At 42.7% G+C, this 288,358-nt stretch overlaps 3 protein-coding genes across 8 annotated transcripts in view; 2 read left to right on the top strand and 1 right to left on the bottom strand.

The window, feature by feature from the left end:
- The window catches only part of LOC140211205 (ubiquitin-like modifier-activating enzyme 1), a 468,204-nt gene extending 392,720 nt beyond the window's left edge, over positions 1-75,484 (top strand). For all 3 annotated transcript variants that reach the window (XM_072280798.1, XM_072280799.1, XM_072280800.1), the window contains exons 23-25: positions 52,143-52,244; positions 56,367-56,467; positions 74,551-75,484. In XM_072280798.1, the coding sequence (XP_072136899.1) occupies positions 52,143-52,244; positions 56,367-56,467; positions 74,551-74,692 (345 nt within the window). In that variant the 3' untranslated portion in view covers positions 74,693-75,484. The remainder of the gene's footprint in view (positions 1-52,142; positions 52,245-56,366; positions 56,468-74,550) is intronic.
- Positions 75,485-80,269: 4,785 nt separating this feature from the next.
- Positions 80,270-85,705, bottom strand: LOC140211206 (PAK4-inhibitor inka2-like). Of its 2 annotated transcripts, none has more exons than XM_072280802.1 (2): positions 85,505-85,705; positions 80,270-81,441 (listed from the first exon to the last, which is right to left on the bottom strand). In XM_072280802.1, exons 1-2 carry the CDS (start codon positions 85,534-85,536, stop codon positions 80,424-80,426), a joined length of 1,050 nt encoding a protein of 349 aa, XP_072136903.1. In that variant the 5' UTR covers positions 85,537-85,705; the 3' UTR covers positions 80,270-80,423. The 2 variants fall into 2 exon arrangements, with proteins under 2 accessions (XP_072136903.1, XP_072136904.1); XM_072280803.1 differs by having other exon boundaries at positions 80,270-81,410; positions 85,505-85,702.
- Positions 85,706-113,342: 27,637 nt separating this feature from the next.
- Positions 113,343-287,454, top strand: twf2 (twinfilin-2). 3 transcript variants are annotated; one of them, XM_072280795.1, is made up of 10 exons: positions 113,343-113,442; positions 167,024-167,101; positions 214,676-214,854; positions 243,834-243,929; positions 247,571-247,675; positions 248,717-248,731; positions 260,017-260,142; positions 265,713-265,863; positions 266,812-266,933; positions 285,921-287,454. In XM_072280795.1, exons 1-10 carry the CDS (start codon positions 113,418-113,420, stop codon positions 286,092-286,094), a joined length of 1,071 nt encoding a protein of 356 aa, XP_072136896.1. In that variant the 5' UTR covers positions 113,343-113,417; the 3' UTR covers positions 286,095-287,454. The 3 variants fall into 3 exon arrangements, with proteins under 3 accessions (XP_072136896.1, XP_072136897.1, XP_072136898.1); XM_072280796.1 differs by lacking the exon at positions 248,717-248,731; XM_072280797.1 differs by lacking the exon at positions 167,024-167,101 and having other exon boundaries at positions 113,350-113,442.
- Positions 287,455-288,358: the final 904 nt, after the last annotated feature.

Raw genomic sequence — 288,358 nt, 5'->3', positions numbered from 1 at the left:
TGAGAAGAGGAATAGACCAGATAGCTGTGAGAGTCAATAGGCTTATAGTAGACATCAGCAGATAAGCTGTCTCCAGAGATAAAGACAGAAAGATCTAGAAAAGGGAGGGGGGGTGTCGGAAACAACAGGAATTCTGCAGATGCTGGAAATTCAAGCAAGGCACATCAAAGTTGCTGGTGAACGCAGCAGGCCAGGCAGCATCTCTAAGAAGAGGTACAGTTGACGTTTCAGGCCGAGACCCTTCGTCAGGACTAACTGTAGTAAGAGATTTGAAAGTGGGAGGGGGAGGGGGAGATCCAAAATGATAGGAGAAGACAGGAGGGGGAGGGATGGAGCCAAGAACTGTGAAAGTGGGAGGGGGAGGGTATTACACACATTCCTTCTTTCTCTCACTCTCCTTTTTCTCCCTCTGTCCCTCTGACTATACCCCTTGCCCATCCTCTGGGTTCCCCCCCCCACCTTGTCTTTCTCCCCAGACCTCCTGTCCCATGATCCTCTCATATCCCCTTTGCCAATCACCTGTCCAGCTGTTGGCTCCATCCCTCCCCCTCCTGTCTTCTCCTATCATTTTGGATCTCCCCCTCCCCCTCCGACTTTCAAATCTCTTACTAACGCTTCCTTCAGTTAGTCCTGACAAAGGGTCTCGGCCTGAAATGTCGACTGTACCTCTTCCTAGAGATGCTGCCTGGCCTGCTGCGTTCACCAGCAACTTTGATGTGTGTTGTTGGAGGGTGTTGGAAATGGATCAGGTAAACTTGAGGGCAGGGTGAAAGTTGGAGGCAAAGTTAATGAAGTCAACGAGCTCAGCATGCGAGCAGGGAGCAGCGCCAATGCAGTTGTTAATGTAGCGAAGGAAAAATGGGAGACAGATACCAGAATAGGTTTGGAACATAGATTGTTCCACAAAACCAACAAAAAGGCAGGCATAGCCTTTTTGGAGGATGGAGTCATTTCTGCATACCTCGACACTGTTTTATCCCCCCTTGTTCATTCCCTTCCTACCTATGTTCGTGACACTTGTCACGCTCTGAAACTTTTTGATGATTTTAAGTTCCCTGGCCCCCAGTGCTTTATTTTCACCATGGATGTCCAGTCCCTATATACTTCCATCCCCCATCAGGAAGGTCCCAAAGCTGTCCGCTTCTTTTTGGATTCCAGACCTAACCAGTTCCCCTCTACCACCACTCTGCTCCGTCTAGCGGAATTAGTCCTTACTCTTAATAAATTCTCCTTTGGCTCCTCCCACTTCCGCCAAACTAAAGGTGTAGCCATGGGCACCCATATGGGTCCCAGCTATGCCTGCCTTTTTGTTGGCTTTGTGGAACAATCTATGTTCCACACCTATTCTGGTATCTGTCCCCCACTTTTTCTTCGCTACATCGACGACTGCATTGGCGCTGCTTCCTGCACGCAGTCTGAGCTTGTTGACTTCATTAACTTTGCCTCCAACTTTCACCCTGCCCTCAAGTTCACCTGGTCCATTTCCGACACCTCCCTCCCCTTTCTAGATCTTTCTGCCTGCAAGAAAATGAATCTCAAGGTAGTACAGTATACGGTGACCTAGACATGCAGTATCTGGTGATGTGGACATGCTGCGTACGGTGATATGGACGTGCGCTGTACAGTGATGTAGACGTACAGTGTATGGTGACGTACAGTGTATGGTGACATGGACGTGCGGTGTACAGTGACGTAGACGTACAGTGTATGGTGACGTGGACGTGTATGGTGATGTGGACATGCTGTGTACTGTGATATGGACGTGCACTGTACAGTGACGTAGACGTACAGTGTATGGTGACATGGACGTGTATGGTGATGTGGACATGCTGTGTATGGTGATATGGACATGCACTGTACAGTGACATAGACATACAGTGTACGGTGATATGGACGTGCACTGTACAGTGACGTAGACGTACAGTGTATGGTGATGTGGACCTGCTGTGTACGGTGATATGGACGTGCGGTGTACAGTGATGTAGACGTACAGTATACGGTGATATGGACATGCGGTGTACAGTGACGTAGACATACAGTGTACAGTGATATGGACGTGCGGTGTACAGTGACGTAGACATGCTGTGTAGGGTGATATAGACGTGCGGTTTACAGTGATGTAGACGTACAGTGTATGGTGATATGGACGTGCGGTGTACGGTGATATGGACGTGCGGTGTACAGTGACGTAGACGTACAGTGTATGGTGATATGGACATGCGGTGTATGGTGATATGGACGTGTGGTGTACAGTGATGTAGACGTACAGTGTATGGTGATATGGACGTACAGTGTATGGTGATGTGGACATGCGGTGTACAGTGACGTAGACATACAGTGTATGGTGATATGGACGTGCGGTGTACAGTGACGTAGACGTACAGTGTATGGTGATATGGACGTGCGTTGTACAGTGATGTAGACGTACAGTGTATGGTGATATGGACGTGCAGTGTACAGTGATGTAGACGTACAGTGTATGGTGATATGGACGTGCGGTGTACAGTGACGTAGACGTACAGTGTATGGTGATATGGACGTGCGGTGTACAGTGACGTAGACGTACAGTGTACGGTGATGTGGAAGTGCGGTGTACAGTGACGTAGACATACAGTGTACGGTGATATGGACGTGTGGTGTACAGTGACGTAGACGTACAGTATATGGTGATGTGGACATGCTGTGTACGGTGATATGGACGTGTGGTGTACAGTGACGTAGACGTACAGTATATGGTGATGTGGACATGCTGTGTAGGGTGATATGGACGTGCGGTGTACAGTGACGTAGACGTACAGTGTATGGTGACATGGACGTGTATGGTGATGTGGACATGCTGTGTACGGTGATATGGATGTGCACTGTACAGTGACGTAGACGTACAGTGTATGGTGACATGGACGTGTATAGTGATATGGACGTGTACGGTGATATGGACGTGCACTGTACAGTGATGTAGACGTACAGTGTATGGTGACATGGACGTGTATGGTGATGTGGACGTGTAGGGTGATATGGACGTGTACGGTGATATGGACGTGCACTGTACAGTGATGTAGACGTACAGTGTATGGTGATATGGACGTGTACGGTGATATGGACGTGCGGTGTACAGTGACGTAGATGTACAGTATCTGGTGATGTAGACATACTTGGAAATTAAATTTACTTTGATTTGGACTTACTTACCACATATCTCTGCCGCTCCTGCATCCAAATAAATAATTACCTAGATTTCTCTCGTAAGGAGCTCATGCTGAGTGTTTGTTGTGGAAGCAATAATTTTTTTTAATGTATCTCTTCCAAATGGAAGACTTGTTGTATGACAACAGTTCCCATTTATGTGACCCCATTAAAGAAGCAAAATACATCTGGAAAGAAAAGAAATTCTGCCATATAAGAAGCAGTTAAGGCATGTGATCAAAGAGGTGGCTTTTAAGGAGTGTCTTAAAGCAGGGATCCCGAACCTTTTTTGCTCCATGGACCGGTTTAATATTAACAATATTCTTGCAGACCGGCCGACCCCGGGGGGACGGGGGGGCGGGTGGTGTGGTGTTCAAGTACGGTTAAACTCACCTTTCTCACTCCCAAATAAGGGGCAAAAGTAGCAGTCAAATCGCAGGACATTTTACCCCAGGAAAGACTACCACGACCATGAAGCCTTGCACGGGCACCTGTCTGTGCATGCGTGATGTGCGCATGCCGGTACGTGCCGGTTTTTTCCCCCACAAATCGGTTTTGCCTTCATCTTCCCGACTATACTGTACATACATTGTTTCTACTCTATATAGGCTGTGTATTTATCATATCATTCCTGCTTTTACTATATGTTAGTGTTACTTATTTTCGGTTTTATGTGTTACCATATTTGGCATGATTGGTTAGGTTATTTTTTGGGTCTGGGAACGCTCAAAAATTTTTTCCATATAAATTAATGGTAATTGTTTCTTCACTTCAAGCCATTTCAGCATGAAAGGTTTCATAGGAACGCTCTACCTTAGCGGGGGAAATACGGGACAAGGGCGGTCCCGTATGGGACAAACCAATTTAGCCCAATGTATGGGATGTCCCAGCAAATACGGGACAGTTGGCATCCCTATGTTCAAGTTCAACAGTGCGTGACAGGGAATGAGGAAAGGTGCAGCTGACTCATATCATTTCCTCGCGGCCCGGTAGCACATGGTTTGCGGCCCGGTACTGGTCCGCGGCCCGCTGGTTGGGGTCCGCTGTTTTAAAGAGCAGCAAAAGCACAAAGAGAATTAGGGAGGAATCTCCAGAGTTTAGCACTTGGGCAGCTGGTAACAGGGGAACAATTAAAATTAGGATTGACCTAAACACCAGAATTAGAAAGACATGGCTATAATGAAGGAGATTGCAAAGCTGAGTGGGGCTGGGCCTGGTCAAGAGGAATTTGAAAGTAAGGGTAATGATATTAAAACAAAGGTGTTGCTTAATCAAGAGCCAATATGGGTCAGAGCATACGAAAATTTAGATGAATCAGAAGAATTTCTTTAGCCAGAGAGTGGTGAATCTGGAATTCGTTGTTACAGATAGCTATTGAGGCCAAGACATTGCATATATTTAAAGCGGAGGTCAGTAAGTTCGTGATTAGTCAGGACGTCAAAGGTTACAGGGAGAAGGCAGGAAAAATGGGGTTGAGAGGGATAATAAATTAGCCATGATGGAAAGGCAGAGCAGAATCAATGGGCCAAATGGCCTAATTCTGCTTCGAGGTTTTATGGTCTTATGATCAGAATCAACTTTGTTTACCATTTACAGTACATTGACATGTATGTATTAGGAATTTGCTGTGCTGTGATGATCAGAGCACAGCATGCATCAAAATAGAACAACATTCAACAATTATAAAGAGTAAGTAATTATATATACAGAATAAATTTTCATTTGCACACTGTAGACCTATTGAATATTGAAAGGCCTTTTTTGTATTGGTCCATCGTCAATGTCGATGAGGACCTCGACACCATTATGATGGTGTCGAGACTAGCACGTGATTTGGATTTAAGTGAGGGAGAGTTGTGCAGCGTCAGCCTGACTCCCTCTTCACAATTCCCATCTGGCAAGACAGTGGCAAGACAGAGTCGAGACGGCTGGAGATGGGACTAGGCGCAGTGGATGACCAGGACGTCTTCTGCGTCTTGTTCCACGACACTTGCAGAGACCGCCGTCTTGACCATTGAACCTTCCATAGGTCTCGTCCGCTTAATCCGCCGGAGTCTGTCTTCACATGCTGAGATAGACACATGATGGAAAGTTCTAGATAGAGTGGACGTGGAGAGGATGTTTCCAATAGTGGTAGGCTCTCGGACTAGAGGGCACAGTCTCAGAATACAGGGAGATTTCTTTAAAACACAGATGAAGAGGAATTTCTATCCAGAGGGTAGTGAATGTCTTGAATTCATTGCCACAGCTGGCTGTGAAGGCCAAATCATTCAGTACATTTAAAGGTGAGGTTGAAAGGCTCTTGATTAGTAAGGTCATCAATGGTTATGGGGAGAAGGGAGGAAAATGGGATTGAGAGGCATAATAAATCAGCCATGATGGAGTGGCAGAGCAGACACAATGGGCTAAATGGTCTAATTCTGCTGTGATGTTTTATGGTTTAATGGTCTAACCAACATACATTGAAAGTGAAAACCAGCAGTTTCCTAAACTGTGGAGCTCTGGTCAGTGGATGTTCTAAGTTAATCGTGCTTGTTTCCACTTTTACCTTTTCTGCAAACTCTTTTGAGTATTGACTCTTCTGTAGATTGCTTCACCATTTCTGTTGTAAAGGGCAGGTAGTCTTGCTGTTACCGACACCAAGTGATTGCTTAGCAGAGACTTCCATTTTTATAACACCATTCAATACATCCCAAAGGAATTACTTACATATTGTAAGCCACAAATTCCTCATATTACTATGTGACAAAGACCCAAAAATGTTTTCAGAAATGTTCAGTGATTCATAAAAGTTGGATAGGAAAACCAGAGATAACTCAAATAAAAAAAGGAAGTGCTGGAACTACTCAACAGATCAGTCAATGTGTGTAGAGAAACAAACAGGATGAAAACTCTTCATCAGAAAACCTGTGTTTCTCTCACCAGATGCTGCCTGACCTGTTGAGTATTTCCAGATTTTTTTTTACTTTGCTCCAGATTTGCAGCCTCTACATTTAATTTAATTTTCACCGTCTTCTTTAAAACAAAACTATGGGATCTGTAATGTTGTCCAGGAGAGAAGCTTTGACCTAAGTTTAGTGTCTCATTCCGAAGGAAGCACTTTCAGCAATACAGGACTCACAGAGTCATCATCGTAATAACTTTATTTATAGAGCACTTTTCATAAAGACGAAGTAGTTCAAAACGTTTTACAATGGGATAAAAGTACAAACATAAAAATAAAAATAAACATGGAAGTAAAAGGCAAAAAGATGTTTGTTAGAAGAAAGGTTAAATAATTAGTTTTGAACTGGCATTTAAAAGTGTCAGCTGAGTCTGCATCCCTTATACCTTTAGGTATTGAATTCCACAGTTTAGGAGTGTAGTTCAAAAAAGTTGACCTGCTAATTATTTTTGAGGGAGGTTGTTTAAATTTAAGAGACTGGCAGAAGAAGACCTGAGAGTTTGAGCAGGATTATAAAACAAAAATGATTCTGTAATGTACTCCGGTCCTAGACCATTAAAAGCTTTAAAAACAAGTAAGAGAACTTTAAAATCAATTCTAAGAGATACAGGAAGCCAATGCAGAGTGGCTAGTATGGGAGTGATATGTGATGGGAGTCCTGTTTGAGTACTGTTGGGGGGGACAGCTTACCCGGGGGAAGCGACAGTGGCCGTGCCTCCGGCACAGAATCTGGCCCTGTAGCTCAGAAGGGTAGGGCAAGGAAGAGGAGGGCAGTTGTGATAGGGGACTCGATAGGGGGTCAGATAGGCGATTCTGTGGACGCAGTCCAGAGACCCGGATGGTAGTTTGCCTCCCTGGTGCCAGGGTCCGGGATATTTCTGATCGTGTCCAAGATATCCTGAAGTGGGAGGGTGAGGAGCCAGAAGTTGTGGTACATATAGGTACCAATGACTTAGGTAGGAAAAGGGATGAGGTCCTGAAAGGAGAATATAGGGAGCTAGGAAGGGAGTTGAGAAAAAGCACTGCAAAGGTAGTAATCTCGGGATTACTGCCTGTGCCAAGCGACAGTGAGAGTAGGAATGCGATGAGGTGGAGGATAAATGCGTGGCGGAGGGATTGGAGCAGGGGGCAGGGATTCAAGTTTTTGGATCATTGGGACCTCTTTTGGCGCAGGCGTGACCTGTACAAAAAGGACGGGTTGCACCTGAATCCTAGGGGGACCAATATCCTGGCAGGGAGATTAGCGGAGGCTACTGAGGTGACTTTAAACTAGAATGGTTGGGGGGTGGGAATCAAATTAAAGAGGCTAGGCGTGAGGTGGTTAGTTCACTACAGGGGGATGGGAACCAGTGCAGAGAGACAGAGGGGTGTAAAGTGAGGGTAGAAACAAAAAGTACTATGGAGAAAAGTAGAAGTGGCAGGCTGACAAATCCAGGGCAAGCATTAAAGAGGGCCACTTTTCAGCATAATTGTAAAAGGACTAAGAGAGTTGTAAAAGAGCGCCTGAAGGCTTTGTGTGTCAGTGCAAGGAGCATTCATAATAAGGTGGATGAATTGAAAGTGCAGATTGTTATTAATGATTATGATATAGTTGGGATCACAGAGACATGGCTCCAGGGTGACCAGGGATGGGAGCTCAACGTTCAGGGATATTCAATATTCAGGAGGGATAGACATGAAGGAAGGGGAGGTGGGGTGGCGTTGCTGGTTAAAGAAGAGATTAACGCAATAGAAAGGAAGGACATAAGCCGGGAAGATGTGGAATCGATATGGGTAGAGCTGCGTAACACTAAGGGGCAGAAGACACTGGTGGGAGTTGTGTACAGGCCACCTAACAGTAGTAGTGAGGTCGGAGATGGTATTAAACAGGAAATTAGAAATGTGTGCAATAAAGGAACAGCAGTTATAATGGGTGACTTCAATCTACATGTAGATTGGGTGAACCAAATTGGTAAAGACGCTGAGGAAGAGGATTTCTTGGAATGTATGTGGGATGGTTTTTTGAACCAACATGTCGAGGAACCAACTAGAGAGCAGGCTATTCTGGACTGGGTTTTGAGTAATGAGGAAGGGTTAATTAGCAATCTTGTCTTGAGAGGCCCCTTGGGTAAGAGTGACCATAATATGGTGGAATTCTTCATTAAGATGGAGAGTGACATAGTTAATTCAGAAACAAAGGTTCTGAACTTAAAGAGGGGTAACTTTGAAGGTATGAGACGTGAATTAGCTAAGATAGACTGGCAAATGACACTTAAAGGATTGACGGTGGATATGCAATGGCAAGCATTTAAAGGTTGCATGGATGAACTACAACAATTGTTCATCCCAGTTTGGCAAAAGAATAAATCAAGGAAGGTAGTGCACCCGTGGCTGACAAGAGAAATTAGGGATAGTATCAATTCCAAAGAAGAAGCATACAAATTAGCCAGAGAAAGTGGATCACCTGAGGACTGGGAGAAATTCAGAGTTCAGCAGAGGAGGACAAAGGGCTTAATTAGGAAGGGGAAAAAAGATTATGAGAGAAAACTGGCAGGAAACATAAAAACGGACTGTAAAAGCTTTTATAGATATGTGAAAAGGAAAAGACTGGTAAAGACAAATGTAGGTCCCCTGCAGACAGAAACAGGTGAATTGATTATGGGGAGCAAGGACTTGGCAGACCAATTGAATAATTACTTTGGTTCTGTCTTCACTAAGGAGGACATAAATAATCTTCCAGAAATAGTAGGGGACAGAGGGTCCAGTGAGATGGAGGAACTGAGCGAAATACATGTTAGTAGGGAAGTGGTGTTAGGTAAATTGAAGGGATTGAAGGCAGATAAATCCCCAGGGCCAGATGGTCTGCATCCCAGGGTGCTTAAGGAAATAGCCCAGGAAATAGTGGATGCATTAGTGATAATTTTTCAAAACTCGTTAGATTCTGGACTAGTTCCTGAGGATTGGAGGGTGGCTAATGTAACCCCACTTTTTAAAAAAGGAGGGAGAGAGAAACTGGGGAATTATAGACCGGTTAGCCTAACGTCGGTGGTGGGGAAACTGCTGGAGTCAGTTATCAAGGATGTGATAACAGCACATTTGGAAGGCCTTGAAATGATCGGACAAAGTCAGCATGGATTTTTGAAAGGAAAATCATGTCTGACGAATCTCATAGAATTTTTTGAGGATGTAACTAGTAGAGTGGATAGGGGAGAACCAGTGGATGTGGTATATTTGGATTTTCAGAAGGCTTTTGACAAGGTCCTACACAGGAGATTAGTGTGCAAACTTAAAGCACACGGTATTGCGGGTAAGGTATTGGTGTGGGTGGAGAGTTGGTTAGCAGACAGGAAGCAAAGAGTGGGAATAAATGGGACCTTTTCAGAATGGCAGGCGGTGACTAGTGGGGTACCGCAAGGCTCAGTGCTGGGACCTCAGTTGTTTACAATATATATTAATGACTTGGATGAGGGAATTAAATGCAGCATCTCCAAGTGAGTGGGCAAATTCATGGCAGATGCAATTTAATGTGGATAAATGTGAAGTTATCCACTTTGGTGGCAAAAATAGAAAAACAGATTATTATCTGAATGGTGGCCGATTAGGAAAAGGGGAGGTGCAACGAGACCTGGGTGTCATTATACACCAGTCATTGAAAGTGGGCATGCAGGTACAGCAGGCGGTGAAAAAGGCGAATGGTATGCTGGCATTTATAGCGAGAGGATTCGAGTACAGGAGCAGGGAGGTACTACTGCAGTTGTACAAGGCCTTGGTGAGACCACACCTGGAGTATTGTGTGCAGTTTTGGTCCCCTAATCTGAGGAAAGACATCCTTGCCATAGAGAGAGTACAAAGAAGGTTCACCAGATTGATTCCTGGGATGTCAGGACTTTCATATGAAGAAAGACTGGATGAACTGGGCTTGTACTCGTTGGAATTTAGAAGATTGAGGGGGGATCTGATTGAAACGTATAAAATCCTAAAGGGATTGGACAGGCTAGATGCAGGAAGATTGTTCCCGATGTTGGGGAAGTCCAGAACAAGGGGCCACAGTTTGAGGATAGAGGGGAAGCCTTTTAGGACTGAGATTAGGAAAAACTTCTTCACACAGAGAGTGGTGAATCTGTGGAATTCTCTGCCACAGGAAACAGTTGAGGCCAGTTCATTGGCTATATTTAAGAGGGAGTTAGATATGGCCCTTGTGGCTACGGGGGTCAGGGGGTATGGAGGGAAGGCTGGGGCGGGGTTCTGAGTTGGATGATCAGCCATGATCATAATAAATGGCGGTGCAGGCTCGAAGGGCCGAATGGCCTACTCCTGCACCTATTTTCTATGTATGTTTCTATGTATGTTTCTATATGTTCCATCATCCTAGATTTTTGGTTAAGAGTCAAACTGCAGTATTCTGAATGAATAGAAATTTGTCAATAAATTGCTTTGAAAGGTCAGTAAAAAGTGCATTGCAGTAATCTAGTCTATTTGATATAAAATCATCAATCAGTGTTTCAGAATCAGTAGATGACAGAATATAACAATATTTCTAAAGTGTACAAGTGCTGTTCTGGTCACTTTCTTTATATGGGATTTAAAATTCAAATCTGAATCAAGCCTGTAGATGTTTCCCAGCCTACACCATGAACACAATCTTGGTTCTAGCCCGGAGGATGGGCGGGGAGTGTGGTGGGAGGGACAGGGGGAGGGGAGGGAGAGGGAGAAAAAAATATATATAATAATAATAAATGAATAAATAACGGATGGGTGCGGTGGGGGAGGTGGGGCATTGATGGAGGTTGGAGAGGTCAATGTTCATGCCATCAGGTTGGAGGCTGCCCAGACGGAATATAAGGTGTGGGCATTGACTTCTCTGGCTTCCTTGGTGCCCCATCTCACCCCTTCGTACCCCATCCATTGTTTGTTTGTTTAGTATATTTTTTTTCTCTCTCTCTCCTTTTTCTCCCTCTGTCCTTCTCACTGTGCTCCTTGGCCATCCTCTGGGAATCCTCCCTTTCTTTCTCCCTGGGCTTCCCGTCCCATGATCCTCTCATATCCCTTTTGCCAGTCGCCTTTCCAGCTCTTGGTTCCACCCCTCCCCCTCCTGTCTTCTCCTATCATTGTGGATCTCCCCCTCCCCCTCCCACTTTCAAATCTCTTACTAACTCTTCTTTCAGTTAGTCCTGACGAAGGGTCTCTGCCTAAAACGTCGACTGTACCTCTTCCTAGAAATGCTGCCTGGCCTGCTGCGTTCACCAGCAACTTTGATGTGTGTTGCTTGGGTTTATTATTTAACTTTTATAGTTCTTATTGTAATTCTTAATTATTATGTATCATACTGCTGCCTCAAGATAACAATTTTCATGCTATAAGTTGCTGATAATAAGCCTGATTCTGACAATTATGTCAGATTATGAGGTGTGGTTATTAAGTGTGAATTATGAAGACAATTATGTCGGATATTCATTGCAAATGATGAAGTTATATGGAATTGCAGGCACTTTTAGAGTGCTGACAGATTAAACACAGCAAGCTCCCACTAAGAGACTAAGTACACAGTTAGTCTTTATTTTTGGTGATGATAGGTAAGGGATAAATATTGGCCTTGACACCATGAAGAACTTCCCTGTCCTCTTCTGATAGATCCATCTTCCTCCTGAGTGAACAGACAGGAGTTAAAATCTAATTCAAGGGACAGCACTTTCCAAAGTGCAACTTCCCCTCTGCACTATTCCCAGACACATGTCTCCAGAATGCAATTCGAACCAATAGCCTTTTAATTTGATGGCTAGAGAGCTGCTGTCTAAGTGGACTCTTATAGCAAAGTACTGAAAATTTTAAAAATATGAAGCAATAATAATAATGAGGTCTGTATAGCAAACTCTTTGTCAATCCTTCATCAGAAAATTCCAAAACATCAGTCTGTGTTCTCTGTGGCTGACACATGAACCTGCCCCCACTGAACCTGCCCCACTAAACCTGCCCCATCATTCCACATGATCATAAGACCATAAGACGTTGGAGAGAAATTAGGCTATTTGGCCCATCACGTCCACTCCGTCATTCAATCCTGGCTGATTTATTTTCCCTCTCAACCCCATTCTCCTGCAACATCCCAGTGTCATGGCTGACAAACCCCAGGCCTCAACTCCTCTTCTGTACTAGTTCCCCATTGCAATGAATTCCACAATCAATCAAAATTTATCACAGGAGATCTTGCCTCCACAAATCTCTGGGGTAGAAAGTTCCAGACACCACCCTTTGCAAGAATACATTCATGCACACCTCAGTTTTGACCACAACCATAAGACAGGAGCAGAATTAGGTTATTTGGTCTATGAATTTGCTCCACCACTTCATCATGGCTGATTTATTATCCCTCTTAACTCCATTCTCCTTCCTTGTCCCCGTAGATTTTGATGCCCTGATTAATCAAGAACCTATCAATTTCAGCTTTAACTGTGAATAGTCATCAACAGAAGTCTGTAGCAATGAATTCCTCAGATTCACCACCCTCTGGGTAAAGAAATTCCTCCTCATCTCTGTTCCAAAGGGACAGCTTACTTCAGACATGACAGAGTAGGGGGGGGATTAAAGGGGGAGGGGTGGCGTTACTAGTCAGGGAAAATGTCATGGCAGTGCTCCATCAGGACAGACTGGAGAGCTCGTCCAGTGAGGCATTAGAGGTGGAACTGAAGAATAAAAAAGGTATGACCATGTTAATGGCACTATATTGTAGACCATCCAATAGTCCGCGGGATTTAGAGTAACAAATTTGTCGAGAAATTGCAGACCGTTACAAGAAATATAAGGTTGTTATAGGAAGTGATTTTAATTTTCCACATATTGACTGAGACTTCCATACTGTAAAAGGACTAGATAGGATAGAGTTTGTCAAATGTGTTAAGAAAATTTTCCTTAATCAGGATATGGGAGTCCCAACTACAGGGAGTGCAATACTAGATCTCCTAATAGGGAAAGAGACAGGGCAGATGACAGAAGTTTGTGTAGGGGAACACTTTGCCATTAGTTTCAAAGTTAATATGAAAAATGATAAGTCTGGTCCATGGGTTGAAATTCTAAATTGGAGTGAGGGCAATTTTGATGGTATTAGAAAAGATCTGGTAAATGTAGATTGGGACAGGTTGTTTTCTGGTAAATATGTACTTGGTAAGTGGGAGGCCTTCAAAGATGAAATGTTGAGAGTACAAAGCTTGTATGTGAATAAAAGTTAAAGATAACAGGTATAAGAAACCTTGGTTTTCTAGAGATATTGAGATCCTGGTTAAGAAAAAAAAGAGATGCATTGCAGATATAGGTAAGTAGGAACAAATGAGGTGTTTATAGAGTATAAGAACTGCAAAAGGATACTTAAGAAAGAAATCCTGAGGGCTAAAAGAAGGCATGAGGCTGCCCGAGCAGACAACATGAAAGAGAATCCTAAGGGATTTTACAGATATGGTTCCAGTGGAAGATCAGAATGCGTGGAGTCAAAAGAGATGGGGGCAATCTTAAATGCATTTTTTGCATCTATATTTATTCGGGAGATGGATATAGAATCTATAGAAGTGAAGCAAAGAAGCAGTGAGGTCATAGACCCTATACAGATTACAGAGGAGGAGGTGTTCCCCGTCTTGTCTTGAGCCAAATTAAGGTGAATAAGTCCCTAGGCCTTCCAAGATGTCTCCGTGGGAGGCAAGTACAGAAACTATCAGCGCTCTAGCAGAGATATTTAATCCTTAGCACCAAGTGATGTACTGGAGGATTGGAGGATAGCTAATTTTGTTCCACTGTTTAAGAAAGGCTCTAAAAATAAACCAGGAAGTTATAAGCCTGTTAGCCTTCAGAAGTGGGACAGTTATGGTGAGAAGGCGGGGGAGTGGGACTAAATGGGAGAATGGATCAGCTCATGATAAAATGGCGGAGCAGACTCGATGGGCCGAATGGCCGACTTCTGCTCCTTTGTCTTATGGTCTTACGGTCTTATATGAAGGTACTCTAAGAGACCAGATATATGAGTTTTAGGATAGACAGCGAGTGATTATGGATCATTAACATGGCTTTGCACATGGTAGGTCATGTCTAACCAATCTTACAGAGTTTTACAAGGATGTTGCCAGGAAAGTTGATGAAGGCCAGACAGTGAATGTTATCTACATTGTCTTGCAAGGCATTTGACAAGATCCCACATGGGAGGCTGGTCAAGAAGGTTCAGTCACTTGGCATTCAACATGAGGCTGTAAATTGGATTAGACATTGGCTTTGGGGAAGAAATCAGAAAGTGGTAGTAGATGGTTGCCTCTCTAAATGGAGGTCTGAGACTAGTGATGTGCTGCAAGAATCAGTGCTGGGTCTGTTGTTGTTTGTCATCAGGCATTCACCTTAGTCATATAGACAGTGGTCTACATTCCCCCCCAGGCAGACGTGGAGTGTGCGCTAAACATAGTGTATGTCAACATCAGTGAAATTGAGACCAGATATCCTGAGGCTTTGCTCATTACAGCCGGGGACTTTAACCAGGCCAACCTCAGAAAGGCGCTGCCAAAGTTATACCAACATGTCTCCTGCTCCACTAGAGGCCCGAATATACTTGACCACTGCTACACAGCAGTCAAGGATGCCTATCGTTCCGTCCCACAACCTCACTTCAGAAAATTGGACCATCAGGCCAAACTCCTCCTCCCGGCTTACAAACAGAAACTGAAGCGGAAGGTCACGGTCTCAAAATTGGTGTCGTGTTGGACGGAGGAAACGGATGAGGTCCTCTGTGACTGCTTTGAATCAGTGGACTGGTTAGTATTCAAGGACTCGGCAGCTAACCTCGATGAGTACGCCTCAGCTGTCACGGACTTTATTTGGAAATGCATGGAGGACTGTGTGTCTCGCAAGACGATCCGGGTATTCCCTAACCAGAAACCTTGGATGAATTATGAGGTCAAGTCCCTTTTAAAGGCTAGAGCTGCGGCTTTTAGGTCCAGGATACCAGTCGCTACACGGAATCCAGGCGTGAACTCCGGAAAGCCATTAAGGGCGCCAAGAGGCAATATTGAGCCAAGTTGGAAGCCCAGACTAACCAGAGGTATGCCAGTAGACTATGGCAGGGTCTAAATGAGATCACCGGGCGCAAAGAAAAGGCTGGGAATATCGATAACTGTGGCACTTCTCTTCCTGATGAACTTAACATATTCTACGCAAGATTCAAACAGAAGAGGAGCGTCCCACTCCCTCCGGATAAACCGGACCTGGTGGCATCGAGATTCATCAACACCGAGGAGGACGTTAGAAGGGCTTTCCTGAAGATAAATCCAAGGAAAGCGACGGGCCCAGATGGCATGCCGGGATGGGTTCTCAGGGCCTGTGCAAGCGAGCTAGCTGGTGTGTTTACTGACATCTTCAGCTGCTCCTTGCTTCAGTCTAAGATCCCCTCGTGTTTTAAGAAGGCAACGATAATCCCAGTGCCGAAGAAGAGCAAGGTGGCATGCCTGAATGACTATCGACCTGTGGTTCTGACATCAATTGCTATGAAATGCTTCAAGCGAATGGTTATGGCACACATCAACCACAGCCTACCGGTCAACCTCGACGCTTTGCAATTCGCCTACCGGAGCAACAGGTCAATGGCAGATGCCATCTCTCTGGCCCTACATTCCTCCTTAGAACACCTGGAGAATAAAGACGCACACATAAGGCTCCTTTTCATTGACTACAGCTCTGCCTGTAATACCATCATGCCAAATAAACTGATTCCTAAGCTCCAGAACCTGGGCCTTAGCACTCAGATCTGCAGCTGGATCTTCAACTTCCTCACAGACAGGACCCAGGCTGTAAAAATAGGGGACAAGCTCTCCTGTACAACCACTATGAGCACCGGTGCCCCACAAGGCTGTGTACTCAGCTCCCTGCTGTACTCACTGTACACCCATGATTGTGTAGCCAAGTTTCCATCAAACTCAACATATAAGTTTGCTGATGACATAACAATTGTAGGCCGTATCTCGGGTAATGACGAGTTTGAGTACAGAGAAGAAATTAGGAACCTGGTGGCATGGTGCGAAGACAATAACCTATCCCTCAACGTCAGCAAGACGAAGGAATCGGTTGTTGACTTCAGAAGGAGTAGCCAATTTACATCAGTGGTGCGCAAGTGGAACAGGTCAAAAGCTTTAAGTTCCTCGGGGTCAATATCACAAGTGACCTAACTTAGTCCAGCCAAGCAGAGGCTACTGCCAAGAAGGCCCACCAGCGCCTTTACTTCCTGAGAAAACTAAAGAAATTTGACCTGTCCCCTAAAACCTTCACTAATTTTTGTAGAAAGCATTCTTCTAGGGTGCATCACAATCTGGTATGGAAGTTGTCCTGTCCAAGACCAGAAGAAGCTGCAGAAGATCGTGAACACGGCACAGCACATCACACAAACCAATCTTCCATCCTTCGACTCACTTTACACCGCACGCTGTCGGAGCAGTGCTGCCAGGATAATCAAGGACACGACCCACCTAACCAACACATTTTTCGTTCCTCTTCCCTCCGGGAGAAGGCTCAGGAGCGTGAAGACTCGTATGGACAGATTTGGGAACAGCTTCTTTCCAACTGTGATAAGACTGCTGAACGGATCCTGACCCGGATCTGGGCCGTACCCTCCAAATATCCGGACCTGCCTCTCGGTTTTTTTGCACTACCTTACTTTCCATTTTTCTATTTTCTATTTATGATTTATAATTTAAATTTTTAATATTTACTATCGATTTGTAATCCAAGGAGCAGGAAGCGCAGAATCAAATATCGCTGTGATGATTGTACGTTCTAGTATCAATTGTTTGGTGACAATAAAGTATAAAGTATCTATATCAACATTCTGGATGATAATGTGGTTAATTGGATCAGCATATTTGCGAATGACACCAAGATTGGGGGTATAGCGCAGAGTGAGGAAAACTGTCAGAGCTTGCAGGGGGATCTGGGCCAGCTGGGAAAATGGGCTGAAAAATGGCAGGTGGAATTTAATGCAGTGAGGTGTTGCACTTCGGTAGGACAATCCAGGGTAGGTCTTACGTTGTGAACAGTTGGGCACTGAAGAGTGCTGTAGAACAAAGGGATCTGGGAATATTTATTGAAAGTGGTGCATAATTCATTGAAAGTGGTGTCACAGGTAGATAGGGTCATAAAGAAGACTTTTGGCACATTGGCCTTTATAAATCAAAAGATTGAGTATAGGTGATGGGATGTTAAGTTGAAGTTGTATAAGATATTGGTGAGGCCTAATTTGGAGTACTGTGTGCAGTTTTGGTCACCTACCTACAGGAATGATGTAAATAAGGTTGAAGGAGTACAGCTAAAATTTACAAGGATGTTGCTAGGACTGGTGGACCTGAGATATAAGGTAAGATTGAATAAGTTAGGACTTTATTCCTTGGAACATAGAAGACTGAAGGGAGATTTGTTGGAGGTATGAAAAGTTATGAGGGGTATAGGGACAGGCTTTTTCCACTCAGGTTGGGTGGGACTACAACCAGAGGTCATGGGTTAAAGGTGAAATGTGAAAATTTTAAGTGGAACATGAGGGGAATCGTCTTCACTCAGGGTCATGAGAGTGTGGAATGAGCTGCTAGTGTAAGTGATGCACGTGAGTTTGATTTCAACATTTAAGAGAAGTTTGGATAGGTATATAGATGGAAGGCTATGGTCCTAGTGCAGGTTGATCGGAGTAGGCAGTTTAAATGGCTTGGCATAGACTAGATGGGCTGAAGGGCCAGTTTCTATGCTGTACTTTTCTATGAATCTATTCTGAAGCTGTGCCTTCTGGTGGTAGACATCCCCACTACAGGAAACTCCTCTCCACATTCACTGTATCAAGGCTTTTCAACATTCAATAGGTTTCAATGAGATCCCCCCTTCATTTTTCTGAGCTCCGGTGAGTACGGACCCAGATCCATCAAACACCTCTCATTCCCAGGATCTTTCTTGAGAACTTCCTCTAGATCCTCTCCAATGCTAACACGTCCTTTCTTTGAAAAGGGGCATAAAACTGCTCAAAAGCTCCAAATAAGGTCTGACTGATGTTTTAAATGTCAACCCCTTTGTAACAATGTTCCCTTGTTTGAGACTTCCCCAATAATTGGTAAAACTCAACATTAATTTATCTCTTTGTTATTTGAAAGATGTTTAACATTACAAAAATGTAGAAGGAGAAATAACAGGCCAGTTAACCAAACAGGTTGAAATTACTAAGCCCTCTTCGCTCATCCCCTCTTCATCTCACCACTTAGCAAACCTCTTTGATTCTGCCTCGTGTATATTACCAGGTTGTCCTTCAGTGTACTCATACAAATGCCTGAGCTTCTCCTTATGATAGTACTTTTCACATAACAACCATCCTCTTTCCAAAGGTGTTTTCCCAAGCTATTTGCTTAATATGCTACCGGTTGTCTGAACATTGATACTTTGAAGATGGTATTAATCAGCAGAAAGTGATGGAAATCTAGGATGGGTGGAACAGGTTAGAACATAGAATAGTATAGCACAGTACAGGCCCTTCGGCCCACAATGTTGTGCCGACCCTCAAACCCTGCCTCCCATATATCCCTCCAACTTAAATTCCTCCATATACCTGTCTAGTAGTCTCTTAAATTTCATGAGTGTATCTGCCTCCACCACTGACTCAGGCAGTGCATTCCACGCACCAACCACTCTCTGAGCAAAAAACCTCCCTCCAATATCCCCCTTGAACTTCCCACTCCTTACCTTAAAGCCATGACCTCTTGTATTGAGCAGCGGTGCCCTGGGGAAGAGGCACTGGCTATCCACTCTATTCCTCTTAATATCTTATATACTTCTATCATGTCTCCCCTCTTCCCCCTTCTCTCCAAAGAGTAAAGCCTAGCTCCCTTAATCTCTGATCATAATCCATACTCTCTAAACCAGGCAACATCCTGGTAAATCTTCTCTGTACCCTTTCCAATGCTTCCACATCCTTCCTGTAGTGAGGTGACCAGAACTGGACACAGTACTCCAAGTGTGGCCTAACCAGAGTTTTATAGAGCTGCATCATTACCTCGCGACTCTTAAACTCTGTCCCTCGACTTATGAAAGCTAACACTCCATAAGCTTTCTTAACTACCCTATCTACCTGTGAGGCAACTTTCAGGGATCTGTGGACATGTACCCCCAGATCCCTCTGCTCCTGCACACTACCAAGTATCCTGCCATTTACTTTGTACTCTGCTTTGGAGTTTGTCCTTCCAAAGTGTACCACCTCACACTTCTCCGGGTTGAACTCCATCTGCCATTTCTCAGCCCACTTCTGCATCCTATCAATGTCTCTCTGCAATCTTCGACAATCCTCTACACTATCCACAACACCACCAACCTTTGTGTCATCTGCAAACTTGCCACCCCACCCTTCTACCCCCATATCCAGGTCGTTAATAAAAATCACGAAAAGTAGAGGTCCCAGAACTGATCCTTGTGGGACACCACTAGTCACAACCCTCCAATCCGAATGTACTCCCTCCACCACGACCTTCTGCCTTCTGCAGGCAAGCCCATTCTGAATCCACCTGACCAAACTTCCCTGGATCCCATGCCTTCTGACTTTCTGAATAAGCCTACCGTGTGGAACCTTGTCAAATGCCTTACTAAAATCCATGTAGATCACATCCACTGCACTACCCTCATCTATATGCCTGGTCACTTCTTCAAAGAACTCTATCAGGCTTGTTAGATACAATCTGCCCTTCACAAAGCCATGCTGACTGTCCCTGATTGGTCCATGATTCTCTAAATGCCCATAGATCCTATCTCTAAGAATCTTTTCCAACAGCTTTCCCACCACAGATGTAAGGCTCACTGGTCTATAATTACTCGGACTATCCCTACTACCTTTTTTGAACAAGGAGACAACGTTCGCCTTCCTCCAATCCTCCAGTACCATTCCTGTGGACAACGAGGACATAAAGATCCTAGCCAGAGGCTCAGCAATCTCTTCCCTTGCCTGGGGAATATTCCGTCAGGCACCGGGGACTTATCCATCCTAATGTATTTTAATAACTCCAACACCTCCTCTCCCTATATATTTACATGCTCCAGAACATCAACCTCACTCATATTGCCCTCACTGTCCCTCTCATTGGTGAATACCGAAGAGAAGTATTCATTAAGGACCTCACTCACTTCCACAGCCTGCAGGCACATCTTCCCACCTTTATCTCTAATTGGTCCTACCTTCACTCCTGTCATCCTTTTGTTCTTCACATAACTGAAGAATGCCTTGGGGTTTTCCTCTACCCTACTCACCAAAGCCTTCTCATGCCCCCTTCTTAAATAAAAATTAACAGAACAGTTTACTATTTTTTTAAATATGCATACTGCAATTGTCTGTTTTGATCTGTAGGAGAGGATGTCATCTGTGATATCTGGGAGATGTTTGCTGTCTTGGGGTGTGATACTAATTATAATGTCTGGGTGCAGGTGTAGTGCCAATTCTAAAAGCAGATGTGCACATATTTTGACACCACTCTGCCTTCCATTCCAGTGTAAATTGGATGTTGTAATTCTTACATAATTCATACCTGGAACTGTGTTGCTATGAGGTAAAGTGTTGTGCAATTCCATGGGGATAAGTCATCACTGAGACCAAACACAACAGTAAAATACACTAGATTGCTGAATATTCCTGGCATTTTCTCTTTTTGTTGCTGTGGAGCTGTAGGAGATGCTGAATGACATGCTCTGTTCTCACCATAAAGGGCAGTTCAGCCTGAGCAACCTTTCTCAAGTTTGCAGCTTAAAATGGGGTTCCACTGAGACACACTAAACTCCCACCGAACCTTGCAGGGGTAGGGAAAAGTTCCCAGATCTGTATTTCAATAAAGAATCATTTACCGAGTTTCCCTGATCACACTGAACCAATATCTATAAGTGAATTAACCCACATTGCAATTTATGGAACCTTGCTCTACATAATCCTTCCATACAGTAAGACAATAAGATGTAGGAGTAAAATTAGGCTATTCAGCCCATTGAGTCTGCTCCACAATTTGATCATGGTTGATTTATTTTCCCTCTCAACCACACTCTCCTGCCTTCTTCCCATAACTTGTGTCATCCTTACTAATTAAGAATCTATCAACCTCAGCTTTAAATATACTCAATGACTTGACCTTCACAACTGACTGTGGCAATAAGTTCCACAGATTCACTACCTCTGGCTAAAGAAATTTCTCCTCATCTCTGTCTAAATGGATATCCTTCTTTTCTGAGACTATGCCCTCTGGTTCTAGACTCCCCCACTATACGAAATATCCTCTCCATGTCCATTCTGTCTAGGCCTTTCAATAGGTTTCAATGAGATTCCACCCCCCACCCCTCCACTCCCACATTCTCCCATTCTTCTGAACTCCAGCAAGTACAGGCACAGAGCCATCAAACACTCCTTATGTATTAACCCTTTTATTCCTGGGATCGTCCTTGTAAACCTCTTCTGGGCCCTCTCTAATGCCAGCACATCCTTTCTCAGCTAAGGGGCCCAAAATGTATATGGTGATTATATTGACAAGTAACTAGTGGCTATACAGTTTGCATTCTGTTCCTCAGCCACTCAGGTATTTTTTTACATGTGCTGGTTGGTAGGTTAACTGGCTATTGTAGATTACCCCTGGTGTACATGGTGTAGAGAGGTTGAAGAATCTATGTGGAGTTGTTAGGCATTGAAGGGAGAATAGGAGAATGCCTCAAGGACTCTTATGTTCTGCAGACATATAGCAAAGTTTTTCATTGGCCATAAGGCCAGAGGTTGTGAAAAGATGTATATATAAATTTAAGGCTTCTTTCTTACCAAATACACTGTAGTGATTGTTAGAACAGGAACAGTGTTGTCTGTTTTGATATACAGGAGAGGAAACCTTTTAATCCATGTGCCAATCCAAGAGTCTCTTAAATATTCCTAATGCATCGGCATCTACTACCACCCCCAGCAGTGTGTTCCATGTACCCACCATTCTGTATAAAATACCAAACTCTGACATCCAACCCCACAAAACTTTCTTCCAATCACTTTAAAATTCTGCCCTCTTGTATTAGGCATTACCACCCTGGGAAGAAGGTCCTGTCGGCCTCTTATCATCTTGTACATCTCTGTCAAGTCATCTCTCTTCCTCTTTTGCTCCGAAGAGAAAATCCCTAGCCCGCTCAAACCTTTCACCAAAAGACACGCCCTCTAATTCAGGCAGCATCCCGGTAAATCTATGTTAAAAATTATTTTCTGCTGCATGATATAAACTCAATGCAAAAAAAAATCATCCCCAGACCCATTTTTTTTTTCAAACCTTTGACTCACTAGCTCCATCTGTTCCTTCAGGGCTTTTCTTCTCAAAAATCCTGAGATATCTTTGATGTTAAAGGTGCTATCTCAATACAAGTTGTTCCTGGATTTAAGTGACATTGGTTTGTGCCCCTGGAGCTAACGAACTGTTTGAAATGGAGTCCAGCACTTGATTGAGGCTCTTAAGCCTTCTGAAATGAAGTCCTGCAATCTGTCTCTGAAGCAGTTTGTCCCATTACTAAGAACCTGGTTATTTATTGCTCTGGACAATGGTTGCTCAGAACAAAAAGACATTCACTTAATGCATAAGCAAAATGCCCCCTTCAAAAAGAGCTTCCCGGCTTTCTTACAAGAAGACACAATCATTTTGGAGTCTGTCATTCTTAATGCTTCAATTAATTGAGCACGGTGTTTGATCACCCAGTCATTTATTGCTGTGCAGAATGAATTGATAGATAGATACTTTATTGATCCCAAAGGAAATTACAGTGTCAGAGTAGCATTACAAGTGCACAGATATAAATATTAGAAGAGAAATAGAAAGAATAAAAAATAAGTTTCCACAGTCTACAGGAAGGGGTCATCATTTCCCTGGTGATAGGTTAAATCATTAAAGAGCCTAATGGTTGAGGGTAAAAATGACCTTATATAGCATTGTTTGCAATTATCTCAGTCTATTACTAAGAGTGCACCTCTGTTCAGCCAAGGTGGCCTGCAGAGGGTGAGAAATGCTATCCAAAATTGCCAGGATTTTCCATAGGGTGCTTTGTTCTACCACAGCTTCCAGTGTGTCCAGTTTGGCTCCTATAATAGACCCAGCCTTTCTACACACTCAAAATGCTGGTGGAATGCAGCAGGCCAGGCAGCATCCATAGGAAGAAGCACAGTCGACATTTCAGGCCAAGACCCTTCGTCAGAACCTGAAACGTCGACTGTGCTTCTTCCTATGGTTGATGTCTGGCCTGCTGCGTTCCACCAGCATTTCGTGTGTGTTGCTTGAATTTCCAGCATCTGCAGATTTCCTTGTGCCAGCCTTTCTAATCAGTTTATTGAGCCTCTTGGCATAGAAAAACAGAAAACCTACAGCACAATACAAGTCCTTCGGCCCACAATGCTGTGCCAAACATGTACTTACTTTAGAAATTACCTAGGGTTACCCATAGCCCTCTATTTTTCTAAGCTCCATGTACCTAACCAGGAATCTCTTAAAAGACCCTATCATATCCGCCTCCACCACCATCGCCGTCAGCCCATTCCAGGCACTCACCACTCCCTGCGTAAAATAAAAACTTAACCCTGCTATCTCCTCTACATATTTCCAAGCACCTTAAATCTGTGCCCTTTAGTGCGAGCCATTTCAGCCTTGGGAAAAAGCCTCTGACTATCCACACGATCAATGCATCTCATCACCTTATACAGCTCTATCAGGTCACCTCTCATTCTCTGCCGCTCCAAGGAGAAAAGGCCGAGTTCACTCAACCTATTCTTATAAGGCATGCTCCCCAATCCAGGCAACGTCCCTGTAAATCTCCTCTGCACCCTTTCTGTAGTTTCCACATCCTTCCTGTAGTGAGGTGACCAAAACTGAGCACAGTACTCCAAGTGGGTCTGACCAGGGTCCTACATAGCTGTAACATTATCTTTTGGCTCTTAAACTCAATCTCATGGTTGATGAAGGCCAATGCACCATATGCCTCCTTAACCACAGAGTCAACCTGCGCAGCAGCTTTGAGTGTCCAATGGACTCCGACCTTAAGATCCCTTTGATTCTCAACAATGCCAAGAGTCTTACCATTAATATTATATTCTGCTATCATATTTAACCTACCAAAATGAACCACCTCACACTTTCTGGGTTGAACTCCATCTGCCACTTCTTAGCCCAGTTTTGAATCCTATTGATGTCCTGCTGTAACCTCTGACAGACCTTCACATTATTCACAACACCCCGACCCTTTGTGTCATCATCAAATTTACTAACCCATCACTCCACTTCCTCATGCAGGTCATTTATCAAAATCACGTACAGAAGGGTCCCGGAACGGATCCCTGAGGCACCCCACTGGTGTCCAACCTCCATGCAGAATATGAACCGTCTACAATCACTCTTTGCCTTCTGTGGGCAAGCCAATTCTGGATCCACAAAGCAAGGTCCCCTTGGATCCCATACCTCCTTACTTTCTCAATAAGCCTTGCATGGGGTACCTTATCAAATGCATTGCTGAAATTCATATACATTACATCTACTGCTCTATCTTCATCAATGTGTTTAGTCACATCCTTAAAAAATTCAATCAGGCTCATAAGGCATGACCTGCCTTTGACAAAGCCAGGCTGACTGTTCCTAATCATATTATGCCTCTCCAAATGTTCACAAATCCTGCCTCTCAGGATCTTTTCCATCAACTTACCAACCACTGAAGTAATTTGCTGGGCTATCTCTACTCCCTTTCTTGAATAAGGGCCAACATCTGCAACCCTCCAATCCTCCGGAACCTCTCCTTTGATGATGCAAAGATCATTGCCAGAGGCTCAGCAATCTCCTCCCTCACCTCCCACAGTGGCCTGGGGTACATCTCCTCTGATCCAGGAGACTTATCCAACTCAATGCTTTCCAAAAGTTCTAGCACGCCCTCTTTCTTAATATCTACATGCTCAAGCTTTACAGTCTGCTGTAAGTCATCCCTACAATCGCCAAGATTCTTTTCTGTAGTGAGTACTGAAGCAAAGTATTCATTAAGTACCTCTGCTATCTCCTCCAGTTCCATACACACTTTTCCACTGTCACACTTGATAGGTCCTATTCTCTCACATCTTATCCTCTTGCTCTTCACATACTTGTAGAATGCCTTGGGGTTTTCTTTAATCCTGCTTGCCAAGGCCTTCTCATTGCCCCTTCTGGCTCTCCTAATTTATTCTTAAACTCCTTCCTGCTAGCCTTTTAATCTCCCATATTGATGCCATTGCCCCAATACACCACCACGCAGAAGGTTGTACTGGCGACAACAGACTGGTAGAACATGTGCAGAAGAGGCTTGCATACTCCAAAGGTCCTCAGTCTTCTCAGGAAGTAGATGCAACTCTGGCCCTTCTTGTACTCAACCTCTGTGTTGGTGCTCCACTCAAGTCTGTCGTCCAAGTGCACCCCCAGTTACTTGTAGGTCCTCACCATATTGTCGGCCTCACCATCAATAGTAACAGTTCAATTCTTTACAATTAACACTACCAAATCGACTGCAGGGAAGACCACAGTTCTGGTGCTTAAAAAAAAGGCACATTCTGAATGAAGTTCTGTATTCAATCTCCAGAAACAAAGGCTTTTTACTCAAAACTGGACCAGAATAGGAGTTTAAAAGGTCCAAAGCCTCTTGAATGGTCACATTGTTTACTGAGTCAAATGTTGAAAAAGATATTTTTAGTCGATTGGATGAGTGCACGTGATCTAGATAAATGTATGATTGTCACAGTACATTCTGCTGGCTAATTTAGTTTTACTTCCGATGTTTAAAACCCTTTGTACTTAGTTCCTTAGAAATCAGCTTGTTATCTTGAGGTTGGATCTTGTACAGCATCAAAATAAAGCCTTTGTTCATCCTGTGGTAAAGCAGACAGCATCACATGGTGATCTCTAATAGGAACAATAAACAGGCAGGCATTTCAAATGCCGAACACTGCACAGCTTTCATCCAACAAGTACAAACATGTGGCTCTACAGATCGGTAACGGGTTCAATTTGGTCACTCCTGTTTTGGTCCTGACATAAGACATAGACTTCGAATACACCTCAGCATCAAAAATGCTAATTTTTTCTTGAAGGCACGTGTTATTACTTTAGAAGCTTATAGCTTCAGGGATAATCAAGGTGCAATTTACCCAGAAGTAAACAGTCTGTAAGAACATAAGAAGAATATAAAGTCTAATATAAAGATTTATGAAACACCATTCACAATCCTATGTGTCACAAAAGTGCTTTACAACCAAAGTCCCCTTGAATTATAAACATTAGAGATTCTGCAGATGCTGGAAATCTAGAGCAACACACACAAAATGCTGAAGAGACCCAGCAGGTCAGGCATCATCTATGCAAAAATAAGCAGTTGACATTTCAGGCCAAGACCTCAGGACTGGAGAAAAAGAGGAAGAAGCCAGGAAAAGGAAGATGGAAGAGGAGAAGCAGTATAAGCTGATAGGTGATAGGCAAAGCCAGGTGGGGGTGGGGGGGGTGAAATAAGAAGCTGGGAGGTGATAGGTGGAAAAGGTAAATGGTTGAAGAAGAAGGAATCTGATAGGAGAGGAGAGTTGACCATGGGAGAAAGGGAAGGAGGAAGGGCACCAGGAGGTGATGAGCAGGTATGGAGAAGAGAAAGGGCAAGATCAGGGCCAGAATGGGCAATGAAAAATGAGAGAAGGAAAGGAGGAGAAATTATCACAAGTTAGAGAAATCAAGGAGGGTACCCAGTCAAAATATGAAGTGTGACTCTTCCAACCTGAGTGTGGCCACATCATGGCATTAGAGGTAATCATATCAGAATTGGAAATCAGATTGAAATGGATCAAATATTTTTTGTTGGCATAGGTGTTGGTGCATTATTGTCACATTTATCAAGATACAGTGAAAAGATTGCATATTGTTTATATAGATCAGCTATTACACAGTGCATTGAAGTAGAACAAGGTAAAACATTAATGCAGAGTAAAGTGTGACAGCTACAGAGAAAGTGCAGTGCAGATAAACAATCAAGTACAGGATCATAATGAGGTACTGTAGATTGTGAGCCAAGAGTCCTTTTTATTGGACAAGAGGCTGATAACAGTGGGATAGAAGCTGTCCTTGAGCATGTTTCGATGTCGTATTGGCCAAGGCAGTGAGAGACTGCTCCATGTCCTAATACTGTATAAACCCATGGGATCTTTTTTGTTGATGTGAGATATCAAGTGCTTAACATCTCAATTAAAAGGCATAGCTATGATTCGATTATAACTCTGCACCTCCTGATTTAGTAAAACAACAGTCCTAGATTCAGTGCGCAACCCTCTAACCTTGAATTTACCACGTACTGGATAATACTGGATCATATTCTCTATATACACATGACTGTGTGGCTAGGCATAGCTCAAATACCATCTATAAATTTGCTGATGATATAACCATAGTTGGTAGAAACTCAGGTGGAGATGAGAGAGTGTACAGATATGCCAACTAGTGGAGTGGTGTCACAGCAACAATTTTGCACTCAATATGTAAGATGAAAGAGCTGACTGTGGTTTTCAGGAAGACTAAGATGAAGGAACACATACCAATCCTCATAGGGGGATCAGAAGTGGAAACAGTGAGCAGTTTCAAGTTCCTGGGTGTCATGATCTCTGAGGACCTAACCTGGTCCCAACATATCAATGCAGTTATAAAGAAGGCAAGACAGCGACTATACTTCATTGGGAGTTTGTCATGGGTACTTTGTAGGTTACTACCCAAGATGTGTGGGCACGTGGCCAAGTGGTTAAGGCATTGGACTAGCGACCTGAAGGTCGTGAGTTCGAGCCCCAGCCGAGGGAACGTGTTGTGTCCTTGAGTAAGGCACTTAATCACACATTGCTCTGCGACAACACTGGTGCCAAGCTGTATGGGTCCTAATGCCCTTCCTTTGGACAACATCAGTGTCGTGGAGAGGGGAGACTTCAGCATGGGTAACTGCTGGTCTTCCATACAACCTTGCCCAGGCCTACGTCCTGGAGAGTGAAGGCTTTCCAGGTGCAGATCCATGGTCTCGCAAGACTACTTTACTTTACTACCCAAGATGGAGCTGACTAAATTTACAACTCTCTGCAGCTTCTTTCGGTCCAGTCCCCCCAAATACCAGACAGTGACGCAGCCTATCAGAATGCTCTCCACGGTACATCTTTAGAAGTTTTTGATGGTTTTTGAGTACTCAGGATATCTTCAAGGAATGATATCTCAGAAAGGCAGTGTCCATTATTAATGACTTCCAGCACCCAGGGCCTTTCTTCACTGTAACCATCAGGTAGGAGATACAGAAGCTTGAAAGCACACACTCAATGATTCAGGAACAGCTTCTTTCCCTCTGCCATCCAATTCCTAAATGGACATTGAACCCTTGGACACTACCTCACTTTTTTAATATATATTATTTCTGTTTTTGCATGATTTTTAATCTATTCAATATACATATACTGTAATTGATTTACTTATTTATTATTATTATTTTATTTTGCTTTTTTCTTCTATATCATCTATTGCATTAAATTGCTGCTGCTAAATTAACAAATTTCAGGACACGTGCTGCTGATAATAAACTTGATTCAGATTCTGATGCCCAGATGGTATCTGGACTGCAGTATAGGCCCCAATGGTATCTCACTGTAGATTATACCCAGATGGTATCTGGACTGCAGTGTATACCCCAATGGTATCTCACTGTAGATTATGCCCAGATGGTATCTGGACTGCAGAATATGCCCCAATGGTATCTCACTGTAGATTATGCCTAGATGGTATCTGGTCTGCAGTGTATGCCCAGATGGTATCTTACTGCAGAGTCTCTCTCTCTCTCTCTTTCTATCTCTATCTCCATCTCTCTCTGTCTGGCCCATAGGATGATGATGGTTCCTTTCCATCATTTAGTGAGGTTGGTACCCCACTCAGAAAGGAACAGTGTGGGTAAATGGATTTTAAGTGAGTAGGGGGTTACACAGGTGTAGACCCACCCTCTCGACATCCCCTCCCGGATCCAGCAGCATGGTGGGGTCCAAGACCCCACCACTGCAGAGTATGATCACATGGTATCTCATTGCAGAGTATTCCTGGATGGTATCTGGACTGCAGAGTATGCCCAGATGGTATCTCACTACAGAGTATGCCCAGATGGTATCTCACTACAGAGTATGCCCAGATGGTATCTCATTGCAGAGTATTCCTGGATGGTATCTGGACTGCAGATTAAAAGGAATAGTCACCATGGGCTTGGAAACTGGACCCAGTGAATGTGGTGATTACATGGGCTAAAATCAGAATCAGGTTTAATATCACCAGCATATGTTGTGAAATTTGTTAATGTTAAGGCAGCAGAACAAAGAAATTCATGATAAATAAATAGAGAAAAAAATTGAGTTACATTAAGTATATACAGTATATGTCTAGTAAAATAAGTAGTGCAAAAAAAACAGAAATAAAAAAGTAGTGAGTTAGTGTTCAGGGGTTCAATGTCCATTTAGGAATTGGATGGCGGGGGGAAGGAACTGTTCATGAATCGCTGAGTGTGTGCCTTCAGGCTTCTGTACCTCCCCTCTGACAGTAACAGCATGAAGAGAGCATGTCCTGGGTGGAGCCAATCCTTAAAGATGGATACCACCTTCCTAAAGCACCGCTCTTTGAAGATGTCTTGGATACTACAGAGGCTAGTACCCATGATAGAGTTGACTAATTTTACAAGTTTCTGCAACTTATTTCGATCTTGAGCAGAAGCCCCTCCCCCCATACCAGACAGTGATGCAGCCAGTCAGAATGCTCTCCCTGGTACAAGTTTTTGAGTGTTTTAGTTGAAAGACCAAATCTCCTCAAAATCCTAATGAAATATAGCCACTGTCTTGACCTTTTTTATAGCTATGTCGATATGCGGCCTCCAGGTTAGGTCCTCGGAGATCTTAATACCAGAACCTGGAGCCAGTGAGGGGGGTGGATATGAGTTCGATTGCATGGACTTAAAATCTGGAGCCAGTGAGCACAGTGGATATGGATTCGATTGCATGTACTTAGAAACTGGGGCCAGTGAGTGTGGTGAACTGGTTCAAAGATCACGTTGAAAAGAAATTTGGATAAGTACATGGGTGGGAGAGGTATGGTGGGCTATATCCCAGTGCAGATTGATGGGACTAGGCAGACTAGGCCACCGCTGAGCACATCTACAAGAAAGCAGTATCCATCGTCAAGGAGACCCACCATCAAGGTCATGCTCTCTTCTCACTGCTGCCATCAGGAAGGAAGTTGCATATCACCAGGTTCAGAAACAGTTATTACCCTTCAACCAAAGTGGATAACTTCACTCACCTCAACACTGAACTGATTCCACAACCTATGGACTCACTTTCCAGGACTCTACAACTCATGTTCTCAGGATTTTTTGTTAATTTACTTTTATTTGCACAGTTTGTCTTGTTTTACACACTGGTTGATTGTCTATCTTTGTTTTTCATTGATTCCAATGAAATCTTTGTATCTACTGAGAATGCCCTTAAGCAAATAAATCTCAGGATTGTATATGGTGATACATACAGTAGATACTTTGATAATGAATTGAACTTTGAATAATGTGTATTAGATGGGCAAAAGGACGTGTTTTTATGCTGTAACGCTCTAGGAGTCTGTCTCCCAGTGATCAGCTGGAATAGATATGACTGGGATAGAATAGGAAGACATCCAGCAGATTTATTATACTGGGACCTTGAGATGACATTGGTTATCTCGCACACTGGGGTCCAATAAAGCAGATTAATTTGCTTGAACCAACTGCACCTTAGCTAACTGTGATTAAAACTTTAGAAAACAGGGAAGAAGATAAACAAAAAGAAATCCCCAGCTGTGTGATAGGGATTACTGCATTGCCAGGGGAAGAGTCTATTCAAGCCCCACCTCTGTTCACTGTACATTAATGATGTGGAAGAGAATTTGTCAGCTCTAGTTTAAATTAAAGCATTTGTCTGCCATTGTAACCACAGTGACCAAGCTGTAGGTCAATTGATACCTATCAAAAACTGAAAGGCTTAGATAGAGTGGAAAGGAGAGAATTTTCCTATAGCGGGAGAGTCTAGGACCAGAGGACACAGCCTCGGAGTACAAGGATGTCCCTTTAGAATGGAGATGAGGAGGAATTTCTTTAGCCAGAGGGTGGTGACTATGTGGAATTTATTGCCACAGATAGCTGTGGAGGCCAAGTCATTGGATATATCTAAAACAGAAGGTTGTTAGGTACTTGATTAGTCAGGGTGTCAAAGGTTATGAGGAGAAGGCAGGAGAATGGGGTAGAGAGGGATAATAAATCAGCAAACTCAATGGGCCAAATGGCCTAATTCCGCTTCTCTGACTTATGGTCTTTATAATTCATTGTATGATGCATTTATTTGAAACACATCCATGTGATAAAGCGCCAGGTAAGAGTGTGAATGATTATAGTTTCCCCACATTGTAAATCTGTTTGATCCAGATAAATATCTCATTGAACTTGATGAATAATTACATCAGTGATTCACTGAATTATCTGCTTAGTTTCTGCATTCAGCTCCTGAAGTGGGTCTTGAACCCTCAACATTCTGACTCAGAGGCAAACAATAAATTGGCATTATTTATTATTATTATTGGCTTGTCTGTAAAAGTGATCTGAAAATGCACAAAGCCCAAATCCTGCTAATTAAATTGGCAGTACAATTACAAAGTGGCATCTAATTGACAAAGTGAAAATGTATCCTGTCCACAGGCACGGCATTATTCTTCAGCTTTGAGGGATCACAGTTTGTTGAAATAGGAAATAGTTTGTTGAAATCTGGGCTCAAACATCTTGTGATTTTCCATCCTTTTTAATGGACAGAAATCCATTAAGGACTTTTCCCAAATTTGTGAAGCTTGTATTTTTCATCTCCTATTCTTTCCTCCACTGCATCACACTCCTCTCCCCACACCCTATCCTGCCCCAAACAAGTTCTTTAATCTTGTGATGAAGTGAAGAATGTGATTCTAAGTACGCTGAATACACCCATGATGGAGTTTGCGTAACACAAGAGAATGCAGGTGCTGGATTCTGGAGCAACACACAAGATGAAGGAGGAACCTGATGCATCAGGCATCACATATGATCGGTTGGTTGGTATTTTGGATCCAAACCCTTCAACTGGACAGATGAAGTCCAATCCAGATGAAGGATCTCAACCTGAAATGTTGATTTTCCACTTCCCTCCACAGATGCTGCCTGCCCTGCTGAGTTCCTCCAGCAGATTGTTAGTTGGTCCAGATTCCAGTAGCTGCAGTCTCTTATGCCTCCATGACTCTCTATTGGTGCATTCCACTTTATCCTAGTGAAAGTTAAGAAGGCTAAGATTTGCCATCATTTAAAAGATAGAACTATGTTATGGGCAAGGAGGGTACCTTCAGGCTGGACTACATGCTATTTAGTTTCTACATGTTCAATACTGTGTTTGCCACAAGAGAGTCAAAGCTGACATTTTGTTGGTAGCAACAATTACCTTTGTTGCATTTTTTAATGACTCATTTTCCTTTCATACACAGAAGTAGGTTATGCACAGGAGATTCTGCAACTGCAAGTGCAGAGCAACACACACAAATTGCTGGAGGAACTCTGCAATTTAGGCAACATCTCTAGAGGGGAATGAACAGTTGACATTTTAGACCAAGACCCTTCATCAGGACAAGATGAAGCCCTGTTTATTGTGTCTGACTTGCTGAGTTCCTCCGGCATTTTGAGAGTGTTGTTCAAATTATTTTTGCAATGGGGATAAGGCAAATGAAATGTGTAACTTGTTCTTTCGCCCATATTATTCATAGAATCAGTTTGGAACAGACCCTTCACCCATCGAGTCTGTGCTGACCATCAATTACCTCTTTGCAGTAACCCCCAAATCAATTCTATTCTATTTTATTCTCCCCACATTCTCAGCAATTACCCCAGATGCTACTGCTCACTCACAGCAGCTATTGAATGCACCAATTCACACAGCCTTGGTTGTTCCAACATAACTCTCTTTGGAGCTACCTTTGCATCCCTCTGTAATATTCTGTGTTTCCAATGGACGAACATCTGTTCCATTGGATAAGCATCTAATTTACTGGGAGTGAATGGGATTTGGATCTCAAGAAGGAAATGAGTATATCTGGATTGAGAGTTGCTGTGTCACTGAAGTATTTCCTCACTCTGTAATCTAAGCGCAGAATCAAATACCGCTATGATGATTGTACGTTCTAGTATCAATTGTTTGGCGGCAATAAAGTATAAAGTATAAAAGTATTCCAGCTAAAAGTTTAACAAAATACGTTTGCTGAAGGTATGCAGTGTTGATGAGAGTAAATCACAGTGTCATACATTATCCTATTTGGGATTGTGCATGGATTGCCACACTCTCAAAAAAAGGCTAAAAGGTCGCACACATTTTTTTCACTTCTAATGCCATTTGATTTTTTAAACAGCTTCTTTTGTTGGAATAAATGTTTGTGTTTTGTACAGCAGCCAGAAGAGCAAACCCACCAGAGAGGCAATAGGGGAGTCATGAGACGTCCGTGATAAAGAATCCCGGAACATCCGACTGCTAAACAGAGAGCCTGTTCCCATAAGAGCCAGAGCAAAAATATAATAAGAGTCTTGTGCTGATCCCTGCATTTGTGGCCAGCACATTAACCCATCCTTTCTTCCTACTTGAACCAGCATTTCATTTGTGTGCTGAGGTCTTTCTGAGCAATCCAGAGCTGACAGCAGCTCTTTCATTGCGCATACCACTAGGTTCACCAAGTCCGTATTCTTAGTACCCCTCGAGTCAGTCAGTTTATGACTTGCTTTGATTAACTGATTTGCTGCTGGCTAGCATGAGAGAAGTTTGTCAGGACCCTCTGACTCCTAGGGTCACTGTAGGATGTCCAGTGTCATCACAGCAGGGTCAAGCTCTGCTGCTAATGTTAATTAGAACCTAATTTGGCATTACTGTACTGTGAACTGATGGTGTGGAGATTACCATCCAGTTTTCCCTTCTTAAAAAAACCGTGCATTTATTTGTTTAAGTCATGGGCAGGAAATTGTATAAACTATTGACTAGTACTTATGCCTTACAAGGCGCAAAATAAAAGACTGTGTGGCGCGCCACTCCTCACAGAGACAGTAGGTGGCCGTTGACTCACAAAGAGTTCATCCACCCTTTGACAGGTTTTGTTTTTAGTCCTGCTGGGTGCCACACACCCTCCTCCCTGGTTAACCGAAGTGCACCAGAGGGCGTGCCGGTTGAGTCGCCGACAACCCGACCCGAGACAGGTAGTACTGGGCTACGTGGTACCAGTGGCAAGGCAAGGCCCTGACCTGACACCTAGGCCTGAGTCAACGTAGTATTGACTAGTAATTGGCCAGCGATATGATGCAAGATTGTGCAGAGAGGAGGTGGGTGTTGGATAAGTCAATCCAAGATCATTAGGATAAGGAACTGAATTAGCTCACCACTAAAATTGTACTGCCCTATTGCCCGTGGAGTAAGAAGGCAGCAATTTCTGGACCCTCAATGCCATACACCAAAAACATTTAAAAGGAAGCTAAAAGAGTGGATGTTAGCTTCCAATTATATTGCTGGGACTTGAGGACCTGAGATAGGTAAAGAATTGAATAGGATAGGACTTTGTTCCCTGGAATGTCGAAGAATGAGTGGAGATTTGACAGAGGGATATAGAGAGAGTAAATGCAAGTAGCCTTTTTCATAAGACCAGAAGACATAGGAGCATAAGTAAACTATTCAGCCCATCTAGTCTGCTCCACTACTTCATCATGACTAATTTATTAGCCCTCTCAAATCCATTCTTCTGCCTTCCCCCCCCAATAAACTCTGATACCCTGACTAATCAAAAAACTATCAACCTCCGTTTTAAATATACTCAATGACTTTGGTGACCCTCCCTCCTTGTCACCACTCTAAGCCCACTGCCAACATCGAGAGTGCCGACTTACCATAAGGATTGAAACATCAAGTTCCAGTAGCTCTACTACATCCACAGCCATCTGTGTGTTTTGCACACATACCTAGAGGGCATGGGTTAAGGAGAAAAGGTGAATTGTTTAAGGGGAACATGAAAGGGAATCTTTTCACTCAGAGGGAAATGGTGGATGCGGATTTGATTTCAACATTTAAGAGAATTTTGGATAGTTACGTGGATGGGAGGGGTACGGAGAGCTATGGTCCAGCTGCAGGGTGATGGGACTAGGCATAAAATTAGTTCAGCATGGACTAGATAGGCCAAAGGTCTTGTTTTTGTGAAGTAGTGCTCTATCACTCAATAACTCTATAAGTTCTCTTGATTTTTTTTACAAATATACAAAAGTATTCACTATCAAAAAATATATACATAAACAGGGATCTTCAAAACTACTTGCAATTTCAAATTAAAATACAATTACTATTATCTACAAAATATTCAATTCCCCAAGGGCACCTCTGTTCTTGGAATGCCACTACTGTTCCCACAGAGTCTGCGTGCTCCCTCTCTAAGAACAGTTGTTACCCAGGCAAAGCCCTCACCTACCCGCTAGCTGAATTCATGACTGGCCAGGCCCAGGAATAGGCCAACAGGACGTTCCCCAAGCGATCCACGGTTCCATTGCGCTCCTTCCCCCCTCTCTGCACCGGGTGACTGTAGATCAAGTGTGTGACATGAGGAACCCTCTTTGGTTACTTGAACAGGGGCTGCACCCCTTCACACTCCATATTCTGACTCCTCCTGGTTACAGAAAGGACAGGTGAACTGGCTAAGAAATCTGTTGCATGGCACTGCTGCACTCTTGTTTATATGCACAGTTGAGGAATGGAGAGATGTGCCAATGCAAATTCAGGCATTCTTTTCCACAGACCTTGCATTTGAGGTCAAGAGTTCTATGAATAATCTTTGGTCTGAAATTGAAAGTTATCTCCAGTTACTGGAAACCCATGTAGAATGAAATCAAAGCCTATATTGTACTATCTGTATTTATATACATTCTGTGTGCTATGCCTGAAGACGCATCCTCAACGTTTTATGAACAGCTTCTTCTCCCTGCCATCAGTCTGAATGAACCAACCCATGAACACTATCTCGTTATTTTTGTTCTCTTTTTGTACTGCTTATTTAGTTTATTTTTCAATATATTTTTCTAATTATAATTTATAGTATTTTATGTATCCCACTGTACTTCTGCCACAAGACAACAAATTTCTTGACATAGATCAGTGAAATTAAATCTGATTCTGATTTCATATAATGTATGATATTACCTTGGCGCCACACAGCCATTTGACTTCAATGTGATGACACATTCAGTAATAGGATTTTGTAAGAACTATTTATTTTCTAAAATTTAATCAGCCTCTCTACTGGAAGCACAGTGGCGATCTCTGTGCAGAGTAAGGGCTTTAAGGGGTTTGTGCTTGCCTTATCTAAGCCCCAATCTTACAAGGGAGACCCTAATTTCCTCAGGAACACTCATGGCCACATTTGATTTATAGCTTGTTTCCTGAAGTACCAATGTCTATTAGTAGATGACTTTAATGCAGCCTGGTACAAAGACATCCACCCTGATCGAAAGATAAATTTTGCCATTATCACTTGTGCCTTAGCCAAACTGAGCTCGGTGAGTCCGTGCTTGCAGTTGGGTGTAGTCACACATACAAGTTTGGGCATGATTCTGTACTGCACTGATATTGTAATCCCCAAATCGGGCAAAGATTAAACCAGTAGTGCTTTGAAATATTCGCAGCAATTGCAGATTAAACCTCATTACCAGAGGTTAAATGTGTGCACTGTTAGATCTGCTGGTGTGATTGATTGGAGGAGAGGGGAGTGGGACAGGGGAGGAGGGCAACCTCAATAAGAAATGGACTGTAACCTCTGGCACTGCAGACGCTCATTAAGATCAGATCCTGATTCCCATCCTCACAAGGCCTGCATCCAGATGTTTTGGTTTCAGCTTTTAAAAGGAGACAAGAACCAAATGTGTTTTAAAAATAATAAAGCTGATTTGCAAATGACAAGTGTTGTGAGTGCATGTTACAATCGCCCCACATGCCCCTCCAGAATTAATGCAGAGTTGGCTTCTGAGTATCAGCAGAGCAGTATTTGTGTACTTCAGATCAGAATTTAAGGACATAGAGTCTTACAGCACAGTACAAACCTTTCGATCCACAACATGGAGCCAACCTTTTAACCTGCCCTCAGATCAATCTAATTCTTTCCCTTCTACATAACCCATGTGCCTGTCTAAGAGCTTCTTAAATGCCCCTAATGTATCTGCCTCTACTACCTCCTCTGGCAGTGTGTTCCACACACCTACCACTCTCTCTATAAAGAACTTGCCTCTGACATTCCCCCCATACTTTCCTACAATCACCTTAAAATTATGCTCCTTTGTATCAGCCATTTCTGCCCTGAGTAACAATCTCTTGCTGTCCACTCGATCTATGCCTCTTATCACGTGAAGAAAGTTAAACTTCCTGTTCGGGTATTAAATCTTTCTTTTAAGATCCCTTGCTTTGAAGAATTACTTCTCCATAGATATCTTTGTTTTAAACTTCGCCTTTTCAACTCTTAGAAGGTTCAGGTTTTCCAATTATCAGCTCTCCTCCCCACTCCATCAAACCTTGCAACATTAATTTGATTTTGCACAGACCCAGCCAAGTGTTCAGTACCAAGAAATCAGTTTCCAGTTCCAGATTTTTTTTTAAAGAAAACAAATGTTTCATAAGATGTTGAACTGTTTAACTGGTTTGTATTTCATTTGCAAGTTTGTGAAATGGAAGAGGGATCATCTTCAAGGGGGAAGAGAGAGGAAGAGGAGAGATACAATGAGACAGAAAAGAGACCATCTGTGAGAGAGACACACAGACTAAATGGGACACGGAGAACGGTGAAGCAAGCAGCAACAGAAATTGAGAGGGGGAAAGGGGAAGAAAAAGGATAGAAAGTAGCAAATGGATAGAGAGGAAGGGAGGGAGAGGGTATAAAAGAGAGAGGGAGAAAAGAGTGGGGGAGAGAGAAATGGTGAAAAGAGGGATGAAGGGTGAGGCAAAGGAGAGAGAGGGAGAAAAGAAGGGGAGAGGGAGGAGAGACAAAAGGAGAGAGGGGGAGGAGAGGGAGGGAGGAAGAGAGAGAGAAGGAGAGGGAGGGAGGAAGAGAGAGACAGGAGAGGGAGAGATAGTGTGTAATGGAAAGGAAGAGAGTGAGAGAGGTGGAGGGGACAGAGAGGGAGTGAGGGAGAATGTGAGAGAGGGATAGAGAGAGGTAGTGAAAGGGAGGGAAGAAAGAAACAGGGAAAGAGAAGGGGAAAGAAGAAGAGAAAGTGTGAGAGAAAGGGAGCAAGTGTGAGTAAAGAGAGACATGTAGAGAGAAAGACAGAGGGGAGAGAGTGAGAGAGAGACGGAAAAAGGGGGACTAAGAGAGAGGGAGAGAGGTAGAAGGGAGAGGGGCCTGAGGAAGGGGGGGGGAGACAGATGGGGGAGAGAGAGAGAGAGAGAGAGAGAGAAAGATAGGGAAAGAGACAGTGAGTGCGAGGGGGGGAGAGTTGTAGAAAGAGAGAGGGATAGGTGCCTGAGGGAGGGGGGAGTGAGAAAGACAGAAAGAGAGAGAGGGAGAGGGAGGGGGAGGGGAGAGACAGAAAGCGAGAGAGAGAGCCAGACTGACTGTTACTCATTATTGTTCTGATCACTGTTCCTTTGCTGTTCTGGCCTGTAGCGTTCCTGATGTTACAGTGTGTGTTAAATGTTCTGATTGGGCATCAGTCTGTGGCAACATTTCCGTTCACTGCTCCCTTTTCCTCCCCCACTTCACGTGTGGATTGATGAAGACAGGAAATGGACTGGAGGGAGAGGGTGCAGCTGTGGACGAAGAGATCCCATCCCCCAACACCCACACCTCCTGCCTTTGGAAAAGATGCCAGAACCCAACCAGACAGGCAAAAAAAAATCGAGCCACAGAGACAGATGAAATAACAGGGGCCAAGACATCAATAAGAGCCTGGAGATTTATATTCTCAATCATGAATTTTCCCATCCTGCAGAAAGACCGGGGGAGGAATGTACAAATACCGAGCTAATGTACAGGGGAGAGAGAGAGAAACGGAGTCAGCCATTGCCCGAGACCTTGCACATGTTTATTTATTTATTTATTCTTGATACAGCGTGGAATAGGCCATTCTGGCCCTTTGAACTATGCCGCCCCCCCCCCCGCAACTCCAGAATCTCGTTTTAACCTGAGCCAACGTACAATACAATGACCAATTAAGCTACTAACTGGTATATCTGAGGGGGGGGTGACCGGAGCACCCAGACAAAACCCACACATTCCATAGGGAGCGCATACAGATTCCATACAGCTGACATCAGAATTGAGCTCTGAAGTCAGATGCCCCGAACTGTAATTGTGTCACGCTAACCACTACAAAAAGTAATTGATATCATAATGGGCCAAAATAATATAAAGGAATAGCTGATATCACTTACTACCTGCCAGCTGATATGCCATTCCCTCCTCCCCCACCTGCTAGTTTCTATCCCCTTCATTTCCAGTAAAAACCTAAAGGTTAGCATTGCCTGTCACTTGTACGTCAAGATATACAGTGAAATGCATCACTTGTGACAACGACCAACACGATCTGTGTAAGTGTTACCACACTTCCAGAGCCAACATAACAACTTACTAACCTCTACATCTTTGGACTGTGGGAGGAAACCAGAGCACCTGGAAGAAACCTACATAGTCACAGAGAGAACGTACAGACAGCGGTGGAATTGAACAGACCACTGGCTCTGTAAAGCAGTACATGAACCACTACACTACTGTGCCACTGTGAAGGGTCTCAGCATGTCAACAAATAAACTCAAAAACTTCTATAGTTGTACCGTGGAGAGCATTCTGACGGGCTGCATCACTGTCTGGTATGGAGGGGCTACTGCACAGGACCGAAAAAAGCTGCAGAAGGTTGTAAATCTAGTCAGCTCCATCTTGGGCACTAGCCTACAAAGTACCCAGGACATCTTTAGGGAGCGGTATCTGAGAAAGGCAGCGTCCATTATTAAAGACCTCCAGTATCCAGGGCATGCCCTTTTCTCACTGTTACCATCAGGTAGGAGATACAGGAGCCTGAAGGCACACACTCAGCGATTCAGGAACAGCTTCTTCCCCTCTGCCATCCGATTCCTAAATGGACACTGAAGCTTTGGACACTACCTCACTTTTTTAATATACAGTATTTCTGTTTTTGCACATTTTTAAAATCTATTCAATATATGTAATTTATTTGCTTGTTTATTTATTATTATGTTTTATTTATTATTAGTTTTCTCTCTCTTTCTCTCTCTGCTAGCTTATGTATTGCATTGAGCTGCTGCTAAGATAATAAATTTCACGTCACATGACAGTGATAATAAACCTGATTCTGATTCTGAAACATCAACTCTTTATTTCTCCCCATCGATGCTGCCTGACCTGCGACATTCCTCCAGCATTTTGTGTGTGTTACTCAGTTGGTTGGTCTGCTTATATCTATCCAAATACATCTGCCAATCAGCTTATTTCTCATTCAGAACATTCTGTGGTAGAAGCTGAAATGATAAACTGCCTACTGCTCAAATGATTCTGGCTTCTTTGACCACTGGCTACTCCCTCCCTCCTTTCCGAGTCTCAGCCTGAATGTCGACTGTTTATTTCTCTCCATAGATGCTGCCTGACCTGCTGAGTTCATCCAGCATTTTGTGTGTGTTACTGCACAACTATAAAGGTTTCTGATTATTACAGCAGACACAAAGCACGTGAAACCAAGATTTGAGAATGTGAAGTAAAACTCCTATAAACCACTATTTAAATAGTTGGAACTCCCAGTGGTGTGGCATTGGTTCACCAACTCCGTTTCCTACACCTCATGTCCTAATGTTCAAAGCTCCTTTTAAACTTATGAGGTTTGCTGCAAAATTTAATGTAGTACACCATAGTCATAGTCATAGTCATACTTTATTGATCCCGGGGGAAATTGGTTTTCATTACAGTTGCACCATAAATAATAAATAGTAATAAAACCATAAATAGTTATATAGTAATATGTAAATTATGCTAGGAAATAAGTCCAGGACCAGTCTATTGCCTCAGGGTGTCTGACCCTCCAAGGGAGGAGTTGTAAAGTTTGATGGCCACAGGCAGGAATGACTTCCTATGACACTCTGTGCTGCATCTCGGTGGAATGAGTCTCTGGCTGAATGTACTCCTGTGCCCAACCAGTACATTATGTAGTGGATGGGAGACATTGTCCAAGATGGCATGCAACTTGGACAGCATCCTCTTTTCAGACACCACCGTCAGAGAGTCCAGTTCCATCCCCACAACATCACTGGCCTTACAAATGAGTTTGTTGATTCTGTTGGTGTCTGCTACCCTCAGCCTGCTGCCCCAGCACACAACAGCAAACATGATAGCACTGGCCACCACAGACTCGTAGAACATCCTCAGCATCGTCTGGCAGATGTTAAAAGACCTCAGTCTCCTCAGGAAATAGAGACGGCTCTGACCCTTCTTGTAAACAGCCTCAGTGTTCTTTGACCAGTCCAGTTTATTGTCAATTCTTATCTCCATGTATTTGTAATCCTCCACCATGTCCACACTGACCCCCTGGATGGAAACAGGGGTCACCGGTACCTTAGCTTTCTTCAAGTCTACCACCAGCTCCTTAGTCTTTTTCACATTAAGCTGCAGATAATTCTGCTCACACCATGTGACAAAGTTTCCTACTGTAGCCCAGTACTCAGCCTCATCTCCCTTGCTGATGCATCCAACTATGGCAGAGTTATCAGAAAACTTCTGAAGATGACAAGACTCTGTGCAGTAGTTGAAGTTCGAGGTGTAAATGGTGAAGAGAAAGGGAGACAAGACAGTCCCCTGTGGAGCCCCAGTGCTGCTGATCACTCTGTCGGACACACAGTATTGCAAGCACACACGTACTGTGGTCTGCCAGTCAGGTAATCAAGAATCCATGACACCAGGGAAGCATCCACCTGCATCGCTGTCAACTTCTCCCCCTGCAGAGCAGGGCGGATGGTGTTGAACACACTGGAGAAGTCAAAAAACATGACCCTCACAGTGCTCGCTGTGAGCATAAGGTCTTCTTAAAACATCAATAAAAAGTGTGTTACAGTATTAATGACACAACATTAGATAATCCTGAAAATATGTCATCTGCCACCACCAAACTCTCAACCATGCTAGATTAATGGCTTTTTACTGTTTGTGCTTTGGATTTGTAGAAGCACACCAATGTATGGCCCCAAAGCTGGTCATTCAGTGAATTATGCACACAAGAAGTTAAAGAGCAACTGAGGCTTGTTCCACCTGTCTACATGTCTACAGATGTACCGTGAAGAGCATTTTAACTGGGTTCATCACCATCTGGTATGGAGGGGCCACTTCACAAGATCAGAAAAAGCTGAAGAAAGTTGTAAACTCAGCTAGCTCCATCATGGGCACTAGTCTCCCCAGCATTGAGGACTCTTTCAAAAAGTGATGCCTCAGAAAGGACCCCCATCATCCAGGGCTTGCACTCTTCTCATAAGCTACATGACCTTGTAGTAAAGTTAGAGAGTGGCACGTGTGATTTTGTGGGCATCTCTTGAGTTGTGACTGAAAGAAGATCATAGTTGAGAGCTTAACATCCAATGATACACAAGGCATAAGAGGAGCTGGCCAAAGTTGATTGGAAGGGAACACCAGCAGGGATGACAGCAGAACAACAATAGCTGGAGATTCTGAGGGAAATTTGGCAGGTGCAGGAAAGATACATCCCAAAGAGGTAGTATTCTAAAAGCAGAGTGACACAACTGTGGCTGAAAGGGATGTCAAAGACAACATAAAAACAAAAAAGAGGGCATATAATAGAGCAAGAACTAGTGGATAGTTAGAGGATTGGGAAGTTTTTAAAAGCCAGCAGAAGGAAACTAAAAAGCCATAAAGAAGGAGAATATGAAAAAGGAAGGTAAATAAGCCATGAATATAAAAGAGGATACAAAAAGTTTCTTCAGATATAAGAAGAGTGAAGAGATGAGAATGGGTTATTGGACCACTGGAAAATGGTGCTTGAAAATTAGGAATGGGGACAAAAGAAATGGTGTCTTCACAGTCCTCAATGTGGAGGACACAAAGAGAATGCCAAAAATGCAAGAGTGTCAGGGGGCAGAAGTGACTGCAGTTGCTTTTACTAGGGAGAAAATCCTTCAGGAGCTGAAAGGTAGGAGGGTAGAACCAGATGGACTACAGCCTAGTGTTCGGAAAGAGGTAGCTGAGGAGATTGAGGAGGCATTAGTAAAGTGATGCACCTTCAATTACTCCAAAAGACGGAAGTAGGGTAAATACTGAAAGGCTTTTATTCACAGTAAAATATGACTTCCAGTATGCTGAGTGTCTGCCCCTGGACTGAGGAGAAGGGGCAAGGCGAAATCACCTTTATTCAGGGGGCTGTGGGAGGAGCCACAGGGGCAGTCAGCAGAAGGGCGTATCCAGACAGTTAACCCAGTTACAACATATTATGGTTTACCACATTCACCCCTCCTTTTTTTTAAAAAAGAGTCCCGTGGGGTGAAGTGACTGACAATATTTACAACAAGTATATTTACAGGTCAAGTCTATCAGGCGGTCGAGTCCGTCGCTGTGATCTACGTAGCACCGGTGGTGATTGCACCGGCGACGGCGGTTGTGCTGGCTCCGGCCTGACTTGAGGTGCCCGCAGGTTAGGCGTTGGTAATCCCTCGTGCGTGTACGTCGCCCCCGGTATGGGAACGTTGTGTGGCATCTCTGTAGGGCTTGGAGTGCGCAGTGTCTGGTGGGTATATATATCGGTGGATACAGGGTTAATAGTCACCATGGAGTGTTCAGGGTAGGGGCCCGGAGCTCCTGCGGGCACCAGGTTGCGGATGGAGACTGTGTCCTCCCACCCATCAGGTAAAACCACATAGGCATACTGGGGTTTCGTATGAAGTAAGTGAACCCTCTCGACCATCGGGGAGTATTTATTGCTCCTCGCATGTTTCCGGAGCAGCACTGGCCCCAGGGATGTCAGCCAAGTTGGTAGGGTGGTCCCAGTGGTCGACTTTCTGGGAAATGAAAAGGGTCGCTCATGAGGAATGGCATTGGTGGTCGTGCATAATAGGGAGCAGATGGAGTGGAGTGCCGCGGGAAGGACCTCCTGCCAGCGGGAGACCAGCAGTCCCTTTGACCTGAGGGCTAAGAGCATGGCTTTCCACGCCGTGCCATTCTCCTTCTCCACCTGTCCATTCCCCCGGGGATTATAGCTCGTGGTCCTACTAGTTGCAATTCCCCTAGCCAGCAGGTATTGGCGCAGCTCGTCACTCATAAACGAGGACCCTCTGTCACTGTGGATATAGCATGGGTACCCAAACAGAGTGAAGAGCTTGCGCAGGGCTTTTATAACTGACGTGGTAGTGGTGTCGGGGCAGGGGATGGCGAAGGGGAACCGTGAGTACTCATCGATAACGTTAAGAAAGTACACATTGCGGTCAGTGGAGTGAAGGGGGCCCTTAAGTCAGCATTCAGTCACTCAAAGGGGCGGGTGGCCTTGATTAGTTGTGCCTTTTCAGGTTGGTAGAAGTGCAGTTTGCACTCTGCTCAGACTTGGCAGTCCCTGGTCAGCATCCTGATCTCAAGGGAGTAAGGCAGGTTCCGGTCTTTCACGAAGTGGAAAAGCTGGGTGACCCCCAGGTGGCAAAGATCTACATGTAGGGCGTATAGCCGGTCGATCTGCGCGCTGGCGCCCATTCCCCAGGATAGGGCATCGGAGGGCTCGTTGAGCTTCCCAGGCCTGTACATGATGTCTTAGTTGAAGGTGGAGAGTTCGATTCTCCACCTCAGAATTTTATCATTTTTGGTTACTAAACATGAATGCGACTGAGCGCCGGTCAGTTAACAGAGTGAACTTTTTGCCGGCGAGATAGTGCCTCCAGTGCCTAATGGCTTCCACTATGGCCTGGGCCTCTTTCTCCACTGCGGAGTGCTGAATTTCAGGGCCTTGAAGGGTACGGGAGAAGAACGCCACCAGTCTTCCTGCCTGGTTGAGGGTAGCAGCCAGTGCGAAGTCGGAGGCGTCACTTTCTACGTGGAAGGGAATGGTTTCATCCACCGCATGCATTGCTGCTTTGACAATGTCCCCATTTATGCGGCTGAAGGCCGCGTGGGCCTCGGCTGAGACGGGGAATGTGGTGGACTTGACCGGGGGTGGGCCTTGTCTGCGTAGTTAGAAACCCATTGGGCGTAATATGAAAAAAAGCCCAGGCACCTTTTGAGGGCTCTGAGGGTGTTGGGAAGAGGGAGTTCCAACAGGGGGTGCATATGGTTGGGGTCAGGGCCAATGACTCCATTTTCCACGACACACCCAAGGATAGCAAGTCGGGTGGTTCCGAACACACACTTGTCCTTGTTATAGGTGAGATTGAAAGCTTTGGCCGCTTGGAGAAATTTTTGGAGGTTGTTGTCGTGATCCTGCCAGTAGTGACTGCAGATGGTGATATTATCCAGATATATGAACGTGGCCTTCATTTGGCACTGGTCCACCATCTGGTCCATTGCCCTCTGGAAGACAGATACACCATTCGTGACACCAAAGGGGACGCGCAGGAAGTGATAAAGCCTGCTATCCGCCTCGAAGGCAGTGTAAGGGCGGTCCTCCTGGCGGATGGGGAGCTGATGGTAAGTGGATTTTAGGTCTATGGTCGAGTACACCTTGTGCTGTGCTATCTGATTGACCATATCCGCGATGCGGGGTAGAGGGTACGTGTCAAGCTGCGTGAACCTATTGATGGTCTGGCTATAGTCCACAACCATCCTATTTTTCTCCCCGTTCCGAACAACGACCACCTGCGCCCTCCAAGGACTTGTGCTTGCCTCAATGACCCCCTCCCTGAGCAGCCGCTGCACCTCCGACTTAATGAAGGCTCTGTTCCCCCGTGCTGTACCTCCTGCTTTTAGTTGCCACAGGTTTACAGTCAGGGGTCAGGTTGGTAAACAGCAGTGGGGGAGGGATCTTGAGGGTGGAGAGGCCACAAGTGGCGTCGGTATTGCGGCAGTTGGCATGGTGTTTTTTTTTTCTTTTTTACAAAATTCTTTATTACAAATGTCGGTGCCATACAATATTTACAAACCCAGTGAATAACACATTTACTACACTACAAACAGACAATACATGTTAAACCAATATATTGCCATCCTCGTCAATGATGGCATTTACACCCCGCGGAGCCCAACGGTCCCGGAACATCTCGACGGTCGCCGTGGACTGTGCGTATTCCTTTTCAATGTTCACCCGGGCTCGAACATACCCCCTAAACATAGCCAGGCAGTCCGCCCGGGGAGAACCTCCTGCCACCCTTTTCCAGGAGCCACGGATGGCAATTTTCGCCAGCCCCAGGAGCAAGTTGACAAGGACATCCTCATCCCTCTGTGCCCCCCTCCTTACTGGATGACCATATATGAATAGGGTGGGACTGAAATGCAACCAGAAGGCGAGAAGCAGCCCACGCAAATACGCGAAAAGGGGCTGCAGCCTCACACACTCCACGTACATATGGTACACGGTCTCCTCCAGCCCGCAGAAGTGACACGCGGCTGGGAGATCCGTGTACAAACTAAAGAACTTATTGCAGGGCACCGCTTTATGCAGCACCCTCCAGCCGAGATCCCCAAGGTGCATGGGAAGGACTCCCTTGTAGAGGGACTTCCACTGGGGACCCCCCTCACCTCCAGGTGGAAAGACCGACCGCCATGGCGTGTCGGGACGGTGGACAAATGCTAGGAAGTGGAGGGTGTGGAGCAGCAGCCCATAAAGGTACCTCCTGCCTGCATCCCTAAATGGGATTGTGGGTGTTGATGAAAGACGGCTCAAGTTGTGTGGATTCGTCTCTCGGGTAAGGCTGCGGGGCCTGGGCCCGACGAGCAGCTCAGCCCGAGTTGGCATGGTGTTGGGTGGGATGTGCGGGCCGGTGTGTGTGTGTGTGTGTGTGTGTGTGTGTGTGTGTGTGGTCAGTAGCAGGGTATGTGACGTATTCCTACAAAACTGGGAATTTACGACAGTGATTGGTGGGAGGGGCCCATCATACTCCATTGTCACGCTTTTCAGGGGGCTCTGGAAGTTGAGCCCCAATAGCACAGGGGCACACAGTTGAGACATAACCAGTAACGTAAAGTCTCTATATTCTGTGCCCTGCACCACTAGCATTGCTACACAACCCCTCCCGGAAGCCATAGTGACCCTCTGGCTTACCGGCCATATCACGAGTCCGCAATGCTGCACCGTATCCAGGTGGATAAAACTCTCCATGCTGCCTGTGTCAAACAGCTCGTCCTGCGCCCCTCCACCAGGATGTCCATCATTGACCTTGCGAGCTGGTGGGGAGCACTTCGGTCGAGGGTCACGGAAGCCAGGGTTGAGGCGCTATCTTGGTCCAGTGTGGTGGGGTGCCCCGTGACGTTGGTCGTAGGCAGTGGGAGGTGGCACCGACCAAGATGGCCGCCCCCATGTCTCGCACGTGGTGATGGCGTGCAGGGAAGATGGCGGCAGGCAAGATGGCGACCCCCATGTCTCGCATGTGGTGGCGGCGTGCAGGGAAGATGGCGACCACCATGTCTCACACGCGGCGCTGCTCGATTTCGCTCGTGGTTTGGACTTACAGACCTTGGCAAAGTGGCCCTTCTTTCCGCAGCTGGAGCAGGTAGCTTCTCGGGCCAGGCAGCGTTTCCAGGGGTGCTTCTCAAGTCCGCAGAAGTAGCACTTTGCGGACTCAGGACTGGCAGCAGCCGAGGTTGATTCGCCGGCGGTTTGCGGGGTCTGCAGCGCCCACAAGGCCATCAGGGGATCGCGTGCCTGGAGAGCCTCAGAGTTGTGCAGATTGGCCTCCAGCGTGTCAGCCAGCTTGATCGCCGAACTTAAGGTAAGGTCAGTGGCTGGTGCACATACACTGACCTGGTCCCCGTGACGAATGTGTCTCTCACTAGGAGCTCTGCATGCTGTCCTGCTGTCAGCCCCTGGCAATTGCAGGCTCGCACAAGCATCTGTAGTGTCCGGACAAACTCAGCACTTGATTCCCCAGGCCACTGGTGCCAAGTCGCTAATCGGTGCTGCGCATGGACGGTGTTTAGCAGCCGCAGGTATTGTTCTTTGAGTGCGCTCATCGCGCCATCATAGCTCGGCTGGTCTCTGATCATCGAGTAGACCCGTGGACTGACCCTGGAGAGTAGAACTCTGTGCTTCGCTGCGGGGTCGGTCGCTTTAATCTCCTCTAGGTACGATTCGAAGCAGGCCAGCCAGAGTTCGAAAGCGTTTTCAGCTTCAGGTGTTTGGGGGTCGAGGTCTAACTTGTCAGGTCTCAGAGTGCGTTCCATACTTTAAAATTACTGCAAATAAAATTAATGCACCTTCAATTACTCCAAAAGACGGAAGTAGGGTAAATACTGAAAGGCTTTTATTCGCAGTAAAATATGACTTCCAGCGTGCTGAGTGTCTGCCCCTGGACTGAGGAGGAGGGGCAAGGCAAAATCACCTTTGTTCAGGGGTCTGTGGGAGGAGCCACAGGGGCAGTCAGCAGACGGGCGTGTCCAGACAGTTAACCCAATTACAACATATACATATATGGTTTACCACTAAAGAACTTTCAGGAATCACTAGGTTCTGAAATGGTTCCTGAGGACCAGAAAATTGCAAATGTCAACCCACTCTTTGAAAAGGAGGGAGGCAGAAGAATGGAAACACTAGCCCAGTTAGCCTAACTTCACTGGCTAGAAAGATGTTGATTTTGGATGAGATTAAGGATGAGATTTTGAGTACTTGGAAGCACAAAATAAAATAGGCCAAAGTAAGCATGGTTCTCTAAAGGCGGCATCTTGACTGACAAATTTGTTGGAATTCTTTGAACAAATACCAGGCAGGATAAACAAAGCAGAGTCAGTGGATGTTTTTTATTTGGATTTTCAGAAGGCCTTTGACAAGATGCTGCACGTGAGGCTGCTTGGCAAGTTAAATGCCCATGGTATTATGAGAAAGACATTAGAATGGATAGAAGGTTGGCTGACTGGCAGGAGGCAAAGAGGAAATAAAGGAGGCCTTTTCTGATTGGCTGCCAGTGACTAGTTGTGTGCCACAGGGGTCAGTGTTGGGACTGCTTCTTTTCACATTGAATGTCAAAGATTGGATGAAGGAATTGATTTTTTTTGGTGAAGTACACGGGTAATATGAAGTTACCATAGGTGGAAGGGGAGGTATCGCTGAGGAAGTATGGTGGTTGCAGAAGGACTTATAGCCAGAATGCAATGTTAGCATTAACTTTGAGAGGACCAGAATACAAAAGCAAGGATGAAATGCTGAGGCTTTATAAGGCATTGATCAGACAACACTTGGGAATGTCGTGAGCAGTTTTGAGCCCTTATCTAAGAAAAGATGTACTGGTATTGGAGAGGGTCTAGTGGAGGGTAATTTCAGGAATGAAAGGGATAACATATGAAGAGCGTTTGATGGCTCTGAGCCTGTGCTCACTAGAGTTTAGAAGAATATTGAAAGGCTTGGACAAAGTGGATATGGAAATTATGTTTCCTATAGTAGGGGAGTCTAGAAACAGAGGGCACAGCCTCAGAATAGACTGTTGTCTGTTTAGAACAGAGGTGAAGAATTTTTTTTATAGGTTAGCCAGTGGGTGGTAAATCAGTGGAATTCTTTGTCACGGACGTCTGTGCAGGCCACATTATTGGGTATATTTAAGGCAGTGGTTGATAGATTCTTCATTAATCAGGGCATCAAATGCTATGGGAAGAAGGCTGGAAAATGGAGTTGAGAGGGATAGTAAATCAGCCATGATGGAATGACAAAGCAGACTCATTGGGCTGAATGAGTCTTATGCTGCTAGTTGCTCCTAGGTCTTATGTTTTTATAGCTTCACTGCTATCATCTAGAAGGGGGTGCAGCATCCCAAAGGCACACTATTTATTTAATTTATTTTTTAGAAATATTTCATATTGTAATTTATGGATCTTTTATGTATTGCAATGTATTGCTGCTGCAAAACAACAGATTTCACCATATATGTCAGTGATGATGGATCTAATCCTGATTCTTTTGCCTCATTACTTTTGGCTCTTTCAGACTAATGTTCTAACTCATCAGAACAAATTGAAAATTGAAGGGACAAAGGGCAAGTAAGTGAGTGGAGAGGTGAGGGAGCTGAGAGAAAGGCTGTGAGAGAAAGACAGGGGAAGGAGGGATAGGAAATAGGCAGAATTGGAGGTGTGTGTGTGTGTGTGTGTGTGTGTGTGTATATACGTGTATGTAGGTATGTGTATGTAAAATGGAATCCCAGGTATAACCCCAGATTTTGGTTGCAGAGGCTTCCTATGTAAAGGTATATGGAACCTTTTACTCCCTTAAAGACATATGCATACACGCAACAAATGCTGGAGAAACTCAGGCAGCATCCATGGACAAGAATTAAGAGTCGATGTTTCAGGCCAAGTCCCTTCATCAGAACGGGAAGGAAAAGGGAAAACACTCTCCTGTCAAATTCCTTCTTCTTTATCCCATTACCTTTTCCACCTCTCACCACTCAGCTTCTCACAGCATCACCCCTCCCCCATCCACCCACCTTCCCCCTCACCTAACATCACCTATCACCTGCCAGTTTGTAGTCCTCCCTCTCCCTTCTTAGTCCGGCTTCTTCCCCCTTTCTTTCCAGTCCAGATAAAGGGTCTCAGCCAGAGATGAAGCCCGTTTATTCTTCTCCATGGATACTGCCTGATCTGTGAAAATCCTCCAGCATTGTGTGTGTTGCTCTGGATTTCCAACATCTGCAGAATCTCTCGAGTTTCTGTATCTACACTCAGTAGCCACTTCATTAGTTACACCTGTATACCTGCACTCGTTAATGCAGTGAGCAGCAGAAAACACCTGAGTTTCAAGCTAATAGGAAGGTGACAGCAATTCAAATAACCACACATTACAACACTGGTGTACAGAGAGCATCTCTGAACACACAACATATCAAACCTTGAAGTGATTGGGCTACAGCAGCAGAAGATTACAAATATTCATTCAGTCACTTTATTAGGTACAGGAGGTGCCCAATAAATTGGCCATTGTATGTATGTTGTAATCAATCTGATGACTTTCTAAAGAGCATTTCTCCAATTTAAAGTTGATCACAACTTAAACGAGGCAAAAGTCAAATCATTTTTTTCACAGGAGGCTGTTTCCTAGCTGATTCATCGTGGGTTTATTAGAGATGTATTGTTTCAGTTACTGCAGAGGAATATCATTTAGAAGCCTTCCAGTGATATTTACTATATCCTCAGATGAATTATGTATATGACAATTGAACAGTTTGAAAGCAAATAAATATATCTGCTCCAGAATGTAAGCAGGCATTATATAGTCAGAGGATTACATTAGTTTAAAGAAATTTTTTCAATAGTAAATGATTAAAGTTCAGTCTTTCCCTTGATCTGCATTTCCAAGTGCTATGTGTCTCCAGAGTACATGTACAGACATGGAAAAAATTACAAGTATCTCTTTCCATCCTAACACAGGTATCTGGGTGCACACACTTCAACTGGAACAGTTATTACCCCTCAACCCTCAGGCTCCAGACCAACGTGGATAACTTTCCTCACTGCAACACTAATTCTACAACCTATTGACTCAAGGGCTTTACAACTCACATTCTCAGTTTTATTTACTATTATTATAATTTTACTTTTCTTTTTATATTTGCCCAATTTAGCGACTTTTGCGTATTGGTTGTCTGTCTTTATGTGTAGATTTTCATTGATTCTATTATTTTTGTATCTACTGTAAATGCTCACAAGAAAATTAATATGGTTGTATATGGTGATGTACACAATACATACTTTGGTAATAAATTTACTTTGAAAACTTCACCTCACTCAGTGATGCTTTTAACATCTTGCAGTGCCATGACATTGAATGGACACTCTGGGATCGGATTAATGTACAAGGCATTCAACCAAATGGGAACGAGATGACACTGGAAGAATTCCTGAACTATTTTAAGGTAATTTTAAATATTTATACAAATTTCTTTGTTTTATCATCTTGTAGTCTATGTACAGAGGAGAAATGGAACACACTACCCAAAGCTATGAAAAATAACTTAAAATAAAAACCAAAGTAAGTAAAGGCATCTGTTAGTCTTGCAAGACCATGGATCTGCGCCTGGAAAGTCTTCACTCTCCAGGGTGCAGTCCTGGGCAAGGTTGTATGGAAGACCAGCAGTTGCCCATGCTGCAAGTCTGCCCTCTCCACAACACTGATGTTGTCCAAGGGAAGGGCATTAGGATCCATACAGCTTGGCACCAGTGTCGTCGCAGAGCACTGTGTGATTAAGTGCCTTGCTCAAGGACACAACGCGTTGCCTCAGCTGGGCCTCGAACTCACGACCTTCAGGTCGCTAGTCCAATGCCTTAACCACTTGGCCACGTACCCACCAAAGTAAGGAAAGCTGTTTACATTTATATTATATTAGAACACAAGAGGTTCTGCAGATGCTGGAAATCCAGAATAATGCATGCAAAGTGCTGGAGGAACTCAGCAGGTCAGGCAGCACCTACGGAGAGCTATTAACAGCTGATGTTTCAGGCAATCTGCACCAGGATTGGAAAACAAGGGGAAAGATGCCTAATAAGAAGGTGGGGGAGAGGAGGAGTACAAGCCTGATAGGTGAGACCGGTGAGGGAAGATGAAGTGAGAAGCTGGCAGGTGATAAAGGTGAAGAAGGAATCTGAGGGTGGATCATGGGAGAAAGGGAAGGAGGGCACCAGGGGGAGGTGATAGACAAGTTAGGAGAAGAGAAGGGGTAAGAGGAGAGTGAGAATGGGAAATGGAAAAAGAGAGAAGGGAGAGAAGGAGAAATTACCAGAAGTTGGAAAAATCAATGTTCATGCTGTCAGGTTGGAAGCTACCCAGACAGAATATGAGGAGTGAAAGTCTATACAAATAAAAATAATATCTAACAGCTCTATTTTTGTCTTTGCAAATTCAAGAGTGAATGGCATAAATACTGACTTCAATACACATTGAGAATTAGCAATTATTGAACTGTTCAAATAGCCCCTCCTTCTAGTGTACAATGACATTTCCAGTAAGTCTGGTCAAATCAGTAATTTTGCCACAAATCATCAAGGTAGCACAGCGGTTAGCATAACACTATTACAATACCAGTGACCCAGATTCAATTCCCACCGCTGTCTATAAGGGGTCTGTATGTTTGTGGGTTTCCTCAGGGCGTTCCAGTTTCCTCCCATATTCCACAGTTAGTTAGTCACACGGATGTAACTGGGCGGCAGGGGCTCATTAGGCCTGAAGGACCTCTTATGGTGCTAGATCTCTAAATGTTTTTAAAGTTCTGTACCTAAAGGGTTAAAGTAACAAGGTTTACCTTATAAGCTGAGGTGGTGTTATGACATAACTGAGGTAAGGAGTTAATCGAGAGAAGTTGGAAAAATAAACAAGGTATCAGGAGGATTTACTGGGGAGCCTAATAAACCTGTAAGTAGAGTCTGATAGACAGACAGGTCATCTGGGGTTCAAGGGTAGCATTTGTTCCAGAGCAGAGTAATACTTGCTGTGATAAATGAACGGAGACGTTGCAAGTCCGTGTTGCTAATAACACAGCCTCCTCAGGGCCACACCAGCAGATTGCTTGTGTGTGTCTGCACTGGACTGTTAACTTGGCAAACCTCCAGCATTCAGATTGGTATCACAGGATTGATATCTAAATCGGAGAAACAGGCTATGTCTATTTACTTTGCAAGGAACAGCAGAGTAACATTTTAATTTTCTTTCGGGTAGTATTTAAAGGGGGGCAAAGACAAGGCTCTATTTTAACCAATCAAACTAATAGCACAAATGGAGATAAAATAGTTTACCTTTCCACTATACAATTAATCCTGATCATAAGACCATAGAACCTAGGAGCAGAAATAGGACATTTGGTCCATCAAGTCTGTCCTCCCATTCCATCTTAGCTGATTATTATCCCTCTCAACTACATTCTCCTGCCTTCTCCCTGTAACCTTTGACTCCCTCACTAATTAAGAACCTATCAACCACTTTAAATATACCCATTGACTTGGCCTCCACAGTTGTCTGTGACAATGAATTCCACAGATTCAAAAAAAATAGTTTTACTAAATTATTTACAATTGTGCTTGTTGATTTTACCTCCAAGGCATGATAAGCTCTACTTCTAGCCTAGCTATTGATGTAAAGGCACTCAACCCTAAACTTAACTGTTTCTTCTAGACAGTCTTTATCCTCAATGGAATGCTAGACCAAGCTGCAGCCCATGGAGACAACTGATCTTTTCAATTTGCTTTACACTCAGTGGTAACTTCATTAGGTACACCTGTACCCTGCTCATTAATGCAAATATCTCATCAGCCAATCATGTTGCAGCAACTCAATGCATAAAAGCATGCAGGCATGGTTTAGTTGTTGTTCAAGGAGGCATTTATATCAAATACAAAAGAGTGTTGTAGTTACTAGGGTAGGTAATGGAAACAGAAGAGAGGAAATTGTGGGGACTAGGTTAAGGCTGGGGCATTGTGCATTAAACAAAACATTGAAAATGATGGGGAAACACTAGATGGGATTGTGTGAGGAATGTCAGGAAGAGGAGTCAGTAGAACATGTAGTTTTGTGTTGTAGGAAGTATAGGATACAGAGAGAGATGATGAAAAATAAATTAGTTGGGGATGCAGGAATTCACATTAAAAGGGTTGCTGGGCATTAGTGAGAGAGTACAAGTCTGGGTATTTTTAGTGTTTTTAAGGGGTACAGGGGTTTTTATAGAATATGATGAATAAACAGGAATAGGATACTAGGATGGTCAAAGATGGGAGGGTGAAGTGTAGGGGTGTGTGTGTGCCCGCACAATTGGGTGAAGGGATTTAGAATGTATGTCTAGTGCACATTCTGGATCAGAGGGTGGTGGTGGTAAGCTGGATGCCAACCGCCATAAAACAAGATAGAGACAGACAGTTGTTGTTCAGACTAACCATTAGAATAATGAAGAAATATGATCTAAGTGATTTTGATCATGGAATGATTGTTGGTACCAGGCAGAGTGGTTTGAGTATTTCAGAAACTGCTCATCACCTGGTATTTTCACACACAACAGTCTCTAGGGTTTACAGAGAATGGGGCGAAAAACAAAAAACATCCAGTGAACAGCAGTTCTGTGGATGAAAACCCCCTATTAATGAAAGGGGTCCAGACTGATTCAAGCTGATAGAAGGTGACAATAGCTCAAATAACCATGCATTACAACAGTGATGTGCAGAAGAGTGTCTCTGAACACACAGATGTGAATGGCCTACAACAACACAAGACCACAAATGTACACTCAGTGGGCAATTTATTTTGTACTCTCTATGCCACTGAATGTATAACTTTAATGTATGGAAAAAGAAGTTAGTTGGGAACCTCAGAGTAACAACTAAGAAAGAGTCCTCATGTTCTAACAAAGTGGATGAATGTCTGTAGATAGTTGTCAGGCCAGGAAGCAGCTTCACATTGCATAGTGGTTATAAGTGTAAACAAGCCTTTGAGCATCTGCATCTGGAATGGACCATGGTGCCCTTTATAATTGGCAGCATCTGCCATTAATGGTTGAGAGAGGCTTTACATGATGACAGAATGTTTTTAGTGCCTTTTTTTTTCAAAATCAATAAGCCAAGAAAAATACAAAAAAAGTCTTGAAATCCTTAAAGTGATTTTTTTTTGTACTGGTAACAGATCTAATTTATAGATCAAAGGTTTCTCATCCTGAGTTACTACAATCGATGAAACTAAGTATTAAAGCAGTGTTGATATACACACATCTAACCTGAAGCTAGGTAAACTACTTTGGAAAGAACTCTCCCCTCCCCTGGTAAGTATTTATTTTTAAAGATCTGCAATAGAAAGAAACTGCTCTCTCTCTCTCTTCCCAGAAAGCAGAATTGTAATTAGCAGCATTTGGGGTTTTTACCTTCCAGAAACACTGTTCTGCATTTGCATGCCTGCTCCAGGTTTGGGGAGGGTAGGTGTTGGCAAAATGTACCTCTGTTTCCTCCCTACCTTCCTCTCTGAGGAATGATTTTGTCAACCTGTATTTTTCTTTGTTGCTCTGCAGGCTAAGCATAATCTGGATGTTATATTTATTCACTGTGGGAGCTGTATGGTGTATGCCTGTCACATGACCCCATCTCAACTCAAGGAGCGATTATCGCAGAGGTAAGTGCCACTTCCTTCAGTTAGGCTGTCCATAACAAGAAAGCCTTGAGATTATCAAATGGTTTTCACGATTTTCAGCATGTATCAAAGCCCTTAAAAAAATAATTTTCAAGACTCGTTGGGGAGGACAAAGGGGACAAATTTTCAAACACACAATGGGAAGAATATTATTTTCTGATTTGATAGTCTGAGCATTCTAGCCCATCACTTTGAATGTTCAATTCATACCCACCATCATAAAACTAGATGTATTGGATTTGCATGTTATCAAATAGCTTTTTTCCAAAAATATACTTTATTTATAATACATAAAGTAAATGCAATCGGTGTTTATCTTTCTCTACATTCCTAGAATCACAGAGCGAGACAGCGTGGAATTAGGCCCTTCATCCCAACTCGACTGTGTGCCTGTATCTCTCTCAATGTTTCCTTCCCATTTAACTATCCAAATTCCCTTTAAATATTGTAATTGTACCTGCCTACACCACTTCTTCTGGCAGCTTGTACCATATACTCACCACCTCTGTGTGAAAAAGTTGCCCTTTAGGTTCTTCCACTCCCACTTCACACCTATGCCTTCTAGGTTTAGACTTTGCTACCCTGGAGAAAACACTTTAGCTATCCTCTTTCCTATGTCCCCTCATGAGTTTATAAACTTCTCTAAGGTTTCACCTCAGTCTGCTATGTTCTCAGGAATAATGTACAAGCCTATCTGGTGTATCCTTATAATCCTCCAGATCTGCTAATATCCTTATAAAATCATTGTCCCATCAGTTCAGTACATTATCACTGCCATTAATGTTTCCAGCATACACTTATCATATATGAAGTGTTGGTCTCCATTAGTCAGGGGACTAAGTTCAAGCACTGCATGTAATATTGCAGCTTTACAAAACTCTAGTTACACCACACTTGGAGTATTGCCTGTAAATATTTGTCACTTCATTATAAGAAGAATACAGAAGCTTTAGAGAGAGTGCAGAAGTGATTTACCAAAATGGATTAGAGAGCATGTCTTATGAGGATAGTTTGAACGAGCTAGGTTTTTTGCTCTTTAGAGCAAAGAAAGATTAGAGGCAACTTGATTCAGGTGTGTAAGATGGTAGAAGGCATAGCTAAAGTAGACAGCCAGTGCCTTATTCCAGAGTGGCAATGGTTAATATGGCAGGGCATACTTTGAAGGTGTAGGGGAGATGTCAGAGGTAGTTAGTTTTACACAGTGGGAGGTGAGTGCTGCTGGGGTAGGTGGTTGAAGCTGATATTATGGGGAGATTTAAGAGAAGCTGATGGATGAAAGAAAAATGGGAGACTATGTTGGAGGGAGGGGTTAGCTTAATCTTAAGTAGCTTAAAAGGTTGGCACAACATCGTGAGCCGAACAGCCTGTACTATGCTGTAGTGTTCTATGTTCTATCTTCTCAACAATGCACCCATAAAGCATTTGAGAGGCTGTTGTACAAGGCCAGCCCCTCAATGACCAGTGACACATGACTGTAGTCATTCACTAAGGAGCCTTTGTGGTAGATGCACCGAGCATCAGTGCATCCTCCCAGCATCTCCTCCTACACCCCGGAATGTGCCAATCAGCAGCATTCACTTGTGGACATTTTCCATGCAAGTACGAACAGGTTTCAGGCATATTCCAATTCTGTCTTTTATTGAGTTGATGATCTTCTAACAATAGTTGTATTTTTCTTGAACCATGTAAGGACTTCCCAAATGCAGTGCAACTTTCCAAAAGCAGTATTTCTGACTCAAGCTAATGTTGTACTTTAGAAATCAGTTCCTCTTAAAGTAATACGAAAATAATTGAGTAGTAATATGAGCAAAATCGTGGACAGTCATCACCAAAGGTTATCACTGTTGTTACTCAAAAACAACTGGATTTTGAGATGATGTGGTTGAATGCCATATTTTAGTTGATGCCATCGGAACAAAGACAATATGAGTTTAATTGTTGCCATCAGATCAAAGATCTTTGGTCCAAGATAGTGTGACTTTAGTTGTTACTATTGTACCAAAGACAAGGTGAGTTTAAGCTATTTGTCCAATATTACTCTTCACAGATTTTCACAAGAGAGCAAATTTGGGCATGAAGCCAATGTAAAATCAAAGCCCATCAGATTCCTAATGTTCAGAATGAGTTAAAATTGTACCAATGGTTCCAGAACCATTTACTAAGAGGCTGTGCAAAATCAGCTCTCAGATTTGGGTGTCCCAAGATGTTGTGAAGGAACATAAGGATTGGGACATATTATGCTTGCAGCAATTTGGGTTCTAGTTATTTTTTTATTTATTCATGTAGGCTCCACAGGCTGAGCTTGCATTTAATTTCCATTCAGAAGGGGGTGGTAAATAGTCTTCTTGAGGTGTGGATTTATCCACATTGCTATTAAAGTGACTTCCAGGATTTTGACCCAGCAGTGGTGAACGAACATTTCCTAGTGAGGCCTGGAAGGCATCTTCCAGTAATGTGGTCCTCTGCTTTTGCTGCCCTTGTCCTTCTAGTTGGTTGAAGTTGTAGGTTTGGAAGATTCTGTATAAGGTCCCAATTATAAGATGTTTATTGGCCGTAAAGGGTAGCGGGATGAAGATACATCTCTACGAAAGGAGGTGTAAGGCATTCTTTCCTTCTGCTAAATTGAGCAAGGTGTAGCACCTGCTTAGCTCCCCACCCCCACCCCCAATCAGGGTCATGTGAAGCCATGGGAGCAGGTGGCAGATGGTCGTATGAGCAGCTGGTGTATATCACAAGTCCTGGTTCAGCAATCAATGATACCAGTCCACAATCTCTAAAGAGTATTGATCATGGCTGGGGTCACTCGTCTTGTAAAGACACTGCCCTGAAGAAGGCAAGGGCAAACCACTTCTGTAGAAAAACTTGCCAAGAACAATCATTGTCATAGATAAAACCATGATCAACCAATCACATGACACAGCACTTAATGATGGTGATGATTGGCTGTAAATTGTATTCACATATTGTGAGGTAATAAAAGATGTTATATAAATGCAAATTCTTTTTACCCAAAATAATAATTTATTTTAGAGGTTTCAACACACCGATATGAAAGGTCTTTGATAGAGAACAAGAGTATTCATTCTCAGCTCAGTAAGTGGTTGGTGGAAGCATAAGATTCATCTGATTCACGTTTAAAGAAAGGGGAAAATAAATCTGGAAAGATATCTAAAGGGCTCTGTGATTACTGACGTGTTGATCATAGGCTTGTGCATCTAAACTGCTTGGAATTGTTTTAATAAAGGACCAGCTTCTTTGTGATAGGAGCTGTAACTGGGCAAGTACAAAGTAAAGTTAAGGGATACCTTTTTTTCTGATGGTTCCCTTGCAACAGAAGTTCACAAGATTATTCATTGTTAACTAGTCTCTGATTAAAGTGAAGAGATTGCCAGTTAAACTCAGATCTTTGCCCTGAAGTCGTTTTTTAAGAAGAGAAACGTTCCAGAAAAAGTAAACATTCTTAATGGTGGAATTAATGACTCCAACTACCTTAATACGGGTGTAATAATAATTAGATTAACTCAAGCAAGGATTGAGCCAGTTCATTTCTATGTGGTTTACCTGAAGTTCACTTAGTCAATCCTTGTTAACTGCAGTTCAAGTAGATCTAAGCATGTTAATGTGCAGTTATATAATAGTGTAGTTAATAAATTTATTAGTAGAAGATATATACATTACTTTTCTACCAACCTGGTAACCATTTAAACATGCATTTTCATGAACTTAACTAAACTTGGTAAGATTTAGTCTTTTGTGACGAGAAAAAAAGGGATTGGATCGAAGAGTTTCTGACTCTCTTCCCCTTCCTGTGGACATGTAGCACTCTCAAGTCTTTTGTGTCTGCTCCCTTCCAATTTTTATAATGTGAAGACTTCCATAAGCCAAGGAATGAGTGAGGCCCAATAACCTCAGCTGGTATGTTAAGGAATCTCCCATTTTCACCGTCTGTGACTTTTACAGTTTGTTGTAACTGTTGGAGGTACCTTGCATTTCTGTTTGTATGTGTAGTTTCAAAGGCTGGAGGTTATCCTCTGAGCCAGCAGCTGAAGGATGTAAAGTCTTAGCTGCAGGTTGACGGATGAAGTAAACATCCGTCCTGTGGCTATTTCCTCTCTGATACAACTCCAGGACATTTCCTACAGCTTTAAAAATAAAGCACAGGATCTCTTGATATTATCACATAGACCAGACCATAGCAGTGCCCTCTTGTAGTATGTGTGTACTCAGTAAGACATTTTCCAGAAAAGAACAGCAAGATAATTTTTATGGCCTGCACACAGAGTCCACTAACAGGGTTCCATGAGTTTGAGGGCCGTTAGTAATATCTCATTCAAGTGCTGCAGCTCTCTCTGGATGTTGGTATTATGAGTTAAGGTTTATTCAATTCTGAAGCAAATCGATAAGAATAGAATTTTAATTGCATAGATTCTTGCAAAGGGTGATCACAAATCAGTAGTCTATCTCCTCGCTTTCCTTATTTTTATCCCCATTGGCTCCAACAGAAATGAAACTCAGAAGCTATGATGAACAAGTTAGTGATTCACAATCCTCCATTTTAGAAACATAGAAAACCTACAGCGCAATACAGGCCCTTCGGCCCACAAAGTTGTGCTGAACATGTCCTTACCTTAGAAATTACTAGGGTTACACATAGCCCTCTATTTCTCTAGCTCCATGTACCTATCCAAAAGTCTCTTAAAAGACTGTATTGTATCCACCTCCACCACCGTTGCCGGCAGCCCATTCCATGCACTCACCACTCTCCGCCTAAAAAAACCTACCCCTGACATCTCCTCTGTACCTCCTCCCCAGCACCTTAAACCTGTGTCCTCTTGTGGCAACCATTTCAGCCCTGGGAAAAAGCCTCTGACTATCCATACGATCAATGCCTCTCATCATCTTATACACCTCTATCAGGTCACCTCTCATCCTCCGTTGCTCAACCTGTTTTCATAAGGCGTGCTCCCCAATCCAGGCAACATCCTTGTAAATCTCCTCTGCATCTTTTCTATGGTTTCCACATCCTTTCTATAGTGAGGCGACCAGAACTGAACACAGTACTCCAAGTGGGATCTGACCAGGGTCCTATATAGCTGCAACATTACCTCTCGGCTCCTAAATTCAATTGCACGATTGATGAAGGCCAATACACCATATGCCTTCCTAACCACAGAGTCAGCTGCTTTGAGTGTCCTATGGACTCGGACCCCAACTGATCCTCCACACTGCCAAGAGTCTTACCATTAATACTATATTCTGCCATCATATTGGACCTACCAAAATGAACCACTTCACACTCCCATCTGCCACTTTTCAGCCCAGTTTTGCATCCTATCAATGTCCCGCTGTAACCTCTGACAACCCTCCACACTATCCACAACAACCCCAACCTTTGTGTCATCAGCAAATTTACTAACTCATCCCTCCACTTCCTCATTCAGGTCATTTATAAAAATCACGAAGAGTAAGGGTCCCAGAACAGATCCCTGAGGCATATTACTGGTCACCGACCTTCATGCAGAATATGACCTGTCTACAACCACTCTTTGCCTTCTGTGGGCAAGCCAGTTCTGAATCCACAAAGCAATGTCCCCTTGGATCCCATGCCTCCTTACTTTCTCAATAAGCCTTGCATGGGGTACCTTATCAAATGTCTTGCTGAAATCCATATATACAATACTGCTCTTTCTTCATCAATGTGTTTAGTCACATCCTCAAAAAATTCAATCAGGTTAGTAAGGCCCTTGACAAAGCCATTCCTAATCATATTATACCTCTCCAAATGCTCATATATCCTACCTCTCAGGATCTTCTCCATCAACTTAACAACCACTGAAGTAAGACTCACTGGTCTATAATTTCCTGGGCTATCTCTACTCCCTTTCTTGAATAAGGGAACAACATCCGCAACCCTCCAATCCTCTGGAACCTCTCCCATCTCCATTGATGATGCAAAGATCATCACCAGAGGCTCAGCAATCTCCTCCCTCGCCTCCCACGAGTAGCCTGGGGTACGTCTCATCCGGTCCCAGCGACTTATCCAACTTGATGCTTTCCAAAAGCTCCAGCACATCCTCTTTCTTAATATCTACATGCTCAAGCTTTTCAGTCTACTGCAAGTCATCACTGCAATCACCAAGATCCTTTTCCATAGTGAATACTGAAGTAAAGTATTCATTAAGTACCTCTATTTCCTTTGGTTCCATACATACTTTTCCACTGTCACACTTAATAAGTCCTATTCTTTCATGGTTTATCCTCTTGCTCTTCACATACTTGTAGAATGCCTTGGGGTTTTCTTTGATCCTGCCTGCCAAGGCCTTCTCATGATCACTTCTGGCTCTCCTAATTTTCTTCTTAAGCTCCTCCCTGTTAGCCTTATAATCTTCCAGAACCTAGCTCTCTGAACCTCTAGTAAGCTTTTCTCTTCCTCTTGACTAGATTTACTACAGCTTCTGAACACCATGGTTCCTGTACCCTACCATAACTTCCCTGTCTCGTTGGAACGTATCTATGCAGAACTCCACACAAATAACCCTTGAACATTCGCCACATTTCTTCTGTACCTTTCCCTGAGAACATCTGTTCCCAGTTTAAGCATCATAATAGCCTCATAACTCCCCTTACTCCTCCAATTAAATGCTTTTCTAACTTGTCTGTTCCTATCTCTCTCCAATGCTATTGTAAAGGAAATAGAATTATGATCAATATCTCCAAAATGCCCTCCCACTGAGTGATCTGACACCTGACCAGGTTCATTTCCCAATACCAAATCAAGTACAGCCTCTCCTCTTGTAGGCTTATCTACATATTGTGTCAAGAAACCTTCCTGAACACACCTGACAAACTCCACCCCATCTAAACCTCTTGCTCTAGGGAGATGCCAATCGATATTTAGGAAATTAAAATCTCCCACCACAACAACTATTGTTGTTGTTGCACCTTTCCAGGATCTGTTTCCCTATCTGCTCCTCGATATCCCTGTTACTATTGGGCAGCCTTTAAAAAAACACCCGGTAGAGTTATTGACCCCTTCCTATTCCTAACCTCCACCCACAGAGACTCCATAGACAATCCGTCCATGACACTATCTCTGATCAACAGTGTCACGCCCCCACCTCTTTTGCCTCCCTCCCTGTCCTTCCTGAAACATCTAAAACCTGGCACTTGAAGTAACCATTCATATCCCTGAGCCATCCAAGTCCCTGTGATGGCCACCACATCATAGATCCAAGTACTGATCCATGCTCTAAGCTCATCCGCTTTGTTCACAATACTCCTTGCATTAAAATAGACACATCTCAAACTGTCGGTCTGAGCATGTCCCTTCTCTATCACCCGCCTATCCTCCCTCACACACTGTGTCCAAGCTTTCTCTATTTGTGAGCCAACTGCCTCTTCCCCAGACTCTTTAGTTCGGTTCCCACCCACCAACAATTCTAGTTTAAGCTCTCCCCAGTAGCCTTAGCAAACCTCCCCACCAGGATATTGGTCCCCCTGGGATTCAAGTGCAACCCTTCCTTTTTGTACAGATCACACCTGGCCCAAAAGAGATCCCAATGATCCAGAAATCTCAATCCCTGCCCCCTGCTCCAATCCCTCAGCCACACATTTATCCTCCACCTCATTCTATTCCTATACTCACTGTTACGTGGCACAGGCAGTAATCTCAAGATTACTACCTTTGCCGTCCTGCTTCTCAACTTCCTTCCTAACTCCCTGTAGTCTGTTTTCAGGACCTCTTCCTTCTTCCTACCTATGTCATTGGTACCTATATGTACCACGACCTCTGGCTGTTCTCTCTCCCACTGCGGGATATCGTGGACGCGATCTGAAACATCCCAGACCCTGGCACCTGGGAGGCAAACTACCATCCGACTTTCTTTCCTGTGTCCACAGAATCACCTGTCTGACCACCTAACTATAGAGTCCCCTTTCTCTTCCTTTCCCTACCCTCCTGAGCCACAGGGCCGGACTCTGTGCCAGAGGCACGGCCACTGTTGCTTTCCTCAGGTTGCTGCCCCCCCCAGCAGTACTCAAACAGGAGTACTTATTGTTCAGGGGGTCAGCCACAGGTGTACTCTCTGGTACCTGACTCTTCCCCTTCCCTCTCCTAACTGTTACCCACTTGTCTGTCTCCTGTGGCCCTGGTGTGACCACCTGCCTATAACTCCTTTCTATCACCTCCTCGCTCTCCCTGACCAGACGAAGGCCATCGAGCTGCAACTCCAGTTCCCTAACGCGGTCCCTTAGGAGCTGCAGCTCAACACACCAGGTGCAGATTTGGCTGTCCGGGAGGCTGGGAGACCCCAGGACCTCCCACTCTCTTGCCCCTCAATTGTTACACAATCACTTTCAATTTAAGTGTCTTTCAAAGAGAGCTAAAACCAATTAGTAATTGGCTTATTATTGTCACATGCACCAAGATAGTCAGAAGCTTTGTATTGTGCCATACACGGAAGTACAAAAGCAGAAATATAACACAACAGAATCCAAATTAATGGTCCCCTCCAGTTCAGGTGAAAACCATTCCACCTCTACAGCTTCCATGTTCCCTAGAAAAGAGCCCAATCATCCAAAAATCTGAAGCCCTCCCTCCTACATCATGGACCATAAGACCATCAGGCATAGAAATAAAATTAGACCATTCAGCCTATCAGGACTGCTCCGCCATTCCATCATGGCTGATCCCAGACCCCAGTCAACCCCATACAACTGCATTCTCGTCATATCCTTTGATGCCCTGACCGATCGGGAAACTATCAACTTCTGCCTTAAATATATGCAGGACCTGGCCTCCACCGCAGACTGCAACAGAGCATTCCTCAGATTCACTACTCTCTGGCAGAAAAAAATTCCCCATTTACTTCTGTCCTAAAAGGTTGCCCCTCAATTTTGAGGCTGTGCCCCACCATTGAAAATATCTTCTCCACATCCACCTTATCTAGTCCTTTCAACATTCAGTAGGTTTCAGTGAGATCCCTTCGCATTCTTCTAAATTCAAGTGAGTACAGACCCAAAGCTGCCAAACATTCCTCATATGTTAACCCCTTCATTCCCAGAAACATCCTCGTGAACCTCTGGAGTCTCCCCAGTGACAACACATCCTTTTTGTGATACGGGGCCCAAAACTGTTGACAGTATTCCAAAAGCAGCCTGACTAGTATCTTATAAAGCCTCGCCATTATCTCCTTGCTATTATATTCTGTTCCCCTTGAAATAAATGCTAATTGCATTTGCCACCTTTACCACAAACTCAACCATTTGTTCGCCAAAGGGTGGTGAATTTGTGGAATTTGTTGCCACATGCAGCTGTGGCGGCCAGGTCATTGGGTGTATTTAAGGCAGAGATTGATAGATTCTTGATTGGACATGGCATCAAAGATTATGGGGAGAAGGCCGGGAACTGGGGTTGAGGAGGAGGAAGAAGAAAAAGGATCAGCCATGATTGAATGGCAGAGCAGACTCGATGGGCCAGATGGCCTAATTCTGCTCCTATGTCTTATGGTCTTATGGTCTAAATTAACCTTCTGTGAATCTTGTACGAGGACTCCTAAGTCCCCCTGCATCTCTGATGTTTGAACCTTCTCCCCATTTAGATAATAATCTGCATTATTGTTCCTTTTACCAAATGCATAATTGTATATTTTCCAACACTGTATTCCATCTGCCACATTTTTGCCCAATCTTCCAATTTGTCTAAGTCCTGCTGCAATTGCTTTACTTCCTCAGCACTACCTACCCCTCCGCCTATCTTCGTATCATCCGCAAACTTTGCCACAAAGCCATCAATTCCATTATCTAAATCATTGACAAACAATGACAAACAACCTGAGGACTGGGAGAAATTCAGAGTTCAGCAGAGGAGGACAAAGGGCTTAATTAGGAAGGGGAAAAAAGATTATGAGAGAAAACTGGCAGGGAACATAAAAACTGACTGTAAAAGCTTTTATAGATATGTAAAAAGGAAAAGACTGGTAAAGACAAATGTAGGTCCCCTACAGACAGAAACAGGTGAATTGATTATGGGGAGCAAGGACATGGCAGACCAATTGAATAATTACTTTGGTTCTGTCTTCACTAAGGAGGACATAAATAATCTTCCAGAAATAGTAGGGGACAGAGGGTCCAGTGAGATGGAGGAACTGAGCGAAATACATGTTAGTAGGGAAGTGGTGTTAGGTAAATTGAAGGGATTGAAGGCAGATAAATCCCCAGGGCCAGATGGTCTGCATCCTAGAGTGCTTAAGGAAGTAGCCCAAGAAATAGTGGATGCATTAGTGATAATTTTTCAAAACTCGTTAGATTCTGGACTAGTTCCTGAGGATTGGCGGGTGGCTAATGTAACCCCACTTTTTAAAAAAGGAGGGAGAGAGAAACCGGGGAATTATAGACCGGTTAGCCTAACGTCGGTGGTGGGGAAACTGCTGGAGTCAGTTATCAAAGATGTGATAACAGCACATTTGGAAAGCGGTGAAATCATTGGACAAAGTCAGCATGGATTTGTGAAAGGAAAATCATGTCTGACGAATCTCATAGAATTTTTTGAGGATGTAACTAGTAGAGTGGATAGGGGAGAACCAGTGGATGTGGTATATTTGGATTTTCAAAAGGCTTTTGACAAGGTCCCACACAGGAGATTAGTGTGCAAACTTAAAGCACACGGTATTGGGGGTAAGGTATTGATGTGGATGGAGAATTGGTTAGCAGACAGGAAGCAAAGAGTGGGAATAAACGGGACCTTTTCAGAATGGCAGGCAGTGACTAGTGGGGTACCGCAAGGCTCAGTGCTGGGACCCCAGTTGTTTACAATATATATTAATGACTTGGATGAGGGAATTAAATGCAGCATCTCCAAGTTTGTGGATGACACGAAGCTGGGTGGCAGTGTTAGCTGTGAGGAGGATGCAAAGAGGATGCAGAGTGACTGGGATAGGTTGGGTGAGTGGGCAAATTCATGGCAGATGCAATTTAATGTGGATAAATGTGAAGTTATCCACTTTGGTGGCAAAAATAGGAAAACAGATTATTATCTGAATGGTGGCTGATTAGGAAAAGGGGAGGTGCAACGAGACCTGGGTGTCATTATAAACCAGTCATTGAAAGTGGGCATGCAGGTACAGCAGGCGGTGAAAAATGCGAATGGTATGCTGGCATTTATAGCAAGAGGATTCGAGTACAGGAGCAGGGAGGTACTACTGCAGTTGTACAAGGCCTTGGTGAGACCACATCTGGAGTATTGTGTGCAGTTTTGGTCCCCTAATCTGAGGAAAGACATCCTTGCCATAGAGGGAGTACAAAGAAGGTTCACCAGATTGATTCCTGGGATGTCAGGACTTTCATATGAAGAAAGACTGGATGAACTGGGCTTGTACTCGTTGGAATTTAGAAGATTGAGGGGGGATCTGATTGAAACGTATAAAATCCTAAAGGGATTGGACAGGCTAGATGCAGGAAGATTGTTCCCGATGTTGGGGAAGTCCAGAACAAGGGGTCACAGTTTGAGGATAAAGGGGAAACCTTTTAGGACTGAGATTAGGAAAAACTTCTTCACACAGAGAGTGGTGAATCTGTGGAATTCTCTGCCACAGGAAACAGTTGAGGCCAATTCATTGGCTATATTTAAGAGGGAGTTAGATATGGCCCTTGTGGCTATGGGGATCAGGGGGTATGGAGGGAAGGCTGGGGCAGGGTTCTGAGTTGGATGATCAGCCATGATCATAATAAATGGCGGTGCAGGCTCAAAGGGCCGAATGGCCTACTCCTGCACCTATTTTCTATGTTTCTATGTTTCTAAATGTGAAAAGTAGTGGTCCCAATACTGATCCCTGAGGAACACCACTAGTCACTGACAGACAACCAGAAAACGCCCCCTTTATTTCCACTTGCTGCCTCCTGCCTGTCAGTCATACCTCTATCCATGTCAGTATCTTTTGTGTAACACAATAGGATCTTGTTAAGCAGCCTCACGTGTGGCACCTTATCAAATGCCTTCTGAAAATCCAAGTAAATGACATCCTCTGCTTCTCCTTTATCCACTCTGCTTATTACTTCCTCAAAAAACTCTAACAGATTTGTCAGGCAAGATTTCCCTTTGCCGAAACCATGCTAACTTTGACTTATTTTATCATTAGTCTTCAAGTACCCTGGAACCACATCCTTAGTAACAGACTCCAACACTTTCCCAACCACTGAGGTTAGACTAACTAGCCTATAACTTTCTTTCTTTTGCCTTCCTCCCTTCTTAAAGAGTAGAGTGACATTTGCAATCTTCCAGTCCTCTGGGACCACGGCAGAATCAAGTGATTCTTGAAAAATCATGACCAATGCATCCGTTATCTCTTCAGCAACTTCTCTCGGGACTCTGGGATGTAGTCCATCTGGTCCAGGTGATTTATCCACCTTAAGACTTTTTAGTTTGCCGAGCATTTTTTCCTTTGTAATGGCAATGGCAGTCACTCCTGCTCCCTGACACTTATGGACCTCTGGCACACTGTTTGTGTCTTCCACTAAGTTCATCTGCCATTTCTTTGTCCCCCATTACTACCTCACCAGCATCATTTTCCAGTGGTCCAACGTCAACTTTCACCTCCCTTTTACTCTTTATATAACTGAAAAAACTTCTAGTATCTTGCTTTATATTATTGGCTAGTTTGCCCTCATATTTCATCTTTCCCCTTCTTGTAGCTTTTTTAGTTGCCTTTTGTTGGATTTTAAAAGCTTCCCAATCATCTAACTTCCCAATCATCCAACTTCCCAATCATCCAACTCCCATTCACTTTTCTACCTTATATACCCTTTCCTTCATTATGTACCCTTTCCTTAGCTTTTATGCAGTCCTTAACTCCCCTTGTCAGCCACAATTGCCTACTCTGCTATTTGAGAACTTCTTCCTCTGTGGGACATATGTGTCCTGCACCTTGTGAACTATTCCCAGAAAATACTTTGCTCTGCCATCATCCCTGCTAGTATCCTCCTTCAATCCACCTGGGCAAGCTCCTCTCTCACGCCTCTGTAATTCCCTTTATTCCATTGTGATACTGATACATGTGACTTATGCTTCTCCCATTCAAGTTGCATCATCTTAGCCATGAGTTAAACTGTATTATCTCCCTATTTCTGTCCTCACTCGCACATGGCGTTGGTAACAATCCTGAGATCACAACCATGGAGGTCCTTTCATTTAACTTAGCACCGAACTCCCTGAATTCACTTTACAGGACCTCATCACCCTTGCTTCGCATGTTATTGGTACCGATGTAAACCAATGTGGCTGCACACCCTCATACTTTAAGAATGCTGTGGACTTAATCCACGATGTCCCTGACCCTGGCCTCCGGGAGGCAACATACCACCGGAAATTTCATTCTCATCCACAGAACTTCCTTTCTGTTCTTCTAACCAATGAATCTCCTATCACTACAGCACGACTTTTCTACCCCCCACCCCCAACTTCCCTTCTGAGCCACAGAGCCATACTCAGTTCCAGAGACCTGACTGCCGTAGTTTTCCTCTGCAGGGTCATTCCCCAACCCCAACAGAAATCTTTAGCAGCACACACAAAATGCTGGAGGAACTCAGCAAGTCAGGAGGCATCTATGGAAATGAATAAACAGTCAATGTTTCAGGCCGAGACTCTTCATCAGGTCTTGAAAGGAAGGAGGAATATGCCAGAATAGGAAACGGGGCGGGGGAAGAAGGACTAGCTGGAAGGTGATAGATGAAACCAGGTGGGTGGAGTAGGAGGGGATGATGTGAGAGCTGGGAGGAGATAGGTGGAAAAGAAAAGTCGAATCTACCCTCAGTGACCACTTTATTATGTACACCTATACCTCTACTTATTAATGCACAATATCTAATCAGCCAATTGTGTGGCAACAAATCTATACATAAAGGCATGCAGACATGCTCAAGAGATTTAGTTGTTGTTCAGACCAAACGTCATAATGAGGAAGAGATATGATCTAAGTGACTTTGACTCTGAATGACTGTTGGTGCCAGACAGGGTGGTTTGAGTAGGTCAGAAACTGCTGATCTTCTGGGATTTTCACACACAACAGTCTCTAGGGTTTACAGAGAATGGTGCAAAAAACAAAAAAAAAATATCAAGTATCAATTCTGTGGGTGAAAGAGGTCAGAGGAGAATGGCCAGACTGGTTCAAGCTGACAGGAACGCTTTCAATTGTTGAAAGCCTAGAGAAGATGTGAAAAGGATGTTTCCCATGGTGGGGGAGTCTAGGACCAGAGGCCACAGCCTCGGGATAGAGGGGTGTCCACTTAAAACAGAGATGTGGAGAAATTTCTTCACCAGAGGGTAGTAAATTTGTGGAATTTGTTACCACAGGACCACAAGCAGCTATGGAGGCCAAATCATTGGATGTATTTAAGGTGGAGATTGATAGGTTTTTGAAGGTTACAGGGAGAAGACTGGGGAGTGGAGTGAGCAGGGGAAAAGAGGATCAGCCATGATTGAATGGTAGAGCAGACTTGATGGATCAAATGGCCTAATTCTGCTCCTATGTCTTAAGGTCTTATGAAAGGGACAGTAACTCAAATAATCACTCATTACAACAGTGGTGTGCAGAAGAGCATCCCTGAATGCACAACATGTTAAACCTTGAAGTGGACGGGCTAGAGCAGCAGAAAACCACACTGGGTTCCACTTCTGTGGCTAATTTACTTGGTACACTTCTGTGCCAATAATGTAGCCACTGAGTGTATGTTCTGATTATTAGGATGCCCAGTACACATACTAAGTGAGATTTCAGATCGCCTATTAAATAGAAAGCTGTTCCCTTTTACTCTGGCAGTCTTCACCATAGTAAGTATCTCAAACATAGGAGATTCTGCAGATGCTGGAAATTCAGAGCAACACACGCAAAATGCTGGAGGAACTCAACAGGTCAGGCAGCATCTATGGAAATGAATAAACAGTCAGCGTTTCGAGCTGAGACCTTTCATCAAGTCTGGAAAGGGAAGGGGAAGAAATTAGAATAAGAAGGTGGGGGAAAGAAGAAGAGAGAAAGCTGGCAGGTGATAAGAGAAACCATGTGTGATGGAAGGTAGGTGGGTGGGGGAGAGGAGATGAAGTGGAAAACTGGGAATTGAAAGTTAGAAAAGATAAAGGACTGAAGAAGAACAAATCTGATAGGAGAGAAGAGTGAACAATGGGAGTAAGAGAAGGAAGAGGGGTGAGAGGTGAGGGTAGGTAAGGAGAAGAAAAGGGGTAAGAGGGGGACCAGAATAGGAAATGGAAAAAGAGAGAAGAGGAAAGGGGAAAAATTACCGGAAGTTAGAGAATTCAATGTTCCTGCCATCAAGTTGGAGGCTACCAAGCGAAATATGAGGTGTTGCTCTTCTAACCTGAGAGCAGCCTCAATGTGGCAGAAGAAGCAGCCGAGGACCAGCATATTGGAATGGAAATGGAAAGTGGAATTAAAATGGGTGGCCATCAGAAAATCCTATCTGTTGTGTTGGATGGAGCAAAGTGTTTGACAAGGCAGTCTCCTATTTTATGTTGGGTTTTTCGACAAAGCAGTCTGAGTATCTCAATGAGGTTATCCTTAACTTCGAAGCTCCCAGAGGTATGACCCAAATTTACAAGGACCTTTAATTTTGAATAGTTTCCTAGAGAATTGTCTCTACACTTCCTCCTAGACCAAGATATGCTTTCAAAAGGAAGTCCAAATCAGAACAGGATACTTTGTGTCATCTAAGCAACAATCTAGGTGTACATACAGTTGAAGTCAGAAGTTTACATACACCTTAGCCACCTTAACTCAGTTTTTCACAATTCCTGGCATTTAATCCTAGAAAACATTCCCTGTCTTAGGTCAGTTAGGATCACTATTTTAAGAATGTGAAATGTCAGAATAATAGTAAAGAGAATGATTTATTTCAGCTTTTATTTCTTTCATCACTTTCCCAGTGGGTCAGAAGTTTACATACACTTTGTTGGTATTTGGTAGCATTGCCTTTAAATTGTTTAACTTGGGTCAAACGTTTTGGGTAGCCTTCCACAAGCTTCTCATAGTAAGTTGCTGGAATTTTGTTCCATTCCTCCAGACAGAACTGGTGTAACTGAGTCAGGTTTGCAGGCCTCCTTGCTCGCACACGCTTTTTTCAGTTCTGCCCACAAATTTTCTATCAGATTGAGGTCAGAAAATGATGTCAAGTCTGGTTCATCCTTGGGAGCAATTTCCAAATGCCTGAAGGTACCATGTTCATCTGTACAAACAATAGTACACAAGTATAAACACCATGGGACCACACAGCTGTCATACCACTCAGGAAGGAGATACATTGTCTCCTAGAGATGAACGTACTTTGGCGCGAAAAGTACAAATCAATCCCAGAACAACAGCAAAGGACATTATGAAGATGCTGGAGGAAACAGATAGACATATATCTATATCCACAGTAAAGTGAGTCCTATATCAACATAACCTGAAAGGCTGCTCAGCAAGGAAGAAACCACAGCTCCAAAACCGCCATAAAAAAGCCAGACTACAGTTTGCAAGTGCACATGGGGACAAAGATCTTACTTTTTGGAGAAATGTCCTCTGGTTTGATGAAACAAAAATTGAACCGTTTTGCCATAATGACCATCGTCATGTTTGGAGGATAAAGGGTGAGGCTTGCAAGCCGAAGAATACCATCCCAACCGTGAAACATGGGGGTTGCAGCATCATGTTGTGGGGGTGCTTTGCTGCTGGAGGGACTGGTGCACTTCACAAAATAGATGGCATCATGAGGAAGCAAAATTATGTGGATATATTGAAGCAACATCTCAAGACGTCAGCCAGGAAGTTAAAGCTTGGTCGCAAATGGGACAATGACCCCAAGCATACCTCCAAAGTTGTGGCAAAATTGCTTAAGGGGAACAAAGTCAAGGTATTGGAATGTCCATCACAAAGCCCTGACCTCAATCTGATAGAAAATTGTTGCCCTTACACTTCCTCCCTTACCACCATTCAGGGTCCCAAACAGTCCTTCCAGGTGAGGCAACACTTCACCTGTGAGTTGACTGGGGTGATATACTGCGTCCGGTGCTCCTGATGTGGCCTTTTATATATTGGCGAGACCCGACGCAGACTGGGAGACCGCTTTGCTGAACATCTACGCTCTGTCCGCCAGAGAAAGCAGGATCTCCCAGTGGCCACACATTTTATTTCCACATCCCATTCCCATTCTGACATGTCTATCCACGGCCTCCTCTACTGTAAAGATGAAGCCACACTCAGGTTGGAGGAACAACACCTTATATTCCGTCTGGGTAGCCTCCAACCTGATGGCATGAACATCGACTTCTCTAACTTCTGCTAAGGCCCCACTTCCCCCTCGTACCCCATCTGTTACTTATTTTTATGCACACATTCTTTCTCTCACTCTCCTTTTTCTCCCTCTTTCCCTCTGAATATACCCCTTGCCCATCCTCTGGGTCCCCCCCCCCCATCTTTCTTCCCGGACCTCCTGTCCCATGATCCTCTCGTATCCTCTTTTGCCTATCACCTGTCCAGCTCTTGGCTCTATCCCTCCCCCTCCTGTCTTCTCCTATCATTTTGGATCTCCCCCTCCCCCTCCAACTTTCAAATCCCTTACTCACTCTTCCTTCAGTTAGTCCTGACGAAGGGTCTCGGCCTGAAACGTCGACTGCACCTCTTCCTACAGATGCTGCCTGGCCTGCTGCGTTCACCAGCAACTTTGATGTGTGTGACCTAAGACAGGGAATGTTTTCTAGGATTAAATGTCAGGAATTGTGGAAAAACTGAGCTTAAATGTATTTGGCTAAGGTGTATGTAAACCTCTGACTTCAACTGTATGTCAATCTATGAGTCCTGCAGAGGGACTCAGCCCAAAACATCAACTGTTTACTCTTTTCCACAGATGCCTGGCCTGCTGAGTTCCTCCAGTATTTTGTATGTGTTGCTTGTTCTGAAGAATATTGGTTTGTCAAGAAAACTGCCCCAAAATTGCAGCTCATAGACCATCAATGCAAAAAGACTTACCTTGTATATTCCTTGTAGGTTGACAGCACAAAGAAATAATGTATTGCTTTTTTACAGGATGTCGGAAATTGTGGCAAAACTACAGGGAAAGGTGATTGAAAATCATGTGAAGGTCCTAATGTTTGAAGTAGACTACAGTCACGAGAATGGTGAAGAAGATGATCTTGAAGTCCCCCCTGTTTACTATTGGATCCAGTGAAACCACTCAGTATATTTTCCCACAATGATATCCCTTCCTATCATGCCATGGGGATAGTAAGAATGCTCAATATGCTTTCCTATAATGCAATCCTCTCCCATCATGCCAATGGGATAGTAAGACCACAGTACACTTTCCATAATGCAATCTCTTCCCATCATGTCATGGGGATAGTAGGATCACGCAATATCATTTCCCATAATGCAATCCCTCCCATTCTGCCAAGCCACCATTACTCATTGTACTGGTGTTATCTGAATGTTTATTGAGCCTCTGCATTTTTTAAGAGCACTCAAGATTCAAGTTTTATAATAATTAGATTTATTAGTCACATGTATATCATAAGAGCATAAGGCTGTGACACATAGGAGCAGAATTTAGGCTATTTGGCCTATCAGGTCTGCTCTGTCATTCCATCATGGCTGATTTCTTATCCCTCTCAACCCCATTCTCCTGCCTTCTCCCCATAACCTTTGACACACTTACTAATCAAGAACCTGTCAACCTCTACTTTAAATACGTCCAATGAGTTGGCTTCTACAGCCATCTGTGGCAATGAATTCCACAGATTCACTACCCTCTGGTTAAAGAAATTCCTCCTCATCTCTGTTCTAAATAGACATCCCTCTATTCTGAGGCTGTGCCCTCTGGTCCTAGACTGCCCCACTATAGGAAACATCCTCTCCTTGTCCACTTTATCTAGGCCTTTCAATATTTAATAGGTTTCAATTAGATGAAGAAAATGAATCTCGAGGTTCTATGTACTTTATTAATAAATTTACTTTGAAATTTGACCTTTGATGCATCTCATTCTTCTAAAATCCAGTGAGTACAGGCACAGAGCCATCAAATACTCCTCATACATATCATTTTCATTAACAACCAACACAGTGTGAGGATGTGCCAGGGGCAGCCTCCAAGTGTTGCACCACATTCCGACACTAACACAACATGCCCTTGAATGTGTGGCTGCCATCAAATGCTTTTGAACAAGTTTTAAAGGCTCTGAACAGTCAAGTTCAAGGTTATTGTTGCCTCACTGTGCATATTTACTGTACAACCAAATGAAATAGCATTTCTCTGGACCACGGTGCACCAACACAACATGTATCACACACAGTACATAAACCAAAATATTATACAAGACACATATTAATAAAATGTAATTCAAAATGCATGTGAAGTGTGCAGCAGAGATGAGCAGTAAACAGCTCGCTGTCCTAGTGACAACATCAGTTGGTGGCAGGATAGTCATTAGTCTCACAGCCTGAGGGAAGAAACTGTTTCCCAGTCTGGCAGTCCTAGTCCTGATGCTCCTATACCTCCTTCCTGAGGGTAGTGGGTCAAAGAGATTGTGGGATGGATGGTAGGGATCTCAACTGCAGGCCCTTCGTATCCAACATTCCTGTAAATGTTGTAAATAGTGGGGTAAGACCCTGGCGGTTTTTACTGTTCTCTGTAGGGCCTTGAAGTTCAAAGCCTTGTAGCTCCCTTAATAACAATTCAAAGAGATGAATTTATGATAGCACTCTCCATTCAGATTCAAATTCATTTATTGATTATGTGCATCAAAATTTACTGTACAATGTGTCTTTTGCATCAAACTAACACAATCTGAGGATGTGCTGTGGGATGGCCCACATTCCAGCTCCAACACGGCAAGCCCACAATGTTCAGCAGAACAACACACAGCCATCATACAACAAGACAGAAACAACAGCTAAACAAATCCCTCCCCACATTCCACACCCCTCCCTCCCCTACCATGACAGGGCACTCCAACCTCCGGACCTGTCAACTTCAGGCCTTCAAAACCAGGACAGGCCATCTTCTGGCCTCTGACCTCTAGACCTCGGCCGTGGACACCTCAGAATAGGAAGGGTGTGGAAGTTTTAGAGAGGGTACCAAGAAGATTTACCAGGATGCTGCCTGGATTAGAGAGCAAGTCTTATGAGGAAAAGATGAGCGAGCTAGGGGTTTCACTTTGGAACAAAGGAGAATGGGAGGAGATTTGATAATGGTGTATAAGATGGTAAGAGGCATAAATCAAGTGGTCAGCCAGTGCATTTTTCCCAGGGCAGAAATGGCTAATACAGGTGGCATAACTTTAAGGTGATTGGAGGAAAATATAGGAGTATTTCTGAGGTAAGTTCTTCACACACAATGTGGTGGGTGCCTGGAATGCCCTGCCAGGGAGGGTAGTAAAAGCAGATACATTTAGGGACATTTCAGAAACTCTTAAATAGGCACATAGATGATAGAAAAATGGAGGCCTATGTTGGAGGAAAGGGTTCGATTGACCTTAGAGTAGGTTAAAGGGTTGGCACAACATTGTAGGCCAAAGGCTCTATGTGTGTTGCTTGGATTTCCAGCATCTACAGATTTTCTTATTGCAATGTTCTCTGGATGAGAAAGTAACTTCTTAAATCCCCTCATCTCATGCTCTCTAGTTTTAGAAACCCCTGCTATGGAAAATATTTCCCGGTATTTACCTTATCTATGCATCTCAGAAGATCAGTCTCAGGGCTCTTCCACTCCAAAGAAAACTAAGCCAACCTATTCGTTCTCTTCTCATAACTATAACACTCTATCCCAGGTGATATCCTGGAGAATCTCCACTGCATTCTCCCCTGTGCAATAATTCATAAAGTGTAGTAGCCAGTTTTCAGTACTGCTGCTGTGATAGCACTGTGATATAATCCCCTGATCTTATTTTCAATGCCCCAGCTAATAAGGGCAAGTATTCCAAATACCTTCCCCTAAATGGCAGACATTTTAAAATATATTTTTACTCCAATCCAGTGAAGTACATTTATTTATTTTGGAGTTTTGGATGCAGGGCTGGTCACCTACCTACAGCAAGGATGTCAATGAGGTTGAACGAGTGCAGAGAAATTTTACAAGGATATTGCTGGGACCTGAGGACCTGAATTCTGTGGAAAGGTATAATTAAGTTAGGACTTTATTCCTTAAAGTGTAAAAGAATGAGGAGAGATTAGATAGAAAATTGTGAGAAGTACAAATAGGGTAAATGCAAGCAAGCTTTTTCCGCTGAGGTTTGGTGGGACTACAACTAGAGGTCATGGGTTAAAAGTGAAAGATGAAAGGGGGAGCTTCTTCACTCAGAGGGTGAGGAGCATGGAATGAGCTGCCAGTGGAAGTGGTGGATGCAGGTTCAACTGCAATTTTTAAGAGATGTTTAGATAAGTACATGGATGGTGGCTATGGTCCAGGTGCAGGTCAATGGGAGTGGGCAGAGTAATAGTTTGGCATGGACTAGATGGGCCAAAGGGCCTGGTTCTGTGCTCTGATACTGTATGATTCAACTAATGGTTTAAATCACTGCTTTCACACACAACCATTTGAAAGATAATTGAAACATGACACAAAGATGCAGGCTGTGGTCAAAGATTCTGTCTCCCACACTCTTCCGCAACCTGCTTTTAAATTAACCCCCATAAGCATATCTGGGCTGTGTTATACTTTCATCTCAGTATCTGTGTCAGAATCTGACCCATACTGAAGAGGAGAAATATTTCTTCCACATCTTTCATGGTGAAGGGCCTGTTTGGAATGAATGAAGCAAGCTGTGCTGGGAATGAAGCTATTGCACAAAGCTTCCCCAGCTGAAACTCTCAGTCTCACCTTCACAATACCCAACTCTTGCCTCCAACTTGTATACACAGACACCTTATTAGTGCAGGATGCCATAATGTTGGAACGTGAAATGTTCTTTCAGTCAGAGCAGGGAGGACGAACTTAATCCAGATTTAGCTCACACTTAATGATACTTTATACATACCAGAATGGGACATTTAACACAGATATCCGACACCTTGTTCTTGCACACAAATTACACGGAGATTTTAAGCAATTAGAATGCAAAAGATTGTAAACTGAATGGATGATTTGTAATCACAAAAATTTCAACAACAAAGACTTTATTCCTTGGAACATAGGAGACTGAGGGGTGATATCTTAGAGGTGTACAAAATCATGAAGGGTATAGATATAGTGAATGCACACAATCTTTTTCCCCAGACAAATGTAACCAAAAACTAGTGGGCATATGTTAAAGGAGAAAGATTTAAAAGGGACCTGGGAGGCAACTTCTTCACACAGAGAGTGGTGCATATATCAGGATTAGAATCAGATTTAATACCACTGACATATGTCATAAAATTTGTTGTTTTGAAGTAGCAGTATGGTACAGCAAGAAATAGAAGATAAAAATAAATTAAATACATAATGCAAAAAGAGAATCTAATGGCAGAGGGGAAAAAACTATTCCTAAAATATTGGGTGTGTTTCTCCTCTTTGATGGTAGTAATGAGGAGAGAGATTTACCTAGGTGATGAGGGATCCTTAATGATGGATGCTGCCTTTTAGAGGTGTTTACTATAACATAACAGATATTTGGATAAATATACAGAGAGGAAAGGTCTACAATACAGGCCAAACATGGACAAAGGGGACTAGCATAGATGGTCACCTTCATTGGGACAAAGGGTCCATCTCAATGTTGTATTACTCTACCATTCCATTACCTGGAGAAAAATGCAAACAAAATACAGTTGAACACACTTCTGGCAGATTGAGAACTTGATGTTGGAAGCAAGAGAAATAAGTAGATCTATAGAAAATGTGAACTTATTGTGAGGTGTTAGACAAGAAGAGTACTTAAATATACATTAAAATGTAATGAAAATTGTAAAAACTCTTATGATTATCACTAAGTAAATATAATCTTCATTGTTCAATTTTTGCAATTGATGTATTTCAGTTTATATCTTCCTCATTTTCTGATTCTTTTCCTGGATTGCATGCAAACTCATGTAAGCTCAGTTACATCCATGTAACTAATTAACCTACTAACCTGTACATCTTTGGAATGTGGGAGGAAGCCAGAGAACCCTGAGGAAACCTATGTAGTGATGGGTCGAAGTAAAACTCCTCACAGACAGTGGTGGGAAACAAACCCATGTCACTGGCACTATAAAAGCATTATGATTTAATAATAAGTTGCTTTATGATTTGAATAGTGTTTGCATTACTGTGATACTCATTCAACCCCACTTCTTGCTAATTGATCAAAATAGAGATCAAAAATAATTGATCAAAAATCCATTAGCATTGAATTAGGTTGTGGCTGGTTTGCACCCTTTTTGAAATTCCCACATCTTCTCAATTCTTATGTAGGAGGACACCTGTTTAACTCCTGCACCAATTAGAATTGCTTGCACCTCATTGCTCATTTAACAACAATAATCTCCATACACTAAAAACCCTTTTAGTTTTTTATTCAAAGCCTGTACTTTAAGTAATTATCCAACAAGGCTGTGGGAACTTACAGTTAATTGAAGTAAGTGCGCTTAGTAATGATATAATTGTTTACAAAATGGAAGAGTTCTGGTTGCGATCGGTTGTGGTTCTGCTTTGAATCAAATTGGAAATCTCAAGTGGAAGAGATAGTAATGAAGATAAATATCTTTAGAGTGTCATGGAAAGGATTATAAAAGGCTTTATCTCCACTGCATGTTGTACCCAAATAAACAAGCTGCTGTCAAAAAATTTTAAATAGTTCTTTGTATTTATTTTCAAGACAATGTATAAAATATAAACTGTATGAACAAACTAAATGCTTTTATACATTTTGGTTTATATGAAAAAGATATTAAAAAATGAAATTCATGTACAATAAGCCTCAGATTCAACATTCATTCTGTTTATTCTATACATAACTAATTGTGTCCTTGCAAATAATCGGTTTCCTACTTCTGCTTTTCATCAAAGCCATGAATTTATCAAAGTCCGTTGAGGCTTCATGTGTCTGGGGTAAGCTAGAGTGAGAACGATGGAGATAAGAGAGCTTCGGCATGTAATTAGCCAAACTTGTCGGACAAGAGAGTCTTTTTGATAGCATGTGCGCATGGCTGTTGTCTCTGCTGCTATGGTGCTTGGGATCCGTAGTCTTTGATCTGTCAGACCTGGAGATGTTGGCCAGTTTGCGCTTGACATTTCCAGAGATATTCAGGATGAATTCATGAGACCTCCCCAACCATCTGCTGGACTGCTCCTTACCCCTTGGTTCCATCATCTCATCCCCCTCCTCTGGTAGATCCATCCAATTTTCTACCAGATCAGCAAAGCAATTGTCCCCCAGTACTAGAGGCTGTCTGTTCCTACTCTGGGAGAGTAAATTCACGGTCCAGTCATTGGGATCTGCATAATCAAAAATCTTCCAACAGGCCTGTTCTGAATAGACATCAGAGGTTGACTTTGGTCTTATTTTCTTGTTTGGTCCAAGGCCGATCTTATTTCTCAAGATACCAACTGGGGGGATTCTGTTTTCTCTCAAGCATGGCGAACTCCCGACACGTGCAGCTTTGGTCAACGTGGGCCCAGAGGCCTCCGAGTAGCCCGAGTCGAACTCCAAGCTTCGCTCACTGGAGTGCGAGGCAAACACTGTAGAGCTGCCTTCCTCCTCGCTCCTGGGGGACGCCAGACAGCAGGCAGAGTCGTACGTGTCTGACTCGGAGATGTCAGAGGTGAAGCTATGGGAGGTCCTTCCCCTGGTGGGAGACAGGGGTCTCTGACGTTCTTCTTCTTCTTTCAGGCTCAGGCTGCTGATGTTGTGGATCTGCTTCAGGTCCTGCAGTGCCTGCATCATACACTGCATCTGATCTCGAAGGCATGCCCCCGCCTCCTTCATACTTATCTGAGGAAGGGAACAAAAAACCACAAAGGACCTGCTTATCATCAGCAAAATATAATATATATTATAATATTATTCTGGCTTCTTCCTACTTCCTCTCCAGTCCTGATGAAGGGTCTCACCCAAGACATCAACTGTTTATTCCTTTCCATAGATGCTGCCTGACTTACTGAGTTCCTCTAGCATTTTGTGTGGTACTCTGGATTTCCAGCATCTGCAGAATCTCATGTTTATACATATTTCAGTATTTTAACAGATTAGCTTTATTTTAAAAAATGATTAGATTTGTCACATGTACAATCGAAACATAGTGAATTATTAGTTTGTGGCAACAACCAACACATTCTGAGGATGTGTCGGGCAAATGTTGTCATGCTTCTGGTGCCAGCATATCATGGCCAGAACTAACAACCCTAACCCACATGTCTTTGTAATGTGGGTGGAAACAGGAGCACCCAGAGGAAGCCCACATTGTCATGGGGAGAATGTACAAACTCCATACAGACGGCAGTGGGAATTGAACCCCGATCGCTGATCTTATGCCCAGCATTTATCCTCCTTTCGTAATTGGACAAGAAGATGGTGGTGAGCTTCCTTCCACTAACGACCACTGAGTACTTCCAATGGTTAGTCTTGTCAACCATTGATTAGAAAGGTCCTAGGATTTAAACTCAGCAACAAGACAGCAATTCATTTCCACATCAGGGTGCTGTACGGCATGGCATGGAGCTAGCAAATGGTGATGTTCCCTCATACTTGCTGCTTCTGTCTTTCTTGGTAATGGGGGTTACAGGCTGGACAGAGTTGTTAAAGAAGGTTAGGCAAGTTCAAAGTCAATTTGAACTTTGTAATTGCCATTTCTCCCCCTCTGGTAAAGCATCGGGGGAGATTTGACAGAGGTATGCAAAATTATGAGGGTTATAGAGAGGGTAAATGCAGCAGCCTTTCTCCACTCAGCTTTGGTAAGACTACAACTGGAGGTCAAGGGTTAAGGGTAAAAAGTGAAATGTTTAAGGGGAATGTGAGGGGAAAACTTCTTGACTCAGAGTCATGATGGTGTGGAATAAGATGTCAGCGCAGGTGGTGGATACAATTTCAATTTTAACATTAAAAAAAAAGCTTGGATAGGTACATGGATGGGAGGGGTATGGAGGACAATGGGGTGTGTGCACATCAATGGGACCAGGCAGCTTAAATGGTTTGGCACAGACTAGATGGGCAAAAGGGCCTGTTTCTGAGTGATAGTATTCTATGACTCTAAAGCATTGAATGTACTAGTATAGGACTTTGTTTTGTCCCAAATGAAATCACTGATAAAGTCACCCTATGGCTGTCTGTAGGCCCATGTGTGTACATTTTCTTCAATAGTCGCACATAGATGGTTGTGTCCAGTCTATGATTGGATGAATTCACAACTCTGTACATCATGTGGACATGCACCCATTGGCACATTTGTATACCTTTCACATGTAGATAACAACTCTAGCTTATCCATGTGCATACAGCCTCAGACTGGAGGGATGTCATTTTAGAACAGAGGAGGAGAAATAGTTTTAGTAATAGGCTGGTGTATCTGTAGAATTCATTGCCACAGATGTACTTAGAGTGGAGGGGGATAGGTTCTTAAGTAGTCAGGGTGTCAAAGGTTACAAGAAAAAGGCAGGAGGATGTGGTTGAGAGGGAAGATAAATCATCCATAATGGAATGGCAGAACAGATTAGGCTAAGTAGCCTAATTCAGCTCCTATGCCTTATGGTGTCATGAGCTCCTTCCTATAACAGACTCAGAGTCATACAGCATGGGAATAGGCCCTTCATCCCAACTGGTCTATGCCCACCAAGATCCCAGCCAAGATAGTCCCATTTGTCTATGTTTGGCCTGTACCTCTAAATCTTTCCTCTGCATATACATATCCAACTGTTGCACTTTTGTTCTTCCACCTGCCTCAACCACTTCCTCTGGCAGCTACATTCCAAACACCAATGTCAAATAAGTTGTCCCTCAAGTTGCTACTGAAACTCTCTCTTATCTTAAACCTATTCCCTCTAGTTCTTGATTTTCCAAACCTGGAAAAAAGACGGTACAATCGCTCTGCCCACTGCCACTTATCATTTTTTGTTATTCAGAGAAAGTACAGTAACAGGCTGGTCTGGCCCAACAAGCCTGCACCGCCCAATTACTCCCATGTGACCAATTAACCTACTAACTCGTAAATCTTTGGAATGTGGGAGGGAACCCATGCAGTCACAGGGAGAACACATATACTCCTTACAGACAGTGATGGGAATTGAACCAGGGTCACTAACACTTTAATAGTGTTAAGATAATGGCAATTCTACTGTGTCACTCTAATACACCCCTATAAGATCACCCCTCAGTCTCCTACACTCCAAGAAATTATGTTCTAGCTCATCCAGCCTCTCCCTATAACTCAGTCACTCCCTATAACTCAGCCATTGGAGTAATGTAAATCTTTTCTGCACTCTTTCCAGTTTAATAAACAAAAGATGTTATTAAACTTGAGCAACACACACAAAATGCCAAAATCTATGCATCATCTCCTCCTCCTCCTCCTCCTCCTCCTTATTCTGGCTTCTGATGAAGAGTCTCAGTCCAAAACGTGGACTTTATTCCCCTGGAGAGGTTCCCAACATTTTTATGCCATGGACCCCCTACTATTAACAGTGGACCCTGAGTTGAGAACCCCTGTTCTCTACATATATGCTGCCTGACATACTGAGTTTCTCCAGCATTTTGTTACGAAACTTGAACAACATCTTTCCCCAGTAGGCTGACCGAAACTAAGCACAATACTCCAAGTGCGGTCTCACCAAGGATTTGTATAAAAGAATGACACAAGAAGAGACTGTTCAGCACCTTGGTCCGCATGAAGGAGTTGGGAGTTGGGAATTGGGCTGTTTGATTCTACGAATCGATGAATCTATGATCTCATGCATCTAGAAGACCGATTAAGAAAACTGATGTTGCATTTGTTTTATCCAACCAGTGAAGCGATATTCAGGTGTCATTCGTTGGATGGACTGGATGGAGACGTGACTAACTAGCCCCCTCTAGTGACTCTGTGGGTAACTTCACTATCAGCTGCGGTGAATGGGTCCCAAACTCCATTCTGACCCCAGAATACGAATTGGCAATGGGGCCGTTCTGAATGTCAAACCCCTCTCCTTCCACGCGAAAAACTCAGCCCCGTTCCACACCTCCCATCCGACATCCCAAGCTAGGAGAAACATTTCGGATCAATGTGGTGAGAAGGCGAAACATTTCCCTGCAACACCTCACCCAGATAAATTTAAGCCTGTTTTTCGTTCTCCCACCACTTTTGTCTCTAACGTGATAGGAACTTGAATAGAGAGTTAAATATCGAGGCGGAGAGCAATAACTTATCTCCTCGGGGAATCTGGGCGCACTTCAAGTAAATATCGCCCTCTGATGAGTAGGGATGAATAAAAGAGGCAGACCTTGAGACATTCCAGTTCTACTGCGCGGAAACTACGGGCAGGTATCAACATGCAAACGGCGCCAGCGAACACCTGGACACTCACCTGCCTGCTCGCTCCCCACTTCATAAAAGGAATCTATAAAGTCTACATTCTTTTCAGAATGGCGTTTGAAGTTCACATTCAAGCTGCTGAACTGAAGGGATTCCATCAAATGCCTTCGCCCCCCTACTCCCGACCCTTCCCTAAATGAAAACGGGTGATACCAGCCTTACTGAGATGTCATTCACACATTTGACTCCCCCCTCATTCACCAATACCTTCCTAACCCTCTAATGACCCCGCCCCGTGCACCCCGGGACCAGGTTCCCCTGAACGTCGCTAAACCTCAAACAGTAACAATTTTGGAAGCTCGTTGCGTTAATTTCAAGGCTCCTCGCTGCATTTGCTGCAAATAAAGGAATTCAGGTCTATCAAATGTATATCATTTTAAATAATTTACAAGCCTCTCTCTTTTAACATAATCACAGGTCTCCTCCCGCACTCTGAGTTTGAATTTTTGTACCGTCAATGAGGGATTAACGAAGAAGTAGATTAAACGCGAATCGTCTGAGAAATGTTCACGATTCCGGAACTCACCATTTCTTTCCGAAGATGGCAAATGAAATCATCAAGTTTGACGTCCTGCATCCCCGCGCCGTTCCCTCCGACAATCTCTGTCCTACATTGGCATTGTCGTACTTGTTTCACTCTTTTCTAACCCCACTGTTGCTTTTTTAAATTCAGACACGTTCGCTCAAATTTATGTGCCCAGAAACATACTCACGCCCCTCGGTAGGGGGCCGCCTCCATCTCCCATTGCTGCTTTGAAAACAGCCAATCGGGATATAGGTCCGTCCCACGGAGGGCGACGCCAGACCAATTCCCATCCTCTGTAACCTTAAACCGGAATAGATTACAGACTTTTAGAACGTGGAAAATTTGACACTCCGCTAAATGTCAATCCAGAGACCATCAAAACTCCTCGCACGTGCAAAACTGAGTCCTTTCATTTAATCGATGCACTGTTACAGATATGGTAATAAAACGCGTCTAAAGTTTACGGAGAGGCGTAAGAATAATACTGAATTTGCTCCTTTTGCGCGTCAAAATCTGGTACAGAGTTGATAGTGTGTGTGGGGGGAGCGCTGGACTTCTGATCATGCAGCGCCTTGTCAGTTTGAACGGGGTGAACGGAGTATACTGGTGAAGTTACAAGTGAAGCACTCCCTGGTTCTCGGAAAATAATCCCGGACTTGTTTGCAATCCCAGCAACACTTGTAATTCACTTGATGTAAAATGGATTGGAATTATCGATAAGGTCAGGTGAAAAAGAAGAGTGGGGGTCCATATTTACCATTGGCAGCAGCATTCGCAGCGGCCTATTCAATGCAATGTGGAAAATCCACTTTGTATCTATTTTTTTAGAGAGATACAGCACAATAACAGACCCTTCTGGCCCAATGAGCCCACGACACTTAATTACACCCCCTGTGGCCAATTAACCTACGAACCGGTAGGTCTTTGGGATGTGGGAGGAAACCTGAGCACCTTCAGGAAATCCATGCAGAGTTACACAAGGAGAACGTACAGTAGCAGGACCTGAGTCACTGTAAAGCGTTACACTACTGCACCACCCATTGATTTGCAATGTTCATTTAATATTTATCTATTTTTAAAAGGAGGCTAGACACTTTACCAGAAGACATAGGAGCAGATTTAGGCCATTTGGCCCATCGAGTCTTCTCCACAGAGTATTTATTTGAAACAATACAGGTTGACCCAAGCACCAAGCACAAAGGATCTTTAGTATTTTTCTGCCTTCAAGTCCATGCAGTGACTCACAAGCCATTATATCACTACCAACAATCCTAAAGCCAGGCTATTCAACCTTTGGAAAGGTTGATGTATAGAATCAGTGAATTGTTACAGAGGAAGTCTTAAATCTGCAATATTTCTCCCACACTTACAGGCAGTACTGTCATATTATATTCTATACCGTCTTTACAAAATTCTTTTTGTTTCCACATTCAAGTTTCAATTTTTCAAAGGTACATTTAATGTCAGAGGAATGTATACAATATACATCCTGAAATGCTTTTTCTTCACAACCATCCACAAAAACAGAGTTCCCCCAAAGAATGAATGACAGTTAAATGTTAGAATCCCAAAGTACCCCCCCCCCCGGCTCCCCTCCCTCCCATGCATAAGAGGCAGTGAGCAACATTTCCCCCCTCCCCCACCAGCAAAAGAAGCATTGGCACTGCCACTCAAGTATGAGCAAAGCAACAGCAAAGACACAGACTTGCAATACTCCAAAGACTGCATTGTTCACCCAGTATTCAACATACCACAGGTTCTATCTCCCTAATAAGGGAGAAAGAGATGTCTCTACTTCACAGTGAGAGGGGAGACATAACAAACAACTCGCTGGTTTACGATGTTGAAAGTCCATTTCATTGCTTTTTCTGAGCTCAGTGCCCAAAGAACTCAGGTCTCTCATGACACACCAATCTCCTGCCCGGATACCGACCTTCAATCCCACCATCTCCAGAGCCATGAAATCTCGTTCCCCAAAGGCAAGCGAAGCTCATAGGCCAAGCCCTTGGCATGCCAAACAACGTCCATTCGTGAAACCCCAAGAGCATGTCCCATTTCTGCAAAGAACTATAGTCTGCGTGTAATCACAATCAGTCAGGGTCTTCAAAAGAACCCTGAAAGAGAAAAATAGAGTTATTGAAGATGGTAGCAGAGCTGTTTCCAAAGATGCAAGCAAAGGAGTCGCTGTTAGGTGCCATTTATCCTCCAATTTATTCAATTTATTGTCATTCAACTGTACATATGTACACCACCAAACAGAACAACGTTTCTCTAAAGGTGTATAACACTGTACATATAACTCACACAAAAACACATAAAGTAATGTTACCACAAATAAATTAAGGTGCATTTACGATAGAAGTTAAAAATTAATTAGTATAATACTACTGGCATGATGAGACCTAGGTGGTGGTAGGGAGTTCAGTAAACTTATGGCCTGGAAAGAAGCTGTTTTCCATCCTAACAGTTCTAGACCTAATGCTACAGTACCTCCTGCCTGATGGTGGTGGGTGTGGGAGGGGTCAAAGAGATTCTGGGACAGATGGGAGGAATCCCTTACAATGCTGTGGGCCCTGCCTATGCATTGCTTCCTAAAAATATCTTGACTGGGTGGAAGAGAGACCCTAATGATTCTCTCAGCAGTCCTTATAATCCTATGTAGGGACTTGCAGTCAGATACCTTGCAGTTCCCATACCAGACAATGATGCAGTTGATCAGGACACTCTAGATAGTACCTATACAATTTGGAATGGGGACAGAGGGGAGTCTCACTTGTGTCAATCTCCTCAGAAAATTGAGACACTGCTATGCTTTCCTCAATATGCCGCACTCAGATTTTAGAGTCATAGAGTACTACAGCATACAAACAGGCTGTTTGGCCCATTTTGTTCCTGCTGACCAAGACGCCAACCTAAGCTAGTCTCATTTACCCACATTTAGCCCATATCTCTCTAAAGCTTTCCATACGACTATAAGATGTAGGAGCAGGAGCTTTCCTATTTATGTTTATGTTTGGCTGTCTCTTAAATGTAAATAGCCTCAATCATTTTTCTGGCAGTTTGTTGCATGTAGACATAACTCCCACAACCCCCATGAAAAAGGGGACCCTCTTATCCCATTTATATTTTTCATAATCTCACTTTAAATCTATGCCTTCCTAGTCTTTTTTCCCATTTCTCTGGGAAAAAGACTATGTCTTCACCCTACCTATGCCCCTCATGATTTTATACACCTCTATAAGATCACCCCAAGGGACATGCCTGTCCTAGCATGTGAAATCAGTTCTTGCAGACTGGGTGGATGCAGGCAGTTCTGCAGTGCTTCATGGAGATCGAAAGTCATCCATGGAGGCCCTCGATCTCTATGAAGCACTGCTACCAAGGAAGTCCCTAGTTTGTGATAATTACTCGTACCACTGGACTCAGACTTCCAAGGTTAAGAGAGTGGAACTGTCCCAGTGCAATGGGTTTTCCACTTTAAAAACTCTCCTGTACAGGTCTCCTGCCATTGTTGGATAAGACAATCAACATAAGGTCATCCTCAGTCACCTATTAAGCAAGGTATAAAGTCCTAGCTGCCCAACTCCACCCCTGGATTCCTGCAATGTTCTTGTAAATCTTCTTTCCAACTTAATGACATCTTTCCTATAACAGTGTGACCCAAAGTGTATCCAATTCTCCAAGTGCACTCCCAACAATGTCTTGTAAAACTGCAGCATACTTTCTGACAATTATACTCAATGCCTTAATAAAGGTCAGCAGGCACCATTATTTCAAAAGCACTCTCTATACATTCACATTTCATCCTGCTCCTCCTCATTCCAGGTGTCTGTGCAATCTACAGTACCAGGACGTCATCTACATCCCAAACACCGCCTGGGCTTTGTGGCCTCTGAATTTAACTGTAATCAGACCCTTGAACAAAGTATGGCTTGTCACATACAAAAAGAGGCAACGAAATAGCCAAGATAATCAAAAATCCACCCAGGACTCTTCTCTTCTACATTCTCCAGAAGATACGAAAACCTGAAACCATGTACCACAAGACTCGAGATCAGCTTCTATTCCACCTTTATGTCTATTGCATGATCCCCTAGTGTGACAAAATAGAGTCTTGACCTCACAATCTACGTACCTTGTTATGAATTTGCACCTTAGTATCTTCATACATTGCACATTCTCTGTTATCCTGTGTTCTGTAGCAACACACACAAAATACTGGTGGAACTCAGCACACTAAACAGAGTTACAGTCTATGGAAAGAGGTAACAATCAACTTTTTGTGCTTCTTCCCCCTTCCTTTCCAGTCCTGATGAAAGGTGTCAGCCCGAAACATTGGCTGTTTATTTCTCTCTATAGATGCTGTCTAATCTGCTGAGTTCCTCCAGAAATATATTTATTTATGTAAGTATGTATGCACTTATTTATTGAGATACAGCATGGAATAGGCCTTTGTGTTTTACTCTGGATTTTCAGCATCTGCAGAATCTATTGTACTTATATCCTACACTCTGTAGGGAGGAGTTATTATATGGGGTGTACCTGGCTGGGGAGTGGTTATTATATGTGAAGTACCTGCATGACAGGGGTTGTACCTGGTTGGCAAGTGTTTATTATGTGTGGAATACCTGGGTAGTGGGAGGTTATTATATGTGGAGTACCTGCATTAGAGAGGTTGTACCTAGGTGGGGAGGGGCTATTATATATGAAGAATCTGGGTAGGGAAGTGTTGTGCTGGGTGGGGAGAGTTTATTATATATGGAGTATCTGGGTAAGGAGGGGTTATTATATGTGGAGTACCTGGGTGAGAGGGGTTGTGCTGGGTGGAGAGGGTTTATTATATATGGAGTATCTGGGTAGGGAGGGGAATGTCGACTCAGACCATGAGAGGCCTGCGTGGGGCATTTTCATGCCTTACAAGGTGCAGATTGGAAGTCTATGTGGAGCGCCACTCCTCACACAGACACTAGAGTAATGTGTGGTTAAGTGCCTTGCTCAAGGACACAAACACGCTGCCACAGCTGAGGCTTGAACTAGCGACCTTCAGATCACTAGACGAACGCCTTAACCACTTGGCCACGTGCCCAACACAAAGTTGGATAGGGAAGGGTTACTATATATGGAGTATCTGGGTAGGGAGGGGTTACTATATGTGGAGTGCTTGCGTGGGGGTGGGGGTAATTATTATACGTGGAACACCTGCGTAGGAAGCAATTGTACCTAGGTAGTGAGGGATTATGCTTCTTGCTACTACACTCAAAAATATCAGATCTTTAAAAATACAAGAGGAGTCACTGGCAATCATCTACAAGGTGAATTAGTGATGTGGTTTCATTGTTAGAAGCAGTTTAACAATCTCATCAAGTACATAAATTTGGACAGCACAGTAGCATTGTGGTAAGTGCAGTTGCTTCACTGTGCCAGCGATCACTGATCTGTGTTTGATTCTCATCGCTGTCTATAAAGAGTTTGTGCATTCGCCCCATAACCGCGTGGGTTTCCTCCAAGTGCACCGGTTTCCATACACATTCCAAAGATGTACGGTATATGGTTAGTGAGTTGATAACCTGCTGTGTTGGTGCCAGAAGCGTGGCAACACCTGCAGACCATCCTTGCTGATTTAAATTGACAAATATGATGCGTTTCACTGTATCGATCTACATGTGACAAATAAAGCTCATCTTTAAGTTGAGAACAGACTGTGAGGTGACAACACCATAAACCTGTTTTGTGAAACTGAATTCACCAAATTTATATTCTGGTTAGAGTAGGACAAAGTAGTCTGCACTTTATAATTTAGTAACGTTATTACTTAATCCCCAAATCCAGCCATAAAGCCATGTAACACAGGAATGTTACTAACTTGCCTTATCCATCACAGATCCCATTTCTCCTAATTAGCATATAGCAAGCTGCAATTACAATAAATTCATTTTAAATTAGCATTGAAATAATCCAGAACTTTAAATCTTGCTGTTTGTTGCTTAATTCTCCAGCTGAAGCTAAATACTGATGTATTTCTAAAGATTCAGACTGAATGTCCGATTCCAATGTGATTTTGTTGCCTCCTGGTGTCCAATGCACCTCACTGCAGTGTCTTCTAATTTACTGCGCATGACTTTTAAATCCGGCCAAATGCAATCTAGGGTTGCCAACTGTCCTGTATTAGCCGGGACATCCAGTATATTGGGCTAAATTGGTTGGTCCTGCCCTTGTCCCGTATTTCCCCCACTAAGGTAGAGCGTTCCTATGAAACTGTTCGTAAGCCAAAATGGCGTAAAGCGAAGAAGCAATTACCATTAATTTATATGGGAAACATTTTTGAGTGTTCCCGGACCCAAAAAAAACCTACCAAATCATACCAAATAACACATCAAAAACCTAAAATAACACTAACATATAGTAAAAGCAGGAATGATATGATAAATACACAGCCTATATAAAGTAGAAATAATGTATGTACAGTGTAGTTTCACTCAGATAGAATCGGGAAGATTAAGCCAAAACCGAATTGTAGAAAAAAACCAGCATGTACACGTATGCGCATGTCACGTATGTGCACGTCACGCATGTACACACTGGTGCCCGCACAAGGCTTCATGGTCATGGTAGTCTTTCTCAGGGTAAACACACGTGTCCCGTATTTGACTGTTACTTTCGTCCCTTATTTGGGAGTGAGAAAGTTGGCAACCCTAGGAGTATCTGTAAGGGTGCCATTTTAGCATAGCAATTAGCATGATGCTATACAGCTGATTGGAGTTGGGACTTCATTTCCAACACCATCTGTAAAGAGTTTGTAGGTTTCCTCCCATGACCGCATAGGTTTCCACTGGATGCTCTGGTTTCCTCCTACAGTCCGAAGACGTGCGATTATTAAGTTAATTGGTAATTGTAAATTGTCCCATGATTAAGCTAGGATTAAATATTAAATAGGTGGGTTGAGGCCAGCGCAGCTTGTTGGGCTAGAAGGTCCTGTCCCCACCATATTGCCAAATAAATAAATGAACTGATCTGTCCTGTCTTGGAGATGGATTTTATTTTCAGACCTTCCTGTTATTTTAAATTGATAGTAAATGTATTCCGGATAATTTGGCCATTGGTTAATCAGGGCAGCCGCTTATTTGGGACAACAATTAATAAACAAAATCAAATCGAGAAAATAGCCAAGATTCCCTTCATTTCTTTGAGAGACTATGCTGCTTAATTGGGACAGGAGACTGTTGCCAAACAGCTCCTAACTAGCGTCAGTTGTGTGCACTTGTGTGGCTGTTAGAGCGAACAGTTTTTAACTAGCATCACGTGTGTGTGTTCAGAAAGCAGTGATTTTTGTCACTGATAGTTGACAAGAAATAAGCATTAAGACAATTTGGAACTGTTTTGCTCATTGTGGTTTCAAGCATTCAGGCTCGGAGATGCCAGAAACAGTCAGGAGAGAAAATGAAACAATTTCACTACTTCAACAAGTACTATGAAGAATTTGGAGTTATTAGCAATCTTTGTGAATGTTACAGTGAAAATGAAGATTTGAAGGATGCAATCATCGAAAGTATTGTATGAAGTCAGTCCATTAACTGCACTAGGTGTCTGCACTGATTTTGTTCACTTACAATCAAAAGAACACGGCAGCGTGCTCTGAATAAATTCCTCCATTGATAACTATTAGGAACTAATAAATAGTAAAGTAGCAGTTTTGGTAGTGTTCTAATTTGTTCTATATTTAATTTAAATGCATAATTTGTTACTCAGTTAAACAGTACTTTGTCTTTTTTATATTTTTAAGTTATTTCCATGAAGCTTTGGCTAATTGGGGCAGCTGCTTAATTGGGCCAAAATATACTGGTCCCTATGTGTCCCAATTAACCAGAATCCACTGTATTAGAACATGGAACATAGAAATTTACAGCATGTTACAGGCTATTCGGTCCACAATGTTGTGCCCACTATGTAACCTACCCCAGAAAATGCCAAGAATGTCCCTTGCACATAGCCCTCCATTTTTCTAAGCTCCATGTACCGATCTTAGAGGATCTTAAAATACCCTATTGTATCCACTTCCACCACCACCGCCACCAGCAGTGCATTCCACGCACCCACCACTCTCTGTGTGAAAAACTTACTTCTGGCATCCCCTTGGTACCTATTTCCAAGCACCTAAAAACTATGCCCGTTGTGTTAACCATTTCAGCCCTGGGGAAAAGCCTCTGGCTATCCACATGATCAATGCCCCTCATCAGCTTATAGTTATTGTTACCTTTTACTGACAGCAGGTCATTTAAAACCTTGTTATTTTTAACAGGTGAGGTGCTTATCTAGTTAAATGAAATATAATCAGAATCAGATTAGATGATCACTTTGTCTGGACAGGGTGAAACTGTGATTTAATGAGATTAGTGATCCTATCAAGCTTGTCTCACATTTTCTTCTGATGTGCTTTGTTTTGGAATCATTAACCATGTCATGAACTTTTGAGCAGCAGTGCAACGTTTCAGCAGTAATACACAAAGTTTTATCTAGGTCATAATGAGGTGATAAATGCTGGTGGCCAGAGTTGCAGTAACATCAATGTCACCACAAATTGGCCACTTCAAATTATTTCCCTCCTCAATTATCCTTGCTAACCCTACTCCCATCACCCTTTCCTTCAGGAACTTCCTACCGTGCTGTTTACTTGCCTTTCAATCTCTGTATGAACACAGACAATGAATGAAGCCCAGCTCGAACAAGCCCAGTATTACCAGAAAGGTACATTTGTATGAAAGCAAGGATGTATTGCTGAGGCTGTATAAGGCACTGGTGATGCCTCACTTGGAGTAGCTTGGACACCTTATTTAAGAAAGGATTGGAGAGGGCTTGGAGGAGGCTGGGTTCACAAGAATGATTCCGGGAATGAAACGGTTAATGTATGAGCGTGATTGAAGGCTCTAGACCTGTACTCGCTGCAATTTAGAAGAATGAGGGGGGATCTTATTGAAACCTATCAAATGTTGAAAGGGCTAGATAAGGAGAATGTTTCCATTGCTGGGGAAGTCTAGGATCAGAAGGCAGAGCCTCAAAATAGAGGGATGTCCAACAGAGACAAGGAGGAATTTCTTTTTGCCAGAGGGTGGTGAATCTGTGGAATTTGTTGTCACAGGTGGCTGTGGATGCCAGGTCACTGGGTGTATTTAAGGTGGAGTTTGATAGGTTCTTGATTCAGAGCATGAAAGGTTATGGGGAAAAGGCAGGAGAATGGAGTTAAGAGGGAAATAGATCAGCCATGATGAAACGGCAGAGCAGACTTGATGGGCTGAATGATCATATATCAAGGCCAATTATTAAAACTGATGGACTACTGTTAAGCTACCCATTCCAAGAATTTCAATACTTGCAGGCTGCCCGCAGCACATCCTCTGACTGTTAGTCATTTGTTGCATCAAATGACGCACTTCACAGTATGTTTCAATGTACATGTGACAAATAAAGCTCATCTTATCTTTTAAACACAAGAAATTTTGCAGATGCTGGAAATTCAGAGCAACAAACACAAAATGCTGGAGGAACTCAGCAGGTTAGACAGCATTCACAGACAGGAATAAACAGTCTACATTTCGGGTCGAGGCCCTTTATCAGGACTGGAAAGGAAGGGGGAAGAAACCAGAGTAAGAAGGAGTATACATTGGAAGGTGATAGGTGAAGCCAGGTGAGGGAGGAAGGTAGGAGGATGGGGGGAATGGAGGATAAAGTCAGAAGCTGAGAGGGGAAAGGAAAAAGAGATGAAGTCCTGAAGAAGAAGGAATCTGATAACTTAGGACAGTGAACCAGGGGAAAAAGGGAAGAAAAAGAACCAGAGCGAGGTGATGGTCTGGTGAAGATTGAAGAAGGGGTGAGTGGGGATCCAGAATGAGGAATGGAAAAGAGATAAGGAAGAAGGGGGTGGGAAGATATGATCAGAATTTAGAGCAATTGATGCATATGCCATAAGGTTGGAGACTACCCAGAAAGAATACGAGGTGTTGATCCTCCAACCTGAAGTCACCTTTACTCTCTCTGTCACTAAAGACAGGATCTCAATTCACCTACCCATTCCCATTTGACATGTTTATCTACAATCTCCTCTATTGCCACAACGAGGCCAAACTTAGGCTGGAGAAACAACGTTGTAATTGTGCCTGCCTCCATAACTTCCTGTGGCAGCTCATTCCTCATACCTCATAACCACCACCACCCGTGTGGAAAACTTATACTTCAGACCCCCTTCAAATTCTCTTCTCTCACCATAAATCTGTGCCCTCTTGTTCCCCAGCCCCTGGATATAAGCTCTAAACATCCATCCTGTCTCTGCCCCTCATAACTTTACATCTTACATTCCTTCACCAAATTTCAAATAATTGAAGGGAAGACAGAGGCTGATGAAGAGAAAGCCTGGCCCTAGATTTATGCTGGATGGGAGGAAGGCAAATTGATTTGCCTTCCAATTGATTTGTGATGTACATAGCTTCAATAAGTAGTAAGGAACACAGAGGGGATCTCACAATCTAAGACTGTGCTGCAAACCAGGGCAGGAGTAGCAACAAGTACACAATTATCATCAAGGATGCAAGCAATAAATGAATAATATTAGTGACATTAAATCAGGACATTGAGTGTAAAAGTTAGGAGGACACTATACAGTTGTACTGGTCACTGTTGAGGCCACATTTGGAATATTGTGTTCAGTTTTGGTAGTCTGCTAATGGAAAGGTGTTATTAGATGGAAAGAGTGCAGAAAAGATTTACAAGGATGTTACCAGGGTTGAGGGACTGAGTTATAGGAAGAGATGGACAGGATGAGACTTTATTCCTTGGAGTTTAAGAGTCTGACAGGTGATCTTATAGAGCTGTATAAAATCATGAGGGGCATAGAAAGGGTGAATACACTTAATCTTTTCTCCAGGGTTGGGGAATCAAGAGCTAAAGGATATGAGTTTAAGGAGAAAGTTTTAATAGGGTCAAAAGGTCAGTATGTATGTGGAATGAGCTACCAGAAGAAGTGGTTGAAGGATGTACAATGACAACTTTTCAAAGATAGTTGGGCAAGTACATAGATAGGAAAGGTTTAGAATGCTATGGATCAAAAGCTGTACAGTGGGATTTACTTGGGTGGGACTTTTGGTCAGCATGGACCAGATGAGGTGAAGAGCCTACTTCCAAATGATATCACTCTTCTATTCTATATAATTTGTTGCATAACATGTGTGTTTTTTTTAATGTGTCCATCTAAAAGCAGTCAAAGTTAAGATTAAAATTTATCAGGATTCAACTTTATTTATCATACGTACATGTAAAAATATAGTGAATGTGTTGCTTGCATTAATAATGCATTCTAACAGATTGCATCACCGTCTGGTATTGAGGGGTCACTCTACAGGATTGGAAAAAGCTGCAGAAAGTTGTAAACTCAGCCAGCTCCATCACAGGCACTAGCCTCCGCACCACATTTGAAACACAATGCCTCAAAAAGGTGGCATCCATCATTAAGGGACATTGCCACCCAGGACTCTTCTCATTGCTACAATCAAGGAGGAGGTACAGGAGCCTGAAGACTACTCAAAGTTTCAGGAACAGCTTCTTCCCCTCCGCCATCAGATTTTTGAATGGACATTGAATTACCTCACTAATTTTTTCCCTCTCTTTTATCTAATACATACTTCTTATTGTAATTAATAGTTTTTTATCATAATGCATTGCAATGTACTGCTGCCACAAAGCACCATATTTCGAGACGTATGCAAACGATACTAAACCTGATTCTGATTCTGAACCAACATACATGAGGATACGCTGGGGGTTGGGGAGGAGCCCACAGGTGTTGCCATACATTCTGATGGCAAGTTGAATTACAACATGGAGTTTGGATTTTAATGTCCAAACATCAAATCATCATCAAACATCCAATAAAACACAGCATACCAGTAAATAGTTAAATATTATATTCACCAGCCAATAGGTTGAAGTAAAAATCAAACTGTGGAGGAACTCAGTGGGTCAGGCAGCATCTATGGAGGGACATCTGTTGACATTTCAGATCAAGGCCCTGCATGAATCTTGAAGCAGGTTCCCAACGTGAAACAATAACCATCTCTTTGCCCCCATAGATGCTGCCTGACCTGCTGTTTTCTGATCTAGATTATAACATTTGTATTTTGTGGAGGCAATAAGTGGAGTTAGGTGCGGGCTGTGAAGGAAGGAGAAAAGTTGGAAAAATAATAAAAAGGTTAAGAAAAGGTTATGTATAAAAAGTTCTCTCAACCAGAACACGAAAATGTGGTGTTAACCTTCACAACACAACATGTCAGAACACAGGGTACAAGAGTAACAGTAGATCAGTAAGATCCTCAGAAAATAAGTGCAGATATTGAAGTCAGTTGACTCATGTTTGGTCTTTTGCCTTAAGTAGATCTATTACAGTCCCTGTCACAGCATTGAGCTCCTTCGATAATTCCTGAGCTACATGTTGATTGCTCTTACTGAATAAGAATCCCCAGAATCAGTGTGACATTTACCTTTCACTGGTTTGAAGCTGTATTGCCTTGCCTGATTACAGTGTCATTTAAAGAATAGTTGTGGATCTGGTTGTCCAGTGCACTTGATATGGCATCACAAGACATGGTGAGTTTGATCAGCTGTTTTGCAGTTCTATAATGGTCAGTGAGGCTATTTGTTACTTTCACAGATTTGTACAATGAGATCTCCTCTTCCTGCTTTTAAGGCTGTAAAGCCTAAGTTTCTTCTTACTTTTTTGGCAACGAACCCATTATGCATCAATTGCATGACTCCTCTCCATCACCTCAAGGGCTTCCATTGTCCCTCTTATGCCTTTCTAGTTATGTCCGGACTTAAAGTTCCTGGGGATATATAACAAAAAGTGTAAATAAAGAATTAATTTTCCCAGACCTTCACTACCTCCCTGTATTAACCTCACCCTCTTTGTCCCCCCTTCACCTCCCACCAACACTTGTGTGCAACTATGCCCCAAGTCAGTAACCAATAACTATTAACAGACTAGCAGTTAAATATATGATGCAGACACTGTGAATAGAATGAAGACTTCTATTTCCTAACAGATTCTTCAGAAGGTCAAAGCTTGAACAGTTGAATTCTGCCCTCGGCCAACCATCTGGAATGTATAATCCCATAAAGATCCCTAAAGATGACAATTCCTTGTGGAGGTACTACTATTAAAAGTTCAAAGTTCAAAGTAAATTTATTGTCAAAGTACATACATGTCACCATATACTACCCTGCGATTCACTTTCTTGTGGGCAATCACAGTAGATACAAAGAAATACAGTAGAATCAATGAAAAACTACACACAGAAGAAGACAGTCAAACAACCAATATGCAAAAGAAGGCAAAATGAGCAATACCAAAAAGATATAATAAATAAATAAATAACATTGAGAACATGAGTTGTAGAGTCCTTGAAAGTAAGTCCTAGTTGCCATAATAAACATTAAAGATTAGCTTTAAATGTCACATGTTCATCAAAATATATAGTGAAATGCATCATTTGCGTCAATGACTAACCCAAGACAGCCTGCGAGCTTCCATGGGAGGAAATTACAGCACCTAGAAGAAACCCACAGGAAAAAAGTACAAACTGCTTACCAACTCGGCGACAATTGGACACTGATCTACAAGTGGTGATATAAAGTGTTACACTAACTGCTATGCTACCATGCCGTTATATAGGAAAGATGTGATGTATCTAGAGGTTGCAGAAAAGGTTCATGAGAATGTTGCTGGAACTGGAGGGTGTGAGATATTAGGAGAAGCTAGATAGCCTAGAACTGTTTTCCCTGGAACAAAGAAGACCGAGTGATGAAGTTTCTAAAATAATGCGGGGCATAGATAAGTGGTTGGCTAACAGGGTAGAGGGGTTAAGGTAAGAAGGAAAATATGTAAGAGGTACAAAGAGATGATGGTTTATGAAACAAGCTGCCAGAGGAAATATCATGGTCCCTTCTGGCAATCCCCCACCTTGCTATTTACCACAGGAATTGGGTCTCAATCACCTCATTTAATTTCCAATCATTCCCAGGTTCCACTAACTACACACACATCAGAAACTGCAGGATGAAGACCCTATGATCACAACAAGGAGCTGCCATTGGTTGACTTGTGTATGAGTACCCTCGTTCCATGGTTCTTAGGACTATCAGTTCTAAGTTTAGCATTGTTCCTGAATTCACTACTAAAACCAAGACTCCTGGCAAAGACTCACTTGCACACTAATTCCATGCTCGCTATGACCGTAATGCCTCCCTACTCGGCCTCTGCGCCTGTGTTCAGCGCTTGGGTTCGTTCCACTGCCATGTCCTTGTAACAGGAAATGGTAGAAGTGAGTATGATTACAAAATTTACTGTTGTAATTGTATCATTTCCAACATGCTGAGTTCCTCACACATTTTGTATATGTGATGCTATTGCAGCTTGAGGCATTCTGGAGTTTAGAGTTTAATTCTGGCACTGTTTGTAAGGAGTTTGTATATTCTTCCCATGACCCATGTGGGTTTCCTCTGGGTGCTCTGGTTTCCTCCTACATTGCAACTGGTCATTCTAAAGTGTCCTGTGATTAATCAGTGAGTTGCTGGGCGATGTGACTCATTGAGCCGGAGGGCCTGTTCTGTGCTGTATCTCTAAATAAAAAAAATAAGAACATTTAAAAGACATTTGGATGGGTTCATAGATAGGAAACATTTATAGGGATATGGATCATATGGGATTTGCTCAGGAAGGCACCTTGGTCATCATGGACAAGCTGGGCTGAAGGTCCTGTTTATGAGCTGCTGAACTCTATGACTCTAAGTTACATCCTGAGTTAGTGAGAGTTTGTCTTGCTCCTGGGCCTGGCCAGGTTGGCTATTCACTGGCCCAGGCAGTGGGCAGTTGAGGGTTCAGTCCAAGCTGATTGTCTACCTCTCTTCTGGGGTTACGTCCATGCCCCATGTCCTGAGGAAGGAGCACATAATCTCTATGGATACAATGCGGATCTCTGGAAATGGTGGGTCCCTCAGGGGTTCGAGTGTGTTGTAGATATTAATAATAGTTTTTAATTTTTAAACTAAATTATTTTGATTACCTGATTATTGCATAATTTTTTTTGTGTACAAACTTTTGTTAAAATAAAGGGAGGCATTGTATCAAATGCTTGGTGCATTAATGGTTCTATATAATAAAATGTTTCTTGTGTGCATTTTCCCCATTGTCCTCAATTCCATAATCTTCTTTAAAAAATGTATCTAATTTGTTTTCAGATACCCGCAATTACCTAACCTTCACAACTCTTTGGTGTAGAGAATTCCTGAGGCTCATTACTGTCAGCTAGAAGTTTCTATACACCTCAGTTTTAAATGACCACCCCCTAATCTTGTTACCATATTCAAAATCCCGTCACTTGTGGAAAGATCTCAACATCTTTCCTGTCAAACCTCCTGAGGTTATGTTATAGTAAGATTAATTCTTATTCTTATAGACTGCAGTAAACATAGATCTTGTAATGGGGGACAAGAAAATGGCAGACAAACTGATTAAGTATTTTGCAACAGTCTTCACTGTGGAAGGCGCTAGCAGTATGCCAGAGGTTATAAAGTGTCGGGGGAGAAGTGAGTGAAGTTGCTATTACTAGGGAGAGGTTCCAGGGAAACTGAAAGGTCTGAGGATAGATAGGCCCGAAACGTTGATGTACGTTTTTCCACAGATGTTGCCAGACCTGCTGAGTTCCTCCAAGATTTGTGTGTGTTATGTTCCCCTAGGGTTCATATTTTCTGCGGACTGCCACTTTAAAATGCCGGGAGAATGAGACTGACTTTTGGACACCGGTTGAGCAGAGAGGGAGAGGGAGATTTGATGGACAATCGATGTTATGGTTTCTCTGCAGCTTGTTACAGAGAGAGAGTGCCGAAGACTGCTCACAGTTTGTTTGGGATTTCTGCAAGGACACTGCCAGCTTCTGAGTTCCTATAGAGAGAGAGGAAGAGTTACATGATGGACAGCTGGTGTTCAGCACAACAATATTTAAACCAGCGTAGTTGCTTGTTTCACAGGACACCGAAGAAAAGGACACGAGGATGCACTAAGGTGTGGTGAAATTACGACTATACTTTCAGGTGCCCACAAGTGTGGGACTGAGGATCGATTAAGAGGAATCGATCTGTGATTATTAGTGCATGAAAGAGCGACCCTGTGGAGTTGGTCAAGTTTGGCTAACTTGGAAGTTTTAGAGGACAACGGGAAGAATCGACGGCATCGGCTTATGTGGACAACAAACCTCTCCCTCTCTGTCCTCAATTCTACTCAACTCAATAACACGAACTGAACTGACTTCGTTTACCTACCATCGTAAGACTGTATCAATTACCACCTAAGCTTGAAGAAGTTTGGGTTTATATTTCCACACCTATATATATGCATAATCTCTGCTAACTTGTTTGACTTATCTGGTTTTATGTTACTTTATTACATTGTTACTAATATAATACAGTATTGGGGGTATGGTATTGATGTGGATAGAGATGGTTGGCAGACAGGAAGCAAAGAGTGGGAATAAACGGGACCTTTTCAGAATGGCAGGCGGTGACTAGTGGGGTACTGCAAGGCTCAGTGCTAGGACCCCAGTTGTTTACAATATATATTAATGACTTAGATGAGGGAATTAAATGCAGCATCTCCAAGTTTGCGGATGACACAAAGCTGGGCGGCAGTGTTAGTTGTGAGGAGGGTGACTTGGATAGGTTAGGTAAGTGGGCAAATTCATGGCAGATGCAATTTAATGTGGATAAATGTGAGGTTATCCACTTTGGTGGCAAAAACAGGAAAATAGATTATTATCTGAACGGTGGCTGATTAGGAAAAGGGGAGGTGCAACGAGACCTGGGTGTCATTGTACACCAGTCATTGAAAGTGGGCATGCAGGTACAGCAGGCAGTGAAAAAGGCGAATGGTATGCTGGCATTCATAGCAGGAGGATTCGAGTACAGGGGCAGGGAGGTACTACTGGAGTTGTACAAGGCCTTGGTGAGACCACACCTGGAGTATTGTGTGCAGTTTTGGTCCCCTAATCTAAGGAAAGACATTCTTGCCATAGAGGGAGTACAAAGGAGGTTCACCAGATTGATTCCTGGGATGGCAGGACTTTCACATGATGAAAGACTGGATTGACTAGGCTTATACTCGTTGGAATTTAGAAAATTGAGGGGGGATCTTATTGAAACGTATAAAATTCTAAAGGGATTGGACAGGCTAGATGCAGGAAGATTGGTCCCGATGTTGGGGAAGTCCAGAACGAGGGGTCACAGTTTAAGGATAAAGGGGAAGCCTTTTAGGACTGAGATGAAGAAAAACTTCTTCAAACAGCGAGAGGTGAATTTGTGGAATTATTCCACAGGAAACAGTTGAGGCCAGTCCATTGGCTATATTTAAGAGGGAGTTAGATATGGCCCTTGTGGCTAAAGGGATCAGGGGGTATAGAGGGAAGGCTGAGTTGGATGATCAACCATGATCATACTGAATGGCGGTGCAGGCTCGAAGGGCCGAATGGCCTACTCCTGCACCTATTTTCTATGTTTCTATAATAGCATTAGTTAACAGCAAAACCAGACTCCAGGTGTGTTCCATTTCTGTTGGTTCTTTAACCCGTTACGGGGTACGTAACATGCTTAAATTTCCAGCATCTGCAGATTTTCACTCGTTTGTGAAGATTGATGTCACTTGGACCAGACGGACTACAGGACTACACCCCAGGATTCTGAAAGAGGTAGCTGAAGAGATAGTGGAGACATTAGTAAAGATCTTTCAAGAATCACTAGATTCTGGAATGGTTCCAGAGGACTGGAAAATTGCAAATGTCACTCCACTCTTCAAGAAGGGAGAGAGACAGAAGAAAGAAAATTATAGGCCAGTTAGTCTGACCTCAGTAGTTGGGAAGATGTTGGAGTTGATTGTTAAGGATATGGTTCTGGGCTACTTTGAGGTACATGATAAAATAGGCCTTAGTCAGCATGGTTTCCTTAGGGAAAATATTACCTGACAAATCAGTTGGAATTCTTTGAGCAAATAGCAGGCAAGAGAGACAAAGGAGAATCAGTGGATGTTGTGTACTTGGATTTTCGGAAGGCCTTTGACAAGGTACCACACATGAGGTTGCTTAACAAGATATTACAGAAAAGCATGGATAGAGCACTGGCTGATTGGCAGGAGGCAAAGAGTGGGAATAAAGGGTGCCTTTTCTGGTTGGCAGCCAGTAACTAGTGGCGTTCCAAAGGGGCCTGTTAGGACCACTTCTTTTTCTGTTATATGTCAATGATCTGGATGACAGAATTGATGCCAGTCTGGACGATATGAAGATAGGTAGAAAGACAGGTAGTGTTGAGGAAGCAGTGTGGCTATAGAAGAACATAGGCAGATTAGGAGAATGGGTAAAGAAGCGGCAGATGGAATACAACATTGAGAAGTATATAGTCATGCACTTTAGTAGAAGAAATAAAAGAGTAGGCTATTTTCTAACTGGAGAGAAAATTCAAAAATCTGAGGTGCATAGGGACTTGGGAATTGTTGTGCAGGGTTCTCTAAAGGTTAATTTGCATATTGAATTGGTGGTGAGGAAGGCCAATCAACACTGGTACACCTCAGGGGTGAGTGCTTAGCCCACTGCTCTACTCTCTATATGCACATGACTGTGTGGCTAGGCATAGCTCAAATATTATCTATAAATTTGCTGATGATACAACCTCCATTGGTAGAATCTCAGGTGGTGACGAGAGGGTGTACAGGAGTGAGATTTTGCAACTAATGGAGTGGTGCTGCAGCAACAACCTGGCATTCAACGTCAGTAAGACAAAAGAGCTGATTGTGAACTTCAGGAAGGGTAAGACGAAGGAACACATACCAATCCTCATAGAGGGATCAGAAGTGGAGAGAGTGAGCAGCTTCAAATTCTTGGGTGTCAAGATCTCCGATGATCTAACCTGGTCCCAACATAGCGATGTAGTTAAAAGAAGGCAAGGCAACGGCTATACTTTATTAGGAGTTATTTATTAGGAGCAAATACACTTAAAGACTTCTATAGTTGTACCATGGAGAGCATTCTGACAGGCTGCATCACTCTCTGATATGGAGGGGCTACTGCACAGGACTGAAAGAAGCTGCAGAAGGTTGTAAATCTAGTCAGCTCCATCTTGGGTACTAGCCTACAAAGTACCCAGGACATCTTTAGGGAGCAGTGTCTCAGAAAGGCAGAGTCCATGATTAAGGACATCCAGCACCCTTTTCTCACTGTTACCATCAGGAAGAAGATACAGAAGCCTAAAGGCACATACTCAGTGATTCAGGAACAGCTTCTTCTCCTCTGCCATCCGATTCCTAAATGGACATTGAATCTTTGGACACTACCTCACTTTTTTTTAATATACAGTATTTATGTTTTTGTACAATTTTTAATCTATTCAATATATGTAATTGATTTACTTGTTTATTTATTATTTTTTTTTCTCTCTGCTAGATTATGTATTGCATTGAACTGCTGCTGCTAAGTTAACAAATTTCACGTCACATGCTGGTGATAATAAACCTGATTCTGATTCTGAGGCCTCATGGAGTATTGTGATCATAGAAAGGATGTGCTGACATTGGAGAGGATTCAAAGGAGGTTCACAAAAATGATTCTGGGATTGAAAAATTTATCATATCAGGAGCATTTGACGGCTCTGGGCTTTTATTCGCTGTACTCACTGTAGTTCAAAAGAATAAATTGGGGGGGATGGATCTCATTGAAACCTGTTGAATGTTGAAAGGCCTCAGTAGAGCGGATGTATAGAGGATGTTTCCTATGGTGGGACAGTCTAATACCAGAGGACACAGCGCTAGGATAGAGGGGTGTGTATTTAGAACAGAGATTAGGAGGAATTTCTTTAGCCAGAGAGTGGTAAATCTGTGGAAATTGTTGCCATAGGCCACTCTAAAGGCCAAGTCATTGAGTATATCTAAAGCAGAGATTGATAGATTCTTGATTAGTCAGGGCATGAAGGAATACAGAAGGCAGGAGATTGGAGCTGAGAGGAAAAATGGATCAGCGATGATGATAAAATATCAAAGGGTCCAGGACATAAGTTTATCACAAAGAAGGCACAACAGCACCCCTACGTTTTTAGAATTTGTGTAGGTTTGGCTTGTCTCCAAAACTTTGACAGATTTGATGGGCCAAATGGCATAATTCTGTTCCTATATCTATGGTCTTATGATCTTGTGACTGGACAAATTTCTTATTCTAGGAATTAGCACAGTGAAACTTCTAGACTGCCTCCAATGCCAGAAGTTTCTCTCATCCCTTCATCAATATGTTGGCGTATAGGAGGGAGACTGAAAATCTAGTTTGAGTAGTGCCTGTGGAAAGCGGCCAGTGAGTGAGTGGGCCAGTGAAGGAGTGCAGCTTTGAGGCTTTGACTCGAGAGATTCTGGCAGTTTTGGCAGTTGGTCTGTGCAATCAAGTCAATCAAGATTTGAATAGATCAGCAGAAAGCCATTGATTAGACAATCAAGATTTGAATAGCTCAGACTCAGCAGAAAGCAGCCGATTGGGCAATCGAGGTCAGGTGACCAAGCATTTTGAAAAGCTCAAACAGATAAATAGAGGGATAGCTCAAGCGAAGCGGCCATTGAGTGAGTGGGCCAGTGGAGGAGTGGAGCTCTGAGGATTTGACTCGAGAGATTCTGGCTGTTTTGGCAGTTGGTCTGTGCAATCAAGTCAATCAAGATTTGAATAGATCAGCAGAAAGCCGTTGATTAGACAATCACGATTTGAATAGCTCAGACTCAGCAGAAAGCAGCTGATTAGGTAATCGAGGTCAGGTGACCAAGCATTTTGAAAAGCTCAAACAGATAAATAGAGGGATAGCTCAAGCAAAGCGGCCAGTGAGTGAGTGGGCCAGTGAAGGAGTGGAGCTCTGAGGCTTTGACTCGAGAGGCTTCGATGAGAGGACAAGCTTGCTCGCAGTTAGTCTTTACAATGCCTCCTGAGACGGTGATGTGCCTCTCATGTGAGATGTGGCAGTCTTGGGGGAACGCCCTTCTCCCGCAGAGTCACATCTGCCAGAAGTGCATATGGCTAGGTGATCTGGAAGAATCTGGAGCAGCAGCTGGATGACCCTTGACTCATAAGGGAGAATGAGGCAGTCATGGATGAGAGCTACAAGGAGGTAGTCACATCTAGGCTGTCGGAAGCAGGTCGTTGGGTGACAGTCAGAGGGGGGAAAGTGAAGGTGAGCAGACAGGTAGTGCAGAGCACCCCTGTAGCCATTCCCCTGAATAGTAAGTTTACCATCCTGGATACTGTTGGCAGGGATGACCGACCAGGTGTGAGCCATGGTGGCAGGGCCTCCGGCACTGAGTCTAACCCAGTGGTGCAGAAGCGTGGGACGGAGAAGAGGAGAACTGTCATCATTGGAGACTCTATATTTAGGGAAGCAGACAGGAGATTTTGTGGATGTGAGAAGGACACCCACATGGTTTGTTGCCTCCCGGGTGCCAGGGTCCGGGATGTCTCTGACTGGGTGCACGACCTCCTGGTACGAAAGGGAAAGCAACCAGAATTCGTGATACATGTAGGGACCAACAACATAGGCAGGAAGAGGGATGAGGTCCTGAAGTGTGAGTTTCAGGAACTAGGCAGAAGGCTGAAGAAAAGGACCTCAAGGGTGGCGTTCTCAGGATTGCTGCCAGTGCTACATGACAGTGATGGTAGGAATTGGAGGAGATGGCAGTTGAATGCGTGGCTGAGGAGTTGGTGCAGGGAGCAGGGTTTTAGATTTTTGTATCATTGGGATCTCTTCTGGGGAAGGTGGAACCTGTACAGATTGGATGGGTTGCACCTGAACTCAAGGGGGAGCAATATCCTTGCAGGTAGGTTTGCTAGCATGGTTTGGGAGTGTTTAAATAATTTGCAAGGGGGATGGGATCCAGAGTGATAGAGCAGTGAAAGAAGTGCATAGAGTAAAGCCAGATCTAACATATAGAGAGGCTTTGAGGGAAGAGAATTAGAATAAACAGTGTGAAGACAGTAAGATAGAAGGGCTGATGTGTGTGTACCTCAATGCAAGAAGCATCAGGAACAAAGGTGATGAACTGAGAGCTTGGATACATCCATGGAATTATGATGTAGTGGCCATTACAGAGACTTGGCTGGCACCAGGGCAGGAATGGATTCTCAATATTCCTGGATCTCAGTGCTTTAAAAGGGATAGAGAGGGCAGAAAAAGGGGAGGAGGGGTGGCATTACTGGTCAGGGATACTATTACAGCTACAGAAAGGGTGGGTAATGTAGCAGGATCCTCTTTTGAGTCAGTATGGGTGGAAGTCAGGAACAGGAAGGGAGCAGTTACTCTATTGGGGGTATTCTATCGGCCCCCTGGTAGCAGTGGAGATACAGAGGAGCAGATTGGGAGGCAGATTTAGGAAAGGTGCAAAAATAATGGGATTGTTATCATGGGTGACTTTAACTTCCCTAATATTGATTGGCACCTGATTAGTTCCAAGGGTTTAGATGGGGCAGAGTTTGTTAAGTGTGTCCAGGACGGATTCCTGTCACAGTATGTGGACAGGCCGACTAGGGGGGATACCATATTAGATCTAGTACTAGGTGATAAACCGGGTCAGGTCACAGATCTCTCAGTGGGTGAGCATCTAGGGGACAGTGACTACCGCTCCCTGGCCTTTAGCATTATCATAGAATCAGAGAGGACAGGAATATTTTTAATTGGGGAAGGGTAAATTATGAGGCTATAAGGCTAGAACTTGCGGGTGTGAATTGGGATGATGTTTTTGCAGGGAAATGTACTATGGACATGTGGTCGATGTTTAGAGATCTCTTGCAGGATGTTAGGGATAAATTTGTCCCGGTGAGGAAGATAAAGAATGGTAGGGTGAAGGAACCATGGGTGACAAGTGAGGAGGAAAATCTAGTCAGGTGGAAGAAGGCAGCATACATGAGGTTTAGGAAGCAAGGATCAGATGGGTCTATTGAGGAATATAGGGAAGCAAGAAAGGAGCTTAAGAAAGGGTTGAGAAGAGCAAGAACGGGGCATGAGAAGGCCTTGGTGAGTAGGGTAAAGAAAAACCTCAAGGCATTCTTCAATTATGTGAAGAAAAAAAGGATGACAGGAGTGAAGGTAGGACCAATTAGGGATAAAGGTGGGAAGATGTGTTTGGAGGCTGTGGAAGTGAGCAAGGTCCTCAATGAATACTTCTCTTCGGTATTCACCAATGAGAGGGAACTTGATGGTGAGGACAATATGAGTGAGGTTGATGTTCTGGAGCATGTTGATATTAAGGGAGAGGAGGTGTTGGAGTTGTTAAAATACATTAGGACGGATAAGTCCCCAGGGCCTGACGGAATATTCCCCAGGCCGCTCCACGAGGCGAGGGAAGAGATTGCTGAGCCCCTGGCTAGGATCTTTACGTTCTCGTTGTCCACGGGAATGGTACCGGAGGATTGGAGGGAGGTGAATGTTGTCCCCTTGGTCAAAAAAGGTAGTAGGGATAGTCCGGGTAATTATAGACCAGTGAGCCTTACATCTGTGGTGGGAAAGCTGTTGGAAAAGATTCTTGGAGATAGGATCTCTGGGCATTTAGAGAATCATGGTCTGATCAGGGACTGTCAGCTTGGCTTTGTGAAGGGCAGATCATGTCTAACAAGCCTGATAGAGCTCTTTGAGGAGGTGACCAGGCATATAGATGAGGGTAGTGCAGTGGATGTGATCTACATGGATTTTAGTAAGGCACTTGACAAGGTTCCACACGGTAGGCTTATTCAGAAAGTCAGAAGGCATGGGATCCAGGGAAGTTTGGCCAGGTGGATTCAGAATTGGCTTGCCTGCAGAAGGCAAAGGGTTGTGGTGGAGGGAGTACATTCAGATTGGAGGATTGTGACTAGTGGTGTCCCACAAGGATCTGATCTGGGACCTCTACTTTTCATGATTTTTATTAATGACCTGGATGTAGGGGTAGAAGGGTGGGTTGGCAAGTTTGCAGACAACACAAAGGTTGGTGGTGTTGTAGATAGTGCAGAGGATTGTCGAAGATTGCAGAGAGACATTGATAGGATGCAGAAGTGGGCTGAGAAGTGGCAGATGGAGTTCAACCCGGAGAAGTGTGAGGTGGTACACTTCAGAAGGACAAACTCCAAGGCAGAGTACAAAGTAAATGGCAGGATACTTGGAAGTGTGGAGGAGCAGAGGGATCTGGGGGTACATGTCCACAGATCCCTGAAAGTTGCCTCACAGGTGGATAGGATAGTTAAAAAAGCTTATGGGGTGTTAGCTTTCATAAGTTGAGGGATAGAGTTTAAGAGTCGTGACGTAATGATGCAGCTCTATAAAACTCTGGTTAGGCCACACTTGGAGTACTGTGTCCAGTTCTGGTCGCCTCACTATGGGAAGGATGTGGAAGCATTGGAAAGGGTACAGAGGAGATTTACCAGTATGCTGCCTGGTTTAGAGAGTATGCATTATGATCAGAGATTAAGGGAGCTAGGGCTTTACTCTTTGGAGAGAAGGAGGATGAGAGGAGACATGATAGAGGTGTACAGGATAATAAGGGAAATAGAAAGCGTGGATAGCCAGCGCCTCTTCCCCAAGGCACCACTGCTCAATACAAGAGGAAGGGGTGGGAAGGGGTAAGGGGTGCCTTTGAGGTAAGGGGTGGGAAGTTCAAGGGGGATATTAGAGGAAGGTTTTTTACTCAGAGAGCGGTTGGTGCATGGAATGCACGGCTTGAGTCAGTGGTGGAGGCAGATACACTAGTGAAGTTTAAGAGACTACTAGACAGGTATATGGAGGAATTTAAGGTGGGGGCCTATATGGGAGGCAGGGTGTGAGGGTTGGCACAACATTGTGGGCTGAAGGGCCTGTACTGTGCTGTACTATTCTGTGTTCTGTGTTCTATACAACATCTCTCAGTCAACGTCAGCAAAACCAAAGAGCTGATTATCAACTACAGGAGGTAAAAGCCAGCCTCATCAGAGGATCAAAGATAGAGAGGGTTAGTAATTTTAAGTTTTTTGGTTTTAAAATACCAAAGGATTTGTCCTGGGTCCAGGACATAAGTGTTATCACAAAGAAGGCACAACAGCACCTCTACATTTTTAGAATTTATGTAGATTTGGCTTGTCTCCAAAACTTTGACAAACTTCTACAGATGCACAATGGAGAGTATCCTAACTGGTTGCATCATGGCCTGGTGTGGAAACACCAATGCCCAGGAATGGAAAAGCCTATGGAAAGTGGTAGATGCAGCCCAGTCTATTACAGGCAAAGTCCTCCCCACCATTGAGTACATTTTGAAGGAGCACTGCCACAAAAAAAAAGCATTCACCTTCAAAGACACCCACCATCCAGGCTATGCTGTCTTCTCGCTACTACCATCAGGTAGGATATAGAAGCCTTAAATCCCAAACAACCAGGTTCAGGAACAGTTATTACCTTACAAACATCAGGCTCTACCAGTGTTGATAACTTCAATCATCATAACTCTGATCCAATTCTATGATTTACAGACTTGCTGTCAAGGACTTGTGTAGTCCTTGCAGTCTTAATGAAGGGTCTCAGCCTAAAACATTGATTATTTATTTCTGTCCTCAGATGCTTCCTGACCTGCTGACTTCCACTAGCATTTTGTGCATGTTACTCTGGATTTCCAACTTCTTTTGTTTATTATTTCAACCATGCCATCTTCTTGGAGCTACCATCGGGCAGGAGATAGATTGACTACAGTGACCATTTTATTTGTGTTCAATTTTGTATAACTTGGGTATAATTTATTACTTACCTACACCCATCACTCCTATTGGGCATAGGCTGCTGACAGCAGCTCACCTGAGACCTCTGTCCTGAGCCAGTCTTTCACATTGTCTCAGGTGTAGCTCATCATATGTTTTCGAGGTAAAGATCCTTCCTCTCTCAGGGATGAGGTCTTTGGAGCTTCTGTTGGTGTTTCCATAGCGCTGGGTTTTTATGGGATGGTGCTGTTAGCCCCATGCCGATTCCTCTTGCCCTCACACCCAGGCTTTGGACCATCCATGGTGGAGTTACATTTAATTTAAATGCCTTTTTTTATCTGTTCTAATTGTGTTCAATCTAGTATAATTTAGGTTTAATTTATACTTTTTTTTAAATGTTGTTTCTAATGTTGTGTGCATTAGAGATTCCTAAGGTTGTTATTGCCAGGGGTAGTAATAGGAAAAAGCTTCCACTACCTATTAAATGCTCCTAATGGCATGTGTCATAAATAGCCTCTGATAACCAAGTCCAGCTCCTGGACTTCACATGTGGCTGAGCTACTAAGCCCAGAAGAATTGTTTCTTCTGACTGGTGAAGGGACAAAGACTGATTACTGGCGCCTTAAACCCAGACACTTCAGGCAGATAGGGCTCATCATCCATGGTTGGCACCTCATCTAGAAGAAGGAAAACTCTATTCTCAAACCTCCACTGCCTTGTCACTATACCCACTCAAGGGGGAGGCTTTGGGAGTAAACCCAGAGTAAAAGTTCAGTGCTGGAGTCCCTAAGGCAGTCCTACGTTGAGTTCAACGCTGACTGGCAAGTCCTGCGGTGCCGCTGGTGTCAAACTGTATTGGTTTCTATCACCCCTTGGGATTCATGCATGGAGAGGGGGAGCCTGCTACATGGGCAACAGCTTGCTCTCAGCTGCCTTGGCTTGTGTATTGACTTTGACACAAACAGCTAGGATGCAGCACCCATGGTTGACCCTGATCTTAAATTGTGATGCGGCTGTGATGCTGCCTCAGCACCTCTGCAGTCACATAGTTCTGCATATGGCAATAAACTCCACTTGAAGGACAAACCACTCTCAATAGCAAACACCAACAACCCCAAGAAGAATCAGTTTAAGGATAATCTCTCCTTGATCCATAGAACACTCAAAGCTACTACACAGGTTGACTCTGTGGTTAAGAAGTCATACTGTGCATTGGCCTCCATCAACCGTGGGATTGACTTTAGGAGCCAACAGGTAATGTTATAGCTATGTAGGACCCTGGTCAGACCCCACTTGGATTATTGTGCTCAGTTCTGGTTGCCTCCCTACAGGAAGGATGTGGAAACTATAGAAAGGGTGCAGAGGAGATTTACAAGGATGTTGCCAGGATTGGGGAGCATGCTTTATGACGATAGATTCGGCCTTTTCTCCTTGGAACGGTGGAGGATGAGAGGTGACCTGATTGAGATGTATAAGATAATGAGAGGCATTGACTGTGTGGATATTCAGAGGCTTTTTCCCAGGGCTGAAATGGCTAACATGAGAATGCACAGTTTTAAGGCGCTAGGAAGTAGGTACAGAGGAGATGTTAGAGGTAAGTTTTTTACGCAGAGTGGTGAGTGTGTGAAATAGGCTGCTGGCAACGGTGGTGAAGCAGATACAATAATCTTTTAAGAGACTCCTGGATAGGTACATGGAGTTTAGAAAACTAGAGGGCTATGGGTAACCGTAGGTAATTTCTAAAGTACATTTTTGGCATAGCATTGTGGGCCGAAGGGCCTGTATTGTGGTGTAGATTTTCTATGTTTCTATCTTCTCTGAAAGTAAAGAAGAATCTCGGCAAGAAGTAAAGATAGTGATTTCCTCAAGAAGTAAAGAATCAGTTTAGGATCATCTTTCCTTGATCTGCTGTCGTCGACCCTGGTTACTGATTTTCACTAGGGGGCGTAAACGGGTAAACCGGCAGTTAATAAACGCCATCCGGCCGCAGGGTGCCGCAGTGTCTGGTAGGGTTAGTCACGGCTCACGATCTGCACCTGCGCGGCTCCGCCCCTCGTGGCTGGATGTGGGCGTCGCCATTTCTGTTGGCGTCTCGCTGTGCAGGCAACGTCTAAAGCAGCGCCTCCACCATGTCACACCAGACAGGAATACCAGGTAAGATCCACGGATGGTATCGGCGCTTGAATATTATCATCAAATTTGTCGGGGTTAATTACGATCGTGAGCTGTTCTCTGGCACCTTATTCTCCAGTTCGGTTGCTGGGGAAACCCGGCGTCTAACTCGGGGCAGTAGCAGCCGGATATCCCACCTCTGGGCTGCACTGATAGGTAGATAGGGTTTTTCGCTTCGCGGAGCGCTTGTTTGATTGGGCAATTATGGTGTCCATCGCACTCTGAGCCGGTTAACTGGCAGGTTAAATAATACTGGGGTTGAAGACAAAACCTGGGTGTTAAAACTTGCAGGTGTGGTTAAACCTTCTGACCCAGGTAATGTGCTTTATGTCAAAAGAACCTTTTATCATCTTTCCGCTGGGCATGTTAATCTTTTATGTGTATATACATTAATGCTCTGTCTCCATTTTGATGGAAGCAATCTCAATCGTTCTTTAGAAAACGAACTTAAACATAAAACCAAATGCTTTTCTGTGACTAGGAGCTAACATCAGTTAAGAATATCAAGAAAGACTGCAAGAATTGTATGCTCTTTTCGTCCCAAAATGTATTTATTTGAAATGTAGTTACTGTTAACATGGCGTTTCATTTAGGCATAGATGGCTCCCACAATTAGCAATGTACCAATAATGGTCAAATAACCTGCTTTTGAGCGATGTTAGTGGCGTTAATATTGGGTAAGACTTTCCTATAACAAAAACAGAAAATGCTGGAAATATCAAATAAGCTAGGCAGCATCTGTGCAAAGTGAAAGAGTTAACTTGTAGGATAAAATCAGAAACAAGGGAAGGTCTGCAGATGCTGGAAATCCGAGCACCACACACAAAATGCTGAGGAACTCAGCAGGCCAGGCAACATCAATTGGGGGGGGGGGGGGAGTGCAGCCAGTGTGTAAATTTTCTTCATTTTATGATCACTTGTGACTAAACAGAAATGGATACCAGAGCAATAGACTTCAGTAAAGCAGAAAGAGATGGTTTTCTCCCTTTTCCAGTTTGAGCTTCATTGGAATATTAGAATGGCTGCTGAGCCTATAATAGGGTTTTCAAAGAATACAGAGCTTCAGTCTGTGCATGTTTCATATGTTCTCATCTTGCTACACCCAAAGCTGCTTTACAAGCAGTGAAGTATGTAGAATCAGAATTGGGTTTAACATCACTGACACTTGTCATGAAACTATTGCTGCAGCAGGAGCACTGCAATTTATAATAATAATTTTTTTTTCCAAATTTTGCAGTGGCCCCTGTATACCAGATGGTGATGCCAGAATGCCCTCCACAGTACATCTGTAGAAATTTGCAAGAATGCAAATTTTATGCCATACCAATTCTCTTCAAACTCCTGATGAAATATAGCCATTATATTTATGAGCATACTTATATATTTCTAGTTATGAACTGTAGTCACAGTTGTAAAGTGACACACGGGAATTTAGTGTACAGCAGCCTGGCACATTGCAGGCAAAGTACTTGCTGGCTATTGCTAATGCCTTTCTGACCAAATGGGGCATATATGACAATGCAATAACAACTCTATTCCCTTCCCTCTCTAAAATTGTGTTATCTGATGACTGCATTTAGTAAAGTTAGTAAAACTAGACTCTTTTTAGATTTTTATGTATTTTTATGTGAATATACATTTCTGTGTAATTGATTTAACAGACATCACTGGCAATAGCTGTATGTGGTCTGATGATGAAAGCTGTTGGTTAGAGTTTGCATTTAGCATGTTAATTTAATTATTTAGCTGATCCCGAAGCCTCTCATGACACATTCATTAGAGATAGTTAAGATAAATACTGTAGCTAACTATAAAGAAGCCTATGATGGAGACAGAAATAGAAGGAAATGCTGATGGGATTACTAAAATGCTGGGAAGTGACATAAACCCCAACATGAACTTCCTGATCTGAATGTCTGATGTTGATGCTGTGTTTTTTGAAGTTATGACAGTAACGCTTGATCTTGAAGGCCTTCTCCAATTTCACCACATTATTAGATAGGTTAGTTCATTTTGTAAAGTTGTAAACAATTTCTTCAAATCAGAGGTTGCTGCTGTGATTTGCACTGTTTAATATAAACACATTGTTGTTTATAACCTGACTTTATGTCCTTTGGAAGCCAGGGATTTCTTCTGTTTACTCTGCTGCAGGTCTACACCTGAGTACCTTGCTTCTTCTCCGAATAGCATAGTGTTGATTAAGATAAGATCTCTAAGTTAATTAACTTAGAGTCATAGAACACTACAGCACAGAAGCAAGCCCTTTTGGCCCATCTAGTCCATGACGAACAATTAATCTGCCTAGTCCCATCAACTGGCACCTGGACCATAGCCCTCCCATCCAAGTTTCTCTTGAATGTTGAAATCAAGTCCGCAACCACCACGTGCTGGCAGCTCATTCCACACTCTCATAACCCTCTGAGTGAAGAAGTTTTCCCTCATGTTCCCCTTAAACTTTTCACCTTTCACCTTTAATCCATGATCTCCCGTGGTAGTCTCACCCAACCTCTGTGGAAAGAGCCTGCTTGCATTTACCCTATCTATACCCCTCATAATTTTGTATACCTCTATCAAATCTCTTCTCACTCTTACATTCCAGGGAAGAAAGTCCGAACCTATTCAGCCTTTCCCTGTAACTCAGGTCCTTAAGTCCCGGCAACATCCTTATAATTTTTTTCTGCACTCTTTCAGTCATACTTACATCTTTCATGTAGGTAAGTGACCAAAACTAGATACAATACTCCAAATTAGGCCTCACCAAGCCTTGCATTACTTCAACATAACATCCCAACTCCTGTACTTGTACTTTGATTTATAAAGGGCAGTGTGCCAAAGATCCAATCTACCTGTGATGTCACTTTCAAGGAATTGTGGATCTGCATTTCCAGATCCCTCTGTTCTACTTGGCGTCCTGCCACCCACCATGTAAGTTCCACCCTGGTTGGTCCTCCCAAAATGCAACACCTCACACTTGTCTGCATTAAATTCTACCTGCCATTTTCACCAGCTGGTCACAATCCTGCTGCAAGCTTTGATAGTCTTCCATGCTGTCCAGTACACCCCCAATCTTGGTGTCATCTGCAGTTTGCTGATCCAGTTTTCCACATAAAGATGACAAACACCACTGAACCCAGCACTGATCCCTGGGGCACACCACTAATCACAGGCCACCAGTCAGAGAGGCAACCACCTACAGCCATTCTCTGGCTTCTCCCACAAAGCCAATGTCTAAACTGAATCTTCTTGACCAACCTCCCATGAGGGACCTTGCCAGAGGCCTTTCTAAAGTCATGTAGACAACATCCACTACCTTGCCTTCATCTTTCCTGGTAACTTCCTTGAAAAATTCTTAATGGGTAGATATGACTTACCAAGCACAAAGTCATATTAACTATCCCTAATCAGTCCTAGTCTATCCAAATTCTTGTATATCCAGTCCCTTAGAACAGGGGTCCCCAACCTTTTTTGTGCTGTGGACCGGTTTAATATTGACAATATTCTTGTGGACCAGCTGACCAGGGGGAGGGCAGGGAGTGGGAGGGGTAGGGTTGCCAATGGACAAGAGTAGCAGTCAAATACGTTGTGTTTACCCAGATAAAGACTACAATGACCGTGAAGCCTTGCACAGGCACCTGTTGTGCGCATGCATGTACGTGCCAATTTTTTTTTCTTCTACAAATCGTTTTTCGCGATTCTGTTTGGGGGGGATGTTAATCACGACTGGAATATAGGTGATAAGTGGCTAATACACTCAATTTCGTTTCTAAAAGGGTTTATCTAACAAATTTAATATTAAACACACAGCGCATATTTTCCTCGCATGAATATAGTGAGAAGTCAATTATCAGGGGAGCTTGAAGTAAGTGTTGAATGAACTTCCAGTAGAAGTGGTAGAGACAGGTTCGATATTATCACTTAAAGAAAAATTGGATAGGTATATAGACAGGAAAGGAATGGAGGGTTATGGGCTGAGTGCAGGTCGATGGGACTAGGTGAGAGTAGTGTTCGGCACGGACTAGCAGGGCAGAGATGGTCTGTTTCCATGCTGTAATTGTTATATGGTTATATGTCACTTGTAAGTCAACAGCATCATAACATTTTAAGTAAAGTTTGGATATTAAACACACAGCACATATTTTCCCCGTATGAATATATAATATCATTGCAACACACCAATATCGCTGAATCAGTGGGAGCCCTAGGCTGAATACTTGTTCCCTGCAACAACATGGTCCTATCGAGGGGTGATGGGAAACAGCGATACTCGATGGGGGTTCCTTATGACCAGTCTATTCTGCAATTTAGTTTTCGTTGCATTCACCGCAGAGATATATTGGAAATGGAAGCAACGTTTTCAGTGCTTTCGTGGTTATCTCAGGATATTTAGCCTTGACTTTGATCCGGAATGCCGGCAGAGATGTTATGTCAAACATACTTTTCAGCCCGTCATCATTTGCAAGCTCGAGGAGTTGATCTCCTTACCGCGCTGACATGGATGACGCATGGGTAATGGACCTCACATGCGTAATAGCTCAACAGTGGGCGTGACAGGGAATGAGGAAAGGTTTCCTCGCGGCCCAGTGGTTGGGGACCGCTGTCTTAGAATACCTTACAATAAATTTTCAACTACTGATGTCAGGCTCACCAGCCAATAAATTCCTGGTATTCTTAGACCCTTTCTTAAACAATGGAACAAGATTAGCTTTTCTGGTTGTCCAGCACCTCACCTGTGACTAAGGTTGTTTTAAATGTTCCTATTGGGGCCCCTGCAATTTCTGCATTAGCCTCACACAGGGTCTGAGGGAACACATTGTCAGCTATCCTTTTGCTGTTAATGCAACTGTAGAAGCCCTTAGGATTGCCCCCCTTCCCCCCACCCAAAATTCAGAGGTTATTCTGAAGAATCGCTGCACTCCCAAAACATTGTTAGGCACCATCAACATAATGATGGGGACTATTCACTATTGATTATGTGTTTGCAGTTGAGAGCAACTTTCAGTAGAAGATTGAGTCACCTGTTGTACTTAATAATGAATACTGTGTGCTCTGTACTTGAATAATGTATTGGTGTTGCATTTTGCAGGGCTGTCACTTTGCTCTCGTTCTGTTATTATTAGATTGTACATCTTTATCATGTGTTGTTGGAAGGAATATTTCAATTTTGAGTTAAATGTGGGAAAGTACAATTTTCTGAACTTGTAAGGGATGTATACAGGTTTAATATGTAGTAATATGTTTATACTAACGTGGTAAATTACTTTGAAGATCTAAAATTGGTTTAATGTAGTAAAATTGGTTGTGCTATTGTGTCTCCATCAAAAGAAATGACTACCTGATTTTGTGTCACGTGGAGGACAATGTTTGATGTAATCAACAGGTAGGCAGTACCTCTCGGAAGGGAAACATATATAATATTTCAGACTCCTTGAAAGATCATGGTCCTGAAATGTTGACTGTTTTCTCTCTGCAGATGTTGCTAGACTTTGAACTTTCAACATTCTGTCTATATTTTGACATCCAGCGTTTAGTGTTTGCTATGTAATATTATATGAGCTAATTTTGTAGAGTTTGCACTCAGTTGTGAGTGCTGCCTTTAACAATGAATGAGGGAAGATTAAAATAGAAAATAAAAGCAGAAAATACTCAGTAGTTCAAGCAACATCTAGGGAAAGAGAACTAGCTTTATGTCAAAGAGCTTAATCAGAACAATGAGAATTTATGCTTTAAAGTTAGAGGCTTTTTTCATTTTAGTTGTAGTAAAACAATTGTTATTCTCAGTTAACCCGGAGTTTGAGATCCAGACCATTTATACTTGTGCACATATGGTGCTGTATCATATTGTAATTCTCTGAAAACTTTTTTCTTCCAATTGTTTGAATATTAAATATGTCTTCAAGATGTATGGGAGAGCAAAGAGGAGGTTTTGCTGATTGGTTGCATGTCAGGGTTTAATTGTACAGATAAAATATATAAAGGAATATTAGGTTCAATTCAAGATGTGCTTGCATTCAGACACTTAATATAGCATCACACTTCACCAAAGCTATTCATCACCAAAACAATTAATATGTCAACTAATATGTTTATAACAGGGTTCAATAATCTCTGAACTCTAATCTTTGAAATGAATAACTGTTGGTCCATTCATTAACAGATTAAAGGGAAGTTTTTAATGGTGTAGAATTAGTTTTGCAAAGTAGTGTACCATTGCAAGAAGGATTGTATCTGATTCTAGAATTAAAACCAGCCTATTTTGATGCTTGTTATCGTAAGGTATGATTTTTATGCCCAGGACATGTTAAAGGAAGTAGAACAAGCAGCTGTGCATTAATTCCTGTTTGCTTAATAGTTAACTCACTTAAGCAACACTTTCATGTTTGCTGTACATTCAAAAGTAATCAATGGTGCCTCACTGAGATGTCCATGCCAAGTCATTTTTATTGTATTTCCTGAAATTTGTTTTTCTATTTAATTTTTACTAGCTTGGTGAAACATGGCAATATTACCTTTATTATAACATTCTCATTGTAGATTTTTGATTAAGTATTAGGATTTCTCAAAGGATCTTGAAGTAAAATTTACTTGGGATCAGCTAATCACATGAGCGATGCAGTCAATTTTTTTTTACTCCTGAGAGCATACTTTGAATAGCAGAAATTTAAGAATTGAAATAGTAAGCATTAATACACTAAAGCACATTAGTAAGACCATGAGACTTAGGAGCAGAATTAGGCCATTCAACCCAGCGAGTCTGCTCCGCCATTCCATCATGTCTGATCCCAGGTCCCACTCAATCCCATATATAGAAAGCCTACAACACAATACAGGCCCTTCAGCCCACAAAGCTGTGCTAAATATGTACTTGCTTTAGAAATTACCTAAGGTTACCCATAGCCCTCTATTTTTCCCCAAGACTCCAGGAGTCTCTTAAAAGACCCTATCGTATTTGCCTCCACCACCGTTGCTGGCAGCCCCTTCCACGCACTCACCACCCTCTGCATTTTTTTAAAAAATTCAACTTGCCCCTGACATTTCTGTACCTACTTCTAAGCACCTTAAAACTGTGCCCTGTCATGTTAGCCATTTCAGCCCTGGGGAAAAACCCTCAAGACTATCCACATGATCAATGCCTCTCATCATCTTATACACCTCTATCAGGTCATCTCTCATCCTCTGTCGCTCCAAGGAAAAAAGGCCGAGTTCACTCAGCCTATTCTCATAAGGCATGCTCCCCAATTCAGGCAACATCCTTGTAAATCTCCCCTGCACCCTTTCTATGGTTTCCACATCCTTCCTGTAGTGAGGCGACCAGAACTGAACACAGTACTCCAAGCGGGTTCTGATCAGGGTCCTATATAGCTGTAACATTACCTCTCGGCTCATAAGTTCAATCCCACGGTTGACGAAGGCCAATGCACAGTATGCCGCCTTAACCACAGAGTTAACCAGTGTAGTAGCTTTGAGTGTCTTCTTGCCATGTCCTCTGATGCCCTGGCCGATCAGGAAACAGTCAGCTTCCGCCTTAAATATACCTACCGACCTGGCCTCCACTGCAGTCTGTGGCAAAGTGTTCCACAGATTTACAACACTGGCTAAAAAAAAATCATCCCTAACTCTGTTCTAAATGGTCACCCCTCAACTTTGCGGCTGTGCGCTCTAGTTCTGGATACCCCCACCATAGGAAACAGCCTCTCCGCATCCACCTTATCTAGTCCTTTCAACATTCGGTAGGTTTCAATGAGATCACACACACACACACACACACACACACACACACACACACACACACACACACACACACACACATTCTTCTAAATTCCAGTGAGTTTGGCTGCCCAAAGCAGCCAAATGCTCATATATTAACCCTTTATTCCCAGATTCATCCTCATCCTCATGAGCCTCCCCTCCGGACTCTCTCCAATGACAACACATCCTTTTTGAGATACAGGGCCTAAAACTGTTGACAGTACTCGTCAGTATACTGACTAGTGTCTTATAAAGGCTCAGCATTATCTCCTTGCTTTTATATTCTACTCCCTTTGAAATAAATACCAATGTTGTATTTACTTTCTTTACCACAGACTCAACCTGTAAATTAACCTTCCGGTAGTGTTGCACAAGGACTCATAGGTCCCACTGAACCTCTGTTTGAACTATTTAGATGATAGTCTCCACTATTGCTCCTTTTACCAAAGTGCATTATCGTACATTTTCCAGCACTGTGTATAACATCTGCCACCTTTTCGTTCATTCTTCCAATTTGTCCAAGTCCCGCTGCAATCTCATTGCTTCCTCAGCACTACTTACCCATCCATCTATCGTATCATCTGCATACTTGGCTATAAAGCCATCAATTCCTTTATCTAAATCACTAACAAACAATGTAAAAAGTTACATCCCAATATTGACCTCTGAGTAGCACCACTAGTCACCGGGAGCCAACCAGAAAAGAACCCTTTTATTCCCACTCGTTGTCTCCTGCCTGTCAGCCATCACTATCCGTGCCAGTATCTTTCCATTGGATTTTATCTTGTAAAGCAGCCTTATCAAACACCTTCCAAGTAAATGCCATCCACTGCCTCTCCTTTGTCCACTCTGCTTGTTACTTACTCTAAGAACTCTACCAGATTTGCCAGGTAAGATTTCCCTTTACAGAAACCATGCTGACTTTAACAGATTTTATCATTAGTCTCCAAGTACCTCAGCCTCATCCTTAATAATAGACTCCGACACTTTCTCAACCACTGAAGTTAGGCTAACTGGCCTACAATTTCCTTAAAGAGTGGAGTGACATTTGCAATCCCTGGGAACATAACTGAATCAAGTGATTCGTGAAAGATCATGACCAATGCATCTGTTATCTCTTCAGCAACTCTTTCAGGACTCTGGAATGTAGTCCATCTGGCCCAGGTGACTTATCCACCTTAAGACTTTTGCCTGGCACTTTTTCCTTTGAAATAGTAATGGCACTCACTTCTGCTCCCTGACACTCATGGCCCTCTGGCACACTGTTAGTATCTTCAACAGTGAAAACAGATTAGATTAGATTCAACTTTATTGTCGGTGTGCCGAGTACAGATACAAAGCCAATGAAATGCAGTTAGCATCTGACCAGAAATGCAAATTCTGACGAAGGGTCTCGGCCTGAAACGTCGACTGCACCTCTTCCTACAGGGTCCTGACGAAGGGTCTCGGCCTGAAACGTCGACTGCACCTCTTCCTACAGATGCTGCCTGGCCTGCTGCGTTCACCAGCAACTTTGATGTGTGATGCAAATAATAGTATTATTTACAAAATAACTTCAAATAAAGTAAGTGCTACAGCACACAAATATATATATATATATATAAGTACTGAGACAGTACAATATGGGTGGAATACTGCTTTGCGCTGTGATGTGAGGTTCAGCAGGGTCACAGCCTCCGGGAAGAAGCTCTTCCTGTGCTTGCTGGTGTGGGAGCAGAGGCTCCTGTAGCGCCTAACGGATGGGAAGAGTAAAAAGTCCGTGGTTAGGGTGAGATGCATCCTTGATAATGCTTTTCGCCCTGCCCAGGCAGCCTTTATTTTAGATGTTTTCATTGGTGGGCAATTGGGTGCCGATAATCTGCTGGGCAGTTTTCACCACACACTGGAGTGCTTTGCGGTCCGATATGGGACAATTGCCATACCACACTGAGATGCAGTTGGTGAGTATGCTCTCAATGGTACAGCAGTAAAAATCCGTCAGTATCCTGGGACAGAGGTGAGCTCTCTTGATGCTCCGCAGGAAATAAAGATGCTGTTGCACCTTTTCGATCAGGATGGAGGAGTTCAGGGACCAGGTGAGATCCTTGGAAATGTGGACACCAAAGAACTTAGAGCTTGATACATGCTCCACTACAGCTCCATTGATGTAGATGGGGATGTGAGTGTGGCTCCTAGCATGCCTGAAGTCCACAATGATCTCCTTGGTCTTCTGAGTATTAAGGGCCAGGTTGTTGGCACACCACACGACCAAATGCTGGACCTTGTCCCTGTAAGCTGTCTCGTCGTCCCCTCTGATCAGGCCAACCACTGTGGTGTCGTCTGCAACTTAATTATGGAGTTAGAACCATGTACAGGAACGCAGTCATAGGTGAAAAGGGAGCACAGAAGAGGGCTCAGCACACAGCCTTGAGGCACGCCGGTGTTCAGGGTGAGAGTGGAGGAGGAGAGGTTGTCTAACTTAACTGATTGGGGTCTGTTAGTCAAAGTCCAAAGTCCAATTGCAGGGGGATGAGCTGATACCAAGCTGGCGAAGATTGGCGATCAGCTTGGAGGGGATCACAGTATTGAATGCTGATCTAAAGTCAATGAACAGCATTCTGACGTAAGAGTTGGGGCTGTCCTGGTGGGTCAGGGCAGAGTGAAGTGCCATGGAGAAGGCGTCCTCTATTGATCTGTTGGTGTAATAGGCAAATTGATGGGAGTCCAGGGTAGTGGGCAGACAGGATTTCAGGTGTGATAGAACCAGTCTCTCAAAGCACTTTGCAATGATGGGGGTGAGTGCAATTGAACGGAAGTCATTCAGACCCGTGGCAGTGGAATGCTTCGGCACTGGCACGATGGTGGCGATCTTGAAGCTTGTGGGGACAACTGCCTGGGCCAAGGACAGATTTAAAAATGTATTTGAAGACCCCGGCCAACTGCCCTGCATAGACTCTGAGCACATGGCCAGGCATTCCATCTGCCTTCCATACATTCCAGCTGCCTTCCATACATTCACCCTGCTCAGGGTGGCACAAACATCGGAGGTGGAAAGCGAGGGAGGCAGTTCACTAGGTGGGAGATCCGCTTTGATGGTGACCTCCTTGTTCTCTTGGTCAAAGCGAGCGTAGAAGTAATTGAGCTCATCAGGGAGGGAAGCAGAGCTGGAAGGGGGCACAGTACTAGGTCGTTTGAAGCAACACACATCAAAGTTGCTGGTGAACGCAGCAGGCCAGGCAGCATCTCTAGGAAGAGGTACAGTCGACGTTTCAGGCCGAGACCCTTCGTCAGGACTAACTTCTGCTGCGTTCACCAGCAACTTTGATGTGTGTTGCTTGAATTTCCAGCATGTGCAGAATTCCTGTTGTTTAGGTCGTTTGAAGTCTGTAATGACCTGTATGCCATGCCACATGCGCAGGGGGTCCGAGGAGTTGAAATGCTCCTCGATTCTCTGTTTGTATATGTGTTTAGCCTGAGAGATTCCCCTCCTCAGGTTGGCCCTGGCTGAGCTGTAAGCCTCCCAGTCTCCAGACCTGAAGGCTGAATCTCTGGCGGCTTTGAGCAGGAGGTGAACTTCTCTGTTCATCCATGGTTTCTGATTGGGGAAAACTTTTATTTGTTTTTGTGATGTCATCTACACATTTGTTGATGTGCTTAAGGACAGAGTTGGTATATAAATCAATGTTAATCTGAGAGTCTGTGGTGGCATGGGCAGCAAACGCACTCCAGTCTGTGTGTTGGAATTGGTGCTGAAGAGCAGAGTCAGCACCCTCCAGCCAGATCTTAACAGTCTTCATTGTGGGTTTCACACGTTTAATGACCGGGCTATACTTGGGAAGCAGAAACAATGAAAGATGGTCGGACTGTCCCAGGTGGGGGAGGGAAGTGGCTTTGTAAGCGTCAGCCACACTTGTGTAGGCATGATCTAAGGTTTTATTACCCCATGATACATTTTGGTAAAATCTTGAAAGCACGGTACATAGGTTACAATGATTAAAGTACCCAGCAACAATAAAGGCTCCATCTGGATGCAATGTCTGCAGCTTGCTAATAGTAACACTGAGGTCTTTCATGGCTACTCTAGCATTAGCATCTGGTGGTACATAAACTGCAACAGCAATGATGCATGTAAACTCTCATGGTTGATTAAAAAAATCTGCACTTAATAATCAGGTATTCCAGATCAGCAGAGCAATAAGTGTCAGCAGTGGTAGAGTTAGTACACCATGATCGATTCACATAGATGTATAAACCACCTCCCCTACTTTTACCCATTGCTGTTGCAGCTCTGTCAGCCCTGAAGACCGTGTGCCCTTCCAGTTCCACCACATTGTTTGGGACATCACTGTTTAGGCACGTCTCCATTTTTTAAAAAAAACATGACGTTGCAATCCATAAGCCTTCTTTGTGTGAGCGTCCAAGTCCTTAGTTCGTCCAGCTTGTTCGTCAGAGACTGAACATTGGCGAGGAAGATGCTAGGTAGTGCTGGCTGGTATAGATTTAGCCTTAGCCTAGCATGCAAACCTCCACACTTCCCCCATCTTTGTTTACAGTCTTGACGCTGACACCAGGCCCTTCCGGCCGGAGTGAGTTGAATGCAGGTCCAGGGTGTCCTCATTATCTCTGGGGGTAGTTGCAATGGACCTATTAAGTTCATCTGCCATTTCTTTGTCCCCCATAACTACCTCACCAGCATCATTTTCCATTTCCCTTTTACTCATTATGTAACTGAAAAAACTTTTGATATCCTGCTTTATATTGGCTAGTTGTCTTCTTATTGCATCTTTTCCCTGATAGCTTTTCAGAGTTTTTTTTTGGATTTTATAAGCTTCCCAATAATCCAACTTTCCACTCATTTTTGCTACCTTGCATGCCCTTCCCTTGGTTGTTATGCAGTCCTTAACTTCTGTTGTCAGCCACAGTTGCCTATCCCTGCTATTTGAGAACTACTTCTGTGGGACATATCTATCCTGTGCCTTAGGAAGTATTCCTAGAAGCTTCAGCCATCTCTGCTCTGCTGTCGTCCTCGCCAGTAACCCCCTCCAATCCACCTGGGCAAGCTCCTCTCACATGGCTCTGTAATTCCCTTTAATCTGTTGTGATACTGTTAGATGTGCTTCTCCCTTTCAATCTGCAGTATGAATTCAATCATATTATGATCGCTGCCTCCTAGGGGTTCCTTTACGTTAAGCTCCTAATAAGATCTGGGTTATTACACAACGCCAATCTAAGATAGCCTTTCCCCAAGTAGGGTCAAGCACAAGCTGCCCTAAAAAGCCATCTCGTAGGCATTCAACAAATACCCCCTCTTGCGATCTGACATCAACCTGATTTTTGCCAATCCCCTTGCATATAGAAGTACCCAATTACAGTTGTGTCATTGCCCTTATTACATGCCTTTTCCAGCTCACTTTGCAATATCTTGGCTACTATTTGGAGACCTATATGTAATTCCCATAATGGTTTTGTTCACCCTTGCATTTTCTTAACTCCACCCACCAAGATTCAACATTCTCTGACCCTAGGTCACCTCTTTCTAAAGATGAAGTTCCATCTCTTACAAATAGAGCCAAACCACCACCTGTGCCTTCCTGCCTGTCCTTTCAATACAAAATATATCCTTTGATGTTAAGCTCCCAACTATGGTCTTCTTTCAGACAAGACCCAGTGATGCTCAAATTGCGCAATGAGTTTGACCACTTTATTCCGAAAGCTACGTGCATTTAAACACAGCACCTTCGTCCTGCATTCTTTGCCCTCTTGAATTTTGCCTCTGGTACAATTTAACTCTTTGCCCTGTTTGCATTTGTACCCAATCATTGCCTGTCATTTCTTTCATTCATGTGACACCCATCATCTACTTTTAAACCTGCTGACTCATCCTGGTTCCTATCCCCCTATCAGATGAGTTTAAATCACTCCCAACAGCTCTAATAAATCTGCCTGCAAGAATATTGGTCCCCCCTCAGATTCAGATGCAACCCATCCCTTTTGTACAGGTCACATCTGCCCCAGAAGAGGTCCCAATTATCCAGAAATCTGGATCCCTGCCCTCTGCTCCAATTCTTCACCCATACATTTATCTGCCACCTCATTCTATTCCTATCTTCTCTGTTGTGTGGCACAGGCAGCAGTCCCGAGAGCAAGGGGTTTAGATGGGGTGGAGTTTGTTAGGTGTGTTCAGGAAGGTTTCCTGATGCAATATGTAGATAAGCCAATTAGAGGAGAGGCTGTATTTGATCTGGTATTGCGAAATGAATCTGGTCAGGTGTGAGATCTTTCAGTGGGAGATCATTTTGGAGGTGGTGATCACAACTCATCTCCTCTACCATAGCATTGGAGAGGGATAGGAGCAGACAAGTTAGGAAAGCGTTTAATTGGAGTAAGGGGAAATGTGAGGCTATCAGGCAGGAACTTGGAAGCATAAATTGGAAACAGATGTTCTCAGGGAAATGTACGCAGAAATGTGGCAAATGTTCAGGGAATATTTGCGTGGAGTTCTGAATAGGTACATTCCAATGAAACAGGGAACAGATGGTAGGGTACAGGGACTGTGATGTACAAAGGCTGTTGTAAATCTAGTCAGAAGAGAAGAAGAGCTTACGAAAGGTTCAAAAAAACTAGGTACAGGTCCACAATCCTTGGGGCCAGTTGTATTTCGGAATTCAGAATTTTTCGGATTTCAGACGCACCCCCCGCCCCCCCAGATACCAAAAGACATGTATGCTCAAGTCCCTTTTTAACCAGTCACACAGTCACAGTGCAGTGGACTTTAGGAGCCAGCGGCACACCAAATCTACACACATCCTTCGGTATACTTTAAATCATCTCTAGATTACTTATAATACCCAATACAATGTAAATGCTATGTAAATAATTGTTATACTGTATTGTTAAGGAATAATGACAAGAAGAAATTTTATTTCCAACAAAAACATTCAATAAAACATAAAAATATACAGCTTCAAATGAACCGAATTAAACACATGGTAAATGACTTATTGGAATAAATGTAGAATGTCACTGTCATTATAAAACTTCAGTAACTTGTCTTTCTGTTTATTTAAATCATATACAGTGGTAGTTCCGGCACTATTTTCTTCAGTAAGATGCCGCACAGGCACACCACGATCAAGCTTCTGCAATAACTCCACTTTCTGCATTATTGATAGATAAGATTCCTTCTCTTCTTCTCATTGTTACCCATAGGGGTACCTGCAGCTCTTTTTGACATTTTCACAGTGAAATTAAACACAAAGTCAACAGTGAACACAAAATATCAACGAACAGCAAATGCACATGTAACCAGTGCGAGCGCTGAGCCACAACTGACGTCTGGTGGCCTCTGCTAGTGCTGCCACGTCACACCTGAGTGACGTCAGCTGTTGGCGGAAAAAAAAAAACTTCTGTTTTCGGAGCTTTCTGGGTTTCAGAATTTCCGATAAAGGAATGTGCACCTGTAATGATGGAGACCGAGAAGATTATAAGGCTAGCAGGAAGGAGCTTAAGAATGAAATTAGGAGAGTCAGAAGGGACCATGAGAAGGCCATGGTGAGCAGGATTAAGAAAAACCCCAAGGCATTCTACAAGTATGTGAAGAGCAAGAGGATAAGACGTGAGAGAATAGGACCAATCAAGTGCGACAGTGGTAAAGCGTGTATGAAACTAGACGAGGTAGCAGAGATACTTAATGAATACTTTGCTTCAGTATTCACTACGGAAAAGGATCTTAGTAATTGTAGGGGTGACTTACAGCAGACTGAAAAGCTTGAGCATGTAGATATTAAGAAAGAGGATGTGCTGGAGCTTTTGGAAAGCATCAAGTTGGATAAGTCTCTGGGACCTGACGAGATGTACCCCAGGCTACTGTGGGAGGTGGGGGAGGAGATTGCTGAGCCTCTGGCGATGATCTTTGCAACATCAGTGGGGACAGGAAAGATTCCAGAGGATTGGAGGGTTGCAGATGTTGTTCCCTTATTCAAGAAAGGGAGTAGAGAGAGCCCAGGAAATTATAGACCAGTGAGTCTTGCTTCAGTGGTTGGTAAGTTGATGGAGAAGATCTTGAGAGGCAGGATTTATGAACATTTGGAGAGGCATAATATGATTGGGAATAGTCAGCATAACTTTGTCAAAGGCAGGTCATGCCTCAGAAGCCTGATTGAATATTTTGAGGATGTGACTAAACACATTGATGGTAGAACAGTAGATGTAGTGTATATGGATTTCAGCAAGGCATTTGACAAGGTACTACTCCATGCAAGGCTTATTGAGAAAGTAAGGAGGCATGGGATCCAAGGGGACATTGCTTTGTGGATCCAGAACTGGCTTGCCCACAGAAGGCAAAGTGTGGTTGTAGAGAGGTCATATTCTGCATGGAAATCAGTGACCAGTGGTGTGTCACAGGGATCTGTTCTGGGACCCCTACTCTTCATGCATTTTATAAATGCCCTGGATGAAGAAGTAGAAGGATGGGTTAGTAAATTTGCTGATAACACAAAGATTGGAGGTGTTATGGATAGTGTGGAGGGCTGTCAGAGGTTACAGCGGGACACTGATGGGTTGCAAAACTGGTTTGAGAAGTGGCAGATGGAATTCATCCCAGATAAGTGTGAGGTGGTTCATTTTGGTAGGTCAAATATGATGGCAGAATATAGTATTAATGATAAGACTCTTGGCAACGTGGAGGATCAGAGGGATCTTGGGGTCCGAGTCCATAGGACACTCAAAGCTGCTGCGCAGGTTAACTCTGTGATTAAGAAAGCATACGGTGCATTGGCATTCCTCAATCGTGGGATTGAGTTTAGGAGCTGAGAGGTAATGTTGTAGCTATATATGGCCCTGGTCAGACCCCACTTGGAGTACTGTGCTCAGTTCTGGTCGCCTCACTATAGGAAGGATGGGGAAACTGAAGAAAGGTTGCAGAGAAGATTTACAAGGATGTTGCCTGGATTGGGGAGCATTGCCTTATAAGAATAGGTTGAGTGAACTCGGCCTTTTTTTCCTTGGAGCAACGGAGGATGAGAGGTGATCTGATAGAAGTGTATAAGATGAGAGGCATTGATCGTGTGGATAGTCAGAGGCTTTTTCCCAGGGCTGAAATAGCTAGCAAGAGAGGGCACAGTTTTAAGGTGCTTGGAAGTGGGTACAGAGGAGATGTTAGGGGTAAGTTTTTACGCAGAGAGTGCTGAGTACGTGGAATGGGCTGCCAGTGACAGTGGTGGAGGCAGATACGATAGTTTTTTAAGACATTAAGAGACTCCTGGACAGGTACATGGAGCTCAGAAAAATAGAGGGCTATGGGTAACCCTAGGTAATTTCTAAGGTAAGGACATGTTCGGTACAGCTTTGTGGGCTGAAGGGCCTATATTGTGCTGTAGGTTTCCTATGTTCTATAGCCATGACTGAATCTCCCCTCCTTTTTAATATCCTGAATGTCACCTTTGACCAAAAATTCAACTGGATTAGCCATGTACTATAGTGTGGGTACAAGAATAGATCCCATACTAAATGTTCTGCAGTGAATTACTTCCTAAGACCTCAAAGCCATCTACAAAGCATTATTTAGGAGCATGATAGAATGCTCTCCATCAGCTCAAGAAGTTTGACATTATTCAGGTCATATCAGCCCACTTGGCTGGCACTCATCCACCACCATAATCACTCACTCCATCCACTTCTGGAACCCAGCACACAATGTACTACATTTCCTTGTTTGTGTTATTCCAATATCTTGAGCCACTTTGCAGATTCCTGTCCAAACTGTACAGTATCCTGATTTGGAAATGTATCAGTACATCATCAGAATCCAGAACTCCCTCCACAACAGTAATGTGCGAGTACTTTAACCAGAAGGACTGCTGTGATCACCGTCTTTTCAAAGGTATTGGGGATGGATAACATCCTAACAAGAAGACCCATAATAATGCAAATCCATTGTATTACTCTGCCCTAGCACAGAGTGGGATCAAACAAAGCAGTGTTATTGATCCAGTTCTCTTATTCTTCTTCACAACTATATAGCACCTCAGCTTTAATGAATGGAGTTAATCTGCAGAACAATTGCGGAGCCTTTGCCTCCACTGCAGTACACAGGCAATACTTGTGTGTGCAGTCAGAGGCAGAGTTCCGAGTCATAATTGACTCTTTTCACTGAAGTGCAAGATTAGAATGGGCTTTGCATTGAACAAAAGAACCTCAACCAACATATCCCCACTGTTTAACAGCTAACCCTCTTCCCAACTCCAAACAACAAATCTCTGTAATGAGACTGTGGAAAAACAGGATCATTTTTCATATTTTACAGTCAATTTCTCAGCAGGGTTACTGATGAAATTCACTACCACCTCCAGAGCATAAGCGTAACCTTTGACCACGTCAGGAATGTTTTGAATCGTAATTGAACCTAACACTCATGGTATTAAAGTATAGAGTGGCAACAAAGCACTTGCTGTTCAATTTGTACAGAACTTACTAAAAATAAATGGATTATGTTGTAATAATGTACTTGACCAAGAAGTAGGTGTATTGTGTTTTTCTTTCTGATAAAATACAGACATTGGGTGCAAAGGTCATAAAATATACCTTGGAAAAGATCAAATGGAAACAAAAAGAAACGGGTTAGTGGGAGCTGGAAAGCTGAAACCCTGGACTGTTTTCCTTAGATCTCAAATGTTTTCATTAAGAAATCCTAGATCCTTTGCCTGATATGTGAAGAGTGCATGATAAGTAAGCAAATGCCTTTCTGTTATGTCTTTGCCTATATCACTTAATGCATCTTGTTTCAGGATTGATATCCCATCTAACAACAATTAATGCAGCATCAATTCCACATTGCTGTCACTCTTTGTAGATAGCAGTATTTACTGACTTCACCCTTGAAAGCTGTAGCCCTAATTTTTAGACTATGATTTCCAGTCCTAACTACTGGAAGTAGTTTGTTGCTGCCTACTCATTATCATTAATATCTTAAGTTTTATCAGGTTGCATGGATGCAGCTAGTGGAGATGCTACCTCATAGCTCCAGTGACCTGTGTTCAATCCTGCCTGTGTGGAGTTTGTACATAGTCCCTGTGGCTACTTGTCTTTCCTCCAAACACTCCACTTTCCTCTCGTATCAAAGAGATGAAAGATTAGCTTTATTTGTCACATACTTGTGTCACGTACCCTGTGACGGGTTAAAGAACCAGCAGAAATGGAAAACACTTTGGAGTCCAGTATTGCTATTAACTAATGGTATTTATTAGTAACTATGCAATACAGTAATATAAATGTAGATAAATCAAACAGGTTAGCAATGATTATATATAAGTAAGTGTGGAAATACATGAAAACCAAGCTTCGAGTCTAGGGGTAAATAGATAGACTTACGATGAGTAAAGTTCAGTTCGTGGTATTGAGTTGAGTAGTGATGGAGAGAGAGGGAGGGATTTGAGTCCTCAGGTGAGCTGACGCCGTCGATCTTCCCGTTGTCCTCCAAAATCCTTTAAAAGTCACCGACTGTGACCACAACAAAGGGGACCGTTCTCCTGTGGTGGAATTATCAACCCAGGCGAGGGTTGGACACACAAACAACTCCCCACCAGTCACTCCCTTTTCACAGTGCGAGAGCCACTGATTGATCTTCCAAAATCCACTTTTTCTGTGGGCACAACAAAACTCATTCAGTGTCCAAAACCATGTGTCTGAGGTCTATCATCTGACCTATTTATCTCACCATGCTGAATACCAACTGTCACTTAAACAGCTCCTCCCTTCTCTGTCTGTAAGAATTTCCAAGCAGGCAGCGTCGTTGTAGAAATGTAAACATGCTGCAGAAAACGCATAATATCATCCAAAGCTTTCTTCTTCTTCTCCACCTCCACCACCACCACCACCACCACCACCACGACATTAGTGTTACATAGTTCTCGCTCTCGCTCTTCAAAAGCACTGTTCATAGGGGTAATTCAGGACCCCGTCATACTTAAAACACACAGTGAAATGTGCCATTTGCATCAAATCAGTGAGGATTGTGCTGGGGGCAGCCTGTAAGTGTCGCCACACTTGAAGCACCACTGTTGCATGCCCACAATTTTTTAACCCTAAGCCTAACCATACGTGTTTGGAATATGGAAAGAAACCCTTACAGCGGCAGGAATCGAACCCCGATCATTGATCATTGATGCTAAAAAGCGATTGTGCTAACTGCTACTCTACCATGCTGTTCAAAGCTGCTTGCAGTGCTCCAAGGGCAATCTAATCACAGTTTTGCATCAGTGCAGCATGACTTCAATTCTTGTATTCTCATCCTCTGGATATAAAAGCTACATTCATTAACATTTTAATTATTTTCTGTACGATTGTGAGATTTTAATGATATATGTACATTAATCCCAAAGCAAGTCTCTTTGTTTTTGTATTACTTCTCGCTTTTACTTATTCTGTTTAATTCCCTTTCATAAAATGGGAAGACTTTGCACCTTCATTTCTTTTTGTTTATAATGCCACTGATTGCTGCTAAAAGTTTGTTTTGACACCGTTTTATGCAGTTGATTTTTAAAAAGTGCTGATTTTAACATCCTTTGCAATTTTAATTTTTGTAGTTCTTTGTATATATTCTGTCACCCCGTATCTCTTTCCCAATTGCCAAGATGCATGTACGTAGCAAATTTTTTTTAAGCTTTAGTCATCAGTGACATTTTCTTTGGACTGTTTGCCCTCTCAGTGCAGACAGATTCTGCCTGCAATACATTAAAATCCTGTGACCAATATGTTTTAATACTAGATGAAGGGTCTCAACCTGAAACATCAACTGTCAATCTCCCTCCATGGATGCTGTTTGATCTCCTGAGTTTCGAAAGAACTTTGCTTCAGATTCCAGCATTTGCAGTCTCTTGTGTATCTATCTTAATATTAATAGCTCTCTCTAATATTTTATGGAGATAAAAGTCTTTCCCAGAAGCATTTGGATGCTTGACTGATTCATGTGAAGTCATCCCTTCATTAAAAGATTATTTCCATGCCAGAACAGACCCATTGTAAAGGAAATCAGTGGGTCTAATCTTATCTGTGCTAATGTACCAAGGATGTGATTGAGAAGTTTGGCCAACTTGGAAGTGCACCTTGCACCTTGGCTTCAACTCTTCATTCTGTCTTTAAGCAACTATTATGTATAACTCTCTCCTAAGTCATTGGTGTCCTCAAACAGACTAAAATTTTTGTCTGCTGTGCCTCCTTGATAACCCATTCATCCTGATATCAAGATTTTAAAATGTTTCTCCTTTTTTAACTTGAGTTTTCTCTTTTAACTTGGAAGTAAGGAATTTGTAATTAGAAAGCATCCTTGATATCCTCAGAATCCCAAAGCATCGCGTGCGTGCACCCCCCCCCCCCCGCCCCAGTCTTGGTATATCTTTATTATGTTAAATATGTGATATGTTTAATTTGTCCTTTGTATCTTTTTGCTGCTGTGCAATTGTGTGTGTGTATACTGCACATATATTCTGCACGGCACTGTTATAAAGCATGATTATTTGAGTTAAAGTCACCTTGCTGCCAGCTTGAACTAGTCTGGTCATTTTCTGCACTCTCTTATTAACAAGGTGTTTTCACCCTCAGAACTGCCACTCAATAGATTTTTTTTTGTTTATCACACCATTCTTTAAACTCTAGAGACTGTTGTGTGTGAAAATCGCAGGAGATCAGCTGTTGTAAGATACTCAAACCACCCTGTCAAAGTCACCTTGGATCATATTTCTCCATTCTGATGTTTGGTCTGAAGAACAACTGAACCTCTTGACTATGTCTGCATGCTTTTATGCATTGAGTTGCTATCACATGATTGGCTGATCAGGTATTTGTATTAATGTGCAGGTGTACCTAATAGTGTTCACTGAGTGTATATAATATATACATGACCTGGCTGTTGTTTCATACCATACCTTTTGATTTAAGTTTATTCATGTTAGTGTAGCTGCAATTCTCCTAACCTATTTAAAAAGTACATCTTACTATGTTCGGTAGGATCTAGAACTTGGTTATCTGATAAAAGTTGGCGGGAGGAGAAGATGGCAGCGTGCCGCGCGTGCGCAGCTCTCCGGTGAAAATGATATCGTATCCGTTAAATAGGGGCCGTGGACAATTCTGATTTGATGGAGAATGAACGTGAAAGCACAGAGGAACATCTGGAGAAATTTCTGAAACGCCCGTTCGCTGCTGTCATTACTGTGTGGTCAGGAATCTTTCGGAGGGTACGCCTCAAAATCCCCGGCCTTGCCTGCTTTTGGCGACCAAGAAGGAGGTCGAATTGTTCGGACAGAGATGGCGCTCAGTACTCGGTGTCGGAGAGCTGATCAGAGCTCGAAGTTTTTGGATGACTCAGAGTTGGATTGTGGTCAGCATGGCAGGGAGAGTTTTTCTTCCTCCTTCCATCTGTGTGAGATGTGGGACATTTGAGAAACTTGGAACTTTACTATGCTCACGGACTTCATCAAGTTATGGTATTGTTACACTGTCTGTAATTATATGTTATAATTATGTGGTTTTGTCAGTCTTTTCAGTCTTGGTTTGTCCTGTGTTTTGTGATATCACACCGGAGGAAATAATGTATTATTTCTTAATGCATGCATTACTAAATGACAATAAAAGAGGACTACGTGTTTTCATAATCATAAACTCATTTGGTTGAAAACATCTGTGCCTTCTTCCTGTTGAGCACGTCCCTTCAGAGTGGAGCACGTCACTTTTGAGACTAGGCGTAGTAAAGTTTAATTTGCAGATTGCTGGAGATAAAAGAAAAACATCTTATCAGGTCACTGTAATAACATTTGTAGAACATGCCCTGTAATTATTGCTAGGGTAAACAAGTATTCCTTCAGAATGCACAATCTTGTTAAAAGTGCACATATATTAAATTCAGATTTGTAGAAGTTTTATTATTGTATAGAGTATAGTAGATTGATAAATTTTAATTTAACCCATGGACTGATCACCCCATTTCTCAGTGGATAAGGATTCGGGATCAATACAATATTGCAAGTTCATTTGTTGTGACAAATGACTAGTGAATGCAAAGCACAAAGCAGTCCACAGGTAAGACCGTGAGATATAGGAGCAGAATTAGGCCATTTGGCCCACTGAGTCTGCTCAGCCATTTCATTATGGCTAATCTAATTTTTTTCCTCTCAGCCCCAATCTTCTCCCTTCTCCCCGTGTCTGTTCGTTACCTGACTGATCAGGAGTCTATCAACCTCTGCCTTAATATACATAAAGATTTTGCCTCCACAGCTGCCTGTGGCAAAGAAGCCCACAGATTCACTGCTCTCTGGCTAAAGAATTTCCTCCTCATCTCCATAAGGATGCTCGTCTATTCTATGGTTGTGTCCTCTGGTCTTGAACTCTCCCGCCGTAGAAACTCCTTTCCACATCCACTCTATTAAGGCCTTTCATCATTCGATAGGTCTCAATGAGGTCACCCCTCATTCTTCTGAATTCCAGTGAATACAGGCCCAGAGCTATTAAACGCTCTTCATATGACAAGCTATTCAGTCTTGGAATCACCTTTGCGAGCCTCCTTTCAACCCTCTCCAGTTCCAGCATAACCTTTCTAAGATAAAGGGTGCAAAACTGCTCACAGTACTCCAAGTGAGCCCTCACCAGTCCTTTATAAAATTTTAACATTACATCCTTGCTTTTGTATTTTCATCCTCTTGAAATGAATGCTAGCATTCCATTTGCCTTCCTCACCACAGACTGAACTGGAACATTACCCTTTAGGAATCTTGCTCAAGGACTCCCAAGTCCCTTATACCTCACTCAGTTTTTTGTATCTTCTCTATGTTTGGAAAATGATCAACCCTTTCATTTCTTCTACCAAAGTGCATGACCGTACACTTCCCGACACTGTATTCCATCAGCCATTTCTTTGGCTACTTTCCTAAATGGAAATCCTTCTGTAGCTTCTGTGCCTGCTCAGCTACCTGCCCCTCCACCTATTTTCATAATGTCTACAACCTTTGCAACAAAGCCATCAATCCCATCATCCAAAACATTGACATATAATGTAAAAAGAATCTGTCCCAACACAGACCCCTGTGGAACACCACAAGTCACTGGTAGCCAGCCAGGAAAAGTTTCCTTTATTCCCACTCTTTACCTCCTGCCAATCAGCCACCACTTTATCCATGCTTGAATCTTTCATGTAATACCATGGGCTTGTAGCTGGTTAAGCAGCCTCGTGTGGCACCTTGTCAAAGGCCTTCTGAAAGTCCAAGGGCATAACATCAACAAATTCTCCTTTGTCTATCCTGCTTGTTATATCTTTAAGGAATTCCAATAGATTTGTCAGGCAAAGTTTTCCCTTGAGAAAAACATACTGACTATGGCCTATTTAATCATGTGCTTCCAAGTACCCTGAGACCTTGTCCTTGATAATCGACTCAAGCATCTTCCCAACCACTGAGGTCAGACTAACTGGCCTATAGTTTCCTTTCTCCTGCCTCTCTCGCCTCTTGAAGAGTGGAGTGGTATTTGCAATTTTCCAGTCTTCCAGAACCTTGCCTGAATCTAATGATTCTTGAAAGATTATTTCTTATGACTCCACAATCTCTTCAGCCACCTCTTTCAGAACCCTGAATGTCCACCATATGGTTCAGGTGATTTACCCATCATCAGACGTTTCAGTTTTCCAAGAAATGTTGCAAAGCATCATGAACAAAGCGGATGAGCTTAGAGCATGGATCAGTGCTTGGAGCTATGATGTTGTGGGCGTTACAGAGACTTGGATGGTTCAGGGGCAGGAACATAAGAACATAAGAAATAGGAGCAGGAGTAGACCATCCGGCCCATCAAGCCTGCCCCCCCATTCAATAAGATCATGGCTGATCCGTCCTTAAACTGAGCTCCATCTACCTGCCTTTTTCCCCATAATCCTTAATTCCCCTACTATAAAAATCTGTCTAACTGTATCTTAAATATATTTACTGAAGAAGCCTCAACTGCTTCACTGGGCAGAGAATATCACAGATTCACCACTCTCCGGGGAAAAACAGTTTCTCTTCATCTCCGTCCTAATCTTCTCCCCTGAATCTTGAGGCAATGTCCCCTAGTTCTAGTCTCACCTACCAATGGAGGCAACTTTCCTACTTCTATCTTATCTATCCCTTTCAAAATTTTGTATGTTTCTATAAGATCCCCTCTCATTCTTCTGAATTCCAGAGAGTATAGTCCCAGGCGACTCAGTCTCTCCTCATAGGTTAACTCCTTCATCTCAGGAATCAACCTTGTGAACCTCCTCTGCACTGCCTCCAAAGTCAATAGATCCTTCCGCAGGTATGGAGACCAGAACTGCACACAGTACTCCGGGTGCGACCTCACCAGTACCCTGTATAGTTGCAGCATGACCTCCCTGCTCTTGAATTCAATCCCTCAAGCAATGAAGGCCAACTTTGCCTTCTCAGTAACCTGATGTACCTGCAAGCCAACTTTCTGCGATTCATGCACAAGCACTCCCAAGACCCTCTGTACAACAGTATGCTGCAATCTTTCATCATTTAAATAATAATCTGCTGTTCTATTATTCCTTCCAAGGTGGATGATCTTGCATTTACCAATGTTGTATTCCATCTCCCAGACCTTGACTCACTCACTTAACCTATCTATAACCCTCTGCAGACTCTTCACATCCTCCATACAATTTGCTTTTCCACTCAGTTTACTGTCATCAGCAAATTTTGCTATGCTACACTCAATTCCCTCTTCCAAATCATCAGTGTAAGTAGTAAACAGCTGCGGGCCCAGCACCAACCCCTGCGGCACTCCACTCACCCCTGACTGCCAACCGGAGAAATACCCATTTGTACCAACTCTCTGCCTTCTATTGGTTAACCAATCCACTATCCATGCCAATACACTTCCTCTGACTCCATGCATCCATATCTTATTTATAAGTCTCTTGTGCGGCACCTTATCGAACGCCTTCTGGAAATCCAAGTATACGACATCCACCTGTTCCCCTCTATCCACTGCACTCATGTCCTCAAAGAACTCCAGTAAGTTTGTCAAACAGGACCTGCTGCGTCTGTTTAATGGAACCACCCGTTTCTAAATGTTTTGCTGTTTCTTCCTTACTTAGAATGCCAGGCTATAGATGTTTCAGAAAGAACAGGTAGGGAGACAAAAGAGGTGGGGGCATGGCACTGCAGATCGGAGATAGTGGCACGGCTGCAGAAAAGGAGGAAGTCATGGAGGGTTTGTCTACTGAGTCTCTGTGGGTGGAAGTTAGGAACAGGAAGGGGTCATAACTCTACTGGGTGTTTTTTTTTATATATAGACCACCTAATATTAACAGGGACATCGAGAAGCAGATAGGGAGACAGATTCTGGAAAGCTGTAATAATAACAGGGTTGTCATGGTTCCCAAATATTGAATGGCAAGGGATTTGGATGGGGTGGAGTTTGTTAGGTGGGTTCAGGAAGGTTTCCTGATACAATATGTAGATAAGCCAACTAGAGGAGAGGCTGTACTTGACCTGGTATTGGAAAATAAGCCTGGTCAGGTGTCAGATTTCTCAGTGGGAGAGCATTTTGGAGTTAGTGATCACAACTCTCTCTACCATAGCGCTGGAGAGGGATAGGAGCAGACAATTTGGGAAAATGTTTAATTGGGGTAGGGGGAAATATGCAATTATAACCATATAACAATTAGGTAGGAGCTTGGGAACATAAATTGGGAGCAGATGTTCTCAGAAATGCACAGCAGAAATGTGACAAATGTTCAGGGAACGTTTGCATGGCATTCTGCACAGGTATGTTCCTTTGAGGCAGGGAAAGGATGGTAGGGTAAAAGAACCACTGTACAAAGGATGCAGAAAATCTAGTTAAGAAAAGCTTACAAAAGGTTCAAGAAACTAGGTATTATTAGAGCTCTAGAAAATTACAAGGTTACCAGGAAGGAGCTCAAGAATGAAATTAGGACAGCCAGAAGGCCTTAGTGAGCAGGATTAAGGAAAACCCAAAGACATTCTACAAGTATGAAGAGCAAGAGGATGAGCAGTGTGAAAATAGGACCAATGAGGTGCGATAGTGGAAACGTGCGCATGGAGCTGGAGGAAGTAGCAGAGGTACTTAATGAATACTTTGCTTCAGTATTCACCAGGGAAAAAGATCTTGGCAATTGTGGGGATGACTAAGAGTAGACTGAAATGCTTCAGTGTATAGACATTAAGAAAGGGGATCTGCTGGAGCTTTTGAAAGGTATTAAGTTAGATAAGTCGCTGGGACTGGATGAGGTATACCCAAAGCTACTGTGGGAAGTGAGGGAAAAGATTGCTGAGCCTCCAGCTGATTGGAAGGTTGCAAATGTTTCCTTGTTCAATAAAAGGAGTAGGGAGATAACCCAGGAAATTATAGACCAGTGAGTCTAACTTCAGTTGTGGGCAACTTGTTGAAGAAGACCCCTAGAAGCAGGATTTATGAGCATTTGGAGAGAGACGATCTGATTAGGGATGGTCAGCATCAAAGGCAGCTCATGCCTGATTGAATTATTTAAGGATGAAGGTAGAACAGTGAATGTAGTGTATATGGACTTCAGTAAGGCATTTGATAAGATTCCCCATGAGAAGCTCATTCAGAAAGTAAGTAGGCATGGGATCCAAGGAGACCTTGTTTGTGGATCCAGAATTAGCTTGCCCGCAGAAGGCGGAGGGTGATTGTAGATGGTTTGTATTCTGCATGGAGGACAGTGACCACAGGGATCTGTTCTGGGACCCCTCCTGTTTGTGATTTTTATACATGACCTGGATGAGGAAGTAGAAGGGCAAGTTTGCTGATGACACAAAGTAGGGGGTCTGGAGGGTTGTCAGAGGTTACAGCGGGACATTGATAGAAAGCAGAACTGGGCTGAGAAGTGGCAGATGAGTTCAATCCAGATAAGTGTGAAGTGGTTCATTTTGGTAGGTCAAATTTGAACATAGAATATAATAATGTGGAGGATCAACGAGATCTTGGGGTCTGTGTCTATAGGACACTAAAGCTGCTGCACAGGTCGACAGAGTTGTTAAGAAGGTATATGGTGTGTTGGCGTTTATCAGCCATGGGATTGTGTTCAAGAGCTGTGAGGTAATGTTACAGCTGTACAAGATCTTAGTTAGACACTGCTTGGGGTACTATGTTCATTTCTGATCACCTCACTACGGGAAGGATGTGAATAATATAGATAGTACAAAAGAGGTTTACAAGGATGTTGCCTGGATTGGAGAATATGCCTTCTGAGAATAAGTTGAGTGAACTTTGCCTTTTCTCCTTGGAGTGACGGAGGATGAGTGGCGACCTGATAGAGGTGTACAAGATGTGGAGAGGCATTGATCATGTGGATAACCAGAGGCTTTTTCCCAGGGCAGAAATGGCTAACACGAGAATCATAGTTTTAAAGAGCTTGGAAGTAGGTACAGGGGGATGTCAAAGGCAGGTTTTTCCACACAGTGGTGGGTGCGTGGAATGCACTTTCAATGACAGCGGTAGAGGCATACACAATGGGGTCTTTTAAGAGATTCTTAGGTAGGTACATGGAGCTTAGAAAAATGGAGGGCTATGCAGTAGGGAAATTCTAGGCAGTTTCTAGAGTAGGTTACATGGTCGGCACAACATTGTGGGCTGAAGGGCCTGTAATGTGCTGTAGATTTCTATGCTCTATGTTCTATGTTCAGCTGGAGGATTCCTGTAGAAATTAAATGTGAGCTTAAGAGGCTGAGTTTATTATCTGTTGGCTTACATTCACAGTTGACACAACCCATGTTCTATATTAAACAATGCAACCTTGCACTCAACGTCAGTAAGACAAGAGCTGATTGTGGACTTGAAGTGCAAGATGAAGTAACATGAACCAGTCCTCAGAGGGATCAGAAGTGAAGAGAGTAAGCAATTTCAAGTTCCTGGGTGTCAAGATCTCCAAGGATCTAACCTAGTTCCAATAGATCGATGCCACCATAAAGGCGGCAAGATAGTGGCTATATTTCATTTAGAGTTTAAAGAGATTTGGTTTGTCACCTAAAAAGACTCAAACTTCTATACATGTATCGCTGGACTACTGCAAAGGACCGAAAGAAGCTACAGAAAATTGTAAATATGTCAGGGTACTAGTCCCTGTAGTTTCCAAGACATCTTTAAGGAACAGTGCCTCAGAAAGGCGGTGTCCATTATTAAGGACCCCCATCACCCAGGACATGCCCTCTTCTCATAGTTTCCTTCAGGAAGGAGGTAAAGCAGCCTGAAGGTGTACACACAGACACAGACACACCTTTTCTCCCCCTCTGCCATTGATGCCTGAATGGGCATTGAAACCTAGTGTCCACAGGAATTCCCTGTCAAATGTATGGGTTTCCTCCCACAGTCCAAATGATATGACATACTGGTTGGTAGGTTAGTTAGGGTCAAATGTGGAGGTATGGTGTAGGGTGTACAATGTAGACCATTGAAGTATTGTGAGCAGTTTTGGGCCCCTTATCTAAGAAAGGATGTGCTTACATTGGAGAGGGTTCAAAGGAGGTTCACAAAAAAATTCTGGGATTGAAAGGCGTGTCATATGAGGTGTGTTTGATGGCTCTGGGTTTCTACTCACTGGAATTCAGAAGAATAAGGGGTGACCTCAATGAAACCTATTGAATAGTGAAAAGCATTGATAGAGTGGATGTGGAGAGCATGTTTCCTATAGTGGGGGGGGAGTCTAAGACCAGAGGAGACTGCCTCTGAATAGCAGGGCATCCTTTTCGAATGGAGATGAGGAGGAATTTCTTTAGCCAGAGAGTGGTAAATCTGTGGAATTTGTTGCCACTAGCAGCTATGGAGGTCAGGTCTTTATGTACAAACGTTGTATATTTAAGTTTGAGGTTGATGGACTCTTGATTGGTTAGGGCATGAAGGGATATGGGGGAGAATGGAGGAAATTGGGGCGGGGGGTGGGTGGAGTGGAAGGGATCCGCTGTGATGAAATGGTGGAACAGACTCGATGGGCCAAGTGGCCTAATTCTGCTCCTACGGTCAGAAGCCATGAACAATATCCCACTTTTATATACGTTATCTCCATTTTGCAGTATTTAATATCTAACTATCTAATATACATATATACTTATTGTAATTGATTTATTTTTTCTTTCTAAGTTAGCTGATATAGCTGCTGCTAAATTGACAAATTTCACGACATAATAAACCTGATTCTATATCAGGTTCATATTGTACTGCTGCTGCAAAACAAATCTGTATGGAGTATGTCAGTGATAATAAACCTTTTAGTGTTAGGGATAAATAGAGCTTTGACCAGTGGCTAATCTGGACATCAGAAATCTACAGGAGGGGACTTCAATCAGGTCCACTGCCCGAGGATAAAAGGCAAGAGTGGGTGGTGGCAGTGTAATAGAGCTTTGACCAGCAACCAATCGGCATTTGGGATTGACTAATAAGTGCAAATTAAAGGAAGGCAGAGCAAACGCAGTAGCTGTCATCTGACTGGACATAGAGTAGCGATATTAAGGTTCTAGCTCTTTGAGGCTCAAAGAGAGGCTTCACTCAGAGAAAGGAAAGCTTAAGTTTTTTTCCTTCTCTATATCTGCTCAACTAGGAAGGTAGAGATGCAGGTAAGATAGTGAAATGTTCCTCTTGAAGGATGTGGAAAGGCAGGGAGACTTCCAGGGTCCTGACAACTGCAGCTGCGTGAAGTGCATCCAGCTGCAGCTTCTAACAAACCACATTGAATTGGAGCTAGAACTGGATGAACTCTAGTTCATTCAGGAAGTTGAGGGGGTGATAGATAAGACATATGGAGAGGTAATTACAAGGGGCAGGACACAGGAAACTGTGACAGTCGGGAAAGGAATTAAGGAGCCAATGCAGAGTACTGCTGTGGTCATCTCCCTCAACAACAGGTATATGACTTTGGACACTTTGTGGGGGGGGGGGGGGGGGCGGGAGGAGAGTAGAGAAGAGAAATGACCTAACAGAGGACAGTCTCATTGGTCGGAGCTCTGGCACCGAGTCCGCCTCTGTGACTCAGAAGGGAAGGGGGGAGGGGTGGAGAAGAAGAGGCACACTGTTGGGACAAGGGATTCATTAGTTAGGGGAATGGACAGGAGGTTCTGTGGACAAAAATGAGATTCCCAGATGGTACATTGCTTTGTGGGTGCCAGGGTTATCTTGGATTGAGTCCTCAGCGTTCTTAAGTGGGAGGGTGAACAGCTAGAAATCATGGCCATGAAGGTAGCAATGACATGGACAGGTTGAGTGACAAGGTACTGCATGGGGAGTTCAGGGAGTTAGATGCTAAGTTAAAAAGCAGGATCTCCAGGGTTGTGATCTCAGGTCTGCTGCCCATGCCATTGGCTAGTGAGGCTAGTGAAATGTGTACTGCCCTCCTGTTTCAAATCATCCATCATTGTCCCTGTACCAAAGAAAACCAAGGTAGGATGCCTGAGCAATTGGCGCCACCTCAATTATAAGCAAATGCTTTGAGAGGCTGATTTAAAAACTACATCTGCAACATGATGCTACCCACACTGGATACCCTACAAACTGTCTACTGATGAAATCAGTTTACCGATGACACCATAGCTGCAGCACCAAACGCTGTCCTCACTCACCTGGAGAAGAGGGATGCATATGTTAGGATGCTGTTCCTATACTACATTTCAGCATTCAACACCATAATTCTCTCCAGATTTGACGGGAAGCTCAGAGACCTCGGCCTGTACCCCACCATGTGCAGCTGGATCCTAGACTTGCTATTGGATCGATGACAGGTGGTAAGGATGGGCTCCCTCACCTCTGCCCCTGAATACAGGTGCCCCCCCCCCCCGGGTTGTGTTCTGAGCCCCTTCTCTGCTCTCTTTACACCCACAACTATACTGCCACACACAGCTCCAATCTGCTGATCAAATTCACAGATGACACAACTTTGAGCGGCCTTATTTCTAGCGGTAATGAGACAGCCTACAGAGGAGAGGTTGATACCCTGATACAGTGGTGCCAGGATAACAACCTCTCTCTCAATATCAAAAGAAACGAAGAGCTGATTGTGGACTACAGGAGGAATGGAGACAGGCTCTGCCTAATCAACATCGGTGGGTCTGCAGTTGAGAGGGCAAGTAGTTTCAAGTTCCTTGGGATACACACCACCAATGATCTCACCTGGACTGTACACACCGGCTTTGTGGCAAAAAAAAAAAGCACAACAACTTCTGTTCCACCTCAGATGACTGAAGACATTCAGCATGTGCCCCCAAATCCTCAAGACCTTCTACAGGAGCACCATTGAGAGCATATTGACTGGCTGTATCACTGCCTGAGACATCCAAGTCTCTGCAATGGCCACAGCATCATAGTTCCACAAATTGATCTATGCTAAGTTCATCCTTTTGGCCTTTTCTCCTTGGAGCAACGGAGCATGAGAGGTGACCTGATAGAGGTGTATATGATGACGAGGGGCATTGATCATGTTGATAGCCATTGGCTTTTTCCCAGGGCTGAAATAGCTAACACGAGGGATGGGGAGGGGGCATAGTTTTAAGGTGGATGGTACTGAGGGGATGTCAGGGGTAAGTTTTTCTCACAGTGGTAGGTGCATGGAATGTGCTGCTGGCAGCAGTCGTGGAAGTAGATACAATAGTGTTTTTAAAGAGCCTCTTAGATAGGTACATGGAGCTTGGAAAAATAGAGGGCTATGCGCTAGGGAAATTCTAGGCAGTTTCTAGAGTAGTTTACATGGTCGGCACTATATTGTGGGCTGAAGGGCCTGTAATGTGCTGTAAAGTTCTATGTTTTATGTTCGTCTGCCTTACTTATGATACTACCTGCATTAAAATATACACATCTCAATCATCTGCTTATCCTTCCTCATAACTCCCTACAAGTTGTCTCTACTTGTGCGCCAACTGCCTCATTCTCTGCCTCTTTACTTCAGTTCCCAACCCCCTGCAAATCTAGTTGAAACCCTCCCCGGTAGCATTAGCAAACCTCCCTCCGAGGGTATTGGTTTCCCACCAGTTCGGGTGCAAGCCATCCCAGTTGTACAGGTCACCCCTTCCCCAGAAAAGGTTTCAATGATCCAAGAACTTGAAACCCTTCCCCCGCACCATCTCCTCAGCCACTTATTCATCTATGATATCTTCCTGTTCTGACCTTTACTAGCTCATTGCACTGGGAGTAATCTGGAGGTTACCACGTTGGAGGTCCTACTCTTCAGCCTTCTTCCTAACTCCATAAGCTTACTGCACAGGACCTCTACCCCTCTCCTGACTATGTCATTGGTACCAACATCTGCCACAACCTCCAGCTGCTCACCCTCCCCTACAAGAATATTCTGCATCTGCTCAGAGACACCCTAGCACCCGGGAGGCAACACACTATTCTGGCGTTTCTTTTGCTGGCGCAGAATCTCCTGTCTGTCCCCCCAACTATCGAGTTCACCCTACCCTTCTGGGGCTCAGAACAGACCACAGTGCTGTTGGTCTGGCTGCTGTTGCCTTCCCATATAGGTCATCCCCCTCGGCAGTATCCAAAGAGGTTTCTGTGAGGGGAATGGTCACGGGGGCGGGGGGAGGGGGGCCTGCACTGACTTCCCTCTCCCTTTACATCTCTGTGTTTACCCATCTACCCCATAAATTGCATACTCTGGGTGTAACCACCTGCTCAAAAGTCATTTCTATCAATAGCTCTGCCTCCTGGATGATCCTAAATTCATCCAGCTCCAGCTCCTTAATGCGGTCTTTCATGAGCTGGAGTAGGCTGCACTTCCCGCAGATGTTGTCATCAGGGAGACTATCAGTTTCCATGAATTCCCACATCCTACAGGAAGAGTATTCCATTGCCATCCTGCCTGCACTGTATTGTACAACCAAGACCAAATCTTCTATTGTGTCCTTGGCCTCAGCCTCTTCTCATTGAAGCCTCTTGAGTCAAAGCCTGATGCGCCTACTCCCAACAATGGCTGCCCTGACAGTGGCTGCCCCACTTGCCCCTTCTGTACTTTTAATTTGCAGTGCTCCGCTCCAGATGCTGATTGAGCCTCCGGAATGTCCAAATGCCTGCAAAGCTCTCCTTTTATACCAGCCTCGCCAACCTGTGAATCACCTCTTTGAAATGCTCTGCTCCCTACGCTGATTGGGCCTCCGGTTCAGTCGCTTGGCATTCAGGGAGTAAATTGGATTAGACATTGGCTTTGTGGGAGAAGCTAGGGAGTAGTAGTAGATAGTTGCCTCTCTGACTGGAGGCCTGTGACTAGTGGCGTGCTGAGAGATCGGTGCTAGATCCCTTGTTAATTATCATCCAGATGACATGGTAGGTCTAATGCAGTGAATGGTAGAACAAGGGGATGTGGGAATACAGGTAGATAATTTGTTGAAAGTGGTGTCACAGGTGGACAGGGTTGCTTTAGGAAAGTGCTTGGCATATTGGCCTTCATAAATCATTGTACAGGTTTCCCCCGCCATCGGAAGGTAGAGCATTCCTATGAAATGGTTTATAAGCTGGAATGTCGTAAAGTGAAGAAGCAATTACTGTTTATTTATATGGGAAAATTTTGTGAGCGTTCGCAGACCCAAAAAAATAACCTACCAAGTCATGCCAAATAAGACAAAACTTAAAATAGCAGTAACATATAGTAAAAGCAGGAATGATATGATAAATACACAGCCTATATAAAGTAGAAATACTTTTCTACAATCATTGCCGCACTGTTCTCTGTAGCGAAAATCTCACACAAGCGCTCTCGGCAGAAGCACGGTGCAAGCGCTCTGGGCAGAAACACTCTCTCCAGTAACCTTTAAGCTATGAAGATGCCAAATCATACCAAATAACACATTAAAAATACACAGCCTATATAAAGTAGAAATAATGTATGTACAATGTCGTATCACTTACCGGAATTGGGAAGACAGCGCCGAGCACACTGATGATGATGTGCCAAGAGCTGGACAGTTGATTGGCAAAAGGGATATGAGAAGATCATGGGATGGGAGGCCGAGGGAGAAAGAAAGGGGGATGGGGGAAAAAGGAGTATAGTGAGAGGAACACGGGAAGAAAGAGAGAAAGAGAGCAAGCCTCCAACCTGATGGCATGAACATTGACTTCTCAAACTTCGCTAATGCCCCTTGTACCCCATCCGTTATTTATTTATATTCACACATTCTTTTTCTCTCTCTCTCTCCTTTTTCTCCCTCTGTCCCTCTCACTATACTCCTTGCCCATCCTCTGGTTTTTCCCCCTCCCCCTTTTCTTTCTCCCTAGGCCTCCTGTCCTATGATCCTCTCATATCCCTTTTGCCAATCAACTGTCCAACTCTTGGCTCCATCCCTCCCCTCCTGACTTCTCCTATCATTTTGGATCTCCCCCTTCCACTTTCAAATCTCTTACTAGCTCTTCTTTCAGTTAGTCCTGATGAAGGGTCTCGGCCCGAAACGTCAACTGTACCTCTTCCTAGAGATGCTGCCTGGCCTGCTGCGATCACCAGCAATTTTTTCCACTGAGGTTAGGTAGAACTACTACCAGAGGTCATGGGTTAAGGGTGAAAGGTGAGAAGTTTAAAGGAACATGAGGGGAACCGTTTTCATTGAAGAGTGTTGTGAGCGTGGAATGAGCTGCCAGTAAAGTGGTGTAAGTGAGCTTGATTTCAATGTTTAAGAGAAGTTTGGATAGGTACATGGATAGTAGGGATATGGAGGGCTATGGTCATGGTGCAGGTCAATGGGAATAGGCAGTTTAAATAATTTTGGCATGAACAAGATGGGCCAAAGGGCCTATTTCTATGCTATTCTTCTCTGACTCAATTTTTTTTTTAAATGACTTTTGGATTTGGAGACATTTAACATTCATAAAGGCTTGGCAAATCCTGATTGAAGTTGAAGCTCTACTCCCAGCCTTGTCACCTGTCAAAAACTCAGAATTCTGGGGGGAGGCCCCAGTTATGTTTTTCAAAATCCGCGTGTCATTCCTTCCATGTGATAGAGGTCAGTTCGTTCTCGCAATATGTAACAGTTCTAGGTAATTGTAGATGGGTGGGGTAGGCTGACAAGTAGCCCAGGTGGTTGGTGTGTATGCAACCTAGTTTTAGCGCATGAATTTTCTGTTGGATACAAATGTTTTCTTAATTGAACCTTGCCCAGGTAATCAGCAATGTGTTTGCAATAAAATTCAGATTATGAGCAATCCAGCTAAGTGGAATTTTGGATGATACAACATCTGACAGGTTGCTGATTCCTGCACTTGCTTTAAACTTCTAGGTACTCTGATTTGCCTGATTTTTTTGTTTACCACACTCCCTTGAAACTTACTACTGTGCAATGTCTTTTTTTAATGTAATTTAAAAGTTGATTGGAGTATTAATGGAATAGTTTGGAAAGTCTGCTGATATAGCACCAAAGTCCCAAACATGCCAATTGAATGGATTTGGATTTTGAGAGACTGGATCATCATGTGGCAACTTGTCATCAGATGGTGCATCCTGAGGTCCCAGAAAGATCTGTTGACAGCCTGATGATGATAGATATTTAACAATAGTTTTAAAGGTTTAAGTTTCTATTATAAAAGAAATGAAAAGAACAAATGAACTTCAAATGTAAAATGTGGAGAAACTTGATCTACATGCTTGCACACTTCATGCTCACGTGGTTTAAAACCACAACAGCAATCGCAAATCAGCCCATAGATACCAGGGTTCAATTCCCACACCTGTCTGTAAGGAGTTTGTGTTCTCCCCATGAATGTGTAGCTTTCCTCCAGGTGATCTGATTTCCCCCCACATTCCAAAGATGTATGCTATGTAGGCACTGGAAACATGGTAACACTTAGAGTCTGCCCCAACACATCTTGGATTGTGTGCTGGTCATTGACACAAACAATACTGTGTTTTGATGTACATGTGACAAATACAGTTTGATTTTTAAATCTTTTATTTAAAGTATATTGAGGCCCAGATGAGCTGCAAACTGTCCCACTTTCCCCAGATTTGATCACATTGACTCAGGAATCTAAGTCCTCCTCTCCTGCATTTACTGTCTGCTCATCTGCACTCTCAATACTTAATACCCCTGATAAAATGTATTATAAACATTATTACCTTTTGACATTGTTTCCTAATCTCTTTTGAAACTCCTTGAAATGTGCTTAAAGGATGACATTGGTGCCAATATGTCCACAAACTGACCGTTCATCTAAACTTTCAGAATATTCTATAGTAATATCCTTGACCCAGGAACCCAGGAGGCAAAACCTGAGGACCTTGGGCCGTCAGGCTTTTAGTGAAACTTGTATTAACTAATGGAAAAAAAAATGTAATTTCAAGTTTAATTGTCATTCAAGCATACACATACAGCTAAATGAAACAGTGTTTCTCTAGGGCCAAGGTGCAAAACACAGTACATACAGTCACTCATAACATGTATAGCTATGTTAGCACATACAGACATAAAATAATATCAGCACAAATTGGGTGGCACGCCCTCAAGATTGATGGTGCATGGGATGTTATTCTGGAACCACGCTTCTGCAAGCACAAGTACGTAGAAGGTCTTCATCTCACACTGGGTCAGCTGCAGATAATGGCAAATAGACTTGCCTCATGCGGGGTCAGCCACAGACAAAGGCAATTTAACTTCACTTCCAAAGAGTGAACACTGGAGAGCAGCCCCCGACGAGAGATTCGGTCTGCAGGGGCCAGCCCCCAACCATGAACAGATTCCACTGATTCCACTGTACTTGCCGTACCTCTGGTCTCTCCCAGACTGCCACAGGTGCCTCCTACCCTGGATAGCTGTAACAGGTGACACTGCAGCCTAAGGGCCTGCTCAACAACCAGGGCCATGAAGCTCGCCTGCCATCAATCTCGCCAATGAACTGGACTTGCAGTATTTTATATTGCCAATGTCATAGTCATAATCATACTTTATTGATCCTGGGGGAAATTGTTTTGGTTACCATAAATAATAAATAGTAATAGAACCATAAATAGCTAAATAGCAATATGTAAATTATGCCAGTAAATTATGAAATAAGTCCAGGACCAACCTATCGGCTCAGGGTGTCTGACCCTCCAAGGGAGTTGTAAAGTTTGATGGCCACAGGCAGGAATGACTTCCTATGATGCTCTGTGCTGCATCTCGGAGGGATGAGTCTCTGGCTGAATGTACTCCTGTGCCCACCCAGTACATTATGTAGTGGATGGGAGACATTGACCAAGATGGTATGCAACTTAGACAGCATCTTCTTTTCAGACACCACCGTGAGAGAGTCCAGTTCCATCCCCACAACATCACTCGCCTTATGAATGAGTTTGTTGATCCTGTCGGTGTCTGCTACCCTCAGCCTGCTGCCCCAGCACACAACAGCAAACATGACAGCACTGGCCACCACAGACTCGTAGAACATCCTCAACATCGTCCGGCAGATGTTAAAGGACCTCACTCTCCTCAGGAAATAGTGACGGCTCTGACCCTTCTTGTAGACAGCCTCAGTGTTCTTAGACCAGTCCAGTTTATTGTCAATTCATATCCCCAGGTATTTGTAATCCTCCACCATGTCCACACTGACCCCCTGGATGGAAACAGGGGTCACCGGTACCTTAGCTCTCCTCAAGTCTACCACCAGCTCCTTAGTCTTTTTCACATTAAGCTGCAGATAATTCTGCTCACACCATGTGACAAAGTTTCCCACCGTAGCCCTGTACTCAGCCTCATCTCCCTTGCTGATGCATCCAACTATGGCAGAGTCATCTGAAAACTTCTGAAGATGACAAAACTCTGTGCAGTAGTTGAAGTCCGAGGTGTAAATGGTGAAGAGAAAGGGAGACAAAACAGTCCCCTGTGGAGCCCCAGTGCTGCTGATCACTCTGTCGGACACACAGTGTTGCAAGCACACGTACTGTGGTCTGCCAGTCAGGTAATCAAGAATCCATAGTACCAGGGAAGCATCCACCTGCATCGCTGTCAGCTTCTCCCCCAGCAGAGTAGGACAGATGGTGTTGAATGCACTGGAGAAGTCAAAAAACATGACCCTCACAGTGCTCACTGGCTTGTCCAGGTGGGTGTAGACACGGTTCAGCAGGTAGACAATGGCATCCTCAACTCCTAGTCGGGGCTGGTAGATGAACTGGACCATAGGCCGGAGCAGCTCCAACAGGGTCTTGCGATCACAAGAAAGTCATAGTCACTTAAGACAAACAGCATCATTTGTTGGATGCACAGAAGCCACTGCAAACAAGTGCGCCACCATCTTAACCCTGTGAAATCCCGCTTAACTGACGAGACACGGTATTGAAAGTGGTAAAGGGAAGAGTAGACAAGGTTAGTATTGAGAGTAGAAGCAGAATGGTACAGAGTACCACACTAGCATGATCTAATGGACTGGATAATCTGTTTAGATTCTCAACCTTTTTGCCCTGGAGGAACCCTTGAAATAATTTTCAGGAACCCAGCATAAAAATTATTATATGTACAGCTCATGCTATGTTGGTGTGATCAGTAAGTTGTAGATAAAATAATACAAAAATAATTGTCAGTGCTCTTGTGAGTAGAGAATGAATTTTTAGCCAACTTTTGGGGGGGAAGGAAACGGGCATTTAAACTTGGCTTACCTTTCTTGAAATAAATTTTTCTTTCCCTTTCATAAATTTTAAAAACTCATAAGGGAAACCTGATAAAAATTCTGTTAGGCCAAAATGGGATTCAATTTTTCTAAAGTTAGGCTTGGTAGATTTAATTTAAATAAAGGTTGTAAATTGATTTTAATTAATGCTATTTACAACATGAAAATTTATTGACAATGATGAAGGTAGTATAACCATAAGCCACAGCAGTATGAATACAGTGGCATGCAAACGTTTGGGCACGCCAGTCAAAATTTCTGTTACTGTGAATAGTTAAATGAGTAGAAGATGAACTGGTCTCCAAAAGTCATAAAGTTAAAGATGAAACATTCTTTTCAACATTTTAAGCAAGATTTTAGCGTATTATTAACACAAAATACTTTGCAGATGCTGGGGTCAAAGCAACACTCAAACACGCTGGAGGAACTCAGTAGGTCGGGCAGCATCCGTGGAAATGATCAGTCAATGTTTGGACTGTATTCCTTGGAGTTTAGAAGAATGAGAGGAGACCTCATAGAAACATTTTGAATGTTGAAAGGCATGGACAGAGTGGATGTGGCAAAGTTGTTTCCCATGATGGGGGAGTCCAGTACGAGCGGGCATGATTTAAGGACTGAAGGGCGACCATTCAGAACAGAAATGCGAAGAAATTTTTTTAGTCAGAGGGTGTGAATCTATGGAATTTGTTGCCAGGGGCAGCAGTGGAGGCCAAGTCATTAGGTGTATTTAAGGCAGAGATTGATAGGTATCTGAGTAGCCAGGGCATCAAAGGTTATGGTGAGAAGGTGGGGGAGTGGGATTAAACAGGAGAATGGATCAGCTCATGATAAAATGACAGAGCAGACTCGATGGGCCGAATGGCCGACTTCTGCTGCTTTGTCTTATGGTCTTGTGGTTTCGGGCCGGAACCCTTCATCAAGACTGAAGAGCGAAGGGGCAGAGGCCCTATAAAGAAGGTTGGAGGAGGGTGGGAAGGAGAAGACTGGTAGGTTCCAGTTGAAAAACCAGTAAGGGGAAAGATAAAGGGTTGAGGGAAGGGAAGCAGGGAGGTGATAGGCAGGAAAGATGAAGAAGGAATAGGGGAAAACACAATGGGTAGTAGAAGAACCATGAGGGAGGTGATAGGCAGCTGGGGGAGGTGGCAGAGTGAAGTAGGGATAGGGGAAGGAAGGGGGAATTGCCAGAAGTTGGAGAATTCTATGGTCATACCAAGGGGTGGAGACTACCTAGATGGTATATGAAATGTTGGCTCCTCCAACCTGAGTTTAGCCTCATCATGGCAGTAGAGGAGGCCATGTATGGAGATATCCGAATGGGAAGCAGAGTTGAAGGTTTTTCACCTGGAACCTACCAGCCTTCTCCTTACCACCCTCCCCCCACCTTCTTTATAGGGCCTATGCCCCTTCCCTCTACAGTCCTGACGAAGGGTTCCAGCCCGAAACATTGACTGATCATTTCCACGGATGCTGCCCGACCTGCTGAGTTCCTCCATCGTGTTATTAATGTATTATTTTTGTTTTGTATAATTTCAGAGTGGGGGAAAAAAGGAAAGGAGCACCATGCAAAAGTTCGGGCACCCCAAAAAATTTGAGCTCTCAGATAACTTTTACCAAGGTCTCAGACCTTAATTAGCTTGTTAGGGCTATGGCTTGTTCACAGTCATCGTTAGGAAAGGCCAGATGATGCAAATTTCAAAGCTTTATAAATACCCTGACTCCTCAAACCTTGTCCCAACAATCAGCAGCCATGGGCTCCTCTAAGCAGCTGCCTAGCACTCTGAAATTTAAAATAAATGATGCCCACAAAGCAGGAGAAGACTATAAGGAGATAGCAAAGCATTTTCAGGTAGCTGTTTCCTCAGTTTGCAATGTAATTAAGAAATAGCAATTAACAGGAACGGTGGAGGTCAAGTTGAGGTCTGGAAGACTAAGAAAACTTTCTGAGAGAACTGCTCGTAAGATTGCTAGAAAAGCAAATCAAAACCCCTGTTTTGACTGCAAAAGGCCTTCAGGAAGATTTAGCAGACTCTGGAGTGGTGGTGCACTGTTCTACTGTGCAGCGCCACCTGCACAAATATGACCTTCATGGAAGAGTCATCAGAAGAAAACCTTTCCTGCGTCCTCACCACACAAAATTCAGCGTCAGAAGCTTGCAAAGGAACATCTAAACAAGCCTGATACATTTTGGAAACAAGTCCTGTGGACTGATGAAGTTAAAATGGAACTCTTTGGCTGCAATGAGCAAAGGTATGTTTGGAGAAAAAAAAAGGGTGCAGAATTTCATAAAAAGAACACCTCTCCAACTGTTAAGCACGGGGGTGGATCGATCGTGCTTTGGGTTTGTGTTGCAGCCAGTGGCACTGGGAACATTTACTGGTAGAGAGAAGAATGAATTCAATTAAATACCAGCAAATTCTGGATGCAAACATCAGACCGTCTGGAAAAAAAAAGGCTGAAGATGAAAAGAGGATGGCTTCTACAACAGGATAATGAAGACGCAAGCTGAAGGTTTTGCCATGGCTCTCAAAGTCCCCTGACCTAAACATCATCGAAAATCTGTGGATAGGCTCAGAAGAGCAGTGCATGCGAGACGGCCCAAGAATCCCACAGAACTAGAAGCCTTTTGCTAGGAAGAATGGGTGAAAATTCCCAAACAAGAATTGAAAGACTCATAGTTGGCTACAAAAAGCATTTACAAGCTATTATATTTGCCAAAGGGGATGTTACTGAGTATTGACAATGCAGGGTGCCCAAACTTTTGCTTCGGGCCCTTTTCCTTTTTTGTTATTTTGAAACTGTAAAAGATGGAAATAAAAAAGTAATCTTACTTAAAATATTAAAGAAATGTGTCATCTTTAACTTTATGCCTTTTGGAAATCAGGTCATCTTTTACTCGCTTAGCTATTCACAGTAACAGAAATTTTGACCAGGGGTGCCCAAATTTTTGCATGCCACTGTAAGTGTATAGCTGAAGACACAATTTTATACAAGACTTTGGGGGGGGGGGGGAGGAATTTGCTAAGTGGCATGATCAGGCTCAAGTATAGGCCTAGCAGGTGAAACCTGTGCTTGTATATAGCTGCACAAGTACTGAATTGTGGGTTGAAGTTGAGATAAGTGCACACGGATTTCACCTTCAACTGAAAGGAGACTATTTCTATCCTTGCTCTAGATGCTTCTTTTAAATAAGACTCTACTTATTTGAAAACTTACTTACGACACCCTGGAGGATGGCGCTGGTAACTGGCGACCCTGCGTGTGCTCTCCCGAGCAAACTGCCCTCTACACCATCCTATACCCGAGAAACCTTTCTAAACCTTCAATCTGATACATCTAGCAAGATCAATAACACCCTGGCGAAGCTACTGAGCCAGCTGGAGATCACCGTGCCAGAATTGCTTCTTAAACTCCGGACCGCACCTGGACCCGACCAGCGAGGCCTGGTCCGAGGCCCACCACGTTCCCGGAGACCCGCGGCCTGCTACTGTGCCAGAGATCTTGGAGACACAGCCCATTCCGACCAGCACTTCTCCGGAGCAGACGACCACACAGAAGTGACAGCAGAGACCTCAAGGTGCCCCTGACACTTCCCCGGAGCGACCACTGTAAAGCCCCGTTGGTGGACATCCACAGCTGCCGGAAGTGAGGCTTCCGCCACCGACCTCGGAAATCGAGCCCGAGGCTCGGCTGGAGCGGAAGCCTCCGCAACCGAGACTCAGATCACGGATTTGTTTCAGCCAGGAGCCCGGCCCTCCGGGATTAGGTGTCAGCTTTGGGGCCCGACCCAATCGATAGCCTGGGCCCCCGGCAGCGGGAAGTGACAGTGGAGCCTCCCCCATCATTCGGCCCGACCCGGAGCGCCCAACGACGTGACCCGCCGATTGATCCCTGCGGGACGCATCCACCAACCTCAAAGAGCTGACAAAAACACGCTGCATCAATGAAAACCTGGAAAGATGCACTATTTACCAAGGAAGCATGGGAAAAGAGCTGGGCTGCTGGTCAGATTGAAGATGAGGGGCTTCACCATCCTACTAGCTAATATGCAAGCCATAGAGAACAAGGTGGATGATCTTAAAGGGAGACTCACCTACTGCAGGGAGATGCAGAACTGCTGTGTATTCTGTTTCACTGAGATCTGGCTCCCCCCGCCACACCCGACTGTGCTATCCGACCAGAGGGATTTTCGATCCATCGGATGGACCGCACGGCATCTTCGGGCAAGACGAGGGGAGGTGGTGTCTGCCTACTGATCAACACTGCGTGGTGCTCGGACACAGTGGCACTGACAAGCTCCTGAAGCCCGGACCTGGAACACCTGTTGGTGAAGTGTCATCCCTACTATCTGCCATGGGAATTCGCCTTGGTCATACTGACAGCTTTGAACATCAGTGAACTTGAGACCAGGTATCCGGAGGCTTTGCTCATTACAGCCGGGGACTTTAACCAGGCCAACCTCAGAAAGGAGCTGCCAAAGTTGTACCAACATGTCTCTTGCCCCACTAGAGGCCCGAATATACTTGACCACTGCTACACAGCAGTGAAGGATGCCTACCGTTCCGTCCCACAACCTCACTTTGGAAAATTGGACCATCAGGCCATACTCCTCCTCCCGGCTTATAAACAGAAACTGAAGTGGGAGGTCACGGTGTCAAAAGTAGTGTCGCGTTGCATGGAAGAAATGAATGAGGTCCTCTGTGACTGCTTTGAATCGGTGGACTGGTTAGTATTCAAGGACTCGGCAGCTAACCTCAATGAATATGCCTCAACTGTCACGGACTTTATTTGGAAATGCGTGGAGGACTGTGTGTCTCGCAAGACGATCCGGGTATTCCCTAACCAGAAACCTTGGATGAATTATGAGGTCAAGTCCCTTTTAAAGGCTAGAGCTGCAGCTTTTAGGTCCGGGGATACCAGTCGCTACGCAGAATCCAGGCGTGAACTCCGGAAAGCCATTAAGGGTGCCAAGGGGCAATATCGAGCCAAGTTGGAAGCCCAGGCTAACCAGAGGGATGACAGTAGACTATGGCAGGGTCTAAATGAGATCACTGGGTGCAAAGAAAAGGCTGGGAATATCAATAACTGTGGTGCTCCTCTTCCTGACGAACTTAACGTATTCTACGCAAGATTCAAACAGAAGAGGAGCATCCCCCCAGATGAACCAGACCTGGTGGCATTGAGATTCATCGTCACCGCGGAGGACGTTAGAAGGGCCTTCCTGAAGATAAATCCAAGGAAGGCGACGGGCCCAGATGGCGTCCCAGGACGGGTTCTCAGGGCCTGTGCAAGCGAGCTAGCTGGTGTGTTTGCTGACGTCTTCAACTGCTCCTTGCTTCAGTCTAAGATCCCCTCGTGTTTTAAGAAGGCAACGATAATCCCAGTGGCGAAGAAGAGCAAGGTGGCATGCCTGAATGACTATCGACCTGTGGCTCTGACATCAATTGCTATGAAGTGCTTCAAGGGATTGGTTATGGCACACATCAACCACAGCCTACCGGTCAACCTCGACGCTTTGCAATTCGCCTACTGGAGTAACAGGTCAACGGCAGATGCCATCTCTCTGGCCCTACGTTCCTCCTTAGAACACCTGGAGAATAAAGACGCATACATAAGGCTCCTTTTCATTGACTACAGCTCTGCCTTTATTACCATCATTCCAAATAAACTGATTCCTAAGCTCCGGAACCTGGGCCTTAGCACTCAGATCTGCAGCTGGATCTTCAACTTCCTCACAGACAGGACCCAGGCTATAAAAAAAAAATAGGGAACAAGCCCTCCTCTGCAATCACTCTGAGCACCGGTGCCCCAAAAGGCTGTGTACTCAGTCCCCTGCTGTACTCACTGTACACCCTTGGTTGTGTAGCCAAGTTTCCATCAAACTCAATATATGTTTGCTGATGACACAACAATTGTAGGCCGTATCTCGGCTAATGATGAGTTTGAGTACAGAGAGGAAATTAAGAACCTGTGGTGGCATGGTGTGAAGATAATAACCTATCCCTCAACGTCAGCAAGACGAAAGAATTGGTTGTTGACTTCAGAAGGAGTAGCGGACCGCACAATCCAATTTACATCGGTGGTGCGCAATTGGAACAGGTCAAAAGCTTTAAGTTCCTCGGGGTCAATATCACAAATGACTTGACTTGGTCCAACCAAGCAGAGTCCACTGCCAAGAAGGCCCACCAGCACCTTTACTTCCTGAGAAAGCTAAAGAAATTTGGCCTGTCCCCTAAGACCCTCACTAATTTTTATAGATGCACCGTGGAAAGCATTCTTCTAGGGTGCATCACAAACTGGAATGGAAGTTGTCCTGTCCAAGATTGCAAGAAGCTGCAGAAGATCGTGAACACAGCGCAGCACATCACACAAACTAATCTTCCGTCATTGGACTCACTTTACACCGCACGCTGTCGGAGCAGTGCTGCCAGGATTAGCAAGGACACGACCCACCCAGCCAACACACTTTTCGTCCCCCTTTCCTCTGGGAGAAGGCTCAGGAGCTTGAAGACTCGTACGGCCAGATTTGGGAACAGCTTCTTTCCAACTGTGATAAGGCTGCTGAACAGATTCTGACCCGGATCTGGGCCATACCCTCCAAATATCCGGACCTGCCTCTTGGTTTTTTTTGCACTACCTTACTTTCCAATTTTCTATTTTCTATTTATAATTTAAATTTTTAATATTTACTATCGATTTGTAATCCAGGGAGCGGGAAGCGCAGTATCAAATATCGCTGTGATGATTATACGTTTTAGTATCAATTGTTTGGCGACAATAAAGTACACGCTATCCTTGTTATATGCGAGGGATACGTTCCTCGAAGTTGATGCATAACGTGAATAATTATTTAATGGAGAAAATAGGGATGTGTTCCAGAAGATTTCCTAAATATGTTTTATCTGTAACTTATTCACATTTTTATACCGATATGACACAAAAGCAGTACTACAAGACAACATTTTTATTATATTTAATCAATTTAAGGTAATATTCAATGTAATAAATCATAGAAAGTTAATATCCAAGGGTGTACAGTACTCACCAACAGTGGCAGGTGTGTTCGCTCCGGGAGTTGAGTGGTTGTTGTGGTGTAGGGCAGCTTTACACGGATAAGGTGGATGGTTGTGGTCATCAGGATAATATCAAGCACAGCAAGGGGTGAAGGAAGGCTCACAGAACTCTTAGAACTGCCGGCAGCAGAAAGATTACAGCGATTTGCATAAAGTGGTGAGGGTTGTTTGCTTGGCAGCATTTTGTTTTTCAGCATAAATTTGCTTGTAGAGAAGAAGGGGACGGCAGGAAACTTGGGTCCATCGCCATTTGTGCTAAGTGTTCCGACTTCCACCATTCCCTCACCGTTAGTAAACTCCCGAGATTTTCAAAATCGTCTGTTGCTTGCAGCATCTGAGAGATAGTTTGCGGTAAAAAAAAATACGTACGCCTTGAACGTGGATTACACCTTGGTCGAGTGGTTGAATTAGCGATGTTGTGTTAAGCCGCAGGAAACGCACTGTTATGTTAGGGTGAATGCTGTCCAAATGTTTAGGATGGGCTGGCGCATTGTCAAGCAATGAAAGAACTTTAAAGGCAAGGTTCTGTTCCTGGCAGTAGCGTCCCAAAGCTGTGTTACCTTCAGTTGATGCCACGCTGTTTATAATTTCCAACTTTTTTTTCAAGTGTTCTGCCGCTCGGCTGATGGCCCAAGGTATGACATTGGACACTTAGGAGACATAGTTAAATATTTCAAGTGCAAAATCACTGCACCATAGGTAAAACCAACAAAAGTTTAAGATCGTGCATCCACACCTTGCCAAAACCAATGCAAGAGTGGCGGGAGAGAGATTGTGAGGCACGTGCACCTGACTTGTATTGGCAGGAAAGCGGTGCTTCTCATCCCAACAGTGAGACTGTGAGGCGTGCGCACGTGACTCATTGACGGGAAGGCAGTGCTCCTCGCATAGCTGTGAATTTTGGACGCATATAACGAGACGTTGGTAGAAATAGGTTCCTCGCATAACTGTGAATCCGCATAGTCTGAAGACATATGTTACGAGGATAGGGTGTACAAGTATAAAGTACTTTGTGATATCCTCTCCCCCCCCCCCACTCTCAAGGCCAAGCAGTAGTGGAAACATTTCAAGATTTCACTTTGTAACATGATTTTTCAAAAGATTGTTTCCTTTTAAATCCAAGAATCTTGTCACTTGAAGTCAAAACATTTTCTCCAGGGCTTTGCAGAGGCTTGTTCAACTGGTTCATATGATGAAAAATGTCTGTCAAATAGGCTAGTTTCTGCAGCCATTCTTCATTTTCAAAACACTCAGCAAAATCTTGCCTACTATTTTCTTGAAAGTACTCCTTTCAGCTTAAACACCCTGTTGCGTGAAGAAAGCAGTGTTGTTGTGACAACGTCATGATTTTTTTATTTACAAGGGAAATGAAACCTCTCATGGAGCCAACCATTGATGGGGCACCATACGTAGAGATGCCAACACAGTTCCTCCAAGACCACAAACAACAGGAATTCTGCAGATGCTGGAAATTCAAGCAACACACATAAAAGTTGCCGGCGAACGCAGCAGGCCAGGCAGCATCTCTAGGAAGAGGTGCAGCCGACGTTTCAGGCCAAGACCCTTCGTCCTGAAATTTGTTGACTCATCGACTGGGATAGAGAAGCTGTTGTTTTTCAGTGTTTATCTCAGAAAATCTCTTCAGAATCGTGACATGTCATCAACGTCGTACTGTTTGAGAGTGAAATCTTTTCAATTTCTTGTACTGCATTTTACCTACTATAATTTTACATGCTGACATCATTAGGTTCTTAACTGACCGACTTTTCCTTTTCTGGGGAAGTTCTGCAGATTGATAAAAGCTTTACTCTGTTTACTTTGAGATTCCAACAGCCGTTTAAAATCAGCACTTTTATGTATCATATGGCTGTGATTTGTAGTTGAGTATCTTTTCAATTTTGCTGGAGTCATTGATGCATTTGTAGGTTGTTTGGAACTTGGATCACCAGTCCATGTAAAACACACTGATAAATGGTTTTCACGAGGAAATCTGCAGATGCTGGAAATTCAAGCAACACACACAAAAAATGCTGGTGAACGCACAGGCCAGACAGCATCTATAGGAAGAGGTACAGTCGACGTTTCGGGCTGAGACCTTTGTTGAGACAGACTTTTTTGTGTTGATTCTTGCATAATAAGAATAGCATAATAAACTACTAATCAAGAAAACCACAAAGATTACAAAAACTCCACAATACAATTCACTTCTAACCTGCACAATCCACCTTTTGCAACATTTACAACAACAGCAAAGTGGTAGGCCACCAGCTGAGTTGAGGTGCATAAATTCTTTAGAATGAAAATTTCCCTCAATTTTCTACTACAGTAGTAGAGTTTGTTCGCTTCCATAAGTCAGTTGGCAGCGCGTAAGGGGAAGTTGGGAAAGGTAATTTGGGAGGGAGAGGCTGACACGCAGCCCAGGTTGGGCGAGTTCATTCAGTGTCTGGAAAATGCTCCTCATCAGCCTACTGTCCTCCCCTCCATGCAATACAACACTCACCAATTATCAGCAACCTCCCCTCCATGCAATACAGCGCTTACCATCAGCCTTCTGTCCTCCCCTCTGTGTAGTACAGCGCTCACCAATTATCAACAGCCTCCCCTATCTCATGTCAAAAACTGAGAATGGACTCAACCAAATAAATATGGTCCTACTGCACATTGCCATACTGGGCTGAGAGACCTCTAATGAGATTGCTAACAGGGCTACTCGGTCACTGCCCATCACTGCGAACGCTAGGAGACACTGCGAGTGCGGCGCTAAGTTTTTAAAAAAAAAAAACTTTTTTTATCATGATCTTTTGTGGAGCCCCGGTTGAGAAACCCAGTTTTAGATGCTCATTATACCTCAACTCATCACAGATCGAGTAACAGAACTGTGTGTAGCTATTCTTTATGTCATCCAAATGCAAATGGAGAAAGAAGAGGTAGAGGAAAAAGTGCAGCTTTTGATTGAGTCATTCATTATGAGAGTTATGAATGGCAGCAGTTACTTTCATCCCCTCCTTCAAATGAGGGCTATTCAGGATGTGGCAGAGGAACTGTAAGGCTAAGAAAAAGCTTTAATTTGTGCTCTACCAACCTGCCTGTGTTGGATGATATCAGTGGAGTTTCATGTTTATTGCAGCCAGTTTTATTAAATTAGTCCATAACAGAACTAAAAAAGTGGGAAAGTACTGATTACAGTTTGCACACAGTAGTATACCAAAAAAAAATTAGTATTATTGCTGGGGTGTGTTCCTAGCTATTTCCAAAGATGCACTGCTCTATCATTCTGGACTATGTGATCAAAAGCATGCATGTAAGTGAATTTGGTGTCTTTTCCAGGGGTAGTTACCAAAGGAATTAAACTTGTGAAAATTGCTATGGGTGTGATCAGAGTTGATGGATGTAGCAAGGCTCCAATGACAATATCTGGAGTTCTCAAGGATATGGTTGAGCAGCTTGAGATAGAGGGGATAACATGACATCCAACATATGTTAAATCTTAAAGATTAAATTATGAGGAAAGATTATGTTGCTTAAAATAGACCAGAGTGAATTGTGATAGGATTATCTGTTTAAGCAGTGACAAAAATTGTTTACTTCTACCTCCAGTTTCAGAACTATATTTAGACACTGGAAATTGCCCTTTCTAAACATCCTTGAACATTTGTGAACAGCAGAAACAGATTTTGGAGACTAACAGGGAGAAACGTGTAGTAACAATCCAATGGCATTCTGAGTTTCTCATCTTCATAAACTTTAGCACATCAGACTTGTGTCTGTTGGGTTATTCACAAATTTCTATTCAGCTGCCAGTCCTGTGGACCTATTTTAGCAAAACTTCAAATCTGAAATTATATTACTCATGTTTAAGTTAGTTCATGGTCTCAGCTCTCTGACTGTAACTACCTCTCCGCAAGACCCTCAGCTTTATCTATCAGCATTCCTCCTTTAGAATCTCCATAGCCAAACTCTTAGTTGCCTTTACTAAACTTGCTCCTTTGCCTGATTGCACAAAATGCTGGAGTAACTCAGTAGACCAGGCAGCATCTACAGGGAAAAAAAAGTGCAGTCAACGTTTCCGGCTGAAACCCTGGAGGAAAAAAATAGAGTAGATTTAAAAGCTGGGGGAGGGGAGAGAAACACAAGGTGATAGGTGAAACCTAGAGGGGGAGAGATAAGGTAAAGTTGATTAGTAAGAGACAAGGCCGTGGAAAAAAGAAAAGGAGGGAGGAGCACCAGAGGGGGGCAGTGGGCAGGCAGAGAGATGAGGTGAGAGGAGGGAAGAGAGGATGGGAAATGATGGGGACATTACCGGAAGTTTGAGAAATCGATGTTCATGCCATCAGCTTGGAGGCTACCCAGACGGAATATAAGGTGTTGTTCCAGCACCTGAGTGTGGCCTCATCATGACGTGGAGGAGGCCATGGATGTACATATGGGAAGTGGAAATAAAATGGGTGGCCACTGGGACATCCCGCTTTTTCGGGTAGGTGTTCGGCAAAGAGGTCTTCCAATCTACATTGGGTTTCATCGATATACAGGAGGCTACACTGGGAGCACCGGCCACAGTATATGACTCCAACAGGCTCACAGGTGAAGTGTCGCCTCACTTGGAAGGACTGTTTCAGGCCCTGAATGGTAGTGAAGGAGGGGAAGGGAAAAATGTGCTTAGTGGTAGGATCCCGTTAGAGGTGTTGGAAGTTTCAGAGAATTATGTGCTGGATGCGGAGGCTAGTGGAGTAGTAGGTGAGGACAAGAGGAACCCCATCCTTGGTAGGGTGGCGGGAGGATGGGGTAAGGGCACAGGTATGTGAAATTGAAGAGATGCAGTTGAGGGCAGTGTTGACGGTAGAGGAAGGGAAGCCCCTTTCTTTGAAATAGGACATCTCCTATGTTCTAGAATGAAAAGCCTAATCCTGAGGGCAGATGTGGTGGAGGCCAACAAACAGGCAAGCATAGCTGGGGCCCATGCGAGTTCCCATGGCTACTCCTTTTGTTTGAAGGTAGTGGGAGGAACACTTCCTTCCTTTGGTGTACTGATCTCTATCTTGCTGAGGCCCAGGGCCAAGACACCACCTTTTACACCCCCTTGAACAGGACCCCATTAAAGAACACCAGGTCATTGTCTCCCACACCATCACCAACTTTATTGACTCTGGGGACTTCCTACCCACCATCACCAACCTCATAGTTCCCCAACCCCTCATCTCCTCTTTCTATCTCGTACCCAAGATCTACAAACCCACTTGTCCAGGTAGACCCATTGTTTCAGCTCGTTCCTGCCCCACTCAACTCATACTGGCATTCTTCGACTCTGTTTTATCCCCCTCGTTCAGTCCCTTCCTACCTACATCTGTGACACTTCACATGCTCTGGATCTTTTCAATAATTTCAGGTTCCCTGGCCCCCACCATCATATTTTTTCTATGGATGTCCAGTCCCTCTACACCTCCATCCCCCACTAGAAAGGCCTCAAAGCTCTTAAATTTTTTTTCTGGACACCAGACCTAACCAGTTTCCCTCCACCATCACTCTCCACCACTGAGCGGAACTTGTCCTCACTCTAAATAATTTCTCCTTTGGCTCCTTCCACTTTCAAACAAAAAGGGTACTTATGGGCACTTGCATGGATCCCAGCAATGCCTCCTGTTTGTTGGCTGTGAGGAACAGTCTATGTTCCAAGCCTACACTGGTGACCGTCCCACACTTTTCGACTGCATTGGTCCTGCTTCCTGCACCCATGCTGAACTCGTCGACTTCATCCACTTTGCCTCCAACTTTCACCCTGCCCTCAAGTTTACCTGTCTCATTCCTGACAGCTCCCCCCCCCCCTTTTTCAATCTCACTAGTTCTATCTCCAGACACAGTTTTTCGACTGATGTCTATTATAAACCCACGGATTCTCACAGCTACCTGGACTATACCTCTTCCCACCTGTTACTTGTAAAAACGCCATCTCTTTCATTCAATTCCTCCAGCTCCGCCACATCTGCTCTCAGGATGAGGCTATTCATTCTAGAATGAAGGAAATGTACTCCTTTTTCAAAGAAAGGGGTTTCCCTTCCTCCACCATCAATGCTGCCCTCAACAGCATCTTTTCTGTTTCACACACATCTACTCTTACCCCCATTCTCCTTCTGCCCTACCAGGGATAGGGTTCCTCTTGTCCTTACCTACCAACCTCCACGACCAGCACATAATTCTCCGAAACTTCTGCCACCTCCAATGGGATCCCACCATCGAGCGCATCTTTCCCTCCCCCCCCCCCCCCCATGCTTTCCGCAGGGATCACTCCCTACACAACTCCCTTGTCCATTTGTCCCTCCCGGCAAGCGGAACAAGTGCTACACCTGCCCCTACACCTCCTCCCTCACTACCATCCAGGGCCCTAAACAACCCTTCGGGGTGAGGTGACACTTCACCTGTGAGTCTGTTGGGGTCAAATACTGTGTCCGGTGCTCCCGGTGTGGCCTCCTGTATATGGGTGAGACCCAACATAGATTGGGAGACCACTTTGCTGAGCACCTACGCTCTGCCAGAAAAAGTGGGATCTCCCAGTGGCCATACATTTTAATTCCACTTCCCATTCCCATTCTTTTTTTCTCTCTAGTTCTGTTGAAAGGTTACAGCCCAAAATGTCAACTGTACTTTTTTTCCATAGATGCTGATTTCCTCCAGCATTTTGTGTGTTGCTTGGATTTCCGGCATCTGCAGGTTTTCTCTTGTTCCTTTGCTTAATGTTTTATTTCAAGCTAGTACCTTCTTACATTGAAGGTGCTCTGTACTGTATGTTGATACAGGTGTGTAATTTTTTTCCCACTCTTTAAAGGAAAAACACAAGCCAGTGTGAGCTACATGATGCTTTGATGCAGAGCTTAGTAAAATATATATATATGAAAAGTGATCACTTGAGCTCTTTCTACCAGCATTGGCCTTGACATCTCCAGCTAAATTTGGGGATTATGTTCACTTGCGATGGTGTCAGGTTTTCCTGGTCACATGCAGACCCAGTATTTAATACTGGAGTCTTACGGAACATCAGTGCTTTACTGTGCTTCATAGTCTGCACAGTGCAGATTGACACAGTAGAGAAGTCTACATAACACTTAAGTTAGTTATCAAGTTTTGTTAGGAAGATAAATTTAAGGCTTGTTATTTAATCAACATGTTTTTGGTTCTCTTAGCTACTAGGGAGCTAAAGGATTTCTTTGCAAAGGCCCGCAATGGATCTATTCGTGTTATGAAGGTCATAATCAAAGATGGTGAGTTTTGTCTGTCTTGTTTTGCTGTGAAACATACTATATTTTGACCAAACATTCAACTGTAATTGAAGATGAGAGTGTGTATATAATATGGTTGAAAATATGCACAGCTGCTATATTTGTATAGATTGGTTTGTTGTATACCAAGTACAGTCAACAGACTAAGCATATTGAAGTTAAAAAAGCTGTGATGTGGTGAATGCCAGTATGACACTGCCGCAAAAAGTGTCTGCTATGGGATTTGGCTGCTGAATTTGGTGCAGAATTATAGCACCTGGAATTACAATAGCCTTTGTTAGAAAAAAAATTGAAAAGCTGGCAACACACACAAAATGCTGGTGAAACGCAGCAGGCCAGGCTGCATCTATAGGAAGAAGTACAGTCGACGTTTTGGGCCGAGACCCTTCGTCAGGACTAACTGAAAGAAGAGATAAAAAGAGATTTGAGAGGGGGAGGGGGAGATTCGAAATGATAGGAGAAGAGAGTGGGGAGGGATGGAGCTAAGAGCTGGAAAGTTGTTTGGCAAAAGGGATACAAGGCTGGAGAAGGGAGAGGATCATGGGATGGGAGGCCTAGGGAGAAAGAAAGGGGGAGGGGAGCACCAGAGGAACATGGAGAGCAGGCAAGGAGTTATTGTGAGAGAGACAGAGAGGAAAAAAAGGGAAGAAATAATAAATAAATAAGAGATGGGGTAAGAAGGGGAGGAGGGGCATTAACGGAAGTTAGAGAAATCAATATTCATGCCATCAGGTTGGAGGCTACCCAGAAGAAATATAAGGTGTTGTTCATCCAACTTGAGTGTGGCTTCATCTTGACAGTAGAGGAGGCCATGTCTGAGAAAAATGTGACAAAAACTGTGTGAGACCATAAGACATAGGAGCAGATGGCTGACCCTGGATCCCACTCAACCTCATACATCTGCCTTCTCGCCACATCCTTTGATGGAATGATGGAGCAGGCTATCAACAGACAATCTGGAAAATCTGTGGCAGAGCATTCCACAGATTCACTACCCTCTGGCTAAAAAATTTCTCCTCACCTCTGTTCTAAACGGTCGCCCCTCAATTTTGAGGTTGTGCCCTCTATTTCTGGATACCCTCTATGTATAGGAAACATCCTCTCCACATCCACCTTATCTAGTCCTTTCAACATTTGTTGAGTTTCAATGTGATTACCCTGCATTCATCTAAATTCCAGTGAGTACAAGCCCAAAGCTGCCAAATGCTCTTCATGTTAACCCCTTCATTCCTGAGATCATCCTCGTGAACCTGCTGTGGACTCTCTCCAATGGACAACACATCTGTCCTGAGATATGGGGATCAAAACTGTTGACAATACTCCAAGTGCTGCCTGACTAGTGTCTTTAAAAGGCTCAGCATTATCTCCTTGATTTTATATTCCCTTCCCCTTGAAGTAAATGCCAACATTATATTTGCCGCCTTTTCCACAGACTCTACCTGTAAATTAACCTCCTCGAGGACTCCAAAGTCCCTCTGCACCTCTGATTTTTGAACCTTCTCCCCATTTAGATAATAGTCTGCACTATTGTTCCTTTTACCAAAATGCATTATCATATATCTCCCAACACTGTATCTGCCATGTTTTTGCCCATTCTGCAATCACATTGCTTCCTCAGCACTACCTACCCCTCCACCTATCTTCATATCATTTGCAAACTTTGCCACAGAGCCATCAATTCCACTCTTTAAATCATTAACAAACAATGTGAAAAGTAGCAGTCCCATTACTGATCCCTGAGGAACACTTCTAGTCACTGGCGGCAGAACCAGAAAAGGCCCTTTTATTCCCACTCGCTGGCTTCTGCCTGTCAGCCGTTCCTCTGTCCATGCCAGAATCTTTCCTGTAACACCATAGGATTTTATCTTGTTAAACAGCCTAGTGTGGCACCTTATCAAATGCCTTCTGAAAATCCAAGTAAATGACATCCACTGCCTCTCCTTTGTCCATCCTGCTTGTTACTTCCTCAAAGAACTCTTGTCAGGCAAGATTTCCCTTTACAGAAGCCACGCGGACTTTCAAGAAACACACATAGCTAGAGGAACTCGGTGGGCCAGGCAGCATCTATGGAAAAATGTACAGTCGACGTTTTGAGCCAAAACCCTTTTGGCAGGACTGGAGAAAAACTGCTGAGGAGTAGATTTAAAAGGTGGGGAGAGAACCACCAGATGATTGGTGAAACCTGGAGGGGAGGGATGAAGTCGAGAGCTGGGAAGTTGATTGGTGAGATGATGTGAGAGGGGGTAAAGGGGATGGGAAATAGAGAAGGGGTGGGGGGATTTGGGGGCATTACTGGAAGTTTGAGAAATGGATGTTCATGCCATCAGGTTGAAGGCTACCCAAACGGAATATAAGGTGTTGTTCCGCCAACCTGAGTGTGTCTTCGTCAAGACAGTGGAGGAGGCCATGGATGGACGTGTCAGAATGGGAAGTGGAATTAAAATAGGTGACCACTGGGAGATCTCGCTTGTTCTGGCGAAGGCGTAGCTGTTTGGTGAAGCGGTCTCCCAATCTACATTGGGTCTCAGCAATGTACAGGAGGCCACACTGGAAGCAATGAACACAGTAAATGACCCCATCAGGCTGACAGGTGAAGTGTCACCTCACCTGGAAGGACTGTTTTGGACCTTGGATGGTAGTGAGGGAGGAGGTGTAGCACTTGTTCCACTTGCCAGGAGGGACGAATGGACAAGGGAGTCATGTAGGGAGTGATCCCTGTGGAAAGCATAGGAGGGGGAAGGAAAGCTGTGCTCAGTGGTGGGATCCCATTGGAGGTGGCAGGTGGAAAATTATGTGCTGGATGCAGAGCCTGGTAGGGTGGTAGGTGAGGTCAAAAAGAACCTTATCCCTGGTAGGGTGGTGGGAGGATGGGGTAAGAGCAGACGTGTGTAAAATGGAAGAGATGTGGTTGACGGAAGTTTTGATGGTGGAAGAAGGGAAGCCTCTTTCTTTGAAAAAGAACATCTCCTTTGTTGTATAAAAGCCTCGTCCTGAGAGCAGATGCAGCAGAGACAGAGGAATTGAGAGAAGGGGATGGTGTTTTTACAAGTAGTAGAGTGGGAATGAGTGTAGTCTAGCAACACACACAAAATGCTGGTGGAACGCAGCAGATCAGGCAGCATCTATAGGAAGAGATACAGTCGACGTTTTGGGTCTCAGCCAGCGTTTGTGTGTATTGCTTGAATTTCCAGCATCTGCAGATTTCCTCGTGTTGGAGTGTAGTCTAGGTAGCTATGAGAGTCCATCGGTTTGTAATAGACATTGACTTACTTTATCATTAGTCTCCAAGTATCTCAAAACCTCATCCTTAACATGGACTCCAACACTTTCTCAACCACTGATGTTAGGTTAACTGGCCTATAATTTCCTTTCTTTTGTCTCCCGTCCCTCCCTTCCCAAAGAGTGGAGTGAAATTTGCTATTTTCTAGTTCACTGGGACCATGCCAGAATCAAGCGAATCTTGAAAGATCATGACAAGTGCATCCATTATCTCTTATTCTCGTATTTCTTATCTGTTCTGCCAAAGGGTTTCGGCCAAAACATCAACTGTACTTTTTTTCCATAGGCCTGGCCTGCTGAGTTCCTCCAGCATTTTGTGTGTGTGTGTGTTGTTTGGATTGCCAGCATCTGCAGATTTTCTTATTTATTATCTCTTGTTGGTTGGAGAAACAAAAAAAAAGCCATAGCCAAAGTAGCAAACTGGGTAACCTTGATTAAATAGATTACACTATGTAGATAAAATATATGAATTTGTAATTCCCAGTATGTTCTGTTTTGTGCTTGATGTTTAAATAGTTTGCTACTAACCATTAACACTTAGCACCTCTTTCCCACCTAACCTTGATTTTCCTGGTATAAGATATAGAAGTGGAACTTTGTTTGCTTTTAGTCATGTGTGCCTGACTCTGGAGGCTGATTACTGTGACGCTGGAAGATGCCTTAAACCATTTGCCAATCTAATTATCATGTGAGGTTTGTAAAGGTGATGAAGTTGAGGAAGGCACGTTCGTTTAAAATGTAAATTTTACTCATCCTGTGTTCGATTATTTTGTCGTTATCAGATATTTGATATCAGAAGATGATCTAAATTGTTAATGTGGATTTGAATTAGTAGAGATGACCTTTCTGTTAATTAATACCAAGCTTGTTGCTACAATACAAGAAAAACACATTTAAAAATAGCATATGTTTTGTTGGAATTTTATTATGTATGAGCTGTATGAAGCGACTCAGGATTTTGAGGGGTCAGTACTGAACAAGCAATGATGTCAGGTGACTAGAGTGGCATGATGTGACTTGTCACCTTCCTGTAGAAAGTGTTGACAGCTGCAGGCTGTGCTTAAAATAGTGTCTGTAGCTAATGGGTTTGGCTGGGCAGGACTGATGGAACAACATCATGAGGTTGTGTCAGAGAATGAAAGCACGTAGCTAGTACTGAAGTAAATATTTCCATTGCACATATGAAAAACATGGATAACATTTCAGAGTTTCTGGGGACATATGTTTGCATGAAATGCATTTGTTTCTATTTTATTTACAATTCAGTCATTACAAGTCAAAAACATGAGATTCTGCCAATGCTAGAAATCCAGAGTAACACACACAAATGCTGGAGGAGCTCAGGCAAACATCTATTGAGGGGAATAAAGAGTTGAAGTTTTGGGCTGAAATCCTTGAAATCATGTTTCAGACTGCACTGTTCTCTTGTACATTTTTACAAATAATAGGGTGGATATGGAGAACATGTTTCTTTACACTACTTAAAATAAGGAATTGCTTCATGACAGCGATGAAGTGAAATCCATTTTGTGATACATTGTGGGTCTTTGAAATTCTCTTCCTCAAAGGGCAGTGGAAGTAATGTCTTTGAATATTTTTGAAGCAGAAATGAAAACAAAAGGAGCAAAATGTTTCTGCTGGTACACAAGGACAAAAGGTTGTGGTTATAATCAGATTAGCTATGATCTAAATGTTTTACAATACAGGCTTGAGGAACTGAGTGGCCAATTTCTACTCCAAATCCATGTGTATGTTAATGTCTTCTTGATCATCATGCCTTCCAAAGTTGTGAAAAATGCTGCTGATTCTTAAATTGTCCATCATCTTACGTTTTTGCCGATCCTGGTCTTGGCATGTTCTTCTCTTTGCCCATATTATGCACCTCTAGAAACCACCTGTTGAAGACTCGTGAATATCTATAAAATGTCTCAAACATTCACTTTGCAAACAATGCTATCATTTATTGTCCACCTTGAATTGTCTCTGAACTGAGTAGTTAGGCAAGTAATAATCACATTGCTGGTAACAAAAACAGAAAATGGTGTAAATACTCAGCAGGCAAGCTACATCTCAGGAGAAACAGTTAACATTTTAGACTGACCTTCCATCAGAACTGAAAAGTTCTCTCTTCACGGATGCTGTCTAATCTGTTGAATAATTACATCACTTTTATTTCTATTTTCAGATTTCTGCATTTGCATATTTTGCTTTTCAGTGTCTTTACCCTGAAGTCACAAGAGGGCTGTAAGTCCAGCACCTTTCATGGGCTGAAAGGTGTTTATAACAATCTATTTTATGGTTACTGTTCCTTAATTTAATTATTTTAGTTTTAATTCCACAGCTATGGCGGTAGGATTCAAATTTGTCTGTGGCCAGCATTATGCCACCTTACTGCCTTATCAAGATTGTATCTGGCTGCTTAATTCACTCTGATTGTTCAATATGTGCTACATTGATAGTTCATCTGATGATTTATCCATAAACTCAGAGAATCCCATAGATCTCTCTTCCTTCATCACAATGCTAATGTTCCTTTATCACCCACTCTTGCCCATAATTTTGCTGATGGAATCGCTCTAAGTTCATCAAGCTATTTCTGATCAAGCCCATCCGGTCTTCTGTATTGCCATGTCAAAATCATGCATCTTAACCCATTAGCAGGCCAATCCTATCCTTTCTGATTTGTCTAAGGTTATGGAAATGTACTGATAGTCCTGCAGTATCTGATGTTCTTGGTATCCAGCGGTGACTTGCAATTGTATTTTTAAAAAAAAGAAGATTGGAGCCAGAGTAGCTGTCATCTTGCTGGAAATATTTCACCTTTCACCCTTCACCCATGGCCTCTAGTTATAGTCCCACCCAACCGCAGTGGAAAAAGCCTGCTTGCATTTACCCTCTCTACACCCCTCATAATTTTGTGTACTCTATCAAATTTTCTCTCAATCTTCTACGTTCTAGGGAATTAAGTACTAACCTATTCAATCTTTCCCGATAACTGTTGCTCAACTCTGACAAAATCCTTGTAAATTTTTTTCTGCATTCTTTCAATCTTATTGACATCTTTCCTATTCAACATTCTTTGATGTTGAACATCGCTTTTCCTTATCCTTTACCAATTTTTTTTTCACTTTCTATATGTATGTTATCACACTTTGATAGGGTGTCATAATGAGAGTGGCATTTGCAAAGCCCTAACACTGCCAAAAGCTCTAGAGTGAATCAGAAGCAATAATTAGGGAAAATGTTAATTTACCCTTGATTGGAAAACTGTGCAGATGCAACAGAAGTGTTCCTGCCTCGCTTTGCCTAATTTAAGAATGTATTACTGGGCTGTTAATGTACGACATATGTCCTATTGGGACATCACTGGGTTGATAAGAACGATCGACCAATTTGGGTAGACTTGGAATTGAAACCTGTGAAACAGTTTTATTTAACCTCGTTATTGGGAGCTGCTTTACCTATACAATTAGCTAAAGCTGCTAATTTAAATTTATACCCTGTGATTAAGCATTCTTTACAAACTTGGCTCCAGTTCCATAACTTTTTTAATCTTAAAAAATTTAAACCTTGTGGTTTAATTTATCGAAATTACTTTTTTAAGCCGCCTGTGAGTGATCCAATTTTTTTACTTTGGAAAAGTAAAGGTATTAATTCTTTTTTGGATTTATTTAAAGAAGATTGACTGATATCTTTTGAACAATTAGTTGATAAATCTTCTCTTTCATACTCACACTTTTTACAGTACCTTCAAGTTAGATATTTCTTACAAAAATATTTAAGTAATTTTCCTTGCATATTGGATGCCGACCTGTTAGATACTATTACGAGTATGAACCATTTGATGAAGGGCTCCATTGGAAGAATTTATAATTTACTATTACAATGTGATAAGCGTCCTTTATTTAAGATTAAACAAGATTGGGAAAAGGAACTTAATTTGACTTTTATGACGGAGGACTGGACGCGGATTCTGAAGTTGGTTAACTCTTCTTCGATCTGTGCTAGTCATTCACTGATTCAATTTAAAATTGTAGGTGGTTACTATTTGACAAAGGAGAGATTGTCTAAAATGTTTCCTAATGTTGATAGTTATTGCGATAGATGTAAAACTAAGACGACGACACTGGCACACATGTTTTTGTCCTGTTCTATACCGGAACCGTTCTGGAAGTCAGTTTTTTCTACAATTTCTAAAGCACTTAAAATTAATTTACAACCTAACAAATTAACTTTTTTTGGAATAATTCCTCAAAATATTCACGGTATCTCTTTGTCTGACCAACATGTTATTGCATTTGTTACATTGATAGCTAGGAAGGCCATTTTGTTGAAGTGGAAGGATACATTGGCTCCCATTTTGTCACAATGGTTCTGTCAAGTGATGCTATGTCTTTGGAGAAAATTAGAAGTCGAACCTTTGAACCTATGTTTGATTTTGAGAAAAGATGGGGTTTATTTGCTCATTACAGTCATTTGAGTTAATTGATAGATTTCCTCCACGATCTAATTGTAAATTTTTGGTATTTTTTTTCTTGCTGGTGGTTTGATGTTTATCTTTAGAAGCTTTTTGTATGACGCATGGCTCCGGGGTTGAACACCTAATGGGTTTTGTTTTCTCGCTTTTCTTTGCTTTAGTAGGGTTTTTTTCTTTCTTTGTCACCAAATTTTTTCAATCTTTAAAACAATGTTTTTTTTTCTTGAGACATTGTAAGTGTTGCCTACTTCGATGTTCTCTTGTTAATTTTGGATAATAATAATAAAAAGATTTGAAAAGAAAAAAAAGGTGTTCCCACGTAGGTCCAGTGAAGAGCTTTAAAAATCCAGCCTCTATAAAAGAGGTACTGCATCGTGGACCGGTCATCGTTGGAGCAGTCATCGTCAGAGTAGTCTGAGGCAGAATAGTAAGGCTCAACAGGGCTTTGGTGAGGATAGGCAGAGGCAAGGGAACTAGGTAAGTTCATTCCTTATTTCTTATTCTGAATTAACTCTAGAGAGAATAGGGAATATATCTAGAGACCCAGTGATCTGTTCTGGATGTCTAGAAGTGGGTGTTCCAGAAGACTTCCAGCCTCCCCGCTGGACACATCTCCACCAGGTCTATCAAAATGCAGCTCATTAGAGACGTGTTCAGGAACTGGAGCTACAGCTCGATGACCTTTGGCTTGTTAGGGAAGGTGAAACAGTGATAGACAGGAGATACATGGAGGTAGTCATCGCGAGGCTACAGGAGACCGATAAATGGGTGACTGTCAGGAGAGGGAAGGGAGAATGTCAGATAGTGGAGAACACCCCTGTGGCCAACTCCCTCAACAATAAGTACTGCATTTTGAGTACTGTTTGGTGGGGAGGGGAGGTGGACCTCCCTGGGGGAAGCAACAGCAGCCGTGCCTGTGGCACAGAGTTTGGCCCTGTGGCTCAGGAGGGTAGGAAACTGAAGAGGATGGCAGCAGTAATAGGGGACTCTATAGTTAGGGGGACAGATAGGCGATTCTGTGGATGTGAAAAAGAAACATGGATGGTAGTTTGTCTCCCAGGTGCCAGGATCTGCAATGGTTCCGTAATATCCTGAAAGGGAGGGTGGCAGCCAGAAGTCGTACAACAGATTGGTACCAATAACATAGCTAGAAAAAAGGAGGAAGTCCTTTTTTAAATAAATAAATGCAACAATACAGGGAGACAAGGAGTTGGGAAGGAAGCTGAGAAGTAGGACCTCAAAGGTAGTAATCTCAGGACTGCTGCCTGTGCCATGCAATGGTGGTGATAGGAATAGAATGAGGTAGTAGATGCATGTATGGTTGAAGAATTGGACTGGGGGCAAGGATTTTGATTTCTGAATAATTGAGCCCTGTTCTGGGACATGTGGGACCTGTACAAAATTGACAGTTGCACTTGAATCCGAGGAGGGCCAATATTCTTGTGGACAGGTTTACTAGAGCTGTTGAGTAGTTTAAAATAATATAGCAGGCAGGTATGGAATCCAGTATGATAGAGCTAAGGATGAGCCAGCAGAATTATAAGTAGATGATGGATGTAACATGAATGTAAAGAGGGACAAGCCAATGATTGGGTACAAATGCAGACAGAGCAAAGAGGTAAATTGTACCACAGAGGCAAAATTCAAAAAGGTGAAGAATACAGGACTGAAGGTGCTGTATTTAAATGTGTGTAACATTCGGAATAAGGTGGACAAACTTGCGGTGCAATTAGAGATTGTTTGGTATGGCATTGTGGACATCACTGAGTTGTGGCTGGAAAAAAGGCAATAGTTTGGAGCTTGACATCAATGGATATACTTTGTATTGAAAGGACAGGCAGGAAGGCATAGATGGTGGTGTGGCTCTATTGGTAAGAGATGGAATTGCATCTTTAGAAAGAGGTGACATGGGGTCAGAGAATGTTGAATCTGTGTAAGAAACTTCAAGGGTAAAAAACCATTATGGAAGTCAGATAGGCCTCCAAATAGTGGCAAAAATGTGGAGTTGACATTACAAAGGGAGCTGGAAAAGGGTAATGATAATTGTAATGGGGGTCTTCAATATGCAAAGGGATTGGGAAAATCAGGTTGGTGTCAGATTGCAAGAGATAGAATTTGTTGAATGCCTACAAGATGTCTTTTTAGGGCAGCTTCTGCTTGAACCTACTTGGGGAAAAGCTATCTTAGATTGAGTGTTGTATAATAACCCAGATCTTATTAGAGAGCTTAACATAAAGGAACCCTTAGGAGGCAGTGATCTTAATATGATTGAATTCATACTGCTTGTTTTATTTTAATGATGTTTCATATATTGTGCTGAGCAGAAATGCCCTTCTGCTAATATAATCTCTGCTAATTCATCTGTGATGGACCAAGTGCATCAATACTTAGTTACAGTGAGCAAAATATATTTTGTTATATTGAACAATATCCTATTAAATAGAAAGTTCATTAGTGTTATTTATACTAGAAATTTAATAACATTTTTCCTTCTACATCAGTAACAACTTGGGTAATGATTAATTAAAATATCATAGAAAAGTATTCTAATTTTTTTAAAATAAATGTGCTTGAGCTGGAATACGTACATGGAACCTGTTTTAAAATCCTGATGGAAACTACAATTCAACTAATATCTTGGACATTCAATGGGGAAATGCAAAATTTTAACTGTAGCCTTCCTGATATTTGTACTTGCAAGCCTAGGCCCATGTGTTTACAGCTCAGTATTTGTGTCATGCTAATCAAGCTTCAACCAAAGTTGATCTCAAAGTCACAAATAGCATTCTATTTGAATTGTGATCATAGAAATCCATCCTTTCTCAACCTGTCTGTTCCTTTTGAAATGGTTAACTAACTACGCAATCCTGTGTTCAGCTTGATCTACCCTCGCCTGATTCTCGTCCTGATATAGCTAAAAAGCAGTTTACAATAGTTTATCTTTCTGCTTCCAGATTATTCCCTTTCTCCCAATGTATATTAGACCCCATATTTACTGAAGATACCAAGGTTTTCCACATGAACTTGCGCAGTGGCTTTATTTCATTGATTTGTCATGCCGTCGCCCATTTCTGACTTACAACTGCGCAGAAATCTACTCCAGATAATTGTCTAAACATATACTTTATACTTTATTGTCGCCAAACAATTGATACTAGAACGTACAATCATCACAGCGATATTTGATTCTGCGCTTCCCACTCCCTGGATTACAAATGGATAGTAAATATTAAAAATTTAAATTGTAAATCATAAATAGAAAAATGGAAAGTAAGGTAGTACAAAAAAACCGAGGTGCAGGTCTGGATATTTAGAGGGTATGGCCCAGATCCGGGTCAGGATCCGTTCAGCAGTCTTATCACAGTTGGAAAGAAGCTGTTCCCAAATATGGCCGTACGAGTCTTCAAGCTCCTGAGCCTTCTCCCGGAGGGAAGAGGGACGAAAAGTGTGTTGGCTGGGTGGGTCGTGTCCTTGATTATCCTGGCAGCACTGCCCCGACAGCGTGCGGTGTAAAGTGAGTCCAAGGACGGAAGATTAGTTTGTGTGATGTGCTGCGTCGTGTTCACGATCTTCTGCAGCTTCTTTCGGTCTTGGACAGGACAACTTCATATCACCCCCATATTCGCCCTCCCCCAATCTAATCCACTGTATTCTCCAACCACCAACTCCATACCTCTGTCAGCTGTTTATGTGCTGGAAAAAGGCAGTGGAAAATATAACTGCATTAATCAGCACATCAATACCCGAGAATGCAATATTTAGATCTGTACTTTCTGGCAATAATGTTCAGGAAAATCTGGTATCATATATTATCCTGCTCTAATCTCTAGTAGTTGACAGTACAACAAGGGCTAGATAAGTTGATCCAAAATTTCAGTATAGCTTGCTTAGTTTGTTAATAATTTGCTAATCAGAGTTTAGCCTGCTAACAATACTTAAAAATTGGTGCATTGTTTTTGTAGTTTATAATGAGAATAGAATTGTTTTTATATTTATATGAATGAGCATTGTTTTAAAAATCTAATACAATCAACGACATAAAACTTACTTCTCCAAGTTCTTGTACATGCCAGGAATCCAAAATTGAGAGCAGAAACTCGGGAATTAATTAATTGTTATCCCAGTTGGAATTTAGTACAAGTTTCTGTCTTTTTGCTCTCTACCAATAAATTACTGTTCTCTGTGACTGTTACATAGCCTAGTAGAATCAGTTTGAATAATTTCAATGGGAATCAAAGAATATTTTCAGTTTAAATCAAGGCCCGCAGTCGACTGAAGAATTGATACTTTCTGATGCAGATACTGGGAAATGATTTCCTCTTGTGGGGGGGGGGGGAGGCCCATTAAAGTGGAGCCGTTTCTCCCAAGCTTAAATGCAGTCTCTACTGAAGGCTTGGACAAGTCGTAAAACGTGTTTGGAATCATAGCATAGAAGGAGACCTGTCATGGTTGTCCAAATTTTCTGAAAAACATAGAAAACGCTGTCAGACTGGCTGAGTTCCTCCATGCTGTGTGTTTCTCCTTCAGCAGTAATTTTTTATCCTTCAAGCATTAAGCAATTTTCTTTTTCAATGAAGTATTATTGAATCTATTTTAGGCACTCCACGCAAGATCATAATAACTTGCTGTGCATACTTTTTAATGTCATTTGCCATTTCTGGCTAATTGGGCCATCGGTTAATCAGGGCGGTCACTTGTTTGGACAACTCTAAAAGAACAAAAAAAAACTAGTTGAGAACTACTAAGATTCCCTTCATTTATTTGCTGCTTAATTGGGGCATGAGACTGTTGCTGGACAGGTTCTAACTAGTGTCAGTTGTGCGCACCTTTGGCCATTAGGCGCCACAGCATGCTTAAGAGTGGATAGATATTAAATAGCGTCAGTTGCATGTGTGTTCAAAAAGCAGTGATTTTTGTCACTGATAGTTGGTGAGAAATAAGCAGTAAGACAATTCAGAACTATTTTGCTCACTGTGGTTTCAAGCATTCAGATTTGGAGATGATTGAAATAGCCTCAGTGAAAATGAAACCTCTTCAGGCAAATAATTTGAAGATGTCAACAATCATCTTGAATGTTACAATGAAAATGAAGATTTGACGGATGCAACTGTTGATGACGTTGTATGAAGGCAGCCCATTATTTCCACCAGGTGTCTGTGCTGTTTATTGCATACGCTGGATGAGTTCCTCTGATAGCTATTAGAAACTAATGCCCAGTTTTATTGTACGGTAACGCAATTGGTAGTGTTCTAATTTGTTCCACATTTCATTTAAATACGTAGTTTGTTGTACTAAGGAGAACAAGTGGAGATTTAATAGAGGAATTCAAAATCACTTTCATCATGTAACCATCTTTTTTCCAGATATTCCCTCCAGAATGGCCATTTGTCAGAGATTGAAGATTACAGTGGATCTTAAATATCTGGTAGTTAATTGGGATACATCTAGACCAATGCAATTTGGCCCAAATAAGTGACTGCCCCAATCAGCCAAAGTTTTATGGAAATAGTTAAAAAATATATTTTTAAAAAAGCAACAAGATTAACTATTGTCTTACCTAGATCACATTTTTTTTAGATATTTACAGATTAGAAACTTTTTAAATACTGTTCTTACTACATTTCTGATTTCATATTCTACTGATATAATGGTAAAAATTTTGGATTTAAACCTCTTTCAGAAAGGTTCAACAGCAATTATTTATAATATGATAAGGAAAATAAATCCAGATGTTTCCAATACAATTAAGAATGACTGGGAAAGGGAACTTAAGCTTACCTTACCTACTGAGAAATGGCAAAAAAATTTCCAACTAGTTAACTGTTCCTCTATTTGTGCTAAACGTGTTGATACAGTTTAAAGTTGTACATAGGGCTCATATGTCTAAGGATAAATCAGCTCATTATTACTCTCATATAAACCCTATATGTGATAGATGTCATTCTGAGATAGCCTTATTAACTGGTATGTTTTGGTCTTTCCCTTTATTGAAGAAATATTGGGACGATATTTTTGATATTATTTCAACCGTCTTGAATATTGGTTTACAGCCTCATCCTATTACTGCCATCTTTGGTTTACCAATGATAGAAAAATCTTTGTTACTCTAGTGGCTAGAAGATCTATACTATTGAATTGGAAAGAGATTAGTCCTCCAACTACATTTCATTGGTTTTCTCAAACTATATCGAGGAATATCTAGGATCTAATCTAGGAAAAATTAGAAGTGTCATTTATGACCCATCTATTAAATTTGATGAGACTTGGAGACCATTTATTCAATATTTCCACATGATGTAATTTGACCCTTGCGAAATCTATTTTGTGATTTCAATATATGGGGAGAGGAGCGGAAGTGCCGACACTTGGTTCTATCTGAGGTATCATAATAGCCCTTCCTTTTCTTTTTCTTTTCCTTAGTTTTCTTTTAGTTTGGGTAGATTAGTTTTTTTTAAGGGGATTTTGTTTTCTTTTTCTGGTTTTATTTATGATATTTTTGTATTTTATGTATACTCTTTATAGTTTGTATATTTTATTGTTAATCTGTGAGATTTTGGGAGGTTTACTAACTACGTGTTACCTGACTGTATACTTTTATAATATAATCATTAATTAATACAATCCCAATTGCTCTGTACTTATTTTTTGTAATGTGTATGATGTTGAAACTAATAAAAAGATTGAAAAAGAAAGAACTATTGTCTTTTAGTCATAGTCATACTTTATTAATCCTGGGGGAAATTGGTTTTCGTTACAGTTGCTCCATAAATAATAAATAGTAATAAAACCATAAATAGTTAAATAGTAATATGTAAATTATGCCAGTAAATTATGAAATAAGTCCAGGACCAGCCTATTGGCTCAGGATGTCTGACCCTCCAAGGGAGGAGTTGTAAAGTTTGATGGCCACAGGCAGGAATGACTTCCTATGATGCTCAGTGCTGCATCTCGGTGGGATGAGTCTTTGGCTGAATGTACTCTTGTGCCCACCCAGTACATTATGTAGTGGATGGGAGACATTGACCAAGATGGCATGCAACTTAGACAGCAACCTCTTTTCAGACACCACCACCAGAGTCCAGTTCTATCCCCACAACATCACTGGCCTTACGAATGAGTTTGTTGATTCTGTTGGTGTCTGCCACCCTCAGCCTGCTGCCCCAGCACACAACAGCAAACATGATCGCACTGGCCACCACAGATTCGCAGAACATCCTCAGCATCGTCCGGCAGATATTAAAGGACCTCAGTCTCCTCAGGAAATAGAGACGGCTCTGACCCTTCTTGTAGACAGCCTCAGTGTTCTTTGACCAGTCCAGTTTATTGTCAATTCGTATCCCCAGGTATTTGTAATCCTCCACCATGTCCACATTGACCCCCTGGATGGAAACGGGTCACCGGTACCTTAGCTCTCCTCAGGTCTACCACCAGCTCCTTAGGCTTTTTCACATTAAGCTGCAGATAATTCTGCTCACACCATGTGACAATGTTTCCTACCGTAGCCCTATACTCAGCCTCATCTCCCTTGCTGATGCATCCAACTATGGCAGAGTCATCCGAAAACTTCTGAAGATGACAAGACTCCGTGCAGTAGTTGAAGTCCGAGTTGTAAATGGTGAAGAGAAAGGGAGACAAGACAGTCCCCTGTGGAGCCCCAGTTCTGCTGATCACTCTGTCGGACACACAGCATTGCAAGCACATGTACTGTGGTCTGCCAGTCAGGTAATCAAGAATCCATGATACCAGGGAAGCATCCACCTGCATCACTGTCAGCTTCTCCCCCAGCAGAGCAGGGCGGATGGTGTTGAATGCACTGGAGAAGTCAAAAAACATGACCCTCACAGTGCTCACTGGCTTGTCCAGGTGGGCGTAGACACGGTTCAGCAGGAAGACGATGGCATCCTCAACTCCTAGTCGGGGCTGGTAGGCGAACTGGAGGGGATCTAAGTGTGGCCTGACCATAGGCCGGAGCAGCTCCAGAACAAGTCTCTCCAGGGTCTTCATGATGTGGGAGGTCAATGCCACTGGTCTGTAGTCATTGAGGCCTCTGGGGCGCGGCATCTTCGGCACAGGGATGGGGCAGGACGTCTTCCACAATACAAGAACCCTCCGGAGCCTCAGGCTGATGTTGAATACATGGCGAAGTACTCCACATAGCTGAGGGGCTCAGGCTTTGAGCACCCTGCTACTGACACCATCCGGTCCTGCAGCCTTGCTTGTGTTGAGACGTTTCAGCTGTCTTCTCACCTGTAGAGCTGTGAAGCCCACCATGGTGGTTTTGTGTGGGGAAGGGGTATAGTCATGAGAGCAGGGTGACGACTGTGAGGAGGGGCAGGAGGGAAGAGTGGAATATGTGTTGGTTGGGGGCCAACAACAGATGGCTCATGTGTGTGATGGGCAGGGGCCACAATGTCAAATCTGTTAAAGAACAGGTTAAGTTCGTTGGCCCTGTCCACACTGCCTTGCGCTCCTCTGTTGCTAGTTTGCCGGAACCCAGTGATGGTCCTCATCCCCCTCCAGACCTCTCTCATGATGTTCTGCTGGAGTTTCCACTCAAGCTTCCTCCTGTACCTTTTTTTAGCTTCCCTGATCCTGGCTTTCAGGTCCCTCTGTATTGCCCTCAGCTCCTCCCTATTTTCATCTCTAAACGCCCTCTTTTTAGCGTTCAGGATGTCCTTAATGTCCTTTGTCACCCATGGCTTGTTGTTTGAATAACAAAGGACAGGTCTTGTCGGAACATTGCAGTCCACACAGAAGTTGATGTAATCAGTGATGCACTCTGTGAGCCCATCAATATCCTCTCCATGTGGCTCACAGAATGCCTGCCAGTCTGTCACCTCAAAACAACCCTGGAGCACCTCATAAGCCTCCTCCGACCATTGTCTCACTGTCCTCGAGGTTGCAGGTTTACTCTTCACCAGAGGCACGTAGCAGGGTTTTAGATGCACCAGGTTGTGATCTGACCTTCCCAGTGGGGGGGTGGGGAAAGGAGCTGTCTGCATCCTTAACGTCAGCGTACATCAAATCCAGAGTCCTCTCCCCTCTGGTTGTACAGCTCACATACTGTGTGAAGTGGGGCAGTGTCCTAGCCATGGTAACCTGGTTGAAGTCACCCGAGATGGTAATGAGGGCACTCGGGTGCTGGGTTTGTAGTCTGGCTATGACGGTGTAAATACTGTTACGCACCGATGTCGGGTTGGCAGAGGGAGGGATGTACACAACAACCACAATTGCATGTGAGATTTCCCTTGGCAAATAATATGGCCGGAGTCCAACAGCAAAAAGTTCAATATCCGGGCTACAGACCCGTTCCTTGATCATAATATGCCCAGGATTGCACCATCTGTTATTCACCAGAACCGCCAGCCCCGCTCCTTTACGCTTACCGCTCTCCGTGCAATTCCGGTCAGCTCAAACAGTCTGGAAGCTCTCTATGGAAACGTTTTGATCGGGTATGTCCTCGTGCAGCCACGTCTCAGTGAAGCACATGACACTGCTGTCCCGAAATGTTCTCTGACTCCTGACAAGCGCAGTCAGTTCGTCCATTTTATTCCCCAGCGATCTCACATTTCCCATGATAAGAGAGGGGAGACACGGCTTATAACTTCTCTTCTCCAAAAGCCTCTGTTGTTTCGACCCAGTCCTCTTCCCTCGCCTTTTTGATCCCCCTCTGCATCCTCTGTGTGTTTTCCTCCAGATTTCAGCCAGTCTCCGCTGCTCTGTTCGCTAAACCGGCGGTTTATAGTTCCATTCTACTAAATCTGCACATGTGGATGTTCTTACTAAGCTGTAGGAATGACATTATTTAAGGAGACAATAGTATGTCTAATGTTTAATGGAAGGTCGTTAACCAATTTGATCTTTTAATGAAAGGATTATCTGCCAAAAAAAAGCTGCAAAATGAAATTTCCTGTTCTGCCTTTTAATAAGTAGAAGGATTTAAGGCATCATTATTACAACAACTGTTGATCAGGTTTCAGAGTCTTCAGTAAATTTTTTAGTAGGTGAGAATCTTGCTTCTTTGCTTTCCCTTAGTTACAGGACTCTTCAGAGAGTGGTGTGGACAGCCCAGCGCATCTGTAGTTGTGAACTTCCCATGATTCAGGACATTTACAAAGACAGTTGTGGAAAAAAGGGCCCGAAGGATCATTGGGGACCCGAGTCACCCCATCCACAGTCCTTTCCAGCTGCTGCCATCCAGGAAACGGTACCGCAGCATCCAGGACTAACAGGCTCCGGGACAGCTTCTTCCACCAGACCATCGGATTGATTAACTCACACTGATTTCAGTGTACTTCTATGCTACATTGACTGTTCTATTTATTATAAATTACTATGATTGCACATTTAGACAAAAATGTAACGTAATGATCTTTACTCCTCATGTATGTGAGGGATGTAAGAAATAAATTCAATTCAATTGAATTCAATACTAAGATCGCATGCATTGTGACTTGAACTCGATGTATCAGTTGTGCAAGGCTGATTTTCCCATGGTTGAAATGGCAAGCATGAAAGGGCAGAGTTTTAACGTGCTTGGAAGTAGGTACAGAGGGGATGTCGGGTAAGTTTTTATGCAGGGAGTGGTGAGGGTGTGTAATGTGCTACCAGTGACAGTGGTGGAGGCGAATACATGGAGCTTAGAAAAATAGAGGACTGTGGGTAACCCTAGGTAAGTTCTAAAGTAAGTACATGTTCGGCACAGCATTGTGGGCCGAAGGGCCTGTATTGTGCTGTAGGTTTTCTATGATTAGTGAAACTTCCTCCATTGCACTTCACCATTACATGTAGTTGGGAAGTTGCACACTATATCTTCTCAAGGATGGAGAACTTGACTACAGATGAGTGCCATTCGCACTTAGTAATCTTGTTTTTAATAATAAGGTAGCAGCTGACAAGGAATAAAGAGAAGCGCTTTAGTTCAGAATACAGTGAAGTACTCAAATGTACATCAATTCAGATTGGTGTGCTAGAATAAAAAGCCTAGATGCATCTACACACAGACAATTTTACAACAGCCAATTAACCTGCCATCCTCATGCCTTTGGGATGAGAGAGCAAATTGAACCATCCAAAGAAAATCCATGCAGTCTAAAGGAAAATGTAGATACCACACAGGCAGCACCACTTGAATCTAGGTCGCTGGAGCTAGAAGGCTGCAGTTTGAGTTGCACCATTGTTCCATGCTGGAAAGAGTTATGAAACCAAACGGGTTTCTATCATATCCAACAGGTCGTGGGGAGAGAAATCCTATGATACAAGTGGTCTGCTGGTCCCCAGTAATGGTCTTTACTTACAATACCGACCAGAGTGCAGCCCTGAACCCCTCATCTCATACATAGAACAGTACAACACAGTATGGGCCCTTTAGCCTACAATACTGTGCCAACCTTTCAGCCTATTCCAAGATCAATCAAGCCCTTCCCTCTGACATAAACCTCCATTTTTCTTTCATCCATGTGCAAATCTAAGTTTATTAAATATCCCTAATGTATCTACCTCTGCACTAATTTATCTGCCTTGGTGGAGCATTCTATTAACTTGCCACTCTGTGTTTTTAAAAGGCCTAAAGTCTACTTCTGATTCTTACCCCCCCCACCCCCACCGGCTTTTCTCCAGTCACCTTAAAATTATGCCCTCTCATTTCTGCCCTAGGAAAAAGGTGCTGACTGTCCACTCCCTGTGCCTCTTATCATCTTGTACACCTCTGTCAAGTCACCTCTCATCTTCTTTCACTTTAAAGAGTAAAGCCCTAGCTTGCTCAACCTTTCTTCATAAGACATGCTGTCTAATCCAAGCAGCATCCCATTAGCTCTTCTTTGCATCCTCTCTGAAGCTTCCACATCCTTCCTATAAGGAGTGCCCAGAACTGAGCACAATTCTCCAAGTGTAGTCTAACCAGACTATTATGGAGTTACCATATTACCTTGCGGCTCTTCAACTCAATCCCTCAACTCATGAAGAGCAACATACCATTACTTTCTTAAGCATCTTATCAACTTATGCATCAATTTTGAGGGATCTATGGATATGGACTCCAAGATCCCTCTGTTCCCCAACACTGATATGAATCCTGACAATAAAAGAGGACTGTGTGTCCTCATAATCTAATCTAATCTATGTCTGAATAAAAGATACAGGACTCGTGCTTTTTAACATCAGGTTTACCAAGTTAATTTGAAAACTGCAGCTGGTATTAGTATCCATTCTTAGAAGTGCCACTTCGTGTATAAAGGAATCCAAAGAAAGGGGATTTCACATTTCTACTTTGGTTCTGGTTCTCTGATTGGTAAATTCAAATTTGCTATGAACAGATTTAGACCAGAAGACATAGGAGCAGAATTAGGCCATTTGGCCCATTGAGTCTGCGCCATCATTCAATCATGGCCAATACTTTTTCCCTTCCTCAACCCCAGTTCCCAGCCTTGTTCCCGTAACCTTTGATGCCATATCCAATCAAGAACCTATCAATCTCTGCCTTAAAATACACCCAACGACCTGGCCTCCACAGCAACCTGTGGTAACAAATTCCACAAATTCACCACCCTCTGGCTGAAGAAATTTCTCTGCATCTGTTTTAAATGGATGCCCCTCTAGCCTGAGGCTGTGCCCTCTTGTCCTAGACTCCCCCACTATGGTAAACATCTTTTCCACATTTACCCTATCTAGGCCTTTCAAGATTTGAAAAGTTTCAATGAGATTACCCCCCCCCCCATCCCATCCTTCTAAATTCCAACATGTACAGATCCAGAGCCATCAAACATTCCTCATATAATAACCCTTTCATTCCCAGAATCATCCTTGTGAACTGCTTCTGGAGCCTCTCCAATACCAGCATATCTTTTCTTAGAAACTGTTAACAATACTCAAAGTGAGGCCTCACGTCCCTGCTCTTGTATTCTTGAAAAGAATGCTAACATTGCATTTGCCTTCCTCCCACCAACTCAACCTACAAGTTAACCTTCAAGGTGTTCTGCACAAGGACTCCTAAGTCCCTTTGCATCTCAGATTTTTGGATATTCTCTGTTTAGAAAATAGGCTGCACATTTATTTCTTCTTCCAAAGTGCATGACCATGCATTTTGCAACATTGTATTTCATTGGACCATTGTTACACCACCATCAAGAATGTCTACAGTGCTATTCCACGCCTTCATTTCGATAAGTTTGATCACCTGGCTGTACTTTTACTCCCTGAGTATAGGCAGAGACTGAAGACCGCAGCACCAGCAGTGAGGACCAAGTAGGTATGGACAAGGAAAGCACAGGAGCGCTTACAGGACTGCTTTGATTCTGTGGTCTGGACCCTATTCAGGATTCATCTTCTAATCTGGATGAATATGCTGCAGTTGCTGTACATTCCCAAACCAAAAGCCATGGATGAACCAGGAGGTATGTCGTCTGCTGAAGGCTAGATATGTGGCATTCAAGGCCCAGGTCTGTATCAGAATACCAGGCATGGATTGCGGAGGGCTATTTCAAGGGCAAAGAGAATTTCGAATGAGGTTGGTGGCGACATCGGATGCAGGGTTTGCAAGACATTACTTCCTACAAAGCAAAACCCAATAGCATGAATGGCAGCGATGCTTCACTACCGTTTTGAAAGGGAGAATATAACTACAGCTGTGAACATCCCTGCAGCACTTGGTGACCCTGTGTTCTCTGTCTCGGAGGCCGATGTTGGGCTGTCTCTAAAGAGGGTGAACCCTCGCAAGGCGGAAGGCCCTGACAGAGTACCTGGCAAGGCTCTGAAAACTTGTGCTAACCAGCTGGCAGGAGTATTCAAGGACATTTTCAACCTCTCACTGCTAGGGGCAGAAGTTCCCACTTGCTTCAAAAAGGCAACAATTATACCAGTGCCTAAGAAGAATAATGTGAGTAGCCTCAATGACTGTCTCCTAGTAGCACTCACAGCTACAGTAACGGAATTCTTTGAGCAGTTGGTCATGACTGGACTGACCAAGGACCTGGACCCACTACAATTTTGCCTATCGCCACCATAGGTCAATGGCAGACACAATCTCAATGGCTCTTCACTCAACCTTAGGCCACCGGACAATGTCAGGATGCTCTTCATCAACTATAGCTCAGCATTTAACATAAAGGAGGCAAGACAGCAGCTATACGTCATTAGGAATTTGAAGAGATTCGGTATGTCAACAAATACACTCAGAAACTTCTATAGTTGTACCGTGGAGAACAATCTGACAGGCTGCATTACTGTCTGGTATGGGGGAGGGGAGGTGGGGGCGCACAGGACCGAAAGAAGCTGCAGAGTTTTGTAAATTTAGTCAGCTCCATCTTGGGTACTAGCCTACAAAGTACCAGGACATCCTCAAGGATCGGTGCCTCAGAAAGGCAGCATCCATTATTAAAGACCTGCAACACCTAGGGCATGCCCTTTTACCATCAGCAAGGAGGTACAGAAGCCTGAAGGCATGCACTCAACAATTCAGGAACAGCTTCTTTCCCTCTGCCATCTGATTCCTAAATGGACATTGAACCCGTGAACACTACCTCGCTTTTTTAATATATATTATTTATGTTTTTGCATGATTTTTGATCTATACAATATACATACACTGGGGAGTGAGAATTGGAGGATCAGATTTGTATGGAGATAGCAGATATTTGTAGTAAGCACAAGTTTGTGATTGGGAGATTTTAATTTTCCACACGTAGACTGGGAAGCCCATACTGTCAAAGGGCTGGATGGTTTGGAGTTTGTAAAATGTGTGCAGGATAGTTTTTTTTTGCAGCAATACATAGAGGTACCAACTAGAGAAGGGGCAGTGTTGGATCTCCTGTCAGGAAATGAGATAGGTCAGGTGACGGAGGTTTGTGTTGGGGAGCACTTCGGGTCTAGTGATCACAATGCCATTAGTTTCAATATAATTATGGAGAAGGATAGGATTGGACCCAGGTTTGAGATTTTTGATTGGAAAAAGGCTAACTTTGAGGAGATGCGAAAGGCTTTAGAAGGAGTGGATTGGGACAATTTGTTTTATAGGAAGGATGTAATAGAGAAATGGAGGTCATTTAAAGGTGAAATTTTGATTGTACAGAATCTTTATGTTCCTGTTAGGTTGAAAGGAAAGATGAAAAGTTTGAGAGAGCCATGGTTTTCAAGGGATATTGGAAACTTGGTTCGGAAAAAAAGAGATAGCTACAATAAATATAGGCAGCATGGAGTAAATGAGGTGCTCGAGGAATATAAAGAATGTAAGAAGAATCTTAAGAAAGAAATTAGAAAAGCTAAAAGAAGATACGAGGTTGCTTTGGCAAGTAAGGTGAAAATAAAACCCAAGGGTTTCTACAGTTATATTAATAGCAAAAGGATAGTGAGGGATAAAATTGGTCCCTTAGAGAATCAGAGTGGACAGCTATGTGTGGAGCCAAAAGAGATGGGGGAGATTTTAAACAATTTCTTGTCTTCGGTATTCACTAAGGAGAAGGATATTGAATTGTGTAAGATAAGGGAAACAGATAGGAAAGTTATGATGATTAAAGAAGAGGAAGTACTAGTGCTTTTAAGGAATATAAAAGTGGATAAGTCTCCGGGTCCTGACAGGATATTCCCTAGGACCTTGAGGGAAGTTAGTGTGGAAATAGCAGGGGCTCTGATAGAAATATTTCAAATGTCACTAGAAATGGGGATTGGCATATTGCTTATGTTGTTCCATTGTTTAAAAAGGGTTCTAAGAGTAAACCTAGCAATTACTGGGTCCAATGTTGTTTGTCATATACGTTAATGATCTGGATGATGGGGTGGTAAATTGGATTAGTCAGTACGCAGATGATAGGTGGAGTTGTGGATAATGAAGTAGGTTTTCAAAGCTTGCAGAGAGATTTAAGCCAGTTAGAAGAGTGGGCTGAAAGATGGCAGATAGAGTTTAATGCTGATAAACGTGAGGTGCTACATTTTGGTAGGACTAATCAAAATAGGACATACATGGTAAATGGTAGGGCATTGAAGAATGCAGTAGGACAGAGGGATCTAGGAATAATGGTGCATAGTTCCCTGAAGGTGGAATCTCATGTGGATAGGATGGTGAAGAAAGCTTTTGGTATGCTGGCCTTTATAAATCGGCATTGAATATAGGAGTTGGGACGTAATGTTAAAATTGTACAAGGCATTGGTAAGGCCAAATTTGGAGTATTGTGTACAGTTCTGGTCACCGAATTATAGGAAAGATGTCAAAAAAATAGAGAGAGTACAGAGCAGATTTACTAGAATGTTACCTGGGTTTCATCACCTAAGTTACAGAGAAAGGTTGAACAAGTTGGGTCTTTATTCTTTGGAGCGTAGAAGGTTGAGGGGGGACTTGTTAGAGGTATTTAAAATTATGAGGGGGATAGATAGAGTTGACGTGGATAGGCTTTTTCCATTGAGAGTGGGGAGATTCAAACAAGAGGACATGAGTTGAGAGTTAAAGGGAAAAAGTTTAGGGGTAACATGAGGGGGAACTTCTTTACTCAGAGAGTGGTTGCTGTGTGGAACGAGCTTCTAGCAGAAGTGATTGAGGCAAGTTTGATATTGTCATTTAGAGTTAAATTGGATAGCTATATGGACAGGAAAGGAATTGAGGGTTATGGGCTGAGTGCAGGTCGATGGGACTAGGTGAGAGTAAGTGTTCGGCACAGACTAGAAGGGCCGAGATGGCCTATTTCGGTGCTGTAATTGTTATATGGTTAATTGATTTATTTATTTATTACTATTATTTGTTTCTTCTATATTATGTATTGCATTGAACTGCTGCTGCTAAGTTGACAAATTTCATGACATATGCCAGTGATAAACTTGATTCTGGTTTGCAATTTTCTTGGTCATTCTCCGAATCTGCATAAGTCTTTCTGCAGCCTACCTGTTTCCTCAACGCTACCTGCCCCTCCAACAATATTCGTATCATCTGCAAATTCTATTCAATCTTAAAGTACTCATATTCTTGTTGCTCTGATCATGCTTGTACCTCATACTATGTTAACTTTTAGACACTAACAAATGTGGATTTAAATTGGACTATTTACTTCAGTCTTGTTTGGCACATTACTATGCAGCTAGTTTTAAGAATGTTCACTTTATAGCTTCATGTTCTCTCCTTTTCAGATGCTGTGCTGCTATTTAAACTAACATTGAAGCAAGAATGGGCAAAAAGTTGGCTGACAGATGCAGATTTGAGTTCACAGGGAATGGCAATTTTTTTTGTATATACCAATGATTTTGACCAAAATGCAAGAACTATCATTAAGAAATAAGTTTAAGATGGTGCAAAAACATCTTAAATGAAATATCCCTGAACTGCCAGATGGACTAAAAAGCTGCAAATGGGATTCAATCTAACGTAGTGCAGAGTTATTGCATGGGAAGGCAAGCAAGTCAAGAGAATACAAAATTAATAATCGCATAAAGGAACTTGGAGACTCTAGTAAAAGTTCATAGATCATTGAATGTTGATAAAATGGTCAGAAGATCATATTGGATACTTTTCATGAATGGATAAGACATTGAATAGTGATTTATTATTGACTTACAATGATGGGAAAGATGCTGAAACTTAAACCAAAATTAGGCAATGACATGAGTGCAGTGCTGGTTGCAAAATACTATGGAGAGGCACAGGAGAAAATTTATTAGGACGTTGTCTGGGATTGAAAGTTGTAGGAATGAAGGAAGACTGACTGGATTGAGAGAGCTATTATCTTCTCTGAAATAGTTAGCTGAAGGAAGATTTAATCGAAATGCATACATTGATGAAAAGTGGATAGGAGGAATCTAATATTCTTAGCAGCTAAGTCAATAAATAGCATAGATTTAAATTTTTTTTTATGATTTTAAAACTCAGTTATTTTGCCAGAGAGCCACAAGAAGCATGATGAGCAAAGTAAGAGCTCTTTTGCATCACTTAGTTTGTCAAACCCCAAACCTTTGTCTTGTTCTGATCTCTAATTCTATTTCCTTGCTTGTATCTGTTCTGTAATATTCTCTTTTAAATATTTCATTTGTTACGTACCCCTTAACTGGGTTGTCAAACCAGCAGAAATGGAACACTCGTTGGAGTTTGTGATTACTAGGAGCTAATAAAGTTTTATTCAAGAAATAAGTAATACAGTACACTAACCGCAAGAATATAAATGTAACAGGTTAGCAATGATAGTATACACATATATACAGAAATAGGGTAATAGGAATCAACCAAGCTCTATCGCAGTCTAGGGGTAAAATGATCAGTCTTAAGATGAAGCAGAGTTCAGTTCAGTCTAGTGTAGTTCGAAGTAATCGCTGTTGTTGTACCGTTGGGGGAAGAGAGAGAGAGTGAGAGATACAGTTGGTTTCAGGCAAACCTTTCGATGCCTTCTGATCCCGCTGTGGTCACCGACTGTGACCCCTCTGTTCCGGATGCGATCATTGTTCCATGGTGAACCCAGCACCCAGGCAAGGGCGGACACACACCAGGTTCCCACCGATCGTACCTTTACACCCTGTGAGCCTCTGACTGATTCCCGTGAATCGGTCCTCCAAACTCCCACCAACTTGTGGGGCACAATGCTCTTTCCAGGGTCTCATGGCGTGTGTCATGCCTTAGCAAACCGGCTATTTTTATCCCCTGATGGGGTATCACCTGTCCATCAAACTTCACACTTCCTATTGTCTCAGCAGGATCTGTTAGTGAGCAGTTCAGGTTCAAAGCAAACTGTCTGTGGCAGACGCCACATACTGAATTATGTGTCTCTCTGTTGTTAATCTCTCTCTTATTAGCATTTTGAATGGTTCTCCATCATCTCTCGTTATCTCTCTCATTAGCATCATCCGTTCTGCAGCTCTGCTTGGCTTCACACATGACACCCCCACCCTTAAAAGAATTTTTACTGGGGGTAAAAATTACGGGCATGAATGCACATTATAAAATATACACTAATATACAGGTAGTCATCAGCTATTCGGCTAATACAGAGAACTTTAAATTTTAACACCTGGACAGACAATCAGCAATCACATTGTCGGTTCCTTTTACATGTTTTATCTTTATATCAAATTCCTGTAATACCAGGCTCCAACTTAACAAACATTTGTTTTTATCCTTCATTGTGGTCAAGAATACTAATGGATTGTGACCAGTGTAAACTATCAGTGGTTTCTGTGCCGGACAAATATAAACCTCAAAATGTTGTAATGCCAGAATGATTGCCAGTAATTCCTTTTCCACAGTGGAATAATTTCTCTGATGGACATTAAACTTCTTAGAAAAATAAGCCACTGGGTGTTCAATTCCCTCCTTGTCTGTCTGCAACAGCACCGTCCCTGCCGCTTCGTCGCTAGCATCTGTCGGTAGGGAGAAGGGTTTTGAAAAGTCAGGTGCATTCAGTACAGGGTGGTGACACAGAATCGCCTTCAGACTCTCGAAGGCTTGTTGACAAAGGTTGTTCCACACAAACTTCTCATTCTTCGGCAAGAGCTTAGTAAGAGGGAGGGTAATATCCGCAAAGTTTTTGCAAAACTTCCGATAGTACCCCACCATCCCCAAAAGCCTTCTCAGGGCCCTCTTGTCTGTCAGGATCGGAACTTCAGAGGTAGCCTGCACCTTAGCCTGCATCGGTGCCAGCTGCCCCTGTCCTACCACATACCCCAGATATGTGACCTTAGCGTGGCTGAGCTCACTTTTTGCGAGGTTCACTGTCAGGTTGGCTTCCGACAGCGGTTTAAACAGTTCCTCTACTGCCACAATGTGCTCCACTCCAGACCACCAAGTCGTCAATATACGCTTCTATGTTCTTTAACCCTTTTATCACTGAATTAATCATCCTTTGGAAGGTCCCTGGGGCGTTCTTCATGCCAAAAGGTTATACTCATATAACCCGGATGGAGTGACAAATGCTGAGATTTCTCTAGCCCGGTCGGTTAAAGGAACACACCAGTACCCTTTCAGCAAATCGATCTTTGTGATGTACTTAGCCCTCCCCACTTTATCGATGCAATCGTCTACCCTTGGTAAGCATAAGTTTTTGTGATGGTGTTCACCTTTCTGTAATCTGTACAGAATCGCATGCTCCCATCGGGTTTCGGGACAACCACACAGGGAGAGGCCCATTCCGATTTGGATGGTCTAATAATACCTGTGGCTAGCATGTGTTCAATTTCTTTCTCCACTAGCTTGCCCTTCTCCAAGTTCATCCTATAGGGGTGTTGCTTAATAGGCTGATCTGATGTAACAAAAACATCATGTACCGTCCCCCTTGCATCACCTCGGGACATCCGGACATACATCTGCATGCCGGTTAATTAGCTTTATCAGCGGCTCGCTCTGTTCAGGGGTTAAGTGAGAGACCTTACCAGCAAAGTTGGCCAAAACAATAGAGTTCTCCAATCTGGTCGGCACCATATTTATCTTTTCAAGATGGGTTTTCCCCTTATCATTTGACACCCCAGCCTCATTTATTTTTGTGATAACACCGATTAGATCTGCTTTCTCATCGTGGTAAGCTTTTAACATATTAATATGCACTATTGTGTCAGTTTATGTCTGTCCGGCGTTTCAATAACATAATTCAAAGAGTCTAGCTTTTTAATCACTTTGTACGAACCGTGGAATCTCGCTTGGAGGGGGTTGGTTACCACTGGTTCCCTTTTTATCTCTGCTTCAGAGAGAGCTGTCTCCGTCAAAACCATCAGCTCCTCGTCTCGTTCCTGTGCCTGTATAAATTCCTTCCTCGCTAATGATAAATCTACCTCAACTCCCTCACTTCCTTCTGCTCCACTATGCTCCTTCTTCTCACTTTCTAACCCTTCCTGGTACAAGGCTGGTAAAAACGTCTCAGCTAAATCCACATTCGCTTCGGCAGCCTTTCTCGACATGCATCGAGGTACTGCGCAAGTGGGATAAACCTGTGAATTCATGGGCGGGTCCTCAGTCCTGGCAGGCTTGCTCATCAGCTTTACTGCTGGGTACACATCTCCACCTGCAAGGTCGTTACCGAGTGAGACCTCCACGTCCTCCATCAGTAATTCGGACCTCACCCCTATCGTGACCGGTCCGGAGACCAAGTCACTTTTTAGGTATATCTGCTGCAAAGGTACTGCTTCAGTCCCTTTCCAAATGCCTTTTATCACACTGACCTCCCCAGTCTCGGTCTCTGCACTAAATTCTAACACCCTCCTTAAGATCAATGATTGACAAGCCCCAGTGTCTCTCCAGATCCGTACTGGAACTGGGGTTGACCCCTCCTTCACCGACACCAATCCGGCCGAAGTAAACTTCTCGCACCCTTCCTGAACTCTATCAGACCTTTTCTCCCCTAGCGGTTTGTTTGCCAGCTCAATACAGCCAGTCAGAGTTGTCGTTTTTCCTTTCCCCGTCTCCTTCTTTGGGGCAAAACACCTGGACACAATGTCACCAGCTTTCCCAAACTACTTCCCATCTTCCTTATCCTTCTCACCAGTCCCCGGCTTGCTTTCTGACTTTGCCGGTGGACTTTCTCCGCCCTCTTGACTACCCTTCTGGTAGCTCTTACTCGGGGTAAACTTTGCTTTGTGTGTTAACGCTATTACGTACCCCGTAACTGGGTTGTCAAACCAGCAGAAATGGAACACTCTGTGATTACTAGGAGCTAATAAAGTTTTATTCAAGAAATAAGTAATACAGTTGTGACGAGAATACACATAGATTAAGATGTTAGCTGGCCTGTGCTGGCACCAGTGGGATCAGCAGTTGGTCTGCCACCTGTCTTCAGGAGAAAGAGAGATAAGGAAAACAATGGAGCAGCATTTGGAGATGTTAATGAAGGGACGGGAGAGAGTAACGGAAGGAGAGCTGTCAAGATCGGCTCTCCCTTTGAACCCTGAACTGTTTGAAGTGATGGACAGGCGATACCCCAGCAGGGGGATAAAAAGGGACAGGTTCGCTAAGGCAACACACACGACACCCCGAGGTAGCGAGACCCTGAAAGCGGTGCGTCTCCCACAAGTCGGTGGGAAGTTTTGGATGGCTGGATGCGGGATCAAGCCATAGACGCACAGGGTGGAAAGGCACGATCGGCGGGAACCTGGTGTGTGTCCACCCTTGCCTGGGTGCCAGGTTCACCGCAGAGAAACGATCGTATCTGGAAACGGAGGGGTCACGGTCGGTGACCTCAGATGACATCACAAAGGGCTCGCACGAAAGCTGACTGCGAAGAATATCGAAGGTCTGTGAGTGGAAGCCATTTGAATATTCATTCGTTTTTCTCTCTCTCTCCTTCCCCCCCACTGTCCATCTCCCACGGCAGCAATTACTGCAAACTGAACTGAACTAAATTGAACTGAACTTTGCGTCACTTTGAAACTGGTCATTTACCCCTAGACAACGATAGAGCTTGATTGATCTTGTTATCTTAATTCTGTGTACATGTGTGTTTATCATTGCTGAACTGTTGCATTTATTATCCTTTTGATTAGAGTACTGTGTTGCTTGTTTCTTTAATAAAACTTTCTTAGTTCTAGTAATCCAGACTCCAACTGAGTGATCCATTTCTGCTGGTTTGGCAACCCAGTTACGGGGTACGTAACATAAGTGGGGTTCTCGTCCGCGATTTTGAACGCTAAATTTGGGGCGGAGTAAATTGATTGGGTTAAAATTCCCGAAAGAAAGAAAAGACAAACAGCAGAAATGGAGGCTGAGGAATTTATAAAGACGCCGACCTTGGAGGCATTAGAGGATGCCAGGAAAACGGAATTGGTAGCTGTGGCCAAACGGTTGAATCTTGCTAAGGGGAAGTCGACAATGAGGAGAGAGGAGATACACAGAGCTATCGTAGAGCACTATGTATCTAAAGGTGTGTTTCCCCAAGGGGAGCTGGAGGTGGTGTCTATTGAAAAACCTGCTGGAGACGTGGTACAGGTGCAGCTTGAAAAACTGAGACTCGAGCACGAGTTCCGGGTACGGCAGTTAGAACACGAAGAGAAGCAGTTAGAAAGGCAGGAGAAAGAGAAACAGTTAGAAAGGCAGGAGAAAGAGGAAGAGTTAGAAAGGCAGGAGAGAGAGAGAGAGAGAGACAGTTGGAGCGAGAGGAGAAACAGAGGGAAAGGGAATTTGAGCTGGAGAAGTTAAGGATAAGGGCAGAGCAGGGGCCCATGCCGAACCAAGGTGGAGGGTTCCGGGCGACCCAGGAGGTTAGGCTGGTTCCCCCATTTGACGATACCGACGTGGATCGGTACTTTCTCAATTTCGAAAAAGTTGCTACAAGTCAGGACTGGCCGAGGGATAAGTGGGCTGTTTTGCTTCAGAGTGTACTGAAAGGGAAAGCCCAACAAGCTTACTCAGCTTGGTCCGCGGAAGATGCCCAGAGATATGAGGTGGTGAAAGAGGTCATCCTCAGGATTTATGAGTTGGTCCCGGAGGCATACCAGCAGAGGTTCCGGAATGCGAGGAAGCAGTGGGACCACACGTATTTAGAGTTTGCCCGTGAGATGCAGACATATTGTGAGCGTTGGTGCACCTCGAAGGGGGTAGAGGGGGATTATGACAGACTGCTACAGCTGATCCTGATTGAGCAGTTCAAAGGTTGTGTCCCTGAGGGTATGAGACCCTACCTAGATGAGAAAGAGGCAGCCACGTTAGCCGCAACTGCTAAGTTAGCGGATGAGTATGCGTTGACGCATAAAATGAAGTTTGCCCTGAGTAAAGGCTACCAGAAGGGTAGTCAGGACGGCGGGGACAGTCTGCCAGAAAAGTCAGAAAGTAAGCCGGGGACTAGTGAGAAGAATAAGGTAGACCGGGAACAGTCTGGTAGGAAGCCTCCTGGGGTCGTCTGTTATAATTGCGGGAAAGTCGGACACTTTGCGTCCAGATGCTTTGCCCCAAAGAAGGAGACGGGAAAAGGAAAAACAGCGATTTTGACTGGGTGTATCGAGCTGGTAAACGAACCGCTAGGATGGGACAGGTCTGCCAAAGTTCAGGAAGGGCGCGAGAGGTTTATCTCGGCCGGATTGGTGTCAGTGAAGGAGGGGTTAAAACCAGTTCCAGTGCGGATCTGGAGAGACACGGGAGCGTGTCAGTCACTGATACTGAAGAGTGTATTAGAGTTTAGCTCAGAGACCCAGACTGGGGAGGTCAAGGTCAAAGGTATTGGGGAAGGGACAGAGGCAGTCCCTTTGCACCAGATACACTTACAAAGCAACCTGGTCTCTGGACTAGTCACGATTGGGGTGAGGTCCGAATTACCGATGAAAGGCGTGGAAGTCTTGCTCGGTAATGACCTCGCCGGGGGAATCGTGTTCCCAGCAGTGAGATTGACAGGTCAGCCTGCCAGCATTGAGGCCCCGCCCATGGACTCACAGGTTCATCACGGGACTGCGGTAGTAAATTTAGCTGAGACGTTTCTGCCAGCCTTGTACGAGAAGGGGGTAGAAAGTGAAAAGAAGGAGTGTAGTGAAACAAAAGGTAGTGAGGGAGCTGAGACAGACTTAGCATTAGCCAGGAAAGAATTTGTGCAGGCGCAGGAGCGAGACGAGGGGCTGATGGTTTTGGCGGAGACAGCTCCCTCTGACGCAGAATTAACAAGGGAACCAGTAGGCTATTGTGTGGAGGAGGAAGTGCTAAGGAAGAAAGGGAAACCAAGTACCGTACCCGCAGATGAGGAATGGGGGGTGGTGCAAAAGAGTTATGGGGATGAGATTTTTAACCTGGCCCACAAGGTACCCCCCGGTGGACATTTTGCGGTGCTGGAGGAAACAGTTGGTGGAATCATGAAAGAGGTTGACCGGCTGCCCAGGAGGAAGGATGTTATTGATCATGGCAGACGCAAACTGAGACGGTCACAGGCTTTTGATATGCTAACAAACCTAGTTGGTGTTAGCGTGGAAATCAATGAAGCTAGGGTCTCCCTGATAAGAGAAAAAAACTATTTTGAAAAGATGAGTATGGTATCGACCAGATGGGAGAAGGCTATTGTTTTGGCCAGCTCTGCTGGTAAGGTCTCTCCCTTAATCCCCGAACAAAGTGACTGTTTAGGAGAAGTAATTAAACGACTCGCACACGTGTGTTTGATTGTCCCGAGGCGATGCAAAGAACTGGGACGTTGGGTGGTGTTTGTTACGCTAGGCCAGCCTAGCGAGCAACCACCCTATAGAATGAGTAATGCAGTGACGAAAGGGCTGACAAACACAGAAGTGTGTATTGGCGATGTAATATGGCTGTCTGAAGCCAGCTTGATAGTGAACCTTGAAAAAAATGAGTTCGGTCACACGAAGGTCACTTACCTGGGAATTGTGGTGACACAGGGGCAGCTGGCAGTGATGCAAGCTAAAGTGCGGGCTATCTCTGACATCCCAACCCCGACAGACAAGAGGGCCCTCAGAAGGCTCTTGGAGATGGTGGGGTACTGCAGGAAGTTTTGCAATAACTCTGCGGTTACTACCCCTCCCCCTCCTACTAAGCTCTTGTGAGAGAAAACTAAGTCGGAATGGAACGACCCTTGTTATTGTGGTCCAGGACGAAACCCAATGAGAGGTTACATTGATCGCAATTCATCAGTGTTTTTGGCCACTATGAAGTTTGCTAAGTTGGAGCCTGGTCTAAGGGATTATTAATAACACATATAAAAGGAACAGAAAATGTGATGGCTGACTGTCTGTCAGGTGTTGACAACTTCAAATTCGCTGTATTAGCCAAATAGCTGATAAAGATGTATATTTGTGCGTATCAAATAATGTATTCATGTTTGTAATTTTTACCCTGGTAAAAATCCTTAAAGGTGGGAAGTGTGACGAGAATACACATAGATTAAGATGTTAGCTGGCCTATGCTGGCACCAGTGGGATCAGCAGTTGGTCTGCTACCTGTCTTCAGAAGAAAGAGAGATAAGGAAAACAATGGAGCAGCATTTGGAGATGTTAATGAAGGGACGGGAGAGAGTAACGGAAGGAGAGCTGTCAAGATCGGCTCCCCCTTTGAACTCTGAACTGTTTGAAGTGATGGACAGGCGATACCCCAGCAGGGGGATAAAAAGGGACAGGTTCGCTAAGGCAACACACACGACACCCCGAGGTAACGAGACCCTGGAAGCGGTGCGTCTCCCACAAGTCGGTGGGAAGTTTTGGATGGCTGGATGCGGGATCAAGCCATAGACGCACAGGGTGGAAAGGCACGATCGGCGGGAACCTGGTGTGTGTCCACCCTTGCCTGGGTGCCAGGTTCACCGCAGAGAAACGGTTGTATCTGGAAACGGAGGGGTCACGGTCGGTGACCTCAGATGACATCACAAAGGGCTCGCACGAAAGCTGACTGCGAAGAATATCGAAGGTCTGTGTGTGGAAGCCGTTTGAATATTCATTCGTTTTGCTCTCTCTCTTCTTCCCCCCACTGTCCATCTCCCACGGCAGCGATTACTGCGAACTGAACTGAACTAAATTGAACTGAGCTTTGCGTCACTTTGAAACTGGTCATTTACCCCTAGACAACGATAGAGCTTGATTGATCTTGTTATCTTAATTCTGTGTACATGTGTGTTTATCATTGCTGAACTGTTGCATTTATTATCCTTTTGATTAGAGTACTGTGTTGCTTGTTTCTTTAATAAAACTTTCTTAGTTCTAGTAATCCAGACTCCAACTGAGTGATCCATTTCTGCTGGTTTGGCAACCCAGTTACGGGGTACGTAACACAGTACACTCACCACAAGGGTATAAATGTAACAGGTTAGCAATGATAGTATACACATATATACAGAAATAGGGTAATAGGAATCAACCAAGCTCTATCGCAGTCTAGGGGTAAAATGATCAGTCTTAAGGTGAAGCAGAGTTCAGTTCAGTCTAGTGTAGTTTGAAGTAATCGCTGTTGTTGTACCGTTGGGGAGAGAGTGAGAGATACAGTTGGTTTCAGGCAAACCTTTCGATGCCTTCTGATCCCGCTGTGGTCACCGACTGTGACCCCAACGTTCCGGATGCGATTGTTCTTCCGTGGTGAATCCGGCACCCAGGCAAGGGTGGACACACACCAGATTCCCACCGATCGTACCTTTACACCCTGTGAGCCTCTGACCGATTCCTGCGAATTGGTCCTCCAAACTCCCACCAACTTGTGGGGCACAATGCTCTTTCCAGGGTCTGTCGTGCATGTTTCAGCGTATGTCGTGCCTCAGCAAACCGGCTATTTTTATCTCCCTGATGGGGTATCACCTGTCCATCAAACTTCACACTTCCTATTGTCTCAGCAGGATTTGTTAGTGAACAGTTCAGGTTCAAAGCAAACTGTCTGTGGCAGACACCACATACTGAATTATGTGTCTCTCTCTTGTTAATCTCTCTCTTCTCTCTCATTAGCATCATCCGTTCTGCAGCTCTGCTTGGCTTCACACCCTTAGCATCATCCGTTCTTTCAACCAAGAATTAAAATCCAAATGACCATACAAATGGTTAAAACCCTCTTGAATTTATTCCTTGTGTTTTAGGTTCCTAGTCTGTGTCTCCTTTATCAGTGATTTACCAAATTTTAAAAAATGAAAAGCCTGTCCAACCTAAATACTATATGATTTTCAATAAATATGCAGCCTCAAATAATATTTTGGTATTTTGAATACATGAACTGCATTGCACTAGTATTTACAGCCTTTTCTTTAGGCCTTCTATCAACACTGTATGGTGTACTAGCCAATCATGTTGCATCTGTCCTACAAGTACAGTGTCTTGATAATAACAGTTGTCAAAGTCTGCAAACAATTTTCCAATGTCGATCCAACTAACATTTTATAATACTCGTTGGTTTACATTAAGTGAACTGCTTGTATTTCTGTTTAATCCCTGCATAGCCTCTTTTGTATACTGTCTTGCTTTTATTTAAAGATGTTTATCTGTGTTTCTTTATACCACAGAGAATCATATTATTCAGTACATTTTACCATTCTAACATTTCTTCCCTTCCCATCTGACCACCACAAAGCTCGAGTTCAAAACGTTCATTGCTTTTCTAATCCTTCTATCTCTTCAATATCATAAGCCTTTAAGTTCTCCCATTCATCAATTTCTTTCTGAAGCCCAAATGAATTGCTTTTATCAAAAAGCTTAGCCTTTATTAGGATATGTGGTAGTGACATATCAATAGATTGCTGTCTTCATTACATGCATCAGCCCACTGTTTTAAGAATTTTTGGACTTGGATTACTCAAGATATCAAATGCAGTTTAGCTCATGACTGCATTTGGCATACGAAATCAATTACATCATGTCTTAAAAAAAGTTGATCTAAATTGATTCTTAGCTCATCATTCTGTTGAAATTAGAACAATCCTAATGGCAGATCAAAGCAGTTGATAACTAAAAATAACTTAGCAACTAAAGTTTAAACAATTCAAGAGATGTGGTATGTTGCTAGCTAATGTGCATTTAAGGAAATTGGGCAACTAGATAAACATTTTCAGCTACCAATACAAAATGTATTTGCAGTTCCTGAGGAGACATTGCATTGCGTCAAGATAGTTTTTTTAAAGCACAAGCAGGGGCAATCAGCACTTATTTCATGCCACAGTTCCCAAGGAGACATCAGATTGTGCCTAATTAGGCATTTGGCAATGGCTAATAAAAAGTTACGCTTAAGCGGAGTGGCTACTTTGTGACTAGGCTTGTGTTTGAGTGGGAAATTGAGACTTTGGCTCATTGAGGCTTCATTGAGGAGAGGCATAGGCTGTATGTAGGTTTTTTGGTTATTTGTTCTTTCTTATTGCATATTTAGAGCAGTGGAGATGCCAGGCAGGATAGTGGAATGCTCCTCTTGCAAGATGTAGGAAGGCATGGAGTCTTCCATTGTCCCTAATGACCACATTTGCAAGAAGTGCATCCAACTGCAGCTTCAAACAGACTGTGTTAAGGAGTTTGAGCTGGAACTGGATGAACTCCAGATTATTCGGGAGGCTAATGGGGTTGATAGGACATACAGGGAGGTAGGACATGGACATAGGAGCAGAATTGGGCCATTCAGCCTATTGTGTTTGCTCCGCCATTCCATCATGGCTGATCCCGGATCCCACTCAACCTTGTACACCTGTCTTCTCACTATATCCTTTGATGCCCTGACTGATCAGAAAAGTATTAACTTTGGCCTTAAATATATCCACGGACTTGGCCTCCAATGCAATCTATAGCAAAGTATTCCACAGATTCACCAGTCTCTGGCTAAAAAAAAATTCCTCCTTGCCTCCGTTCTCAAAGGTCACCCCTCAATTTTGAGGCTGCGTCCTCTAGTTCAGAATATCCCCACCATAGGAAATGGCCTTCCTCACCTCCACATTCTTTTCGGTACTAATATGCTAGCAGGAAGGTTTGCTAGTGCTGCATGTGGGGGGTGGGGTTTAAACATAAATTTGCTGGATCAAGTAATGACAGCACAAAAATATCGTTACTTTTCACCCGTTTATTTCTTTGAGCTCAGCCGGCAAGTGAACTTGGACCCGACATCAGAGAGAGAAGCACCTCGCCAGCGGTTCAACAAGTTCACTGCCTGATGTCAGAATTGTTAGAAATTATAAGGCCACCGATACAAACGAACAATCAGTTTGATAAGCAATCCCACCAAGTCAATGGACTATTGATAGATGAGAACAATCAGTTTGATAGACACTCCAGCCACCTTAATTAAAGAAAAGAATGTCCTACCTGGTTTGTTGGAGCCACAACTTAATTACAAAGATAAAAACATCTGTCAAATTTATGCTTTAATTAAGAAAGGAATGTTCTGTCTAATTTCCATCAGGTACTGCTTTTTGTCAAAATCAAAAGGTGTGAAAAGCCAGGAGACATCTTCTGTGGATCTGGGTGAACTTTAACCCTTATCTTGCTCCTAAGAAAGCAGCTGTGAGACATTATTCAAACACAGTGCAGTCACAGACATAGTCAGTACTTAACCCATTGTTTACAGGAATCTGAGAATCCCCCATTCCCTGAAACTTTATCAGGGGTGTGAAACCTTTCAAATGTTGAAAGGCCTAGACAGAGTAGATGTGGAAAGGATGTTTCCCACGTTGGGAGAGTCTAGGACAGAAGGGCACAGCCACAGCACAGATTGGTTGAAGCTCTTTAACCTGGCAGTTTGCAGGCTTCTCTAACTACTACCCAATGGTGCGCAGATAGTGGGGACCTTGATGATAGATGCCATGGCCTTGAGGTTCATGTAGATCAGGGTTCCCAACATCAGGTCCATGGCTTGAAAAAGGTTGGAAACACATAATGTAAATACTACAAGTGGTCAGGAGGGATATCTCTGGTATGTATTGGCTGTATGTATGTATGTATGTATGTATTCTGCAGCTTCTTAAATATCTGCACATTCAAATTGCTGTACCAGACAATGACTCAGCCAGTCAGGAGACTTTGAACAGTGCATCTGCAGAAGCTTGATAGTGTGTTTGGTGACATGCTGCACCTCCTTGACCTTTTCAGAAAATACGGATGCTGGGGCACCACCTTTTTGATTGCACCTCTGAGCTGGCCCCAGTACAGATTAGTGTCCAGGAATTTAAAGCTGCTGACTCTCTCCACCACTGATATCCCCCAACATACATGGACTGGTGGATGTTCAGTTGCCTTCCCCTTCATGGTAAGCACAGTCTGCAATAGGATCTGGTCCAATATGTATAATTGTTCCAGGTGCATCAGAAATGCAAGGAATTAGAATGCACTTTGTTCCATCATATCCAAGCTGGTTTGCCATATAAATACATTTTAAAACAACAGGGAAGAAGGTTTGTTCATAAAATTCCTCTTCCAAAGACATAAATTTAGAGCAAGCACTTCTTTTCTATATGATCAATTTTCTTCCCATGAACTACTCAGATGAAAAAGTTTTTTTGTAATTAGTTAAATATGAATATATGAAAGAGAAGAAGGAAGAGAAATTGCCTTTAAACTCATGAGAGAGCATAGGCCATCAACTTTTTGCTGTTGATGTTTCTGTAGCAGGCAGTTTCTTTTTTATGAGGTTGAGTTGCTAGCTCAACACTCAACCCAGCATGGATGGAAACTGTGCACGGGAGCCGGCTGGATTTGAACTGAGGACCTTATGCCCCAAAGTCCAGCACTGATGCCACTACGCCACCCGCCGGCTATATGAAAGAGGCATTTAATTATAAAATGGGATGTAAGTCACTTCCTCTTTTGCTCCCCAACTTTTTAGCATGTACACGTACACATGCATGTCCTGCTTTAAGAGAATGAGTTCTAGGAAAACGCTTCCACACTTACTCAAATTTAATCAGATTTAGCTTTTCCTCTTTAGGTCAAAGCTAAAGTATCTGTTAATTTTACGATATAATTTCTTCAAGTGAAGTTTTACAAAATGTTCATGTTGTGTTATGTTCCTGTATGCATGAACCTCCTCATGTTTCTGGCCTTGTTGAATTGCATATTAGTTTATATACTGTAGTCCTTTTAGAAATAGTAATGATGCATATCTGTCTTCGAAACATACACATGCATACATGCCTATTTATTCTAATTTAAAATGATAGTATATAAGCACATTAATACTCATAACATGCAAAATCACACGACAAGATTTGTTAAAGGAATAAACTATTCCATCTGCTTGTCAAGGTGGTTGGTTCAAAATACCATAAAATGCTCAAGCACAAGGCCATAATTTCTCTTTGCCTTACCTTGACACCAGACTGACGTGAAAGATGCCATGACTCATTCGAATGGTAGTTCAAAGTCTGTAATAGAATTTATAGCAGTAGTCTGCTGGGGGAACTAAGTGGGTTGAGCAACATCTATAGGATGAAAGGAACTGCGTGACGAAGGCTCGACACTAATTACGGACGGCACATGGCACACTCAGTAAAACACTCAAAGGGTCATCCACACACATTATTCCCCTCTGTTATTGTGGTGAGTGCACGCATCACAGTAAATCAACAGTCACAATCTTACACTCGTCCCCAGCAGTAATAGGTATGAAAAAAAGAAACACACTATGTCACAGTTTAATTATTTCAGGGCAATTTATTCATATTCATCTTTCCAATAAGTGTTTTGCCGAAGTGTCATGATAATCTGACGTTTCTCTCCTCCACAGTCACTGGGTCTGAAACAGAGCTGCTGCATAGAGCTGTCTTATATAGAGGCAGCAGCAACCCGCACAGGTGTGCTGATGGTGGAGGATATACCATCTTTAACTGGGTCAAGGGTTATGTTACCTAATTACTCATCTTGTGGTAAAGTTTTGGGGTTTATTTAAGTTATTTAACTGGGAAATGGTGAATCCTATAATGAGATATATGTGTTTATTGTGAGAACTGGCAGTAGAGTTTCAGATTGTGTGAAATGAAGGATAATTGAGTTAATTAGCTTTTGGTTGGTCTAGGGGGAGGGACTTAGCAGTTATAAGCCTCGGGTTACCAAGGCTTTGGGGTTTTTTTTTGTGTTTTGTCTGAGGGCGGCTGTTAACCAGACAGGTGACAATTGCAAGCTGTATATATATTGTATTTTTTTTTCTTGTTTTGATGTGGACGTCCAAGTTTTTGTTTTTCCACTATCTTTGTAACTAAAAGCACCTCAATCTATTTTTGCAACTCAAGCCATCTTATTATTAGACAGTTGACCCACAGTTTTTGTGACAAACTGTTAACGTTTTGGGTGGAAAACAATGGGGATTAAATTTAGATTAACATATTATTATAATTTATAACCAATCAAAAACAATTTAAAAAGGTTGAGCCATTCCCGGCAGTAAAGTCCAGGGAGTTAGTTGGCAGAATTGTAGCGTAGTGACGCTATTACAGTGCAATTTCTCCATTTTGTACAGTACAAATTGCAAAAGAAAACCATTTTTAACTTTAACAATATGATTTTTTTCAGTGTGAATTACTGTAAATGAAAAATGGAAAATTGTGCAATTATCTCACACAGAGATTCTTCACCTTAATTAACACAATGTTCAACCTCAAGAGACAATTAATGCAATTTTGAATTGTATTAATTCTGAACTCTAGCTTTTCAATTTGTAAATGGTGTCTGAACTATGCAATTTAAAGTGAATTCAGAAGAATGGCTCCCTGTACTGGTCCATAATAACATGGATAAATAGATGAAATGGTAACTAGAAAAGGTTAAATTTTGGGAACTGTACTGAAATTCTGGTCCAGTACACATGACCTTTTTCCAGTTACTGTTAGCAAGAGCATTTATGCACCTGCTTTCTACATTGCACTTTTGAATCACTAACTTTTTAAAAAAGAACTTGGATATTTGGTCAAGGTACAGTAATATAAATTGCACTTTGCTTGTTTTTTTAAAAAAAAATAATTTGATGCAGACTCCAAAGCGTACCAAGCGGACCTTTGATAAGGTCCTGCAGGCAAGGCTCGTCCAGAACATTAGATCACATGAGATCCGGAGTGAGCTAGCCAATTGGATACAAAATTAGCTTGATGGAAGGTGACAGAGTTGTGGTAGAGCATTGTTATTCATATTGTTATTCCTGGGCCCTTGGAGGCTCCTTCTTCCTCTCACCCCAACCCTCTCCTTTCCACTGACACCACCAGCCTCCCTTCCCCCTTCCCCCTTTGATCCCATTTCTCATCCATGCCAGGTCTTTACCATCCCCTCCGACTTTCATTTGTCCGAAGCAGAATGCTCTGTCCTCAGTAAGGGCCTCACCTTTGTTCCCCTTCGCCCACACCTCAGCGAGTTCTGCGTTCGCCATGATGCTGAACTCTTCTTCCGCCAGCTCCGTCTCCAAGCCTACTTCTTCAGCAAGGACTCTCCCATCCCCACCGATGACCCCTTCTCCCGTCTTCAACCTTCCTTCTCTTCATGGACACCCTGCTCTGGTCTTCTGCCTCCTCTGGATCTCTTTATTGCTAACTGCCGACAGGACATCAACCGTCTCGACTTCACCACACGTTGTTCCCATTCCAACCTCACTCCTTTCAAATGCTCTGCTCTCCACTCCCTCCGCACAAATCCTAACCTTACTATAAAACCTGCTGATAAGGGGGGTGCTGTTCTAGTATGGCGCACTGACCTTTACCTAGCCGAGGCACAGCGACAACTCGCGGATACCTCCTCTTACTTACCCCTCGATCATGACCCCACTAAGGAGCACCAGGCCATTGTCTCCCACACCATCACTGACTTTATCCACTCAGGGGATCTCCCATCCACTGTTACCAACCTTATAGTTCCCACACCCCACACTTCCCGTTTCTACCTCCTACCCAAGATCCACAAACCTGCCTGTCCAGGTAGACCCATTGTCTCAGCTTGCTCCTGCCCCACCGAACTCATTTCTGCATACCTCGACACTGTTTTATCCCCCCTTGTTCAATCCCTTCCTGCCTATGTTCGTGACACTTCTCACGCTCTGAAACTTTTCAATGATTTTAAGTTCCCTGGCCCCCACTGCTTTATTTTCACCATGGATGTCCAGTCCCTATATACTTCCATCCCCCATCAGGAAGGCCTCACAGCTCTCCACTTCTTTTTGGATTCCAGACCTAACCAGTTCCCCTCTACCACCACTCTGCTCCGTCTAGCGGAATTAGTCCTTACTCTTAATAACTTCTTCTTTGGCTCCTCCCACTTCCTCCAGACTAAGGGTGCAGCCATGGGCACCCATATGGGTCCCAGCTATGCCTGCCTTTTTTTGGCTTTGTGGAACAATCTATGTTCCAAACCTATTCTAGTATCTGTCCCCCACTTTTCCTTCGCTACATCGACGACTGGATTGGCGCTGCTTCCTGCACGCATGCTGAGCTCGTTGACTTCATTAACTTTGCCTCCAATTTTCACCCTGCCCTCAAGTTTACCTGGTCCATTTCCGACACCTACCTCCCCTTTCTAGATCTTTCTGTCACTATCTCTGGAGACAGCTTATCTACTGATGTCTACTATAAGCCTACTGACTCTAACAGCTATCTGGACTATTCCTCTTCTCACCCTGTCTCTTGCAAAAATGCCATTCCCTTCTCACAATTCCTCCGTCTCTGCCGCATCTGCTCTCAGGATGAGGCTTTTCATTCCAGGACAAAGGAGATGTCCTCCTTTTTTGAAGAAAGGGGCTTACCTTCCTCCACCATTAACTCTGCTCTCAAATGCATCTCCCCCATTTCATGCGCATCTGCTCTCACTCCATCCTCCTGCCACCCCACTAAGAATAGGGTTCCCCTTGTCCTCACCTACCATCCCACCAGCCTCCAGGTCCAACATTTAATTCTCCATAAGTTCCACCACCTCCAACGGGATCCCACCACTAAGCACATCTTTCCCTCCCCCCCCCCCCGCTTTCCGCAGGGATCGCTCCCTATGCCACTCCCTTGTCCATTCTTCCCCCCCATCCCTCCCCACCGATCTTCCTCCTGGCACTTATCCTTGTACTTACTTTATACTTTATAATTTATTGTTGCCAAACAATTGGTACTAGAACGTACAATTATCACAGCAATATTTGATTCTGTGCTTCACACTCCCTGGATTACAAATATTAAATATTAAAGATACTAAAAATAGTTAAAATTAGTAAATATTAAAAATTTAAATTTTAAATCATAAATAGAAAATATAAAAACGGAAAGTAAGTTAGTGCAAAAAATCTGAGATGCTTCTGTATATTGGCGAGACCCAACGCAGACTGGGAGATCGTTTCGCTGAACACCTACGCTCTGTCCGCCAGAGAAAGCAGGATCTCCCAGTGGCCACACATTTTAATTCCACGTCCCATTCCCATTTTCATATGTCTATCCACGGCCTCCTCTACTGTAAAGGTGAAGCCACGCTCAGGTTGGAGGAACAACACCTTATATTCTGTCTGGGTAGCCTCCAACCTGATGGCATGAACATTGACTTCTTAAACTTCTGCAAATGCCCCACTTCCCCCTCGTACCCCATCTGTTATTTATTTATTTATTTATTTATTTACACACATTCTTTTTCTCCCTCTGTCCCTCTCACTATACCCCTTGCCCATCCTCTGGGCTTCCCCCCTCCCCCTTTTCTTTCTCCCTAGGCCTCCTGTCCCATGATCTTCTCATATCCCTTTTGCCAATCAATTGTCCAGCTCTTGACTCCATCCCTCCCCGTCCTGTCTTCCCCTATCATTTCAGATCTCCCCCTCCCCCTCCCACTTTCAAATTTCTTACTAGCTCTTCTTTCAGTTAGTCCTGACAAAGGGTCTCAGCCCGAAACGTCAACTGTACCTCTTCCTCGAGATGCTGCCTGACCTGCTGCGTTCACCAGCAACTTTTATGTGTGTTGCTTGAAATTCCAGCATCTGCAGATTTCCTCACGTTTGCGTTATTCATATGGTCCTGTTTTCATACAGAATACCGCTTTGATTCTGTGAAAAATGTGAAAGGTTAGGAAATCAATTTCTGTAATCAAATTTGGATTATGAAGACGTGTAGTCCTCTTTTATTGTCATTTAGTAATATATGCATTAAGAAATGATACAATATTTCCTCCGGTGTGATATCACAAAACACAGGACAGACCAAGACTGGAAAAACTGACAAAACCACGTAATTATATCATATAGTTACAACAGTGCAACAATACCATAACTTGATGAAGAAGTCCATGAGCACAGTAAAGTTCAAAGTCTCTCAAATATCCTACATCTCACGCAGACGGGAGAAGGAAGAAAAACTCTCCCTGCCATGCCGACCACAGTCTGACCCTGAGTCGTCAGAAAACTTTGAGCTCTGATCAGCTCTGCGACACCGAGTACTGAGCGCCATCTCTGTCTGAATGATTCGACCTCCTTCTCGGTTGCCAAAAGCAGGCAAGGCTGGGGATTTTGAGGCCTACCCTCCGAAAGATTCCCGACCACACAGTAACGACAGCAGTGAACGAGCGTTTCAGAAATTTCTCCAGATGTTCCTCTGTGCTTTCACGTCCATTCTCCATCAAATCAGAATTGTCCACGGCCCCTATTTAACAGATATGATATCATCTTTCACCGGAGGGCTGCGCATGTGCAGGCGCACCGCCATCTTCTCCTCCCGCACTACTTTGCTTTTAAGTTGAGTTATAGAGAGTTATATAACACAAAAACAAGCCCTTTAGCATAACTTGTTTATGTATGTCTGAGCTTGTCCCGTTTGCCTACGTTTAGCCTATATCCTCCACACCTTTTCTATATATGTACCTGACCATAAGACACGTGCAGAATTAGGCCATTCGGCCCATTGAGTCTGCTCTGTCATTCCATCTTGTCTGATTTGTTATCCCCCTCACCCCATTCTCCTGCCTTCTCCTGCCTTCTCCCCGTAACATTTGATGCCTTTACAAATCAAGAACCTATCAATCTCCACTGACCTCAGTGAATGCACTGAAATGAAGTGTAATTCTCTGGAGAAGAAATTCAGTATTGAACCTTATACAATTTTTAAAATTCAGTCATTGATATTATTGGTGTGGATTGAGCTGTGTGTTGCTCTCAACCATATGAAACCGAATATTTTGACTTTTGCTATTATCACATTGTGAGTAGTTACAAAATACAGACTGGACTATTTAGCAATTTCAATTCTGCAGCCCGCCAGAATCTCTGTGGATTGATGTTTCTGGAGTCGTGTGCTTCCTGGATTCCCGTTACTTTACTTCAAATGACAATTAACAGCAATGGAATTGCTTTCTTCAGTTTTCCTCTGTCTAAGTTGGTTTCGCAGCCTTTTTTATGCCATGGAGTAAGGGGTCCATAGACCCCAGGTTGGGAATCCCTGCTTTAAATAACGTATTAAAACCTACCTTTCTACCCAAAACTTTCTCATAAAGGTGTGTTAAGACTTTATCTGAAAAATGTCCTGTGAAGCACCTTGATATTTTATGCCTTAAGGGTGCAGAGTAAATACACGTTGTCATTTGCATTGACATAGCTCAGATCTATCCATGCAGAAATTTATTTTTGCTGAATTTCTGGAAATCTCTAGCCTGGAGTGTTGTGGAGGCCAGGTCATTAGTGATATTATAAGACCATAAGATATAGGAGCAGAAGCAGGCCATTTGGCTCATTGGGTCTGCTCCATTATTTCATCATAGTTGATCCATTTTCCTTTCTTAGACAGGGGGCCCAAAATTGTTCACGATACTCCAAGCAAGGCCTCTTCAGTGCTTTATTAAGCCTCAAAATTCCATCCTTGCTTTTATATTCTAGTCATCTCGAAATGAATACTAACATCATATTTACCTTCCTTATCATTATGGCTGAGATAGACAGATTCTTTTAAAGAATCTGTAATTGAAGACCATGGGGAGCTGGCATGTAAGAGTTAAAGCCAATGTACATCAATTATATGGCAGTGTTGGCTTAAGGAACCAAGTGTTCTTGTGAAATAATGACAAGCCATTAGCTGTCCCCGAGAACAGTGATTTTGGATAATTGTCTATCATGGTTCCATTAAAGAAGTTTACCTATTTCTGATACTTAAAATTATTCCGCAGTAAACAAAATAATGTAAAGTAAGGGTTTTGTCTCAGTTAAAAGACTTTGATCTACAGAATCTTTTGTTTTTTTAAATTTATTAGGTCTGCTTTGTGTCCAGTTCTGGTCGCCTCACTATAGGAAGGAGGTGGAGGCATTGGAAAGGGTAGAGAGAAGATTTACCAGGATGCTGCCTGGTTTAGAGAGTATGCATTATGATCAGAGATTAAGGGAGCTAGGGCTTTACTCTTTGGAGAGAAGGAGGATGAGAGGAGACATGATAGAGGTATACATGATATTAAAAGGAATAGATAGAGTAGACAGCCAGCGCCTCTTCCCCAGAGCACCACTGCTCAGTACTAGAGGACATGGGTTTAAGGTAAGGGGTAGGAAGTTCAAGGGGGATATTTAGAGGAAGGTTTTTTACTCAGAGTGGTTGGTGCGTGGAATGCACTGCCTGAATCAGTGGTGGAGGCAGATACACTATTGAAATTTAAGATACTGCTAGACAGGTATATGGAGGAATTTAAGGTGGGGGGTGGGTTATATGGGAGGTAGGGTTTAAGGGTCGGCACAACATTGTGGGCCGAAGGGCCTGTCCTGTGCTGTACTGTTCTATGTTCTATGCTTTTTACTTTGCAACTACTTTAAAGAAATTGGCCCCTTTATTCAAGTAACAAAGACACAATAATTTCATGCTTAATCTAGTCCTCAAACTACAAGGCATACACTGAATATAGGTGGCACTGCGTAAGTACATCCAAATGCCAGGTGAAATAGCTATGACAGAAAAATAAATTATAGGAGCCAATTTTGAATGTCTGTTTTTAAAAGGTGAGTTTACTATAGTTTTACTGAGTTGACAAATATAGTTTCTTAAGGATTTTTTGTGTTCTAACTTGCTACTAATTGAATGTAAGTTTATAATTTCTTCAACACAAGCTAAAGCAAAAGACAATTACATCATCTTTTGTAATGTTTGTGGCAGCTATGTGCCAGGAAATTAGATGGCTTTCATGTCAATGACTTGGAGTCAATATCTGACAAGGCCAGGTCCATTAAGAGTAGATCGCTAGTCCTCCGTCATCATCTGCTCACCAAGAAGCACACTGGAGCAGCTGCAGAATTGGAGACTATAGTTAATTTTCATTCTTTTTACTGACTCTTTCTGCTAACCTGATTTTGCAGCCACGAAGTGGCATGTGATTCATGTAAATTTTGACAATGTTTTTGTAACCAATCTAAACAGTCAGTTAAGATCATGGTGCAACATTGATTATATGAATGTTAATAGAACATTTTGACCAGTGTGTGTAAATTTTAAAATGGAAAACCTATGCCTTGCCATTTATACTTGACAAAATGAGCAAGAAATCACCTTGTAAAATGCACATTTCAATGTATTTTAATTCTTTTCCAGAGCAGTTAGTATTGGGGATGTACAAAGAGCCATCACAGGCATGGGACAGAGACTACGACAATTTTATTCTTCCCTTGTTGGAGGACTTGCAGCCATGCTACATTCTTTATCGCCTTGACAGCCAGAATGCACAGGGTTATGAATGGCTCTTTATTTCCTGGTCGCCTGACTATTCCCCAGTAAGTTCTATATGCATTTTATTTCCAATACTAGCAATCTTTGAATATACTAGCAATCATTAAGAGGATATGCAGACACTAGAAGAAAACTTAAAGCTTCATTTCAAGCTTTATCTTTTTATTTGTTTTAAATATGAAAGCTGTGTCATAAACATTTGCACTTGAATTGGTGAGAAGCAGCTTGTGTAGAGGCTGTATTCCATAATTTCTGAGCGGAATATAATAATACTCTTCTTTAATGTCTTTTTCTCCTATTTCAACTTCTTGAACTTGATCATGTAAATGAAGCGTACAGAGGATTCTGGTTAATTGAGACACACAGGGACCAGTGCATTTTAAAGATGGACTACTGCTTAACTGAGTAACATGATATATTTAAATGAAATACAGAACAAGTTAGAATACTGCTGATGGGGTGCCACAGTAGCATAGCACGATACTATTACAGCTCAGGACATTGGAGTTCAGAGTTCAATCCCAGCATCCTCTTTAGAAGTTTGTTCATCCTTCCCGTGGAATGCGTATGTTTCCTCTGGGTGCTCCGGTTTCTCCCATAGTCCAAAGACATACTGCTTAATAGGTTAATTGGTCATTATAAATTGTCCCGTGATGAGGCTAGGGTTAAATCAGGGTTGCTGGTGGTGTGGCTCAAAAGGGCCAGAGGGCCTTTTCTACTTTTTTTACTGTACAATAAAACTGTATTAGTTTCTAAAAGTTATTAATGGAGCAATTCATGGAATGTACACACGTGTTCTTTTGATCGACTAAATGAATAAGTTCAGCGCAGATGCCTAGTGTAGATAATCTACTGCCTTCATACAATCCTTTTGACGATTACATCCTCCAAATCTTCAATTAGATTAGATTATCTAATTATCTAATCTAATTACACTGTAATATTCCAGATGATTGTTGAAACCTTCAAATTCTTCATAGTTCTGAACTTGTTAAAGTAGTGAAACGGTTTCATTTTCACTCCCAGCATTTCTGGTATCTACAAGCTTGAATGCTTAAAATCACAATGAGCAAAACAGTTCTGAATTGTCTTACTGCTTATTTCTCACCAACTATCAGTGTCAAAAACCACTGTGCTTTGAACGCAAACACACGTAACTGGTACTATTTAAAAACTGTTTGTTCTAAGCATGGTATAGTGTCTTAACGGCCACTCAAGTACATGCGACTGACACTAGTTAGAAACTGTTCAGCAACAGTATTCTGCCCCAATTAAGCGGCATAATGTCTCAAACAAATGAAGGGAATCCTGGCTATTTTCTTGATTCGTTTTTTTCTTAAGAGTTGCTCCAAATAAGCGGGTGCCCCGATTAACCGATGGCCCAATTAACCAGAATCTACTGTATATCAAGCAAGGTGGGATTTCATAACAGCTCATGAGTTATCATTTACCTTAGTTACAACAGAAATCAAAACCAGTTTTAATGCAGCTAAGGTGTCTCTTGAGAAATATTTTTGACCAATGGAAGCATTTTATCTTTATTATAAATGAATACTCATACATATATGTTCTTCGGTTAAAAAGATTTATTTTGTATTCCTCTGTTTAAAATGATCCAGCCCCAAACTTTCAACTAAAATATACTTGTTCCATTTAAAATACATCTTATTGGTTATCAGGCTTGTGAGAATTTAAAGATGTATCTGTATCGGGTCCAGTTCTATTGGGTGTCCAATAGAACTGGACCCGATGGTGGCTGTGCTTAGGTCAGCTGCTGTACCATCTTCCTAGCAGGCAAACCATCAACTTTCAATCAAAGGATGTATTAAGTGCCCCATGCTGTGTGTCCAGAATGCACAGGACTAGTAGGAACAAAGACTAGCAATTGCATATCACCCAGAATGAACTACAGTGCTATTTTAGTGATACACATTATTTGTCCCGTACTTTAGTGATGAATTTAACACATCCTCACCTTTCAATGAATAATTGGCATGTACAGACATACTAAAATGGCAGCAAGTAAATGGGTGATGAATTTGACTCCTTTACTCTCTTGTTTTTCTTTCTTGTTCATGTGATCAAAGCAAATTTCTAGATTGCATGTGCCATTGAGCGTAGAAACGGATGATTTGGCAGATAAATGCGTGGCTGAGAAGCTGGTGCAGGGGGCAGGGCTTCAGGTTTTTTGATCATTAGGATCTCTTCTGGGAGAGGTGTTACCTGTACAAAAGGGACAGGTTGCACCTGAACCAGAGGAGGACCAATATTCTTGCAGGCAGGTTTGTTAGAGCTATTGGGGAGGGTTTAAACTAATTTGGCAGGGGGATGGGAACTGGAGTGAAGGGACTCAAGATAGGATGGATAAGGTACCCCATGCAAGGCTTATTAAGAAAATAAGGAGAAATGGGATCCAAGGGGACATTCAGTTAGTACTGACGAAGGGTCTCGGCCTGAAACGTCGACTGCACCTCTTCCTACAGATGCTGCCTGGCCTGCTGCGATCACCAGCAACTTTGATGTGTGTTCCAAGGGGACATTGCTTTGTGGATCCAGAAATGGCTTGCCCACAGAAGGCAAAGAGTGGTTGTAGACTGGTCATATTCTGCATGGAGGTCGGTGACCAGTGGTGTGCCTCAGTGGTGTTCTGGGACCCTTACTCTTCGTAATTTTTATCAATGACCTGGATGAGGAAGTGGAGGGATGGGTTAGTAAGTCTGCTGATGACACAAAGGTTGGAGACATTGTGGATAGTGTGGAGGGCTGTCAAAGGTTACAGCGCTACATTGATAGGATGCAAACCTAGGCTGAGAAGTGGCAGATGGAGTTCAACCCAGATAAGTGTGAAGTGGTTCATTTTGGTAGGTCAAGTATGATGGCGGAATATGGTATTAATGGTAAGACTCTTGGCAGTGTGGAGGATCAGAGGGATCTTGGGGTCCGAGTCCATAGGACACTCAAAGCAGCTGCACAGGTTGACTCTGTGGTTAAGAAGGCATATGGTGTATTGGCCTTCATTAATCGTGGAATTGAATTTAGGAGCCGAGAGGTCAGACCCCACTTGGAGTACTGTGCTCAGTTCTGGTCACCTCACTGCAGGAAGGATGTGGAAGCCATAGAAAGGGTGCAGAGGAGATTTACAAGTATGTTGCCTGGATTGGGGAGCGTGCCTTATGAAAACAGGTTGTGTGAACTCGGCCTTTTCTCCTTGTAGCGATGGAGGATGAGAGGTGACCTGATAGAGGTGTATAAGACGATTAGAGGCATTGATCATGTGGATAGCCAGAGGCTTTTTCCCAGAGCTGAAATGGTTGCCACAAGAGGATACAGGTTTAAGGTGCTGGGGAGTAGGTACAGAGGAGATGTCAGGGGTAAGTTTTTTACTCAGCGAGTGGTGAGTGCGTGGAATGGGCTTCCAGCAATGGTGGTGGAGGCGGATACGATAGGGTCTGTTAAGAGACTTTTGGATAAGTACATGGAGCTTCGAAAAATGGAGGGCTATCGGTAAGCCTAGTAATTTCTAAGGTAGGGACATGTTCAGCACAACTTTGTGGGCCGAACGGTCTGTATTGTGCTGTAGGTTTTCTATGTTTTTCTATGTTTTCTATGTAAAAAAGCAAAAATAGCGTGCAGTCAGACTGTTAGGAAGGACAAGCAGATGATAGGACAAAATTGCAGCCAGCAGGTTCAGTATCAGTACACAAGGGATGCAGAAGAAAAAAGGGTAGCAAATAAAGTTGCTATATCTCAATATAATTGTTACATAGTGTTATATCTCAATGCACCAAGTACAAGAAGTAAGGTGGATTATCTTGTTGCACTGTTACAGATAGTCAGGTATGATGTTGTGGCCATCACTGAATCATGGCTGAAGGATGGTTGTAGTTGGGAGCTGAATGTCCAAGGTTACATGTTGTGTCAGAGGGATAGGGAGGTAGGTAGACAAGGTGGCTTGGCTCTGTTGGTAAAGAATGGCATCATATCAGTAGAAAGATGTAACATAGGATCAGAAGGTGTTGAATCCTTGTGAATAGAGTTAAGAAACTGCAAAGGTAAAAGACCCTTGATGGCAGTTATATACAGGCCTCCCAACAATATATGGGATGTGGACCACAGATTACAACAGGAAATAGAAAATGCATGTTAAAAGGGCAATGTTATGATATTCATGGTAGATTTCAACATGCAGGTCAATTGGGAAAATCAGGTTGGTAATGGATCTCAAGAGAGTGAGTTTGTTGAATGCCTATGAGATGGCTTTTTAGAGCACTTTGTCATTAAGCCTACTAGGGAATCAGCTACTCACACAAAATGTTGGAGGAACTCAGGAGGCCAGGCAGCACTTAGGGAAAAGAGTACAGTCAATGTTTTGTGTTAGAGGATCAGCTCTACTGGATTGGGTGTTATGTAATGAACTGGAGACAATTAGGGAACTTAAAGTAAAAGAACCCCTAGGACAGCGGTCCCCAACCACTGGGCCGCGGACAGGTGCCAGGCCGCAAAGCATGTGCTACCGGGCCACGAGGAAACGATATGATTTGGCGATAAGAGTCAGCTGCCCTCATTCCCTGTCACGCCCACTGTTGAGCTTGAATGCATGCGAGGTCATTACGCACATGTCATCCATGTCAGTGCGGGGAGGAGATCAACTCCTCGAGCTTGCAAATGATGGCGGGCTGAAAAGCATATTTGACATAACATCTCTGCCAGCATTCTGGATCAAAGTCAAGGCTAAATATCCTGAGATAGCCACGAAAGCACTGAAAACGTTGCTTCCATTTCCAACATATCTGCAATGAATGCAGCGAAAACTAAATTGCGGAATAGACTGGAAATAAGGAACCTCCTTGAAGTATCGCTGTCTCCCATCACCCCTCGATAGGACCGTCTTGTTGCAGGAAAACAAGCCCAGGGCTCCCACTGGTTCAGCGATATTGGTGTGTTGCAACGATTTTATATGTTCATACGGGGAAAATATGTTCTGTGTGTTTAATATCCAAACGTTACTTAAAATGTTATGATGCTACTGACTTATATAACCATATAACAATTACAGCATGGAAACAGGCCATCTCGGCCCTTCTAGTCCGTGCCGAACACTACTCTCACCTAGTCCCACCGACCTGCACTCAGCACGTAACCCTCCATTCCTTTCCTGTCCATATACCTATCCAATTTTTCTTTAAATGATAATATCGAACCTGCCTCTACCACTTCTACTGGAAGGTTGTTCAATACTTACTTCAAGCTCCCCTGATAATTGACCTGTCGCTATATTCATGCGAGGAAAATATGTGCTGTGTTTAATATTAAATTCGTTAGATAAACCCTTTTAGAAACGAAATTGAGTGTATTAGCCACTTATCACCTATATTGCGTTGGTGATTAACACACCCCCCGAACAGAATTGCCAAAACCGAATTGTAAAAAAAATGGGCATGTACATGCATGCGCAAATCACGCATGCACACTGGTGCCCGCGCAAGGCTTCATGGGCATTGTAGTCTTTCTCGGGGTAAACCCAATGTATTTGACTGCTACTCTTGTTCGTTGGCAACCCTACCACCCCCCCCCCCCCCCCAGTCGGCCAGTCCACAAGAATATTGTCAATATGAAACCAGTCCGCAGTGCAAAAAAGGTTGGGGACCCCTGCCCTAGGAGACAGTGGTCACAATATGATTGAGTTCAGCTTGAAATTTGACAGGCAGAAAGTAAAGCCTAGTGTAGCAGAGGAAATTAGTGGTATGAGAGAGAAATTGGTCATAGTAAATTGGAAGAAGATTCTGGCAGGGATGACAACAGAACAACAATGGCCAGAGTTCCTGGGAAAATGAGGAAGGTGCGGGATGAATGTTTTCCAAGAACAAAGAAATACTCATATGGCAAAATAGTACACCCGTGGCCAACAAGGAAAGACAAAGCTAATATAAAAGCAAAAGAGAAGGCATAGAACAAAGCAAAAATTAGCAGGAGGATAGAGGATTGGAAATTTTTTTTTAAAAACCTACAGAGAGCAGCTAAAAGAATCATTAGGAGGGACAAAATGAAATATGAAAGCAAGCTAGAACAGTATCAAACAACAGGAATTCTGCAGATGCTGGAAATTCAAGCAACACATCAAAATTGCTGGTAAACGCAGCAGGCCAGGCAGCATCTCTAGGAGGAGGTACAGTCGACGTTTCAGGCCGAGACCCTTCGTCAGGACTTCTTTCAGTTAGTCCTGACGAAGGGTCTCGGCCTGAAACATCGACTGTACCTCCTCCTAGAGATGCTGCCTGGCCTGCTGCGTTTACCAGCAATTTTGATGTGTGTTGCTAGAGCAGTATCAAAGTGGATGGTAAAACCTTTTACTTTTTTTTTTGGCATGTGCCTGCATGCATGCGAGTCTGTGCGTATGCATCTGCGTGTCCTTGATAATGTCTCTACATGGCCCTTCCACGAGGCACGGAGCTAGAGAGAGAGAGACTGTGTGGTGCGCCACTCCTCACACAGACATTTTCACAGTCTTTTCCCTTTATTTTACGAGGTCGAGTTGCGATCTCGACACTCAACCCAGCACGGATGGAAAGCGTACTCGGGAGCGGACCCGACTAGTTTTGAACCCGGGAATCTCCGCTCCTGGGTCCAGCGCCGACGTCATTGCGCCACCAGCCAGCCCGTAAAACCTTTTACAAATATGTAAAATCTAACAGAGATGAGAGTGGATATAGGACGGCTAGAAAATTAGGCCAGAGAAATAATAACAGGGGACAAGGAGATAGCAGATGAACTAAAAGAGTATTTTTCATCAGTCTTCACTGTGGAAGACACTAGCAGTGTGCCAGATGTTGAAGGTTGTGAGGGAAGAGAAGTGAGTGCAATTACTATTAAAAGGGAGAAGGTGCTCAAAAAGCTGAAAGACCCAAGGGTACATAAGTCACATGTACTAGATGAACTGCACCCTAGGATTCTAAAAGATGTAGCAGTAAAAAGTGTGGAGGCATTAGTAAAGATCTTTCAAAAATCATTAGACTCTGGCATGGTGCCAAAGGACTGGAAAATTCCAAATGTCACTCCGCTCTTCAAGAAAGGAGGAAGGCAGCAGAAAGGACCAGTTAGCCTGACCACCAGTGGTTAGGAAAATATTGGAGTCAATTGTTAAGGTTGAGGTTCTGGAGTACATGGTGACACAGAACAAGATAGGACAAAGTCAGCATGGTTTCCTTCAGGGAAAATCTTGCCTGATGAACCTGCTGGAATTCTTTGAGGAGGTTACAAGTCAGATAGATAAAGGGGATGCATTGGATGTTGTATGTTTGGACTTTCAAAAGTCCTTTGACAAGGTCTTCTAACAAGAGACTGCTTACCAAGTTAAAAGTCCATGGTATAACGGGAAAGTTACTGGCATGGTTAAAGCATTGGTTGATTGGTAGGAGGCAGTAAGAGGGAATAAGGGTCCTTTTCTGGTTGTGTACTAGTATTCCGCAGGGGTCGACGTTGGGACCACTTCTTTTTATGCTGTATACCAATGATTTATATGGAATAGATGTCCTTGTTGCCAAGTTTGCAGATGATATGGAGATTGGTGGAGAGGCAGGTAGTTTTGAGGAAACGGGTAGGCTGCAGAAGGACTTGGACAGATTAGGAGAATAGACAAGAAACATAGAAAAAATACAGCACAATACAGGCCCTTCGGCCCACAATGCTGTGCTGAACATGTACTTATTTAGAAATTACCTAAGGTTACCCATAGCCCTCTATTTTTCTAAGCTCTATGTACCTATCCAGGAGTCTCCTAAAAATCCCTATCTTGTCTGCCTCCTTCACCATTGCCGGCAGCCTATTCCATGCATTCACTACTCTGTACATGAAAAAAAACATCTCCTGACATCTCCTCTGTACCTGCTTCCAAGCACCTTAAAACTGTGCCCTCTTGTGATGGCCATTTCAGCCCTGGGAAAAAGCCTCTGACTATCCACACGATCAATGCTGCATTGACAATGAGGTGCCAAATGAAATACAATGTAGGAAAATGCAAGTTCATACACTTTGATAGTAGAAATAAATGTACAGACTATTTTCTAAATGGGGAGAAAATCCAAAAATCTGAGATGCAAAAGGACTAGGGAGTCTTTACAGAACACCCTAAAGGTTGACTTGCAGGTTGAGTCAGTGGTGACGAAGGCAAATGCATCGTTGGTATTCAGTTCAAGGGGTCTTAAATACAAGAGCAGGGATGTGATGCTGAGGCTTTATAAGGCACTGGTAAGGCCTCACCTTGAGTATTGTGAAGAGTTTTGGGTTTTTCATCTAAGAAAAGATGTGCTGGCATTGGGGAGGGTTCAGAGGAGGTTCACAAGGATGATTCTGGGAATGAAAGGGTTACCATACAGGGAACATTTGATGGCTCTGAGTCTGTATTTGCTGGAATTTAGAAAGATGAGGAGATCTCATTAAAACATTTCAAATGTTGAAAGGCCTAGACAGAGTAGATGTGGAAAGGATGTTTCCCATGTTGGGGAAGTATAGGACAAGAGGGCACAGCCTCAGGATAGAGGGACTGTCCATTAAAAAAGGATGCAGAGAAATTTCTTTAGTCAGAGGTTGGTGAATTTGTGGAATTTGTTACTGCACACAGCTGTGGAGGTCAGGTCATTGGGTGTACTTAAGACAGAGATTGATAGATTCTTGATTGGACAAGGCATCAAAAGTTACAGGGAGAAAGCTGGGGAGTGGGGCTGAGGAGGGAAAAAAGATCAGCCATGATTGAATGGCAAGGCAGACTCGATGGGCCAAATGGCCTAATTCTGCTTCTATGTCTTATGATCTAAATTTCCTTTCTTTGTAAAGGGTAATATTCTAGTTTCCCTATCCTACTGGTATCTACTTCTTGAAAGTAATAACCACATCTATTTTGTAAGAAAGTGGCTGAACTGGAATGCAGAGTCCACAAGAGAAACGTTTATCAAGTAAATGTCAGCAAAAGGCTGCTTATCGGTTTGCAGCCATTTACACTAATGGAAGCTGCTGATCACTCACCAATGCCTACTTTCTGCTGAGGAAACAGATTTGGACCTTTCCATTGACACTGGAACTTGAGAAGGAATCTTCTAAAGATGTAAAACTTTCACATCAAAAATATACTATTGGCTGCATTACCTTCGGCATGTAGTTTACCATTCTAATTTACATAGGAGCACAGTATTGAATAAGGGTCAAATCTGTTAATTATCTTAAACCATGATGTATGTCCTGCAAAAATGGTCATTGTCATGACTATGAAATCCCTCTTTCTCCAAGTGTGAATTTTGTCAAATTTCCAAAGCCTACCAGGAAGAAAATAATCTGAAGAACAGGACTCTATGATATTCCTTATCAGTTGGCAATTGTGTGACATTTTTAAAAAATCACAATGTTGGTATCACAGTTGGAGGGCATTTGACCCATTGAGTCCATACCAACTCTCTATCAGAGCAACTTGAATGTTCCATCCCCCATTTGCAAAATTTTACACCATGTATTTATCTTGCAGGTCGTAATTGAATCTGAATCCACTACATCTACAGTGAATTCCTGATTACAGTCACAGGATTCATACAACAAGAGAATATCACTATTAATTCCTGTCCCCATTATTTCCCTAAATATATCTGACCTCTAGTCCTTGACCTATCCACTAACTGGACTATACACTTTGACAAGACCCTTCATTTTATGTATTTATATCAATCTCTCCTCAGCTTTCTCACTTTATTCTTGTTCTCTCTTCTCAGCAACCATCCTTGTAAACCTTTTCTGGACCATTTTCCATGCTGGCATATCCTTCCAATACCGATATGATCAGGCTGCTCCAACTGAAACTGAATCTTGTTCTCTCTTCTCAGCAACCATCCTTGTAAACCTTTTCTGGACCATTTTCCATGCTGGCATATCCTTCCAATACTGATATGATCAGGCTGCTCCAACTGAAACTGAACAAGTGTCTAACTGAAGCAGTGACTTCCCTGCTTTTATACTTCATCGATAAAGCCCAAATTTGTGTGTTTGTAACTGATTGCTTTCTCAACCCTTTCAACCTCTGGAAATGACATGCCCCTAAACCTCCAAACCCTCGTGTTCCTATACTCCTTTTCCCATACTGTTCCCAATAAAATGAATTGCCTAATCTCTTTCTGCATTAATCTTCGTCTGCTATGTGACTCCCCATTACACCAGCCTGATTGAATCTTGCTGCAATTTATCACTGTCCTCTTCTCAGTTTACCTTATTGCCATATTTTGTGTCATATACACATTTAAAATTGTGTTTTGCACCCACAAGCTTAATTCATTAATAGAGATCAGATAAACCATTACATTGGCTGCCGTTGTCTTCCAGTCCATATTGAACTTAATAAGTACTTTGCATCAGCCTTCACTGTAGTAGACACTAGCAGTGTGTCAGAGGTCCCTGAGTGTCAGGGAGCAGGAGTGAGTGCCATTGCTATTACAAAGGAAAAAATGCTAGGCAAACACAAAGGTCTTAAGGTGGATAAGTCACCAGGGCCAGATGGACCACATCCTAGAGTCTTGAAAAAGGTTGCTAAAGACATAACGGATGCATTAGTCATGATCTTCCAAGAGTCGCTTGATTGTGGCATGGTCCCAGAGGACTAGAAGATTGCAAATATCACTCCAGTCTTTAAGAAGGGAGGAAGGCAAAAGAAAGGAAATTATAGGCCAGTTAGCCTAACCTCAGTGGTTGGGATCTATTATTAAGCATGAGGTTTCTGAGTACTTGGAGACTATTGATAAAATAAGTCAAAGTCAGCATGGTTTCTGTAAAGAGAAATCTTGCCTGACAAATCTTTTAGAGTTCTTTGAGGAAGTAACAAGCAGGGTGAAGAAAGGAGAGGCAGTGGATGTCATTTACTTGGATTTTTAGAAGGCATTTGATAAGGCTGTTAACAAGATAAAATCCTATGGCTTTACAGGAAATATACTGGCATGGATAGAGGAATGGCTGACAGGCAGGAGGCAGCAAATGGAAATAAAGGGGGCCTTTTCTGGTTGGGTGCCAGTGACTAGTTGTGTTCTTCAGGGGTCAATTTGAAACCACTACTTTTCATTGTTGGTCAATGATTTAAATAATGGATTTGATGGCTTTGTGGCAAAGTTTATGGATGATATGAAGATGAATGGAGGGGTAGATAGTGCTGAGGAAGCAATGCGATTGCAGCGGATTTAGACAAATTGGAAGAACGGGCAAAAATGTGGCAGATGGAATACAATGTTGGGAATACAGTGTTTGATAAAGAAGGCAAATGCATTGTTGGCATTTATTTCAAGGGGTATAGCATATATAAGCAAGGAGATAATGCTGAGCCTTTATAAGACACTGGTCAGCCCACATTTAGAGTATTGTCAACAGCTTGGGGCGCCATATCTCAGAAGGGGTGTGTTGTCATTGGAGAGAATCCAGGGCAGGTTCACAAGGATGATTCTGGGAATGAAGGGGTTAACATATGAGGAGCATTTGGCAGCTTTGAACCTGTACTCACTGGAATTTAGAAGAATGCAGGGGGATCTCATTGAAACCTGTTCAATGTTGGAAAGACTAGATAGGGTGGATGTGGAGAGGATGTTTCCTATGGTATCCAGAACTAGATGGCACAGCCTCAAAATTGATGGGTGACCTTTTAGAACAGAGGTAAGGAGGAATTATTTTAGTCAGAGAGTAGTGAATCTGTGGAATGCGTTGCCACAGACTGCGTAGGAGGCCAAATCTGTGGGTATATTTAAGGCGGAAGTTGATAGTTTACTGTTCAGTCAGGGCATCAAAGGATATGGCAAGAAGGCAGGTGAGTGGGATCCAGGATCAGCCATGATGGAATGGCAGAGAAGATTGGATGAGCTGAATGGCCTAATTGTGCTCCTATGTCTTATGGTATTATATGATCGATTTGCTATTATCCTGATGCAGTATTTCGACCCTAAACATTAACAATTCCTTCCTTTCCCTCCCCTCACCCCACAATATCCACAGATGCTGCATGCCCCACTGAATACCTCCAGCAGACTGTTACCACTGTCTATTACTTAGTTGAATTCATATGTCCCTTTTGTGCTGAGTGCTTCCTATAATGTAGCACTTTATCAGTAGCATTCTGGAAGTAACTGATAACCATTTCGACTGAATTACCCTCTATCTGTAACCCCATCAAAACAAATCAGTTTAGCTAAATAAGATTTGCTCTTAATTAATCCATTTCCCTACAAATGACTCTTAATCTTATCAGAGATCAATGTCTCGAGCACTGTCAAACAGACTTACCTGTCATTGTTAAACTTACCCTTACTTCTTTTTTAGACCAAGAGTAACTCTTGTTCTTGCACACAACTCCCACATCCTAAGAATATTCACTACTCCCATGATTTCCTCCCATGCTTCCCTCACAATCCAACAATGCAACCTATTTGGTTCTTGTGACTTACCTACTTTTTAAACATTGTACTTGCATTTACTTTAAGTTCAGTCAATTTTTCACATAATTCCACGCTTTCAGTTTTGAATCAGTGAACTATCTTCTCTTTAACATGCTCATTCGTACCTTAACACTGCCCTGTGTATTGATATACAAGTTCACATTTTTCTTTCTAATAGGCCCCACTTCTCCATCCACCACCCTTTTATGCCTCTTGAAATTTTTTGCATTCCTATTTATGTTGATGGCTAATGAATGGTATTGCTCATGATTTCTTAAACTCATTGGGAATCACATGGTCTCCCCCTAGTACATCCCAAAGAGCATTGTTAAAACATATTTAGCCCTTTAAAACATCTTTAGCTTTAAAGTTACTTGAATGTGCCACACTTTGGACCACTACCATTTTTAATGTCAAAGTTAATTTGCACTTTTATGTTACCTGTGGGATTTACCTTTTCATTATCATAAAATCATAGAAATGTAGCACAGAAACAGAGTTGTTCAGCACACCTTGCCAATGCTAATTGTGATGCCTACCTATGCTAATCCTCTTTGCCTGCATTAGGCCCATATACATCTATGCCTTTTGCATCTAAATATCTGTCTAAATGCCTTTTAAACATTGTACTTGTATTTATCTTTATCACTTCCTCTAGCAGCTCATTCCAGATAACTCCCACTTTCTGTATGGAAAAACTTAAACATCTGATCCCCCTTTAAACTGAGTTGGCATCCACAGCCATCTGTGTGTTGCAATGAATTCCACAAATTCACTATCCTTTGGCTCAATAAATCTCCCCTCATCTCTGTTCTGAAGAGTCTTTGAGGCTGTGCCCATTGGTCCTAGACTCACCTACTCTAGGAAACATTCTCTCCATGTCCACTCTATCTAGGTCTCAAGTTAAATCATGTCATGGAAGTTTGGGAAATTAAAATCAGATAAATATATATTAATTTTCAGTCTGTTACCATGAACATGACACCTTTCCCCAGTCTGTACCATAACTGATTCTAGTAGAGAATTTACTTGCCTTAAAGAAAATCAGGAGGATAGAATGTCAGCTACCTGTGGTCCTGAGATTGTCTTGAGAATTTTTAAAAAGACCTATTTTCTGGAAGTAAATTCTGCTGACTTGGCTCTTAAGGGCACTAAAGGCAACATCTTCACACAATGTGCACAGTCTGTTTACCTCTATGTCTGTTCAAAGGCAAGAAGCAGTTATAATAGAAATGTGTTTTGTTGATGACCTTGTATGTTTTCATATGAAGTACAAAATACTCTTAATCATATGCTTTGTGACTTTGTTACAAACTGTTCAGGTTATTAAAAAGGAGTCAAGGGTCTGTTTAACAGTAACATATTTTAAGTAGTGTAATTTTTTTTCTTGGTTCACTAGAGTTTTCTTAAAAACATTTCTCCAGTTTTGCAACTGGACAGATGTTGAGTTTTTTAATATATTAACTATTTACAAACTCTTCCTTTCTGTCCTACTTTGAATCAGAAATTCACAAGTAAAACCAAAGTAAATCATAATTTTAATCCCCATTTCTGGTCACTCTTTCTATCACTATATCATAATGCAAAACTCTTGCAATTTTTTGAGGGGTATTCTTGCAAGATATGGAATTTTCAAGGCACCTTTTTCTGCTGGATGGAGGTACATCTCAATATAAGGAGGTGTAAGGCACTCCTTCCCTCTGCTAGCCTGCACATCACCCTCGGGCAAGGTGTAACACCTGCTTAGCACCCCCAATCAGGGTCACGTGAAGCCATGGGAATAGGGTGGATGGTTATAAGCAGATGGTGCATATCATGTCGTGATTATGCAATCACTGACGCCAGGCAATTCTGAAGAGTATTGATAATGGCTGGGGCCACCTGTCTTGGAAAGATACTGCCTAGAAGGCAGGGGCAAACCACTTCTATAGAAAAATTTGTCAAGACAAATCATGGTCATGAGACCATGATCACCGACAGGGACAGAATTGAGAGCATCCTGACTGGCTACATCCATGCTTGGTAAGGGAACTTTACCTCCCTTAATCACAGGACTCTGCAGAGAGTGGTGCAGACAGCCCAGCGCATCTGTAGTTGTGAACTTCCCATGATTCAGGACATTTACAAGGACAGGTGTGTAAAAAGGATCATTGGGTACCCAGGCCATCCCAACCACAATCTATTCCAGCTGCTACCGTCCGGGAAGGGGTACCACAGCATAAAAACCAGGATCAACTGGCTCCAGCACAGCTTCTTCCACTAGGCCATCAGAGTGATGAACTCACACTGACTTGAGTGTACTCTATATTACATTGATTGTTCTATTTATTAGAAATTATTATAAATTACTGTGATTGCACATTGCACATTTAGATGGAGACATAACAATGTTTTTTACTTCTCATGTATGTGAAGGATGTAAGCAATAAAGGCAATTCAATTCCTTGTAAGGCACAAAGGCACATATTGAAAGGAAAAACCTTTGAGTGTGTGCTGCCACCTGCTGGCATGATCAGTGAGCAAGCTGATGAAGTTTGAAGCAATCTCTCAAATATATATGTTATACTTTGTGTAGGACTTATGCTTTAAATTATTTCCCTTAAATTCTGGTAAAGATTCAAACACAGTTCTCAACATTTTATTTTGCATTGTACATCTTGCATATTTTTTGTTTTCTATAACTTTATATAGTGGCCCATAATGATATGAATGGACTAGATTTAATCTGAGCAACACACATCAAAGTTACTGGTGAACGCAGCAGGCCAAGCAGCATCTGTAGGAAGAGGTGCAGTCGACGTTTCAGGCCGAGACCCTTCGTCAGGACAAAGGGTCTCGGCCTGAAACGTCGACTGCACCTCTTCCTACAGATGCTGCTTGGCCTGCTGCGTTCACCAGCAACTTTGATGTATGTTGCTTGAATTTTCAGCATCTGCAGAATTCCTGTTGTTTAGATTTAATCTGACCCAGGTTATTGCAGCAAAATCTGATGAGGTCAGCAGAGAATATTTGCAAATACGCATCAGGTAAACATGCATATCATTAAATCTTATCATCAGAAAATAAACTTATCTTTTCAATCAGAGATGATGAGGATAATCATTGTAACATAGATGTTATGTTCTGGAATACACTGCCTGTGGCGATGGTGGATGCAGACTCAATCAGGAATTAGACTGGCACTTGAGAGGAATAATTTGTAGGCTGACTAGGAACTGGCAGAGAATTCAAGACCTACTGTATATTCATGCTGTACTGTTGACTGTGTCACAGGCTTGTTTGATTAATTTAATTGTGATACAATGCATCCCTTTGAGTTATTTCCTCTATGTATTTTTGCTGGAGTATTCAGTCTTATTTGCCTCTTACACTCACTCTCCACCTGTGTTCCCTCTAAGCTGTGTGCGTGTACACGCGCACACACGTTTTTCAACCAGCGCACAAAGGAAATTAATGTGCGCACAAAAGGTTAGTTACCTAAAATGATGTAGTAATTAATAATTATATTTACTGAAAATAATCTTTTAGCTAAATATTTCTGTTAACTAGTTAGTCAGTTTTTCAAATATCACAATGCACGTCACTAATTTATGTCACCACCTTTCCTGTTCCGGTTTGTACAGCTGCATCACGGCGGCAGCCATCTTTTGCGGACAGTGTTCATATCGTAAAGTTAAAGTTTTGCTAAGTCAACAACGTGAAGAAAACGTCACAGTAGATGCAAGTTCACTGTTGACTTTTATAAGTAGTTTTTGTGTTCATTTAGAAGAAAGGTTTCCTGAAGATGAGGTACAAGAATGGTCAGCTTTTGATTTCTCCGCAATTGCAGATTGTGACTTCACATTTGGCGATGAACAAGTTAATGCCTTATGTCTAAAATATCATGATTTTCTAGCTGAAAATACTGTAATAGTTAGACAGTTTAATAATTTCAAATTTTCCGTGCAAGAAAAAAATTAAATCCAAACTGATTTCAAATTTTGCTCAAATGTTGGCATTTGTACTTCAAAATGAACAGTTTTGCGACCTTGCACAGTTGATGGACATTGGGGGAACCTTTCTTGCGTCTAGTGCGGACTGCGAGCGAGGTTTTAGCCTGATGAATCAACTCAAAATCAAGCTGAGAAACCGTTTAGGTGAATGTCATTTGGATATGTTAATGAGAATCAAAAGCTATCAATTGGATGAAAGTTCTATTAGTCTAGATAGAGTTTACAAAGAATGGGTAAGTGCCAAAGACAGGAGAGAGAAAAAATAACTGAATGACTTAAATATGTATGTTATTTTGTTGTTATTCTGTGTAGTTTTATGTCAAATATTTTGTAAGCCTACATAAACTGTGCCATGTGTGCATTCAGTGCACACATACTTTTGTCACAGGAAGAAAATTTGCACAACATAAGATTTTTGCGCACACTGGCTACTAAAAATTAGAGGGAACATTGCTCCCCACACAATGTTTTTTTGCAACTGCCACTGTCCTTTTAAACCCCAAGGTCCAGTACAGCTTCAGCGTCATTACCTCAGTTCCTCAAAGTGAAACATTACACAAGGATTAGCATTAGATGTTGAGAATCTGCTCTTACACCCAACCCCATTTAGTCCATGACCTTTATAAATCTTGCCATGTCAAAGGTCTCTAACCATTTCTAAATGTCTGATGATCAAAAATATTTAATTTAAATAAATTAATCAAAATTGAGAATACATTTTTCCAGTCCAGGTCAGCAACCTCATTCAAATGAATGGAGTCATGCAATATACACCAATGCAGAAAGTTAGGGAATCCACCGTATAGATTACATCCAAGCCCTGAGCTCAGGATGTTTGTGCTTCTCCACAGAACTCAAGCTGAGTCAAGTGGTGGAGTGGTATCCAACCAGCACCATGTTCCTGAATGTGCAGTGTTCAAGCCCAGAAGTCTGGAAGGTGGTGCTGTAGGTCACAGCTTTCTGGTTGTACAGCTCACCAGCTAGTGAGGGCTGCAATCTAGCCCATTGTATTTAGCGATTGCTATCAACATTGAAAAAAAAACCTAAAAATATTATCCAGCATCTGCAGTCTCCACTGGAAACATTATGGTGTTCTAAGTGTTTTGTCAGTATAATAATGAACTCCAGAGTTTGTGGTCAGACCAGCAGATCTTTAGTTCCTCTATGTTCTCTCTCCCTCGCTCCTTGAGTAGCAATAGAGATTTGATCTTTTATTTTGTTTAGTCACTTGGAAAATATAAATTACTATGGAAGATATTATCTGTAATGCGCTCACTATCTATGTAAGTGATTATTTTTAAGACTAACGTTTTGGATACAGAAGATTAGAATATCTCCTGTGCTTTTTCTTTCATAATAATTGCTTAAAGTTCCTCAGACTTTCAGTCATTGATTCTCTCTCTTTTAGTATATTTATTTGCAAGGACAGAATCATGCCAAATTTAGTGTATATGGATTTCAGCAAGGCAGTTGATAAGGTACCCCATGCAAGGCTTATCAAGAAAGTAAGGAGGCATGGGATCCAAGGGGACATTGCTTTGTGGATCCAGAATTGGCTTGCCCACAGAAGGCAAAGAGTGGTTGTATATGGGTCATATTCTGCATGGAGATCAGTGACCAGTGTTGTGCCTCGGGGACCTGTTCTGGGACCCCCTACTCTTTGTGATTTTTAGAAATGACCTGGATAAGGAAGTGGAAGGATGGGTTAGTAAATTTGCTGATGACACAAAGGTTGGGGTTGTTGTGGATAGTGTGGAGGGCTGTCAGAGATAAAAAAGTGGGACATTAATAGGATGCAAAACTGGGCTGAGAAGTGGCAGATGAAGTTCAATCCAGATAAGTATGAAGTGGTTCATTTTGGTAGGTAAAATATGATGGCAGAATATACTATTAATGGTAAAACTCTTGGAAGTGTGGAGGATCAGAGGAATCTTGGGGTCTGAGTCCATAGGACACTCAAAGCTGCTACACAGGTTGACTCTGTGGTTAAGAAGGCATACGGTGCATTGGCCTTCATCAACCGTGGGATTGAGTTTAAGAGCCAAGAGGTAATGTTGCAGCTATACAGAACGCTGATCAGACCCCACTTGGAGTACTGTGCTCAATTCTGGTCGCCTCACTATAGGAAGGATGTGGAAACCATAGAAAGGGTGCAGAGGAGATGTACAAGGATGTTGCCTGGATTGGGGAGCATGCCTTATGAGAATAGGTTGAGTGAACTTAGCCTTTTCTCCTTGGAGCGATGGAGGATAATAGGTGACCTGATAGAGGTGTACAAGATAATGAGAGGCATTGATCGCGTGGATAGTCAGAGGCTTTTTCCCAGGGATGAGATAGCTAGCATGAGAAGGCATAGTTTTAAGGTGCTTAGAATAGGTACAGAGGAGATGTCTGGGGTAAGTTTTTTACGCAGAGTGGTGAGTGCGTGGAATGGGCAGTCAGTGGCAGTGGTGGAGGCAGAAACAATAGGGTCTTTTAAGAGGATCCTGGATAGGTACATGGAGCTTAGAAAAATAGAGGGCTATGGTAAGCCTAGGTAATTCTAAGGTTATGACATGTTCGGCACAGCTTTGTGGGTCGAAGGGCCTGTATTGTGCTCTAGGTTGTCTATGTTTCTGTTCCTTATTGGAGTGTCCTATGGACTCAGACCCCAAGATCCCTCTGATCCTCCACACTGCCAAGGGTCTTACCATTAATACTATATTCGGCCATCATATTTGACCTACCAAAATGAACTACCTCACACTTATCTGGGTTGAACTCCATCTGCCACTTCTCAGCCCATTTTTGCATCCTATCGATGTCCCGTTGCAACCTCTGACAGCCCTCCACACTATCCATAACACCCCCAACCTTTGTGTCATCAGCAAATTTACTAACCCATCCCTCCACTTCCTCATCCAGGTCATTTATAAAAATCATGAAGCGAAGGGACCCCAGAACAGATCCCTGAGGCACACCACTAGTCACCAACCTCCATGTAGAATATGACCCATATACAACCACTGTTTGCTTTCTGTGAGCAAGTCAATTGTGGATCTACAAAGCAATATCCCCTTGGATCCCATGCCTCCTTACTTTCTCAATAAGCCTGGCATGGGGTACTTTATCAAATGCCTTGCTAAAATCCATATACATTACATCTACTGCTCTACCTTCATCAATGTGTTTAGTCACATCCTCAAAAAGTTCAATCGTGAGGCACGACCTACCTTTGACAAAGCCATGCTGACTATTCCTAATCATATTATGCCTCTCCAAATGTTCATAAATCCTGCCTCTCAGGATCTTCTCCATCAGCACTGAAGTAAGATTCACTGGTCTATAATTTCCTGGGCTATAGCAACTCACTTTCTTGAATAAGGGAACATCATCTGTAACCCTCCAATCCACATTGTGATATGTGTTCAGGAAAGGTTGAAAGTAAATTTTTTTCAAAGTACATAGTGATGCTGGGGAGTTTTGTAAGCCCTGTAGAGTTTTCACTATTTCTGCATGGGTGTGGGGTGTAGGGTGTGATCGATTCTTCATATGGGTCCTAGAATTGGATAGAGAGAACCCATTATACTTTATACTTGTTCATTTATTGAGAAAAAATATCCAATATTACATGCAAAAAGTGCTAGGCCAACTCAAAGGTCTTAAGGTGGATAAGTCACTTGGGCTAGATGGACTACATCCCAAAGTCCTGAGATGCATTGATCATGATCTTTACAGAATCACTTGATTCTGGCATAGTCCCGGAGGACTGGAAGATTATAAATGTCACTCTACTCTAAAGAGAGGGGAGGAAAGCAAAGGAAAGGAATTGATAGATGAAGCACCCTGGTTTCCTTGGCTGCGTAAGTCTAGGAAAGGCAGTCTCAAGTCCTGCCAAACTCGTGAGATTGAGACAGCTTGTCCAACCCCAAACCCCGGTTTGTGTGGCTGCTGTGTAAATTTTTTACCCAGTTACAAATTAGTACAATGAAATAACAGACAGTACAATGCATAGGATTAAAGGGTTTATGAAACTTAACTAAAGGGTTAGTAAAGAATAGCAAAAAGAAAAGGGCTCATTCTGATTAAACAGTCAAATATACGCAAGTTCGAGCTCATCTTGAACTTCTCTGTCACTCACATGCTGGGCCCTCAGTCAACATGAACACCCACACCACCTTCCAAACGTTGCTCGCAATCCATCCCGAACAAACGGATCTCCCACAGGATCGTATGACCAGTTCTCCCCAGCATTTTTTCTTCTTCATTTCCCGCCAAACAAAAGCCCAAGACCAACCTTATTGGTCCCTCACCAAGAAAACCTACTGAGATGGCACACATTCTACATTATCCCTCATCTTCAACAATAACCCAAACAGGCTGAAAGCAGAACAGCAGCTTTTACAGAGCTGCTGAATGAAATACGCTCCCCCCCCACCTCAAATAGTCATGTCCTCATGACTTTGAAATTATTTGTCATCCAGTCATCAATAACACCATTTTCAAAGGAATTGCGTGAAGTCAGAACCTCCAATCCATTTGTAAAGTGTCGTGACATATCTCACTAGGGGTTTAGTCGCAACCCTCTGTTCCCTCGGTGCTACATAGGCCAGCTTATCTGGTGGTCTCCTGACTCTTTGAGACCTCCTTATCCCATCATCTATGTCTTCAGTTTCAGACACTTCTTGGGATACTTCTGGTCTACACAGCGAGGCCTTCCCCGGTCTATCGCTCATGCCTTCCTGCAACCTTGATCCCTCTGCCACTTGGCTGAGCTCAGCTACATCCCCAGTTACTTTAGAGCCCAGCTACCCTTCATGGTGCAGCTGCCAGCCTGCTTGAGCACTGCTAATCTCCCCCATTTCAGCAGGAGAAAGGTTGGGAATCTCTTCCTCAATTATTGGGGAGTTGGCTAAAGGCAGCATATACCGCACCCCCATTTCCTCATCCTCCATATCCCATTCACGGCGGGCGTTGGTTTAATCCTTCCTTCTACTGATCCTTCAGTTTCCCCACATTGCCACAGAGACCTCTTACTAGGTGTAGGGCCCAGGTCAGACTCCAGATCAACACACACGTCTTGTCCCAGAGGTAGAAGGTGGTTCCAATGGAGAATTTTGACATGCCCATTCCCATCCTCTGGTTTCACCTGGTTTCATTATACATGGCCTATCAGCAGCATTAACAGAGCTTTACCAAGAAGGATTTCTCGCAGGTCAGTGACAGTTAATTAAAAAGGCAGCTTCGAAAGCGTTAGTCCACTGTACATGGCCTATCAGCGGCTATAACCGGAACACCAGTCGTGAGTTAAATAGCAGGAAATGTTCAGACATAAAAAGGAGACACTGCCCAATGGAGCGGTCATCGACGCAGTGATCTGAGGCAGAGTGGTAGGGCTTTGGCTCATTCGGGCTTCAGCGATAACAAGTTGAGGCGAGGTAGGTTACCTGTGAGGAATAGAAACAGCAAGTATGTCTGTGAGGCCGGTTTGCTGTACTGCGTGTCAGATGTGATCAGGTCCGGTGTCTGGGCTCCTTTCGTTTACTTGGTCCATTCGCAACTGATTCACCTCAGCCATTGGAAGCAACTTAGCTGCCTCTCTAGCCAGAAAATGTAGACGGAAAGTTTCTCCACCTTCTCCTGAAACCTGTTCTGAAACCCCGTCATAAGCTCCATTGGGCTTCCCGTCACACCAAACACCTTTTCCAGTGCTTGCATGTAGCCTGCAGAGGTAGCAAAGGTGTCTTTACGGATCGCACTACGTCAGCAGCTGGCCCCTTCAAACTTTCAACCAATCACTGTCTTTTTACATCATCAGAGTACTACCACTTATCCAGCATCTGAAAAGTCTGTTCTGCCCAAATCTCATACTCCTCTTCCCCCTCCAGGGTGGGCTTCACCTCTGAGAACATTCTCAGCTTTCAATCACTAGGACCCTTAGCCTGTGCACTGGGCCATTTATTCGCCAGAGAGGTAAGGGCTGATACTAATTCAGAATTCTCACTCCTTGCTGGGGGGACTCATTAGACATTTCAAATCAGACCACTCCTTCCTCTCGCTCCACAGAAACGAGAGCAACCTGTCTTTCAAGTCTCCGCCCCCAGCTACAGGAGACTTGGCTTGCAAATTGGCCCGCTCGCCTACACTCCCGTCCTCCGGAAAGTACGGACAGCCCACGGCCCCCCTCTCCCAGGGCCCCAAGAGTACCAGGCACTTCCACTGCTGTTATATCAGCGCTAATCTGAACTAGAACAAAGTCTTTGCCCACCATTTTATCAAACCTCCGTTCAACCCCTGCGACATCCATAACCATGCATCGTAATCACTTTACCGAACAACAGTTTAACACAGACTTAAACACATGATCCACTGGATGAGTGCTCAGGGCAATCACACAGCATCCAACAAAATCGATCCCAGATGATACCCCCACAATGAAACACCCTGGTCTCTTTGGCTGCGTAAGTCTCAAGTCCCGCCAAATTCATGAGATTGAGACAGTTCGTCCCACTCCAAACCCCGGTTTGTGTGGATGCTGTGTAATTTTTTACCCAGTTACAAATTAGTACAACAAAATAACAGACAGTACACTGCATATGATTAGAAGAATTATATTTATGAATCTTAACTTAACTAAAGGGTTGGTAAGAAAATACCAAAAAGAAAAGGGTTCATTCTAATTAAACAGTCAAATATGCACAAGTGGGAGCTCATCTTGAACTTCTCTGTCACTCACGTGCTAAGCCCTTGGTCAGAATGAACGTCTTCCAAAGCAATCCATCTCGAACAAGTGGGTCTCCCATCGGATCATATGCTATGACTGTTTTCTCTCTTCATTTCCTGCCGAACAAAAGCCGAAGACCAACCTTATTGTCCCACTAATTGGATGGCACACATTCCACATCATCCCTTATCTTCAACAATAACCCAAACAGGCTGAACGCAGAACAGCAGCTCTTACAGAACTGCTAAGTAAAATACCTGCGGCATAACAGTAAAGATGTGAACCAGGGCACCACATAAGCCAGTTAGCCTAATCTCAGTGGTTAGGAAAGTGTTGGAGTCTATTATTAAGGATGACCATAAGACAAAGGAGCAGAAGTAGGCCATTCGGCCCATCGTGTCTGCTCTGCCATTTTATCATGAGTTGATCCGTTCTCCCATTTAGTCCCACTCCCCCGCCTTTTCACCATAACCTTTGATGCCCTGGCTACTCAGATACCTATCCATCTCTGCCTTAAATACACCCAATGACTTGGCCTCCACTGCTGCCCATGACAACAAATTCCATAGATTCACCACCCTCTGACTAAAAAAACCCTGACGAAGGGTTCTGGCCCGTAATGTTGACTGATCGTTTCCATGGATGCTGCCCATCCTGCTGAGTTCCTCCAGCGTGTTGTGAGTGTTACTTTGACCCCAGCATCTGCAGAGTATTCTGTGTTTACAGATTCATTTCCCAGTACCAGATCAAGTACAGCCTCTCCTCTAGTTGGCTTATCTACATATTGTATCAGGAAACATTCCTGAACACACCTAACAAACTCTACTCAATCTAAACCTCTTGCTCTAGGGAGGTGCCAATCAGTATTTAGGAAATTAAAATCTCCCACTATGACAACCCTGTTATTATTACACCTTTCCAGAATCTGTCTCCCTATCTGTTCCTCGATGTCCCTGTTAAAACTGGGTGGTCTATAAAACACACCCCGTAGAGTTATTGACCCCATCCTGTTCCTATCTTCCACCCACGGAGACTCAATAGACAATATCTCCATGACTTCCTCCTTTTATGCAGCCGTGACACTATCTGTGATCAGCAGTGCCACGCTCCCACCTCTTTTGCCTCCCTCCCTGTCCTTTCTGAAACATCTAATGCCTGGCACTTGAAGTAACCATTCCTGCCCCTGAACCATCCAAGTCTCTGTAATGACCACAACATCACAGCTCCAAGTACTAATCCACACTCTAAGCTCATCCGCTTTGTTCATGATACTCCTTGCATTAAAATAGACACATCTCAAACCATCAGTCTGAGCGCATCCCTTCTCTATCACCTGCCTATTTTCCCTCTCGCACTGTCTACGAGCTTTCTCTATTTGTGAGCCAACCACCCCTTCCTCCGTCTCTTCAGTTCGGTTCCCACCCCCAGCAATTCTAGTTTAAACTGTCCCCATTAGCCTTAGCAAACCTCCCTTCCAGGATATTGGCCTCCCCCCCCCCCCCCCCCCCCCAGATTCAAGTGTAACCCATCCTTTTTGTACAGGTCACGCCTGCCCCAAAAGAGGTCCCAATGATGCAGAAATCTGAATCCTTGCCCCCTGCTTCAATCCCTCAGCCACGCATTTATCATACACCTCATTCTATTCCTATACTCACTGTCATGTGGCACAGACAGTAATCCCGAGCTTCTCAACTTCCTTCCTAGCTCCCTGTAGTCTGTTTTCAGGACCTCCTCACTTTTCCTACCTATGTTGTTGGTACCAATATGTACCACGACCTCTGGCTGTTCACCTTCCCACTTCAGTATATCGTTGATGCGATCAGAAACGTCCCAAACCCTGGCGCCTGGGAGGCAAACTACCATCTGTGTTTCTTTCCTGCATCCACAGAATCGCCTGTCTGACTCCCTCACTATAGAGTTCCCTATCACTGCTGCCATCCTCTTCCTTTCCCTACCCTTCTGAGCCACAGGGCCAGACTCTCTGTTGCTTCCCCCAGGTAGGCTGTACCCCACCCCCCCAACAGTACTCAAACAGGAGTACTTATTGTTAAAGGGGACAGCCACAGGGGTACTCTCTAGTATCTGACTCTTGCCCTTTCCTCTCCTGAATATTACCCACTTATCTGTCTCCCTAGGCCCCGGTGTGACTACTTGCCTATAACTCCTCTCTATCACCTCCTTACTTTCCCTGACCAGACGAAGGTCATCAAGCTGCATTTCCAGTTCCCTAATGCAGGGGTCCCCAACCTTTTTTGCACTGCGGACCGGTTTATTATTGACAATATTCTTGCAGACCAACCAATCGTGGGGGGGGTGGGTATTACCAACGGACGAGAGTAGCAGGCAAATAAGTTGTGTTTACCCAGAGAGACTACAATGACCATGAAGCCTTACGCGGGCACCAGTGCACATGCGTGTATGTGCCCATTTTTTTTTCTACGAATCGTTTTTGGCGATTCTGGTCAGGTGGGAGGGTGGGGGTTAGTCACGACCGGAATATAGGTCAATTTCGTTTCTAAAAGGGTTTATCTAACGAATTTAATATTAAACACACAGCGCATATTTTCCTCGCATGAATGTAGTGATAAGTCAATTATCAGGGGAGGACAGGGGAGCTTGAAGTAAGTGTTGAATGAACTTCCAGTAGAAGTGGTTGAGGCAGTTTCGATATTATCATTTAAAGAAAAATTGGATAGGTATATGGACAGGAAAGGAATGGAGGGTTATGGGCTGAGTGCAGGTCAGTGGGACCAGGTGAGAGTAAGAGTTCGGCACGGACTAGAAGGGCAGAGATGGCCTATTTCTGTGCTGTAATTATTATATGGTTATATAAATCACCTATAAGTCTATAGCATCATAACATTTTAAGTAACGTTTGGATATTAAACACACAGCACATATTTTCCCGGTATGAACATATAAAATCATTGCAACACACCAGTATCGCTGAATCAGTGGGAGCCCTGGGCTTGTTTTCCTGCAACAAGGCGGTCCTATCGAGGGGTGATAGGAGACAGCGATACTCAAAGGGGGTTCCTGATGTCCAGTCTATTCCGCAATTTAGTTTTCATTGCATTCATCGCAGAAAACTCTGCTTCGCAATGATATGATGTTGGAAATGGAAGCAACTCTTTCAGTGTTTTCGTGACTATCTCAGGATATTTAGCCTTGACTTTGATTCAGAATGCCGGCAGAGATGTTATGTCAAAGATACTTTTCAGCCCGCCGTCATTTGCAAGCTCGAGGAGTTGATCTCCTTCCCACGCTGACATGAATGACGCGCGGGTAATGACCTTGCCTGCATAATGGCTCAACAGTGCGTGACAGGGAATGAGGAAAGGTGCTGCTGACTCATATCGCCAAATCATATCGTTTCCTCGCAGCCCAGTAGCACATGCTTTGCGGCCTGGTACCAGTCCGTGGCCCGGTGGTTGGGGACCCTAACGCGGTCCCTAAGGAGCTGCAACTCGATGCACCTAGCGCAGATGTGGCCGTCTTGGAGGCTGGGAATCTCCCAGACTTCCCACATCTGACACCCAGTACAGAACACCAGCCTCACACATATACTTCCTGTCTCTATTCCACACAGGCCATTATCGCCAAAGCCCCGTTGAACCAAAGCCTTCCTACTCTATCTCCCTCAACTATAGCGTCTGTGCTATAAAGCTGTCTTCTTTTTAAACTCTTCTCACTTATCTAACTTGCTGACGTCCACACGCTTGCACAGTCATGCCTGGATCAAAACATTGTTTGCCAATAATTTAGATAATGGAATTGATGGTAAAGTTTGCGGATGATGTGAAGATAGATGGAGGGGTAGGTAGTGCTGAGGAGGCAATGCAATTGCAGCAGGGCTTGGACAAGTTGGAAGAATGGGCAAAGAAGTGGCGGATGGAATACAGTGTTGGGAAATGTATGATAATGCATTTTAGTAAAAGGAACAATAGTTTAGACTATTATCTAAATGGGGAGAAGGCTCAAACATCCAAGGTGCAGAGGGTCTTAGGAGATCTTGTGCAAAACTTCCAGAAGGGTGAGTCATGTGGTAAAGAAGGCAAATGCAATGTTGGCATTTATTTCAAGGGGAATAGAATATAAAAGCAAGGAGATAATGCTGAGGCTCTATAAAACACTGTTCAGTCTGCATTTAGAGTATTGTCAACAGTTATGGGCCCCATATCTCAGAGATGATGTGCCGTCATTGGAGAGAGTCCAGAACAGGTTCATGAGGATGATTCCAGGAATGAAGAGGTTAACATATGAGGAGCGTTTGGCAGCTTTGGGCGTATACTCACTGGAATTTAGAAGAATGCGGGGGGAATCTCATTGCAACCTACTGAATGTTGAAAGAAATAGATAGGATGGATGTGGAGAGGATGTTTCCTATGATGGGGGTATCTCGAACTAGATGGCACAGCCTCAAAATTATGGGGCAACCCATTAGAACAGAGGTAAGGAGGAATTTTTTTAGCCAGAGAGTAGTAAATCTGTGGAATGCTCTGCCATAGACTGTACGTATATTTAAGGTGGAAGTTGATCGTTTCCTGATCGGTCAGGGCATCCAAGGATATGGCAAGAAGGCAATGTATGGGGTTGCGTGAGATCCAGGATCAGCCATGATGGAATGGCAGAGCAGACTCATGGGCTGAATGGCTTAATTCTGTTCCTATGTCTTGTGTTATTAACCATATGGAAATTAGAGGGCATAGCTTATAGATGAAACTGGGAATATTTAAAGGAGAATTAGGAAGTAAGATTTTACACTGAGTGGTAGATACCTGGAATGTGCTGTCAGGGTAAGGGCTCAAGCAAATACAAGAACAGCATGGAAAAGGGATTTAGACAGGCACTTGAACAGGCAGGGAATGAGGAGGTGGAGATTATGTGCAGGTAGATAAGATTAGTTTGGATTGCATTCATAGTCAGTACATATGTTTGTCAAAGGGCTTGTAGCTGCACTATACTATTCTAATGGGACCTTTACATTTGCTATTTCCTCAGATCTTGATTTGGGTCAAATTTACTAACTAGATTGGCTCCACCAATTACAGTTTGAACCAGCACCTACCACAACAATATTGATGTTTACACCTCCAAACTACATCCTTACTGTCCACTACTTTGGCCATGTAATTGGTTACCTTGGTCATTATCTTATGACTTGCCTTTATGATCTTGTCACATAGGCATATGCGCTTCATGAGCAACTTGCCAAGTTTATCAGTTTACTATACTCTTGTGAAGTCTAAATTGTTATTCAAGTAGATTAAGCAGGCTTTTTGAGCTAGCTTTTTGCCTCAAAACTTATTCTTCTCTGTTTAGTCATGTGAAACCACGTACTGGGTTTTCTGAGGATAGATGAAAAACATACATACAGTGCAATAGCTATTCCTTTTTTCCTCAATATAAATTCTTCTGCCTTTGCCTCTAAGGACATGATACTCTCTTACATACACTGTTCTAGAAGCTCTTAGAGTCTTTTCTATTTCTTACTAGTTTACTCAAATATTATATCTTTGCCAGTTTTTTGCTAAGCAACCCCAGTTTTATTCTTGTTAATCTATTTTTGCAGAATTATAGCCCTCATCTGTTAATCTTTAAATATTAGACTCTTATGAGATTATGTTGTGGTTTACTATTCATGTGGAGTTTTCGTATCTTATTTGGAAGTGCATTCTCCAAGAACTATGAATAGTTTGTCCATCAACAAACCTCATAGTATAATTGCCCAATCTGTCTATCATAGCTAATCCCTATATTGCCTGTGTTATTGAATTTCATGGTCTCTCTGAAACTGAGTATTAAGACTCCATTTTAATCCCAGTCTTCATGTCTATCCTTTTCCAGGTTATGTGCGTACTCTAATCTTCTTGTATTTTACACAGGTCAGACAAAAGATGTTATATGCAGCAACTAGGGCGACTGTGAAAAAAGAGTTTGGCGGAGGACACATTAAAGATGAGTTGTTTGGAACAATAAAGGTACAACACCAATGAACACCAGCTATCCTTAAAAACAATACAGAAACTGTTTATTTTAATTGAACAGGTCAGTGGGACTAGGCAGAAAATGGTTCAGCACAGCCAAGAAGGGCCAAAGGGCCTGTTTCTGTGCTGTAGTTTCTATGGTTCTATGGTAAATACAGACAATGTGCATATCCCACCATCTGTTTACTGATAATTTGTTACCTTGGATAGAATTACGAAATTATGCTCGGTTCTCCTGGATTCCAGAGACAGAAAAAATGTATTCCCTGACAATTCAACACCTGAGGTGGTGATTCAGGAGTTAATTTAATCAAACGAGTAATCCAGAGGTCTTAACTAACCCAGATATTTGAAACCCTACTATTGGCAGCTATTATTTTTTCAATTTTTTTTTACTTTCCCCTTCCCTCTTCTTCTATTCCTCATTCTGGCTGGTTACCTCTTCTCAGTTGCCTATCACCTCCCCGGTGCCCCTCTTCCTTCCCTTTCTCACATGGTCCACTCTGCTCACATCAGTCCTTCTCCAGCCCTTTGCTTTTCCCACCTATCCTCTTCCATCTTCTTACTTTATCCCCCCCTTCCTCAGACACCGAGCTTCATCTGTCACCTTCTAACTTTTCCTCCTTCCCCCTCCACCCTCCTTTTCGTTCTGGTGTCTTCTTCCCTCCTTTCCAGTCCTGATGAAGGGTCCCAGCCCGAAACGTCTACTGTTTATTCATTTCCAAAGATGCTACCTGACTTGCTAAGTTCCTCCAACATTTTGTCTGTATTGCCTTGACAGCTATATTTCTTTATCCATCCTTTTTTAAATCATAAAAAAATTAAGGTACAGATGCCCATTCAGCCCATCAAGTTTATACTAATCAAAAAATAGGACCTACTATTTCCTTAGATATTGGCTTGCACTTTATATGCCCGCAAAATATTATTGCAATTTTGGTTTAATTTTATATTACCTATATTATATTCTCCTAGTTTTCATAATTCCCTGTTGACTTTCACTCCTACACATTCTAAATGTCTAGGTTTTCTACAGTATTAAACTTTTAATGATTAAACCTCATTTTGGCCTTTGTACCTTATCTTTCACAAGTTCTCCCTCTTTTTTGGTAGGAGCCTGTTTATTCCAAGCCCTTTGTATCTCCTTTCTAAATGTTCTCATTATCCTGGGACTAGCTTACCTTCACCTAGCTCTTTCTAGTGCATTTTTGAGGAATCACTTCCCCTAGTTCAGGGCCACTATTAGCACTGTCCTTTCCCATACCTGTGCTAAAAAATCATTGAATTATGTTCAACACCATGCAGGTACACTTTTCACCTTCCCAATTTTAATCCTGAAACCTAATCATAATTCCCCCCTTCCCTTATAGGAATTGTGATATACTGATTAAAGTGTCCATCCTTTTATATTGACAATCTCAGTTATTATTGGAGTTATTAAAATAACTTAATGCTTTTCCCACAGTCAAAAACTTGCTGGAGATTTGACCTTCCTTCTCCCTTGGATGGTAGGAGGTCTATAGTACACTCCTAAAATTGTGATCTTCCTTTTATTTTGGTCTTTGGATCAAACCACATGGCCTCATCTATTTATCCTTCTAACATATCATCCCTTCTGGTTTGTTTCTGTAGGCCTTTAATAGTACTCTCATATTAACTATAAAAATTTGCTCATTTCTCTGGTGACTGCGTTTTTAAATATAACATTTCCAGAGTTTCATGTATACCTGCAAATTCTCATGCAATTGACTAGATGGTATTGCTGTTTCTCTGAGCAGAGATAATTCCACCAGCACTGTTGCTTACTCTGGTATGAAACTGGTGTGATAGCACAGAATTCAACCTGCTGTCATATCAGTTATGGCACCTTTGATTTCAGCAAGCCCAAAATTAAAAGTTCAAAAAGTTGAGAATAAACTTATTATCAAAATACATTGAGATTCATTTTCTTACAGGTGTTTACTGGAATAAAAAAAGAAATAAAATAGGAGTCAGGAGGTCCTATCATTTTGGATCTCTCCCTCCCCCTCCCACTTTCAAATCTTTTACTAGCTCTTCCTTCAGTTAGTCCTGACGGAGGGTCTCGGCCTTTAAACGTCGACTGTACCTCTTCCTAGAGATGCTGCCTGGCCTGCTGCGTCCACCAACAACTTTGATGTGTATGGCTTGAAAGTTAGTCTGTAGGTTGTAGAAGCAGTTCAGAGTAGTGATGATTGAAGTTATCAACGCTGGTTCAGGAGCTTGATGGCCCAGGGTACTTGGAGACTACTGATAAAAATAAGGCAAAGTCAGCATGGTTTCTGTAAAAGAAAATCTTGCCTGACAAATCTGTTAAAGTTCTTCGAGGAAGTAAAAAGCAGGGTGGACAAAGGAGAGAGGCAGTGGATGTCATTTACTTGGATTTTTAAAAGGCGTTTGATAAGGTACCACATATGAGGCTACTTAACAAGATAAAATCCTGTGGTGTTACAGGAAAGATGCTGGCATGGATAGAGGAATGGCTGACAGGGAGGAAGCTGCAAGTGGGAATAAAGGGCCCTTTTCTGGTTGACTGCCAGTGACTAGTGGTGTTCCTCAGGGGTCAGTATTGGAACCGCTACTTTTCACATTGTTTGTCAGTGATTTAGATAATGGAATTGATGGCTTTGTGGTAAAGTTTGTGGATGGTACAAAGGTAGATTGAGGGGTAGGTAGTGCTGAGGAAGCAATGCACATGCAGCAGGATGTAGATAAATTGGAAGATTGGGCAAAAAAGTAGTAAATGGAATACAGTTTTGGGAAATGTATGATAATAAAAGGAACAGTAGTGCAGACTATTGTCTAAATGGGGAAAAGGTTCAAACCTCAGAGGTGCAGAGGGATTTAGGAATCATTGTGCAAGACTCCCAGGAGGTTAATTTACAGGTTGAGTCTGTGGTAAAGAAGGCAAATGTTGGCATTTATTTCAAGGGAATAGAGTATAAAAGCAAGGAGATAATGCTGACACTTCATAAGACACTAGTCAGGCCGCACTTGGAGTATTGCCAACAGATTTTAGCCCTGTATCTCAGAAAGAATGTGTTGTCATTGGAGAGAGGCCAGAGGAGGTTCATGAGGATGATTCTGGGAACGAAGGGGTTAACATGTGGAGCATTTGGCAGCTTTGGGCTGGTACTCACTGGAATTAGGGTAAAGAACTAGACGGCACAGCCTCAAAATTGAGGGGCGACCTTTTAGAACAGCGGTAAGGAGGAATTTTTTAGCCAGAGAGTGGTGGATTCTGGTGGATGGAGGCCAAGTCCATGGGTAAGTTTAAAGCGGAAGTTGATAGTTTCCTGGTTGGTCAGGGCATCATGGGATATGGTGAGAAGGCAGGTGTATTGGGTTGAGTGGGATGTGGGATCAGCCATGATAAAGTGTCAGAGGAAACTCGATGGGCTGAATGGCCTGATTCTGCTCCTATGTCTTATGGGTTTAGGATAATAAGTATTCCTGAACCTGGAGGTGTGGTACCTCGTGCCTGATGGTAATAGCAAGAAGATAGCATGGTCTCGGTTGTGAGGTATTTGATGATGGATGCTGCTTTCTTGTAGCAATGCTCCATGTAAATGTATTCAGTGCTGCTGTTGAACACCATGATATGCTTCTCTCAATAGGAGGACATTTGTTTAGGTGGTTACCAGAAACACGTCCAATCCCGCTTGGGACCAGCACCACTTACTGCAGCTGAGGAGGAACTAAAGCAGATTAAGATTAATGAGGTAATAAAAACATCAATACTGTATCACAATCCATTCTCTTAATTGATGGTATTTTCCCACATTGTGCTCATTGTAAAAGAATGTCAGTTTACTTATTCTGAATAGACTTTGACCAAGTTATGGATGTCTGCTTAAGTGAATTCTGACAAGAAAATGGTCTTGATTTGATTTACAGATTGTGGCACTGCCATTTTATTTATATCTTAAAGACAGATGTATTATCTCTTTTTTTTTAATTCTTGGAGTAGTCACAATCCTTTCTTTTATATTTTGTCTAATTGAAAATTGAAGCAGCATAGAAGCAGGAGTGGACCATTTCACTCCTTGTGCCTGATAAATCATTCAGTAAGAACAAAGGTGATCTTTCTTCCACAGAACTAATTTCCTCAACTAACTCCCTATCCCCTTGATATTTAAGAATCCATTTCTTCCTGGAAGATCACAAATAACCCTCCACATCTCTGTTGGATAGGTGAGGAAATTTCTTCTCTATCTCAGTTGTGAATTGCTAACATTCAGCAAGAACCAAACAATATCTTGCACCAAGATTGTACACTTGCAGCTATGATTCCTCCAGGTGAAAAATTAACAGACCTCCATCATGAGGGAGAATGAGAGATAGAGGTAATGGCCGATTGGATTCAAATAATGTGTTCTACAGAGGAAATGTCTGTGTCAATTCATACTGAATGAAAGTGAACGGGTACAGAGCTCTATTATTACCAAGAATGGTGCTTAATAATATGGAAGAGATGATCCTCTGGCACCTAAAACTATCACTGGAAAAAAATGCCAGACATTCAGTTAAATAGACAGCATCTAAATGAAATATTACTTTATACATTCATCAGTTTTACAATTAATGCAGATTATTGTACTAATGTTAAATATTTAATGGCCATCCAATTCGATAATTCATTTCATAACGCCACATTGAGAATACTTAGATCTCAAAATCACCAGAGTTCTTTTCTATGAGGTGAAAAGCCTGCTTTTAACCCAATTTTTGCTGCAGTGGGTTGACATTATTGTCTCTTTCAGGGTAAGATGATTCAGGTAAGTACTTTAAATTTCTCCCATTGTTTGCCTTGCATTGTGTCCTTTTGGGGTGAACTTGAAAAAGCTTTGAATTTCACATATTAAAGTGCCAGGGTACAATACAGTACAACATTTTACTGGGTGTGATATCAGAAAGGACCATTGTAGAAGTGGTAAGTTGTCTCGTAAGTTGCCATATGTGGTCACCACAAATGACACGTAAGGTAGAAATCAAGAAAATGCATTTGCAAGTGTAGCTGTTCACTACAGCAGTCACCTTCATTGGCAGAGCAGTCATTAAGTTTTCCACAGCCAAGTGGAGACTGTTCAGTTTTCACTGTCCAGAAACATAGTCTGCTCCAAAGCTATCCTGCAAAGTAGTACCTCCCCTTAATAATTTTTTTAAACACACTTAAAACAATAACCAACATCATTTGGTGCTGTGTTGCATGAAAAAAATGCAGTGACTTTTGAAATGAAAATTTGAAGCATGCTTAAATTCTTGTGTGTCAGTCAGAAACTTATTTGACTATAGGTCTGGAAGAGTGTATAGGTTCTTCTCCTGTAAATTCAGACTAGAATCTCTGAATCTAAAGGATTCAATATGTTTATTATCAGTCCACATATGATGACAGTTGTCTGATTATTTTGTTTTGAAATGACTGCCATTTACAATAGCTTTAAATTTGGTTGAATCATTATCCAGTACAATTTGTACATCCTGCTAAGATTGTGTATAACTGATAGCACTTGAATTCTCTAGTTTGTACCTACCTGAATTTCACTGCAAAATAATGAAAGAGTAGCCATGAAAGTTGCATCTACAGTATAATATTTCTAATGGGTAAAATGTTTCAGCAACATAAATATTCCTGTGAGTTTGATATCCCTGTCTCCTTTAAGCCAAATTAAAACAGCATTCAAGTTCTTGTGCACCTCATGGAACCCAAATTTGCGTTATAAAATTGCCTGTGGCCTAAATCGGACCGTTGCAGTCATTTGGAATACACAACACAAAAGGAAGTCATGGAGCCCATCATATTCCAACTGGCTCACTATAGAGCAACTCTCCAGTTCTTTCCCGTGAAATATTTATCCAATTGCTTCTTACAAGCCACAATAGAACTTTTATGCACTATATGTGTAGGTAATGCGTTCCAAATAACAGCCAAGCACTGGATAAAAGTATTTTTTCATATGTCAATCTTAATTCTCTTCTTCGTTTATTTCATTTCTGAACTATTACCCTCAACCCTTTAACAAAGGAAACAGCTTTCTCCATCCAGCCCTTTCAATTTTATATATACTTCAATAAAATTTCCTCTCCCTTTTCTCTTCTCTAAAGATAACAGCCACAAGCCTAACCAGTTTTTTCCCTTTTACTGTAGTATATTGTCCCAGTAGTCATTTTCATAAATTTTCTTGACTCTCTCAGTCTTCTTACAATGTGGCTACTAGAACCGAACACAGATGAGACATAATGCAAAGAAATGTGAGTTGATGCATTTTGGTAGGAAAAATGAAGAAAGACAATATGTTCTGTAGGGAGTGCAGAACCAAAGTGACCTGGCAATATGTGTTATAAAGGTTTTATCCTCATTATTTTGAATAATAAAGTTCAGAATTCTGTCTGCTTTCTCAGCTAGTCCTGTCACTCTGATCATACAACTCTTACAGAAAAGGATTTTTTTTTAGAGTAACAGCATAGCATAGTGGTTAGTGTTACGCTATTACAGCAGCAGCGGCCACTGTCTGCAAGAAGTTTGTATGTTCTCCCTGTGACTGCATGGGTTTCCTCCCACATTCTACAGAAGTGCAGGTTAGTAGGTTAATTGGTCATATGTGTATAATTGGGCAGCACAGGCTAGTTGGACCAGAAGGACTTGTTGTCATCCTGTATCTCTAAGATAAAATAAATAAAGTGTCCTTTATATTCCACATTCTTTGTACAAAAATTAATGTATATTTCCTGCATTACAATTCTTCTGCCATGCATCTGCCCATTTCAGCAGCCTACTTGCATCCTGCTGCAAGCTAGTACAATATAATATTATCAGTATAATCCCCTTTTATAGTGAAGCTGGTTTCTGCAAGGTTGTAAAACTACTCACCTGATCAACACAGAACAGTTGCTAAGTGCCCAAAACACACAAATCAGAGACAATTTTGAGATGTTTGATGTAAATTCAGTAAGTTTCATTTGTGTGTGTATGTGTGTGCATGTGTCTATGAGTTTTTCTCCCTATTTCTCATGTTAAAATTTATTTTACATTCTGTAGTTGTCCTGACTGCATTGTGGTGAAATACGCTTCTGTCAGTTGCCAAACCTTTTTAATATTAATAAGAAAAATACAAAGGATGTTTTGCTATCAAAAATGAGGTTGACCTCCATCGCTTGTGTTACATCGTGTAAAGTCAATTTAAAAACAAAACTGAACTACTGAGATCACCCTGCTTTTTGCATCATCCATCAAAGATATGGTTGCAATATCCTTATTTTATAGGGTTTTCTAAATAGATATAAAATGTGGACTGTATAAGCCTGTCCCTGAATTGATATACGGTATTTAAATTCAAAATTGTTGCAGCATTTTATTCCAGGAATACATTATTCCTTTGCTGAGGAGGGATCTCATGCTGTACCTCCCATACGAGGTACATTACTCCTTTCCCAAGGAGGGATCTCATGCTATAACCTCCCACATCACAATCCAACAACCTGTGTGAATGTAGGTACTGAATTGCCCGAGGTATACTGGAGTAGCAAGTGGATGTTTAACTGGTATGTTCACCTCTGCACAATATATACTATAGCAAGAACTAAACTTTCAATTTTAAGTTGAACAATGACCATAAGAATTCTTATTACGTTAATTTCTTCATTTTCATTTTTACTTTCACGCCCTCTGGATTGGTGTGAATTGGATTTAATATCTAATCTTCGTCATGACTTTCTGTGTGGTATTAAGAATAAATAAGACTTGTAAATTTATGGGGAAACTTATGTGTACTGTGAGGCCAGTTTTCATAATGTCACTTGCAACATCATCACAAAATGACAACTGTATTAATTTTGGATTGGATTATATTTTAAAAGTAAGCATATGCTGATTTTCCTCCAGAGAACAGAACACATTTGATGAACAATATCTATCAATCACCTGTTTTTAAAAAGCTGAATAAAGTGAGAAAATGTTTTTCCTTTTGACAAAAATGCTTTATTAGCACAAAAAGCAGTGTCTGGAGAATTATTTTACAAAAATATGCTTGTGGGAATTTTAACAGTTCAGTTTTTCACTTCTGCACATCTTCCCACTGATCCTGAGCCTCCCTTCATGATTTTTCAAGTTGTTTTCCATGGCAGTTACATAACTGTCTTTCCATTTTCTCTGAATGTTTCTGTGAGATTCAAGTTATCAGGAAGTTGCATGTTTTGAATGTTGTAATTTTGAAAATAGGCCTTTTGGGCAAAGTGTATGTATTTCAGTACATCGGAGTGGAGTGTTTAAAGGTGTACACAAATTTACAGTAGAATGTTTATCAGAATGGCACAAGTTGTCACTTTGATGACCTTCACATTTATTATGATGTCGTGTGTAATGTTGACAAATGTGTATTGTATTCACCTTCAACCTGGCCACATCTCCAAATGTCTCTACACAATAAAATACATAAAATTAAAGTAATTTTTACCATTTTGTTTTTTCTTTTCCTTTCTTAGACATAGTACATTGAAATGAAATGATTACATCAACAAGGACACATTTGATTGCAGCATTCAGTCTATCACAGGATGTCACTATCATGTGATTCCAAATTATTCAAAGTTCAAAGTACATTTATTATCAAAGTTTGTATAAGTTCGTCTCCTTACAGACAGCTACAGAACCCAAGAGATCACACTGCACATTCACACCACACTGCAACTGTCCTACACCTTCCAGACTTCAGTTCACAAGGCAAAAGTGCCAGGTCATACAGGTGGTTCAAAAGCTCAACTCCAAAAGGAAAGTTGCAGGTTATTGATTGCTTTGGATCATTTTCAAGATTTGGATCACTTTCGAAGTACGGTGTTATTAATAAAGTAATTAAGTAGTTTTTGCTGCCAGCAAGTTGTTGCTTTGCTTCGCCAGTGCCATCTTAAACCGGAACTGGAATATAATTTCAATGAAGTATATTTGATTAAAAGTGTTCATCTTTTGTTCTCATTCAGAGTTCATGAAGTTTTAGAATCTCACCTGATATTTACTCTAAATACTGTTACAATCAAGCTAGTATAGTTTTAGTTACATATTTTGGCTTAAATGTACTTGTCTATAAGTAGATATTTGATCATATCCTGTAAAAGTTACATCAAAAGAGCCAGGATACTATTTGCGAATTGGAAATGAATTTCAACCATTTGTAGTTAATTTTTGTTGTCTATATAATTAACATCTAAACTGCATAAGAAGTTCATGGAGTTCGTGAGCTTGCCAAATCATGTTGAAACAAAGTTCACCTGTGAGGGTGGTCAGTTAAGTCTCATCAGGATATAAATATATATAATATGATTCAAAACATCTTTCATCTTCAGAAGTGATGTTCAAGGTCATATTTGAACTTGTTTCAACTTGATTTTGGTTCAGATTCACTTCATGCTGCTAACAAAAGCAGCTGATAAGGTATCATTATTGCCACTTCATCTGTGGACAGTTGATGCAACTAAAACAATGAGATTTTCAGTATCTGATTATTACAGACCTTTACTATCATGTTTTCACTTTCTGCTGCATTTCCTGCCTCTTCCACATGCTTTCAGGAGTCTAGCAGCACAATGGTAGGCCTTCAGTTCTTCGTCTTCATTTCTGTATCTGTTTGTTGTCTCCAGTTTCATTAAAGAGATCTTAAGCACTGTTGATAATTAAAGCAAACTAAATTGCTTACTGAATAATATAACACTATTCACTGATCAGTTCAACACTGAGGTGAAAATTTTAGATTTTTCTTTACTTTAAAAATAATCTGATTTTATGATTTTGCATCTTATGGTAATTCAGATATACACATATCTCCTGTTCAATCACCTTTGCATTTCCCATGATAAAGTTAAATTTATAAGATGGTATTTGATTAATTGAATTATATAGAACATAATGATAGTTTTTAAATGAAGAGGCAAAAGTAGCAAGTAACTGGAGCAGAAAAAGTGAAAGTAGGATTAGGCATTGTTTTCCCTACTCAACACAGACTGAGCTGTCTCAGCCCTGAGTCCTTATTTATAGTTGAACCAGATCATTTATGCAGACTTTATTGTGAATGCAGATCCAACCTATTTAGCCTGTCTTGATAGGACAATTGTCTCATCCCACGAGTTAACCTTTTGCAATCCAAATCACATCTGGTACACTCTGGTACACATTCATTTCAACTTCTAAAAGTTTTTTATAAATTCCCTCTCATGCCCAAATGTGATTATTCAAATATTTGGATTATTTTCCTTAAACTCTACTGAATGCTTTCTGTATTCCAGCTGGTATTAAACATCATGGAAAAATTGATCTGTTCTCACAAATATCAGTCAATTCTAAATCAGATAATACAGTGCATTTCTGAACAAATTGCTCCAGATATATTCAGTGGGAATAGCTTTTGCACAACTCCTGCTGAGAAATCTCTACTTTCAATTGAAGCTCATTACTTTTAAAATTAGTGCCCTCTATCTATGTGCAGAGATAACCTGCATCCTTCATTTATTTGGCTCACCAGTAATACGCAGTTTAGTATCCCATTTTAACTCAGTTCTTAGTCAAATCTTAGCCTTCAAAAAAAATTCTGTATTTTGCAAAACATCCACTCTATTTCACTGTAGCAGTATACAAGTGCACTTTCCTTTCATAGAACATTGAAACAAACTCTGTGAATTATTTTGAAGTGTAGTCATAATTATAATTTAGAAACTTAATCATACTGCAAACAGCAATTTGTTTATATCCTTATAATCTTTTTCAGTGCTGGTCTTCAAACTAGTTCCATTTTTTAAAATGTAATTTGAGTTTAATATCGTGCCCTAAAAGATGACATTCAGGACATTATAAGGATCCCTCAGTGTTCCACTGGTCAACCTAGATTTTGTGCTCATGTCTCTGGGGCACAACTTGATTCACAACCTTCTGACAAGAATGTATTCTCACTGAACCATGAAACCCCTTGGTGTTTAAACCATGTTTTTTAAAATAGTTTCTTTCTATGACTTGTGTAGCTATGACACAAGCTGGTTGCCAATTCTCAATCTGGTTGTCCAATTAATTGGTTATTGTGGTTGTATTAATATAATGTATATGTTATGTTTGGCACTTGTAATACAAAACAAAAGTTATTTATTAGAACAGTAAGTACCAGTTTTAAAATTAGATCAGTAAATTCATAAGCTTTCTAAATCAGTAATATAGATTCTGGCTCATTTTTCAGGCAACAAATTAGGGTCTACTGTTGTAGTTATTGACAACAGGACCTTCTATTTTTATATTGAGTGTTTCAATTAACATATTTATGTAAGGTTTTTTTATATATGTGGCCAGTAAAAGGCAGTTTGTATAATTGAGAGTCATGCAATCATTGTGTTATACAGTGCAGAAACAGGCCCTTTGGCACCACTGTTATATCCTGACCAAGACATCCATCTATACTAATTTCATTTGCTAATCCCAGTTGTACCAAATATTTTAACCATAATTTTTGATAGTCTTTAAAAAATTGTGTGGATCTTAGCTGAACAATTTAGTTTAACATTCTTGGAAGCTTTCTATAAATAAATATGTAGAAAGCAACAGCTGTCAGGTGTGCAATGAGCATGTTTGACATTTAATATTATTTATTTTGCAAAAAGTTGAACTTCCTCTTTCAAAATTTGTTTCCATCCTGCCTTTAAAGCATATATTTCTGCATATTTATTTCTTTTGGTATTTGCTTTCCAGTAAATAGATATTATGCACACATACACATATGCACTCTGTCTCACATTCACGCTCACTCCCTCGCTCTGTCTAAGATGGTTTTATTTATCCTATAGTCAGTATATTTTTGTTATATCTTCATAATCTTTTACTCAACTCATCAATGCAGTACTAGTAGTATTTGCAAGATGTAAGGGCATTACTGAATATTGACATAAGCCCATTGTGTCCTGAAAGTAATTGTAATTTCCTAGTGCCTGAAAACAATAGGTCTCTCCCAGCCTTTACATCAATTGTTTATTCCCTTCCATACATGTCGCCTGACCTGCTGAGTTATTCCAGCATTTAGTGTCTGTTATCCTTTGATTTGCAGGCTTTGTTTCACAGTTTTACAACAACTTGACTTATTGCTTCTTTCCAAGCATTTTTAATCTTGATGATGTCCTACAGTTTAGGTTGAATCTTGCACATAAATTGTAAAATTAATTGATTTCCTGCACAATCTAAAACGTGCACCAACAATAATTACACAACAGAAATAGATTCTTCTCAACTTAATCGTCAAAATCTTTCTTGATTTGGAGCTTCATCTATATATATCCCCGAAATATTTTTGATCAGAGTTGATCTCTGTACCTGTTCCATTTCTTAATACCCTTTCTGGCCTGGATACAATATACCAGCTGGTATCTGTCTCATGATTTAAAAGTTTGATTCAATTGTTTTTGTGTACTGTGCACCTCCATATAAAGTTCTTTATCAGCTTGACAAGATCATTTCTTTAAAGTTACGTGTACATGGCTTTCTTTTTAAAATTTGACTGCTGAATGCTCGACTACAAACTTTACCTGTTTTTGAGGAAGGGGAACATGTATTTAACAATACATCTATCAGCATAATGTACAATGTGGTAAGTTAAAGGAGATGTGCAAGAGTCACAGCTAAGACAGAACCTTCAAATTTTGATCATTAACTTTTTTTTAAGCATTCCTTATGTCATTGTAACATTTCTGGAGCAAACTATGCCAGGCACCATGTGTGTGCAAAGTTACAATTAGATGGAAGTATGTCAAGTTAGGAAATCATAATGCCTGTCCGTATGCAGCACAGATGAAGACCACCACTGCCAACTTGAAGATTACTACTCTATCTAACATGCTGTATAACATCTAAAAGCTGAACCTATATCCAGCAGTAGGAAGGAAGCCCATCAGTACTATTTAAAAGAATTGTTAACTACAGGTAGGGTAGTTGCTGGTTGATTCCTTCTGGCTGTTTAAGATCAGCAGAAAACAGATCCTTTGGCCCAGCTGTTTCATTTAGCCCATATCTCTTTAAATCTTTCCTATCCATAAAACTGCTCAAATGCCTTTCAGATGTTATTGGATCTGCCTCAACCACTTCCTCAGGAATCTCTTTCCATATGAAGATGTGGTTTCAGTTCTGCAAATCTTTGGTACTCTTACCGGTTATTTCCATTTGTCAACTTCTGCAGGAAATGTGGTCCTGAACATTCTGAAAGCAAACTACTATAGATGCTGGAAACCTGAAGTAAAACAGAAAATCTGAAACTATGTGGGAATTTTGATTCTCTTTCTCTCACTTACTAACCTCAGGAGCATTTCTAGTGCTTTCTGTTTTATTCCTGCGTTTATATTTTTTTGCTGATTTCAAGGTTTCTGCGTAAATCAGTCACTTCTGGACTTGGCTGTTTGAGTACACATTCCACTATCTAGGAGGATGGGCAGAAGACGTGTAAAACAGTACAAGCTGCTGACAGGCCAAGAGATAACTGTGTGAGATTTTAATGTTAAAACTCTATTAACAATATATATACTCTTCAGAGCCATACCTGCAGAGCAAGGAACATATTGCCAGTGGCTATCAAGTTGAATGTGATAGGAATTTCATGGCTTCTTTGATGTAAGATAGAAGCTGGAAATAGCTCCAACATGTCGCAACTCTCATATAAAAGGGAGATCACTAAAATAATCTATTCCAATTGAGCTGACTTAATTATTCTTACCAGAGCTAGTCTTACATGCCAGGGCTACAAGGAATTGCTGCATGTCTCTCTCTCTGGTGTGTGACTAGAATGATCTCTGGGGGCCTGCCAGCACTCATGGCCTACATTGTATGGACTTGTCGACATTAGCTGTTTACAAGCCACCATGCCAAGAAAAGCTATCCACTGACAAAATGGCACATACCTCAGTGAATGTTACAGCACATACACACATGAGCAGCATGTACATATTGGAAACAATGCTTTTGCACAGAAGGTAATGTAACTGAAGACTCATATGCAGAAACAACATTGTCACTATCTAGACTGCTCAAGAAGACCCCTGAGTTGGTGCATCATTATCCGGTGCAAGCTGCATAACCTTACAAATACAAGAGCAGCTTTTGCCACCGGCAGCAGGAGGAAAAGGAGAAAGGAAAGGGTGTCCAGCTTATCCATAAAGAAGTTGTCCAAATTTAGGAACATATTCTGCATTGGGGATTTTGAGGAGACAAGAAATAGAGATGTGTAGATAACTCAAAAAGTAACAGGGTTCAATATTTGCTGTGATTATTGAGATTTAAAAGGAAGCAAGAGAATTTTTAAATTGAGTTATTGCTTTGATGTTTAGATAAGATTAGTTTACAATCGTACCGTCTGGAGGCATTGCTGAAATAAAATCCACCACAAAATGAATGTCCCCAATCTAATGTATAAATAAAATCATCAAATTATAAACAGCAGTCAGATGATCCTTGTGCAGGCATTTCCTGGCTTCTACACATCTTTTCCTGCCCTTCATTTATACACTCAGTGGCCACTTTATTAGGTACACATGTACGCCTGTTTGTTAATGCAAATATCTAATCAAACAGTCATGTGGCGACAACTCAATGCATAAAAGCATGCAGATATGGTCAAAAGGTTCACTTGTTGTTCAGACCAAACATCAGAATGGAGAAGAAATGTGATGTAAATGACTTTGACAATGAAATGATTGTTGGTGCTAGATGGGGTGGTTTGAGTATGTCAGAAACAGCTGAACTGCTGAGATTTTCACAATAACTGTCTCTAAAGTTTACAGAGAATGGTGTGAAAACAAAAAACATCCAGTGAATGGCAATTCTGTGGGCAAAAATGCCTTGTTAATACCTTGTTCCAGTAGCAAAATATTGCGGACATACACTTGGTGTCCACTTTATTAGGTAGAGGAGCTATCTAATAAAATAGCTGCTGAGTGTCACCTCAGCAATCCATTAAGCTGTCGGAGGATAGACTGCTAAGGAGTCTCTTTCAACATTTTAATCTGTAGCCCATGATGACAACTGCCCTCGTGAAAACATGCTAGGAAGCTCGGTGAGTGTTCACTACAACACAGGCTTTGTGTAGTGGTTGCTTATGCTGCAGTGGGAATAGTGACATTGACCATCAGGCACAATTTCTTGCATCGAAGCCTCATATGCAGCATCCACAACCCTTTAGAGTTTTCTCTGTTTTGCCTTGTGCCATTCTTCATAATTTTCTAGGTTAGATTCAGTAGCAGAACATCTGCCACAATGTACATTAAGAGTTGTACACTGGAATTATGTATTGCAATCAGAACTAGCTTCCATGTTAACTTGTAGCTGATACAGCCGGCCAGTAAACTTCATAATCAGTGCTGTCTAATTTCTTCAAATTGTCCTTGGGCAATTTTGCACACAGTTTGTATTCCACTACAAATTAATTCTTTTTGAGAACTCGAGAATATTTTTGAGAGCTGTCCAAATTAGCCCCTAAGCTTGATACATAAAGTGATAGACTAATGCAGCATGGAAACAGGCTATTTGGCTCAACTTGTCCATGCTAACCACATTGACCAGCAAATCATATCCCTCTAAACCAACCTTATTTATGCCATGCACCCCAGCTTGGGAAACTCTGCCTCGAAACCTTTCTTATCCATATACTTGTCCAAATGTCCAACTGTTAATGCACCTGCCCAAGCCACCAGCTCCAGCAGCCTACAGTTCTTCAGTAATTTTATATAATTAACTATGGAATTATATGCTTGTTTCAAGGTTCAAGTTTATTGTCATTCAACTGTACACTTGTATACCGCTAAACGAAACAACTTCCCTCCGGACCAAGGTGGACAACACAGTAAATATAACATGCATAAAACATAAAGCAGTATTACCACTAGTAAATTAACAAATAATAAGGTGCAATGTGATAAGGTTCAGACTGTGTTAAATTGTCTGTTAAAATGTTGCTTTTATGTTTGTAGTATATTCAAACTGCATCTATATGTCAGTTATGTATTTCTTGTGCATTTTAACTCCAGTATGGTTATGCATTAATTTATTGTTTGGCCATTGTAGGTAAAGACTGAGATCAGTGTCCAAAGTAAACAGCAGACAATGCAAGGTATTGCATTTCCAATCCAGGAAAATGCCATCACAGCCATTCTCTTACTTAAGGAGAAGAAGATAAATTACATCCAACTGGTATGTAATACTCTTTTCATGGCTTAAATTTTAATCACTATAGATTGAATTAATTTTGTTAATTGTAGAGCTGTGTCTTGCATGTAACAAAATAGGTGTACTGTGCTAACAATTAGCCAGTGTATGGTATAATGCTTTAACTTAATTATAGTTATGTTTCTTAACAATGATTATTTTTATTCTAAGATACTGCTACATTTGAAGAGCATGGCATTAACATAAAGCCACTATTCTTTCTGAATGCAAACTGGCTGTTATATTTCATACATTGCAATGGGGGCTACACTGAAGAATTTCATTGGGTCTATCACTGCGTGAGTCATTGTGAATTGTTTTGCTCCTACAGGTGTTCAACCCACCTATTGTCTATTGTCTCTACTATTCTTTCATTTTTGATAACCTTCATAGAATCATTGTATCTACAAAATTAATTTTAGTCACCAATTCCTAACCTCAGGAGGTCTTAAAGCCAATGAACCTCCCATGTACAGTATGAAATGTGACAGTTTGCACTCAGCAAGATCCCACATGTAACTTTGCAATAATGGCCAGCTAATCTTTTTCCATGGCAATGACTGAGGAATAAGTGTTACTCTGCTTTTAAGATACTAGGCCATGTGATCTTTAACTTCCATCTGAAAGAGAAAACATAATATTAGTTTGATGTCCCATGTGAAATTTCTGATGGTGCCAGACCTCTTCAATACTTCATACTAGGTCAGATTGATGTTATATGTCAACGATTTGGATGACAAAATTGATGCTTTTGTGGCCTAGTCTGCAGCTGATACAAAGACAGTTGGAGCGGCAGGGTGTGTTGAGGAAGCAGGGAGTAGGACTTGGAGAGATTGAGAGAATGGGCAAAGAATAGCAGAGGGAATATAGTTTAGGGAAGCATATGGTCATGCACTTTGGTAGAAGGACTAAAGGCGTAGACTATTTTCTAAACAGGGAGAAAATTTAAAAATCAGAGGTGCAAAGGGACTTGGGAGTCCTTGTGCAGGATACCCTAAAGGTTAACTTGCATTTGAGTTAGTGATAAGGAAAGCAAATGCAATGTTAGCATTCTTTTTGAGAGGACTAGAATATAAAAGCAAGGATGTGATGCTGGGGCTTTATGAGGCTTTGGTTCAGGCCGCATTTGGAGTATTCAGCCCCTTACCTAAGAAAAGATGGGCTGTCCAGAGGAGGTTCACGAGAATGATTCTGGTAATGAAAGGGTTAATACAGAAGGATCTTTTGATGGCTCTGGGCTTTTACTTGCAGGAGTTTAGAAGACTGAGGCAGATCTCATTGAAATCTCTCATATGATCCTCTCATATCGCTTTTGCCAATCAACTGTCCAGCTCTTGGCTTCATCCCTCCCCCTCTTGTCTTTTCCTATCATTTTGGATCTCCCCCTCTCCCACTTTCAAACCTCTTACTAGCTCTTCTTTCAGTTAGTCCTGACGAAGGGTCTCGGCCCAAAATGTCGACTGTACCTCTTCCTAGAGATGTTGCTTGGCCTGCAGCGTTCACCAGCAACTTTGATGTGTGTTGCTTGAATTTCCAGCATCTGCAGATTTCCTCGTGTTTGAAGTATTGAAAGGCCTAGACAGAGTGAGTGTGGAGAGGATGTTTCCTGTAGTGGGTGAGTCTAGGACCAGAGGGCATAGCCTCAGGCTATGTCCACACTAGACCGGCTAAATCCGTAACCGAAGCTTTTTCTCTTCGTTTTGGTCCTCCTCCCCTGAAAATGGAGCTTTTCTAAAACATTCTCCAGAGTGTTTAAATCTGAAGATGCTGGTTGGGCGTTGTAGTATGTATGGGGTAACCGGCTAATTTTAAAAATGTTGTCATAACCTGCTGGAACAAATGGTGGCAGCAGCATGGCATTTTATTGTTTTCTTGAACGCAACCTCCAATACCACAACGACAATATCTGACAATAGATGTGTAGCAGCCTAATGTAACATTGTAGGGAAATGCAAGATAACACTGATGCAGACATGTTTTATACATTTAACAAGGTGCTTTATTAATGTATTGCTTGTGCAAACATTCAATGGATGCAATTGTCACTTTTGCCCAGTAACTCATTTTAGTGCACATGTTAAATACAGCAAAATAATACACAAAGACATGGCAAAAGTATAGGCAAACAAATGAGGTAACAGCAAATTTCACTTTTGCCCAGTAACAAGCCTTATTCTTATTGCATTTAGTTGTAGCTGTCATCCCTTTCATCGGTGAAGAGATTATGGCTGTAGGAAATGTTCCCGGACAAACGCACACCAAGTCTTTCCTTTGGCAGTTTTCTTTTAAGTTTTTCTAGTCAGTAATTGGACAAACGTGCACCAAGTATACCGTTTCCTCTTCGCTTGTTTTCTGTGTGCCCTGCGCATGTCCAGTAGGAGGAGATTCGGCCAAATACTAGTTTTAATGTGGATGGAGGTATTTTCAAAAATGCCTGGTGTGGACGCCTATCGTTTTTACACAAAACCGGCGTTTTCAAAATTATCCGGTCTAGTGTGGATGTAGCCTCAGAATAGGTGGATGGGATTTCTTTAGCCAGAGGGTGGTGAATCTGTGGAATTCATTGCCACAGATGACTGTTGGAGGCCAAGTCATTGTATGTATTTAAAGCAGAGGTTGCAAGTTTCTTGGCAACGCACACAAAATACTGGAGCTGCTTAGAAGGTCAGGTGCCGATGTTTCGGACCAAGACCATTCTTAAGGACTGGAGACCGATTGTAAATTGGGGGACTGTTTTGTTGAGCACCTTCACTCCATCCTCCAAAAGTAGAACTTCCCAGTGGCAAAAAATTTTAATTCTGATTCCTATTCCCATTCCTTCCAGTTAAAAAAAACCCTACTGCTCCCCTTTTCTTCTATTCCCCATTTTGCCCTCACACCTCTTCACACCTGACTATCACCTCCCCTCCTTCTTCCCTTTCTCCAATTGTCCATTCTCCTCTCCTATCAGATTCCTTCTTCAGGCTTTTACCTTTCGCATTCAGCTGGCTTCACCTATCACCTTTTAGCCATCCTCTTTCCATGACCATGATTGTTCTTGGCAAATTTTTCTACATAAGTAATTTACCAGTACCTCCTTTGGGGCAATGTCTTGAGTGACCCCAAACATTATCAATACTCTTCAGAAATTGTCTGCCTGGTGTCAGTGGTCACATAACCAGGAGTTGTGAAATGCACCATCTGCTCATACGACCATCCACCACCTGCACCCATGACTTCACATGACCCTCATCAGGGGGATAAGCACATGCTCCACCTTGCCCAAGGATGACCTGGAGGCTAACAGAGGGAAGGAGTGCCTTACACCTCCTTTGGTAGAGACATATCTCCTCCTCACTACCTAATTTTCCCCAATATAACCATATAACAATTACAGCACGGAAACAGGCCGTCTCGGCCCTTCTGGTCCATGCCGAACGCTTACTCTCACCTCGTCCCACCGACCTGCACTCAGCCCATAACCCTCCATTCCTTCCTGTCCATATACCTATTCACTTTTACTTTAAATGACAATATCGAACCTGCCTCTACCACTTCTACTGGCTCATTCCACACAGCCACCACTCTCTGAGTAAAGAAGTTCCCCCTCGTGTTACCCCTCAACTTTTGCCCCCTAACTCTCAACTCATGTCCTCTTGTTTGAATCTCCCCTACTCTCAATGGAAAAAGCCTATCTACGTCAACTCTATCTATCCCCCTCATAATTTTAAATCCCTCTATCAAGTCCCCCCCTCAACCTTCTACGCTCCAAAGAATAAAGACCCAACTTGTTCAACCGTTCTCTGTAACTCAGGTGCTGAAACCTAGGTAACATTCTAGTAAATCTTCTCTGTACTCTCTCTGTTTTGTATATATATATCTCTATTATATCTTAATCGTTCATTGAAATATGAACTTTCCAACTTTGGACAATGTCACATTATTTATACCAATAGCACTTTGAATTGAGATTTATAAGTTGAGTGCCATCAAAACAGCTAACACCATATACAGGTACACCCATGAAGAGTTGCTCATTGTTGCTGATGTTACACTGTTATTAGAATTTGATGAAATATATTTTTAAAAAAGAATGGACATCCAAAGGAAGATAAATGATGGAATGGAAGAAGTACGCAGCAGTTCAATAAACCTCTGAAAAGAGAAGGGGCAAAACTGCGGATGCAAACTGGCCTGCTGTACATCTCCAGCATTTTTTGCTTTTATAAATTCTCATAAAATTCTTATAAAAAAAACATTTAACTGGTTAAATCATACCTAGGGGAAAAAAATCACCTGCATGTCTTCTTGGATGGGAATCCTGAATAGCTGAATGGACATATAGCTGTTAAAAGAATAGTAACTTTCCATCACCCCACAAACTACAACCAAAGAAATAACAGTTATGTCATTATGGATAGGATTCTCATTCTTATTCCATCTCCTTAACTTCAACTCTCTCAAACTATAATTTTTTTTATCAACCTTACAACATGTTGGAGAGCTCAATTTCTATTTCTTTGTATTCCTGATTTCTTTAGCTCCACCATTATTAACCATCTCCCCAGTTGTTTGGGCTCTTAACTCGAGGATTTCCTTGCAGAATCCTGACTTTATATCTCCTTAAAATGACAGTCAGGATCAAGTTTACTGGCATATGTCACGAAATTTGTTGTTTTACAGCAGCAGTTCAGTAAAATATACAAAATAAATTGCAATAAGAAAAATACTTGATTTAATTTTTAACGTATAATTCAGAAAGAGAAAGTTCCTTATTTGTCAGAGCTTCTGCCTTCCAGCATCCGCTTATGTTGCTCAGTGGCAAACTGTGTCTGATGAAGCTCCTGTGAAGCACATTGAAATGTTTGACCATCTATTGGCACAGTGATTGATTAATACACAGCAAAATCAAAGGAATATAGAGCCAATGCTCACTGTGTTATAGTCTCTCATTGAAAATGAAACACCTCAATAATAATAAGTACTTTATTGATCCAGAGTGGGAAATTATTACGTTACAGCAGCAACATTTAAAACAGACACAGCAATAATAATAATAATAATAACTAATAATATACACAATAATAATATGCCAATGTGCAATAATAATGTACAAAAAATAAAACAGAGACTATTGTACTATGATGTGTGTTCTCCGGCATTTGGCAGGGAAAGTTTTCTGTAACAGTCGTTGTGACAGCAGACCTGAATGATCAAAACAAAGAAAATTGAAATATTCCTTTTCCTCAATAACTTTCAGTAAGGTCAATGGAACAAAAACAGATCATGGATGGTTGGACTGAGGGAGGTGGGAGAGAAAGGATTTTTCAGAGACATAGGTAAAGTACAGTAGAGTGGGGATAATTACATGGCTCTTCCAAAGAGCTGAAACAGGTATGATGAGCTTTGAGCTGAATCATTCAATGATTCCATTTTTATACCAGAAGTGCTAAAGAAGGAAACAAAGTAGTTTTATTGCTCAGCTGTATTTTGTACAAGATATTTTTCTGTAAGTTATAAAAAAGTGTTGGCTTCTGTCAAAACTGTGTCCTTGTATTTTCTTCTCCACATTTCAGAAACTAGACATAGAGAAGGAAACCATTAACTTGGTGCATACTGATGTAACTGACATACTTGACTTGCCAAAGAGGATCCCCAATAATGCTGCTCGTTACCATTTCTTCCTATACAAACATACACATGAAGGCGATTATTTAGAGTCTGTTGGTAAGTTCACAAATGTTTAGTGTTGCCAGTTGGCTATTGCTGATTTTATTGTATTGTTTATTGTTAGCTTCTCACAGCAGCATATACAAAGCAAGGCCTATACTTGGGCAGCCTCTCCTTTCCTTTCTGATTCCTGTTTAGCAAGTATTCTGGTAGTTTAATGAGCCTTTTGTCTCTTTATACTTGGAAAGTCATCCATTTTGGTTCTGCTAAATCAGCGAGTTTTTTCTCTGGTCTGGTTGCCTGAAAAGGAAACAGGAAATGAATTCAGCACTGCAAACTTGCTTTGTATCTAAAAGGTCTTTAGTTGCAAAGTTTTGCTGCTTTGCTCCTAATTCATTCTCCACTTAGTCAGTAGATTAATTTTGTCCATCACATATTCCAGGGCAACTTTGATTTCTTTTGTGGCTTTAATATTACACAGAGCAATGTTCTTGCGCATTTACTTATACATTAAAAAGCGGTAACAAATTATCGTAATCAAAACCTGCAAATGATGCATATTTTATTTTGAGATACAGCATAGAACAGGCTCCTCCAGTACAATGAGCCGTACCGCCCACCAACTCACCTATTTAATACTAGCTTAATCACAGGAAAATTTACAATGACCAATTAACCTACAAACTGATACACGTTTGGACTGTGGGAGGAAACCGGAGTGCCCAGAGAAAACCCACACACAGTCATGGGAAAACATACAGACTCCTTACACCAGGATTAAACTCTGATCTCTGACACCCCGAGCTGTAATAGCGTCATGCTAACCGCTACATTCATGGGCTTAATTACTGCAGATTCACTACAGTCAAATGTGACATGCAATGGCAGTCTATTCCTCATTGTTAACCACTTTAGTTATAGAAATGGAACAGTTCCAATCTCATACACATCTCTACTGGGTCATTATTTCTAACTGTATTGAAATTATTACTTTTATTTCCACAGTATTTATCTACTCCATGCCAGGGTATAAATGTGGTATTAAAGATCGAATGCTCTACTCCAGCTGTAAAGGACCTCTGTTGGATGTGGTAGAACAGCAGCTGCAGCTGAAAGTTGTCAAAAAGGTAGTCACCTGTGTGTATCTGTGAATACATATTCAAGGGAATGTGGTGAGTTGTGAAACCCTTGACCGATCTTCCCTCTAGTTGGTGAAGGTTTGAAGGCTCATCTCTGTTCTGAGGTGAATTGTAGATTATAACGTGAGAATAATGACTACTTCAGAAGGTTTATTCTATTTTTTCTTTGAAGGCTATTCAAATACGTTACTAAAAACTTGTTCCCTTCCGTTCCAACATGTCTGTCGGCCAAACTCAGGTTGGAGGTACAACACCTCATATTCCTATAGGCTAGCCTCCAACCTGATGGCATAGACATCAAATTCTCTAACTTCCAGTAATTTCTCCATTCTCCCCCTTTGTTCTTTTCCATTCTCCATTCTGGTTCGCTTCTTACCCCTTCTCCTCACCTACCTATCACCTCCCTCTGTTGCTCCGCCTCTCCCCTTTCTCCCATGATCCACTGCCGTCGACTTCTTCAGATTCCTTCTATGCCTTGAAATGCTGCAGTTCTATTGGTGAAGATTCTTATGTAATGCAGTAGGGTGAGTGTTTCCAGGGTTTAGACTCAGCAATGGTAGGAAAATGGCTAGACTACTTGAGTTTCTGCTCAGGGGTGACAGGGTTGACGGCGGATATGCAATGGCAAGCATTTAAGGATTGCATGGATGAACTACAACAATTGTTCATCCCAGTTTGGCAAAAGAATAAATCAAGGAAGGTAGTGCACCCGTGGCTGACAAGAGAAATTAGGGATAGTATCAATTCCAAAGAAGAAGCATACAAATTAGCCAGGAAAAGTGGCTCACCTGAGGACTGGGAGAAATTCAGAGTTCAGCAGAGGAGGGCAAAGGGCTTAATTAGGAAGGGGAAAAAAGATTATGAGAGAAAACTGGCAGGGAACATAAAAACTGACTGTAAAAGCTTTTATATATATGTAAAAAGGAAAAGACTGGTAAAGACAAATGTAGGTCCCCTACACACAGAAACAGGTGAATTGATTATGGGGAGCAAGGACATGGCAGACCAATTGAATAATTACTTTGGTTCTGTCTTCACTAAGGAGGACATAAATAATCTTCCAGAAATAGTAGGGGACAGAGGGTCCAGTGAGATGGAGGAACTGAGCGAAATACATGTTAGTAGGGAAGTGGTGTTGGGTAAATTGAAGGGATTGAAGGCAGATAAATCCCCAGGGCCAGATGGTCTGCATCCTAGAGTGCTTAAGGAAGTAGCCCAAGAAATAGTGGATGCATTAGTGATAATTTTTCAAAACTCGTTAGATTCTGGACTAGTTCCTGAGGATTGGAGGGTTGCTAATGTAACCCCACTTTTTAAAAAAGGAGGGAGAGAGAAACCGGGGAATTATAGACTGGTTAGCCTAATGTCGGTGGTGGGGAATCTGCTGGAGTCAGTTATCAAAGATGTGACAACAGCACATTTGGAAAGCGGTGAAATCATCAGACAAAGTCAGCATGGATTTGTGAAAGGAAAATCATGTCTGACGAATCTCATAGAATTTTTTGAGGATGTAACTAGTAGAGTAGATAGGGGAGAACCAGTGGATGTGGTATATTTGGATTTTCAAAAGGCTTTTGACAAGGTCCTACACAGGAGATTAGTGTGCAAACTTAAAGCACATGGTATTGGGGGTAAGGTATTGATGTGGATAGAGAATTGGTTAGCAGACAGGAAGCAAAGAGTGGGAATAAACGGGACCTTTTCAGAATGGCAGGCAGTGACTAGTGGGGTACCGCAAGGCTCAGTGCTGGGACTCCAGTTGTTTACAATATATATTAATGACTTGGATGAGGGAATTAAATGCAGCATCTCCAAGTTTGCGGATGACACGAAGCTGGGCGGCAGTGTTAGCTGTGAGGAGGATGCTCAGAGGATGCAGGGTGACTTGGATAGGTTGGGTGAGTGGGCAAATTCATGGCAGATGCAATTTAATGTAGATAAATGTGAAGTTATCCACTTTGGTGGCAAAAATAGGAAAACAGATTATTATCTGAATAGTGGCCGATTAGGAAAAGGGGAGGTGCAACGAGACCTGGGTGTCATTATACACCAGTCATTGAAAGTGGGCATGCAGGTACAGCAGGTGGTGAAGAAGGTGAATGGTATGCTGGCATTTATAGCGAGAGGATTCGAGTACAGGAGCAGGGAGATACTACTGCAGTTGTACAAGGCCTTGGTGAGACCACACCTGGAGTATTGTGTGCAGTTTTGGTCCCCTAATCTGAGGGAAAACATCCTTGCCGTAGAGGGAGTACAAAGAAGGTTCACCAGATTGATTCCTGGGATGGCAGGACTTTCATATGAAGAAAGACTGGATGAACTGGGCTTGTACTCGTTGGAATTTAGAAGATTGAAGGGGGATCTGATTGAAACGTATAAAATCCTAAAGGGATTGGACAGGCTAGATGCAGGAAGATTGTTCCCGATGTTGGGGAAGTCCAGAACGAGGGGTCACAGTTTGAGGATAAAGGGGAAGCCTTTTAGGACCGAGATTAGGAAAAACTTCTTCACATAGAGAGTGGTGAATCTGTGGAATTATCTGCCACAGGAAACAGTTGAGGCCAGTTCATTGGCTATATTTAAGAGGGAGTTAGATATGGCCCTTGTGGCTACAGGGATCAGGGGGTATGGAGGGAAGGCTGGTGCAGGGTTCTGAGTTGGATGATCAGCCATGATCATAATAAATGGCGGTGCAGGCTTGAAGGGCCGAATGGCCTACTCCTGCACCTATTTTCTATGTTTTTCCTTTTCCACCTATCACATCCCAGATTCTTACTTAATTCTCCATCCCTCACCCACCCACCTCTATCTTAACCTGGCTTCACCCATCATCTGCCAACTTGTTTTCTTTCCACTCCCCCCACTTTCCTATTCTATCCCCCCTTTCCTTTCCAGTCCTGATGAAGGACCTCAGTCTGAAATGACATCAGTTTATTCCCCTCCATAGGTACTGCCTGACCTGTTGAGTTCCTCCAGAATATTGTCTTTGTTGCTCAGGATTGCCAGCATCTGCAGAATCTCTTGTGTTTGGAGCTGATGAGGAAACTGAAAGTTTCACATAATAGTCTTTACACTATTTGGATGTGACTATCACAGGCTCTGTTATTTAATGTGTTTAAGATACCTATGTTTTTTAACGATTAATTTTAAACTGGACATCTCCGACAAGGCGCTTATTGGCTTTGATATGGTAGTCATGAGCCAACTTCTTGAAATGCTGCAGTTCTATTGGTGAAGATTCTTATGTAATGCAGTAGGGTGAGTGTTTCCAGGGTTTAAACTCAGCAATGGTAGGAAAATGGCTAGACTACTTGAGTTTCTGCTCAGGGGTGACAGGGTATTGATGGCGGTGATCCAGTCAGTTCTACTAAACATCAAAAGTAGATGGTGAGTCTCTCACTTGTTGGAGACAGCTATTGCTTTTCACTTCAGAGCATGAGCCGGAATTTTGCTTGGATCTGTCTGCATTTAGCCTTTGTACACTGAGAAATGGTGAACAAAGCAATAGGGCACAGCTCTGAGGAGCTCATACAGTGATGTCCTGGGGTTATGGTGATGGAATTCCAGCAGACACAAATATCCTCATTTCTGTGAGCTAGGACTCCAATTGTTGGAGTGTTTTCTCTTTATTACCCTTTCATTTCAGTTATACCAAGGCTTCTTGATGCCACATTTGGTTAACTGGACCAAAACTACACAGCTGGAAATTTGACTAGTTCGGAGCAGAGCTACAGCTGGGATGTTACCTGGTGTTACAGCCTTTGCTACATCCAGTACTCTCAGATATTTCTTGACAAGGTTTCTGTGGATCAGATTGGCCTGAAGTTAGCTTGTGTGATAATGGAGATTTTCAGAGAATGTGAAGATGGAATACCTCTGGTTGAATAAAATTGCAAATGCTTTAACCTTATCTTTCATGCACATTACATTGTGTGTAGTGATGTTCTTGAAGTCTCAAGTTTCAAAGTAAATCTACTGTCAAATTACATATATTACCATTATAGCAGAATATAGTATTAGTGGTAAGACTCTTAGCAGTGTGGAGGATCAGAGGGATCTGGGGTCCAAGTCCATAGGACACTCAAAGCAGCTGCGCAGGTTGACTCTGTGGTTAAGGCGGCTTACGGTGTATTGGCCTTCATCAATCAGGGAATTGAATTTGGGAGCCGAGAGGTAATGTTGCAGCTGTGTAGGACCCTGGTCAGACCCCATTTGGAGTACTGTGCTCAGTCTCAGTTGCCTCACTACAGGAAGGATGTGGAAACCGTAGAAAGGGTGCAGAGGAGATTTACAAGGATGTTGCCTGGATTGGGGGGCATACCTTATGAAGACAGGTTGAGTGAACTCAGCCTTTTCTCCTTGGAGTGAAGGAGGATGAGAGGTGACCTGATAGAGGTGTATAAGATGATGAGAGGCATTGATTGTGTGGATAGTCAGAGGCTTTTTCCCCAGGGCTGAATAGGCTGCCATAAGAGGGGACAGGTTTAAGATGCTTGGGAGTAGGTACAGAGGAGATGTCAGGGGTAAGTTTTTTTATGCAGAGAGTGGTGTGTGCGTGGAATGGGCTGCCAGCAACAGTGGTAGAGGCGGATACGATTAGGGTCTTTTGAGAGACTTTTGGATAGGTACATGGCGCTTAGAAAAATAGAGGGCTATGGGTAACCCTAGTAATTTCTACAGTAGGGACATGTTGGGCACAACTTTGTGGGCCGAAGGTTCTATATTGTGCTGTAGGCTTTCTATGTTTCTAATAACTACCCTGAGATTTTTCACCATATACTACCTTGAGTTTCATTTTCTTGCTGGCATTTACAGGAAAATAAAGAAGTACGACAGAGTTTATGAAAAAATATAAATATCAAAGACTGGTAAACAACCAATGTGCAAAAGAAGATAAATCATGCAAATAATTAAAAAGTCATTATCGTCATTGCGTACCATGTTGTATGATGTGAGCAATCATGGTCTTCCAACTGTTAACCATGATTGTTCTTGGCAAATTTTTCAACAGAAGTAATTTGCCATTTCCTCCTTCGGGGCAGTATCTTTACAAGACAGGTGACCCCACCCATTATCAATACTCATCAGAGATTGTCTGCCAGGTGTTAGTGATCACATAATCAGGACTTGTGATATGCACCGGCTGCTCATATGACCATCCACCTCTTGCTCCTATGGCTTCACATGAATAGGATATGACAGATAAACAGGAATAGGGTACTAGGTTGGTCAAAAATGGGAGGGTTGTGTGTGTGTGTTGTCTAGTGCACATTCTGGAGCAGAGGGTGGCGGTAATGCACCATTAAGCTGGATGCCGACCGCCGTAAAACAAGATACAGACAGAGACAGGCTTCACATGACCCTGATCAGGGGAGCTAAACAGGTGCTACACCTTGCTCAAGGGTGACCTACAAGCTAGAGGAGAGAATGAGCACCTTGCACCTCCTCTGGTAGAGACATATCTCCATCCTGCCACCCAAAAAAAGGTAAGTAAATAATACTGAGTTGTAGAATCCTTGACAGTGAGCCTATAGGTTGTGGGGTCAATTGAGCTTCAACAATCACTCAAATTCAGGAGTCCTCCTGCCACACAGTTGTTTGATTGTTCATTATCATTCACAATTAGATTTGACAGGATTGCAGAACTTTGTCTATTGAATGCTATTTTCCTTGCTTTGCATACTTAAAGTCTGGTTATTGCAATTTCACCAGATTGGGACACTTGCCATTGCTCCTGTCAAACTCTCTGGCATGCCTTATTGAAACAAGGATTGGTTCACCTGCTAGATAATAACAGTGAAAGACTTACCAGATGCATGAGAATACATGGTGATTGTTGACTGTCCACAGTGCCTCATGAATGTCCAGCTTTGATCTAAATGTAGTGCCACACTATATGATGGAGTTTGTTCTCCAGTGTGAAAGCAGGACATCAACTCCACAATGATTGTCCGTGTTTTCATGGATAGATGCATCAGCCACTTGTAGATTGATGAGGACAAGATTAACTAGGTTTATCCCCTGGCTTGGTTCATTCAATACATACCGCAGACTGAATCTGCCAGTTAGACTACCAATCTAGTCTAGAGCACAGATTTTGTAGTCTCCCACCCATAGTAAATTATATGCCCTTGCTATATTCAGTGCTGCTTCCAAGTGTTTTGAGAAATGGAAAAGCACTGATGGCAGATAGGAAACAGGATCATTGTTTCTTGTTAGTGTTTGACCTGAGGTCTTAACACGTCGTGAAATCTGGAATGAATGTCGCTGTTAAAACTCCATTGGTAGGTCATTTTGCCAATGGAACTGTATGTACACAAGAACATACCTTCCAAATCATGTCATATTGCAATTTAAGTCATCTATGAAACAGTTTAGATATCTTCTCCCAGATGTTTCAAAGAAGAAATTTGCAATGACAACTGGGCTCTGAGCATGTTTGTCATAACCAAATTCAGTACCAATTGGTATGTCTGATTCATTTCTTTCTTCTGCTTCAGTTTAGTGGTGTGGTACAACTGAGTGTCTTATTCAGCCATTTCAGAGAAAATTTTTTAAATGAAACCACATTACATAGAAACAGAGAAACATAGAAAATCTACAGCACAATACAGGCCCTTTGGCCCACAAAGCTGTGCTGAACATATCCTTATCTTAGAAATTACCTGGGGTTATGCATAGAAACCATAGAAACTACAGCACAGAAACAGGCCTTTTGGCCCTTCTTGGCTGTGCCGAACCATTTTCTGCCTAGTCCCACTGACCTGCACACGGACCATATCCCTCCATACACCTCCCATCCATGTATCTGTCCAATTTATTCTTAAATGTTACAAAACAACCCGCATTTACCACCTCATCTGGCAGCTCATTCCATACTCCCACCACTCTCTGTGTGAAGAAACCCCCCCTAATGTTCCCTTTAAACTTTTCCCCCCTCACCCTTAACCCATGTCCTCTGGTTTTTTTCTCCCCTTGCCTCAGTAGAAAAAGCCCGCTTGCATTCATTCTATCTATACCCATCATAATTTTATATACCTCTATCAAATCTCCCCTCATTCTTCTACACTCCAGGGAATAAAGTCCTAACCTATTCAACCTTTCTCTGTAACTGAGTTTCTCAAGTCCCGGCAACATCCTTGTAAACCTTCTCTGCACTCTATCAACCTTATTTATATCCTTCCTGTAATTTGGTGACCAAAACTGAACACAATACTCCAGATTTGGCCTCACCAATGCCTTATACAACCTCATCATAACATTCCAGCTCTTATACTCAATACTTCGATTAATAAAGGCCAATGTACCAAAAGCTCTCTTTACGACCCTATCTACCTGTGACGACACTTTTAGGGAATTTTGTATCTGTATTCCCAGATCCCTCTGTTCCACTGCACTCCTCAGTGCCTTACCATTAACCCTGTATGTTCTACGTTGGTTTGTCCTTCCAACGTGCAATACCTCACACTTGTCAGTATTAAGCTCCATCTGCCATTTTTCAGCCCATTTTTCCAGCTGGTCCAAGTCCCTCTGCAGGCTCTGAAAACCTTCCTCACTGTCTACTACACCTCCAATCTTTGTATCATCAGCAAACTTGCTGATCCAATTTACCACATAGTCATCCAGATCATTGATATAGATGACAAATAACAATGGACCCAGCACTGATCCCTGTGGCACACCACTAGTCACAGGCCTCCACTCAGAGAAGCAATTCTCTACCACCACTCTTGTGCTTCTTCCATCGAGCCAATGTCTAATCCAATTTACCACCTCTCCATGTATACCTAGCGACTGAATTTTCCTAACTAACCTCCCATGCAGGACCTTGTCAAAGTCCATGTAGACAATATCCACTGCCTTCCCTTCATCCACTTTCCTGGTAACCTCCTCGATAAACTCCAACAGATTGGTCAAACATGACCTACCACGCACAAAGCCATGTTGACTCTCCCTAATAAGCCCCTGTCTATCCAAATGCTTGTAGATTCCATCTCTTAGTACTCCCTCCAATAACTTACCTACTACTGACGTTAAACTCACCGGCCTATAATTTCCCTGATTACTTTTCGATCCTTTTTTAAACAACGGAACAACATGAGCTGCTCTCCAATCCTCCGGCACTTCACCCGTAGACAGCGACATTTTAAATATTTCTGCCAGGGCCCCCGCAATTTCAACACTAGTCTCTTCCAAGGTCCGAGGGAACACTCTGTCAGGTCCTGGGCATTTATCCACTTTAATTTTTCTCAAGACAGCAAGCACCTCCTCCTTTTTAATCTGTACAGTTTCCATGGTCTCACTACTTGATTCCCTCAATTCCATAAATTTCATGCCAGCTTCCTTAGTAAATACAGACGCAAAAAACCTATTTAAGATCTCCCCCATTTCCTTTGGTTCTGCACAAAGCCGACCACTCTGATCTTCAAGAGGACCAATTTTATCCCTTACAATCCTTTTGCTCTTAATATACTTGTAAAAGCTCTTTGGATTATCCTTCACTTTGACTGCCAAGGCAACCTCATGTCTTCCTTTAGCCCTCCTGATTTCTTTCTTAAGTATTTTCTTGCACTTCTTATACTCCTCAAGCACCTGATTTACCCCCTGTTTCCTATACATTTCATACAACTCCCTCTTCTTTATCAGAGTTGCAATATCCCTTGAGAACCAAGGTTCCTTATTCCTATTCAATTTGCCTTTAATCCTGACAGGAACATACAAACTCTGCACCTTCAAAATTTCCCCTTTGAAGGCTTCCCACCTACCAATCACATCCTTGCCAGAGAACAACCTGTCCCAATCCACGCTTTTTAGATCCTTTCTCATTTCTTCAAATTTGGCCTTCTTCCAGTTCAGAACCTCAACCCTAGGACCAGATCTATCCTTGTCCATGATCAAATTGAAACTAATGGTGTTATGATCACTGGAACCAAAGTGCTCCCCTACACAGACTTCCGTCACTTGCCCTAATTCGTTACCTAACAGGAGATCCAATATTGCATCCCCTCTAGTTGGTCCCTCTATATATTGATTTAGAAAACTTTCCTGAACACATTTTACAAATTCTAAACCATCTAGACCCCTAACAGTATGGGAGTACCAATCAATGTATGGAAAATTAAAATCCCCTACCACCACAACTTTATGTTTCCTGCAGTTGCCTGCTATCTCTCTGCAGATTTGCTCTTCCAAGTCTCGTTGACTATTGGGTGGTCTGTAATACAATCCCACTAATGTGGCCATACCTTTCCTGTTTCTCAGCTCCACCCATAAGGACTCAGTAGACAAGCCCTCTAATCTGTCCTGCCTGAGCACTGCTGTAATATTTTCCCTAACAAGCAATGCTACTCCCCCACCTTTCATTCCTCTGCCTCGATCACATCTGAAACATCGGAACCCTGGAATATTAAGCTGCCAGTCCTGCCCCTCCTGTAGCCAAGTTTCACTAATTGCTACAACATCATAATTCCATGCGTCAATCCACGCCCTCAACTCATCCGCCTTCCCCGCAATACTCCTAGCATTGAAATATATACACCTCAGAAGATTTTTACCACCACTCACAACCTTTCTATCAGCGGATTTGCTTAAACCTTCAACATCATTTATTTTCACCCCAGCCACACTGTCAGCTCTGGCACTCTGGTTCCCATCCCCCTGCAAATCTAGTTTAAAGCCTCCCCAATAGCACTAACAAACCTCCCTGAAAGGATATTGGTCCCCCTGTGGTTCAAGTGTAACCCGTCTCTCTTGTACAGGTCCCACCTGCCCCAGAAGAGGTCCCAATGATCCTGAAATCTGAAACCCTGCCCCCTACACCAGTTCCTCAGCCACTTGTTCCTCCTCCAGAGCATCCTATTCCTACCCTCACTGGCACCTAGCACAGGTAGCAATCCTGAGATTACCACCCTCGAGGTCCTGCTTTTCAACTTCCTACCAAGCTCTCTATACTCACTGTTCAGGACCTCTTCACTCTTCCTTGCTATGTCATTGGTACTGATGTGCACCACGACATCTGGCTGGTCACCCTCCCACTTCAGGATGTCATGCAATCGATCAGAGACATCCTTGACCCTGGCACCTGGGAGGCAACAAACCATCCTGGATTCTCTGTCACGACCACAAAACCTTCTATCTGCACCTCTAACTATCGAGTCCCCTATCACTACCGCTCTCCTCTTTCTCCCCCCTCCCTTCTGCACTGCATAGCCCTCTACTTATCTACCCTATTGCATCCGCCTCCACCGCTGTTGCCGGCAGCCCATTCCACACTCACCACTCTCTGCGTAAAAAAAAACTTATCCCTAACATCTTCTCTGTACCTACCTCCAAGCACTTTAAAACTGTGTCCTCTCGTGCTAGCCATTTCAGCCCTGGGGAAAAAACCTCTGACTATCCATACGATCAATGCCTCTCATCATCTTATACACCTCTATCAGGTCACCTCTCATCCTCCGTCACTCCAAGGAGAAAAGGCCGAATTCACTCAACCTATTCTCGTAAGGCATGCTCCCCAATCCAGGCAACATCCTTGTAAATCTCCTCTGCAACCTTTCTATGGTTCCCACATCCTTCCTGTAGTGAGGCGGCCAGACCTGAGCACAGTACTCTAAGTGGGGTATGACCAGGGTCCTATATAGATGCAACATTACCTCTCGGCTCCTAAACTCAATTCCCTGATTGTTGAAGGCCAATACACCGTATGCCTTCTTAACCACAAAGTCAACCTGCGCAGCAGCTTTGAGTGTCCTATGGACTCAGACCCCAAGATCCCTCTGATTCACCACACTGCCAAGAGTCTTACCATTAATACTATATTCTGCCATGATATTTGACCTACCAAAATGAACCATCTCACGCTTATCTAGGTTGAACTCCATCTGCCACTTCTCAGCCCAGTTTTGCATCCTATCAGTATCCCACTGTAACCTTTGACAGCCCTCCACACTATCCACAACACCCCCAACCTTTGTGTCATCAGCAAATTTACTAACCCATCCCTCCACTTCCTCATCCAGGTTATTTATAAAAATCACGAAGAGTAGGTCCCAGAACAAGATCCCTGAGGTACACCACTGGTCACCGACCTCCATGCAGAATATGACCCATATGCAACCACTCTTTGCCTTCTGTGGGCAAGCCAGTTCTGGATCCACAAAGCAATGTCCCCTTGGATCCCATGCCTCCTTACTTTCTCAATAACCCTTGCATGGGATACCTCATCAAATGCCTTGCTGAAATCCATATACACTACATCTACTGCTCTGCCTTCACCAATGTGTTTAGTCACATCCTCAAAAAATTCAATCAGTCTCGTAAGGCACAACCTGCCTTTGACAAAGCTATGCTGACTATTCTTAATCATATTATGCCTCTCCAAATATTGATAAATCCTGCTTCAGGATCTTTTCCATCAACTTATCAACCGCTAAATTAAGACTTACTGGTCTATAATTTCCTGGAATATCTCTACTCCCTTTCTTGAATAAGGAACAACATCCGTCACCCTTCAATCCTCCAGAACCTCTCCTGTCCCCATCACCAGAGGCTCAGCAGTCTCCTTCCTCGTCTCCCACAGTAGCCTGGAGTACATCTCGTCCGGTCCCAGTGACTTATCCAACTTAACGCTTTCCAAAAGCTCCAGCACATCCTCTTTCTTAATATCTACATGCTCAAGCTTTTCAGTCTGCTGTAAGTCATCCCTACAATTGCCAAGATCCTTTTCTGAAGTGAATACTGAAGCAAAGTATTCATAATGTATCTCTGCTATTTCCTCTGGTTCCATACACACTTTTCCACTGTCATACTTGATTGGTTCTATTCGCTCACATCTTATCCTCTTGCTCTTCACATACTTGTAGAATGCCTTGGAGTTCTCCTTAATTCTGTCTGCCAATGCCTTCTCATGGCCCTTCTGGCTCTTCTAATTTAATTCTTAATCTCCTTCCTGCTAGCCTTATAATCTTCTAGATCTCTATCATTACCTAGTTTTTTGAACCTTTCGTAAGCTCTTCTTCTTGGCTAGATTTACAACAGCCTTCGTCCAGCAAGGTTCTCGTACCCTACCATCCTGCCCTGTCTCATTGGAACGTACCTATGCAGAACCCCACGCAAATATCCGCTGAACATTTGCCAGATTTTTCCATAGGTTTCCCTGAGAACATGTGTTTACAATTTATTCTTATAAGTTCCTGCCTGATAGCTCATATTTCCCCTTACTTCAATTAAACGCTTTCCTAACTTGTTTGTTCCTATCCCTCTCCAATGCTATGGTAAAGGAGATAAAATTGTAATCACTATCTCCAAAATGCTCTCCCACTGAGAGACCTGACACCTGACCAGGTTCATTTCCCTATACCAGATCAAGTACAGCCTCTCCTCTTGTTGGCTTATCTACATATTATGTCAAGAAACCTTCCTGAACACACCTAACAAATTCCACCCCATCTAAACCCTTCACTCTAGGGACATGCCAATCAATATTTGGGAAATTAAAATCTCCCACCACAACAACCCTGTTATTATGACCCCATCCTGTTCCTAACTTCCACCCACAAAGACTCCGTAGACAATCCTTCCATGACTTCCTCCTTTTCTACAGCCGTGACACTATCTCTGATCAACAGTGCCACGCTCCCACTTCTTTTGCCTCCCTCCCTGTCCTTTCTGAAACATCTAAAGACTGGCACTTGATGTAACCATTCCTGCCCCTGAGCCATCTAAGTCTCTGTAATGGCCACAACATCAGTACTGATCCACACTCTCAGCTCATCCACTTTGTTCATAATACTCCTTGCATTAAAATAGACACATCTCAAACCATCGGTCCGAGCGAGTCCCTTCTCTACCACCTGCCTATCCTCACACTGTCTCCAAGCTTTCTCTATTTGTGAGCCAACCGCCTCGTCCTCTATCTCTTCAGTTCGGTTCCCAACCCCCAGCAACTCTAGTTTAAACTGTCCCCAATAACCTTTGCAAACCTCCCCGCCAGGATATTGGTCCCCCTGGGATTCAAGTGTAACCCGTCCTTTTTGTACAGGTCACACCTGCCTCAAAAGAGTTCCCAATGATACAGAAATCTGAATCCCTGCCCACTGCTCCAATTCCTCAGCCATGCATTTATCCCCTCATTCTATTTCTATACTCACTGTCATGTGGCAGTGTCTCTGGAGTCTCATAGAAATCAGACTAGATGAGGATGGCATATTTCCTCTGCTGAGCATAAGTGAACCAGATGGACTTACGACAATCCAATGGTTTCATCATTGCGAGTAGTTTGCTTTTTGCTTGATTTCAAATCATTATTTACAATATTCCACAGCTGACTCCAAAATGCCAACAGCAACCAAGCTTGTATCTCATAATGATGAAAGATCCCAGCCTGAAACATTGACTGTTTATTCCCCTCCATGCATCTGCAGAATCTCTTGTGTTTGCACCTCACGAACTTACTAGGTTTTTAAAAAAAAGCAAAATTGTTTTCAAAAACAAGAGAAAATATGCAAATGCTGGAAACACACACAAAATGCTGGAGGAACTTGGCCTGCCAGGCAGCATCTGTGGAAAAAAGTACAGTCGATGTTTCGGGCTGAGACCCTTCGGCCAGACAGGACTCCATTGGATTTGGAGTAACAATCATTTCATTTTCCTTTACACTTGTGTACGACAAATGACAATAAAGAATCTTGAACCAATGTTGTCACTCTCTAACTGCTCCCATGCACTAATACAGTTATTCCCCATGGTCATCGCCCCCCCTTTTACCCAATCAGAGTTATCATCCTTCCCAATCTTCTTTCTGTTTCCAGTCTGATGGATGGTGATTGTCATGAGTCTGAAAATCAAAAGCTAACTTCTGATGCTGGCAGTCTAAGTTGTAAACAGAAAATGCTGGAAATACTTAGCAGGCCAGGCCACCTCTGTGGGAAGAGAAACAGAGTTAACATTGCAGGTCAAAGACCTTTTTTCGCAACTGTTTCTATTAATGTCCTGAATAGTGGGAAGTTCACAACCACAGACGCAGTGGGCTGTCCGCACCGCTCTCTGCAGAGCCCATACCAGGCAGTGATGCAGCCAGTCAGGATGCTCTCAATTGTGTCCTTGTTGAAAGTCCTTAGGATTTGGGGACTCATGATGAAGTTCTTCAACCGTCTGAATTGAAAGACACGTTATTGTGCTTTTTTCACCACACAGCCAGTATGTATAGACCAAGTGAGATCCTCGGTGATGTGTATACCGAGGAACCTGAAGCTGTTCACCCTCTCAACCCCAGATCCATTGATGTCAGTAGGGGTGAGTCTGTCTCCGTTCCTCCTGTAGTCTACAACCAGCTTCTTTGTTTTTGCAATATTGAGGGAGAGGTTGTTTTCTTGACACCATTGTGTCAGAGTGATGACTTCTTCCCTGTAGGCTGCTTTATTATTATTTGAGATAAGGCCAATCAATGTAGAATCATCTGCAAATTTAATTAGCAGGTTGGAGCTGTGGGTGGCGACACAGTAGTGGGTGGACAGAGAGTAAAGGAGGGGGCTGAGGACACAGTCCTAGGGAGCTCCTGTGTTGATGATCAGAGGAGCAGAGGTGAGGGAGCCCGCTCTTATCACGTGCTAGTGATCTGACAGGAAGTCCAGGGCACAAGGCAGGGTGAATGCCGAGGTCTCTGAGCTTCTTATCAAGCTTAGAGGGAATTCTGGTGTTGAATGCTGAACTGTAGTCCAAGAACAGCATTCTTACATAAGCATCCCTCCTCTCCAGGTGTGTAAGGACGGTGTGTAGAGCTGTGGCTGTTGCATCATCTGTTGATCAGTTGTGTCAGTAGGCAAATTGTAGGGGTTCATTGTGGGTGGTAGCATGCTGCAGATGTAATCCTTGACCAGCCTCCCAAAGCATTTGCCTGTTATTGAGGTGAGTACAACAGGATGCCAGTTGTTCATCTTGAGGTATGAGATGTGGAATGTAAGTGTAAAGTGACAGTGAATGGGGGGGGATGAAGGGGTTGGTGAGTGGCTGTGGAGGGGAGTGTGTGTGTAGGTAGGTGTGGAGAGTATGTGTAAAATTACAGTGAATGGGGTGATGAAGGGAGTGGTGAGGGGCAGTAGAGAGAAGTGTGTCAGTATAGGTATGATGTGTGGAGCGTTAGTGTAAAGTGACGGTGAATGGGGGGGATGAAGAGGGTGGTGGGGGACTGTGGAGAGGAGTGTGTCAGTGTAGGTATGAGGTGTGGAGTGCAGGTGTAAGGTAACAGTGAATGGGGGGATGAAGGGGTTGTGAGTGGCTGTGGAGAGATGTGGCTGATGTGGATGTAGTGGTGGTGGGGTGGGTTAATGAGTGGAAGCGTTGATCAGCTTGATGGCTTGGGGGAAGTAACTGTTTTTGAGTCTGGTAGTACTGGTGTGGATGCTGTGTAGCCTTTTCAATGTAGAATGTAGGAATGCGAAATGTAGAGAAAGAAGATGTCTGATGGATCAAGTTGGGCATGTCCTGCACTCCCAATGCAATTACCCATTCCCCAAAATATCGATCATCCCTCTGCCTCCATAGATGTAGCCCTTCCCACTGAATTCCTCCAGCAGTCTGATATTTGCTCCACATTACATCAGAGAAGCTGAACATAAACTGGGTGATGATGTCAGGAGTTATCCAGATGTTGTAGAGGAGATGATATTGTATGTCACTTTATATACATATGAGCTATGTATAAGCTCATCTCATTTGTATACAGCCACATTCAAAGGTTTCAAAGGTACATTTAATGTCAGAGAAATGTATACAATATACATCCTGAAATGCTTTTTCTTCACAACCATCCACAAAAACAGGAATGCCCCAAAGGGTGAATGACAGTTAAATGTTAGAACTCCAAAAGTCCCCCCCAGCTCCACTCCCTCCCGCCCATAAGCGGCAGCAAGCGCAATCCCCCCTCCCCCCACCAGCAAAAAAAAAAAGCATCGGCACCCGTCACCGAGCACTCAAGCGTGCAGCAAAAGCAACAGTAAAGACACAGACTTGCAGTACTGCAAGGACTACATTGTTCGCCCAGCATTCGACATACAGGTTTCCCCCGCCATCCGAAGGTAGAGCATTCCTATGAAATGGTTTGTAAGCCGGGATGTCGTAAAGTGAAGAAGCAATTACCATTTATTTAAATGGGAAAAATTCATGAGGGTTCGCAGACCCAAAAATAACCTACCAAATCATGCCAAATAACACATAAAACCTAAAATAACAGCAACATATAGTAAAAGCAGGAATGATATAAATACACAGCCTATATGCAGTAGAAATACTCCTCTACAGTCATTGCCTGCACTGTTCTCCGTAGCGAAAATCTCACGCAAGCGCTTTCGGCAGAAACACTCTCTCCAGTAACCTTTAAGCTATGAAGCCAGCCAGCCAAATCATACCAAATAACACATAAAAATACATAGCCGATATAAAATAGAAATAACGTATGTACAGTGTAGTATCACTTATGGGAATTGGGAAGACAGCGCCGAGCACACTGATGATGGTGTGTTAGGCTGAGTCGTCGGAGATTGGGGTGGTGCAGTGATCCCCACCCTCCAGGCCACCAACCGATACCGATCTGCGAAGCATGCAGGAGTCCAGCGGTAGCCGGGATGCACCCAGTAAATCTTTAAGAAAAAAGCGGAAATAAACAAGTTAATTAATTAGGTGCCGCCCGGCACGTAAATGTTGGCCCAGATCAGAGGCAACGCAATCAGCAATCGCCTCTGATCTGGGCCGACATTTACCTGCTGGGCGGCACCTAATTAATTAGCTTGTTTATTTTGGCTTTTTGTTCTTAAAGATGTGCTGCGTGCGCCCCGGCTACTGCTGCATTCTCCGCGGCCGGGGGGTTGGGGTGGTTTGTTTCCATCAGGGCTGGCAGGTCATCTTCTTCGATGACTGCCTGCCTCGATGTCGAAGGTCAAGGTTCATCGTCTGCTATGGCTGATGTGGAAGGCTTGCTTGACTGCTTAGCCTGGCGCATTTTTCTATCATACAGTTCTTTGTAAGGACTCAAACCATTTTGCAAGTATACCCTAAACCGACGTACCCTTTCAAAATTAAAGTCGTACTTCATCATTGCATCGAAAATCTCATGCAGTTGCTTCACGTTCAGTTTCTGGACGACTTCACTTTCGGTCCGTTCGCTACTGCATTCGTTTTCGATTGTTATCCTTTCCTCTTCCAATTGCATCAGCTCTTCATCTATCAGTTCTTGGTCATGGGATGCCAAAACCTCTTCAACATCATCTTCGTCAACTTCCACAAGCCAAACTCACTTTGTCCTTACTTCGTTCACCACGATCGAAACGCTTAATTATGTCTAGTTTTACGCTAAGTGTAACACCCTTACGAGCTCTTTTAGGCTTTTCCGATACCTTAGAACTCATCTTGCAAACGGATGCTCACAGGCAGGTGTTTAAGCAATGCCAGCGAGACTGCCATTCCAAATCTGGGGGAGGGGAGGCTGCTCAAGGCACGCGCTGTTTTTTTCGTGCACTGCCTTCTTTCGTAACAGTGAAAACACCTGTTAGCGAAAACAGGTAACTAATGTAGGTCTTTCGTAACAGTGAGTTTTCGTAAATCGAACGTTCGAAAAGCGGGGGGACACCTGTACCACAGGCTCTCTCTCTCTCCCTGATAAGGGAGAAAGAGATGTGTCCATTTCACAGCGAGAGGGGAGACATAACAAACAACTTGCTGGTTTACGATGTTAAAAGTTCGTTGCGTCGCTTTTTTTGAGCTCTGTGCCCAAAGATCTCAGGTCTCTGGGCACACAGTCTTAGATGTTCCAGCTCGCACGACACACCCGTCTGGGATACTGACCTTTGATCTGCCCATCTCCGAGATCCTAGGCCTCCAAAGCTGAGCTGAACTCTTAGGCTGAGCCCTTGGCATGCTGAACAATGGCCAGTTATGAAACCCCAAGAGCGGGTCCCATTCCCACAAAGAACCGTATTCAGTGTGTAACTTCAGGTCAGGGTCTTCAAAAGAACCCTGAAAGGGAAAAATAGAGATATTAAAGATGGAAATAGAGCTGTTTCTGAAGATGCAAGCAAAGGAGACACCATTTAGCGCCATCACTTTGCTCTGTCTCCACCTTCAAACAGCTATTTGTACATTATGTTTTATACAATTGCTTTTATTGTGTGTTTTTTATGTTCCATTGGATCCACAGTAACAATATCTTGTTCTCTTTTACACTTGTATACTGAAGGATGACAATAAAATGACATTGTGAACACAAGATGCTGCATACTAGATTGGAAGAAATACAAGTGAATTGCTGAGTCCCCGGATAGTGAGAAGGGAAAAGGTGAAAGGATATGTGTTGTATCACCTGCATTTGCAAGGAAAGGTGCCCTAAGAAGTGGTTGTGGGGGAGGGGGAGTGGATGTTAGGAATGGAAGACTATAACTATACAACCATAATGAGGAGTATCAGGAAGTTGCAAAGGGAATTGTCTCTACAAAATATTGGAATCTCTTAAAAGGTGATGGAATTTGTGGAAAATGATTTGTTGAATATGGATGCTAGTGCGGTTTGATGGTAAGGGCTTTGGTGGCACAGTGGTTAAATTATCAGACCTTTCATCCAGAGGCCTTGGCTGTCAGACCGAAGATGAGACTTCAGATCCCATGGTGACAGGTGTTGGAGTTGTTCTGTTTAATAACCAACACAGAATATGTAAAAAAAATCTAGTTTCCATAATGGTGACTAAGTATAGGCAATAAATACAAGCTTTGCCTGTCATGCCCCTTCCACAACTTAAATTGAAAGAAAACTGCATACATGCCCTTCTAACCTAGTGAGCCCAGTGTGACACTACACAAAACAGTTCAGTGAGTGAGTGTGGATTTAACAGTCATTGGAATTTCAAGATCAGTTTTCCATTTGGAATTGAGGTGGTCAGCGTATTTTAAACTAAAATGGTCCAGGAATCAGTACATTATTCTTCTTTTTCAGATCGAGATAGACAATGGTGAAGAGCTAACACCAGACTTTCTTTACGAAGAGGTCCACCCTAAACAGCATGCCTTCAAACAAGCCTTTGCAAAGCCCAAAGGGCCAGCAGGAAAACGTGGACAGAAACGAATTATTAAAGGAACTGGAGAGGCTGAAAATGGAGAGGACTTTTAAATCGCAGTCACCAATGAGCGACTTCAAACTTTTTATTCTAACACTAAATTTTAAAATTATCACAGAATATTAATTTACATTGGTTAAACCTCTTAACATTTACCTTTGTCTCCCAAAATACAATAAGCACCTTTTTTGATTTTTTAAAAATTTGTTTGCCCAAAGCTTGTTACAAATCTTTTGGGGGAATTTTTTTAAATCTATACGAAGGCTATCATGTCATCATCTTACAAATGAGAAATTGATTAGCAATGTTTTATACTAACACTGTGCAAACACTGCCTTGTTAACCTGGCAACAGCACATTCGGGCTATTTACCTACTGACACAGAATCCGCTACCAAATACAATGACAGCCAACATAAAAGAAGAAACTTGCAAGTTATCAGATTCCTACAAAGCGCAAGTCAGTGTGATGTTTTCAAGATATGATCAAAAGCATCAAAACATAATGCTTAATTTGAAAGACTATGGGTGAAAAATGCAATTATTTCTTTGCCAACACTACATGCTATCCACATTCAGAAGTGCTATCAAAATTTGCATTACTTGTTTTTATGCACTGTAATCAGATCTGAAAACCTTAAAGATAAGGGTCCTGGGAATTGATTATCTGGTTTCATAAGGTTGGTGTCCTGGCCAGAAGTAGACCACAAAGGGCCCAAGTGCATACTGCCATGACACTGCCAGGGGGATCAGATATTTTATCTCTGCACCAGATTGACACCAAATTATTCTGTAAACACCACAGAGAATTAACTCATACTCTTCCACAAGATAGTGAGGGAATTGGGGTATATAACCATAATTGTTTACTGTAGAAAATGGCCACATAGTCCCTCACCAGAATCTGAAATTTCATTCAAGTGTCTGCTCTTTAGCTCTTCACAGCTCCACTCTACCCTTCAACTTTGTATGTTTTGGCTACTTTTCTGATTTATTTCTGAAGGGACTGGTGCCCAATAAGCCAGTTTGGCTCGTCATTCTTATTTACATTTTGTATAGATATAGAATTCTCTGCACAAGGAGAACAAGAAATTGGATCACAACATTCACCTGAATCTGAACTCAAACCTAATTCCTGATTGAGAATCTGTGTTGTTTTTGTTGAAGTTCCTGTACTGTAAGTGAATACGCATAATGCACTTTGGTGTAGCTGTGAACAGGGCAAGTGTCTGAACTTACAGCTGTAGTGTCTGTAGAACTAAAACTATGGTACATGTACAAGTGATTCAGATAGATCCAGAGATGAATTGGGTTAACAGTGACTAGAGAGGCTTTTCTCTGCACCTCTCTCTGGCAATTCCTTTCAGTGGGAATTTTGATTATTTCTGAATGACAATAAATGAACTTTAACTTGTTTAAATTGCATAAGTTTTTAAATGCATAAAATTGTTGAAGGCAGAATCTCCATTTAGGTGTCCTTATTTTATTTAAATTTCTACTTAATTCAATGGCTTTGTAGATGGAGATCTCACAACAATCAATTCCTTCACAGAGTAGAAGAATGCTTAATTCTTTAGCATGTGCTGCTTTTGAACAAATCTAAAGCTTTGGAAAAGTTGACTCATTTTGTATCTTGTTGGGAACATAGAATGGTAGAGGTTATTTTTAAAAAAGTATTTTTTAAAAATTTTGACAATGTAATACTATCAGTACTGCAGCCATAAGCTATTCCCATCCATATTCTCTTACAAACAACTCCTTGACTCAGTAGATGTTTGAAAAGAACTCAATGGCATTCTCTACTAACTTTTGCCTCTGATTCAGAAATCTGTGTTCGAGATCCACTCCGAGTGGCTTGAGCACACCTTGCAGTCCACTGTAACAATGATGAAATACTATACTCTAGAGGTCCCATATACAACATAGAACAGTACAGCACAGTGCCAACCCTTTAGTCTACTCCAAGATCAATCTAACTACATAGACATCCATTTTTCTTTCAATCATATGACAATTACAGCACAGAAAGAGGCCATCTCGGCTCTTCTAGTCCGTGCCAAAATCATGTGCATATCTAAGAATCTCTTAAATATCCCTTATGTATCTGCCTCTACCACGACTCGTGACAGTGTGTTCCATGCACCCACTATTTTGTATTTTAAAAATCGTACTTCTGACATCTTCCATATGCTTTCCTGTACTCACCTTAAGTAGATGTGCCTTGAATAGGCCATTGCTGCCCTGGGGGAAAAAGTGCTCACTGTTCACTCTAATCTTATACACCTCTCCAAAGAGTAAGCCTTGCTCACTGAACTTGT

The sequence above is a fragment of the Mobula birostris genome, chromosome 16, assembly GCF_030028105.1.
Source record: "Mobula birostris isolate sMobBir1 chromosome 16, sMobBir1.hap1, whole genome shotgun sequence".
In the NCBI taxonomy this organism is placed as follows: domain Eukaryota; kingdom Metazoa; phylum Chordata; class Chondrichthyes; order Myliobatiformes; family Myliobatidae; genus Mobula; species Mobula birostris.
Note: the sequence above shows the minus strand (reverse complement) of the source record. Positions and strands in the feature narration are given on the sequence as shown.

What these genes read in the sequence shown, in the direction of transcription:
- LOC140211206 (XM_072280802.1), bottom strand. Translation starts at nt 85,536, where the DNA reads ATGATTTCATTTGCCATCTTCGGAAAGAAATG. An exon ending in GCCATCTTCGGAAAGAAATG is followed by an intron (nt 81,442 to 85,504) that starts GTGAGTTCCGGA and finishes GATGATAAGCAG; the next exon opens with GTCCTTTGTGGTTTTTTGTT.
- twf2 (XM_072280795.1), top strand. Translation starts at nt 113,418, where the DNA reads ATGTCACACCAGACAGGAATACCAG. An exon ending in AGTTGTTTGGAACAATAAAG is followed by an intron (nt 243,930 to 247,570) that starts GTACAACACCAA and finishes TTCTCTCAATAG; the next exon opens with GAGGACATTTGTTTAGGTGG. An exon ending in AGCTGAAAGTTGTCAAAAAG is followed by an intron (nt 266,934 to 285,920) that starts GTAGTCACCTGT and finishes CTTCTTTTTCAG; the next exon opens with ATCGAGATAGACAATGGTGA.